At 36.9% G+C, this 258,577-nt stretch overlaps 5 protein-coding genes across 8 annotated transcripts; all 5 read left to right on the top strand.

The window, feature by feature from the left end:
* Window positions 1–33,932: 33,932 nt before the first annotated feature.
* LOC309816732 (growth-regulated protein homolog beta-like) lies at window positions 33,933–35,765 on the top strand. Its single transcript, XM_082644515.1, has 4 exons — window positions 33,933–34,103; window positions 34,198–34,321; window positions 34,424–34,507; window positions 35,088–35,765. Exons 1-4 carry the CDS (start codon window positions 34,013–34,015, stop codon window positions 35,101–35,103), a joined length of 315 nt encoding a protein of 104 aa, XP_082500641.1. The 5' UTR covers window positions 33,933–34,012; the 3' UTR covers window positions 35,104–35,765.
* Window positions 35,766–44,371: 8,606 nt separating this feature from the next.
* Window positions 44,372–45,775, top strand: LOC309795454 (growth-regulated protein homolog beta-like). The gene is made up of 4 exons (XM_082607824.1): window positions 44,372–44,521; window positions 44,616–44,739; window positions 44,842–44,925; window positions 45,686–45,775. Exons 1-4 carry the CDS (start codon window positions 44,431–44,433, stop codon window positions 45,699–45,701), a joined length of 315 nt encoding a protein of 104 aa, XP_082463950.1. The 5' UTR covers window positions 44,372–44,430; the 3' UTR covers window positions 45,702–45,775.
* A 2,901-nt stretch (window positions 45,776–48,676) lies between these two features.
* On the top strand, window positions 48,677–52,094 carry LOC309814078 (AMMECR1-like protein). Its single transcript, XM_082639445.1, has one exon. It carries the CDS (start codon window positions 48,963–48,965, stop codon window positions 49,896–49,898), a length of 936 nt encoding a protein of 311 aa, XP_082495571.1. The 5' UTR covers window positions 48,677–48,962; the 3' UTR covers window positions 49,899–52,094.
* Window positions 52,095–76,252: 24,158 nt separating this feature from the next.
* MTHFD2L (methylenetetrahydrofolate dehydrogenase (NADP+ dependent) 2 like) lies at window positions 76,253–213,436 on the top strand. 4 transcript variants are annotated; one of them, XM_082602905.1, is made up of 8 exons: window positions 76,253–76,527; window positions 93,954–94,138; window positions 94,768–94,890; window positions 119,649–119,801; window positions 121,208–121,315; window positions 139,794–139,886; window positions 187,262–187,387; window positions 212,181–213,436. In XM_082602905.1, exons 1-8 carry the CDS (start codon window positions 76,385–76,387, stop codon window positions 212,291–212,293), a joined length of 1,044 nt encoding a protein of 347 aa, XP_082459031.1. In that variant the 5' UTR covers window positions 76,253–76,384; the 3' UTR covers window positions 212,294–213,436. The 4 variants fall into 4 exon arrangements, with proteins under 4 accessions (XP_082459031.1, XP_082459032.1, XP_082459034.1 ...); XM_082602906.1 differs by lacking the exons at window positions 187,262–187,387; window positions 212,181–213,436 and adding an exon at window positions 183,481–183,560; XM_082602908.1 differs by lacking the exons at window positions 93,954–94,138; window positions 94,768–94,890; window positions 119,649–119,801; ... (2 more) ...; window positions 187,262–187,387; window positions 212,181–213,436 and adding exons at window positions 78,349–78,437; window positions 82,776–82,938.
* A 5,204-nt stretch (window positions 213,437–218,640) lies between these two features.
* Window positions 218,641–224,763, top strand: EPGN (epithelial mitogen; the record flags this gene model as incomplete). Its single annotated transcript, XM_082603790.1, has 5 exons — window positions 218,641–218,683; window positions 219,216–219,305; window positions 222,055–222,163; window positions 222,897–223,049; window positions 224,709–224,763. The coding sequence occupies 5 exons, from the start codon at window positions 218,641–218,643 to the stop codon at window positions 224,761–224,763; spliced, it is 450 nt and encodes a 149-aa protein (XP_082459916.1).
* Between the last annotated feature and the right edge of the window lie 33,814 nt (window positions 224,764–258,577).

The raw sequence follows: 258,577 nt of genomic DNA, 5'->3' as shown, positions 1-258,577 counted from the left end.
CTGTTCCCACTGTTCTTCTTCTTGTTTTGTAAGAATAGCTTCAGGTTCTGGCTATAATGAGCACTGTCCAAGAGTTTTGCAGTAGTTACAATTAGTAAATATTTTGATCTAGCACCTTTCCTCTTTTCAGGAGCTTAAAGCAACAGTAAGGCCTATGTGTGTGTCTTGGGGGAGGGAGGGGTGAAATCTACATTAAAGTGCTCACTAGTGAAGGGGAGCAAATGTTAGAAGTATTTGGGTCTTCTCGTTTTTAACTTTTGTATTTTTTTTCTGAACTTAATCCTTTGTTTATTAATTTAACAATGTCACTTAACAAAATCTGTGTTATTAATTATTTAGCAAAACCTCTTCAGCATGTTATGTGCCAGGCTTTGTGGTGGGTGCTGTGAATACAACAGTGAATAAGATATAATTTCTTTATAGATGTTAAAATCTAGTGAGAGTACAGACAGGCAAGTAAAATGCAATGGGTGGAGTGTCATAATATAGATAAGTGCAGAAGCCACGGGAGTACATGGATAGGACCTTTCAGTCATGTTGGTGGAATGTATTTATGAACTGAACTGTGCATTTGAGCATAGAGTTCTTAAGGCCAAGGTGGTATGCAGAGAGAGAAGTGGCACTCCTAGGAAGAAAGGAGCACCTACATCCACATGGTCTCTCCTTCAGAGACACTGAGCTTTCTCATAGAGACAGCTCTAATAAGGGAAGATATTGCACAGAATTTCAGGCCACTTGATGACTCTTCTTGGAAAAAAATGACCCCCCCAAATTTGAACCTTTGAACACTCAGTGAAGCTGCTGATATTATTCCTAAGTCTTTTGGCAAATATATTGTATTGTCCCTATTTTTTAGTCATCATTGTGACTATTGTTATTAATATAGTTATGAATATTATGGTTCATTTTCCAAGGGCTCAGAAAAGAAAAAGCAGCTGCCAGGGTAAATAACGACTGGGTATTTACCACAATATTCTGCTCCAACACATTCAAATTCTCAATATATACAAACAACCAAGGCATCGAATGCTCTGAGTCAGGAAAGTAGAGCCTAGGGCTGGACAGGGACGGGGCAGAGTTGCGTAGCCAGTCAGGGATCCGACTTCAGCAGGGCAGCCTCTATCCAAGAAACCAGAATCAAAGTCTGCTGCTTTCCTACAAAACGCATTACACATTCCCCTCCAGGTACCGCAGCAGCCATAGCTAAACTAATGGACAGTCAGAAGAACACAACTTAAGTACTTTCGCACTCTGGCTCCAATCTCATGTTTACTCCCCAACCTACTATATATCCAACCTGGGTCCTATAGCCTATAACACTTGTTTTGTAGAAACTTCTAGAATAGGTTAAGTTAAAGAGGCCTCTGTAGGAATCATAAGTCTCTCTCTCTTTATGAAACCATTTCCACTTCCCATACACCACTGAGTGTATATCCTTAACATCTCTGAAATGTCTCCTTTCGGCCTTCCTCCTTTTTTTCACTTCCTTTCATCCTTCTTTTCTCCTTAACTTTTGTCACAGTTCTGCATTACAAATATGATTCATTCTGAGTATATAAAAATATAAAAAAGAAAATAAAAGTTATCTGTCATCTCACTATCCAGAGATTATGGCTATTAAGGTTTTGATATATTTCATTTCAATCTTATGTGTTGTGTGTATGCCACAACTTTAGGTCTTGGTTATTTCACCTGCTATTTTGTTGTTAGCATTTCTTAATATCAATCAGTACTTCTATTTCACAATTGTCTGGCCAGTATTTCTACTTCTACTTGCATCTGTGAAGTATTCCAACATGTAACACTACCTAGTCTTTTAAACATTTTAAATAATTTCTTAGTGAATTTCTCCTCCCTTCCTAGCTCCACTACACTGGACTGAGCCCCCCTTTCTCTCCCCCAGACCACCACAGAATATCTCCTAAATAGTCTAACCCCAAGCTTTCGCCCTCCACTGTTCACTCACTTCTGCCAAGTGAGCTATCTAAAATAGGAATCTGGCCATGTCTTTTCCCAGGCTTAATCATCAGTGTCTACCCCCTTGCCATGGTCTTCAGGATAGTTTACATTCTTGCCCTGATAAAAGTTTTTCTCTGCTTGGCCCCTTCTGTTCTCTCTAACCTCCTCTCTAGATGTCTCTCTCCTCCCACCCTCAGTTTTAGTCTTTTACATTCTTGCACCTCTGAATTTTTGCTCATTACTATTTTCTCTGTCTGGAGTATCTTTCCCTTTTTTTACATGACAAAACCAATGCAACTTTTAAAATTCAACCCAGGTCGCAACACGGTGTGGGCACTTCCTGAAAGTTCATTCTTTCAGCCTCCACCTCACCATACCAGTGAGGATCTCAAGGTTTGCCCTCTCCTGTCTGTGAGCCTTCCTATAGCCCACTGTACCCTTTCTTAAGTGACTTCTTGGTTTCTTTTCCCTTAACAGCAGGAGTTGAATTTCTTTTCCCTAGCACATCACACAGAGCGAACATTCAAGAAAAATCTGCTAAAAAGAAGACATCTTTCAAAGTTATTCTGGCTCAGCAGCTGTGAGTCCCTGTGTCTGAGGTCAGCTTCCTTCTGTTGACTCTATTCCATCATCGGCATGCCTGACGCATGAATCATGGATCCTGGACGAGGTCATTTGTTGATATGGCTATGAAGAACAGTTGTGGAATTTCCCAACGATTTCAGAATCTCCCTCTAAAGTCCCTTTCCCCCAACATTTCTATCATAAGTGCCTCCAGAGAAAAAGAGTAACAAGGCATTGTTACCCCGAGGATAAATCAACCACTGAAAAAATCTCCCACATTAACTTTGCTTTTAGGAGTCACAAAAGAGGAAACCATGTGAGAGTTAGTTTATAAATTTGATGAATTAAAATTTAACATGCAAATTTTAATATAGCAGATGTGAGAGTGGTTTGGGTGGACATCAGAAAGGCAGAAAGAAATCTCTGTGGCTAGTTCAAAATACTAAACCAAGGAAAGAAAAATCTCTTTGAACGTACCCTAATGTAAGTTTTTCATAAAAATATTTCAGTGACCTAGATCTGATTCACCGTTTTGACCATACAACAGAATCCTCTTATATTTGTCACTGTTACCAGTTACTAGGGTCATATTTACTAACTTAAACATAAGGATGAACATTTTTACATGTTTTAAGCAATGATGCCACTCAGATAGATGAGAACTTTATCACAGCCATAGGTGGATGTATCACGAAGCTAACTAGTTTAAGCTCCAGGACCCTCACTAGTTTACTAACAAGAGTCATATATTTTTATGAAATTTGCTGAAGTCACATATTTTAACCAAATTTGTTATGACTGCTTATTTTTCTCACTCTCACTTTCCTTCCTTACACTTCTGCTTATACTAGATGATGTCGATCTAGCTGTGCTTTTAAGATCCGGCTGAGGAGAAGTTGAGTTGAAGATGTTTAAATGTAGATTTAATGATATATATTTTACTGGGTCACAGTCATGTTATGAATGGTTCTGTTTTTACTAGCCATCCTGGTGTGAGACTAGCTGCTAGGAATATCCCTCTACTTACTGTGCCTACTCACCCACCTTCCTGATACGAGGATTAGAATGGGTCTTAAGGAGGACAACAACAAAATGATGTAGGTGGGCTTCCCTGGTGGTACAGTGGTTGAGAGTCCACCTGCCGATGCAGGGGACGCGGGTTCGTGTCCCGGTCCAGGAAGATTCCACGTGCCGCGGAGCGGCTGGGCCCGTGAGCCATGGCCGCTGAGCCTGTGCGTCCGGAGCCTGTGCTCCGCAACGGGAGAGGCCACAACAGTGAGAAGCCTGCGTACAGCAAAAAAAAAAAAAAAAAAAAAAAAATTATGTAGGTATGGGAGAAACAAGATTGAAATACACAGAGCCAGAAGTTAGTCTGGGGAAAACTCTTTCAGTTATCAAAATGTAAAGTCAAGAGCAGAGGATTCAGTTCACATCAACCCTCAATAAAACAAACCTTCTCATTTCAGGAATATAGTTAATAATTCAGGGAATACAACGACAATTGTTTCATACTTTTTTTCCTATTTGACTGGAATCCTATGTTTGTGGAGCATGCACCTGCAATAGCACAACAAATAAATACATCTGTATATGAAATTTCATGCTTTATGCATCCAGCTATCTATAATAAAAACAAATTTTGATCAACCATCCTAACAGAAAGAATAAACTATCTTTCTATGCATAGAAGATCATCTTAAAAAATCATTGTTATGAGCTTCCCTGGTGGCGCAGTGTTTGAGAGTCTGCCTGCCGATGCAGGGGACACGGGTTCGTGCCCCGGTCCGGGAAGATCCCACATGCTGCGGAGCGGCTGGGCCCGTGAGCCATGGCCGCTGAGCCTGTGCTCCGCAACGGAAGCGGCCACAGCAGTGAGAGTCCCGTGTACTGCAAAAAAAAAAAAAAAAAAAAAATCATTGTTATGTGAAGAGGAGATCAACAGTATGTAAGCAAAACCAAAGAGTAAGAGTATTTTAGAGATATTACAAGCAGTTTTTTAATAAGCACATACTATTTTTTTCTGTTTATGGTGTTTTTCAGCTTTATGAATTTGTAATTTGCTATAAATTTTTTCTTATTTAAAATTAATGTTCATTTTTCATTGTAATTTGTATTCTTTCGTTTAGAGTGTCTCCGTAATTGTATGACCCTACAAAACCAGGATATGCATAACTTAAGATTTTTTAAAAGTTTCATGTGTATACTGCTCTGTTGGTGTCTTCAGCAGAGGGGCCCTTGTCCCCTCGCTTGGATTCACATGGCATGCAAGAGCAGTATTTGTAAAAGGTGGTCCCCCCTGGGTTTGAATCCACCACTACAATTTACTTACTCGCTGTGTGACTTTGCTGCTCTCTCTCTCTCAGTCTCCATTTCCTTACCTCTAATACAAGGGTGATCCAATGAACTCAGAAGGGGGTGAGGGCCAATTAAGGTACATTTTTGTCAACCAGTGTCTAACACAGAATATATACTCAATAAGTGATAGGTATCATTATAAAGGTGTCACAGAAATTCAATTCTATTTCTGACATGAGTTATTTATTATTTTTGAAAGACTTAGATCTATTTAAAGTAATATTCTAAACTCAATCTCAAATCCACTAATGAAGTTGCTACTGTAGTCTCTCTTAATGTTAGAAAATAATTCAACTAACTGAACCAGATAAATATCAGACATTTCATACCAGATACATATTTAAAGAAAAAAATGGTCCAGAGAATCTAATGTATAACGTGGTGACTGTAGTTGATAATACTGTTTTGTGTAACTGAAGTTTGCTAGGAGAATAAAATTTAAATGTTCTCACAAAAAAAAAAAAGGAAAAGTGTGTAAAGTTATGGATGTGTTAATTAACTAGATGGGAGGAATCCTTTCACAATGTATACATATATCAAATCATCACCATGTATACTTTAAATATCTTACAATTTTGTCAATTATACCTCAATAAAGCTGAAAAAACAAGCAAAAAAGTCATTATACTCATAATCCAATAAATTGTTTTAAAATTTTTTTAAAGAAAAAAAATGGTCCTCATATATTTAAATATGCTCAAAATGTCTTCCCTGGCCAAAAAAAAAAAAAAAAATTTAAAGCCATTATTTCTTTGTTTCAGGGAAACGGTATTTTAATCAAACACTGTGATAGTACCACTTACTGGGAAAAGGCAGCTGCCTGGTCCAGTCATATTGCTCTAACCTAGAATTCCAGCTCTCCCACTTGCTGCCTGTGTGACTAAGGACAACCTCTCTGAGTTCCAGTCAACTCGTGGGTGAAGGGCTGATAATCCTTCCTGGTGAGGCTAATGCCAAGCAGGAGGGGTTCCTGGGCACAAAAACCTTTCTGTGCCCCCCATTTCTTGATTACAAGAAATAGGCTTCATTCAGCCTCCAGGACCTTCTTTGAGTTTCAAGGGAAAGGATCAAACAGTTGCTAATTAGGGAAGGGAGGGGATGCTGAGACAAGGGAGGAACAGTCAAGAGAAACAATAGTGCCGCCTTGGGGCACGGTCCTGGTTCGCCCTCAAGGCATATACACAACAATGTCTTTGAGCTGTTTTGCAGATGCTGAAACCCCCAGGAGGTGGGAGAAGTTAACGGTATGCTACCCACAAACACATAGACCCCACACCTGCTGGAACCAGAAGGTTGATGATGCTGGCTCCCACTTACCTCTCCACCAACCAATTGAAGAATTTTCATGAGCTGATCACACCCTCTTTGAACCATTATTATAAAATTCCTCACTACCCACTCAGTTGGGTCACACAGTCTTGAGGGCATTATCCTGCTGTGGCTCCCTTTGCCTGGCAAAGCAATAAAGCTATTCTTTTCTACTTCACCCAAAACTCTGTCTCCAAGATTTAATTCGGTGTTGAGGTAGAGAGGCCGACTTGGCTTCAAGGCTGGTGCGAGAATCAAAATAATCCAATGAATAAACCAGCACCCTGGGGCACATTGTATTGAGCAGATACTTAACATATATTTTAATCCTCGCTCTCTTGGCAGCGTTGCCCAGCTGTTGTTCTTTATTGTGACCTCTACGATAGCCTCAAGTCCCATAAACCTAGACATTAACATGTCTACTAATGAGCTCATGCATTTGTGAAATACCTTGGTGTTTTTGGAATGATCTGCCATGGGTAACAGAGATGATAACCACTTCCTGTGGTTACACAGCTAGTTAGTTACAGAGCGGAGGCTGTGGAACCAGTTTTCCAGACTCCAGGTCCAGCAGAACCCCTCATTCTCCACTCTCCCCACAGAGGGTCTTACACAGCTTTCAGGCTGGTACGTCCAATAGGCAGGACTTTATAGAAAGGGAAAGTGTGCTGGGTCCATGAATTATTACTTTGGACTGAAAATTTTCAAGGACATGCTTAAGGCAAGGTTTAAAATTACAAGAGGAAGTCATTTCTGCTTCCTTGTTCTGTTCCTTACTTTCTCAGAATGGGTTCTGGTGACTCATCTTCTTAACTTCAACCATCCTGCTTATCTTGAGTGCTGTAAAGCATCATGGGACATGGTCATGCATGGGAAAACAAACCCAGTACAGAAGCAAATAAACCAAGCTCCTACCAGAATGAAAGCTCCATGAGGGTAGGGATTTTTGTCCATTTTATTCACTCATGTGTCCAAACTTCCTATGATCCTATGATACTACCTGGAACATAGTAGGTACTCAATATATATTTGTTGAATGAGTGAATTCTACTCAACAAGAATGAGATTCTGACTTCTGACCTCACAAGGGAATTTTGGGCAGCTGTAAGGTGGCCCTTAGTCTGAATTCTTAAAGCACTTAGGACAGTTTACGTGGAACTGCTGTCAGGTGTCAGGTGAGGTGTCAGGTGGTCTCCCACCTACACTGTAAACTCTTCTGGAAGAAAAGCTGGACCCTGTGTCTGAGGACAAGAGTACATAGCGCAGTGATAAGTCTCAGCAGGTGCATAATAAATAAATAAGTAAACAAATAAATAATTCCTCTTTAAGAAATTGATATTTCTACAAATTGTAATCCTAGTCTTAACCTAACCTGTATGTTGCTATCCTCTAACCAGAAGGTTCTTTCTGCTAAATGCCTGAATAATCAAAGACTGGATGGGATTAAAGGCAAAGGAGCTTTGAGGCCTGTGCCATCCAGACCATGATGAGGCCTCCCAGAAATCACCCCCTTGTGACCAGTTTAGGGTCCCCCCAGTCCCGCCCTTGTCATTTAGGTGCTTGTGGTTACTGTATTTCATGCTGTATAGTATTTCCAATGGGGGAAGGGGCAGAGAATTTTACACAAAAGGCTAATTAGAGAAAACAGTGACTTAAACCCTAAGCAAAATAAATAAAGACAATAATGTTTAAAATTACATTAAATCAAAAACTTTCCCATCTAGTTTGGGATAATGTTCTGTGGCTTCCTGGAGTTGCTCCTCCCATGACTGCCTTTCTTTTACTTGTATTCAGTCACCCACTCCTGCATTCTCCTATGGATTTTGGCACCAAACTTCCAGAATCAGAGAACAGAATTTCCAATCCTAAGTATGCACTGAAGAGTAGAACTTTTTAAATTGGAATTTCACAGAAAACCTCTGTGAACTTACCAAGTTTGTAAAGCAACATGCAGCCAGACATTTCCAAGGCAAATTACCTCGCTACAGAATGTGGCAAGTGAAGGTCCTACTACACCCAGACAGGTCATGATAAATATATATTCCTCATCCTTACATCCAGTTCTCCAGTAGAATGTATCCACTCTTACCTCTTCAGAAATACCAACAGCAAAAATATTTTGATCAGGAGAAGGTAGGTGTTAGATTTATTTAACATGGCAAAGAGTATTTTTGACAGAATCATAGTTTCTCAGAAGAGAGGATATTAGGGGGACTGGAATCAAAAATTTAAAACAGGACATTCATGACAGGAAATTGCCTGGAATTGGGCAAAGTTAGCTGACATGATAATTTCGGATTGGTCGACAAGTGAGGTGAGGAATGACAAGTGTCTGGATAGGAATCTTGATAAGCAGCCTATTGTCTAAAACAAGGGCTGTTAGCCTAGATGATCAGATTGCTGATCCAGATAAACTGACTTATAAACATTTCCTGAAGCAAACAATAAAGTTCTCAGTTGGATGACAGCTTTATTTTCTAGGTAAGAATTTCCTGGAACACAGAATTATTAAGTCATGCTAACACAAATAATCTTTGTTCTCAAAAGAAAGCTCTAGGAAAGTGGGGAACTTGTCTATAGCCTCAACTCCTAGTACAGTGCCTAGGATAAGTAAGTGCACATAGATATAAATCTGATAGTCAAAAAAAGTATTTGTTGATTTCAATGAACATTATCTTGGCCCCAGTTAAAATATTTTTTTAAAAAATAGACATTGTTGCAAATTTGAAAGTTCCCAGAAGTAGGAGTCAGGGTTCTGAATCCCAGTCTTGGTTCTACCACTATCTCTACCACTACCTCTCTGTGCCTCTGTTTACTTACCATATTAAAAAGCAAGTTGGACAAGATTACTTCTAAGGTGCCTTCAGTTCTAAAACACTGTCTCTTTCCACATTCATTTAGGAATATTTAAACCACCCACAAATACACACTTTATTCCTAAGGCATACAGACTTCAGTTGTTGCTTAGAAAAAAAACAGTATGTTCTGGGATTGAGGCTGATTAGGGGAGCTAGTCGTTGAGAACTGCCACTTGGTGTCTACTAATAGTAATTTGGGGATAACAGAATATGCCTCACCAGCCCCAGGACATGTAGGCAGGGGTGCCCGGGTTTATGATCTCAGTGGAATAAATCCTTTATCTTCTAGAATTTCATTTCTAGAGTTTTGCTTGTGCCCACCAACCCACCCCTCCTCAGACAAAGTTGTTTTCTCTGATCAGTCCAAGGAGAACAAACTCCCAAGCTTCTTCCATGCATGAAGTCTGCCTGAATGATAAACCCCAGGAAAAAGATAAAAAATGAAAGAGAAAGGAACAGCAAAGGGAAATAAAAAACGTCCAAAGGATCTGAGCAGAGGACAGTGGGGCAGATAACAGAGGCTATAGAAGGGAGAGGGAATAGGGGGTCATGTTCATGCAGACCTGAGAGGGATTATATGTATTAGTAGCATGTTGGTAAAGCAACTCTCAAGAAAAAAAAAAAAAAAAAAGGAAAAGCCCAGACTTAGAGCATTTGCTGATTTCCATGGTATGAGCATTCTCTCCATGGCCAAATTTATGCTGCCAAGAATTACTAACCAGCTAACAGAATTATTAACCTAACACTCAACTCTTGCAGTGGGATGAGCTGGCTTGAGCTCAGCAATGACTGTAAGCAATGCGAGGAAACACTCACTGACCGAAGGATAAGCTCCTACAGTCACCTTGGGCTGATAACTTTCCAGTTACCAAAAAGTTACTTCTTCTGAGTTTTTCTTTTAATGAAACTGTGACCATATTTTACTCCAGGGTGTCAGTGTGCATATCCTGTTCTTCCAGAGGAGATTTTTGGGCAGGGGCTTGTGTAAAGTAAAGTGGTTTTACAGATGACAGGCATCTCTGCTCCCCAGTTTAGATGACCATCACTGTTCCTTGAATGAACTCTAGCCACTCTGAGATGCTAGGAGGAGTGGGAGAAAGGAATGGAGCATTAGGGACATGGCCCTGTGTTCTCACCCTGCCCTCTGGCCTCTCTCACTCCTAGCCCTGCATGTAAGGCCCTGATCTTTCTGTGAGATAAACACCCTTGGCCCTAGCTTGGAGGAAAACTGGAAGGGCTGAACTCTAAAATAAGCTTATTATCATCCATAGTCTAGGCCAAAGAAAACCAGGGAAACATTCGGCACAAAGAAGTTATCTTCGAGAAATTACCTTCCATGTTACATTTGCATACGTTTGTCATGGGCCTGCTACTGATGCCGAAACTCAGCCTCTGTGCACCAGAGCCAAATTGAATCTTGGAGACAGAGTAGAAAAAATAGCTTTATTGCTTTGCCAGGCAAAGAGGGACACAGTGGGCTAATGCCCTCAAAATGTGTGTCCAACCCAGGGGGGATTTGGTGAGGAGTTTTATAGCAGTGGTTCAAGGGCGGGGCTTCTGATAAGATTAGGATGTGTTCAGGGCCTGCATTCCTTTAATCTGGCCTCAAGTGGTCTCCTGATGAACTTCTGTGGTTCTTGAGGTTATCAAATTGTGACCTTCTCTCTAGAATGAAGAATGCTTCATCAAGTAGTTAACATCTTCCATTTGTTGGGGGTTTTAGTTTTGCAGAAGAGCTCAGAGATATTGTTATGTGTATCTCTTGAGGCAGAACCAGGACCCTGTCCCAAGGCTGCACTAATGGTTTTTTTGTTTGTTTGTTTTGTTTGTTTTTTCTGGCCACACCTCACAGCTTGTGGGATCTTAGTTCCCTGACCAGGGATTGAACCTAGGTAGTGAAAGCACAGAGTGCTAACTGCTGGAACTCTAGGGAATTCTGCACTATTGTTTCTTGACTGCTTCTCCCTTATCTCTGCATTTCCTGCCTTCCCTGATTAGCAACTGTTTGAACCTGTCCTTTGGAATTCAGGGAAGGTCATGGAGGCTAAAGTCTATTTCAGCCTCCATGGGGGACACAGAAAGGCTTCCAGGCCCAGGGGCCCCACAGGGTCATGCTTGGTTTCACCATTACAATAGAAGAGGGAAAACAACAAGACCTTGAGTCTGCTGGCATCCTGTTGCCTTTCCCACAAAGATCAGACTGTTCCTCCTCTTGTTTCATTTCTGCTCCTTTTAGTGGACTCAAGTTTGGCAGATCTGAGGCTGCAGGCTGAGTCCTGCTGATTTTTCCCCCCCAATATTGTGTGCTCTAAGGAATGCATATTGCACAATACTATTTCATTTTGCTGATATTTTAGTTTGTTGAGCCATGAGTCCATCAAGTTCTTTGAACCACAAAGCAGCATTTCCTGTGGCAATGCCAGTCTGTGAGAGGCTGTAGTCAAAAGTTAAGCTCCAAAGATGAACTTGGCAAGGCCAAGCCCATTCTTGCTCTAAGATCTGGATTCCCCTCTATTTAATAGTCACATTGTTTGTATAAACTGAACATTAGGCTTAGCCATCTGCGAACATATCCCAAGACACATGATGACCGGGTCAGACTTTTGCCTTAACTGTGATAGTCTCACATCAGGAAATGACAATTGCTGTCCTGCTGTTAATTCATGAGCAATTTGATGCCTCTTGTGCAATAAGTGCAAGTTGAGAAATAAACTTCCTTCCTGCGGTTGAAATTTCTACGTCTTGGAGTACTTGAAAAAATGGAACAAATTAGCATGTTAAATATAATTATGAAAGAGATTTACTTAAAACCAGACCAAATTAACTTAGAATAAGTGTGTAGAGTAGGTTAGATTCTAAAGCACTAAAAAATAGGCCTGTCTCCCGTTGCACAAGTTTTCAAGGATACTTTGAGGAATCATTGAAAGTAAGACAATAATTCTGTTTTTCCTAATAATGCCTTATTGCATTATGCTATCAAGAATTGATTATAGTTAAAATAGCATCTGTTAATTGGCCAAGAAACTATACTTGAAAGAAAAACACTTATTATATCCCTTAGTATAGCTTTCCTATCTGAGGTCTTAACCATTAAAACTTATTATCTACGCTCCATTCCTCTTCCTTCCCAAGAACGTAGTATTTCAAGTCATTAAGCACTGTTGCATTCCAAGCACTGTAAAATGATCCCTGTGTGTAGATAAAAACATAAGTAGAAAATAAATAATTATTGTTTCCAAAAATCAATATGTTCTCTGAGGGGTATCAAAAATGAGCAGAAATTTAAATACATTATTATATTACTCAACTTTTTTTTTCCAAAATTCATCTCCTCAGTCATCTGTCCTAGGATGCTTTCCAGAAATCCTTCCTCAAATACACTTCTCCAATATCTATGCCCTCAGACCCATCTCTAATAATAGTGGGGTCTTGGGGGAAGGTTCAAAGAGAGGCCCACATTCCCCTGCCTAAATATTTGAAACTTTCTAAACAAGCTAACAGAATGTTGAATGAAATAGTTCTATCCTCCTACCTTGACAAATATACTTTGACAAATATATATCAAAAACATTTAAAAAATAAATAAAGCTTATGGATTTTACGTGATGAGAGTCAGTAAAATAGCAAAGATAACAGATTTAATTATTTCACAAATCTGGGTGTTCTGTTGTTGTGCAGCCATGTTTGGATGCAATCAAAGTAAAGAGATACATAATTTATGAGTTATGCTATATTAATAGTTTAAATTTTATTTTTCTTGGCTACATTTCAGCAAAATTAATTCTTAAGTTTTTATAATTGAAATTTTCACATAGTTTGTGTTCCCAGACAGTCATGCCAAATTAGATGTTACTTGAATTAATAATCCTTAGATAGCTTTGTTATTAATTTTAATTAGAGGTTTCACTCTGTTAATGCAGTGACTTGAATGGTCAATTAGATTTCTAAAGTATTACTTGGATTCAAAAATGAACCATGAATTTTATATCATGTTCACACATTGTAATGGGTTGCTTACAATAAATTGCCTAGACACTGAGCTTCCAGAATAAATGAGAAAACACACAATGAACAGATTCCTTCAGGTTGTTTATTGAGAGTATGGGGAAATTGTTGGTCATAAGGGTACATGGCCCTTTTGAGTTCCCCCAAGATTTTTAGGTCAAGTCCTCTGTGAAAATTCTGTCTTTTCAAATGTACCTCCAGCTCTTCATGGGCATTCCAGGGCAGAAGAAAATGGAAGGGAGTCCGACCCTCACCTTTATTATTCATTAGCTTCCCCACTGTGTTATCCTGGGACAACACAGCCTTGGGACTGAACTCTGTTAGTCAAAAGAGTGGACATTTAAGGTTAAGGATTTTTAGGATGTTAAAGGTGATTCAATGCCCACACTGGGCTCTGGTTCCTTATGTGGCAGAGTTGCCAGTGTGTTCTCTGGTACGTTGCTTTTTCCTGTTTCTGAGAGAAAGGCCTTCTGAGCCTTTGGTTAAGAACAGGGGGCCATTCTTTTCTGAGACTAAGATCAGTATGGACCCCATGTGAAATTGGCCATAACACGATACACTTTTTTTCCCCCTTTATTTGTCTATTCTATCTATCTTTTAGAATTTAAGCCCTGCAAGAACAGGCACACTCTTTTTTTTCTTTTTTTTTGTTTTGCGGTGCGCGGGCCTCTCACTGCTGTGGCCTCTTCCGTTGCGGAGCACAGGCTCCGGACGCGCAGGCTCAGCGGCCATGGCTCACGGGCCCAGCCGCTCCGCAGCATGTGGGATCTTCCCAGACCAGGGCACGAACCCGTGTCCCCTGCATCAGCAGGCGGACTCTCAACCACTCCACCACCAGGGAAGCCCTCTTTTGCTATTTTTATTCCCAGTTCCTTACATAGATAAAGTCTGGCATAAATACTGTTAGGATTAGCTGTTGACAACCCTGTCTGCTCAACAAAATTGTGACTCTTGTGGAGGAAGAAATAGATATTTTGGTTTGTGGATCTCAGTGCCTCGCCCAATCTTGGAAGCATGGTCACTGTTTAATCAATGAGTTCATTGGTTAATGTATGTGTATCCTTAGAACTCTACTCCTACTGTGGAAAACAAGAAATGGTGTAATCCATGTCCTACACGGTCCTAATGTTACTTTGGTAAACATCCAAAAGAAGCAAGAAGAAAATAATAGAACAAGAATGGCATTAGAACACAGAAGTGGCTCCTGTCTCCACTGTGTCCTTTTGGCTACCTTTAATTTTACTTTGTTCAAAGATTCCTGAATCTTGGACCACCATTTGGCCAAAGCCTCAAGGTTGACTAAAGAACTTCATATCCCTTGGACTTACTTCTCTTTTCCCTCTCTCAAGGATCTTTCATTCTTTCATTCCCTTTTTCACACGGCTCTCTTGGTCTCTCCTTTTTTTTGAACTCATGATCAACCCTTTATCTTCATCTAGTTCCCTGCTGAATACCACAGAGATGGAAGAGTAGGAAGGGAAAGGAGGCTGTCACAGAGTTATACATACTGCCAAGATGAACAATTTTGGTTTTTTCCTCAGCTTTCTCCTTCCAGGGAAGTAACATGACTATGGAAGAAAGCCTGCATTCTGTACTTAGAAGACTCATAAGCACTGGTATTACCAACAATAGAAATGAGAAATCATTTCTACAGAATGGGAAAATCTGCACAGTGCTGCATTTCAAATGACCGTGCCAATGTTTATCCTTTTAAGGAAAACAAGCTTAAGCCAAAGTCCAGAGGGACATTCCTGGATGTTTCGCTCTGCATAAATCGCTTGGGACCTTTGCAGTACCAAGGGGTGTGATCAGGGAACCACAATAATGACTGAGATTGAATAATTTTCTTTTTGGTGAAATAGGAGCAAACTTTAATCTGTTTTTAAAGAAAACAGAGAAATTCAAAATGTCCTGCACACTCAAGTTTATGGAGCAAATTCAGACTCACCACCCAATGTTGGAAGACTCAAAAAAGTGATTTGGAGGACAGTAGAGATTGAACTTTTATAAGGGCAGGTTGAAAGCTCAGAATTTAAAATATAGCCACTGTCTTTGCTTTTGTTTTAACTGTAACTATTAGAAGGCATACAACAGAGCTGACTGCCTCTTTCATAAAGCTCTGCCTATTTTTATCTATTTTTATAATGGATATTTATGCAAGATAGAGAAAAAAAGACTATAAAGATGTGACAAAAAGATTATACCCTAGATAAACATATTACTATACAAATTTCTTTGCAATTTAAAGATTTTTCAATTTGTTTAATGACCAGCTAATGTATAATGATATTGGGTTTAACCAAATTCTATTACAAAAATAACGAGTATCATCAATCTGTTATGGGATTGAAAATTGTCCTGATTCAAGGCACACTTCAAGCTAAAAGGTAGAATTCTCAGAAGGATATTGCATCAGTAGTAGGGTCAAATTAATCCTTGCCTAAAGGGAATTTTGTTTTTGTGTTTTGTGTTTGTTTGGTTTTGGCTGAACCGCATGGCTTGCCGGGCCTTAGTTCCCCTACCAGGGATTGAACCCAGGCCCACTGCAGTGAAAGCAGAGTCCTAACCCCTGGACCGCCAGAGAATTCCCCTAAAGGGTATTTTGAATACACACTAAGAAAGTTTAAAATCAAGCCTCGAAAGTCAAATTGATTCCAAATAACCTAACTGCGTGTCAGAACAAAATGAAAAAATATTTAAAGTGATATAAAATATATAATTACATTTATAACCAACATAAAATTCATAATATTTGACATCCAATCAAAAATTACTAAATATAGGCACTCCACCTCAGTACTGTGTCTCATCAGTTTGATTTTCATTCTGAGCATCAGACTACTTACTGCTGATTAGATAATGAGTGTTGCAATCATCAACTCCCATAGTTCTCCCTGTATAACTTTCAGGTATATATTCTCTCTATCATTACCCCCAGGATAGGCCCACATCATTCATGTCAACAAATATTCTATGAAGGGCATCTTGCTTTGGGCGAGAAATTGTGTTATTTATTGGGATTCAAAAACGAGTCTCTGCCCTTGCTCACAAACTAAGATAATCCCAGTCTTATGTAGCAAATGTTTATACAGATTAAATGAAGTGCCGTAAGAAGATGTAGAAAAGAATGTCTGGGAGACTGTGGAAAAAACATAATTATAAATGGTACCATCTCATAGGTCCCTATTAAATGTCAAGGATCATTTCTAATCCTCCCAATAACTCTTCAAGGCAGGTAATATTCCCATTTTACAATTGAAACAATCTCAAAAACCTTAAGAAACTTGCTCAAGGTTAAGAGGCAGAGAAAACCTGGCTGATTCCCAACCCCTTGATTTTCCTACCATATCATGCTATTTGCAAAGGGAAATAACATGTAAGTAATTGCTTCCTGGAGGTACCAATAGATGAGCTTGATCTTGAAAGATAAAAAAGAGTTAGAATTTACTAATGGTCAAGGGAAGAACTAAACTGAAAAAAGAAGGAAAAATGGGTACAAAAACATTAAAACCTGAATGATCATTGCACATTTAGAGAAGAGTTTATTGTTCTAAACAAGTAGAATACAGAAGGGTGGGGGAGGGATATATTGCACAGAGAGTAGATAGTCATTCTCAAAGAGTTTTGCTCCCTTTTTGAATTTCGCCCTCATATTTCACCTTCAATGCCAGAAGAATTATCCTGCTAAAATAGAATGATGTCACTCATCTATGTATAAGCATTCAAGGTTTCTCTTTTTTTCTCCAGCTTAAGGTCCATATTTCTTACCACTGATGGCACATGCGCCTGTTTTTCTAATCTTTGAAATGGGTATATTTTGAATATCTATTTCCTCGGTTACTATAAGGAGACTTTATACACACACACACATACAGTCTCAGCCCTGTTTTTTATAACATATAAAATGGTATGTTTTTACTAAATGTTAGTAATTATTAATAATAACTATTATTATTATTATTGCTATTCTTTGTGCTATCATAGTATAGTGAGTCAAATCAGACATTTAGCAGAGATGTTTTGGTGAAAATAAAGAATGTTGAAACTGAAATACAAGTACTTCAATTGATTTTTTGAAAAATTAACACATTAGGAAGTGGAGTGCAGGGGGTAAGATCTTATGGTTTTACTTTTTTCTTTATTTCCCTTTTTATGCCAGCCACAAACAATTTTCTTAGTTGGATATAATAATTAGCAAATATGACCCAACAGGCCAAAGAACCAAAACAAATTTTGCTCCATGTTAACCTTTTAGATGAACTTCACTGAGAACATTGTGAGGCTGTCACCCTTATCTGCAAGAACATTAGAAGCAGGCATTCCTGTCAGGAAAAGCACAGGTTGTACGGTAATTTACTGTGGTTACCTGTTGTGCAAAGTTTCAGGGAGTGATGAAATTGAAATGGCATTACTTCAAGGTTTTTTTCTGACTGGAAATTCTCAGCAGGTAATGTCTACAAACCAGGAATTTATAGTCACAACTTTGATCAATGAAACAAAATCACTGAAAGAATATTTTGGCCCATGGAAATTCGTTTTCTACATTTTGTGCATCAAGGGCTTAATTTCTCACAGTTACTCATGTATATAAGAAACTTTTTTTTACAAGATAACTAATTAGATGTGATGTATTATAGTATTTCCTTTTTTTATTCTATCCTATTGTATTTGATTCTGTTATATAATAAAATGATAGTTACAACCCACAAAATTGATTTTATGATCTACTAATGCATCACAACTTGTAGTCTAAAAGCATTGCTCTAGTCTCTCATGACAGAGCCAAGGTTTGACAGTCCATGATAGAGTCTATGTCTTTATTAGTGCCTTCCAAGGTACTTGGAGAGTTGATAGAGGTAGAATGCTTAGACCAGCTAGGCCCTTCACACACCCTGCCTATCATCCATCTTCAATCTGATTATCAGATCCTGATCTATTGTTGGAAGTCTCTAAGAATTCCATGGGATGAAGTGTTTGGAGCTGAGGTGGCACAAGTAGGAGGATCTCTGGGCTCTTGATACTCTGGGGCTAGTACCTGTCATCATTTCTCATAAATTTTCATTTGATTCCTAGGACAAACTAGATTGAAGATTTTAAATAATGCATTGTTTCCTAGGAGGGTTTTAAAAAATGAAATGCTCTCATTAGGCTTAAGATATACATGGTGTCTTTCTTCCGCATCTTTCTTTCCTTGTCCAGAGAAAGACTGGCTTTGAGGCAATGGGCTTCTGAATTAGACATTCTTGGGTTTGAATTTTAACTCTACCTTTAGGATTCTCTAGCCCACTTTTCTCATCCATAAAATGAGAATAATGATATCAACTTCATAGTATTCTTGAAATTATTAACATGATTATTATGAAAAACTCAGGCACTGCATCTGACTTAGAGTTGGGACCTAACAAATATTACTCTCCTCCCCTTCCCTTGATTCTTTACCCCCAGAACACATAGTATTTTCAAACAGCAGTGGGCACAATCCCTGAGCTAACAAGCAACCCACTAAGGACACCACAGGTAATCAAGAATTTTTCTTTGGCAGAACCAGAACCCAAAGCTGGGGTGTTACAGTCAATTAAGAAAAATTTAACACAATGAATATAAACTACATTCCCCCCCAAATCAAATTTAAAAGCCTGTAAAGCCAGTCAACCACCATGTTTATAAGACTATGGTAATTGAGAGGCTATCTTAACTTTCTCTTTAGTGAAAAAAACAAGAAGAAATAAGCGTACTATGTAACCATGTCAATTATTTCTTCTCTGAGTCAGACACAACAAAGAGATTTTACTAGTGTCCAGTTTTGTATGGGGGACAGCAAAGTTTGAAAACAAAGGGGTCACCAAGCATAAACAGAGTAAGGACTCTCAAGTCTTAATTACCAACAGCATCAGCTACTCTATCTTCTCCTTTGTAATTTTAAAGCACAGTATCCCAACCTCCATCAGATGTCAATCTAAAATCTATTGTCATTATTTCTTTGTCTTTCTGATCTCTTCCTCTAGAGGAGCAAACTTCATCCTTCCTAGTATATCTACATTCCAAGGAAATGCCAACCACAGTAGACACTTAAACATGTGGTTAATACTTTCGGTAAGTTGCTAGGATAAGTAACTCAACTAAGCAAGAATTAATTAAGAAGAGTAATGCCAATAATTACCTAATCTGGTTTTCAACTGTCATAAAATACTTTACAGATATGATAATCTCCCACCAAGTCATTACCATCAGCAGTGTTTCTAGTCTTTTTTCAGTACAAAGTACATCTGAGAACTTTCAGGGTCATGCCAACGTTTCCCCTCATCTGTCCATCCACACCCTCCAACCATAATCACACAATATCACAAAATGTTCTCAGTAAATAATATTTAATTGTGTGTGTGTGTATATATATATATATATATATATATATATATATATATATATATATATATTAAGGTAGACTGTATCATATGTGACACATAACCAAGTCATCCTCCCTCCCTTTTCCTCCGTATTTCCCACCCACCTGTCCTAACTGGATCTCATGGTTCTTTAACCTCCTCTACTTCAGAACCTTCAAATGACACACTAGCTCAGTCACCCACAAGCAGAACCTCACCTTTGACATCACTATCTTCAGAATGGTGCTCAAGAGTAAAGACTCTGAAAGGTCTTACCAAGACTATAACATTTTGTCCTAACTCTTCTACTCTCAAACTTACACTGAACATACCCAACATCCTATAGGGACCTGAAAGTCCTTCAAAGATAACCCCCACCACCGTTTTTTCACTTTATCATACCTTATCCTGCTTCCTGCAACTTCCAGCTCAGCCTGGACTCTAACCTTAGCCATTTCTGCAAATTATGGTCTTTATCATTTACACCAGGCTAATACCATGGTCTTGCTCACTCTCACTGTCTTTCTCTGTTTTTGCCCTTGAGTTACAAAACATTGCTGAAGAAATGAAATCATGTGAATTGGTATCAGTGTACTTTAATGCTTTCTAGTCCTAGGTGACCATTTCCTGATATTTTACCATCCTTTTGTTCATTAAGATCAACTACCTTAGAGACCTTCAAGAGGGCGGAGGAGTAAGACATGGAGATCACCTTTGTCCCCACAAATACATCAGAAATACATCTATATGTGGAACAGCTCCTATAGAAGACCCACTGAACGCTGGCAGAAGACCTCAGACCTCCCAAAAGGCAAGAAACTCCCCACGTACCTGGGTAGGGCAAAAGAAAAAAGAAAAAAACAGAGACAAAAGAATAGGGACGGGACCTGCACCAGTGGGAGGGAGCTGTGAAGGAGAAAAGGTTTCCACACACTAGGAAGGCCCTTCCCTGGCAGAGACTGCGGGTGGCGGAGGGGGGAAGCTTCGGGGCCATGGAGGAGAGCACAGCAACACGGGTGCAGAGGGCAAAGCGGAGAGATTCCCGCACAGAGGATCGGTACCGACCGGCACTCACCAGCCCGAGAGGCTTGTCTGCTCACCTGCAGGGACACGTGGGGGCTGGGAGCTGAGGCTAGGGCTTCGGAGATCGGATCCCAGGGAGAGGACTGGGGTTGGCTGCGTGAACACAGCCTGAAGGGGGCTAGTGCGCCACAGCTAGCCGGGAGGGAGTCTGGGAAAAAGTCTGGACCTGCCTAAGAGGCAAGAGACCACTGTTTCTGGGTGCACGAGGAGAGGGGATTCAGAGCATCACCTAAACGAGCTCCAGAGACGGGCGTGAGCCAAGGCTACCAGCGTGGACCCTAAAGACGGGCATGAGATGCTAAGGCTGCTGCCGCCGCCACCAAGAAGCCTGAGTGCAAGCACAGGTCACTATCCACACCTCCCCTCCCAGAAGCCTGTGCAGCCCGCCACTGCCAGGGTCCCATGATCCAGGGACAACTTCACTGGGAGAACGCAAGGTGCGCCTCAGGCTGTTGCAACGTCACGCACTCCGGCCTCTGCCGCTGTAGGCTTGTCCTGCATTCCATACCCCTCCGTCCCCACGGCCTGAGTAAGCCAGAGCCCCGAATCAGCTGCTCCTTTAACCCCATCCTGTCTGAGCGAAGAACAGACGCCCTCAGGCGACCTACATGCAGAGGCGGGGCCAAATTCAAAGCTGAACCCCGGGAGCTGTGCGAACAAAGAAGAGAAAGGGAAATTTCTCCCAGCAGCATCAGGAGCAGCAGATTAAATCTCCACAGTCAACTTGATGTACCCTGCATCTGTGGAATATCTGAATAGACAACGAATCATCCCAAAATTGAGGTGGTTGACTATGTGTGATTTTGTCTGTATAACTTTGCTTTTACCATTTGTCCTAGGGTTCTGTCTGTTGGTTTTTTGTTTTGTTTTGGTTTTGTTCTTGTTATTAGTAGAGTTTTTTAGCGTTTGTTATCATTGGTGGATTTGTTTTTTGGTTTGGTTGCTCTCTTCTTTCTTTCTATCTTTATTTTTTAATTACATAAATTTTTTTATTTTTAATAATTCTTTATTTTTAATTTTAATAACTTTTATTTATTTATTTATTTTATATATTTATATTATTTATTTTATTTTATTTTATTTATTTATTTATTACCTACTTATTTTTTTCTCCCTCTTCTTCTGAGCCATGTGGCTGACAGGGTCTTGGTGGTCCGGCCAGATTTCAGGCCTGTACCTCTGAGGTGGGAGAGCCAAATTCAGGAAATTGGCCCACCAGAGACCTCTTGGCTCCATGTAATATCAAGTGGCAAAAGTTCTCCCAGAGATCTCCATCTCAACGTTGAGAACCAGCTCCACTCAATGACCAGCAAGCTACAGTGCTGGACACCCTACGACAAACAACTAGCAAGACAGGAATACAACCCCACCCATTAGCAGAGAGGTTGCCTAAAATCATAATAAGGTCACAGACACCCCAAAACACAGCATCGGACACAGTCCTGCCCACCAAAAAGACAAGATCCAGACTCATCCACCAGAACACAGGCACCAGTCCCCTCCACCAGGAAGCTAACACAACCCACTGAACCAACCTTAGCTACTGGGGGCAGACACCAAAAACAACAGGAACTACGAACCTGCAGCCTGCAAAAAGGAGATCCCAAACAGTAAGTTCAACAAAATGAGAGACAGAGAAACACAGCAGATGAAGAAGCAAGGTAATAACCCACCAGACCAAACAAATGAAGAGGAAATAGGCAGTCTTTCTGAAAAAGAATTCAGAGTAATTATATTTAAGATGATCCAAAATCTTGGAAACAGAATGGAGAAAATTCAAGAAATGTTTAACAAGGACCTAGAAGAACTAAAGAGCAAACAAACAATGATGAACAACACAGTAAATGAAATTAAAAATACTCTACAAGGAATCAATAGTAGAATAACTGAGGCAGAACAATGGAAAAGTGACCTGGAAGATAAAATAGTGGAAATAATTACCAGAGAGCAGAATAAAGGAAAAGAATGAAAAGAATCAAGGACAGTCTCAGAGACCTCTGGGACAACATTAAATGTACCACCATTCAAATTATAGGGATCCCAGAAGAAGAAGAGAAAAAGAAAGGGACTGATAAAACATTTGAAGAGACTATAGTTGAAAACTTCCTTAATAAGGGAAAGAAAATAGTCAATCAAGTCCAGGAAGCACAGAGAGTCCGATACAGGATAAATCCAAGGAGAAACATGCCAAGACACATATTAATCAAACTATCAAAAATTAAATACAAAGAAAAAATATTAAAAGCAGCAAGGAAAAACAACAAATAACATACAAGGGAATCCCCAAAAGGTTAACAGCTGGTCTTTCAGCAGAAACTCTGCAAGCCAGAAGGAGTAGCAGGACATATTTAAGTGACAAAAGGGGAAAACCTACAACCAAGATTACTCTACCCATCAAGGATATCGTTCAGATTTGATGGAGAAATCAAAATCTTTACAGACAAGCAAAAGCTAAGAGAATTCAGCACCATCAAACCAGCTTTAGAACAAATGCTAAAGGAACTTTTCTAAGCAGGAAACACAAGAGAAGGAAAAGACCTACAATAACAAATCTAAAACAATTAAGAAAATGGGAATAGGAACATATATGTTGATAACTACTTTAAATGTAAATGGATAAAATGCTCCAACCAAAGACACAGACTGGCTGAATGGATACAAAAACAAGACCCATATATATGCTGTGTACAAGAGACCCACTTCAGACCTAGGGACACATACAGACTGAAAGTAAGGGGATGGAAAAAGATACTCCATGCAAATGGAAATCAAAAGAAAGCTGGAGTAGCAATTCTCAGAAATAAAAACTTTAAAATAAAGACTATTACAAGAGACAAAGAAGGACACTACATAATTATCAAGGGATCAATCCAAGAAGAAAATATAACAATTGTAAATATTTATGCACCCAACATAGGAGCACCTCAATACATAAGGCAAATGCTAACAGCCATAAAAGGGGAAACTGACAGTAACACAATCATAGTAGGGGACGTTAACACCCCACTTTCAGCAATGCACACATCATCCAAAAGGAAAATAAATAAGGAAACACAGCTTTAAATGATACGTTAAACAAGATGGACTTAATTGATATTTATAGGACATTCCATCCAAAAACAACAGAATACACTTTCTTTTTGAGTGCTCATGGAACGTTTTCCAGGAAAGATCATATCTTGGGTCACAAATCAAGCCTTGGTAAACTTAGGAAAATTGAAATCATATCAAGTGTCTTTTCTGACCACAACGCTATGAGACTAGGTATCAATTACAGGAAAAAATCTGTAAAAAATACAAACACATGGAGGCTAAACAATACAGTACTAAATAACCAAGAGATCACTGAAGAAATCAAAGAGGAAATAAAAAAATACCTAGAAACAAATGACAATGAAAACACAATGACCCAAAACCTATGGGATGCAGCAAAAGCAGTTCTAAGAGGGAAGTTTATAGCAATACAATCCTACCTCAAGAAACAAGAAACATCTCAAATAAACAACATAACCTTATACCCAAAGGAAGTAGAGAAAGAATAAAAGATCCCAAAGTTAGCAGAAGGAAAGAAATCATAAAGATCAGATCAGAAATAAATGAAAAAAGAAATGAAGGAAATGATAGCAAAGATCCATAAAACTAAGGGATGGTTCTTTGAGAAGATAAAGAACATTGATAAACCATTAGCCAGATCCTTCAAGAAAAAAAGGGAGAAGACTCATATAAATAGAATTAGAAATGAAAAAGGAGAAGTAACAACGGACACTGCAGAAATACAAAGGATCATGAGAGATTACTGCAAACAACTATATGGCAATAAAATGGACAAACTGGAAGAGATGGACAAATTCTTAGAAAAGCACAACCTTCTGAGACTGAACCAGGAAGAAATAGAAAATATGAAGAGACCAATCACAAGCACTGAAATTGAAACTGTGATTAAAAATCTTCCAACAAACAAAAGCCCAGGACCAGATGGCTTCACAGGCGAATTCTATCAAACATTTAAGGAGAGCTAACACTTATCCTTCTCAAACTCTTCCAAAATACAGCAGAGGGAAGAACACTCCCAAACTCATTCTAGGAGGCCACCATCACCCTGATACCAAAACCAGACAAAGGTGTCACAAAGAAAGAAAACTACAGGCCAATATCATTGATGAACATAGATGCAAAAATCCTCAAAAAAATATTAGCAAAAGTAATCGAACGGCACATTAAAAAGGATCATACACCATGATCAAGTGGGGTTTATGACAGGAATGCAAGGATTCTTCAATATATACAAATCAGTCAAGGTGATACACCATATTAACAAATTGAAGGAGAAGACCATATGGTCATCTCAATAGATGCAGAAAACACTTTCGACAAAATTCAACACCCATTTATGATAAAAACTCTCCAGAAAGTAGGCATAGAGGGAACTTACCTCAACATAATAAAGGCCATATAGGACAAACCCACAGCCAACATGGTTCTCAATGGTGAAAAACTGAAAACATTTCCTCTAAGATCAGGAACAAGACAAGGTTGTCTACTCTCACCACTATTACTCAACATAGTTTTGGAAGTTTTAGCCACAGCAATCAGAGAAGAAAAAGAAATAAAAGGAATCCAAATCGGAAAAGAAGCAGTAAAGCTGTCACTGTTTGCAGATAACATGATACTATACTTAGAGAATCCTAAAGATGCTACCAGAAAACTACTAGAGCTAATCAATGAATTTGGTAAAGTAGCAGGATACAAAAGTAATGTACAGAAATCTTTTGCATTCCTATACACTAATGATGAAAAATCTGAAAGAGAAATTAAGGGAACACTCTCATTTACCATTGCAAGAAAAAGAAAAACATACCTAGGAATAAACCTACTTAAGGAGACACAAAACCTGTATGCAGAAAACTATAAGACAGTGATGAAAGAAATTAAAGATGATACAAAGACATGGAGAGATATACCATGTTCTTGGATTGGAAGAATCAACATTGTGAAAATGACTCTACTACCCAAAGCAATCTGCAGATTGAATGCAATCCCTATGAAGCTACCAATGGCAATTTTCACAGAACTAGGACCAAAAATTTCACAATTTGTATGGAAACAAAAAAGACCCCAAATAGCTAAAGCAATCTTGAGAAAGAAAAATGGAGCTGAATGAATCAGGCTCCCTGACTTCAGGCTATACTACAAAGCTACAGTAATCAAGACAGTATGGTACTCGCACAAAAACAGAAATATAGATCAATGGAACAGGATAGAAAGCCCAGAGATAAACCCACACACATATGATCACCTTATCTTTGATAAGGAGGCAAGAATATACAGTGGAGTAAAGACAGCCTCTTCAATAAGTGGTGCTGTGAAAACTGGACAGCTACATGTAAAAGAAGGAAATTAGAACACTCCCTAACACCATACACAAAAATAAACTCAAAATTGATTAAAGACCTAAGTTGAAAGCCAGACACTATAAAACTCTTAGAGGAAACCATAGGCAGAACACTCTATGTCATAAGTCACAGCAAGATCCTTTTTGACCCACCTCCTACAGAAATGGAAATGAAAACAAAAATAAACAAATGGGACCTAATGAAACTTAAAAGCTTTTGCACAGCAAAGGAAAACATAAACAAGATGAAAATACAACCCTCAGAATGGGACAAAATATTTACAAATGAAGCAACTGACAAAGGATTAATCTCTAAAATTTACAAGCAGCTCATGCAACTCAATATCAAAAAAACAAACAACTCAGTCCAAAAATGGGCAGAAGACCTAAATAGACATTTCTCCGAAGAAGATATACAGATTGCCAACAAACCCATGAAAGGATGCTCAACATCACTAATTATTAGAGAAATGCAAATCAAAACTGCAATGAGATATCACCTCACACCAGTCAGAATGGCCATCATCAAAAAGTCTACAAATAATAAATGCTGGAGAGGGTGTGGAGAAAAGGGAACCCTCTTGCACTGTTGGTGGGAATATAAATTGATACAGCCACTATGGAGGACAGTATAGAGGTTCCTTAAAAAACTAAAAATAAAACGACCTTATGACCCAACAATCCCACTACTGGGCATACACCCTGACAAAACCATAATTCAAAAAGTGTCATGTACCACAATGTTCTTTGCAACTCTGTTTACAATAGCCAGGACATGGAAGCAACCTAAGTGTCCATCGAAAGATGAATGGATAAAGAAGATGTGGCACATATATACAATGGAATATTACTCAGCCATAAAAAAGAAATGAAATTGAGTTATTTGTAGTGAGGTGGATGGACCTAGAGTGTGTCCTACAGAGTGAAGTAAGTCAGAAAGAGAAAAACAAATACCTATGCTACCAGATATATATGACACAACAACAACAACAACAAAATGGTTCTGAAGAACCTATGGGCAGGACAGGAATAAAGACGCAGACGTAGAAAATGGGCTTGAGGACACGGGGAGTGGTAGGGGTAAACTGGGACGAAGTGAGAGAGTGGCATGGACATATATACACTACCAAATGTAAAATAGATAGCTAGTGGGAAGCAGCCGCACAGCACAGGGAGATCAGCTGGGTGCTTTGTGACCACCTAGAGGGGTGGGATAGGGAGGGTGGGAGGGAGACACAAGAGGCAGGAGATATGGGGATATATGTATATGTATAGCTGACTCACTTTGTTATAAAGCAGAAACTAACACATGATTGTAAAGCAATTATGCTCCAATAAAGTTGTTAAAGAAAAACAAAATATAAAATGGTGGTCAAGAATGGGAAAAAAATTAAAAGATCAACTACCTTTGCACTTTCAGAAACTGTTGTTCCAGAACCTCACAATTTCCCTCAAACACCCAGCTCTGTTGTTAGCCCTTATCACTCAGCCTGCTCTGTCCTCCTACTTTACTGTGATGACACCTAAACTCATCTCCCTTCATCCTCAAAATCTCTGTATCTTCCCCTTTTTCTCCTTTTACTTGTTGATATTGAGAAACAATTACCCCAGCCTGATCCCATTTGCTAAATTTAAGCAATCAATAAAACTGATCACTTAACCTCAACTATAGAAGTACAAATTCATGCATGACTTATTTTCCTTTTGCTTTTAAAAGCTATTCTTAATTTTTGTTATTTTATTATTTTCCTTTAACAATATTTTATATAGAATTTACTTTCAAGCACATTTTGCAAATGTGAACTTACTTGATTTTCATAATAATCATATGAGGACTGTTTTCAGGACTTTAAAAGAAGTAAAAATGTTTAGGTTGGCTATAAGCTGGTGGAATGCAGAATGGATAAAAATGAAGCAGATACAATAAGAAAAGCTGTAACACGAGATCACATGGTACAGGAAAAACAGAGAATAAGCTCTATTCCTGATTTTCTATTTATCCATTCCAGCCCCAAGTAATAAGTGTTGCTATTTCCTGCCCTGGCCATGTATTGACTTCTTTCCTGGGCTTCTGCAAGTACCAAATAAATGCTAATACCATTGCTATCCCCTCACACAGAGCTTTTATTTTGCTTATGTTTTTTGTATAAGCCTTCAGTTACTTGTGACATATGTTCTGTGTGTCTCTTTAAAAACAATGCATGTACAAATGGACAGAGTCAAGAAGAGTAAAAACAAAAATAAAAGTATTTCTGATGAAAAAAAAATGTGGAATGTAGTAAAAAAATCATTGGAAAATATACTATTGACAACATTTAAAAATCAAGTTTTTTATTCTTTATTCATAATTCTTCTAGCTAAAACCCATATTGTGACACCATGTGTGTGATACTTTTGTGATTTATATACTCATCTATTGACTTCCTAAATTTTGCTTCCATAAAACCACAGTCATCATGATTTTATTCTCCAAAAACATCTTATAACATAAACTATATATTTCCATGGAGAAGTTTCCCTTTTCTCTGTGCTGAGTTCCCTTTTTTAAAGTTGTCATAGCACCGTTTCTTCATGTTACATTATCTGAACATGGTAACATTTATTTAATCAGGACTACTTCCATAAACATTTAGGAAACAATTTTAAGAAAATAAAGATGAAAACCTAATTTGAAGCAATTTTTTTAAATCTTTAAAAAATTGCCCAAAGCCAATATTTTTGAAGGGTACTTAGTGTAACTTGAAACGATTTTAAATTGTTGCAAATTGCTCAAATCATCCAAATCTTTACTATACATATAACAACAACAGAAGTTACCTAACATGCAGAGGGGAGTATATTGGATAGATATTAATGAATGTCAAGTTAAGAGTTTGGAGTCTATCCAATTTTGCATCTCTTATAAATCCTGTCCTAGCACCTTATAGACAGTAGGTGGTTAATAAAGGTCTATTGAATTGAATATCCACTATCTCCTCATTTTCTGTCTTATCCTGAACCTTTTATTTACTCTGACCTTCCCACACACCACTTAGTACTTGGTGAATTTGTTCACATAGGTCATGGAAGCATCTTGAGATGGATTTAAGAGCATTCTAATGGAGGTAACATCTGAACTGGTTTCTGAACAACAGATAGGGGCTACACACAGCCTTCAGTGACCAGGTCTTGCCTCCATCTCTCCCCCCTCTCCCTGCCTCACAGGTTTAGCTCCAGATACATGAATTGCTGGCTGCTCCCAGCAGACATGATACTCATTCTAGCCTTGATGGCTTTGTTCAGCTGGTCATCTCTTTCTGGAATGTATCCTCTATCCTTTGATCTCCCAGTTTGCCTGGGAAAAATTCATCCATCCTTTAAGACTCAACTCAAGAGGCACTTTCCCTCCAGAGAAGCTTCTCTGAAGTTCTTCTCTGAGAGTTTGGCCCACCCCCTTCAGAAATAAGGTCAGATATCCCACTGCTATGCTCCTATCATATCCTGGGCATACTCTTCATGGGATTTACCAGGCTGCTTCATAATTTTCTGTATGTATGTCTGCTTCTCCCGTTAGATGGAAAGTTTTGTGGTAATGGAATGAATCTTAAACTTTTTGTATTCCTTGAACATAGCATGTTTCCAAACTCATAAGTGCTAACTTTAAAATGAATAGAAGGAGAAAAGAAGGGAAGGAAGGATTTAAATAATGAAGAAATCAGTCTGTTAGAAAGATAACTTTAGAAGCAATATGAAAGACGGAGGTATTTTTCAGAACTCTTTCACTGAGTGATGGAATTACAACTCAAACTGGCTGAACAAGAGAAGAGAATCTATTGTTATATAACAGTGAAAGTCAAAGGATTAGATAGGACAATGCTAGACTCAGATGCTCAAGCATCTTCAATAATCTTGTCTGTGCAGGCCAGGTCTATGCTTTCCTCTGTGGCAGTCTACTCCCAGGCAAGCTTTCTCCAAGTCATGGCAAGACCTTGGGTTTCCATTTTACCAGTTTAGCAATCCCAGCAAGAAGCAAGATCACCTCAATTCCCTTTGTTCCTGCACAACTGGCATTGTCTCATTGGTCAATCTTAATTCATTGGCTCCATTGTGAACCCATATTGGCTTGGACAAGGGCATAGGTAGGAAGCAGGGAACAACACTGCCGTAGGGTCACAAGCTCCCCGTCTTCAGCTCAGAATTGAAGTCACCACACCTTAATCACATGGACTGACAAGGGCAGAGGTGAGGATTTCCAAAGGAAAACAAGGGCTCTGTTTTAAGAAGAAGGAAGGAGAATTCCCTGGTGGTCCAGTGATTAGGACTACGCTTTCATTCTCTAGGGTGCCGGTTGGACCCTTGGTCAGTGAACTAAGATACACACTGCTCTGGAGCGGCCAAAAACAACAAAAAAAGGAAGTTCGATGCCAGGCAGGAGACAGATAGAAATAGCAGTTGTAGTAGAGCTTGGAAGGGGAGGTTAACAATGATTTTCAACTGAGTGCTCTTAGAGGGATGGGAAATCTTGGGATCTATCAATAGTAGCATGTTCAGTCATCTTCATTTTCTCCCTTCAGTGTAGAACCAGAAACATTATACACAAACTATAGCTGTTAGGAAATGGGAGGGGTGGCAGTGTCAATGGCAAAGCTCTCAAGGCAAGTTAGGATAAAGCAGAGCCACACCACTAATTCTTGCTGGCCAATTAAGCAAGGTCAGTTTTCAGCATGGAACAATGATCCCAGATTTTGCAGGCATAGTACATTGTATTAGTCAAATCTCAAAGATACAATAAAAATTACAGGGTAGAATGGAATTTAGGAAGCTGAGCTCCTATTTTAGAGATGACTTCATTGAGTTAGTGATTGCATTGGTTTATAGCTTGTACCTATAAAAGAGGCATTCGGGACATGTTAACACAAGAAGAAATTTGCTTATCATGATAGACTTCATAACACTGGTGCTCTTAAAATTTTCTGAAACTTACTATGGGGCTGTCATGAATTAAATAATGGAAAGAGGCACATTATAAAAGAAAAAAAAATAGTCTTTCTTATTCCTTCCTGAAAGCAAATGATTTTAATTTAACAAGTTCTAGGAGTCACATTATAGGTAATTCTACAGATAGTGAGTTGATTCTTGAAGTATCTCATCATTTTGGCTGCTACCATAAATAAGCTGAAATTCTACTCTTCCTGGGTGTTTACTCACGTCTTTGGGTTGGGTCTGGGAATCATTACAGCGAATACTTTTCATTGTTTGAGGAGCTAGCTATTAATGCTCAAGGCAGAGAGTCATTTCTTAAATATTTTCCCATAAATGAATTGGGAAGAATTTTATTCTTATTCCTATTTTATGTGGGAAGTGATTGAAAACAAAATTTCAAACAATGGATTTTAAAAATCTATTCCAAGATTCCCAAAGAATACAGATGCATCCTTCTTACAAAATTTCTAATGCTGACAAATTTTATATAAATTTATTTATATATTTTGTTTATTTTTTTCTGCATTGGGTCTTCATTGCGGTGCGCGGGCTTCTCATTGCAGTGGCTTCTCTTGCTGCGGAGCACAGGCTCTAGGCGCACGGGCTTCAGTATTTGTGGCACGTAGGCTCAGTAGCTGTGTCTTGCAGGCTCTAGAGCGCAGGCTCAGTAGTTGTGGCACATGGGCTTAGTTGCTCTGCGGCATGTGGGATCTTCCCGGACCAGGGATTGAACCCGTGTCCCCTGCATTGGCAGGCGGATTCTTAACCACTGCACCACCAAAAAGCCCTAATGCTGAAAAATTTTAAAGATAAATTAACAGATGTTTCTTTGAAAAAAAATATATTTTTTCTGCTTACATAAGGATTCACCATAGACCGTTGCTGTTCATGTAAGTATCTTAATCATGTCGGGTACTATAACAAAATATCATACACTAGGTGACTGAAATAACAAGTACTTATTTCTCACAGTTCTGGAGGCTGGGAAGCAAGATCAAAGTGTCTGCAAATTCAGTATCTGGCGAGAATCCTCTTCCTGGTTTGCAGATAGTGATAGTTGCCTTCTTTCTGTATCCTCACATTTCAGACAGAAAGAGAGGATAAGCTCTCCGGGTGTCTTTTCTTATAAAGGCACTAATCCCATCATAAGAACCCCACCCTGATGGCCTCATATAAACTGAATTACCTCCCAAAGGCCCCATCTTCTTGTACCATCACAATGAAATATAGTGCTTCAGCATACGAATTTTGGAGGACCCAAACATCTAGTCTATAACATTAAGGTTGTAAAACACTTCTATTTTGTTCATTTAATAAATATTTATACAGCATTTAGTATGTGCTACTCTTCTACAAATGTTAACACATTTAATACTCATAACAACTCTGTGAGGCAGGCACCATCATTAGCTCTCTTAAACAGAGGGAAAGCGAGAGCAGAGAGAGATTAAATAATTCCCCGTGGTCCCATGGCCATGTGGCAAGTAAGTGTGCAGCTGAGACTTCAGCCCTGACTGCCTGAAAAACTCTCAGCTGTTCCTGAGGCAGAACCACTCCCTCAGCTCCCCAATCCTTCTCACAGCAACCACAGAATATCACACACATCCCCGAGGTCCTCATCGATCCAGGAGGATCAACTTAAACCATCTGCTGTTGTAATCCAAAAGGGATATTGGAACTGATGGTGAAAGTGAGAAGGCCTCAGTTACATAGAATCTGAAATGTAAGTACATTGATAGCTGATACTCAAGAGAGAATCAATCCCAGGAAACAGGCAAATTCAGACAACCTGGAGTGAAATATACTAGTAAGCTAGTGCTTATGTATGTCAAAAACCATATCTGTTTGCTGCTTGTATCAATAGTAAAGTCAGGAATCATTAGATACTAGCTTTCTGATGTTTATGATCTTTTCTGTCCACGGACAAGCCTAGAAAAGGGGAATGGACCTCCTGAGCCCCGCACGGCCCCTTTCAACACCCGAGTAACTGTTATGAGTGAAAACACAGCCTCCTATAGAACAAAAAGTGGTGCTCCTGTAATGACTAAATTCCAGAAAAAAGAGAGGGCAGATAAGAGATTACAACACTGTATATTAAAATAAACAGTGAATTAATCTGCTCAATGGCCTACCTCCAGGCCCAACCTGGTAAAAACAATGGCACTAAGTGTGATTTATTTGAGATCCTAAAACACCGAGAATTCGACAAACGTTCTTACACACAAACTGAGATGACAGATGTAATTTTAAAGAGTGCGTTTATTCCAGGGATAAATAAAATCTACAAAACCCAACTTAAAGAGAAGGAAGAGAGACCAAAAAAGGCTGCCATTCCAGCCTCAACTCTTCCAATCTCCAAAATAGAAGTGTCTTTAGAAGAAGTTAACTCTTGGACTTCTCTGGTGGCACAGTGGTTAAGAATCTGCCTGTGAATGCAGGGGCCACAGGTTCGAGCCCTGGTCCGGGAAGATCCCACATGCTGCGGAGCAACTACACCCGTGCGTCACAACTACTGAGCCTGCTCTAGAGCCCGCAAGCCACAACTACTGAGCCCACATGCCACAACTACTGAAGCCCGCACACCTAGAGCCCATGCTCCTCAACAAGAGAAGCCACCTCAATGAGAAACCCACGCACCGCAACAAAGAGTAGCCCCCGCTCTCTGCAACTAGAGAAAGCCTGTGCACAGCAACCAAAACTCAACACACAGCCATAAATAACATAAATTTATTTTTTAAAAAAGTTAACTCTCGCCCAAAAGTTGTGGTGCAGTCCCTATATTGGTCTAACCAGTCTGACACTCACCGCCCGCGACCAGGGGTGGCCAGGCGCCCAAGGCCGCCCTCACAGGCCGTAGCCCCGGGGTGGCGGCAACTCACTCCCCCTGCGGGGATTTCGGCATAGAGACGACACCCCACCCCCTCCCCGAGAGCACGGATTACGCGGGAGGCCCGCGGGGCCGCGCCCTCCTTCCGGACCCGTGAACTACACTTACGTCGGGGAATTTCCCTGGCCCTGGGCTGCCAGCCCCTGTCCGATCGGGATAAAAGGGCTTCGCCCGGCTCGGGGAGCCACAGAATCCGCTCCGCCAGCCCTCCAGCCCGCCTTCCCGCCGCAGAAAGCGACCCTCCGAGCTGAACCCCATGGCCCGCGCCGCGACCCCCGCCGCCGCCCGGCTCCTCCGCGCCGCGATGCTGCTGCTGCTCCTGGTGGCCAATGGCCAGCGCGCAGCAGGTGAGACCCGGCGCCCGGCATCCCCAGGGCGGGACGGGGGCGGGTGGGGGCCCATCCCGGGACAGCCCCCTGACCGAGTCTGTCCTCCCCGCAGGGGCGCCTGTGGTCACCGAACTGCGCTGCCAGTGCCTGCAGACCTTGCAGGGGATTCACTTCAAGAACATCCAGAGCGTGAAGGTGACGCCGCCGGGACCCCACTGCGGCCAAACGGAAGTCGTGTAAGTGCTGCCGCTGTTGCTGTGCTTGTCACCCCCGCCGTCCCGACGACCCCACCCCGACCCCCAGCCCGACCTCACGTGGATTCTCCCTTCTCTCTGCAGAGCCACTCTCAAGACTGGTCAGGAAGCTTGTCTCAACCCTGAAGCTCCCATGGTTAAAAAAATCATCAACAAGATGCTAAACAAGTAAGTCATGGATTTTATTCCCACTTGCAACTAGAGCCATTGGTCACAAATACTGGCATCTACCTCCGGAAAATATTATTAGAGAAACCTATGGTTTAGTTTCAGGACTGAAAATCATTATTATTTCCCCATTAAATTTGATCTGCTCTGTGTCAGAAGGGTATTTCCAGGGCTCTCTGTCCTGATCCCCCTCTCCATCCCTATTCAAATGAGTGTGGGTATGTTCCTAAAAGATAAAGTAGATTTAGCCAGGGATGGTAAAATGTTTCTGACCCATTAAGGAACAAACATTGTTTACCTCCATTCCTCAATGGTTTCTACCTGAAATGTGGAACCCCTGGTTTTGGGCAACATGGGCCTCTGAAGCTTAGTAGTGAAGAGAAGGGACTTTTCAGTGAGACCTCCCTGAGGTCAAATCTAGGATACCTGTGAAAGGTTTCTAACCCCTTTGAGCAGGAACATTTTCTGAGTGCAGAGCTGGGCCGGGGTCTACATGCAGAGGTCCCTCCAGCCTCAAGGGCCTGAAAGAGAAAAGCAGCTTTCTTCAGCACCTGTAACACTAACCCTTTTCTCATCACAGGGGCAGCACCAACTGACCTAGAGAGAAGTAAGAAGCTCATAGGGCATTTCCTGAAGAGCGGTCTCTGCTCTTGTAGGAACTGAAAATGAAGAAGAGAGCAGCTGGCTTCTGGGGACACCTAGAAAGGACCTGATGTGCTGGACTATTTTTTATGAGTTCTATTTATTTATACGTGTATTTATTTATTTTTATAGCTCACATTTTAATATTTTACATGTTAGTATTTAAAGATGTCAATGTGTTTAATCAAACTTAACTCAGTCCTGATTGTTATTTAATATGAGGATGATGGGTTCTAAATGTCTCATTAAAGTGATATTTATTGGGAGACCATAAAGTGCCAGGCACTGTGATAGAGGTGGAGGGGGTGGGTGGGAGAGGGGATCCACGGAATTGGACAGTGAGATCACTATTAGAATCAGGGAAAGTGTGTGCACATCTATGTTTGTACTTGTTTAAAGCAATGTCAGTTATTATTTATTGAAATTATCTCACTTTATGTGGTCAACATTTTTATGTTGAAGCTTCCCTTGGACATTTTATGTCTTTCTTGTAGGGCATAATGCCTTGTTTAATGTTCATTATGTAGTGTTTCTCTTTGTTTTGGAACAGAGAAGTTAAAACTACTGTTACATTTTTTTAAATGACACGAAAATAAAGGTTTTGCAAAAAAAATAACATGCTTAGGTTTTGTTTTATTCATCTTGATCTTTGGTTCCTCATGGGTGCCCCCAAGGTATTACACAGTTAGACTTAGGTTGTACCTAACTTTATACCTGCTTCTGGCTGTTACTTCCCTTACTTTTCTGTTACTCAAGAAAGAGTATTTGGCACTCTACCCTCCCCAACCACCTTGAGAATCCTAGTTTTATATAAAATATTGCTGTTTTTCAAACTGACCAATTTGTTATTCAAAACTAGTTCTTCATAAACTGTTGAATCTTTATCAATATTTCAACAAGAGCTCCTATTAAATGGTTTTGGTAAGTGGTTTTTCAAACAATTATGCAATTCTTTTCCTTTTAATGAAGCTGGGAGCAAAGGATAGAAAAATGGATTCTCCCTAAGAACTCAAACAATTTGTGCTATTTAACAATAGTAATGACCAATGGAGATAAATACATACTGTACAGTAAAATACATGACAAAAATAACAAATGATAGGTAGAGAGATAAATGGATTTAGAATATGATACATCTCTTCAATTGCTAGAGAAAGTATTAAGGAAAATTATACTGTGGCAAGCATATAGTAATTTTTAGGGCAACCATTAAAAAGGAAATGCAAAAATTTGGATTAAAAATCTGAAAAGGGGATAAAATGGAATAAAAGAAAATACCTCAATAATACAAAAGTAAACAAAAATTAAGGAATAAAGGAACAAAACAACAGATGGCACAGGGAGAGATGGCTTCCTTTCAGAAGAATGCCTAATAATATAAGTAAAGCCTCTTGAAGGTGGGGTTTAATTCTCCTCCCCACGTGAGTTTGGGCTGGACTTTGTGACTTACCTCCAAAAAAGAGATAAGGAAAAAGGAAAAACAATAACCTTTCAGTGGAGAATCTGGCAAATACACCTTAACCAAGAGCTCAAGGTTATTATGACCGCTTATGTCATGTGAATATCATGTTACCCCTCCCCCATATGATTTGATGAGAAGGGCACTTCTTCTCCGTGATATTCTCACCCCAAACCCACAACCCCAGTATAATCATGAAAAAAATCATCCTAAAAATCCAAATTGAGGAACATTCTACAAAATAACCAATGAGTATTCTTCAAAACCGTCAAAGTCATGAAAGACAAGACAAGACTGCGAATCTGCCAGAGGACAAAAAAGAGACATGATAACTAAATGCAAGGTGGTGTTCTGGACTGGATCCAGGAATAGAAAAAAGACACTAATGGAAATTGATGAGATTTGAAGGAAGACTGGAGTTTAGTCAACAGTAATGTACCAATGTTAATTTCTTAGTTTTGACAAGTGTACTATAATCATGTAAGATATCAACATTAGGAAATACTGGGCAAAAGGTCCACAGGAACTCCTTGTACTATCTATACAAATATTTTGTAAATCTAAAATTATTCCAGATTGAAAGCTTATTTTTAAAAAGATAGGACAACTAGAATAGCAAGATAGTAGACTTAAATCCAACTATATTAAGAATTATAGTAAATTTAAATGGAATAAACACTCCAATTAAAAGTCAAAAATTACCAGGTTGTGTAATTAAGATAAAAAAGTCTATGTTGCTTAAAAGAGGCACACTTTAAATATCAAGACCCAGATTGCTTGAAGTGAAAATAATTGAAAGTATTATATCATGTAAAAACCAACTGAAAGAAACTTGGCATGAATATATTGATATATTAATTACTTATTAATAATCATTAATTTATTATTAATATAAATTATTGATGTATTTGTTAATGATTGATATATTAATTAAGACCAAATTAATATGTTAAGACTTAAGGAAAGAGGTAGTCAGAGACAAAGAAGGCTGATTTAAAATAAAAAGATGGTGGGACTTCTCTGGTGGTCCAGTGGTTAAGACTGTGTGCTTCCAAAGCAGGGGATGCAGGTTTGATCCCTGGTTGGGGAAGCAAGATCCCACATGCCTTGTGGCACGGGCAAAAATATAAAATAAAAAGGTGGCAATTTTACAAGGGACAAAAATAATTCTAAAATTTTATGAACTTAATAACATATTATCAAAATACATAAAGCAAAATGGAGAAACACTAAAAGAAGCAATAGATGAAACCACAGTCATAGTTAAAAATTCTAACAAACCTCTGTTAATAAATAGACAAAGCAGTAAAGAATCAGTAACAGTATAGAAGAGTTAAACAACATGACCATCCAACTTGGCCTGAAGAAAACACATAGGAATGCTTCACCTAACAATTGCATAAATCACATTTGTTTTTCTAACACACAGATAACATTTTCTAAAAGAGAGCATATATGAGCCATAAAGAATGTATCAACAGATTTTTAAATTCTGAAAGGTTACAGAAGATATTCTCTGGTCATCAAGATTTTTATGAAGATTGTAACTTTCCTAGCTGAAATATGTAACATATCAATGTGTGTGCTGTGGTTTATAACTAATTTCTCAACTTCCTAAAGTTTGCTTCCACAATACAGGAAGCATCAAAGCAGGGTCATCATGCTGTTTCATGCCCATCACAGCCAAGTGTGATAAAAAACATTTCCACAGAGACATTTCCTCATTTCCTATATCTATTTCTTGACGTATTCTTTGGTAATTTTGGCATTTCTGTCTTTCTTTGGTTTATACTATATGTAATGTAATTTAATTACTTCTGTAAAAGTTTAAAAAACAATCTTAAGAAAATGGAAATATAAAGCTTATATTGAAATTTATTCTTTAGAAGCCTTGGAATAATGCCCAAATCTAATATATTAGTTGGTATTCAGAGTTAGTTGAAATGAATTGATATAATCATAGACTTTGAAACCACCAGGCTGTCTTTACTATAGGAATAGAAGGTAAGACTAGCTCTATTGCAGAAGAAAGTATGCGTGAGGAAGAACTTCATATTTAAGCTTTACCCACTACATGTCTTTTGCAAAACTGACCACAGTCTCTTGTATATTGTGTGTGCTTCATAAATGTCTTTTGATTTAATATTTTTGATGTCAAATGAATAGACTGTCAGATATTTCTTCAGCTAAAATGGGTTACTTGAGATTAGCAGAGAACTGCAATTTGGAAATCTGTAACCACAGCAAGCTGCGTGCAAGTCCCCACGTGGCAAAAAAAAAGAACACTTTTATAGATAGGAGAAGGAAGTTGGAGGGCCATGGTAAACAAAGAGTCCATGGATTGTCATTGATCATGTCCTTGCCAGGAAAGGAGTCTTTCTTCTTCCTCTTGGGCTCTGCTCTTGTCCCAGGGTGTGAGAGCTCCCCCTTCTGGTCTCTCAACTCTATTTAACTGAGGTTTCTGCTTATTAATCTTTTACAGTATCTACCACCCCTCATTTTCCACACACTCTGTGAAGCTTTAGGTTACCCTAGCCTTTCCCCCTCCCCGTGGTAGATAGCTAATAAAGGTCATGGTGTAGTCCGTGCAAGAGGGCTATGAAAACACCTTGAGGTGCATGTAGAGACTTCCCAATGGAGGCAACACCCAAACTGGGTCTTGAAGGACAAGCAGAATCCTATGGGCACATGGCCTCCAGTGTCTGAGCCCTCCCACCTGCTCCTGCCTCAGGCTCTCCCCTCTCCTTGCTCGCAGAGTGAGCTCCAGCTGCATGAGCCACTTGCTCTCCCAGTATTCCCATGCTCTTTTTAATAGCCATGGCTTTGCCCATTTGGCCCTCTCCTGGAATGTTTTCCACCCCTCAGTGTTCCCCCTTTACCTGGAAAACTCCTTATCTTTAAGACTAACGTGAGTGAGCACTTCTTTCAGGAAAATTTGTCTGATGTTTCTCATAAAGCCACTCTATATAAGAGTTGCACTGGGTGTCCCTCCTCACTCCTGATACCTTGGGAATGGTTTGCCATGGTATTTATCAAGCTTTCCTAAAAATTTTCTGTCTGTTGGGACTTCCCTGGCAGTCCAGTGGTTAGGACTCTGCACTTCCACTGCAGGGGGCACGGATTCAATCCCTGGCCCAGAGAACTAAGCTACGGGGCAAAAAAAAATTCTATTTGTACATTCATTTCTCTTATTGCATTGGGAGTTAGAGGGTGGCAGAGTCTCCTATTCCTCTTTATATCCCCAGCACCAAACTTCATTCTCACCTTATAAATGCTGAGAAAATTATCATTGAAAATGCTGAAACAAATGGAGAAAGAAAGACATTAAATGTGAGTTGAAACACCCTCCTAGGTGTAAGATAAGTAAGATAACCAGCATAAGTGGAGTCAGTAACAAAAACCTAACTCAAATTAGCTTAATGAAGAGGAGAAGCATTTGACCTATGAAACTAAAAGATTGATGAGTAGGTGTGATAAAACTTGGTGTTGCAGTTCAAAAATTCTCTTCCGTAACAATCTCACTCCAGATCAGGCTGCTTTTCTCTATGTTGGCTTCATTTTAGGCAACCTGTTCTCAAGCACTGGCAAAGCGTTAAGCTTCTGTTCTACCAGATATAACCCAACAGGAAGCAAGGGCTTTTTTTTTTTTTTTTTTAAAGCAATTTCTTGACAAAAAGGACTCCAGGGATTTTTCTTATTTATTTATTTATTTATGGCTACGTTGAGTTTTTGATGCTGCACACGGGCTTTCTATAGTTGCGGTGAGCAGGGGCTACTCCTCGTTGTGGTGCGCGGGCTTCTCATTGCGTTGGCTTCTCTTTGTTGCGGAGCATGGGCTCTAGGTGCGGGGGCTTCAGTAGCTGCAGCACATGGGCTCAGCAGTTGTGGCTCATGGGCTCTAGAGCGCAGGCTCAGTAGTTGTGGCTCACGGGCTTAGTTGCTGTGTGGCACGTGGGATCTTTCCAGACCAAGGCTCGAACCCGTGTCCCCTGCATTGCCAGGCGGATTCTTAACCACTGCATCACCAGGGAAGTCCCCCAGGGATTTTTATGACTTGGCCAGGCTTAGGTCACTCACCCACCCCTGCACCTATAGAGTGGCTGGGGGTTGGACCCAGACTGGAAGGACCAATACTACTTTCAGTCATCAGCTCACTTCTGGAGCTTTGGAGCAGGGTCACCCTACCTGAGCTACTCACATTGGGAGGAAGAAAAGATGGTTCCCACAGGAAAACCAAGGTTTTGTAACCAGGAGTTGTGGGAAGGGGCTCAAGGCAGGCAGAAGTGACAAATGCACTAGAGACTGGACCAGGTGGATGACACTGACATTGGATGAAACGCTCTGGACTGAAGAAGTGGATGGATCCAGGGATTTAATGCTTCCAACATCTTCCTTCTTCTCCCCTCAGAGCCAGATTCATTCTACTCAAAGTAGTAATTGTGACAAAATAGGGTTAGCAGTTGTAGGCACAACTTCCCAAGGCCAGTGTGGGGAGAGCAGGACGGTACTGTCCATTCCTGCTGCTCCGTCATCTCGGGATACAGCAACAACTCTGGATTTTAAAGGCAGATTACATACTGCCAATCAAATCTGCAAGATGCGGTAAATACGGTAGCTCAAAATAAAATTTAGCAACCTGTGTTTTTATTTTAGGGTTGGCTCTATATTTTTAAAATTGGTGATTGTATTAGTTGAAAGTTTGGGCATATACATCTGCCATTCAGTTTATAAAATGAGTAGTTAGGGAGGATGCTTGTTAAAACAAGAAAGAACTGGATTATTTTAGTAGGTTTCAGAACACTATTGCTTTTTATTTTTTAAATTTTGTTTTGTTTTGTTTTGGCCACACCCTGCTCTTTGTGGGATCTTAATTCCCCAAGCAGAGATCAAACCTGCGCCCTTGGCAGTGAAAGGGCGGAAAGTGTGTAACAGTTAATTAACACATATTTTGTATATTTATTATATATTGTATTCTTAAAATAAAGTAAGCTACAGTAAAGAAAATAGTACTAGGAAAATTGTAATGAAGAGAAAATACATTTACATTATTGTACTGTATTTATTGATACTGTAAGTTTAAGTCATGTTTATAAGATGAATCATCTGTCAGTACCTCCATCAATATTGTCTTATTTAATACAAAACACTATAGATGTTATACGTATTACTAACATGATTCATCAAAAATGAAAGATAATGTAAAAAATAAATTTATATTTATTTCAGATATAATAATTAATTCACTAATAATGAAGAAGCAATATGATTGCTTTGTGGTAGCCTAGTGTAATTGTTACAATTGCTTCACAGTTGCCTAGCCTATACACTAATGAATGAACCATTATAACAATCTTATGGCCTACGGTATTACAGTCATATTCATAACATAGTATTAGAAATATTGTTAAATTAAAAAAAATGTACCTGTGATGATAGCCTTATACACAGTTTCCCCAATTACGAAAGAGAAAGACATACGGTATGGTAATGCAATGAAGGTAATGTAATGAAAGCAAAGTTATAAAACAGAAAGAAAACTAACACATTAACTTTATATTAAATATCACTCACCTTATGCCTATGTAAGAACAGACTAACATGTACATATATTCTATACATTCTTGACATACCAAACTTTTTCTTAATTTTTTTGACATTTCTAGGCTATGTGGTTAGCCTGCAAGTTTTTTTCAAATTGTCACAAATCTCCAAAAATGTTTCCAATATATTTATTGAAAAACATCCACATATAAGTGGACCTGTGCAGTTCAAGCCCATGTTGTTCAAGCATCAACTGTATTCCAATTAAGAATCCCAGAAAAATAAAAAATAACAATAATATCTAAAAAAATTCTCAATTATTGTTGAGTTACTCATATTTTATAAACTTTAGGTCATCTTTCATTCCCTACTCTTTAAAAAAATTTTTTTTTAAATTTCCTGTCCTTTTTCTCAGGACTGTACAGACGATTACTGACAAAAAATAAATGTAAAGACAAATCTTTATTTATAATCTAGTCATTCATATTCTTTTCTAATAATCAAGATGGGACATCTTTACTTTTATTCACATTTTGTAGTTGAAATTACTGAAACTAGAATTATGAAATTACCCAGCAATTAAACTAGACGACACAAAAAAATTCATTCTAAGTTTTCTCTTAAGAAAAACAAAAACAAAAAAAAAACAAAAAACAACATTTTATATTGGAGGAGTTTTTGTTTTGTTTTGTTTCTTTCAATAATTCTTTTCTCTTTGTACAAAGATTTTATCCCCAGGTTAGTTTCAGCTTAGTAATACAGAAAAAGCAATTTCTATTTTATTTATTTAAAAATTATTTATAGCATTTAATATGTACTGGGGTGTTCAAATGCTAACACATTTATTCATCATAACAACCTGCTGAAGTAGATACTACCCTTAATCTCAATTTTACAGATGAGAAACTGAGGCACAGACAGTTTAAATGTCATGCACCAGGCAGTCTGGAGCAGAGTTCTGCTCTGTGCCTCTACCCACCCCTGGAGCATCCCCTCCCTGCTCTTGCTTCCCACTGGGTATCCCCACACCTCTCACAGATCTGCATCCAGAATCACACCTAAACCATCTGAAACCTACCTGAGTATAATCCAACAAAGGACATTAAAACTAAGGGTGAAAAATAAACTACACAATAATAAAGTCTCCAGTTAACAGGCTGAAATGTCTTATTAGAAATTAGAAAAAAGTAAAATATGACAGCAATTACTTCTCTAGAGGGAAATCAAATCGCTGGAAGCAGAAAAGTCCACATAACATGGAAATGAAATGAGCTTTGTGATCATAAAACAAGCAAATGGTATTAAATTCACGATCTAGCTCTTAGATACTTCACAGGAACACATGCTTTTTGGTGCTTAGATGAGCAAAGGGTGCTACTCACACTAGGCATCCCCTCCTGATTCTTATGACCTCTTTTGTTCTTGGATAAAACTAGAAACTGTGTACCTGTGAGCCCAATGCAGCTTTCCCTCCCTGTAAGAGCTCCAAACGACCACCGGCTCCTTATTTCATGGATTAATCAACACCCTCTACACACAAAAAAGATGGTATTCATGGATTTACTCGAGCTCTGGAAGTTCCAAAATTTCACAGGGGAAAGCAGCTTTGTAGCATTGTGCCACTTTGTTCTAATTTAAACACTGAACTAAACTTTTGAACCTGGTCATCCCCTCACCACTGCGGGATGATATGACACCAGGTTTGATTGATTTGTGCTTGTAAAATACCAGGAAATAAGGGAACATTCTTATGCATAATTTGAGATGACGTGTTTTAACAGAGTGTATTTATGCAGACGTAAATAAAATAATCAAACCCCAAGATACGTATGTGTAACACATGAAATATCAGTTCTTACTTTAAAATGTATATCTCAGAAATAACTAAAAAAAAAAAGAAAAATCAGTTATCTCTGCCTCCCTCCTCCCTCGCCTTAATTCCCTCAGTCTTAACTACCTTTCGTCACGATGCCTGTTCTCCTCTAAGATGTGACACCATCTCCTGCAAGGCGACTCACTCCCACTGCGGAGATTTCGGCGCAGAGACGACACCCCACCCCCACCCCGAAAGCGCGGATTACGCGGGAGGCCCGCGGGGCCGCGCCCTCCTTCCGGACCCGTGAACTACCCTTACGTCGGGGAATTTCCCTGGCCCTGGGCTGCCAGCCCCTGTCCGATCGGGATAAAAGGGCTTCGCCCGGCTCGGGGAGCCACAGAATCCGCTCCGCCAGCCCTCCAGCCCGCCTTCCCGCCGCAGAAAGCGACCCTCTGAGCTAACCCCATGGCCCGCGCCGCGACCCCCGCCGCCGCCCGGCTCCTCCGCGCCGCGATGCTGCTGCTGCTCCTGGTGGCCAATGGCCAGCGCGCAGCAGGTGAGACCCGGCGCCCGGCATCCCCAGGGCGGGACGGGGGCGGGTGGGGGCCCATCCCGGGACAGCCCCCTGACCGAGTCTGTCCTCCCCGCAGGGGCGCCTGTGGTCACCGAACTGCGCTGCCAGTGCCTGCAGACCTTGCAGGGGATTCACTTCAAGAACATCCAGAGCGTGAAGGTGACGCCGCCGGGACCCCACTGCGGCCAAACGGAAGTCGTGTAAGTGCTGCCGCTGTTGCTGTGCTTGTCACCCCCGCCGTCCCGACGACCCCACCCCGACCCCCAGCCCGACCTCACGTGGATTCTCCCTTCTCTCTGCAGAGCCACTCTCAAGACTGGTCAGGAAGCTTGTCTCAACCCTGAAGCTCCCATGGTTAAAAAAGTCATCAACAAGATGCTAAACAAGTGAGTTATGGTTTTTATTCACACGTGTGGCTAGAGTCAGGCATCTGCCTCCTTTTTTTTTTTTTATCAGAACGGTTTAGCTGCAGGACTGAAAGCCATTATACTTTCACCATTATATTTGCTGTTAAGGTCATTAATCTGCTCTGGTATCAGAAGGATATTTCTAGTGCCTTCCATCCTCATCCGCCTCTCATGAGTGTGGGTAAATGTATGTTCCTAAAAGATGAAGTAGATTTAGCCAACGATGCGAAAAAGCTTCCTACCCATTAAGGAACAGGTATTGTTTACCTCAGTCTCTCATGGGCTTCAGCCCTGAAAATAGAACCCTTGGTTTTGGACAATTCGGGTCTCTGAGGCTTAGTGGTGAAGAGCCCGGAATTTGTCATGAGACCAACCTCTTCCACCCCAATGCGAGTCTAGATTCCACCCTTTATATTCCTATAACCCCAGGGAAAATACTTACTCTCTTTAAGTATCAATAACATGGGGAAAATAATAATAGCTACTTCATGGAGTTTGCTATGAGGCTTAAGTGATGTTATGCATGTACTATTTTCAGCCCAATGTGGCATTATGTTGGGGCTTTTTGAAGATAATAATAAGATTGTGATCACAGGCTCCTTATTCCTAATTAAACAGCATCTAAGAGCCTGGCATTTTCTGCCACACAGGGCAGCAGTGGTTTAGGTAGCAACCACTTGGTGCAGGGCTGTGAGGTCAACGTTTTGGGTCCTACTAACTACCCATTTTCTCATCACAGGAACAATGCCAACTGATCTAGAGAGCTGGAGAGAGCTTACTGGCTACTACTGCAGCCTTAGTGGAATCAAAGTGAAAGAAGAGAAACAAATAGCTCCTGGGGCCACCTGGACTGTGTCTAATGTTTTTGCCTGTTTCTTATGAGAGTTCTTCTATTTATATACATATGTATTTATTTATTTATTTATTTTTCAAAGCCTGTATATTACTATTCTATCTAATAGTTAAAGGTATGAATGTGTTTGGCAGTTCTCTGTACTGTTATTTTAAAAGGTCATTTTTACATTAAATCAAAGTTAGTTCAGTGCTGACTATTATTTATTTGAAGGTGATGTGTTTTAAATGTTTTTCATTCATAAAACTATTGTGGTTTATTTTTGGCCGGATACCACACTGTACCATCCATGGTGATAAAAGCTGGAGACAATAGCGGGGTATCCAAACAAATAGATCACTGTTAAGGTAGGGGAATGTATGTGTACATTTACTTTGTGTACTGATGAGAAGATTGTCAGTTGCTGACGATCTATTTATGGAAATAGTTTCACCATCTGGTCAACATTTCTGATGCTGAAACTTTAAAAATGACAATGTTCTAAATATCCCTTGGACATTTTATGTCTTCCTTGTTAGGCATAATGCCTTGTTTTGTGCTAATTATGCAGTATTTTTCTCTGTCTTGGAATAGAGAATTTTAAATATTTATTGATGTATTTTTATAAATATCATGAAAATAAAGCCCTTTACAAAAATTTCTTGCTTAGGTTTCTTTTGTACTTCTTGAACTTTTTATTCCCCTCCTGTGTACCCAGCACTTGGATTTTCTATTGCTGCTGTAACAAATTATTACAAATTCAGTAATTTAAAAGCATACAGGGCTTCCCTGGTGGTGCAGTGGTTGAGAGTCCGCCTGCCGATGCAGGGGACACGGGTTTGTGCCCCGGTCTGGGAGGATCCCGCATGCCGTGGAGCAGCTGGGCCCGTGAGCCATGGCTGCTGAGCCTGTGCGTCCGGAGCCTGTGCTCCACAACAGGAGAGGCCACAACAGTGAGAGGCCTGCGTACCGCAAAAAAAAAAAAAAAAAAAAAAAAAGAGAGAACTTATTCTCTCACAGTTCTGGAAGTCAGAAGACCAAAATTAGTTCCACTGGACTAAGGTCAAGGTGTCCGCAGGGCTGTCTCCTTCTGAACGCCCTAGGAGGTCCTTCTGGAGTCAATGGAGAAGCCATTGCCTTGATCCTTTTAGCTTCCGGAGGGAATCTGTATATCATAGCTCATGGCCATCTTCCTGTGTCTTCAAAGCCATCAACATAGCAAAGCCATCAACCTAACCTCTTCAGATCTCTTTCTAGGGCAGCAAATTTTGTCCCTACCCCAAGAAATGTGTCTCTTTGCTGATTATTATTAATAAACAGAAGATTCAAAAAGTTTTTCTTGTAACCTCCCTCTTAACTGCCTAAAAGAATTTAGATAAAGGACCTGCTCCTAGAATAGAGGTATCACCAGAGGTATCTATAAACAATGTGAGCCAGGGGTGGTGAGGGAAACTCTTTAAGCAGGGCCTAAAAATCAGAGTCTACTTTGTGCCCCATTGTCTCTGCCTGGGCCAGCAAATAATGTTTACCAAACATTTGCTTTTCCATCTCCAGGTAAATTGCTTTCCTCCCCTTTGAAGTCCCATTACCATTACCCCCAACATCCTCTCTTGTCTTTAGCTGAAGGTGGTATTTAAGGTGAGGGCTTTGGCTATTTTGGTGAAATAATTCAGTTTTCCTGGGTCTCTCCCATGTAGACATGCTATTAAACTTTTGTTTGACTTCCTCCTGTTAATCTATCTCACGTCAATTTAATTATTAGACCAGCCAGAAGAATTTAGAAGGGCAGAGGAAAATTTCTTCCTCCCTGACATTTTCTTTCTGTCCATCTTCTCTGTCACATTATCTTCTGTCTGATTCTGACTCTTCCTACATCCCTTTTGTAAGAATCTTTATGATTATATCAGGCCACCCAGGATAATACAAGATAATCTTTCCATTGCAATATCCTTAATTTAATCCCATCTGCAAAGTTGCTTTAACAATGTAAAGTAACATATTCACAGGTTCTGAGGATTAGGACAAGGATATCTTTGGGGAGTTATTATTCAGCCTTCTGAATTCAGGGTGCTTGAATTTCAGTGTTAAAAGTATTTTTGATTTGTTTAATAAAATGTATTTATATGAATTATAGGAGCGGTGTTGGAGATTGTGGGAGAAACCAGAATGGTATCAGCACTGGCTAATGTTCAATAAAAGCAACTACTGTTAATGTCTATAAGTTAAGGGGAAGCAGATATAGGTATTTTCTCCAGGCTGCTACTGGAAAGCTTCAGAGTGAACCAAAATATATTTATCATATATCTGGAGGTAAGATGTGACTGACCGGAAGAGCAGGAGGAAATTCTGGGTCTACATTTATCATTGGTCTTCTGGCTTGCTCTTGCAGATATCAACACATATCCTAGAGCAAACAGAAATGGCAAGAGTGGGTATCCCATTAAGTTGTCTGGGGGAGTTTGGAGTACAAGGCAGCCCTCCACTGGGAACATCAAGGTAGGAAGTGGAGGACAGGAGTATTTGAGAGGATGGTCAAAGATTGATGAGCTCAGGAAAGAAATGTTCGCTGCATGAGCGAACAGTCTTAGAACAGTATGACACAGTAGGACCATGTAACCTTGAGAAGCCACCAGGAAACAGTAATGGCAGCACTGCCTGAGGTTTCCTGGGCAAAGAAGCCAGAGCAGAAGAAGAGGAATGATGGGTGATCCCACTCACTGATTATGACTACTTATTTGAGAGTTCTCTTGGGATATCCTCAGGAGACTTTCAAAAATTGACAGGATGTGAGTCCTCCAGCTGCCCCGGGGAATTTAGCAGTTCTTTCCTACCGCTACCGCCGCCCCGCCGCTTCCTCCTCCGCCCGCCCCCCGCCGGCCTTCTCGGCTCCGCCCCGTCCGCGCCGCGCGTCTGGCCCGCCCGCGGCCCGCTTCTCTCGGGAGCCCCCACCCAGGTGCATGGCTCCATGAAGCAGGAGGAGGAGGCAGAGCGCGAGAGGTTCCGTCTGCCCCGGCTGCGTCTGGGCCAGGAGGAAAGGTACAGGAAGAAGGAATGGAATCGGAAGGAAGAAAATTCATTTCGGAGACAAAATAGCTCCCCTCCTCTGTTATAGCTGTTCCCCTGGCAATACAAACTTTCTGCTTTCAGGTTCCGCAGCATTCCAGACCTCAAGCACTGGTTCAGGATGGGAAAAAGACGCTGCGTCCCCCCACTGGAGCCCAAGCTGGCAGCAGTCTGTTGTGGGGTTAAGAAGCCTAAGCTGTCTGCAGGTGGGACGCACGGTCACGGGAGCCAGTCCACCGCCGTCCCCGGCTCCAGTGCGGGACCTCTTCAGGACCACCAGCATGTGGACGGCGGCGGTGGTCGCGAGAACGTGTCGGTCTTAACTCTGGGACCTGGAAACCCTCCCATCACACGGATGAACCCCGCATCGGGAGCGCTGAGCCCTCTCCCCAGGCCCAACGGAACTGCCAGCACCACCAAGAATCTGGTGGTGACCGCAGAGATGTGCTGCTACTGCTTCGACGTCCTCTACTGTCACCTCTACGGCTTCCCACAGCCACGCTTTCCTAGATTCACCAATGACCCCTGTCCGCTCTTTGTGACGTGGAAGACAGGGCGGGACAAGCGGCTTCGTGGCTGCATTGGGACCTTCTCAGCCATGAATCTTCATTCAGGACTCAGGGAATACACGCTAACCAGTGCACTTAAGGACAGCCGATTCCCCCCCACCCTGACCCGAGAGGAGCTGCCTAAACTTTTCTGCTTTGTTTCCCTCCTTACTAACTTTGAGGATGCCAGTGATTACCTGGACTGGGAGGTTGGGTTCTATGGGATTCGAATTGAATTCATCAATGAAAAAGGCGTCAAACGTACAGCCACATATTTACCTGAGGTCGCAAAGGAACAAGACTGGGATCAGATCCAGACGATAGACTCCTTGCTCAGGAAAGGTGGCTTTAAGGCTCCGATTACCAGTGAATTCAGAAAAACCATCAAACTCACCAGGTACCGAAGTGAGAAGGTGACAATCAGTTACGCAGAGTATATCGCTTCTCCACAGCACTGTTTCCAGAATGGCACTCTTCATGCCCCGCCCCTCTACAATCATTACTCCTGACACACGGCTGCATGACCAGTCCCACCCCCCCGTGGCCACCAATGGCTATGTCATCATTGGAGCAGATGCCTCCTCTTCCTGGTCCAATTACTTTTATTACTGCACCATTTTATGATGCTAGCTTCCGTTGCCAAGTCTGCCTCCAGCCGACTGAGGGGGGCGGGGTTACATCGAATGAAACAGAACTTGAGGGGCCCAAGCCTTATCTCAGCCTTTCCTCAGTATGGGGTTCCGTTGGATTGGGGCTCCTCCATGACTAGTGAGAATTCCGTGTGGGTTCAGAAGACCTTGGCTGCAGGTGCCGCTGCTGATTTGCTGCCTGTGTGTTGGCCACTCAGTGGAAGCTGGAATTGATGGTCCATGAAGGCTTAGCCCACACACACCCCTGCAGCCTCCCCAGATCGAGTAGGTGTATTCCCCTGGCAGTCTGGGCAACGGAGACCAACAAGAAACGTTTTTAGGTTGTTTTAAATTCCTTTTTTTAAACTTCCAGTGTATTGCATACCACGGGTTGATCTCAACCTCCATGCTTCATAAGTGGACGCCATGTTAGGGTCGAACGTGGGCACCCTGAGTCGTTTGCGGCTCCTGGACAGAGACCCACCTCGAGATCGGAAGCCCTCTGGATGGCGTTGTAGATCTCATTGCTCAGTTAGCCTCAAAGGTTTTAATTCTCATCCCACTATCGGTTGGATTTTCTGGCACTCTTCCTGCGTCGAGTCTCCTGGTATTGAGCAGAGCGCTGTGGTGTAGCCTGGTGAGGAATGGACTGGGATGCCCGCGGGAGGTCCTGATGGCATCGCTGCGTGCAGTGTCGGGGAAGAGACCTCTTCCTTACCACCCGGCTACCTCACTCCTCTACTGGTGGCAGTGCCTATAGCTGGATCTAGGTTCTCAGAGGGCAGAGGTGTTCAGACAAGCACTTGGGTTGGGCTCTAGAAGGGCACGTCGGCATAGGAGAGAATCCAGGGTCTCTAAGCTGTTTTTCTGTTCAGGCAAACATCCTGAGAGACCTTTAAGCAGAGGAGTTCCTTTTTCTAGTTTGCCTGTAGAAGTGGGAAAACTGTTGCTGTTACAGTCCTTACAGGACTTTAGAACAAAGCTGTGTCATTAAGCAAGGTGAATCTTTATCTTGTCTAACATGCCGGGAATCTTCACCCCACCATGGCAGAGTTCCAAATAGCTCATTTTATTCTAGGTCATTCATACTTTCATGTGGCATATTTCCCTTTCTCGTTGTTGCTGATTCCAAATACCTGTCAGCAAGTTTCTCCTCCCTCTTGCCTATTCTTCACTCATATGGTGGCAAAGTTCATAGATGCTGGGGACTTGGAAGACGCTTTGAAAACATGGTCACAGAGGCACTGCTGAAATGATTCACAGGAAGAGGTGGCCACTTGGAAGAAAGGACCCTACGGGTGATACACTGGTTTTCAACAACGTGTTTAGAGAACTCTTGACGCGGATTGGGTGTCAACCCAGTGAACACAATGTTTTGATTTAATTTATTTTTAATGTTTATGTGGTAGTGGTGTGGCTTTCTGAAATGGGCAGATGTTCAAGTCAAAGGGTCTTTGGAGTTTGCTTCTGCCAGGAACGGGGGAGGGGGAGCAGGGGCACAATCTGAGGAACGAAACACGTGCTGTTCTAGGCGTAGTTGTCTCGTTTCTTGAAGAGATGGGTAAGGGTGAGCAGGTGAGCTCGGCACCGTCCTCTGCTGTTGGCGAGGGTGTGGGACGGGCAAGGGAAGCGCCGGCTGACGTCTGGATGCGCGGGCTGGGCTCCTGCACGCCGCCGCCTTTCCCTCGCGGTGTTAATGAAAACAGGCTTCCGAAGAGGAAGGGTTTGTTTCGTGATTTCCTGCTGCTGAGAATAATAAATGTCTTGTTGCAAATAAATGTGACGGCAGTTACTCTTAGGTGCCATGGATTGATGTCAGGGTGGTCAGCAGCTCTGGACTAAACCGCCCACCTCCAATTTGTACAACAGTATTGATACATAGGGCTACACTCATTCCTGTTCAAGTCTAATATGTTGAAAGTTGTGTTTAATTTCTAAAGTTTAAAAAAAGCAAAAAAAAATGGTGCTAAACTTTCACCCCTGAGCACGCTCAGTGAGACTGGTCATGCAAGCATTTTCAGTGCCATGCTCTTTCAAGCCTATTTCTTCTCGTAGAAATGTTTCCCTATTTGTCTTCCCCAATGTATAGTTTGTTTTTTATTTTATTGAGGGCGGGGTAGGATACCTGCCATTTAAGAAAATGAGCAGAAGATTAAAAAACCCAGGAAATGGGGGGGGTGGAAATCAGTGCACAAGAATCGGGCTCCTGAAGCCCCGCACCACACTGACGAGGGCTCCGCGGGCTCTCTTCACTTTCTGGAGTGAAGAAGCCTGACTCCCTGCACATTCCCTCACGCCCCCATCCAAGCCCAGCAGTGGAGATGCTCTAGGTCCTCTTGCCTTGGCGAGGGGACTCAGGAGTCGACCGAGGAAAACTGTTTGGCCCCGTGAGGAATGGCACTGTCAGTGTCCCGAATGGAGCCTAGTCAGGAAGTGGTCTGGAAGTATACGGTCAAGGTTACCTCCTGAACATGTATGGCAGGTGGCTCTCAGGAAAAATACTAAGTCTGGATCATCCACGTGGCAGCTTTGCATAGGGAGATGACAGCTCCGAACTGGAACTGACCTGCCTTCCACGTGCTTGACCACAGCAGTGATGAGGGCAGCCAGTCCATGTAGGGGGAGTGGTGGGTTTAAAGAGAAGGGAAGGTTTTTCTGCTCGGTGTTTCCTTTGTCCATGGGCTGCTGAAGCTGAACAGTAACCACTGTTTTCAAGGAACCAGCCCCACCTTGGATGGTTTGGTTCGGAGTTCGTTTCATCCCTAGCTGTGAGTGCCTTTTGGTCTGGAACGTTGGCTTGTCTCATAATACCCACAGCTAGGACATTCTCTCTGTAATTTCAAATTGTCCTTGTTCTCCATTAACTAAAAGAGAATGTCTGATCACTAGAGTTCGTCGGTGTTGGATTGTTTCCACTGTGAGGTTCTTAAACTTTTTCGCTTCATGATATTAAAGCAACTCATTTTAGAGACCCTTTCAACATGAAAGGTTTGTAGTTGAGACATTACATATATTTTATTGTTTATAATAAATATCATCTGTACAAAAAAAATTGACAGGATGTGAGAGATAGGAGAGAAAGAGCTTTTGTAATAGCAAGATGGAGCAATGTTTTCTGTGCTGCAACAGGAAAATTAGAAGGTAAGGGTCTTGTTTCATTCTAAGTTTCCCATAAAGCAGTTGGAGGTAAAGGCCCTTGTGCTAGTGCCTTGTTAAGTCCACCAGCTCACATTTGGGACTAATCTTCATCTATGTGTGTGGGACCCCGTGGAAACATTTTATCCTCTGTTTTCAGAGTGATAGCAGCAGGACTCTTGAATTGTGCCTTTTACTTTTAGCAGTCCCGTGAAAAGAAAATGAGATGGTCTGGGCAATTGTGAACAGATGAAGTGGACCTGCACTCATAGCACTGGGTTAGAACTCAGAGAAATCTGCTCAATGGGCCACAAAACCTGCAAGGAGTGCATAGAACCACCCAGCCAGTGCCCTCGTAGAGCTGTCTAGACACAGAACAAGAGAGAGAACCAGGGCTTCCCCGGTGGTGCAGTGGTTGAGAGTCCGCCTGCCGATGCAAGGGACATGGGTTAGTGCCCCGGTCTGGGAAGATCCCACATGCCGCAGAGCGGCTGGGCCTGTGAGCCATGGCCGCTGAGCCTGTGCATCCGGAGCCTGTGCTCCGCAACGGGAGAGGCCACAACAGTGAGAGGCCCGCGTACTGCAAAAAAAAAAAAAAAAAAAAAAGCAATGTTTATTATGATATTGGCAAATGATTTTTTAAAAATTTCTCCTTAATTATTTCTATCAATGTTGAATTGTTAATCCAATATTGCGGCCTGCTACATTGATTTAAAATATTAAACCAAGAGTTAGGAAGCATGACTGCCTTTATCTTCACTCAGAGTTTTGCTATACTTATCTCACATAGCTAATGCCTATGAAAGCCAAGTTGCAATGTCATATATTGACATTCAGGAATTTCTCCTGATGTTGTTGAACATGTCCAGTTAATACTTGAAGCTTCTTGCTGTAGCTGAAAAGAAATCATATAAGTAGGAATCATGAGGGGGAAAATAAGAACCTCTGAGAGTGGGATTTTCAGAGCTGAAATGCTTACAAAATGAGCTAGACTGAGAATATAGGCAATCAAAGCTTTGGGCATTATCCATATAAGGTGCAGGAAGAAACTGCTCAGTCTTTAAGGTCCCATTCTAGAAATTGCCATGTACCTTCTCCAAAAAACCCCAAATATCTAACATGGGAACATGAGTAAGGTATGAACTAGGGTGTGTAGATTTAATTTTGAAAGGGAAGAATATCCTCATTAAGCAAAGCTACTTGGTTAGTAGTAAGGATACATGGATAATTCTAGATAATTTGGAAGTGCCTTACATACTTGGACATTCAAAAGATGCAGTATGACTTAACAGGTTTTAAAAGTTTTTTTAAATTGTACAATATATTGTAGATATAAAAGATTGTATAAAAACATTTTATAAAACATATCTATACATTTTAATATATACAATATAAAAGATTATATAAAATAATATATGTGTATGCATATGTATAAGTGTGTGTGTGTATACATACATACATTTACAGCTTTAGGAAGAGTAACAAAATGAACAACTGTGCTCATTTCCACGTCCAAGACATGAAACATTACCAGGATACTGGAAGCCCTCTGTGTACCCATCTCAAATCTCATCCCTCTCCCTCCGTGTTTGCTCTGCCCCTCACACACACCGTAACCCTCATCTTGAACTCAGCATCAATAATTTGTCACTTATTTTTATAAGTTTACCACCTATGAGTGAAATCCTAAACAATTCTTTAGATTTGTTGGTTTTTGAACTTTTAATAAATGAGATAATGTGTAAATATGACTTAATTCCCTCACTTGGCAATATGTTTGTGAGTTTAATCCAGGCTAATTTATTTTTACAGATGACTGCTGTTGCACTTCATGACAATACCAAATTTGGGTTGCTTACAGTTTTGCTATTATGAACAACGCAGCTCTCAACATTTTTGTGCTGGTCTCTAGCTACACATGTGTAAGACATACTCTAGGATATATATGTAGGAGGGGGATTACTGGCCCAGAAAGTATACACATCTTCAGCTTCACCAAACAATATTATTGGGTTGGCCAAAAAGTTCGTTCGGGTTTTTCTGTAAGATGTAACAGAAAAACCCAAACGCACTTTTTGGCCAACCCCAAAACCATTTTTCCTAATGGTTGTACTGATTTATTCCACCCACAAGCAATTCATGAAAGCTCCTCTTCCTCTACCTACTGGCCAGCACTTGGAATTGTCAGACTTCTTAAACTATTGACAATCAAATTATTATATAATGGTTTCTTATTGTGGCTTTAATTTGCATTTCTCTTATTACAAATGAAATTGAATATCTTTTCTCATGTTTACAGGCTATTTGCATTTGATCCTCTGTGAAATTTTATTCCTTTTGCCCATTTTTTCTGTTATTCCCTTTGCTATTTCATACAACATTTTGAAAAAACATACATTTTTTGTACTAACCATTTGTCCCTCATATGTGTGGCAAAAAGGTGTATCTGTGGGATTTTTTAAGTAACTTTTTTTTCTTATGGCTAGTCTCTTCTTAAAATCATAAAAATATTCTGTTGTGTTACCTTCTAAAAATTGGGTAGTTTTATCTTTTATATTTAGAACTCAGAATTGATTATCCTCTACAATGTGAAGTAGAAATTCAATTTTATTTTTCACATATAGATAACTAATTGTCCCAGCATCATTTATAGAAAAGTCCACCATTTTCCAGTCTCTGTCATAAATCAAGATAAGTACATGTATGGGTTTGTTTCTAGACCCTGTTGTTTTCCTCAGGGGTCAATATGTTTATACGTACACAAGTGCCATACCATTGTAATGACTATAGCATTATAAAAATTCTTGATAAGTGGAAAGGCAAGCCCCCAACATTATTGTTCTTCTTTCAGAATGTCTTAGCTCCTCTTAGTTCTTTCATATACATCTTAGAGTCAGCTTGTCAATATGGGAATTTTGAATAAAAGTACATTGAATTGGGCTTCCCTGGTGGCGCAGTGGTTGAGAGTCCGCCTGCCGATGCAGGGGACACGGGTTCATGCCCCGGTCCGGGAAGATCCCACATGCCGTGGAGCAGCTGGGCCCATGAGCCATGGCTGCTGAGCCTGCGCATCCGGAGCCTGTGCTCCGCAACGGGAGAGGCCACAACAGTGAGAGGCCTGCGTGCCGCAAAAGGGAAAAAAAAAAAAAAAAAAAAAGTACATTGAGTTAATAGATCAGTTTGGGTAGGGGTAATTGATGCACATTTAAAACAGTAAATCTTATGTTTTGTGACCTTAATATGGTCCATAAAATAACATTTAAATTTTTTCTTCTTGCACATGATTTGTTAAACTTCTTTCTAGAGACCTTTTTTTAATCTAGGTGTTATTGTAAATGGTGTCTTTAAAACTGCATTTGCTGATGTTTCTTTATTATTTTTGTATCCATCAGCCTTCTACTTACGTATCTGTAAATTATTTTGCATTTTCTACATAGACAATTATGTCATCTGCTACTAATGGCAGTTTTGTCTTTTTCTAGCCTTCCTGCACAGGTTAAAATTTTCCACACAATCTTGAATGTAAGTGATTATAGCAGGTTCTCATGTTTTGTTCTCAGTAAACCTCTTACATCACTAAGTATAATATTTATTATAGATGTTTTATAGCTTTATGAGGTTAAAGAAGTAACCTGCTATTAATGATTTCTTAAGAGTTTATTTTTAAATCACAAGTTAATATTGAATTATATTATTTTTAAATCCTGGAATTTCCACTCTGAGTTCAAACTATGGTGACATGGTCACATCTGAACCTAATGAACTCTGAGGATGCCTAGAGATGCAGGTAGAGACCTGTGGTCTATGAAGAGCAGTTGGCAACTTCAGAATTAATTTAATGGGAACTTAATTAGGACACAGAATACTTTCTTGTGATTTGGGCAACATATGCTCTCCCTTCCCAATAATAAGTGAGATCTTAGATTTTAAAAGCAGAAAAACAAACAAACAAAAATAGACCAGAGAGACTGCCAGAAATACAATGCTAAATGATATATGGTAAATATTCTATGGTGGCAGCTTGGAAGATACTTGTGTAGATTACCAAACCTAACACAGAACCTTGTACATAGAATTACTTGTATTATGTACATATTACCTACATAATAATAAATGCTTTCTGACTTGCTTATTGTTGAAAAAGTCTACATTACATTTTTTTTAAAGACACCAATTGTACTTGAACATTTGTTTATTTATTTATTTATTTATTTATTTTTGGCTGTGTTGGGTCTTCTGTGCAAGGGCTTCCTCTAGTTGTGGAAAGTGGGGGCCACTCTTCATCGCGGTGCGTGGGCCTCTCACTATCGCCGTCTCTCTTGTTGTGGAACACAGACTCCAGACGCGCAGGCTCATTAGCTGTGGCTCATGGGCCCAGTTGCTCCGCGGCATGTGGGATCTTCCCAGACCAGGGCTCGAACCCATGTCCCCTGCATTGGCAGGTGGATTCTCAACCACTGCGCCACCAGAAAAGCCCCTACATTACATTTTGACTGACATAATTTCTAGTCAGTAGTCGAAAACTGTGGTAGTACATACAGAACACTGTGTATCCTAAATATGTGGTTAGTGTGATATCTGAGACAAATTTGTTTTGAAATACATGTATTTTGTAGTTGTTTTTGAAAGCTCAATAAATAACATTAATATACCTTAGAATTTTAAATAAACCATTTTTTAAAGGCAGTGCTCCCAGTTTTAGTAATCCAAATAGTCTCCTTTTAGTGTCACAGTGAAAGATAGAAAATTTGTTTGGTTCCTGAGGGTGTATGGGTGATGATCATTATCAAAAAGAGAAAGACAGGTACAGTACATTCCAAGGTGTCTTGAGGCAAAATTTTTTCCTCTTAAATAGGTTGATATTTAAACAAAAGTTCTGCTATAGATTTGAATTACAACTCTACATTTTATGGAGTGTGGGATCTGTTATCCCTGCTAAGTGATTACTATGGTTATAAGTTGTCTTATGCAGATTGAAACATAGGTATATTGACTAGGAAAAATTTTGAGCAAAACTTCTTCCCTTCTCTTCTCCCTTTGGAGGAAATCCTTGAACTCCAACACAGTGTTGCTAAAGGTTCAACTTCCAGCACATTTGACAAATCACTGGGTAGAAATGGAATAATGAGAACAAATTTTGAGACAAGGATTGAAGAACAAGTATGCATTGGGGAGGTGCAGGGAAGGCCAGCAGAGAAGTGTACAGAAACAATATCCAAATGGGAACAACACCAGTAAAGCAGGCAGTGTTAAGCCAGGTGTCACACCGGGACATCAGCTGAGCTCCTGAAGCAGGTTCTGTTGGAGGAGGATCTGAGTGATGTACCTATATGGCCATCAGAGACAACAAGCCTCAGATTCAGGAACCCAACAAAGTATATTCAGGATGAACAGAAATAATTCCACACCTTGTCACCTCACAGTAAAACAATAGAACACAGAGGACAAAAAGAAGATTTTATAATAAATCAGTGTAATCTTCGTGGGTCAGTGCTCCAGGGAAGAGGCACAGACAGACCAGGTTATCCAGTTTCTGGGTAGTATACAACACAGTTCACCCTGCTGCTAAGTCCATATGAAACTGAATTGATCTGGATCTGGGTTTTGTTTTGTTTGTAAAATAAATGCAATTACCATGGATTTTCAGAGTTTAGTGAATGTTTAGTGAGTGATAAGCAAGTTTACAATAGAAAACTAATTATGAAAATTTTTTTGTGGGGGAGGGATGAATTGGGAGTTTGGGGTTAGCAGATGCAAATCATTATATATAGAATGGATAAACAACAAGGTTGTACTGTATAGCACAGGGAACTATATTCAATATCCTGTGATTAACCATAATACAAAATAATTTTTAGAAGAATGTATATGTATATAACTGAATCACTTTGCTGTACAGCAGAAATTAACACAACATTGTAAATCAAAAATTAAAAATAAAATAAAAATAAAATTTCATTTTTTGTTAGTCACAAAATTCGCTTTGAGCTGGTTTCTCTAATATTCTCACCTTTATTTTTCTATTTAATCTCATGTGACTATTCACTCTATAATCTCTTAGACACACTGGGAAATATTAGGCCTGTATTACCCTCAGTCGTGGTCTTCTCCTGTTTGTATGGTGCTCTAGGGAGGTTGTACACGATTCATAGTTTAACTGCAAGTCCTGGTGCAGACATGCTCAATTCAGAGATAAGACTCTTTAACTAGCTATGTGACCTTGAACAAATTATTAACTGCTTACAGTTTAGGTTTTCTCACTTCATCCCTTTGAAACTCTATGCTCTAGTGTATCAGATCACTTCTTGGTTCTCTGAAAACACCATTTCTCTTTGGGCTCAGGGTCTTAACAAATGCTGTTCTCTCTAACTGAAACATCTTTCATCTCCTCTCCACCTCCTAGCTCATTCATCTGGTTAATTTTTACTTATTTTTCAGCTCTTAGTTTATAAATCACCTTCTGGAGGAGACTTTTCCTGAGCCCTTCAAGTGTTAATTAGCTAGTGAAGTTGCCAATCATTTTATTTTCACCCTGATTTGCTAGTGAAAGGAAGTGAGGCAAAGGGAAGTCAACTGACTTGCTCAAGGTTATAAATCCTGTTAAGGGCAGAGCCAAAACATGATGCCAGGATCATTATCTCCCTTTTCTTTCATTACTTCTGCCTTAGGGAGGCCAGCTTCACCATGGTTGCACCCAGATTCCATGGAATGCTGAGAAAAAACTTCCAGAAAGAAACCCTCTGTGTATTTCTGGGTGAGGCACATTTCTTTCCCATGACATGTAATTCATCAGGCTGTCTAAGACATCCTGACTGCTACTCCTTGCCAGCTCTACCAGCCTCCCTTCACTGGATCATCAGGTGCTATGATCTTAATCTGGACTGAGGCCTATCTCCTGCATTTTCTCCTTGCTGCCTGTGTTAACATGTAACCACGGCAATTTACTTAGCTCTTCTGAGATTTTACATGGGGAACCCACTGCTCCTTTGTTTGTCCATTTTGTTTTACAAACAATTCACTCAGTTGTAGAAACCAGGGGCCCTGGTTTCATCACAGACTGACTCTCTGCTTTTGCTTTGCATCTGACTGGGCTCTAGGTCCCCCCATTTCCATCCCCTTAACAACTCTTATATGAAACTCCTCCTCTCCCTTCCTTGTGAAATTGCCTTATTTATGCCTTTCATCCGCTTTCACTGGACCATTGATGTAACTTCCTAACGGGTCTCCCAGGCTGGCCTGTCCAGTCAGTCTTATTGACTGCAAAGTGATTGTTCAAAAGAGCAGGTCTCTTCTGGTCATTCTTTTTATCTGAAATTCTTCAGTGGCTGCCTATCACCTGCAACCAATATCACTGGGCTTAGTTGTGTATTAATTTCCTCAGGCTGCCATAACAAAGTACCATACCATAGACTGAGTGGTTTAAACAACAGAAATATATTTTCTCATAGTTTTGGAGGCTATAAGTCCAAGATCAAAGTGTCATTAGGACTGGTTTCCTCTAAAGCCTTTCTCCTTGGCTTGCGGATTCTCATCTTCTCCTTGTATGTTCACATGGTCTTCTCTCTGTATGCATCTGTGTCCTAATCTCCTTTTCTTATAAGAACACCAGTCACAGTGGATCAAGGCCCACCCTAATGACCTCATTTTTTTCTTAATTACCTTTTAAAGTAGGCTATCTTCAAATAAGGTCACATTCTGAGGTAATGAGGATTAGGATTTCAACATCTGAATTTTAGGGGGGACAACTTCAGTATATAAAGAAGTGGCTTACTCATCTTATTCTTTATAAAAATTCTTATTATTTGCCCACATTATAAGTCTCAATACATACAAAACTATTAGTTGGCCCAAGAACTGACTCAGTCTTTTTTGAGCCTTTCAAAATTTAATATCTCTCTAACAGAAAGAGATCCAAATTCCTAACTATCTTTATGATGATTCCATAACACTTTACTCAACATGCTGTTGATCATTCAGAATCTAAAACTTGTACAATTGACTAGGTAAACTGGTTATATTTATTTATTGAAGAAAAAAAGATGTGTACTTCATAAAAATTCAAATGGTAAAAAAGGTTATACAGTAAAAAAAAAAACAACAACAAAACCCCAAATCTGTCCCTCTCATTCAAGACCTTTGTTTCTCTTTCCCAGAAAATGTTAGGATTATTAATTTTCCGTGTGTAGGTATCTTGGAAAAAATATTCTATACATAAATTAGCACATGTGTTTATGCATTGTGTCTGTTCATGTTTCTTTTTATGGTACCCATGGGGAGATACCATACATGCTGTTCTGTACTTTGCTTGCTTTGTGTAAAAATATGTTTTGGTGACTGTTCAATTTCAGGAAGTATTTTCAAATGTTTCCCTAGAGGTAGAGAGACGTGAGGCATAGTATTTTATTGTTGGAGTGTGTCATTATTTAGTTAAGAAGTTCTATACAGATATAGCTAAGGTTCCTCTAGTCTTTTGCATCTTTTGCTCTAATTACAGTATGTAATTTCTTTCCCTTGTCTAATTGCATTGTCTACTTCCCAAACTCTGTTATATAATAATGGTGGTTCCAGACATCCTTGTCTCAAGTTCAGCCTTTCAAGCTATTCCTCTATTTTTCCACCATTAGACTTGATGCTGATTGTGACTCCTGTTATACATATAGGTTGTTACTATTGTTATTTTTAATATTTTAGAAATATCTGTTGGAACACTTTTCCACCCCTCATGTTTCTTTTTAAATTGAAGTAGCTCAACTTGCATAACATTCCTATTCTCTACTCATTCCTTTTGATTCTGTTCAGTGGAGAAATAACCTGCCTTATTTGGAAAGAATGAATTGGGAATGCTCAGTTCCGTACTTCCCATTTTACTCTTGGAAGCAGACCCTCCATATGGATGAGCTCCCTCTTGTTCAGCATTTGCAATGACTTGATGGCTGTCTCCTTATTTGTAGTATTCAGTTGGCAGCCTATTTGACACATACTCAGCTGTCTTCCAATGTTTTTTTTAATCAATATTAAATACTGTTTTTTATTCCATTTGTCTTTCATTTGGCTTTTTTTTGGCATATTTTTAGTGCTGAGATGGTTTCTTGAGCTCTTTTAGACACCCCAACAGTAAATGTGCAATCGTATATATATATATATATATATATATATATATATATATATATATATATATTTTTTTTTTTTTTTTTTTTTTTTTTTTTTGCAGTACGTGGGCCTCTCACTGTTGTGGCCTCTCCCATTGCGGAGCACAGACTCTGGACATGCAGGCTCAACGGCCATGGCTCACGGGCCCAGCCGCTCTATAGCATGTGGGATCTTCCCGGACCGGGGCACGAACCCATCTCCCCTGCATCGGCAGGCAAACTCTCAACCACTGCACCCCCAGAGAAGCCCCTGCAATCGTATTTTTTTAAGAGCTTTAAAAATCTAGAATGGGTGTTTAATCTATCTTTAGCAATAACTACAGATAATTTAATTCATTGTCAGTTTGTTAATATAGGCACATAGTATGTGCTGAATAGTTATTAAATAAAATTTTTAAATCACTGTATTTGTATATTCATAAATAAATACAACAGTTTTGTGCCTTAAGGTATAATTCCTAAATTTACTCATTTTCACACCATATCAGTTAAAAAGCATCAATAAAGAATACCATGGGGATGTGTCTTATTCTCTTCTAATTTTAGAGGCTAAGAAAGAGTTTCATTTCCACTCAGATATGGTACCAGAAAGGTGTCTTATAGAACAAATTAATATACTACAATTATCTGTGTATATAAATAATGTTATAGCTACCAAAATATAATAGCCTCTGGATAATGGAGACAATAGCAATCATAATTACAAGAATAAATCATTCCCTATATTGTTATTTGATAAAGTAGTAGTTTTAAACCAAGACCCTCATCTTTTGTGTTAGGAAAGAAATTGTACTTTGGGTTTGTTTTCAGGGACTGAAGTAAATATCAATTATTTTAAATTATTTCTTTAGGTGTCTTTGAATACAACATGTTGATGGCGATACGCATTAAAGTGGCAAAAAGTTCTGTTTTGAAAGGGCTTTATGTGTAAAATTCCTGAAAATAAGAATGTGTAGGTTAAAGGTATTTCTGTTATAGCCAGACCTGACTTATGTGTGCACCCCAACTTTAGCACATATTAATTGTGACTTTGAAAAAGTTACTTACCCTCTCAGAACCTCAGATTCTATATTTGTAAAATGAGAAGGAAAATAGGAGTTCCACTTAAACCCTTATAGAGCTGTTGTAAGTATTAAATGAAGAAAGGGTAATGCATGTAACACAGTACCTAACATACCAGGAATATATTAAGTTTAAAATAAACATTAGTAGATACTGTTTATTTTAATATAATTGTTAACATTCATATTAGCTCTCTTCCTTTTATCCTCTCCATCATTTAAAATCTACATATAACTCTTTTGTGACAAATGCATCTTAATAAGATTACAGGTAGTTCCAACAAAGCTCAAAACCTATTGTTTATCATCCATTTCATTGTCCCCTCTACTTAAGAATGAATAAATTATTGTTATGTGGCAAGATAAAGCTGAGTTGGAATGCATGTACAGTTTCCTTTTCTTTGGAAATGCACCATATGACCAATATGTAAATAAGTCAAAAAATGTGCTTTTTATCCAAGACTTTTTCTTGCTCATAAATTACATTTTTTTCCCTCTAACAAGTTAAGTGGAGATTATTTAGGATAAGGAAAAAGGATTTTGTCATCCACTCCCTTCCCCTTTCCTGTTGTAATGACTCAGATTTCCTGCATAAGAAGGTTAGAGAAACCAAAGGACATTTTAATGTGACTACTAAATATTAATAAGCCTTTATTATGACTTTTTGAATTGAGTACTGTTTAAAAACACTTCAAAGAGCATTAGTTAATGTAATTATGAGCATTCTACATTCTGTACAATTATTTCATTTATACTTCATTTTCATGGTTAAGATACCAAATAGTGGTTAAATTTTAACTTTGTGTTATTTGTGATTACAATCAAGTAAAAATAATATGTACACTAAAATCTCTGGGGCAATACACTCAAATTTTGATAGCATTCTTATTTTCAGATTGTGACTATAGTGACAACTGTACTTTTGATTTTTCTCTTCCTCTTTCTCTTCTTTCATTCAGATTTTCTGTAACTTTCAAATCTTCTGTAATGAACATGTATAACTTCGTAACCTTTATTTAAAAAAAATTCCAAGGTTATGTTTAAACGACCCACAACATCTAGATGAAAGTCAAGATCAGGTCTACTATTTAAACATACTAGCGAAAGAAGCTTTATCTCTTCCACAAGTAACATTTTAATTTTCTTTATTATTATGGCCAGAAAAGGTTTTACCAAGTTTTATTAAAATTTCTTACAAATATGCTCATGAAAACTTTTCATATCCATTATTCTTTTCTATGCATTTACATCCAGTGCTTTTTAAAATCATTGCCACTTTTGTGCTCATGGAATATGGGCCCCCTCTAGTGGTCAAATTAATTATGGAAAATCAACATGAGATGGATGGATAGTTAGATGATAGATAGATATAGATAGACAGACAGATATAGATAGACTATACTATGGATCTATCTAGTAGATCTATCTATTTATCCATATCTAGCTAGCTAGCTATCTAGAAGAGAGACTTCTTATTGAGGCCTCTTTTCTAGATATCTAGAAAAAGATGCTTCTTTTCTAGATATCTAGAAAAGATATATAAAACCTTACATGTGTGGATTACTTCTGAGGAGAATCAACAAATGCTTAAGCCCTGTATTTAATCAATTTTAATTGAGGTAAAATTTACATGCAATGAAATTTTCCATTTTAAGTGTGTAACTTGTTGAGTTTTGACAAATGTATAGACCATGTACAATACCACAAGCAAAATATAGAAAATTTTTATCACCCCCAAAAGTTCTTTTGTACCCTTTTGGAGTCAGCCCCAGACAAGCAGTATGGAATAGTAATGGTGGAAACAGACATCCTTGTCTTCTGTTAATCTTAGGCATCTTTCACTACGAAGTGAACCCATCATTAGCTGTGGGTTTTCATAGACGTCCTTTATAAGCTTGATGAATATTCCTCTATTTATAGTTTTCTGCAAGTTTTAAATTTTTTTCATGGATGAATGTTGAATTATGTCAAATACTTTTTCTACATCTATTGAGATCATCATTGTTTTTTTCGTCTTCGATCTCTTGCTATGGTGAATTACATTGATTGATTTTTGAATGTTGAACCAGATTTACATTCCCAGGATAAACCTCAGTTGATCATGATATATTGCCCTTTTTATATATTGTTTTATTAAATTTTTTGAAGATTTCTGTTACTTTGTTGTTGAGGTATGCTGGTCTATAGTGTCTTTTCTTGTAATGCTTTTGTATCAGGGCAATAGTGGCCTTATAAATGAATTGGGAAGGTTCCTGCCTCTTCTATTTGCTGAGAGATTCACGTAATATTGTTATTATTGCTTTATTAAATGTTTGAGAGAAATCATCTATGAAGCCCACTAAGCCTGGAGATTCTTGGTCAGAAGATAATTAATTAGTAATTTGATTTTTAAAACTTTCATGGAATTATTCAATTTTTAAATTTCTTTTGGGGTCAACTTTTGATGATTTGTGTTTTTAAGTAAATTTGTCTGTTTTATTTAGGTTGCCAAATATATTTTATTAATTTTTTTTCACTGTACTGTTTCATTTTTTTAATTTAATTTTTTTGTTTAATTTTTATACAATGTTTAAAGGTTACTTTCCATTTACAGTTACTACAAAATATTGACTATATTCCCTGTGTTGTGCAATACATCTCTGAGCTTATCTTAATAGTTTGTGCCTCCCACCCTCTCTCATTACATTGTTTTAAAATGAACTAACTAGTGGGTGACAAAGCCTATACGTGCAAAGGGCAGCAAGAACTAAAACATGTTCTCCCCAGAGTGACACATCCCTTTCTCCTCGTTACAATACCTGACATGCTTTTGGAGTTTCCAGGCTTTCTACTCAAAAGGCTACCCGCTTCCTCTTGAACAGTGTTCCTGTACTACAGCCCTGCTCACCTCATGTGGAGTGCGTGCCCCTGGTGGAGGTTGGCTGATGGCTGCCCTGGGCACATGGCTGGCCCGTGGTTCCATCCCACCCTTTTTTTTTTAAATAGATCTTTATTGGAGTATAATTACTTCATAATATTGTGTTCGTTTCTGTTGCACAACAAAGTGAATCAGCCATATGCATACACATGTCCCCATATCCCCTCCCTCTTGAGCATCCCTCCTATCCTCATTATCCCACCCCTCTGGGACATCGGAAAGCACCAAGCTGATCTCCCTGTGCCATGCTGCTGCTTCCCACCAGCCAACTATTTTATATTTGGTAGTGTATATATGTCAATGCTACTTTCACTTCACCCCGGCTTCTCCCTCCCACCACATGTCATCAAGTCCATTCTCTATGCCTACCTCTTTATTCCTGCCCTGCAACTAGGTTCATCAGTACCATTTTTTTTTTAAGATTCCATATATATGCGTTAGTATATAGTATTTGTTTTTCTCTTTCTGACTTACTTCACTCTGTATGACAGATTCTAGGTCCATCCACCTTACTTTAAATAACTCAATTTCGTTTCTTTTTATGGCTGAGTAATATTCCACTGTATATATGTGCCACATCTTCTTTATCCATTCATCTGTCAATAGACACTTAGGTTGGTTCCATGTGCTGGTTATTGTAAATAGAACTGCAATGAACATTGTGGTGCATATCTCTTTTTGAATTATGGTTTTCTCAGGGTATATGCACAGTAGTGGGATTGCTGGGTGATATGGTAATTCTATTTTTAGTTTTTTAACTAAAACCTCCATACTTTTTTCCATAGTGCTTGTATCAATTTACATTCCCACCAACAGTGTAGGAGGGTTCCCTTTTCACCACACCTTTTCCAGAATTTATTGTTTCTAGTTTTTTTGATAATGGCCATTCTGACCAGTGTGAGGTGATACCTCATTGTAGTTTTGATTTGCATTTCTCTAATAATTAGTGATGTTGAGCATCTTTTCATGTGCCTCTTGGTCATCTGTATGTCTTCCTTGGTGAAATGTCTATTTAGGTCTTCTGCCCATTTTTTAACTGGATTGTTTGTTTTTATGATATGAGCTCCATGAGCTGTTTGTATATTTTGGAGATTGATCCTTTGTCTGTTGTTTCATTGGTAACTATTTTCTCCCATTCTGAGGGTCGTCTTTTTGTCTTGTTTATGGTTTCCTTTGTTGTGAAAAAGCTTTTAACTCCCATTTGTTTATTTTTGTTTTTATTTCTGTTACTCTAGGAGGTGGGTCAAAAAAGATCTTGCTGTGGTTTATGACAAAGAGTGTTTTTCCTATATTTTCCTCTAAAAGTTTTATAGAGTCTGGTCTTACATTTAAGTCTATAATCCATTTGGAGTTTATTTCTGTGTATGGTGTTAGGGAGTGTTCTAATTTCATTCTTTTACATGTAGCTGTCCTGGTTTCCCAGTACCACTTCTTGAAGAGGCCGTCTTTTCTCCATTGTGTGTTCTTGTTCTTGCCTCCTTTGTCATAAATTAGGTGCCCATGTGTGCATGGGTTTTGCTCTGGACATTCTATCCTGTACCATTGATCTATATTTCTGTTTTTGTGTAAGTACCATACTGTCTTGATTAATGTAGCTTTGTGGTATAGTTTGAAGTCAGGGAGCCTGATTCTCCCAACTCTGTTTTTCTTTCTCAGGATTGCTTTGGCTATTCAGGGTCTTTTGTGTTTCCATACAAACTGTAAGATTTTTTGTTCTAATTCCATGAAGAATGCCACTGGTAGTTTGAAAGGGGTTGCACTGAATCTGCAGATTGCTTTGGGTAGTATAGTCATTTTCACAATACTGATTCTTCCAATCCAAGAACTTGGTATATTTCTCCATCTGTTTATGTCATCTTTGATTTCATTTATCAGTGTTTTATAGTTGTCTGAGTACAAGTCTTTCGCCTCCTTAGGCAGATTGATTTCTAGGTATTTTATTCTTTTTCTTGCAAGGTAAATGGGAGTGTTTCCTTAATTTCTTTCTGATTTCTTGTTGTCGGTGTCTAGGAATGCCAGAGATTTCTGTGCATTAATTTTGTATCCTGCAACCTTACCAAATTAATTGATTAGTTCTAGTAGTTTTCTGGTGGCATCTTTAGGATTTTCTATGTATAATATCATGTCATCAGCAAATAGTGACAGTTTTACTTCTTCTTTTCCAATTTGTATTCCTTTTATTTCTTTTTCTTCTCCTATTGCTGTGGCTAGGACTTCCAAAACTCTGTTGAATAAGAGTGGTGATAGTGGACATCTTTGTCTTGTTCCTGACCGTAGTGGAAATGCTTTCAGTTTTTCACCAATGAGTATGATGCTTGCTGTGGGTTTGTCATATATGGTCTTTATTTATGTTGAGGCAGGTTTCCTCTATGCCCATTTTCTGGAGAGTTTTTATCATAAAATTGGTGTTGAATTTTGTCGAAACTTTTTCTGCATCTATTGAGATGATCATATGGTTTTTATTCCTTAATCTGTTAATGTGGTGTATCACACTGATTGATTTGCATATATTTAAGAATCCTTGCATCCTTGGGATAAATCTCACTTGATCATGGTATATGATCCTTTTAATGTGTTGTTGGATTCTGTTTGCTAGTATTTTGTTCAGGATTTTTGCATCTATGTTGATCAGTGATATTGGTCTATAATATTCTTTTTTTGTGATATCTTTTTCTGGTTTTGGTATCAGGGTGATGATGGCTTCATAGAATGAATTTGGGAGTGTTTCTCCCTTGCAATTTTTTGGAAGAGTTTGAGAAGGATCAGTGTTAGCTCTTCTCTAAATGTTTGATAGAATTTACTCATGAAGCCCTCTGGTCCTGGACTTCTGTTTGTTGGAAGATTTTTAATTATGGTTTCAACTTCATTACTTGTGATAGATCTATTTATATTTTCTAATTCTTCCTGGTCAACCTTGGAAAATTATACCTTTCCAAAAATTTGTCCATTTCTTCATGGTTGCCCATTTTATTGGTATATAGTTGTTTGTAGTAGTCTCTTATAATCCTTTGTATTTCTGTGGTGTCAGTTGTGATTTCTCCTTTTTCATTTCTAATTGTATTGATTTGTGTCCTCTCCCTTTATTTCTTGATGAGTGTGGTTTATCAATTTTATCTTCTCAAAGAACCAGCTTTTAGTTTTATTGATCTTTGCTATTGTTTTCTTTGTTTCTATTTCATTTATTTCTGCTCTGATATTTATGATTTCTTTCCTTCTACTGACTTTGGGTTTTCTTTGTTCTTCTTTCTCTAGTTGTTTTAAGTATAGGGTTAGATTGTTTATTTGAGATTTTTCTTGTTTCTTGAGGTGAGATTGAATTGCTATAAACTTCCCTCTTAGAACTGCTTTTGCTGTGTCCCATAGGTTTTGGGTGGTCATCGTGTTTTCTATGTAATTTGTTATTTCTTCTTTGATTTCTTCAGTGATCTCTTGGTTATTTAGTAGCACACTGTTTAGCCTCCATGTATTTGTGCTTTTTACAGTTTTTTTCCTATAATTGATTTCCAGTCTCATAGCATTGAGGTCAGAAAAGATGCTTCATATGATTTCAATTTTCTTAAATTTTCCGAGGCTTGATTTGTGACTCAAGATGTGATCTATCCTGGAGAATGTTCCATGTGCACTTGAGAAGAAAGTGTATTCTGCCACTTTGGGGTGGAATGTTCTATAAATATCAATTAGATCTATCTGGTCTATTGTGTCATTTAAAGCTTGTGCTTCCTTATTTACTTTCTGTTTCGATGATCTGTCCATTAGTGTACGTGGGGTGTTAAAGTCCCCTACTATTATTGTGTTATTGTCGATTTCTCCTTTCATGGTTGTGAACATTTGCCTTATGCTCCTATGCTCCTATGTTGCATGCATAAACATTTATAATTGTTATATCTTCTTGGATTGATCCTTTGATCACTATGTAGTGTCCCTCCTTATCTCTTATAACAGTCTTTATTTTAAAGTCTATTTTATCTGATACGAGTATTGCTACTCCAGCTTTCTTTTGATTTCCATTTGCATGGAATATCTTTTTCCATCCCTTTACTTTCAGTTTGTATGTGTCCCTAGGTCTGAAGTGTGTCTGTTGTAGACTGCATATATATGGGTCTTGTTTTTGTATCCATTTGGCTAGTCTGTGTCCTTTGGTTGGGGCATTTAATCCATTTACATTCAAGGTTATTATCAATATGTATGGTCCTATTACCATTTTCTTAATTGTTTTGGGTTTGTTTTGTGGGTCTTTTTCTTCTCTTGTGTGTCCTGCCTAGAAGAGTTTCTTTAGAATTTGTTGTAAAGCTGGTTTGGTGGTGCTGAATTCTCTTAGCTTTTGCTTGTCTGAAAAGCTTTTGACTTCTCCATAGAATCTGAAGGAGATCCTTGCTGAGTAGAGTAATCTTGTTTGTAGGTGTTTTTCTTTCATCACTTTAAGTATATCTTGCCACTCCCTTCTGGCCTGCAGAGTTTCCACTGAAAAATCAGCTGATAACATTATGGGGATTCCTTTGTATGTTATTTTTTGTTTTTCCCTTGTTGCTTTTAACATTTTTTTCTTTGAATTTAATTTTTGGTAGTTTGATTAAAATGTGTCTTGGTGTTTTTTTCCTAGGGTTTATCCTGTATGGGACTCTCTGTGCTTCCTGGACTTGGGTGACTATTTCCCTTCCCATGTTAGGGAGGGTTTCCACTATAATCTCTTTAAATATTTTCTCAGATCCTTTCTTTTTCTCTTCTTCTTCTGGGACCCCTATAATTCAAATGTTGGTGCAGTTAGTGTTGTCCCAGAGGTCTCTGAGATTGTCTTAAATTCTTTTCATTCTTTTTTCTTTATTCTGCTCCTCAGCAGTTATTTCCACCATTTTGTCTTCCAGCTCACTTATTCGTTCTTCTGCCTCAGTTATTCTGTTATTGATTCCTTCTAGTGTATTTTTCATTTCAGTGATTGTGTTGCTCATCTCTGTTTGTTTGTTCTTTAGTTCTTCTAGATCTTTGTTAAACATTTCTTGTATTTGCTCAATCCATGCTTCCATATTTTTTCCAAGATTCTGGATCATCTTTACTATCATTACTCTGAATTCTTTTTCAGGTAGATTGCCTATTTCCTCTTCATTTATTTGGTCTTGTAGGTTTTTACCTTGCTCCTTCATCTGTGACATGTTTTTTTGCTATCTCCTTTTTTTTTTTTTCTTTTATGAGTGAAATCATGTTCCTCTTTTACTGGTTGTTTGGCCTGAGGCTACCAACACTGGAGTTTGTCGGCTATTGGGCAGAGCTGGGCCTTGGTGCTGAGATGAGGAGCTCAGTGAGACCTCATTCCAATGAATATTTCCTGGGGTCTGAGGTTCTCTCTTAGTCCAGTGGGTTGGACTCAGAGCTCTCACCGCAGGAGCTTCTGCCTGACCCCGGGTTTGCGAATTAAGATTCCGCAAGCTACTGGGGGCAGAAAAAAAAAAAGAGAGAGGACAATAACAAAGTAAAAAATAAAATTAGACTAGGCAACTAACAGATATGTTAGAAAGAATGTAAAAATAATAATATAGATGAATCAACAGCCAGAAGGTACATCAATACCACAATAGTAAAAAAAAGTGGAGGGAAGAGAAAAAAAAAAAGGTAGGAGGGAAGGCCTTGGCTGTGGATAGTGGGGCCTAAGCAAGGGCGAGGTTTGGGCAGTGGGTGGGGCCAATGCTTAAGACCCACAGGGCTGAAAAAGACCCTGGGGGCTGTGGAGGGTGGGGCTTAGGCTCAAGGAACAGAAGGGGCCCAGGCGTGCCTCCACCCCTGTCTCAGAAGGCAGGGGACTTCACCTGGGAGCCCAGCAGGCTTCCTGGGCTTGAGTGGGTAGGGCAAATGCTCTCCTCTCCTCTCCTGTTCTGGGGTCTGGGAGGGCCCCTTCCACCTGCCTCTCCTGATCTCCCTGGCCTCCCTTGTATGCCCCCAGGACCAATGTGGGCAGAGGAGAGGAAGGCAGGGCTTGGAGGGCAGGGGACCCATCCGGGAGCTCAGCAGGCTCCCCAGCCCAAGTGGTCCAGGCGATTGTCCACCACTCTGCTCCCTCTCTTCCCAGAGAGTCCCTCTTACCTGCCTCTCCTGATCTCCCCGCCTCAGGGGCACCAATCTTGTCTGGGCTCCACTTCTCCCACACCCTCGGCCCCCCTACGTCCTACTGGTTCACTCTGGGGTTCCTCCCGTCTCCTTGGGGGTCAGAGTTCTCCACCAGCGGCCGGCAGGCACCCTAGTTGTGGGGCGACAGTAACTCTGTGTCTTCCCACACTACCATCTCATTAAATATTTTTATATTATTACTTTATTAACATTTTAATGCCTTTATATCTGTAGTGATATCTCCTCTTTCATTCTCTATGTTGATAATTTTTGTCTTTATGAGGGAATTAACTGTGCCCTATCTACAGTCTAATAAGTTAGCCCTCTACAGTTTTATGAATACTTACAGAAGACATGAGACTGCTGGATGGAGACAAAGAAATTTGTTACAGCAAAAGTAGTTGCCAAAAATGACCATTCCAAAAAGAAAATGAAGAAAATATTTCCATTTACAATAGCACCAAAAAGTATAAAATTCTTAAAAATAAACTTAACCAAGGAGGACTTTTACACTGAAATTTGAAAAATGTTGTTGAAAGAAATCAGAGGAGACATAAATAGATAGAAAGACATTCTGTGATCATGGATTGGAAGACATATTATTGCTAAAATGCCAATATAACTCAAAGCAATCTACAGATTTAATGAAATACCTATCAAAGTCCCAATGCCATTTTTGGAAGAAGTAGAAAAATCCATTCTAAAATTAATATGGAATCTTAAAGGGCCTCAAATACCCAAAACAATCTTGAAAAAGAAGAACAAAGTTGGAGGTCTCACACTCTCTGATTTAAAAATTTATTACAGAGCCACATTTATCAAAAGATGTGGTGCTGGCAAAGAGCAGACATATAGAACAATGGAATAGAATAGAGAGCTCAGGATTAAACCCTTACATGTGTGATCAAATGATACTGACCAAAAAACATAGCTGCTGGAGTATTAACATCATCATTCCATTTTCCCAGTCCCCACATACCACAGGGTGATGTGGAAGACCAGATGAAGCCTGCATGGGTAGTGGGTTGCACCACAGAAGAGGAACTCTGAGCTTAAGGAGTCCATCAATTTTTTTGGCAAGCAGTAAGCAAATATTCTCTTTGTACACAGGGAGAATTTACCTCAACTCTCAGAATTACCTTGAAGACCCCTGAGAAATGGCCCAGGTAAAAAGTGGTCAGGGTCTAGTCTTAACACTCAGCAAGACAAGTAGGAATGCGAAAACATGTAGGAATGCACTGCCTCCCTACAGTCTCTTTTTCTCTAATTAGTCTAACTGAAAGTTTATCAATTGTATTGATCTTTAACAAAAATTTGCTTTTTATTTCATTAACTTCCTCTGCAGTTTTTCTGTTTTCTATAACTTAGCTCTTACCTTTAGCTCAACTGTTCTTATTTTTCTAATTTGTTAAGATAGAAGCTTAGGCCATTGATTTTATTTTATTTTATTTTTAATGTAATTTTTATTTTATATTGGAGTATAGTTGATTTACAATATTGTGTTAGTTTCAGGTGTACAGCAAAGTTATACATATATCCATTCTTTTTCAGATTCTTTTCCATATAGATTATTACAGAATATTGAGTAGAGTTCTCTGTGCTATACATAGGTCCTTGTTGATTATCTATTTTATATATAGTAGTGTTTATATATTAATCCCAAACTCCTATTTGCCTTCCCCCACCACCTTTCCCCTTTGGTAACCATAAGTTTGTTTTCGGAGTCTGTGAGTCTAGGTATCTTCTCACACCAGTCAGAATGGCCACCATCAAAAAGTCTACAAACTAATGCTGGAGAGGGTGTGGAGAAAATGGAAACCTCCTACACTGTTGGTGGGAATGTAGATTGGTACAACCCCTATGGAGAATAGTTTCCTTAAAAAACTAGAAGTAGGACTACCATATGATCCAGCAATCCCACTCCTGGACATATATCCAGAGAAAACCATAATTGGACAAGATACATGCACCTCAAATTCATTGCAGCATTGTTTACAATAGCCAAGACATGGAAGCAACCTAAATGTCCATCGACAGGTGATGGATAAAGAAGATGTGGTATGTATATATAGTGGAATATTACTCAGCCATAAAAAAAGAATGAAATAATGCCATTTGCAGCAACATGGATGGACCTAGAGATTATTAGACCATTGATTTTAGACCTTTACTCTTTTCTAAAATAAGCATTTAAGGCTTCCAACTTCTCCAAAAGTACTGCTTTAGCTGCATTGCTCAATTTTGATATGTTCTCTTTTCATTTTCCTTTTCATGTTTTCTTTGTCCCATGGATTATTAGAAGTTTGTTATTTTTTTACCTACAGAATCAAAGTGATTTTCTTTGATTCCTGGATGTACCACTTACTAGACTTGTAGATTTGTGCAAGTTCCTTAATTTCTTTGAAGTTCAAATTTATAATATGTAAAATGGAAACAATAAGAGACTCTACCTCCCAGAACTATTGTGAAGATTAAATGAAGCAATCTATGTAAAGGACATAGAAGAGTGCCTGGAACAGAATAAGACTACAGGAACTGCTAGCTAATACTACTGATATTTTTATGACTTTTAATTTAATGAATAGAACAGTTCACAAAAATACTCCTGTATTTTCTTTAAAGATTTTTTTTTGATATGGACCATTTTTAGAGTCTTTATTGAATTTGTTACAATATTGCTTCTGTTTTATGTTTTGGTGTTTTGGCCGCGAGACATGTGGGATCTTAGCTCCCTGACTAGGGATTGAACCCACACCCACTGCATTGGAAGGCAAAGTCTTAACCACTGGACAGCCAGGGAAGTCCCAATAACCCTGTATTTTTAACATGTAAATTATTTTTAATTTTCTCAGTTATGTATTTTTCGTTTTGTGCACACTTTTTTCTATATTTTGCATTATCACTTAGGCCAGACTACAGGAAAAATTTAAAAAAAAAGACTTAATTCAAGGGCATAAAGATACTTCTGTCTGTTTCCTTCTTCATTATTATCACTAGTTAGAGAAGATGTCTGATTGACCCCTGCCATCCCTTAAAGGGAAGTAAACTTGCAATGCCCAAACCGCTTATTTGTCTAGTATAACTTCCTTGTTCCTGCTCCCTTCTGCCTACAAGTCTTTCATTTTGTGAAAGACATGCTCCTTAAAACTCCTTTCTATCTGCTAGGTTGGATGCTGCCTGATTCAAATTGATTTTTGCTCAAATAAACTCAAAATTTAAAAGCATGCCTCACTTCATCTCTTAACATATCCCAGCATAATGAATGGCCATTCTGATTTTTACTTTTTCAAAGGGAGCTGATGTTCTGTTTTCTCACTACAAATTCACCACATAACACAGTTCCTAGGTTGTGTAACCTTGATCACAGACTCTAGAAAATAATAGGCATTGGCCAGTTTTTCCCCTCCAAAGTGGAGATGATAAGGTAGAGCTATAGAAATCCTTAGGTGCAGGGCTTGCTCAGCCAGGTCCTCCTCCTCCCTCCACACATACACTTTTCTTTCTTTCTCCTGCTCTCAAGGTATCCCAAGGTCTCACCAAGGGAAACAGAGAACCTGTAACACCCTTCTTGCTTTTAATGAAATTCCAGGTAGCCGATTGTGGGGCGGAGCTCTGGTTTGGAAGAAAGGGGGAGTGCTGCTTGAACTGATTAGACGCTTTCCCTGTGTCCTCGCTATGGGCACATCAGCAGCGTGCCCAGTGGGTGAGAAGCCGAGTCGCCGCCAGGCCACATCCCAAGCCAACAGTCTCTAGACACACCTGCCAGTACTCTTCCCAGCTTAGGGTTTGCGTCCCGGCCCCGCCCCCTGACGGTCCAGGGGTTCCTTCGGCCCCGCCTCCGGCCCTCACTCGGCTCCTGGCCCCACCGGTGCGTGGTGCCCTCGGGAACTCTCGGCTGGAGGGACTCGCTCTCCCGCCGAGCCCGGTCGGGGCAGAGCCCGGCCTGCAGCTGCGAGGACCGGAGCGGCGGGAGGTGGCGCCTCTGTCCTGGAGCCGGGATTCGCGGCCATGACAGTGTCGGCCCGCGCCTTCTGGCTGTTCCGCGGCCGCCTGGGCCGAGTGTCGGCGCTGGGCCGGAGCGCGGTGTCGCTCTTGGCGGCGCCGGGAACGAACGGGCGCGCGTTCCGGGGCTTTCGGAGCAGCGGCTTGAGGTACGAGTGCTCCCGGACGCTGGACCTCCTCGGGTCAGGGCGCTCCCGGGTGCTAAGCCGCTGGCTGTGGGAGGGGCGGTGGCCGTTGGCGCGGGCGAGGCCCTAACGCGTGAGGCCGGGGTCTCCGGGCACCCGTGCGGCGCGGCGGGGCTTGGGGCTAGGCCGGCCTTGGCCCCGAACTTGGCCTTGAGGGCCGGGCGGGCGGGTAGCATCGGCCTCAAGTCAGGCAACTTGGACGTGATCTGCGCTCCCTGGAACTGCAGCAGGTGCGGTTGAGTGACTGAGGAAGACCTTTGAGGCCCAGAGGAGAGAGGCCCTAGAAACACGTGGTCTGCTTGTTTGAAGCATTTGTTTTGGTTTGGGTTATTGTTGTGTTTCGTAAACAAAGGAGTGGGCGATGGCCAGATGGTTTAGTAGTGTTTGAGTTTCTGACTTTCTTTGTTGGTGGTAATACTGAGGTCTTTTCCAGCTGTAAAATTCTTAATGATTTCACAAAATAAGGCATTAATCTTGACTTCTCAGTCTTTTTCTGTATGTCGCTTCTCGAATCTCTGTAGTCTTAGATTGACGTGCTCAGTCTTAGATTCACTGCATCTCTTTGGACCTTGTTGCTGGCTGGCAGATTGTGAGTATGGGTTTAACTCTTCTGCACAAATAGGAACACTTCGCCCGTCCGTCATCTACTTGTAGCTACAAACTCAAATCTAAGAAGCTAAAAATATACTCCCTTGACCCAGAGCCAGTGAGTCCAGAAGAGATTCTGTTTTCAGACTTTAAGGGCTTCCAGTAACGTGCTTTCACTGCGGTTTCATGTGACCAGAGATTGTGTCTTACTCGTCTGTTTGTATCCCCAATGCCCAGCACTGTACCTGGAAGAAAGTAAAGATAGGCAATGTGGAAACATAGCTACTGCTGTTTTAACTTAAATTGATTAACTCTTCATTGTATATATTTGGACCTTAGTCTTGAGTGACTGAAATTTAAAAAAAATATTCCCTATCGGGTTTACTTTGGATGAGGTTTCTATGGACTACTTGTCCATAGAATATGGACATGTGGATATGTGAAAAAATAGCAGTGACTCAGAGTTATGATTGTGGAAGCTCTCATGGTGTCTGAAAAAATTTGCTAGTTCTTTGGAATTATCGACTCTACAACCTAGGAAAAGCAGATTCTATAGAATCCTATTTGTATTACAGGTTTGAAGGAATTATGCACTCTAGTCACCTCTTTTAGATAATTATTTTTGGAATTTCAGTTATTTTACGGCTTCTTTCCAGAGTGAAGGTAACCTTTTTCAAATTGTATAAGTTGGTTAATTTCCCTTTGTCAGCTGATGTAAATAGACAACCTCATCACCCTATCTTCTCCAAGGACATTGAATGAGAGCCACGACAGTTAAAACCCCAGCATCTTATTGAAGTCACTTGCTACACACATGCGCCACACATACGGATAATTGAGATCTTTTTAAATTGAATTAATGACCTCTGTAACTTAAAGTAATTGAGTGCAATAATTTTGGAAAGCTATTTTAATATAAAGAAGCATTGCTTTCAACCCAGCTGCTTTCAGCTCCATTTGATGCAGATTATATCTGTATAAAAATAAATAATACCTTTGATAGGTTTTAATTTTTTCAAGGCAGTACTAATTAGGTTAGGATAGGGTGGTGTTTTTGACATCCTCTTGGCACTGAGTACCATATATGAAGGTGAGGTTGGCTGTAAGGTTGAGAAACACCTGTGGACTGGTGGGTCTCGGGTGGGGAGGAATGCAGACAGTGTGTCGATGCTCATTGGTGTCTCTTTTCTCTTCTAGGACCAGCAGAGAGAAGAGATTCCATCTTCCAGAGGTCGCCACTGTCTGCCTCCCCACTTGTCCCCATCCTCAGTCATCTCTTTTAATATGTAGTGACTCATTAGTTGTCTAGTTCTTCATAGTGCATGTGGTTTAAGTCTGACATCATCCTATTGGCTTAAAATTTGAGCCTTAGTGTTATTCTTTCTGAAAAGTGTCTTTGAGTTTGATAAACTCTTTCCACAATGATATTGACTGTTCTCAATTAACAGATTTATTACCAGTTTCTGGTACAGAGCCTTAAATGAAAAAGTATTTTTGATTATTTTTTATATTTTTGGCTAATTAGATACCTGTAGTAATGGAATATATAAATACTTTTTTAGTGGAGAAGTTTTTTTTTTTTAATAAGCAGAATTTCAAGAAATAATGTTTGACAGAATTTGAAAGTTACAAAACCTTGAGATATCATTTAATATTTATATCTCAATGGTTTCCCTTTAAAATTTGCTGTTTTTTTTCCCATTTACTCATGAACAAATAGATTTATTTATTAATTGGAAGAAAATATATTTAATGTCAAAGAAATAAATAGCCCTTCTATTTGTTGCAGCTTATTGTTTCTTAAAATGAATTACCTAAACAGCCAAAAAGTTACAAATAAAAAATTCTTGGTGATTAAATTTTCCAATTTTGCCTCAGTGTGTGAGGAGTTTACAAATCAAAATGTACTTGGGTTGTAAACATCACATGAGTCCGGCCCAGTGTTTTTCAGTGTTTGGAGCTGGGCAGCAGTCTGTCCCTTTCGGAGGCAGGGTTAACAGAGTTTGTATATTAATGCCGTGCTCAAATCAGATTTGCAGGTGTTCTACAGCGGGGGCTTCCCTAAACGCTGCTTTATTGCCTGAACTCATTTTTAGTAACTAAATGGATATCCCAAGCATTTGTTCCATATTTATGCTGTTGCTCAGTATTCCAAAAAAAATTAACTTGGCAGATTTCCCCTTTTTCCCTGTCTTACTATGATTCCTTTCAGCATTTGCAAAATTTTGTGTACTGACCTACAGCTGTTTTTGGAAGCCTCACCTTTCCTTTGTGTCTCACTGCCAATGGCTTTATCATTTTTGCAGCTAGGCCAGCATTTTAAAAAACTACATTTTTGGGGACTTCCCTGGTGGCGCAGTGGTAGAGAGTCCGCCTGCCGATGCAGGGGACACGGGTTCGTGCCCCGGTCTGGGAAGATCCCACATGCCGCGGAGCGGCTGGGCCCGTGAGCCATGGCCGCTGAGCCTGCGCGTCCGGAGCCTGTGCTCCGCAACGGGAGAGGCCACAACAGTGAGAGGCCCGCGTACCGGAAAAAAAAAAAAAAAAAAAAACAAACTACATTTTTGGAGCTAGTAAGAGATAAGCGGTTTATGTTATTTAAATAATAATGTCTTATAGAGTGTATAGTTTATTAATTTTTAAAAGACAAATTTTATTTATAAGGCTGTTCATTTTTCTTTAGACTCTCTCCTCTAGTACTTACTCAGTTTCTCTCTCTGCTATAGAATTATTTGATTTAAAGATCCTTTTATCCTCATGTGAAGCTTGAAGGACCCAGACTCCAGTTAGGACCATTAGTAAAGCTGATTTTCTATAGCATTATATCAACGAAGATAGAGTTAGTCCCAGTGACTAGCAAAGGCAGTTTCTCAAAGGCATATTTTATTTTGCTGGCAAACAGTGTGATTTTCCTATCTTAATGCCTTACCTATTCTAATGAAAATGAGATATGATAGTTTTTATTTCTAAGCAGTTCTTTTGTCGTTTTAAATTTAGAACTAAAAGTTTCACCATTTAGTGTCTTATATATTAGTTTTATGTCTGTGTCCCAGCTGTTCAGAGATAATGTGTTCTAACGTAATGTCTCCAAAATCAAGTTTTCTGATTAAACTGGATCAATAGATGAACAAAGGAGACTAATACTAATCTCAGATCTTGTTACTCAGTCATGGTTTTAGTAATAATCTAGCAGTTTCTTTAATGACCCATATCTTTGTTTTTCAGATGTTTTGAAGTTATATTATCCTTTCATGTTAATACCCTGATGGGATGATAAAAAATAGCAGGAAAGAAACCCACCAGATTATCTTCCATGGTTACATACTCTTCATGGAATTCAATGGAGCTCAGTGAAGATTTTTTAAAATAGTTTGGCTTAGGGGTGATTAAGTTGTGAAAGGATGCTTAAAGACATAGGAGCTTGGGTGAAATCTGAACTGTCCATGAGTGGGATAAATTAATGATTACTAATAAGTGAGATTTACTATTAAGAAGTGCAATTTGGACCAGAAGAAAAACCCTACCTAATTCGTGTATGGAATATAATCCAAACCTAAATTAGCGTCAAAGGAGAACCCAGGGTTGGATAGTATCCAAGAAGGCTTATCCAGCTCTTCCATTTAATATTACATCATATGCATTTTCTATGTTGCCATTGTTTTTGTTAACATTTTATTGGCTGCATCATATTAAGTCAAGTGACCATTAACTTACCTAACCATCTTGCTGTTGTTTAATGTCTAGTCCTTGAAACATGAAATAATTTACTCTCAGATTCAGGTCATGTTCTTGTAAACATCATACCAGCCAGGTTTGTTCACTTAATGATCTGAACTCTACTTGGGTTTCTATAATTACTTTCATTAAAGAATGTGCCTAGAGCCAAGAGACTATTCAAAGATTCGTAATTCTAAAGTGAGGGCATATTATAGTTTAAAATATATGTTTCCTCTTCCCACTTCAGCTCTTTATCATTAACTCTGCAATGAATATCATCTTGCCTTTGAATAATCCAGTTGTATTGTTGAAAAATAAATTCTTATTAATATTTAAGGGAACATTAAGTAACTTATCCAAGATAACACAATTAATAAATGGTGAAGACAGGATTTGAACCTGCATGATCTATCCAGTGCTTTACTCTACAAGCAATTTATAATTGTTGACATATCTCCCTCTTGCTTTTCCTCTTTCTGAAAACTCTTATTAAATCCTGTAGAACTTTTGTGAATCAAGAAAACTGATTTTGCATATCAATCTTAAAAATTGTCTAGTTAGATTTCCTTAATACAGGGTGTCTCTTAGCCTGGGACTTAATGGATAGAATTTAGGGGATCCCTAAACTTAGATGGGAGGTCACTAACCTCTAATAAACTTAGCATTTTCTTCAATGTTGAATGTTGGCCTCAAATCACAGTAATATTAGTAGTACTTATGATATTGCCAGTGAAAACATAGATATTTTAATAACAGTTGATGCAGAGATCTCAAAACATCATATACACTCACCACTACTTTGGTATTATGGTAGTAATTAGACTTGCCACTAGATCCTTTTATTTAACGCTTTAAAAAAAAGTGATAACAATATTTCAATAAAATTGGTTTCCTTATAAACCTGTGTATTTTATGTTAAACATTTAAAAAAGATTGTTCTGAGAAGATATACATCGGATTCAACAGACTGCCCAAGGGTCCTCATGGTACAAACTTTAGCATATTAGATGTTTTCTGCAAAAATTATGGATGTTTAGGTTGCTACTGATGTTCTAAGTTACAGGTTAGTGTCCTGAAAGAGTTAAGTTACAAAATTGAATAACAGAATCACACATCATTAAAAGAACTTGCTTTACCTTTTTTGACTTATAAAAGTATAATTTCTGATAAAATTACTTCACGGTGTAAGATAGTATCTAGGATGTGAAATTAAATGTTTTTAAAAGGCCATAAACTTAACATTTCTAAGTATTAATTTACTTTAAAAAAACATTCACTTACTTCGAATAGCTCCCAAGTACTACTGATTGGTTGGTTTTATTCCATATGTAATTTTGCCCTGGTTCCCTTGAGTTTCTTTCATTTCTATTGTATAGTTAATTTGAACTCAAAATCTTAAAATTATGCTCTAAGATACAAAGCGATTAAACTATGCTAAGGACTTACAGAGATATTTGAATTGCTAATGACTGTATTTGGCTTTTTCATCTTTATAGATCATAGAACAGTTTATTGCATCTCTAATTAAAGTTGTGGTTGGAAATGAGATTAAAACATAGATGCAGAAGCAAGATGTGAAGTATACAAATTAAATACACTGTTGATCTTGAGCAGATTTTGTTATTTTACTGTTTTGTGAAGGAGTATTTAGATACACAAGAAAAGTAGTGATTTTTTCCCTCCTGTTTGCTACTTTGTTTTAGTTAGTTAAACTAAATTAACTTCATTTAATTCCAGGAATTATAAATTTAATTAAGTCTTGGAACTGTAGAATAGGATGGTTGCAGTTTATTTTCTGGAAAGTAAATAGGTAAATAAGCTCATAGAAACAACACTAAATGTTGATGGCTTTTTAGTCACATATTACTTCTGGTTCTCTGAATATGTCTCCATCTGTTTCTTAACAGAAACTAGGAGAGCCATTTTTACAAATCAGCCAATCAACTCTTAGCCGACCATTCCCATTATATAGATGAGGAAATTGCATGCCTTTGAAAGCAGTTACGTGACTTGTCCAACTTCATTATATCTGCTAAGGGTGAACCAGGGCTGACACTCGGAACTACTGGCTTTGGGTGAGTAATTTGTACTGCATTGTGCTGCCCTACTGCCAACTCTCCTCCCTAGCCCCTTCATTATGATTTATTCTTTCCTAATGAAGCCATATTTAGTGCTAGCCCAGAAATGGAGGGGAGAATAAAGTGCTGAAAGGGAGAGCTCCTTGTTCTGCCTTCTTTGGGGGTGACTTGCAACATTTCTGCCTTTGCAGGAGATGTCACCTGAGCAAGTAATGACAGGGTGCATTGTGTGAAAGATATCTAAGGCGTCAAATTAACTTCACTTTTGATGTGTATTAATGGCAATGTCAGTATATAATTTTTTGACGAAACCACATTTTTAAGAGTAGAAAAACCCCATTAAAGTAATGAAAATTACATATTTAGAATATTTATTGACTTATATTAGTCGACCTATAAGAGTTCTATTGAAAACTATTTTCAAAATTAACATTTTAAAATATAATTTATACCCTTATACATTAAAACGATTTAAATTTTTAATATTAATTTTATATTAACACATTTACATTTTTATGTTAATTATGCGACTGTTAACTTTTAACATATGACACATTCTTGGTACATATACATACAGTTGACCCTTGAACAATGCAGGGGTTTGGGATGCTGACCCTCCAGAGAGTCAGAAATCTTCACAGGTGGCCCTCTGTATTTGCAGTTCTGCCTTCTCAGTTTCAACCAACTGAGAATCGTGTTGTACTAGGGTACCTAGTTAATAAGAAAAATCTATGTATAAGTGGACCCATACAGTTCAAACCCATGTTGTTCAAGGGCAACTGAACTTGAATCACTTTATTAGCCATATCTTCGTTTAATGCCTTGATACTGATAATTTTCTGGAAAAAAACCCCAAACTTAACGCTTAATTTAAAAATTAAATTTGCTGTATTTTCTTGTGAGTTACAAATTACTCTTTTCTTTAGACAGCAGTATTTTTAGTTTTAAAAATACTTTCTCTACAGATGCTAAAGCACCTGGTAAACTCAGAGCAAACTCTTCTAAATTGAACATAGTCTCAGTTCTAGTTTTTTTCATGAAGATGTTTCAGCCTAAATATTTTCACAAGTGCTATTTTCATGTCTCATTTCAAAGTACCTTTCTTTGACAAATATTTAAGATAAAAGTCATCAAATAAGATGTATCTATTTATGATTTTTAAAATATTTTGCCATATTTAGATGCAGTAAAATGATAGGTCTTCTCAATTATGTTCCATTACATTACAAAATATAAATTTATTCAATGAAAAATAGTCATCAAAAGTTCTTCCCACAAATTGGGATATTTTAAATTGGGATTATAGATGTATTTGTTTACTAAGTCTGTCATAAAGTACCACAAACTAGATGGCTTTGTGAAGGAGGGGATACTCCCCTTTTTTTCCTCTTAGTTCTTTTAGCTGGCAATTAAAATGACATAAGCAGATTAACCAGAGAAAACCAAATTTATTAAGTACATAAGGGAATTCACATAAACATGAAGAATTCCAAAGATAGTAAGGCAAGATGAGGTATATATGTTATTCTGGACTAAGAAGAAGAAGGTAAGGGTCTGGGACTTAAAAGAAAAGTAAGGTAATTCACAGGAAGATGAAAAGAGTTAAATGTTCGGTGAACAAACGTTTGCTGGGCCATCTAGAGACAGTGGGACACAGAGGACTTTGATCAAAAACAGGCCTTGCTAGGTTCCTGCTTGTCTACCACACCTAGTTCATACTTTAGAATAGTTACCTGTTGTGATAGCTCCTTCCTGGAACCGGCCTTCTATCTTAAGTTCTTTTAGGCATTTAGGGGGAAGTTCAGAGGTTTCTTCTGGAGTCTATTAGGCCTTGGTTATTTTCAGCTGGAAATAATCTGCATGCCAGAGTGGCACAACTTGGGGCAGCTTGCCCTGAACCCCATCAGTTTATTTTATTTATTTATTTATTTATTTATTTATTTATTTATTTATTTTATTTTTTGGCTGCATTGGGTCTTTGTTGCTGTGCGCGGGCTTTCTCTGGTTGCTGCGAGTGGGGGCTACTCTTTGTTGCGGTGCGTGGGCTTCTCATTGCGGTGGCTTCTCTTGTTGTGGAGCACGGGCTCTAGGCACTACGGGCTCAGTAGTTGTGGCTCGCGACCCCATCAGTTTAAAGCAACAGAAACTTATCCTCACACCCGTGGAGGCTACAAGTCTGAAATCAAGGAATCTGCAGAGCCATGCTCTCCTAGCCTCTTGTTGCTGGCAATCCTTGGTTTTCCTTCGCTTATAGCTGCCTAACCCCAACTCTGCCTCTGTGGTCATATGGCCATCTTGCCTCTGTGTCTTCACGTGGAGTTCTGTCTTCTCTTCTTCTAAGGACAGCAGTCATATTGGATTTATGGTCCCCTCCACTCCAGTATGACTTCATCCTACATCATAATTACATCTGCAAATACCTTATTTCCAAATAAGGTCACAGCCACAGGTACCAGGGATTAGGATTTGAACATATCTTTTTGGGGACACAATTCAACCCACAACAATAGAATTTCAAAATTGCTTGTATATTGTTTGAAGCATCATTGTTTAATTAGCTCAGTACTTCCTTTGTGCTTGAAGGGGTACATTTCTGTTTGTAAGCTTTGGTTTCGGTATTTGCAATTCACTAAAAGTTTCAAATCTGAAGCCCCCCCCCCCACCATGTCTTGGCCTATTTTTTGAATATGTTAACAATTTCAAACATTTTGAACAAAATGCAACACTTTTAGGTCTTTTTGGCTCATTTACAAAATAGATTTTTAAACACTTATTTCTAAAATCTGATGTAGGCAATGAAGAGATAGTACATTCAAGTTTTTGTATTCAATATAAACTTCACAATAGCTTCGTAATTTAGTTATAATAAGTGAGTTTATGTGTACAGTATTTTTTAATTTATCAATTTATGCTTTAGTTGGTAGATTATAGCTTGTTTGCATACAATTATGGATATCTTGCTCCATGACCAGTTTCAAGTACATATGCTTCATAGGTTTCTTTATATTGAAAGTAGCTGACCACCTATCAAGAATACTAGAGTGGGGATTCCTGCTTTGAGAATGATGGGGGCATAAATAAGTGGTTCTTAACTGAGGCTTGGCAGAACCACTTTCTAGATGTTTTTGTTAAACCCTGTGAGTTTTTTTTTTTTTTTTTTTGGCGGTATGCGGGCCTCTCACTGTTGTGGCCTCTCCTGTTGCGGAGCACAGGCTCCGGATGCGCAGGCTCAGCGGCCATGGCTCACGGGCCCAGCTGCTCTGCGGCATGTGGGATCCTCCCGGACCGGGACACGAACCCGCGTCCCTTGCATCGGCAGGCGGACTCTCAACCACTGCGCCACCAGGGAAGCTCAACCCTGTGAGATTTTTAGATCTAGCCTGTAGAGATCCTCAGAAAGTTCCTGGCAGTTCCTTAGCCAGTCTGTCTCATCAACTGTGAGTACTGTTGTGTTCTGTAAAAGAAATTTTGTCAAAGATGAAGGTTTTCTTAAGAGACAAAAGTACAAACTCTAGAGGCAAAGATGGTTTTCACATTAGAGTTAAGAACTTTTCATCAAAAGTAACCATATAATAAGTGAAAACACAAGCCACATACAGGTGATACTTGATACATAGGTATACTTGATACAAGATTCATGTTCAGAATGCATAAATAACTACTACAAATTAGGCACAAGTTAATAATCCATTAGAGAAATGGTCAATGAAGAGGAACAGGCATCCCATAGAAGAGGAACTCCAAATGGCCAATAAACCTATAAGACATCCAACCTCTAGTAATTAGGGAAATGCATAGTAAAACCGCAACAAAATGCCGTTTAGCTAATTGGTTAATTTAAAAACTTTGACAATATCAAGGAAGTAGAGCGATAGAAATTCTTAAACACTACTGGTGGACTTATAAATTAGTGCAACCACTTTGGAAACAGGTTGGCATAAATTGAACACACATAAATGTATCTTATAATATAGCAATTCCATCCCTGGGTGTAAACCTTAGAGAAATATTATAATTTTTTTTTTTTTTTTTTTTTCCTTTTTGCGGTATGCGGGCCTCTCACTGTTGTGGCCTCTCCCGTTGCGGAGCACAGGCTCCGGACGCGCAGGCCCAGCGGCCATGGCTCACGGGCCCAGCCGCTCCGCGGCATATGGGATCCTCCCAGACCGGGGCACGAACCCGTATCCCCTGCATCGGCAGGCGGACTCTCAACCACTGCGCCACCAGGGAGGCCCGAAATATTATAATTTTGCATGTTATTTTATATTTATATCATATGTAAATGTGATATATATCATATATATCATCTATATTATACTTTATCATATATAGTATACATATGTATAATATTACATTATATTAAAAATAATGTATATTATTATATTTTTAATATTTATAGATATAAGCATTAGGTTAAATGATAAAAGAAAGGAATGGAAAGGAAAGCAATGCAATTATAAACCCAAATTTCAGGATTGTGTTTAACTCTATGGGAGAGGATCAGGTTTTGGTAGAGGAGGATTACAAAGACAATTTCAATGACAATGGTAATATCTTTCTTAAACTGGGTGGTAAGTTTGTTAATTTTACTATTATTTTTTCTTTTCATGTGTTTTATAGATATTTTGCATCTACTCACTTTTAATATAATTCAAGATCTGTTTTGATAGCACTTTAAAATGTTCTAAGATAGAAAGACAAATATCCAGAATACTACCTATCTCACCATTTTATTTTGCATATTTATTTTTAATCTTTGGCCATATGCATGCACATTTTAAATTATAATTATGTACCTACAATTTTTCATTTAATTTCTTCACTTAATTTTATGCAATGAGCATTTTCACATATTGCTGTTTTTATAATTATTATTTTCAGTGGCTGCATAGTAATTCCAACAAATTATAATACAATAAACAATTTAACTCCGATAATTCCACAAATATTTGATAAACACAAGGTGCAAAATACTCTTAGGTATTAAGGATGTCGTTGTAAATATAAGCTTCCTGTCCTACGCAGCTTAGAGTATAGTGGGGGAGACTAATTTTAACAAGGACTTAAGATACTACATGAGGGTAAAAGCTGGGTGCTGTGGGCACTCATATAAGAGGCAGATCCCCAGGTTGAAGGGGTCAGAGAACATTTCCCAGAGTGCTTTCCAAGCTGAGACTTGAGGACTGTGTGGGAGTGAAGGAGGAACAGATTTGGTAGGGATGTTAGAGAAGTGAGAAGGAGGATGAAGAGTGTTTTAGGTCGAGAGAATAGTGTATGTGAAGGCCCAGAAGTGAGAACCTAGCACAGGTGATAAATTTAAATGCAGCTATGTGTAGTGTGGGACTTGGTGAGCACAGGGAAGCTAAAGAAAGCTCATGCAGAGGCATGTAAGCTACAGGATGTTTGGATTTGAGTTAAAACTTCCTTTCCTCGGGCCTCCCTGGTGGCGCAGTGGTTGAGAGTCCGCCTGCCGATGCAGGGGATACGGGTTCGTGCCCCGGTCTGGGAGGATCCCATATGCCGCGGAGCGGCTGGGCCCGTGAGCCATGGCCGCTGGGCCTGCGCATCCGGAGCCTGTGCTCCGCAACGGGAGAGGCCACAACAGTGAGAGGCCCGCATACCGCAAAAAGAAAAAAAAAAAAAAAAAAAAAAAAAACTTCCTTTCCTCAGTTTTTCATGTCAAAAATTTGGGAGTCATATTTGACTTCTTTTTCTCACACCCTATACCCAATCTCAGTAAATTCCAGTGGCTCCACCCTTCAAATAGATTCAGAATCAGACTACTTAGCATCTCCACTGCTACCCCCCTTGCCCAAGCCACCCTCATCTCTTGCCTAGGATACCACACTAGCCTCTTAACTGGTGTCCCCACTTGCCCCTTCCTCCCATAGAGTCTCTCCTCCACATTTTAACCAGTTATCACTGAATAATGAAAATCAGGTCAAAATTTCTAAATGGCTTTCTTTCTTGTAATAAAAGCCAACATCCTTCTGAATGCCTGTAGGACCCTATGTGATCTGATGTCACACTACTTCTCTGACTTCATGTCCTGTTCTGGTCCATTTGTTCTTTCTACTGTAGCCACTGGCCTTCTTTCTATTCATCAAACATACCAGGCACATTCTTGCCTAACGTCCTTTGTACTTGCGGTGTATTTTCCTTAGCCTAAATTCTTTTCTCCAGATAACCACATAACATATTCCTTCATTTCCTTAATTTATGCTCAGATGTTACCCGATTAATCAGAGAAGTGACACCTTAACCAACCTATGTAAAATGGTAACTCTGGCCTCCAGATGTGCCTTTTTTTGGTCCATGTTTCACACATGATATGTTAAATATCATAGAATAGTGACTGACACATAAATGGTTTTCAATATGTATTTATTAAATTAATAAAAACTTGACATGTAGTGCAGTTTTAACAAGGGAACTGATATGATTCCATTTGGAAAATCACTCTGGCTGCAGTGTGGAAAATGGACTGGTAGAGATTAAGACTTGATCCAGGATGAATTCTTAGGAGTTGTGTGCTTCTGTGGCTGAACATTCGAGTGGTTGCTGATATGTAACATTTTTCAACAATATGCATGTTGAGAAAAACCTCATTTCTTTATTTACTGAAGTCTATATGAGCTATTAATGTGTGTGTTTACCATTTATTCCAGCATATGGACTGATACAGGCATTCTCCAATTGGGCCTCCACTAAGTCCGGGTTGCTTCATTTATCCTTATATTGTGCCTCCCATAGAGCCAGGCTTGCTGAGGCTCTGCAGTGACTGAGGGAATCAGTGGGATGGGCCAGCTGCTACTGAAAATGCTTTAAATCCCTATTCATAATTGGGTGGCAGTCTTTTGGGTGTTTACCCATAAACACCAACTAGGCCAGGCCATATCATGTCAGCTATAATTAGCAAGCTGAATTAGCACATCGGTACTATAATGTAAAGCCCTGTCACCTCAGACCCCAACAAAAAATGTGCAGTCAGGTTTAATCTGTAGGTAGATTGTCTTTTTGGAAGTCAGGAATCAGTTTATGCCATTGTCATCTGACATTCTCAGGGTCACACAGCTTTGTAGTGTCTAGGCCATAATTATCCTGGATTATGTTCAGTTGTTCACAGTAACCTATGACTAAATCATTGTGTTTAACAGAGAATCAGCTAATAAAACATGTAAGCAGCTGCATTGCTATTCATATGCTATAGAATGCAACATGGAGCTCAGATGGTTTTATATTTTAAAATCCAAATGTATGTTCTTTACTATAAGAGTGACTTCTAGTCTATTAGCAGATAAACTTGCTTCTATAGCAGAGTATTTTACCTATCTGAATATTGCTGACACAATTTAAGTTTTGGAAAGTATTTTTTTTTTTACTACCTGAAATTGTTTGCCATATCTGCAGCCCTTAGTACTTGTTAACATAGGAGGTCCTTGTTTTCTTAGTATTAAAAGTCCACTTAAATGAATCAATAACAAATGAGCAACAGGAATTCAAAGCAGATAGTGAAAACAGTTCATTACTTAATCCTGAAAAATAAAATTTAAACTCAAAAGTGAATGTATTTTATCTTAACTTGATTTAGTCTAATAATTATGTACTAATTATTAGAATGTACAAAGACACAAATTACAAAATCTTACTCAAGAAATGCTAGATAACCTGAAGAGCCCTCTTTGTATTAAAAAATTTAAATTTGGAGTTTTAAACCTCACCACAAAGAAAGCTCCAGGACCAGATGGCTTCACAAGTGAATTCTACCAAACATTTAAGGAAGAAATAATACCGATTCTATACAAACTCTTCCGGAAATGTGAAGAGGATGGGATATTTCCTAACTCATTCTATGAGGGCAGTAACCATATACCAAAACCATACAAAGACAGTACAAGGAAAGAAAACTACAAATATCTGCCATGTACATAGCTGCAAAAAAATTTTTTAAAAATTGATGAAATCCACAATATCTGGAAAGGATATGTGGGAGGTTTATCCCAGGAGTGCAAGGTTGGTTTAACATTTGAAAATTAATGTTATTTACCATATTAAGAGACTAAAACCCAAAAAACCATTTGATCATATGATAATCTCAGTAGACACAGAAAAAGCATTCAGCAGTATCCTGATATAAAGTCTCTTCAAACTAAGATAGAACTAAGCCATAAAACTAAATGCATAACCTAAACCCGTAAAACTTCTAGAAGGAAACTTGGGAGAAAACCTTTGTTACCTTGAGTTAAGCAAATATTTCTTATGCACAATACCACAAGCATGATCCATAAAAGGAAAATTGATTAAAATACATCAAAATTGAGAACTTATCATACAAAGACACAGTTAAGAGAATGAAAAGGCAAAGCATAGACTTGGAGAAAGTATTTCAAATTATCTATCTGATAAAGGACTTGAATCTAGGATATATGAAGAACTCTCAAAACTCAATAAGGAAATGACCTATTAAACAAAGGGCAAAAAATTAAGTTACACAATTCACCAAAGAAGATAGGCATATGAAAAAAATATGCACATAAAAAAATGCTCAACATCACTATTCATTAGGGGAATGCAAATTAAAAGCACAGTCAGATACTATCATATATCCACTAGAATATCTACAATTTAAAAGACCGACCATATCAAGTGATAGCAAGTATGTGGAACAACTGGAACTCACATATACTTCTTGCAGAAATGTAGAATGGTACAACCACTTTGGAAAACGGATTGACAGTTTCTTACATATTTAAACATATACCATATGATCCAGCCATTCTAGTCCTAGATATTTGCTCAAGACATGAAAGTATATGTGCATACAATGACTTGTACGTGAATGAGTGTAGCAGCTTTATTTGTCATGACTAAAAACTGGAAACAACACACCTATATCCATCAACAATTAAATGGATATACACAATTTGATATATCCTTACAATGGAAAACTTCTCAGCAATAAAAGGAGAGCACTATTGATACATACAACAGCATGAACGAATTTTCATTATGCTAAGTGAAAGTAGCTAGATGAAAAGGAGCATGTAGTGCGTGATTCCATTTTTATAAAACTCGTGATAATACAAACTAATATATAGTGACAGAAAGCAGATCAGTGTTGTCTGGAGGCATGGCAGGGACAGAATGGTGAGATTACAAAGGGTTACCAGGAAACTTTTGAGGGTGATGGATATGTTCATTTTCTTGATTGTGGTGATGGTTTCTCAGACATACACATATACTAAAACATCAAACTTTACACTTTAAATATATGCAGCTCATTGTATATCAATTATACTGTAATAAGACTATTACAAAATTAAGACAGTGGAGCAAGATTGATACATTGCATTTACCATGACCTTCCATGTCTTGAAAGTGGAAAGTAGACAAAATTAGAATCAAAAGTAGAGTTTACTTATAATTGTATTATCTAACCAATGTATATTTGCTCAGTTAATTGTTTACCCATGGTTATGATTATTATTGAAACATACTTTTGTGTTGAACTGAAGAAGTGGTTTTCAAACACGATCATGCGCAAGAATACCTGTGGGGACCTGTTAGATGTGCAGATCCCCAGGCGCTCTCCCCTCTCCCAGGGATTCCAAATCATGGGTGTGGTCTTGGGGTCTAGGAATATGCAAGTTCAGTAAGGTTCCCAGGCAATTTTGACGTATGTATCCATAGACCATATTTCAGAATCACTTCTTAGCAGAACATTGTTTACATCAAAATTGTTTGAATCCGGTTGAACTCTGTGGACCACTGGTGCCAGGTTGATATGGAATATTCTTGATCTGGTCTATGTGTGTGTACATCAACCTATTAGAGAGGGGGGTTGACTTATTTGGAAGGGGCAGCAAGTTTGCATTTTGTTTGTGCTGGCTGATATTCATGATGACTGCTCTCACTAGAACATAGAAAATGTACAGGTGCTTGAAAAAATTAAGTTGCTATATGGTTTTTCTTTCCTCCTTTTCTTCTCCTTCACAATATTCATTGACTTGCTTTTGATATTTTGGGTAATATTTATGTGCTATAGATCATGCTTTCACCAGGCTTTTCAATAGTGAAAGGACAGGGGCCCCAGGAAGAAGGAACCATCTTTTACTTTATCAGGTACCTTTAAAAACTAAACATGCAGTAGGAGCAACATTAATTCACCACTTTTAAGTTTGAGATCATGGAGAGCAGGAAAACTTTCCCATAAGGCATTTTTTGTGCCTTTCCAGAGATAGATTTATGTCATCTATCAAAGTATAGTATTTCTTACCTACTTAAGCACTTTAAAACTGCCAGGAAGTAATGTTTTGTGCAGTTTTTCTATTAGAAATGATGCCATGGTGTGGGTGTTTGGGTAGGGGGGCAACTGAACCTTACTGGCCTGGTCCCCACAGTAATCAATGACAAGCTTGGCAAGACTGGCAGCTGTCATCACAGTTGTCCTTGTCCTGGAGCTGTGGGATAAAATTTTTCCTTGAGTAAGTGAGAAGAGTTGTGTAGTACAGAGCTCATGACTTCAGGGGCTTGTACAGGATATTCTATTAAGAGTGAAGATTTTGCCTTTGGGTCAAAAGTCTATGGGGCCACATATATACACCATGGCCTGGAGCTTTGAAGGTGGGTGCTAGTTTTAACTAGACTGTGCTGATCTGTCTCTTCTGAAAAAAATAGCAGAGCTTTTAATACAGTCAATATTATAGAGCCAATATTCTAGAACTTTAGTATGTGGTTTGATAATTGAAATATATATATGTAAAAGTTATGTATACTATAGATAGACTGTAATGCAGAACTAAAAAGCAGAGTTGGACTCCTTTAAAAAATTATAAATATATTTTTGAACCTGAATAATGAGTGTCAAATATACCTGAAAGAAATCAAATTTTGGTTGCTCACTTGGGGAATCATAAATGTTTTGTTCACTCTTGTACTTTAAATTTATGTGGTTGAATATTCCTTATTGCCTTTTTAGTACTATGTTTATTCCTTTGTTTTCCACAGACATGACGCAGTTATTATCTCAGGAACTGAAATGGCCAAACAAATCCAGAAAGAAATACAGCGAGGTGTGGAATCTTGGATTTCTCTTGGGAATGGAAGACCTCACCTCAGTATCATTTTAGTGGGTGATAACCCAGCAAGCCACACATATGTCAGGAAGAAGATCAAAGCCGCTGCTGCTGTAGGTGGGGACGTGTTTTAGTTGTATTTGTTAATAGATAACGTTTTCTGGTTTTAATTCAAAATGTGATAATTATGAATGATAACTGTCAACTAAGTGCTATTTGAATGACATGTATTATTATTATTATTAATTATTATTATAGATTATTTAGTTACCAAAGTTTATATTCATTTCTTACTCTTTTTCTTCAAATTTCTTATTGAATCAATTCAGTGTGATTTCAGACCCTATGATGAGATGTGAGAGCAACATGTTACATTTAAAGGGCCTGTTTTTTTGCTTTAATCACATGATAAACCTGACTAGTTCACTCTGCCGAACTTGGCCTAATAGTGGTGGTGGTAGTATCGGTATTCTTACTCTCTTCAAATCCACTAACAGTAGCTTATCACAGATGAGCGCAAGTTGCTAAATGGGTCACTGGGCCAAAGAATGCATGTGAATCACGAGAAAGCATCTGTGCTGTTTGAAAATTCCCTCCTGTTGGTGCTTTGAACATCATCTTTGTAGAAGGGCCTTTTCTTCCAGTGGGATAGGAGCAGAGGGAACCAATCACACACTGTGTAAGACACCATCAATGAAAAAACACATCTTTGTTAAAGTGACTTTCTGTACTTGTTTTTCTTCCAGGTATCTGTAGTGAGATCATTCTAAAACCTAAGGATGTTTCTCAGGAAGAACTTTTGGATATAACCAATCAATTGAACATGGACCCAAGAGTCAGTGGTATATTAGTTCAGTTGCCACTACCAGGTACATAATGCTCTTCTATATGTCTGGTTTGGTTAGGAGCAAGGACATCTTTCAACAGTATATCATGACACTGCAAATAATTTATAAAATATGTTCAGAAGGGGACTAGCTATTATATTAGCATGCAATAGGTGGCAATTTCTGAATGACGTTTACAATGACTGAAAATTGGGAAAGAAAAATTTAGGCTTTGGCAATACTTCCAGTTCTTATTTTACACAATAGTGCAAAACCATGAAAATGACTAAGTTGAAACTGGATGAAGCAAATCAATAAGTGAATAACAATTGTTCTGTGACCTTTAAAATGTTTTCTCAAAACACTAAAAACTCTCTTACTGTGGTTTATAAATGTATAAGGAAATGAAAAATAGTAAAATTAATATTTATTCAGTACACTGTAATTTAAAACATTAGAAACATTGAGAATTAAAGTATTTTATTTCATTGCCAAAATCTTGTCAAGAGGAGTTTGAACAGTTACTTGCCTTCTTCTCATCATACGACTTATTATATGGAGCAAGCATCTTTTCTATGCCTTGGTGAATTGAACTGTCAAATTCTTTTTAAGTTTGGATCAACTTCCATTTTGTCCTTTGTCCTTTCAAAGTCATGAGATATCTCTGAGAGTTTCTTCAATGTGAAGTTTTGTTCTGGTGTCACTTCCTCTGGGGCGTTGTCATCCTTTTTGTCACAATCACATTCCTCATTTATTTTGATCAGTTTGCCTTCACTAAGTTCATATGGCTGCATAGCTACATTGCTCCAAAGGGCATGGTGTCAACATTCCAGGGTCATCCCCTATTTCTTGTACAACCCATTTACATTTAGTTAGAATCCTGTTGAAGCGACTTTATCTTGTTTTTTTACATTCATGGCTCTTACCTTCTTGCTGGCCTAGGTCTCTTCTATCCTTGCTTTGCTGTCACCATCTTCAGATCTTCTATTCACATCCAATTTCATTTCCAGCATCATCACGTTTTATTTCTTTGTTGCACCTTCATCTTTATGGGCTAATAGCCTCTTCTGATTACTCACTTTTGTGAAATGTCAAGGGAGTTTATCACAGGAACACAAGGAAGCAACATGATTTGCTGTCTATGTTTGAACTGAATAACAGATGTGCGGTGACCAAGCACTGACAGACTTTGAAAGAAGTGACATGTTAGTCACTGATCATGATGCGCATCTGTTATTTACGTAGTGATTTTTGGACCAAAGAGCTAGCGGCCCTTATATAATCAGTCACAGTTAATATGCCATGATAACTGAAATTTGAACTGTGTTGTTGGAAGGCTGCTGTTATTTGACTAAATTGTGGCTCTGAAATTTGTACATATTTCAATGAGCAAGGCAAGGACTGCCTGAATATTATAGATTACAGTAGTTTTGTTCAGTTTTGAGTTCTGTAAGTTCTGACTTGCAGAAAGTAAAGCTGTATGATGCTATCACCTGGGATCTTTGTATGGTATTCATTTTTAATTTATCCAATGATATAACTTCATATCTTAGTATATGTTATAACATTTATGCTGTTTAAATTACACCCAAAATTCACATTTCTAATTCTTTTCCTCCAATATGGCTGCATTTAAAAAAATCAGAAAGTTGGAAAGGATGTTAGAAGTTATCAAGGTTCCCCTCAAAATGCTTCTGACAGATAATACTATAGATTCATTATGTTAAAATTAGCATAGTGATTTATCCCTTACTTTTATAACTACGAAACAAATTCAACACATATAGCACACTTATTTGATATCATAGGAAATTAAGGTCTAGAAAATATCAGGGGTATATATATATATATATATATATATATTTTTTATTAGTTTCTGCTTTATAACAAAGTGAATCAGTCATACATATACATCTGTTCCCACATCCCTTCCCTCATGCATCTCCCTCCCTCCCACCCTCCCCATCCCACCCCTCCAGGCGGTCACAAAGCACCGAGCTGATCTCCCTTTGCTCTGCGGCTGCTTCCCACTATCTATCTACCTTACGTTTGGTAGTGTATATATGTCCATGCCTCTCTTTCGCTTTGTCACAGCTTACCCTTCCCCCTCCCCATATCCTCAAGTCCATTCTCAAGTAGGTCTGTGTTCTTGCTTTGCATGAGCCAAACAACTGGGTTTAAACCCAATGTCAAAAATTTTGGGGCAGATTTGTGATGTTAATATACCCCTGTCAAAACAGGGGTATATTAACATCACAAATCTGCCCCCAAATTTTTGACATTGGGTTTAAACCCAGTTGTTTGGCTCATGCAAAGCAAGAATCTTTTTTTTTTTTTTTGTACTGTTTGCCAAGCAATCTTCTTGTGGTGTGCAGTTTTTTAATTTCCCCCAGTTATATTTGTATTACATTCAAATCATTAAAGAAAACATATCACATTTCCAAATATCTAGTTTGTCTTCAAAAATTAAATTCATGTCTGTAGAAATTTTACCCCTTTATGGGCAATATTCCTTTTTGTTAAATTTATTAGCAGTTTGCCACTAGATGGCACTAGTGATCTGTCTGTACTAAAATAAATTGAGTCCTGTGTTCATGTTAGAAGGTGAGAAGCCTAGAGCCAAAGGAAAGATAACAAATATTTGGATGCTTTGAGGAAGGGCAATTTTCTATCTAGCTGAAAAGCCAATAATATACAAAATAACAGTGACTAAAATGTGTTACGTTAAGCATGTATTATGTCTTAGGCACTTCACATTTATTGATTCGTTGGATCCTCACAATAACCCAATGGTGGTGGAGCTATTATTATGTACATCTTACTGATTATGGATTTAAGGTACAGAGAGGTTAGGTAACTTCCTCTAAGATCACAGAGCTGGTAATTGAGCTGGGATCTGAATCCATGCAGACTGGTCCCTCATGCCATTACCGTTATGTTACCACCCTCACCAGCATACCGTGTTAGCTAGTGAGTAATCTGTGCTTACTAGGTGACAGGTATTCTTTTATATGGATGATTTTATTTAATCCTCAAAACAGCCTTATGAGTAAGAATTACTTTCTTCATTTTACAGATCAGGAGACTCTATATTACTTAACCTACATTATACTGGAACATATAGCTTGTTGGTTATTAGAAAAAGTTGGATAAAGTAGGAAATCATAAAACAATGCATTTTACCTTAAACATTGTATTATGACATAAAATATTTATATATTAATTCATCAATCTTTTGATGTAAGTTGTTGGGGAGGAAAGTTTCCTCTTCCCTTCTAGGTTCTTCTGGCTGGTGACCTGAGATGGATTCAGAGGAGAAAAACAAACAAAGTTTAATAACATGTGTATTTGGGAGAGACCCAGGAAAACTGAGTAGCTCGCCAGAGTGGCTGAAGCTTTCACCTTAAATACGATCTTCAGCTAAAGACAAAAGAAGATGTTGGGCATAGTGGTTTGGGACTTCAAAGGGGAGGAAAGCAATTCACCTGGAGATGCAAAAGCAGATGTTTGCTGGGCCATGCAGGGGCAATGGGACAGAGAGTGGACTTTGATGTCTAGGCGCTGCTGTGTTTCCCCCAACACAACTAGTCCATTTTCTTTGCAGATATTTCTGGAGATACCTCTATTCTGGAAATAAGTCCTTTATCTAAATTCTTTAGGCAGCTAATGGGGAGGTAAAAACACAGACTTACTGAGTCTTCTGTTTCTTAAAAATATTCAGACTAAAATAATCCTCATGCCAAAGAGACATTTTGGGGTGGCAAATTGTGCTTCCCTACAAGATCCAAGTCTCTATGGAACCTACTGTTTGGAATTTTGTGTTATCTTCTGGCATTAATAATACCTATGAATCACTGCCTATAATTTTCAGTTTGAGATAAAACTAAGTGAAAATTCATCTATATTTTTAAAGTGTCTCCCAGTGTTCATGGTTGTCTTGTCCTTATCTAAGTCATTGCTAATTCTTTTTAATTCTCGAGTCTTTTGAGAACATTCAACTTAGTCTTCATAGACATAACAACTGTTTGTTTGTACTGTTTTAATTAAATCACATAATTTACTGTGAAAGAACTGGCAAAACAGGTTGAGAAATACACACACTTGTCTCTTGATTATCACGAAACTCTACTGGTAGGTGCAGGAGTAGTTTATTAACTACATTCTGATATTCTTTCAGCAAGCCCTGGGCATCAACCTGCATGCTTTAAGAAGACGTGGAACTCATTAGTCATTTTGATAGGTTGTGTTGGGGAAGGGCAAATTTCCCCTCTATCTCTCTTGAGTTGTGTGACTGGACTACTACACAAGACAGATAAACAGGAGAAAAAGAAACAAACTTTAACTTATGCATATGGAGATCCCACAGTCATATGACCTAGGAAGTGGCCAAAGCAGGCAGCTTTTATACTTTTTAGACAAACAAACAATAAATTTGTGAGGAATTCACAGGACAAAGAAAATTAGGCTTTGGGTACTTAATTAGTGAAGAATCTAAGCAGAGTTTGAGTTTGGGATGGTAAACTAAAGGAGTAACAAGTTCTGTTTATATAAGTTTCTTGCCCCAAATTCCCTATCTCTGGAAATCAGGGTGTCCTTCTACCTTCAGATGCAAGGAGTGCACCTTTCATGAGAGATTTATTTCCTACTTTCAAGGAGACAGAGAGGAGGGTCAGAGTGTCCCTCTTACTATGGCTTTTTCTTAAGTAACTAATTCAAAATAATTAATATGCCATTGAGGCGTATTTTGGGATGGCCTGCCCTGAGCCCCAACAGTTGGCTATGTGCACGTGGATTGAAATGGCCTCTCTCTGGTACATGTCTTATAAGATTGTTATAATGAACCAATGAAACAATGAGCAAATGAACAAATGAAATGATTCTAGTCAATTACATCTCCAATTTTCCATCATTTTGTTAATAATCTGGATTCCAAGTTATTTCATGATTAGAAGTCGGTAATTATTTTTCACAATTAGGGCACTATCTTGAACAAAAGAAATTGTAAATTAGAATTATAATTCTGGTGTTGGAATACAAGCTTGCATAAGGATTAAACAGAATGTGCAAGCAGTTTTCATACATCTCATTTGGGTAAGAAAGCAAAGAAATGAGAGAGAATTCTGTCCTATTTGATGGGAATGAATCTATCACAGGCTTAAGCCCATGCTTTTGTTCAGGAGCTGTGTAACTTTGGTCCAGATTGAAAGTACTCAGGATAAAATTGTGTGTCCACAGTCACATGGTCTGGCTGTTTGTCCTGTAGCTAGTCCTATATCTAGGGAGAGATGAAACAATCATATGTGGATGCTTCCCTACTCCTTTCCTAACTGTGCATAGATTCTATCAGTATCAATAAGTGATCATTTTGTCAAGGCCGGAATGATGTCTGCTATTCGTGTTGTATATATTTTTCTCCTAATTACGTATTGTTTGCTTTTAGCTTTTATTGAGTTACATCTATTAAACTTATATAAATATCATTTGTAGAGTATGTCAACTGAAGAAAAATGCACACCCTAAAAGTTGAGAGTTAAGTTTTATTTGGGGACATTACTGAGGACTATGGCCTGGGAGACAGCCTCTCAGGTAGCTCTGAGAAACTACTCCAAAGAAGTAAGGAACGGGCCTCCCTGGTGGCGCAGTGGTTGAGAGTCCACCTGCCGATGCAGGGGATACGGGTTCGTGCCCCGGTCTGGGAGGATCCCATATGCCGCGGAGCGGCTGGGCCCGTGAGCCATGGCCGCTGGGCCTGCGCATCCGGAGCCTGTGCTCCGCAACGGGAGAGGCCACAACAGTGAGAGGCCCGCATACCGCAAAAAAAAAAAAAAAAAAAAAAAAAGAAGTAAGGAAGGAGCTAGGATATCTAGGAGTTTTTGCTGAAAAAATAAAAGGTAGTTGAACATCAAAAGATTACTGCTAATCACAAAAAACAGACATCTCAAGTTAATGATTTTAGTGATTTTCTATGTATGGGAAGATGCAAGAGTCTGGGCTCATTGAAATTATTCCTTAGATATGCATCTTAACTATCTAGGGTCAGTATCCAGAACACAGAATGTTTCCTGTTTTTCTCCATCCTGAATTACCCTCAGGGTGCACTGTTAGGCTGGGTGTGGGGTGACTACAGTGGTTGATAGCTTGATGATGGGCAACATTTGTTGTTGACTGGAATGGCAGGCAACATTCCCTTTCCACAAGTATGTGTCAATTTGTAGTGTTAAAAATAAGGTGGAATAATGGTCTTTAAAACTTGGGAACCAGTGACATTCTTTTTGGACTAAAGCAATGAAAAGGAAATGATAATGTCCACAAGCTTGAAGCACACTGGAAATTTGCTATAAATGTTTGTTGTAGGGTGGTATTTGGTACAGGGTGAATTTGGTTTAAAAGGGTTTAAATTATATGAATTATATGAAAGCATTCAGACGTAAGTCTAGAAAATAGCAATCACTCAATTAAATTTTAATGTGGGTTTTTACAACTACTGCTCCATGTTAACTATTACTAGTATTAGTACTGGTGATTTTTATCATTTATTATTGCCAGACATTGTTATAAAGTGCTTTATATACAAGAAATCATTTAACACTCAGAACAACCCTTAACAGTAGGTACATTTTTTTTTGATCTGTGGTTTATAGTTAAGGAAACTGAACTGAGAAACTTGTGTAAGGTCACAACAAGTGAGTAGCAGAGAAGTACCAGGAGACCCAATTATAGTGTTCTTTCAATCATAATCACAGTCCCACAACTGAGACTGCAAGCCAAGCACCAAGAGAGGTGCTTACTCACCTTTTTGTATTTTCTTGCTTTCTAAGAAATCTACCTCTCGTTTATTTCTGGGAACAAAATTATTATGTAGAATGGGAAAACTTATTCTATCTTATCTATCTCTTTCTAAAATAGTTTTTCAAATATTTCCCTTCATTTATCTAGTTTGAAGCCTTTGAGGATTAACATCTTCCAATTTATGTAAGAGGCTTGAACAGAGAAATCAGAATGAAATACAGGATTAAAGGATCAAATATGGAGAGAGCAAGTAAGAAAAGTGAGAATTCATGGTGTAGATATAACAAAGACAAAATTTTCTAGAATTTAATAGGCATAAAAATATGGATATTGACCTAATTAGTTCACGTAGATATGTATATTTGTCTAAAACTTGATTTTTCATTTGGAGAAAAAAGGTCTTGCTCTAATTGCTCTTCTTGAGAGCTTATGGAATTTATGTATGCAGAATACTTTTTACTCTATTTTTAATGTTCTTGACCAGAGTGGGAAATCTTAATCACTCCGGACTCCTCAGTTTTTGGAGAGCTTCTTTTCTGTTTATTTCTAAATAATTTCTAAATTAGACTTGACCTTTGTTATAGCTCCCCCCCTTTCTTTATGGAGAAAAATGATTCCACATAGAGTATTTCATTGCTTTTTAGTAATATGTTTCTTCCACTAGACTATTAGTTCCATCAAAGCAGGGGGAATTGTAGTCAACATTTTTATGCCACCTTGCATCATGGTAGACTCTTAGTGAATGTTATTGCTGGAATGAATGAACCCTGTAGTTTCACAGCTATTGCTTTGTGTGTATGTGTGTCATTGAAGGTTCATCCTTCTACCTATTCTTCTACATCTAAGAGAGCAGTGTATAAGTTCTGTCACTGATCAGGATTTGGTGAGGATCTTATACCCCTGTACCCTTGAAGGCTTCTTAAGTGATAGAATTTGTTATACAAAGGACATGCTAGGATAATGTACATTTTATTACTTGAATAGGACTTTAGCCTCTGACCTCTTAACTACATTGATTATCTTTCAAACATATTGGGACTGACTTCTTTCCAACTGCTAGGCCTTAGCTTAAATGCCACTGGCTCAGAGAGCCTTTCCCAGCCCATACCTTCTAAAATTACTTTAATTCTGTCAATTCCTATGCTAGATCTGCTTTTCTCTATGGCAGACAAATAAAGTACTCCAAATATCCACATGTTCCCTTACATTTCCCAACTTCTCCTAGGTTGGGGCCATGTGACTACTGGTTATTTGACTGTGAGGGAAAGTGACTTTTTTGAGCCACTTCTGGACTGAGATGGTTAAAAGCTATGTGGCCCCATCTCCTCTCCCCCTTTTGTTGCAGTTATCATGAAAGCTACGTGTTATAGATGATTGCCAGTTATGAGAAGAAAGGAAGTGGGATTCTTAACAGAGGCTTATGTGAGTAAGAAATAAGTATCCTTTCATAAATGATTGGGATTTCAGATTAAAACACACACACACACACACAAACACAAATGTGATGAAAACTATAAACACACAGATCTAAGAAGTTCAACGAACTCCAAGCCCATAAAATATGAAAAAACTATACCAAAAATCAAATTGTTCAAATGCAGTGTGATAGAAAAAATTTTGAAAGCAGCAAGAGGGGGGAAAATGTCACATTATATACAGAGAAACAAAAAGAAGGAAATAGCAGATTTCTTGTCAAAAACAATGTAAGCAAGAAGACAGTGGAACACCTTGATTTTTAAAGTACTGAAAGAAAAAAAAAAACTATTGATCATGACTTCTGTACTCAGTGAAAATATCTTTAAAAACCAAAGGCAAAAAAGCATTTTTTAGACCTTTAGGAAGAGTAGAATCCAGACAGAGCTGAAAACAATCAACAGCACACCCACACTATAAAAAATGGAAGTCCTTCAGGCAGAAAGAAATGATGCCAAATGAAAATATGTATCTAGCCAAAGGAATGAAGAACAATGGAAATGGTAGTTACATGAGTAAGTATATCTGATATTTTTCTTATTAGTCAAATAATTTTAGAATATAATTGGTATTTATCCCAAAATTAAAACAATGTAATGTGTGGTTTGTAACATGTACAACAATAGCACAAAAGTCAGAAAGGAAGAAATGGTAGGACGTTATTGTTAGATTCTTACGCTATATGTGAAGTGATATATCACTTGAGGGTAGACTGAAATAAGTTAAAGCTGCATACTATAAAATCACAAGCAACTGCTAAAAAAACCCCACACAGCAAAGAGTTATAGCTAATAAGCCAGTAAAAGAGATAACATCCAATAATTAAAAATGTTCAAATTATTCTAAAGGAAGAAAGAAAATGGGGGAACAATAGATTTAATCACATAAATGTAATGTTGTATATCCAATTAGATGTCAGAGGTTGTCAGATTGAATAAAAAACAAGACCCAACTATATGGTGCCTACAGAAAATACATTTTAAGTATAAGGATCCAGAGAGGTTAAAAGAAAAAGGCTGTAAAGGACACACTATATTAACATAAATCAAAAGAAAGCTGGAGTGGTTATGTTAATAGCAGGCAAAGTATATTTCAGAGCAATGGATACTACCAGGAATAAAGAAGGTCATTCCACAGTAATAAAGGAGTCAGTTTATCAAACAGAAATAGCAACCTCAATTGTTTATATACCTAAGAAGAAAGCATTAACAAAAACTAATAGAATTGTAAGGAAAATAGACAAATCCAAAAGTATAATCATAGATTTTAGTACCTCTCTCTCAATAACTGAGAGAACAAGTGGAGAGAAAATCAGTAAGAACAAAAATTTGAAGTAGAATATCATCCAATTTGATCTAATTGACATTTACAGAGCACTCTCCCTGCGAACAACAGAATACACATTTTTTTTCAAGTTCACATAGAACATTTACCAAGAGATAACATATTGTAGACTATAAAACAAATCTCAAATATAGAAGGATTTACATTACCTAAAGCATTTTCCCTCACCACAATGGAGTTAGATTAAAAATCACTAGCAGAAAAATATCTGGAAAATTCCCAAATATTTGGAAACTAATTAACATCTAAATAACCCATGTGTCAAATAAGAAAATAAAAGGGAAGTTAGAAATCACTTTTAACTTTTCAATGAAAATATAACATATCAAAATTTACAGTATGCTGCTAAAAAATTACTTAGGAGGAAATATATAGCACTAAACACCTATCTTAGAAAAGAAGAAAGGTCCCACATCAATAACCTCAGCTCCCACCTTAAGATACTAGAAAAAGAAGAGCAAGTTAAAGACAAACTAAGGACAAGAAAGGAAATAATAAAGATCAGGGCAGAAAATAATGAATTAGAAAACAAAAAAGTAATGAAGAAAATAATGAAATGAAAGGTAGACTATCAAGGAAAAAGGAAGATACAAATTACCCATATCAGGAATGAGAAAGATAACATCACTATAGATTTTACAGATATTAAAAGGATAAAAGGGAATATGTCAGACAATTTTATGCCAGTTAATTTCACAAATTAGAGGAAATGGGCTACTTTCTTGAAAGATACACACTGCCAAAGCGCACTCACAAAGAAATAGATAACCTGAATAACTCTTATTAAAAAATTGACTTTGTAGTGAAAATCCATTCCACAAAGAAAGTTCCATGTTCAGATGACTTTACTGGTGAAGTCTACCAAATATTTAAAGAAAAAATAATATTAAAGAGGAGGAAATACTTCCTAAGTCATTATATGAGGCCACCATTACTCTGATACCAAAAAACAGGCAAAGACATTACAAAAAAGGAAAACCACAGAACAGTATCTTTCATGAACATAAATGAAAAAGGTATTAACAAAATTTAACAAATAAAATCCAACAATATATAAAAAGTATCATTCATCATGACCAAAATTCATCATGACTTTTATTACAGGAATGCAACATTGGTTTAATATTAGAAAATCAAACAATGTATTTCACCACATTAACAAATTAAAAATGGAAAATCATATGATTATCTCAATAAATAGATTATTTTTTTGGTAAAATTCACTGATTCCTGATAAAACACTGTCATATAACTAATAATAATAAAAGGGAACTTCCTCAAGCTGATAAAGGACACATAAAAAATTCACAGCTAACATCATAGTTCATTATGAAAGACAATATTTTCCTCTTATGATCAGGAAGAAATCAAGAATGTCCATTCTTATGTCTATTCATGGAGATTCTAACCAACATAGGAGGCAAGGCAAGGGAAAGAAAATAAAAAGCAGATAACATGATTGTCTATGTAGAAAATCCAATGGAATCTAGGGGAAAAAAAGCTACTAATACTAATAAATGAGTTTAACAAGGTTGGAAGATACAAGATTAATATGCAAATATCAATCTCCATTCTATGTATTAGCATCAAATATCAGATACTGAGATGAAAAGAGACATTTATTTATTATTTTTTTTGCGGTACGCGGGCCTCTCACTGCTGTGGCCTCTCCCGTTGCGGAGCACAGGCTCCGGACGCACAGGCTCAGCGGCCATGGTTCACGGGCCCAGCCGCTCCGCAGCATGTGGGATCTTCCCGGACCGGGGCACGAACCCATGTCCCCTGCATCAGCAGGCAGACTCCCAACCACTGCACCACCAGGGAAGCCCAAAAAGAGACATTTAAAATAGCATCAAAAATGTGAAATCTTCAGGCATAAATTTGACAAAAGATGTGAGAACCTGTGCATTGAAAACTACAGAACATTCCTGAGAGAAATTAAAGAAGACCTAAGTAAATCAATATATTATGTTCATGGGTTGGAAGACTAAATATTGTTAAGATGTCAGTTATCTTCAAATTAATTTGTAGATTCAAGGCAGTCCCAATTAAAATCCCAGCATACTTTTTTGTAGCAGTTGATAAACTGATTGTCAAATTCATATAGAAATGCAAAGTACCTAGAATAGTTAAAACAGCTTTGAAAATGAGTAATATTGTTGAAAGAGTAATACTTCCTGATTTTAAGACTAATCAAACGTCTTAAAGGATACAAACTTTCAGTTATCAAATAAATGTCATGGCAATGTAATGCACGGCACAGTGACTAAGATTAATAATACTGTATGGCATATTTGAAAGTTCTTAAGAAAGTACATCTTAAAAGTCCTCATCATAAGAAGAAAAAAGTGACTATATGTGGTGAGGGATGTTAACTAGACTTATTGAGGTGATTATTTTGTAATATATGTAAATATTGAATCATTATGTTGTACATCTAAAACTAATATAATGTCATATGTCATTTATACCTCAATCAAAATTTGTTATAAAGACTAATTATAAAGCTCCAGTAATCAAGACAGAGTGGTATTGGAATCAGGATGGAGAAACATCAATGGGCAAAAATTGGAAGTCCACAAGTAGATCCACACCTAAATTAACAACTAATTTTTGACAAAGGTGGAAAGACAAATTAGTGCAGAAAGGATGTGCTTTTCAATAATGGTGCTGGAACACTTGGATTGCATATGGATATGAAACAAGAACTTGATAAATTAGATTTCATCAAAATTTAAAACCATATGACACAGCAATCCCACTACTGGGCATATACACAGAGAAAACGATAATTCAAAAAGAGTCATGTACCACAATGTTCATTGCAGCACTATTTACAATAGCCAGGACATGGAAGGAACCTAAGCATCCATCGACAAATGAATGGCTAAAGAAGATATGGCACATGTATACAAATGGAATATTACTTAACCATAAAAAGAAACGAAATTGAGTTATTTGTAGTGAGGTGGATGGACCTAGAAACTGTTATACAGAGTGAAGTAAGTCAGAAGGAGAAAAACAAATACTGTATGCTAACACATATATATGGAATCTAAAAAAAAAAAAAAAAGATTCTGAAGAACCTAGGGGCAGGACAAGAATAAAGACACAGAGGTAGAGAACGGACTTGAGGACACAGGGAGGGGGAAGGGTAAGCTGGGAAGAAGTGAGAGAGTGGCATGGACATATGTACACTACCAAATGTAAAATAGCTAGTGAGAAGCAGCCGCATAGCACAGGAAGATCAGCTTGGTGCTTTGTGGCCACCTAGAGGGTGGGATAGGGAGGGTGGGAGGAAGACGCAAGAGGGAGGGGATATGGGGATATATGTATATATATAGCTGATTCACTTTGTTATAAAGCAGAAACTAACACACCATTGTAAAGCAATTATACTCCAATAAAGATGTTAAGAAATAAAATAAAACTTCTGCTCTTCAAAACATAGTATTAAAAGAATGAGAAGATAAGGCAGATGAGAAGAAAATATTTGCAGAGCATATATTTGATAACATGTATATGCGGAATATATGAAGCGCTCTCAAAAATCAATATCAAGAAAATGAAAACAACCCAATTAAACAAAGCCCAGCTCTAGCCAGAATAATATAAATCCTCTTTTCCTTAAAACAAGAAAAAACTGAACAAACTGAAAGTCAATACTTTTCATGACCCTTCAGAGAACTGAGGTTGCAGGGCAAACCACCATCACAAAATCTGGAGAGAGAAGAAAATCCAGAAAGTTGCAACCAATATCTATTTACCTGTACAGAAGCTACTGGAACCATAAACTGATGGAAACAACGTAATTGTGAATTTTGATGAATTTCTGGAAGTAAAGTGTGTACTAGCATAAGAATGAGAAACTCCTGGGGGCCCTAGTCTTGGATGTAGCTTTCAACAAAAAAATGACAAGGCATGCCAAAAGGCAAAGAAGAACAGTCTGAAGAAACCAAAAATCATCAGAAGAAGATTCATATCTGACACAGATTTTGGAGTTATTAGGAAATTTAAGATAACTATGATTAATATATTAAGGGCTCTGGTGGAAAAAGTAGACAATATGCAAGAACAGATGACTAATGAAAACAAAGAGATGGAAACTCTAAGAAAGATTCAAAAAGAAATGCTGAAATCAAAAACACTTTAACAAAAATGGAAAATGCATTGATGGTCTCAATTGTAGACTGGACATGGCCAAGAAAAGAATCAGTAAGCTTGGGAATATATAAGTAGAAATTTCTCAAATTGAAATGCAGAGAGGAAAACAAAAAAGACAGAAGAAAACATCCAAGAACTATAGGACATTTTCAAAAGGTATAACATACACACAGTCGGAATACCAGGAGAAGAGAGAACAGGGCAGAAGAGATATTTGAAGTAATAATGGCTAAAACTTTTCAAAATTAATAACAGACACCAAACCATAAAGAACACCAAACAGGATAAATACTAAAACTTGTCAAAAGATTTGAACAGATACTTCACCAAAGAAGAAATACAAATGATAAATAAGGACATAAGTAGATACTCAACGTCTGTAGACATTAGAGAAACTCGAATGGAAACTATAATAAGATACTACTACACACCTATTAGAATGGCTGATATTAGAACTACAACTGACAATACCATATATTGGTGAGGATGTGTTGCCAGTGGGAATGCAAAATGGTACCCTTTGAAAAATAGTTTGGCAGTGTCCTAAAAATTTACATATATATATTTATTATATGGTCCATCCATTCCATGTCTATGTATTTACTTAAAGAAAAAGATATATGTGTCAATATAAAGACTTGTATATGCATATTCATAGAAGTATGATTTGCAATAGCCAAAAGCTATAAACAACTCAAATATGCATCAACAGGTGAATAGATATTAACTGTGGTTTATCTATACAATGAACTATTACCCAGCAGTAAAAAAAGCATTGAAATATTGATGCGCACTCCAGATTGGGTGAATATCAAGATAATTATGCTGAGTGAAATTATCCATACAAATAAGAGTACATACTCTGTGGTTCTATTTATATAAAATTTTATGTAATACAAACTGATGTATAGTGACAGAAAGCAGATCGGTGGTAATTAGTCTGCTTGGGCTGCTATACCAAAATATCATAGACTGGGTGCCTTAAATAACAAAAATTTATTTTCTCACAGTTCTGGAGCCTGTCTGAGATCAGGGTGCCAGCATGGTCATGTTCGTGAGAGCTCTCTTCCTGGCTGTCAGACAGACAACCCCTTCTTTCTGTGTCTGCACATGGCAAAGAGAGCAAGCTCTCTGGTGTCTCTTCTTATAAGGGCACTAGTCCCATCATGAGGGCCCCACCCTGATGACTTCATGTAAATCTAATTACATATCATTATATTAGGGGTTGGGGGATTCAACATAAGAATTTTGGGGGGACACAATTCAGCCCATAGCAAGTGGTTACATGTAGTTGGAGGTGAGAGGACAGGAAAGGGAGGGAGGAAGGGATGAGGAAAAGGAGCCTGTGGAAACTTTTCAGGGTGGTGTATATGTTAATTATCTTGATTGTGGTGATGGTTTCACAAGTATATATATATGTCAAAGCCTATCAAATTGTACACTTTAAATACGTGCAGTGTATTATATTCAAATATTCTTAAATAAAGCTGTTTAAAAAAATCTATTAGGAATAAAAATGCAATAAAACTATATGGAAAGGAAGTCAAGGGAATGATAAGCACAGGATGCAGGATGAAGTTTACCTAAGGCTGGAGCAGGAAATGAGGTGGGTTCATGGGCGAAATATGTGATTAAATATAGACTATTGTCAAGTCCATAACTTTTGTTTAGGGTGGTGGATTTGCATATATCTAGCTTATTATGAAAAATAACTAATTAATAATTTAAAATTCGATTGTGCTTGGATCAATATTGAGATTGTGTCACAATCCATTCAACCAACTTATGCATTTAAGGTTTATGCAGAGAAAAAGGTCCAGATTTTAAACAATATTTTATTCAAATCCTTTCTAACATGATTTTAGTGTTAACATAGAAACAAAGGCATCCCCACAATATCATTTATCTACTTAAAATTTTTTTCTCATAGGTAACATTTCTATCAGAATTTATGTGGGGGAACAAAACGGAAAATTCTCCTGCTGTGGTTTATGTAAACCACATGATGGCAGCATCAGGCAAGCAGTGCTTAAAAAAAAAAAAAAAGTTTAATGGTTTATACTGAAAGCTGAGTAAATCATTTTGATATGATTTACCTATCAGTGGGATTGGTAGGTCCCTGTAGCCATATGTGTCTCTTCCTATTCATTTCCAGATGGAAACCATCCCAAGAGTTATTTTAGTCACTCAGATCTATATAATTACGTCTTTTTGAGCAGTTGCTATCATAAACATACTATATCATGTAACTTGAGATTATTTACTTTCCAAAGTATCTTCAAAATCTGGAATTTCTTGGATCAACAATAGCTACTTCTTTTCTTTTTCATATTTTTCTCTTTTCTTTATCATGATATTTTCATGTATTTTTGGGTGCATTCAGCTTTGATAAAGAATTTACCAAAATCAAAAAGCCCTTTGAAACATCTGGATATTTCTTTGTAGAAGGTCTTTCAATAGAAGTATTTGTATGATTGCTCTCTGACGCTCTTTGTTCATTTACCAGTTCAAAAAATATTTACCTAGAATCCAATCTATTCATATATATGTGTCTGTGATAGTCACTAGGGGAAAGGCGTAGTTAGAAAACAATTTGAGACTCACTGTCCTTGAGAAGTTTGCAATCAAGTCCCTAAAACACAGCATCTCTTCTTTTCCCTTTTGTGTAAAATAAGCTAATCAGAATAGACATGCTCACTTATCCAACTGTTTCCTCTATGGAATAGACACTGCTTCAAGTTTAGTACAATGTATTTGACAGAAGTCACCGTGTATAGTGTCTAGGAATCCAAGGGCTTAATAAACCAGGATGTCTTCAACACTACTTCTGAAAAATAAGGCAATTTTTGGATCTCTATGTACTCTTCATATGACTCAAGAAACTCTAAGGGTCAAAGGTAGCAACCTTCGCGTGATCTGTAGGTTCCCACTTCATTAACTTTTTTTAATAGCCTATGAAGTAAGCCTGCCTAGGGATGTCCTCGTAGTTTCGTGGCTATAGGAGAAAGAGGCTACGGAAGGCTAAAGGGCCAGATCCACCCCTTTCTGACCTAGAGAACACCTTCCGCTCCACCTCCAAGCTCTATTGTTTTCTCAGATTTGGGGGTAGAGTAATACAGTGAGATAATAGTCACTTCCCATTCCCTTTTTGTCCTCTTACCCCTTGATGATGAAACAGTTCTAAAATGATATTGGGTAAGTGGTAAGACCTGGTAAGTATTTTCTGTCTTGAAACATTGATGTAGAACCCAGAGTGTTCAACTTATGTATTGGGGTGAGAACAGTGAACACAGCTTCCAAAAGTATATCTCTCATTTACTCCTAGAAAATAATTAACTCATTAAGAGGCTGCAGCTAAATAATTTGATTAGGCAGATCTTTATTCCTTTAGAATGTAAGCTCCAGAGGTTAAGAGTTTTGTTTGTTTGGTTAGCTTATATATCCTAAACCCTTAGAACAGTGCCAGGCACATGGTAGACAATAAATATTTAAATATTATAAATACATAAATATTTATTGAGTGAATTTTCAGAGGCCTTGTCTACACTTGTTCAGAGTGTGGACTTTAATGTATCAGCATAAAGCTTTGCCCGAGATTTCTTATTTTTCAAGTCCTGAAAGGAAGAAATAAATGAAAAACAGACATGAATCTTTTACATTAAATTTATATCAGAGGATATAAAAGTGCCAAATATCTGATAATGTAGATGCAGCTATTGACAAATCAAAATGTTAATGAAAGCCATTTTGGTTTTTCATTGTATTTGAAAAAGATGGATGTCAGAGGTTGTAGAAGGATCAGACATCTTTTTCTTATATTAGTCTATTTTAATTGTCTGCAGGTTTCCACTCATTTGTCTCAGCTTCTTCATTTATAAATCAAGGGTAATTGTAGTCATTTATTCAACAAATTTCCAAGCACTGTGCTTTGTGCTAGGAATACATCAATGAAAAAAAAAAAAGACAGAAAGTTTTGCCCTTGCTGAGTAGTAGGAAAGACAGACAACAAAAAATAAACACAATAAATAAGTAATTACTGTATATCTATTAGAAGTTGATATGCTATGGTAAAAAAGAAAAAGTAGAGCATGGTAAAGAGGATTGGGATGTTCGGGGGATGTTCAGGGATGTTCTATTTTTATTTTATAGTATTTATTATACAAAGGACATGCTAGAATAATGCACATTTTATTACTTGAATAGAGTTTAGCCTTTGAACTCTTAACTACATTGGTTATCTTTCAAACATACGGGGGCTGACTTCTTCCCAACCTTCAGGTCTTAGCTTAAATGCCACTGGCTCAGAGAGCCCTTCCCAGCCCTTCTGAAATTTTTAAAATGCTGTTAATCCCTATTTTAGATCTGCTTTTTTCTGTGGCAGACAAATAAAGTACTCCAAACATGCACAATTTTCCTTACATTCCCCATCTTCTCTTAGCAAGTAGGCTTTGGACTTCAAAGGGGAGGAAGGCAATTCACCTGGGGATGGAAAAGCAAATGTTTAGTAGACAAATATTTGCTGGGCCATGAAGAGATAGTGGGGCACAGAGTGGATTCTGATTTCTAGGTCCTGCCTAGAGTTTCCCCCAGCAACCTAGCCCATATTCTTTGCAGATTATCTCTGATGATACCTCTATTCTGGGAAAAGGTCTTTTATCTAAATTCTTTAGGCAGCTAAGGGGGAGGTAAAATGAAATCCTCATGCCAAAGAGACACATTTGGGTGTGGCAAATTTTCTCCTTCACAGTATGAAGTAGGGATTGTGGCTCAGTTTGGTTTTTTTTCTATATGGCTATCAAATTGTTCAAGTATTATTTGTTGAAAAGACTTTCTTTTTCCCATTGAATTGCTTTTGAAAACTTTGTAAAAAGTCAAATAACTGTATAAGTGTTAGTCTAAAGTTGGGCTTTCTATTCTGTTCCATTGATCTATTTGTCTATCCCTACACTAGCACCACACTGTCTTGATTACTGTAGCTTTGTAGCAAGTCTTGAAGTCAGGTATTGTAAGTCCTTTTTGCTCATTTTCAAGATTCCTTTGGATAGTCTAAGTCCTTTACATAGCCATATAAATTTTAGAATCAGTTTGTCAATTTCTACCAAAAAAACCTCATAGGATTGTGATTGAGATTACATTGAATCTATAGATCTAATTGGAAGAATTGACATCTTAACATTATTGAGTCTTCCAATCCATGAATATGGTACACCCTCCATTTATTTAGGTCATGTGTCAGCAACATTCTGTAGTTTTCATTATAAAAATTATGGCCCCAATTTTAAAATTTACTCCTAAGAATTTTCTGATCTGTGAGTTTTTGTAAATAGAATTATTTAAATTTCATTTTTTAGAATTGCTGCTTCTATACGGAAATACAATTGATTTTTTTTTGTATATTGAATTGGTATTCTGTGATCTTGCTAAATTCACTTTATTTTTTGTTTCATTGTTTTGTATATTCTTTAGAATATTCTACATAAACAACCATTAGAGTGGCTAGAGAGTTTTACTTCTTCCTTTCTGATCTTTAGAACTCTTTTTTATTTTCCTTATCTTATTACACCAGCTAGGATCTCCAATAAAATGCTGAATAGAAATGGTGGGGGTGGACACCCTTGCCACCTTCTGATCTTGGGAAAAAGGTTCAGTATTCCATTATTAAGTATAATGTTAACTGTAAATTTTTTTTGAATGCCTGTCATATTGAGGACTTCAAGCTTTGCTTTGCCCTTGGTAAGCCACAGCTGCATTCTGTTTAGTTCTCTTAGTGTTAGATGGGCTGCTTGGAGTTTGCCTCTTGTGTGTGTTGTTCAGGGGTCAGTCAGAGATTTGGGAAGAATTTATAGACACAAGTTGAGTCTCCTCTCTGTGGTTTTCTCTTTTCCTGGGTATATCCCTTCAATTTCCAGTTTCTGTAGTAGCTCCAAACGTTGTCCTTTGATTCCTCAAGCAAGTAAGACTGAAGATTTCTATCCAAATTCTAACTATCCTTTGTCTAGAAAACCCTCCAAAATGGAAACACTTTCAGCAATATTCCTTTCAGATGTCCATTCTCTTCCAAATCTGTCTGCTTCTAGTAACTCTCCAGTGTCAGATAGCTGTGTTTTTTTCTTTTAATTTTAAAATTTTACATTCCATTTACCGTTATTACAAAATATTGGCTATATTCTCTGTATTGTATGATACATCCTTGATACTTCTATTTTCATATAATTTTTCCAATGTTTACAGTTGTTTCCTGTGAGAAGTTTGGTCCAATGTAAACAACTTCAACATTATCAGACATGGAACTTACATTTTAAAATAATGTGGTCAAAATAGTCCTTACAGAGAATGTGGAAATTAAGCAAAGAGAGGGATTTAGCCAAAGTGGCAGGTTTTTTTGAAAATCCTCCAGGCAGACACAAGAGCAATAACCAAGGTGGGAAATACTTGATATGTTAGAGGAATGGCAAGAAGAGCAGGGTTTTGAGGAAAAGAGTGGTGTAAGCAGACATGCATTTGAGAACAGTATGGAGGTTCCTTAAAAAACTAAAAATAGAACTACCATATGACCCAGAAATCCCACTACTGGGCATATACCCTGAGAAAACCATAATTCAAATAGAGACATGTACCCCAATGTTCATTGCAGCACTATTTACAATAGCCAGGACATGAAATCAACCTAAATGTATGGATAAAGAAGATGTGGTACACATATTCAATAGAATATTATTCAGCCATAAAAAGGAATGAAATTGAATTATTTGTAGTGAGTTGGATGGACCTAGATTATGTCATATAGAGTGAAGTAAGTCAGAAAGAGAAAAACAAATACCGTATGCTAATGCATATATATGGAATCTAAAAAAGTGCTACTGATGAACCTAGTGGCAGGACAGGAATAAAGACGCAGACGTAGAGAACAAAGACTTGAAGACACGGGCGGGGTGGGGGGGAAGGGAAAGCTGGGATGAAGTGAGAGAGTGGCATGGACATATATACACTACCGGCTGTAAAATGGATGGCTAGTGGGAAGCTGCTGCAGAGCACAGGGAGATCAACTCGATGCTTTGTGACGACACAGAGGGATGGGATAACGAGGGTGGGAGAAAGGCTCAAGAGGGAGGAGATATGGGGATATGTGTATACATATAGCTGATTCACTTTTTTGTACAGCAGAAACTAACACAACATTATGAAGCAATTATACTCCAATAAACATGTGGGAAAAAAATAACCTCTGCTATTTTGTGAATAGATTATATGGATGCAAATATAGAAGCAAATAATTAGCTAGGAGAATTAGTTGTTGCAAGAGTTCACAGGAGAGATAATGGCCACTCAAACCAGAGGACATGGTGAGGCTAGTGAAGGACTAGATATGTTATGAAGGAAGAACCAACAGATTTTTCAATTGATTAGATGTTGCGTGTGAAAGAAAGTGAGGTGTGCAGAATGTCTCCAGGTTTTTCTGGCAAGTAAGGATGATTTCTGTATAACACAGAAAGATAGAATTGCCATCAACTGAGTTGGACAAGGCTATGGGTGAGTCAGTTTAATAAGACAAAGTCTATGCCCTAAAAGGCTCACACTGGTAAGTAAGAGAGATACTTAAATAACCAATGTGATCAACTAACTGAAGTAATGTGGTAAGTGCTTTTTATAGTAGTTCTATGGGGACGAGAAGAGATAAAAAGTATCATATCACTTTGCGATGAGGGAACAGCTGAGAAGGGATCAATATATTGAAGAATAAATAGGATGTGAAACAACAGGGAGGAAGGAATTAGCAATGGAAAAATAATCATGAGCAAGAATGTAGAAATGCAAAAATTAATGTTAAGGGCTTGGGAATGGGACACAGATTGGTGTGACTTGAGGTAAGGATGTGTCATAATGATGGTAGGAGAAGGGATGGGGCACTTGGAGGGAGGGAAGTATAGGACAAAAGATATAATCAAGCTAAAGAACATATTTACTCTGCTCATGAGCTTGCCCTTATCCAACAGGCATTGGGGAAGTGGAAAGAGGTACTTTTGAACAGTAACATGAAAATCCTTGGATGGAAAATAAACCAGTAATTTGTTTGTTTTCTTTTTGTTGTTGTTACTTGTCCAAAGGCAATTAAACATATTATAAATAAATCACAGAAATATATATTCAATTTTGTAGTTCTAAAGTGTGACCCCTAAAGACATTCCTTGAGCTGTTCTATTGCAGTAGTATGAATTCAATTTGATGACTTTTTTTTCCTGGCATGATTTAATGACTTCTCATAATATTAAATAGATGGGAAAAACACACACTAACAAAGTGAATAATGCCAGTTTTCCCGTTCATTTGGGTAAGATATTAAGCGGTTAGTTGTTTGCCAATGTATTCTATGAATCAAAAATGTTTTATAATCATTGTAAAAAAATTATTGCTATTGAGGCTCATGATTGTTTCTTCTTTTCAAGTCATGGGCCCCAGGGATGTGACATCAGGGAACTTTCAGTAGCAGTCAGTTAAAAGCATGAAATATATTTATTTCTCTTACTCATTTAACAAAAGGTGCTATAAAATGTTTGATGCTTTTTTGCATGTATTTAGATACATGTTAGTTAATCCAAAAATACTGTTGTTTTTGGAGGTCTAGAAGAAACAGTGCATTCCTTGGGATATTTTAGGATTATCAAAATGTCTTGATTAGAAGGGACGGGGCCCTTGCTGATATTAATTGTTGAGTGGTATTTAAGATTGATTAATATTTATGATTTCTATATAACACAGAAAGAAAAACTGGTTTTAGGGCAAACAGATGTGGATTTTAATTCTGGACCCCTCTTCTTAGTAGTAGTTTGAGATTGGCTGAGTCTCAAAATCTTTGAGCTTCATCTTTAAAATGAAGATAATACCTTTTCTATCTTAGCCCTCAGTAACTATGAAGACCAAAGGGGAAACCTATGTGATGGTAACATGAACATTATAAAGCACTGTTTGAATGTAAGATATACTAACTCATATTATTTCCATACACTGTTGATTACATAGTGAAAGGTACATCTTTCCTGGCAAAGGATGTATGTGAGATTTAATCCACTCCTGAGATAACATAGAGTTACATAAAAGTGATGTATGAATTGGTGTCCTTGATTTTTATGATCTTAACATTTTTAATCTACTCATATAGGTTTTTTCCTTTTAGATTAAATAGTAAGCACATTAATCATCAGATTTCATGTGTTCACTACATCACACCTTTTTTATGTCCACACATCTGTCTTTTAAACAAAAATTACTTAATTAACTTAAGATAAAATTGTTCTGAAATGAAGATCTGAGTTGAAGTTTTAAGAAATACATTAGAGGACAGGTCTATAGTTGCCAGTTTCTAGTGCTTGCCCCCAAATTTTCAGATGCTTACATTTCTTCCTGAGTATTTCAGCTATTGTGTGAGATGAATTGTTCATTACAAGTTAATGTTATTTTTAGTGAGTAAAACAGCACAGACCAGTAAACTGTGAAATTCACTATAGTTCAGACTTATTTGGTAAGAGGATGACGCTCAAAATCTACAAAAGAACCTTTGTTGAATTCTTTCAATACATTATTGGCCCATACGTACAGTAGTCAATTTTAAATTTAGAAATGAACTAATTTAAGCCATAATTCAATAATGGAGGGTTCAATTACAGTTATTTCTTTTTTTATTTACAAAGCTTTTGATTTTGTTGTAAGAAATATCCATGGCATGAAGCTTCTGCATGAGTGGTAGGTGTCTAAAAACTGAATCATCACCATCATCATCATCATCATCATCATCATCATCATCATAATCAACCAGATTTTAAAAGGAACCACTATTTTTATCCTCAAATAGTAAGTTAAATATGTAATTCAAAAAAATATTTTGCTAGAACTTGTATAATCATCTTCTACCTTCAGAGAAAACAGATGGAGGCTTACTCTGCTAGGACATTATAGAATGAACACAATTATTGAAAGTGACAAACTAGTCATTGGAGAGATATTCCAAAGACCCAATTTCTAATTGAATATGATTCATATTATGACTTTTATATATGTAAATGATTTGGTAGTCTAGTAATGACAAATTGGATCTATATAAAGTAAGATGGCAGTAGTGTCACTTTTAGGATATAAAAGATCTGAGACATAGGGCATGTCTCTTTGAAAACTGTTTGAACTTGGACATTGATAATGTTTTAAAAAAATTATTTCTAAATGGCATTCATTGTGTAATACATGAGGAAACTTTTCTGTAGCAAATATACCTTTATTTTAGTATTTTAGGAATGTGGGTTAATTGTTGGATTTAGGGTAACCTAAGCTACTCTGCATATAGTAGTATTAAGAGCCTATTTTATATTTCTATACTTATTACTTTTCAAAATGAGACGGTTGGCATCTCATATCTCATTTGATTAGTTCATTACTCAAGTTATGTTCTTTTCCTTTCATAAAGGAAACCATAATGGTATTTTGGATTTCAATGTAATAATGCTTCAGGGAAATGATGTGTAGTGTGTGTGTGTGTGTGTGTGTGTGTATGTGTGTGTTTGCTTTTCTAATATGTCATTTGGGAGGAAGCTAGGCATTAATAATGTCATGGCTATTTTTAACACTAACAAAGCCCTTTTAATCTGTAATGCTAACAATATTCAACAGAAGCCTATTCGTGGAACTATCTTGTATAGGAAAATCATACATTTAAATATGCAAACTTATAGAGGCAAAGCCTTATCATCTGACTGTTCCCAGATCTCATTGATATTGTTTGATTTCACAGATTTTTCCCTTTTACCAGGCCAGCCACTTCTGGCCCTGTACTTGCATATACTCTTACAGCAGTTAATTACAGCCATTGGTCAAGAGCAGTTTGGCTTACTATTTTCATGGCAATAAAAGGAATAGAGTAATGATTTTATATCTTAACTAAAGCTGAACAGTAAGTGATCTGTCTGTAGGCCCTCCAATTTAATTTTCCAGACTTGCAATTAGAAAGCAATTGTAAAATTAAATCAATTTTATTTACTTTTCAGACCATGTGGATGAGCGGACAGTATGCAATGGAATTGCCCCGGAAAAAGACGTAGATGGATTTCATATTATTAACATTGGAAGACTATGCCTGGATCAGCATTCTCTCATACCTGCCACTGCTAGTGCTGTTTGGGAAATTATCAAACGAACAGGTTGGTCTATGGGACATGGGTGCTAAGTGCCAAAATGAGCATTTGCACATTGCCTTGAAAGAGAGTGAAAGAAAATAAGCATTAAACTTCAATCTACAGGAATATACAAAGTTACAGAAGTCAAAGAATAATCTGAAATAAGATAAAATGAAGAACACATGCCAGGTTACAAGAAACTGCTGTTTCACCTTTCAGGGAGTGAATTTTCCAAATAGAAAGTTTATCTCCCTTACTCTAAAACCGTAAGCTGAAGGTATTTTGATGTACATTTTTCAAAATGTATTATTTTTTTCCTTACCTTTAAAAACAAAATGTGCTGGGCTTCCCTGGTGGTGCAATGGTTAAGAATCTGCCTGCCAATGCAGGCGACTCGGGTTCGAGCCCTGTTCCGGGAAGATCCCACATGCCGTGCGGAGCAACTAAGCCCGTGCACCACAACTACTGAGCCTGCGCTCTATAGTCCGTGAGCCACAACTACTGAAGCCCACGCTCTTAGAGCCCGTGCTCCACAGCAAGAGAAGCCACCACAGTGAGAAGCCCCTGCACCACAACGAAGATCCAATGCAACCAAAAATAAATAAATAAAATAAATTTATTTAAAAAAATGTGCCGAACATTTTGCACCATCTCTAATGAACTAGGTTTTCATTATAAACACTTACACTTGAATTGTGCTCTAAATACAATAATGCTCTCAAAGACCCTCGGTAGTTCTCCTGCCTTCATCACTGTCTCTTACATTTTTGGCAGCATCTCCTCCTGCTAATCTTCTCTTTTCTAACTGAGGGAGAGAACTTCCAAGGGAAAGCAGATCCTAGAATTATACTCTTAGAATGTTAGTACTTAGAAAAACCTTAATTCTAATTTTTTTCATTTTACTTATGAAGATACTATGCCCCAAAGAGGTTAAGTGTGTTAAATCTGTAAGCTTTATCTTTCAGACCTTTCTAAGTCCATAAATTTAGTGCTTCTCTCCTATAGAATAAAGTGCATGAGTTTTGTGAAAAATACTTTTTTCCCCCACTTCATTTTTTCCTAGATTTGCTCAAAGTTTGATTGCCAATTAATCTTGACCTTTCACTTTGCTTGCTTTGTGATTAGTAGTTCATAATTTTGTCTCCACACTTCTAACACTTCATATGAATTTTAATGTTTAAAACTAATTTAATGGAAGCTTGAAAATGTCTGTGGTTTTTTACTGAGGCCATAATGAGAGGGAACATGACGGATCCAAGAATTATAAAAAGAAATATTTATAAACAGTGAATGTGGGAACATTATAGACAAGCCACAAAATAATTCAAATTAAATCAGAAGTTTTTAAAGAATATTGCAGTTGGCTGTTGAGATGTTTACTTTGCTTCTTGTTGCTTATTCTTCATTTAAACCAACCTCTGTGTTTTAAGGAATTGAAACATTTGGGAAAAATGTGGTTGTGGCTGGAAGATCCAAGAATGCAGGGATGCCCATCGCCATGCTCTTACACACTGATGGAGAGCACGAACGGCCAGGAGGTAGGGGCAACCTGGAGATTCTATGTACTCTTACAATTTTCTCACTTCTTACAATCATCAAAGAAATGTGTTTGAAAGTGTGACATAGAATATTTATGGGCTTCTGCAAATAAAGGTTTCCTTTTATTCCCTATCTAATGACATGAGCACCTTGACAATGAATAAAAGAATTACTGGAAAAATGTGGCCCCTTTGTTCCTACTTTTTCCTTTGGCTATTATATACTTCCTTTATATCATTAAAGATATAGACATTAAGAAGGATAGAAAGGCTAGATACATACTAGATACATAAAAATCACATGTTAATAGATATCTGTATACCCATACACACTACCCCCCTAAAACACACCACCAATGTATAGATATAAGTTTGGTGTGTTTTTTCTACCATTATTAACCTTGGTGAACTCCAGTTTCCTGATCTCAAATTTCAAATACAGTTGACTGTTGAACAACACGGGTTTGAACTGTGCAAGTCCACATATACATAGATTTTTTTTTCACTAAATACATACTACAGTACTATGTAATCTGTGGTTAGTTGAATCAATGGATGTGGAATTGTAAATCCAGGGGCTGACTGTAAACTTACAGGTGGATTTTAGACTGTGCAGAAGGTGGGTGTCCCAAACCTTCACGTTGTTCAAGGGTCAACTGTACTAATTTTATGATCTTGGTTGACATAATGCATATGAAATATTTTTTTAAGCCACGAAGCCCTAAGGAAAAAGAAGCCCAATGATAACATATCACTTATCTAAAATTTTAAATTATTAGAGTTTGAATTGTTTTTGCCTGCCTGGACTTAAGGACTTAAATATTGCAACAAATCAAAATATGTATGTAGATCATAGTAAACTAGTGCCTGATAGTGACTCAAAGTAACTTTAAAAAGCCTTAGTTTTGAAGAGCTGTTTTTGTTTGTTTGTTTGTTTTGTTTTGTTTTGTTTTGTTTTTGCGGTACGCGGGCCTCTCACTGTTGTGGCCTCTCCCGTTGCGGAGCACAGGCTCTGGACGCATAGGCTCAGCGGCCATGGCTCACGGGCCTAGCCGCTCTGCGGCATGTGGGATCTTCTTGGACCGGGGCACGAACCCATGTCCCCTGCATTGGCAGGTGGACTCTCAACCACTGCGCCACCAGGAAAGCCCTGAAGGGCTCTTTGAAAGGCCAAATCTGGTAGTATCAACATAGTTTTCATGGTAACCATCTACAAAGTTGCATCTCTAGCTTAACTATTAACTTCTAACTTAATCTGTTAATGCTCATCTATCTCTTAGGGTATAATAAAGATATTGATTCATATTTACCTTTATTTAATAGTTTCTGTTAAGCAAGGTAAAACAACCAGGAAAGTTTACCTAGGTGTACCATTTTTGTTGGAAGATTTTGACCAAGAGCCAAACTAGGCAGTTTTTCCTTCATTTTAAACATATTATTTTCTTATCTCATCAATAACATAACAAGCAGCATTATGTAGCTCTATTAATTGCACAGCACTTTCTCATGAACTATCTTATTTCATTCTCAATAATTCTGGAATATATTCATATTCACATTTTGCAGCTAAAGGAAATGGGCTTTAGCGACTTCAGTGACTTACCCAAGGCCATTCAAGGAAGTGGTGTACAAAGCTGGGAGCTGGGTGCTGACTGTCTGGTTAGGAGGATAGACTTGAAGTCAGACCCCTCCCCTGCCAAGCTCTGTATCCTTGGATAAGTCATTTAATCTGTGTAAGTCTCCACTTCCCTCATTTGTAAAGTGCAGATAACATTAATATCTCCTTCATTGGGTTATTATGAAAATTGAATGAGACTTGAATGTAAAGCACTCTTCACAGTGCCTGACACAGTAAGTTAAGTAAGCCCTTGGTACATGTGAACTGTGACTATTACTGTTATTTCCATTATTATGCTTAAATAATAATCTGTGGCCATACTAACTAAAAAGTTTAGAATAACATAATCCAAGGTCAATGATGTATTTTTCACCTTCATTTGAAATTTTATTTTCTTTTTCTGTAGGTTTTATATTTGCTTTTATTCGGATCACATCTAGTCTTTGTTGTAATAATTTTCATAAACATAGAATTTATAAAGTTAATAAAAGATTAGAAATATGACATCATAATATTCCAAATTTTACTTTACATTGCACTTTTTCTTGTGGATATTAATATATTGTGTGCTAATTTCTTGATAAATTTCAATTTTGAATTATTTGTCTATAAAATACCTAAGTCTAAGAAAGTTAATTTACCTCTTATTTATGCAATTTTAAATTAGATATTCCTATGTCATAAAACACATTTACTTTATAAATATTTTATACTTTGTGTTACAAAATATTTTCACTTGAATGCATGTTAGAAATTGAGTAAAATTGGAATTAGATATAGTATTGGTTACTTAAATGCCAGGTGGTTAAATTTACAGTTACAGTGGCATACAGGTGCCGTTATAATTACAGTATCTAAAAGGTAATAAATTGTATTAAAAATGATGTTGGATAGGGCTTCCCTGGTGATGCAGTGGTTGAGAGTCCGCCTGCCGATGCAGGGGACACGGGTTCGTGCCCCGGTCCAGGAAGATCCCACATGCTGCGGAGCGGCTAGGCCCGTGAGCCATGGCCACTGAGCCTTCAAGTCCAGAGCCTGTGCTCCACAACGGGAGAGGCCACAGCAGTGAGAGGCCCACGTACCGCAAAAAAAAAAAAAAAAAAAAAAAAAAAAGATGGTGGATAGTTCGCAACATGGGTGGTGTTTATTAATCTCATGCATATTTAATAGGAGTATGGTGACATATATGATTAATATAATGAATTGTTGAGAGCTGTTTACTGAAGATTTGCAGTCTGTGGGAAAGTTTATATTTCAAATGTCCATGTCTGCTAGAGCAGTAATGATGTGCAGTGACTACATGTGCATTGTTAGCTTACAGAGATAATGAAGGAGGATTAACTGGGCAAATTCATATCTATAGAACTTGTTCTGATGGCACTCAGAATGTTGAGCATTCAGCTCACACTGTACTTCTTTGCCAGAAAAGATTCAGAGCCCTAATGATTCATTTGTGTCTTAAAGCCAAAGATAATTGCACTAGAAGAAAAATGGCGATACTGTAATTTAGCTTGATTAATGTGTGTCTACACAGGGCTGGCTTTTAGTCTTGATTATTTAGGACATGGATCCCGGCTATTTTGTGAGAAAGAGCTTCTTTTAATTCTTCAAGGGCTTGAAATATTTAGAGGACTGAGAATGTGCTAAAATCTTGAGGTAAAGAATTAGTGCTGATACTCAACACAGGAGGATGCTGCAGGGAGATAACCTTCTGCTGAGGACATGTAATCACAGGAGGCTTTAAAGATGACATGACATTCAAGCCACTATGTACTTTATAGAGAGTGAGAGATAGTTTGTGTCTTCCAAGAGCTTATAGTCTTGGTGGTGGTAGGGTGGGGGGATAGGGTACAGAGGGGGCATGATATGCAAGTATGGGTGATTTAAATGATAAATATTTAGTGGCACAAAATAAAACTCAGCATCCCTAAGAAAACATTCAATTTGCTAAGGGAAGCCCTTGGTTAATTGAGGAAATGTAAAGAGATTGACAGTGGAGTCTCTTCTCATGAGCCCCACTACTTGTTAGGATGTTTTAATATCATTGTGGTCACCTATAATTCACTGGTCTTCTTTTAACGTCTTTGTATGTAGTAACCTACCCAGGTAACTTAACCTTTCAGTATTCAGAATGAAAACTGAATACTATTGGCTTTAGCAAAATGTCTTTATGTTCAGCTTACCCTGGTGGAGTAAAACAGAGTTCTCCAATTTCTCTGAAACAGTTTTTTTTTTTCCTTTAAGATAACAAAGTGCCATAATGACCAGGCATTATGTGTATTAATTATAACCAAAGGAATACATAGTCTGATTTTATTTCAAATTCTTTTAGAGTAAATTCATTTCTGCCTATTTTATATTCTTACATAGGGCATGTCATCTAAATAGAACCCCCTAAATGGCCACAACATGCTCCTCCTTTTAACTAAAAGGTTGGGGAACTATTGCAGTGGCATTGGTTGCTGGGACTTTTTAAAAGAGCATTTTGGAAGAGTCAGCAACTAGCTGATTTTGCTTAGAGTCCTTTGGGATATTCTTGACTTCATTCAGGTAATAGGCATTCAGTACATATTCTCTGTGAAACACTGGGGTGGGGGAGTGGTACAGGGGTGAAAAAGACTTGACCCCCTGTTTCCAGAAGATGACAGACTGCATCTTCAGGACACTGTGTTTCTCAAAGCACAGCTTCCGCATTGGTGTTCAGCTTTTGCACTCAAGCTGCCCACCTGCTGCAACTTCTATATATCAGGTATCTTTCATTCAAGGGGACATCCTATCTAAACGGAAAACCACAAGATATTTTGTTAGTGTGATGCCTTTCCTTTGTGAAAATTGGCTCCAGTTGTGAAAATGAACATTTTTGCCAGCCTGGGAGCATTGTCTCTCACCTGCAGGAGGGGCCTTTAGGTAGTAACACAGGAATGGATGTTCCAGGCAGTGCAGTGTGATATGAGTGGTTATGTGTGATGAAGGTCAACCCAGTGCCAGGTTGGACCAGGTGCTCTCAAGTTTCAAAGAGAGGAGACAAAAAGGAACACCTAGGAGAGAGGAGTCATGCAAAGCAATCACGCCTCCCAGATGGAGATTCTTAGTGTTGTTGCCAGTGGAATGGAGTGGGACTTTTGCTGCCGCTGTGGAATGAACCATTGTCAAACGGGTGCAGGGGGACGGCAGGTATTTATAGTCTTTTCTCCTCCCATTCCTCTATTCCTAAGGTAGAAGTACTCGTGGTAAGATATTGGGGGTATTATGTTATATGTCGCCTCTGTGTTGACTAAACTTTACTGAATTACAGCTTTGAGTTTGCATAGTGGACAGCAATAGAGAAGAACAAATGCTTGTTGTAGTCTCATTTTCTAAGTTGAATAGTAGGAGTACTGTTTCATTTTCAACATCTCTGAAATTCAGCCAGCTAGTGTCTGGAAAGCACTGTACTTGGGAAAATGTCACATATTCTCACATCAGGCAACTGGAACTATTAGTTGCCCTGTTGAAAATAACATTAAATACTATTTAAAATATAAAGTGAAGTCCAAATCTTTTTTTTCTCCCTTTCATTTTCCCTCTTTCCTCATGCCCTCCAAGTACCAGGCTTTTTTTTTTTTTTTTCATGATTATCAGCACAAAGCATCCCTTTTCTGATGTCTATAAGCCCGATTATTCAAAGCATTACTTGTAAGGATATTCATTTCTGCTCCACCAGCCTTTTCAGCCATTCATCCCATCGAGTTCCCCCTGGTACCTTATGCTGAAGCTTCATAGAACTGCACATTGTTTCCCAAACACACCATCTCTTCCAGGCCTCCTTTCCATTACATACCCTGTTCCCTCTGCAGGGAATGCTGTATCCCATCACTTGCCTGCTTTCCTCTCACCTCCAGCCCATCTTTTAAGATGTGCACCAAATCTAACTTTTACATGTTATATGTGCTGCCATCACAATACTAATCCTGTTGCATATTGATTGTCTACCTGGTCCCCTTTTCTACACACACATAGTAAATATGAACTGCTCAATGACAAGTATTTTGTCTTAGGCTTTTTGTATCTCTGAAATTTAGCACAGGGCTTGGCATGTAATGATGCAACTAGTCAGTGAATCAATAACAGTTTATTTAATGTTTCCTGTGTGCCTGTATTGTAGAAACTAAGACTGCAGGCTAGGGATTTAAAATAAAATACTGCCGTTTATGGGAAAAAAAAACACTATATAGTGGGGAGGAGGGAACAGAAGTAGCTAGGTACTTACTATAAACTAACTCCTTCATATTTTAACATTATAGGCATTTATATAAAAGTATAACTTATGACTCCCCTTCACCCAAGAATCAGATCACAGAAGAGGAGAATGCCTCATGACCATCAGGAAGGGGAGAGGAGACCTAAGGATACTGGGAAGGGAAGGAAAGTTATTGCTGACAGCATTAATTGGAAGAGGTCATAGCATTTTTACAGTAAAACATTTAAAATCTATCATTTTGTTTAGACTTTTTTTTTTCTTGAGCTGCTGACATGTAGTGCTGCCTTCTTACAGAGGAGCTGATTTCTTTGTCACTAAGCCTGGGAATATGATAGTGAATAAATCAGATATTGCCCTGTCCTCTTGAGCTTACAATTTAGTAGGAAAGACAGTGATCAAACAATTAAGTATGAATGATTAATCATTATAATTGTGCAAAAAGCTGCAAAGGAGGAGAGCTTTCTATAATAAAAAGCTTGGTTGTAGGAAGGAATGGATGATTTCTAGCTACAGTTATACATTAATATTATACCTTTTTTATTAATCTATAGACATTTAATAATTCAGCTTTGATCAGATGCAGTCGCATCTGAAAGGGAAGGGGGATAGTATTGGTTTTTTTTGTTTTTTTGCTTTATAACAAATTTAATCAGTTATACATATACATATGTTCCCATATCCCCTCCCTTTTGCGTCTCCCTCCCACCCTCCCTATCCCACCCCTCCAGGCGGTCACAAAGCACCGAGCTGATCTCCCTGTGCTATGCGGCTGCTGTTATACCTTTTTATGCCTATCTTTTGTACTATTGCAATAGCATGTTTTTACTGTCTACCTTCTGTCACTGCTCTTCACTTCAGACTAAAAAATCCCACCTCACAGACAAAACTAAAAATATATTCTACTTGAAGTTATTAAAAATTTCTAAAATCTCTAGAAGGAAAAAGTTCACTCTGTACAAAATAAATAATTCATACCATAATGGTAAATGATGATTTGATGATTTTAAAAAAAATCAAGTCAATGCCAAGCAGTGTTATTATACATATATAGTAAGTACATCAGATAGAACTTCCTCAAGTAGGCTTCTCTGAAAATCTCTCCCACCCCCTCACACACACCACCATAGACACATTGAAGAACTTTTCCTTCACAACATTTATCAGTTTGTGATTGTCATTTATTTGTGTCACTATCTGATTAATTTTCATCATACTCACTGGACTATTAACTCCACAAGAGTGAAAACCATATCTCTTTATCTTCCCATTTTATTTCCAGCATCTAGCATAATAGCTCTCCAAAAAGTCTTTGTTCAATAAATGAATGAATAAATTCTCTTTATTTGTAGACCAAGAGTATCATGAAATTTTTAATACAGTTATTCATAAGCTGTATTCTTAGGAGCATGGGTGTACCACAAGATTTTAAATGGTTCTGAGGCCAGCTAAAAAGGCCAAAAAGTGGGAGGTGGCCCAATTTCTGGAAATCTCCGCCCCTTCCCTGAAATAGTTGGAATAATCCTCCCACTCATTAGCCTATGAAATTACCCAGCCCATAAAAACTAACCACCCCGTATTTCGGGGCCTCTCCCCTCTTGAGATGGCCCACACCCTGTGGAGTGTTTCTCTAAATGGGTTTAGTTTTCTTTTTAAAGGGACAAAAATTAGTCAAATAAGTCTGGGAAATCTGGGTTAAACAAAATCAAACATATATCTTGACTGTGAATATAGTAATATAATATAACCTTTAATATAGTAAGTACTATAAATCTCTGAGAGAGTAAAGGTCTTTAGTATTTGACCCTGAAAGTTGTTTTTATCCCCCCTCAAACTATTATATATATATATACACACACACATATACATATATATATGTGTGTGTATATATATATTTGTATTTATAGTTGCCATATTTGTATCTATATATTTGCTAAATTTGTACTAATATACCCCAGAGGTCTTGCCTTTTTCCACACAGAGAATGAATTCAGAACCTTGAGAATACTTATTTAGCCTTAGTCTATGGTCTTTTAAGCAAGTTTGCAGAATAAGACTTTGTAATAAGATTCCTGAGTTTCTTTTCATCTGTTAATCTTGGAAAGAAGAAAATAAATGTAAAAGTTATATAAAGCTTTAACAAATAGACCTCATACATACATCTCCCAGCCAAAACAACTAGAAAGGAAAGGGCAATACTTTGGCCCATGCCCCTTATCCCATGACTGAGCTGACTACCTCATTTTGGCTAAGATTTGGGAGGGTCTGATTGCTTTAAAATTTAGTTATATATATATATAGCTTAAAATCTGTTTCACAGTCAGGAATACTACCATCAACCCTCACCTGGCAGTTTGGTACCATGAGGAATTTGGTCACTTGGGAATTGATTCATGTGGATGATTTAACACATTTTATCCCTATTAATAGGAAAATAATCCTAAAAATATAAGACTCCAAAGCCAATATTTTCCTTTATAAATGGCAACTTGTTTACACCATAGTTGAAGTCTTGATGGGTGAAGATTGACTGCTGGAGCAGGAGAGCCTAGTGTTAATGAGAATAGGCTCTTTATCATATTGCCCGAGTGCACCCTCTGTTCCTGCATTTCCCTAGAACTCAGTGTTCAGTTCATATAAGCTATTATACTGCATTTATTCTTCTAAAAAGTATTAATAGTTAAGAAAAAGGGGAAGCAAGGCCTAGAACTAAAATGGAGCCAAGAATAAAGCTACTATTAAAAATAGGCATATCATTAAATCTTCATGGATATTTTCCCCTGCCAAGCACACTGAATATGTGTTTGGTGCATTTATTTAATTGAGTCTAAACTACACTTTCTGTGATAGGGTTACTAATTTCAGCCTGTGAGCTTTTAGGCAGGAAAAAAAGATGACTAGTTACCCAAGTAAGTATCTTTAGGATTAAAAATAAACACATGCTACAAAACAGAAATAGAGTCACAGATGTAGAAAACAAACTTATGGTTACCAGGGGATAAGTTGGGGAGGGATAAATTGGGAGATTGGGACTGACATATACACACTACTATATATAAAATAGATAACTAGTAAGAACCTGCTAGCACAGGGAACTCTACTCAGTACTCTGTAATGGCCTATATGGAAAAGAATCTAAAAAAAAAGAGTAGGTATATGTATATGTATAATTGATTCACTTTGCTGTACACCTGAAACTATAACTACTATGTTGTAAATCAACTATACTCCAATAAAGATTAATAAAAAGGAAACACATGCTCAGGATAAATAAAACATTTTCTGATATTAAGACCAAAAAATATTTTCTCCTAAAATTACTTATAAGCAGGGAACTATGTAATGGACTGAGTAATATTTATAACATGCTTTTTAATTTAATGAAACGGCCATATTTTATAGGGTTGTTTCTCTTATTGTTTAGCATAGATCAAAGCTACCATTGGCATGCATTTCTCTGATCTCACTTAGACGTTTCTTCTCATTCTCAGTTTTTGAGTCATTCTCTTCTTCCCAAATTCTAAACCAGTGTTTCTCAAACTTAGCTGTCCACTGTAATCATCTGGGGGCTTTTAAAAATGTAGCCACCTAAGCCCAACACAGAACAATCATATCAGAGTCTTTATGAGTTGGATCTGAGTATCAGTAGTTTTTAGGAAGCTCCCTAGAAGAATGTAATACAGTGAGGGTAACTGAGGAAGACTACTCAAAGCATGGGAATGAGCCTAGGGCTTCACTTCCTGTTCCAGAGTCATTCCCTAATCGATCTTTTCCGGCCTCATAGCTTTAAATACCGCCTGTGTCACCTGTTACTCTGGACCCACATAACCACTGTCCACTTGACAACTCCACTTGGATGGTCAGTAGGCATTTCAAAATTACCATATACAAACCTTCACTCTTAATTTTACTCCCTTAGTCTTCCCTGTCTTAGTAAATGGCACCATCAATTCACCCAGTTGCTCAGGCCATCCTTGACTTCTCTCTCTCACACCTCATGTCTTATCCATTAACAGTCTGTGTCAAATATACCCATGATCTCACCACCTTAACTAATAAGACCTTAGTTCAGACGGCCGTTATCTCACACTATAAAATTTACAAACCAGTTTCCCGCCTCCACCCTTGTCCCATCTCCCGCGTGCAGTTCTGTTTTCTAACTGGTGTGTCTCAATCATCTGTGGCTTCCCATAACATTCAAAACAATAAAACACCAGAATAACATCCGAATTCCTTACTATGATATGCAAGATCTTACATGATCCTACCTGGGCTGCCTCTCCTTACTCATTTTTTACCATTCTTACCTTCATCACTGCCCTCCAAGCCACACCTGCATTTTGCTTTCCTAGAACATGTCATACATGCTCACGTGTCAGGATCTTTGCCCTTGGTTTTCCTTTGGCCTAGAATGCTCGTTTTGGAAGTTATTTACATAATTATTTCCTCACTTCCTTAGGGTTTCTGTCCAAATGTTACCTCCCCAGGCTGTCCCTGACCACCTTATCAAAGTAGCACCTATGCTATTACTCTGTTTACTTACTCTGTGCTTTTTTCTTCATAGCACTTATTTCTATGCAAACTTTTTATTATATATGTATTTGCTCATTTATATATTGTCTATGTTAAATGAATGAGTCCATGATTTCTATTCAGTAAATTTTGGCTGAAACCAGGGGCGGATCTTTTAACTATCTAGAGACAATGGTGATCAAGATTCAGTAAGTCCTTCCTAATATCTTTCTCACAAAAGAGATAGATTGAGATAGATGTTTAAAAGGAGTGAAATTGAAACGGTATTTGAGTAACTAAACGTGAAACCATATTCCTTAGTTGTCATCCACCTAGTGACCCAAGGTGTTTGGAAGATAACTGAAAGACTGATAAACAGCAAATCAAACCAGCCAGGTCTTGACCAGATACCAGATAAAAGTCTGGCCCATTTTAAGCATGAAAAGAAGGCTTAGATCTGAGTACTCTGTAACTCTATCTAAAGTTATTTAAACAAAGAAAAAACAGCTGAAGTTGAAACAGAAAACTTACAGTAGATGGAATTCAGGAGCCAAGAGAGTACAGTATTGTTTTAAGATCTGGGGAAATTATCTCTTGATTATTTTACAAGTGGTAAAACTGAAGCTGAAAATGTCCTTTTTATGTTAGAGACACATGTTTTTTCTGTCAGATGCCGTCTTATTAGTACTACTAGTGTGTTCCAGGTGAGATCTAAAGGCAGGCTTTATCCCTAAGGAAAAAGAAGTGTCATCCAAGATCCCACACTGGCCTCCTGAAAGAGCCAGGATGATAATCCCAGAAATGCTATTCTGCTGACCAAAGTGAAAACATAGTGTTTCTCAGCTCTGATTTTACAACTGTGAACTCCGATGGTTCCTTTCCTTTCTGCTCAGGGCAGAGGCTGTGTAGTGAAGTGACTAGGAGCTTGGCCACTAGAGCTGAACTAAATAAATTTGAATTCTGACTCTTATATAGTTTTATGACCTTGGACAAATTATGGGCTTTTTGTATTTTCTCGGTTTTATCATTTATAAAAATGTAAATAATATTAGTTTCTACCTCATAAAAAATACGCTTACAGTGTTTGGTGAAGATTGTATGAGTTAATACGTGTAAAGTACTAGAACAGTGCTAGACGTGTAGTAAGTTCTTATATAAGAGCTATTTTCATCACATATGTTTTGGCTCTGTGCATTTTGTTTTTTGTTTGTCTGTTTTATGCTTAAAGATGTAATTGAAGCTTATGGTGAGAGAAAGAAATACATGTTCAAATTCAGAATCTTTAGGCCTCTGGAGGCATTTGTCCAAAAATAGAACTCAGGCTTCTCTTATCCATCTAGTGCTATTCTGTTGACAAATACTGAGTTTTCCTTCTTGTGATTTTCCTGGTGATTTTCCTTTAAAACAGACCACGGTATGAGTTAATATATTGGGAATGACTCATTTTTCCCTTAAAAGGTGACAAAGCAAAACCCTACATGTGAGATTCTAGCTACGGTTGGATTTGCCATTTGGCTTCATCTGCTGATACAGGCACAAGCAAGTATGTATTTGAAGATTTGCCTCATAGAAAAGGAAGATGAGACTTGTCCTGCGTTGCTGTGGAAGATAGATCTAGGATCCTGGTAAAATTTGCAAAAAGGGAGACTTTAGCTCTTGTAAGAAAGAACTTTCTAACAGTCTGGGCGAAATAATATGCCTATAATTATTTTTATGGAAAATGATTTTTCAGTTAGAAAGGATAGGAAAAGCATAAGGGAATTGAAGCAGAAGCAAACCAAATTCCTACTCACATCAAGAACCTCTCTCTTAGACCTTTAAGTGCCCCTGTGCTGTTCTTAGCTAGAGTAGATAATGGTTCTCTGTGCCAACACTGTAACTTATACCTCCTTTTAGTGTGGAGTTATCACACTGTATTATAATTCTGATTCACATATCTGTTTTCCATATGAGAGGAGAGAATTGTGTATCATCTCCATCACTTGGCATGGTCCTGGGATTATTTCTTGATTGTCGAATAAATGAATGTAGGGAATGGCTGGAAATGTCTGACAAAAGTAAATTCCTCATTTAGGTAATTTTAACAAAAAAAATGATACTCTAAAATGAATCATATTGTGTTGTTTGTCTTAACATTTTTAAATAGAAAATATTAATTTCCTCAAATTTTAATTGCCAACAACTCTTTGCTACACTCTTCAAATTTGCATAAATTACAGAGGTAATGATAGCCTAGAAAACTGTGCAGGTGGCTCCCAGTGAACAAGTCTTGATTGACTGTGGACTTTTATATAGTAAGAAGCATATCTTGCCCAGCAGCTAATTATTAAGTTCTAACAGAACTCTATATTCTGGGAGATAGGTTCTAAGTCTTTTATTCTTATTATATCTTACAAACATGATGTAAAGCACTGGGCACAATGAAGTTGCTTAATACTTCTTATAAAGCATTTTTTAACATCTTTATCAGAGTATAATTGCTTTACAGTGGTGTGTTCGTTTCTGCTTTATAACAAAGTGAATCAACTATACATATACATATATCCCCATATCTCCTTCCTCTTGTGTCTCCCTCCCATCCTCCCTATCTCACCCCTGTAGGTGGTCACAAAGCATTTTTATCTGGGTTTGTGTGATAGAAAAATTAAGCCTGAGCCCAGGCTCTTATCATACTCACAATATGAGGATAAAACTGAGTGAGGGAAAAAGTCATCTGAGGGTCAGAGGTATATACATCATTTTATGGAGTAGCTGCTGTAACCTGTTGGTTCTGATTACCCTAGGGAAAAATTTGAGGCGCTAGAAATGACTAGGTGCAGCAAGCCATAGGATTCGTTGAACAAAAGTAATGGGGCACCAGAATTGAAAACAGAAATGACAAGAATTTTCACAACACCAAGTAAGACAGGTTAAATAAGAGTATAGTTAGGATATCTAGTTCTCAGAACGAGGAACAGGTATCAAGGGGCAAAGGCAGAAGCATCTGAGGCATTATTTGAACACATTTGCTCTTAACTCCCTTAGCTCAACTCTCTTTTGCTATCATCATCCAGTTTAATGAATAGCAGGCTAAAAACCTTCCCATTGTTTGATAGCACAATAGTCAGAAACTGATCAATCAAGTCTAAATAAGACTTTGATATTTCCAAGGGTATTCCTAGCCAAACTCACTTAGGAGTAAAACAATTTAACTAGATATTATTATTGAAGGAGTGGAGTTATCTAAAAGATCTCTCCATGCTGATTGAAATTCATCTCAATATTTTTTCTTTTGCTTGAAGCTTTACAGATTGTTGATTATATGTGTATATAACTCACTGGATTATGTATAGCTCAGTTCTTTGATGAAATCATCAGTAATGATGAAGTGGGAAGTTTTGGTTTTTGCAGGAATTTAGGAGGCTCTCATTTGGAGCAAGAGAATGCTTGAGTGGGCTGCTAATGTATAAGGGGAACGTTCTAAATATAGGAGAACTGTATTAAGATAGAGATGGGAGGATGCTTCATAATTTTGGTGGCTTGGGATGGTTCTAAACATATACTCTACATTTGTTGATTATTTATAGCAAGTGAAAGAAAGAGAAAAAACAAGGGGAACTCATAGACTTTTACTCTAAGTAACTGGGCAGAAGGTGGTACCATTACATGAAATGAAAAAGACTGCTGTATCAAGTTCAAAGAGTTCCCTCTCATTGTTCTTCCTATTCAAAGATTTCCTGGTTTTCTCTTTTATTTTTCCATATTAACTTTAGAATAAAATTATATTCATCTAGAAAAAATCAAAATACTATTTTTTATTATAGTTGTATTAAATGTATAATGAATATAGGGGGAACTGTCATCTTTATGATGTTGAATCCTACTCAAGAATATTGTTTGTCTTAAAACCATGACTAGTTCCTCAGTCTTAAATCTTTTGGTGTTGTTCTAGAGATGTCCTTTTACCATATAGATTTTACACATTTCTTGTTAAGTTTACTTCTGAGTATTTTATTTTTGTATTGCTATGATAATGGGGATGAAGAAATTTCATTATATCGTCTTACATGTTTTTGTATATGATAGTATTTATATCAACTTTAAAAATAAAATAGCCATTTACCATACCTGCAAGATGAGTTTATTTGGGAATAGCCAGAGGAATTACAGTTTGGGAGATGCAAGCTATGGTGGCCCATAGGCAAATCCAGAGAACAAAGGAGGGGAGCTTACTTTTATAAAGAGAAGGGCGGGGTGTAGTTTGGAGGGACTGTTCTAAACAAAAGTTTACTGGAGGAAAGTAAGAGTTCAGGGTGGCAATGGCTTCTCATTGGCTGGGCTGTTGCTGGGCAAGGAAAATCTTCCTTCCTGAAATAGAAGACTTCCTCTTGTTTGGTAAAGCAAGATTCAGTTCTTCCCACGGGGCATGAAAATAGAGGCAAGTGCATGCAAACGATGGAAAGTGATAGTAGTGAGCGCACCTTCTACAGGCCCTCTCAACTCTAATTTTAGTTGAGGTTTTCTTTAATTTTCACATTTATTTCTATATATTCATTTTTACTTGGCTAATTTATTGAATTCCCTCCTTATAATGTTACAGTTTTTAGGCTTAGTTATTATAAACATTTTAACATTTATGTTTATTAATTTTTTTCTAATATCTTTTGTTTATTTTATTGTTCTTTATCTAACATTTTAAGTTAAATGATTGATTCACTCATTTTTAAATTTCTATTTTATTTATATAATAATTTAAGTCTGAATTTTCCTCTAAGCTTTGCTTTATTTATATTTTATAGGATCTAATCTGTAGTACTTTTACTATAAATGTTTCTAGAAATTCTGCAATGTTGTTTGTGTTTTCCTTTTGACTCAAGGATTGTTCAAAATAGTATTAAAATTTTTTTCCAATGGAAGGGTTTTTCAATTTCTGATTTTGTCAATACTTATAACTTTATTGATTTGTGATCAGAGAAAATATCTATAGTTTATCTAGCTATCTACTTTTTGGTATTAATTACTTTTTTTGTTGTTGCCAAAGTCATATCATTAAAAATATATTATTTGGGCACCTGAAAGGAAAATATATGATCTACTTTCAGAGTTTAATATATTGTAATCAGATATATATCATTAATTATGTTGCTTATATTTTCTATACCTTTGATCTGTAATGGATTGATAAAGGTTAATTGAATTCAACAAATTCAATGTGTTTCTATTTCTCCATGTATCTCCTGTAATTTCTGTTTTATGAACTGATTTCTTTTTTATTTGTTACATATATATTTATCATTGTCGTGTCTTCATTTAAATCACACCTTTGCATTATAATATGTACCTTTTTATCCTATTTGATAAATTTGCTGATTTCTCCTTATTTGATAATAAGAGCATCATTTTTTTTGGTTAGTCGTTTTCCTGTTGTATGTTTGCCCACCTTTTATTTTCAACATTTCTGAACAGCTTTGTTTTAGATGTGTTTTATATAAAGTGTAGAACTAGACTTTGTGAGTCAATTTTAATATATTATTCTTTTAATAGATAACAGAAAAATTTATGTTTATTATTATGGTAAATATATACAGTCTGAAATGTCATATTATCTTCTGTTGTTTTTACAGTTTTTGTTTTCTTTTTATATTTTTTCTTTTTTGTATATAGTTGTTTTATTATTTAGGAAGATTTAGGAAATTAATAATTATAACTTTATACACTACTCTTAGTTCTCTATTTCTTTATATGGTATCTATTGATACTCTATTAGAAGAAATGATAAAATGTTTCCTTTTCCTTCCATGATTCCATTTCTTTTGTCTCCTACCTGATATTTGCCAATTAAAAATTATCTTTGTAGGGTGTTTACCTTATACTTTTAAATATTCTCATATTTCTATTATTTGATTGGTCAGCTTTAAATTATATCTGTTCATTCTATTCATTAAATATAAGGCAATCAGCAAACTTTCTCAGTTTTGTCCTTCCTATTCTAATTTTATTAGTTGCACCAATTCTACCTAATCAGAGCAAATAGCATTTAACATTTTGTCTATCACCCCAATCCTCACACTTTTTTGCCTTAATTTTGTTATTAAATATATTCAAAACACTCCAATAGTCCTTTTGCCAGTTTCCTCAGATATATTTTGATTCATTAAAGTTCATCTTTTAGCACATTCCTCCAGAAAAACTCATGGGAGCAATATTTCCTGTGTTCTTTCAATTTCAAAATTGTTTGCAAACTTTAATCTTGGAAGACAATTTGACTGGATATGAAATCCTCGCTCCCAGTTTCTTTACATGGGTCTCTTGTAGGTATTGCTCTGCTGTTTTCTGGAATTGAATGTAAAAATCTGAATTTTTTGCCTGGTTGCTCATAGGATTCTTTTTTTAGTCTTTAAAATCCAGCAACTTTACTGATATGTGTCTCACTGTTGACTATTATAGGTCAATTTATATGAACTCAAGTCTTTTTTCCCCATTTTGTATGACTCTAAGTTCTTATTTTTAAAGTGTTTGGCATAGTGTTTGGTCATAATGTTCAACTTTTCCATAACACCATTTTTCTCTTGAGTTTATTACTTTGTTGTTAAATTTAAAATTTTCTTTGTTTTTTTTTTTCCTTGGGTCTGCCACTTTTAAAATGTATCCTTTTATTTACTTAAAAATTTGCATATAGTAAAATTTACTCATTTTTTGGTGTATAGTTCCATGACTTTAGACAAATGCATATAGTCATGTAACTACCACTAGAATCAAAATTCCCCTGGGCTGATTCTTATATAGTATCCTTTTACTGATGCTGTGTAAAATCCTTTTTAAAATTATTTATCATGGAATGAGCTGGATTGTCTTGGATCTTCTCTTTGCAGGGTGCTTCTGTTAGGGTTTGGGGAGGACATGCTGAGCAGCCTTCAGATTCTTCCTTCACCACTTTCACAGAGTCAAACTACTTCCTGTTTGAATGGCTCCTCTGAGTCTTTGTGTTACTACCCACTGTGAACTATGCTAGGTCCAAGAGGGCTTCTTCTGCCCTTATTCCCACATTTTCTGCTACAAATAAAAGAGATATATATTGCATTTTATGTGATCCCTTCACCTTCAGGAAGTATGTTTTTGTAGTCATTTCCAGAGATCTGCCACTGCTGGCCATCTTGTTATTCTCTGAACTTCTTTCTGCCTTTCTCCCTGTGTGGTATCTACTAACTCTGCTGATCCTGGGTAACTCTTCCATGTTTTTGGAGTCTGTGTACAATATATCTTCTAGTTTTGCTAAAAATTGTGCAGTTTTTGTTGTTGTCATTAACTGTGTAGCATTTGCATGTTATCTGGGAGGAGAAGAGAGACAATACTGTCTCACATGGCCCTGTTCTTACTGGAAGTCCTTCCTTTGACTTCCCTCATCACTGCCTTTCCCTCATTCCCCTTCCTTGGCTCACACATTAAGCACTGGAATCCCTCATACTGCTAACCTCTCTTATTCCTACATCTCTTTAATTAAAGCATGTATGAATACTTCCTGTTATATCCTAGACCTCATCATCATTTTCTAAACATATAATTTCAAAGTTGGTCCATTTTTTCCTGCTATCCTTTTGGCTTGGAATGCTCTTTTATTCTTTCCCTGTTTAGTATCCTCTTGTCCATACTTTATGACCTAAAAATGTATATTAACTCCTTCAGGAAACCTTCCTTGACACCTCCTCAGGATGACGCAGAATTAATCTCTCACCTATGCTTCCACAGTACATTGTGCCATTTTTAGTGCACTTATTTTTTTGTTTTCAATATTTACATGTTATAAAGCCTGTGAGTATCCCCTGCATCTATGTATTGACCTGTCAATACAGAACTTTCAAATCCTGGGTTTCTAGGACTCTGCTTACAACTCTCCTATGATGGTCAGCACATACCTTCATTTATCTCATTTGATTTTCCACTGTTCAATTGAGGGGTACAATATTTTGAGTCATCTAGATTTCCTTATCTAGCTTTTGCTTGCTAAGTGATTTGATAATTTCAAAGCAATTTTCCTATTCTTAGGATGTAACTGGAACTCCTCTAGAATTGGAACATTCACAAATTAAAAAAAACCCTCAGTAATCATTAATGGAAGTTATTCTGCATTCCAGGTGATGCAACTGTGACAATAGCTCACAGATATACTCCCAAAGAACAACTGAAGATCCATACTCTGCTGGCAGATGTTATCGTAGTAGCTGCAGGTAAGTCTTTAGTGGCTGTTATTTGGTGAAATGTCATCAGCAGACTAATTCCTGCCCTAATTGCTGACATGTCTATAAGAACAGCTTCTTGGGAGACTTAGGTATATGTAGGACTGACTTCCATTCTGTCTCTTGGCAATCATCATATTGGTCCATTATGCCTATGTTAGCATTCACCACTTCATTGTGGAAAAACAAAACAGCCTTTGGAATGACAGATTAAGCACAAGAATAAATGTGTACTTTGACAGTTACTTTGACAGACATGATTGGTTCTAAATATGAATAAGTTATGGGGAGACTGATAGGAAATGCTGTTGAAAGAGTAGCCAGGGCTAGCTCACATAGGACCTTGTAGACCCTGTAAAGACTTTCATATAAGCCAAAGATGGCTGTGAGCAGGAGATTGACATGATCTGGCTTATGTTTTTAAAATATTACTCATACTGTGTCAAGGGGAATAGAGTCTAGAAGAACAGGAGTAGAAACAGAGAGAACAGTTATTGCACTTCTACTTAATGGATCTAGGTTTTTCCTTAATTTGTTTTATAATCAAACATACAAAGTAATTCTACCCTTCATTTCTATCTTTACTCTTGCCACATAGCATTTCTACATTGCAGATAATTGTGACTCTTCTTGTTTTATCCAAGACTTGAATGGGAGCATTTTTCATTTTGTTTATCAATTAGATGTTATTGGTGATTTCTAGGCTTTACACTTGATTTGCTGAGTATTTACAAACTATGAAGGGAGGGTAAAAGTTCCAGAAGAAATTGAGTTTGATGAAAAGAATAATAACAGTTTAAATTAGTTTCAACCAAGTTTAATTCACTTTTTATTATAATATAGGCCCTTCTCTGAAAGTCAGAATATATATGTGATGATTCCAGGTGGAGTAATTTGCCTCTTCATAGAGTAAAAATAGAAATATTCCCTTTTCAAGAAGTCACCAGTAATCTGGTAAAGCTAAGCACATTTCCCATTTTTCTGAGAAATTATATTCAGATGATATCAAGTGCAAATTTTTGAACTGGGTTGACATAAGTAAGACATCAGATGTTTAGAGAGCCAATACAATTTTTCAGACCACAGGTCAACATTAAGTAAAATACTGCTGCAGCAGCTGATATATTCACAGAAGACAAATATTGGGTTGGCCAAAAAGTTCATTACGGCAAAGCCTAATGAACTTTTTGGCCAACCCAATGTTATGTTGACTTCTTTTTATTTATTTATTTATTTATTATTTTTTTTTAATGTTTATTTATTTATCTTCTTATTAGTCATCCATTTTACACAAATCAGTGTATGCATGTCAATCCCAATCACCCAATTCATCACACCCCCTGCACCCCACCACGCTGCTTTCCCTCGTTGGTGTCCATACGTTTGTTCTCTACATCTGTGTCTCAATTTCTGCCCTGGAAACTGGTTCATCTGTACCATTTTCTAGGTTCCACATATATGTGTTAATATACGGTGTTTGTTTTTCCCTTTCTGAATTACTTCATTCTGTAGGACACTCTCTAGATGTAGCCATATCTCTACAAATGACCTGACATCTTTCCTTTTTAGGGCAGAGTAATATTCCATTGTATATATATACCACATCTTCTTTATCCATTCGTCTCTTGATGGGCATTTAGGTTGCTTCCATGACCTGGCTATTGTAAATAGTGCTGCAGTGAACATTGGGTTGCATGTGTCTCTTTGAATTATGGTTTTCTCTGGGTATATGCCCAGTAGTGGGATTGCTGGGTCATACAGAAGTTCTATTTTTAGTTCTTTAAGGAACCTCCATACTGTTCTCCATAGTGGCTATAACAATTTACATTCCCACCACCAGTGCAAGAGGGTTCCCTTTTCTCCACAACCTCCCCAGCATTTGTTGTTTGTAGACTTTCTGATGATGCCCATTCAAACTGGTGTGAGGTGATACCTCATTGTAGTTTTGATTTGCATTTCTCTAATAATTAGTGATGTTGAGCAGCTTTTCATGTACTTCTTGGCCATCTATATGTCTTCTTTGGAGAAATGTCTATTTAAATCTTCTGCCCATTTTTGGATTGGGTTGCTTGTTTCTTTAACATTGAGCTGCATGAGCTATTTATATATTTTGGAGATTAATCCTTTGTCCGTTGATTTGTTTGCAAATATTTTCTCCCATTCTGAGGGTTGTCTTTTCATCTTGTTTATGGTTTCCTTTGCTGTGCAAAAGCTTTGAAGTTTCATTATGTCCCATTTGTTTATTTTTGTTTTTATTTCCATTACTCTAGGAGGTGGATCAAAAAAGATCTTGCTGTGATTTATGTCAAAGAGTGTTCTTCCTATGTTTTCCTCTAAGAGTTTTATAATGTCTGGTCGTATACTTAGGTCTCTAATCCATTTTTAGTTTATTTTTGTGTATGGTGTTAGGAGGTGTTCTAATTTAATTCTTTTACATGTAGCCATCCAGTTTTCCCAGCACCACTTATTAAAGAGACTATCTTTTCTCCACTGTATATCCTTGCCTCCTCTATCATAGATTAGTTGACCTTAGGTCCGTGGGTTTATCTCTGGGCTTTCTATCTTGTTCCATTGGTCTAAGTTTGTGTTTTTGTGCCAGTACCATATTGTCTTGATTACTGTAGCTTTGTAGTATAGTATGAAGTCAGGGAGTCTGACTCCTCCAGCTCCGTTTTTTTCCCTCAAGACTGCTTTGGATATTCGGGGTCTTTTGTGTCTCCATACAAATTTTAAGATTTTTTGTTCTAGTTTCATAAAAAATGCCATTGGTAATTTGATAGGGATTGCATTGAATCTGTAGATTGCTTTGGGTAGTATAGTCATTTTCACAATATTGATTCTTCCAATCTAAGAGCATGTTATATCTCTTCATCTGTTTGTATCATCTTTAATTTCTTTCATCAGTGTCATAGTTTTCTGCATACAGGTCTCTTGTCTCCCTAGGTAGGTTTATTCCTAGGTATTTTATTCTTTTTGTTGCAGTGGTAAATGGGAGTGTTTCCTTAATTTCTGTTTCAGATTTTTCATCATTAGTGTATAGGAATGCAAGAGATTTCTGTGCATTAATTTTGTATCCTGCAACTTTGCCAAATTCATTGATTAGCTCTAGTAGTTTTCTGGTGGTATTTTTAGGATTCTCTATGTATAGTATCATGTCATCTGCAAACAGTGACAGTTTTAATTCTTCTTTTCCTATTTGTATTCCTTTTATTTCTTTTTCTTCTCTGATTGCTGTGGCTAGGACTTCCAAAACTATGTTGAATAAAAGTGGTGAGAGTGGACATCATTGTCTTGTTCCTGATCTTAGAGGAAATGCTTTCAGTTTTTCACCATTGAGAATGATGTTTGCTGTGGGCTTGTCATATATGGCCTTTATTGTGTTGAGGTAGGTTCCCTCTATACCCACTTTCTGGAGAGTTTTTATCATAAATGGGTGTTGAATTTTGTCCAAAGCTTTCTCTGCGTCTATTGAGATGATCATGTGGTTTTTATTCTTCAATTTGTCAATATGGTGTGTCACATTGATTGATTTGCGTATATTGAAGAATCCTTGCATCCCTGGGATGATGATCATGGTGTATGATCCTTTTAATGTGTTGTTGGATTCTGTTTGCTAGTATTTTGTTGAGGATTTTTGCATCTATATTCATCAGTTATTTTGGTCTGTAATTTTCTCTTTTTTTGTAGTATCTTTGTCTGGTTTTGGTATCAGGGTGATGGTGACATCCTAGAATGAGTTTGGGAGTGTTCCTTCCTCTTCAACTTTTTGGAAGAGTTTGAGAAGGATGGGTGTTATCTCTTCTCTACATTTCTGATAGAACTCACCTGTGTAGCCATCTGGTCCTGGACTTTTGTTTGTTGGAAGATTTTTAATCACAGTTTCTATTTCATTACTTGTGATTGCTCTGTTCATGTTTTCTATTTTTCCTGGTTCAGTCTTGGAAGGTTATACCATTCTAAGAATTTGTACATTTCTTCCAGGTTGTCCATTTTATTTCTATAGAGTGCTTGTAGTAGTCTCTTAGGATGCTTTGTATTTCTGTGGTGTCTGTTGTAACCTTTCCTTTTTTATTTCTAATTTTATTGATTTGAGTCCTCTCCCTCTTTTTCTTTTTCTTTTTTCTTTTCTTTTCTTTTTTTTTTTTTTTTTGTGGTACGTGGGCCTCTCACTGTTGTGGCCTCTCCCGTTGCAGAGCACAGGCTCTGGATGCACAGGCTCAGCGGCCATGGCTCATGGGTCTAGCCGCTCCGTGGCATATGGGATCTTCCCGGACCAGGGCATGAACCTGTTTCCCCTGCATCGGCAGGCAGACTTTCAACCACTGCACCACCAGGGAAGCTCTCCCTCTTTTTCTTGATGAGTCTGTCTAATGGTTTATCAATTTTGTTTATCTTCTCAAAGAACCAGCTTTTAGTTTTATTCATCTTTGCTATTGTTTTCTTGGTTTGTAGTTCATTTATTTCTCCTCTGATCTTTATGATTTCTTTCCTTCTGCTAACTTTGGGTTTTGTTTGTTCTTCTTTCTCTAGATCCTTTAGGTGTAACGTAAGATTATTTATTTGAGATTTTTCTTGTTTCTTGAGGTAGGCTTGTATAGCTATAAACTTCCCTCTTAGAACTGCTTTTGCTGCATCCCATAGGTTTTGGATCATTGTGTTTTCATTGTCATTTGTCTCTAGGTATTTTTTGATTTCCTGTTTGATTTCTTTAGTGATCTCTTGGTTACTTAGTAATGTATTGTTTAGCCTCCATGTGTTTGTGTTTTTTATGTTTTTTTCCCTGTAATTGATTTCTGATCTCATAGCGTAGTGGTCAGAAAAGATGCTTGATATGATTTCAATTTTCTTAAATTTACTGAGGCTTGATTTGTGACCCAAGATGTGATCTATCCTGGAGAATGTTCTGTGTGCACTTGAGAGAAAGTGTAATCTGCTGTTTTGGAAGGAATGTCCTATAAATATCAATTAAATCTATCCGGTCTATTGTGTCATTTAAAGCTTGTGTTTCCTTATTAATTTTCTGTTTGGATGATCTGTCCATTGGTGTAAGTGAGGTGTTAACGTCCCCCACTATTATTGTGTTACTGTTGATTTCCTCTTTTAGAGCTGTTAGCAGTTGCCTTTTGTATTGAGGTGCTCCTATGTTGGGTGCATATATATTTATAATTGTTATGTCTTCTTCTTGGATTGATCCCTTGATCATTATGTAGTGTCCTTCCTTGTCTCTTGTAACGTTCTTTATTTGAAAGTCTATTTTATCTGATATGAGTATTGCTACTCCAACTTTATTTTGATTTCCTTTTGCAGCGAATATCTTTTTCCATCCCCTCACTTTCAGTCTATATGTGTCCCTAGGTCTGGAGTGGGTCTCTTGTAGATAGCATATATATGGGTCTTGTTTTTGTATCCATTCAGCAAGCTTGTGTCTTTTGGTTGCAACATTTAATCCATTCACATTTAACATAATTATCAATATGTATGTTTCTATGACATTTTTCTTAATTGTTTTGGGTTTGTTTTTGTAGGTCCTTTTTTTGTCTTGTGTTTCCCACTTAGAGAAGTTCCTTTAACATTTGTTGTAGAGCTGGTTTGGTGGTCCTGAATTCTCTTAGCTATTGCTTCTCTCTAAAGCTTTTGATTTCTCCATGAAATGTGAATGAGATCCTTGCAGGGTAGAGTAGTCTTGGTTGTAGTTTCTTCCCTTTCATCACTTTACATATATCATGCCACTCCCTTCTGGCTTGTAGAGTTTCTGCTGAGAAATCAGCTGTTAACCTTATGGGAGTTCCCTTGTATGTTATTTTTCATTTTTCCCTTGCTTCTTTTAATAATTTTTCTTTGTCTTTAATTTTTGCCAATTTGATTACTGTGTGTCTCAGCATGTTTCTCCTTGGGTTTATCCTGTATGGGACTCTATGCGCTTCCTGGACTTGGGTGGCTCTTTCCTTTCCCATGTTAGGGAAGTTTTTGACTATAATCTCTTCAAATATTTTCTTGGGTCCTTTCTCTCTCTCTTCTCCTTCTGGATCCCCTGTAATGCAAATGTGGTTGCGTTTAATGTTGTTCCAGAGGTCTCTTAGGCTGTCTCATTTCTTTTCATTGCTTTTTCTTTATTCTGTTCCACAGCAGTGAATTCCGCCATTCTGTCTTCCAGGTCACTTATCCGTTCTTCTGCCTCAGTTATTCTGCTATTGATTCCTTGTAGTGTATTTTTCATTTCAGTTATTGTATTGTTCATCTCTGTTTGTTCTTTAATTCTTCTAGATCTTTGTTAAACATTTCTTGCATCTTCTCGATCTTTGCCTCCATTCATTTTCCGACGTGCTGGTTCATCTTCACTATCATTATTTTGAATTCTTTTTCTGGAAGATTGCCTATGTCCTTTTCATTTAGTTGTTTTTCTGGGGTTCTGTCTTGTTCTTTCATCTGATACGTAGCCCTCTGCCTTTTCATCTTGTCTATGTTTCTGTGAATGTGGTTTTTGTTCCACAGGCTGCAGGATTGTAGTTCTTCTTGCTTCTGCTGTCTGCCCTCTGCTGACTTCTTTTTAGAAACACTTGGATTCACACACCAGTCTCAGGATTTGGTGAGTAGAGAGGAATTTGATTGGTCGTCCTTTTTCATTTCTATCTTTAGACAGAATGAAATTTACACTGTCTTTAAAAGGTGCTACTTGACTTCAATGTTACCAACTTGTAAAGACTATTTCACAATTGACCTTAGTTCCCATTTACCAATTATAACATTGAATGAATATTTCTTTTAGTGGGGAAAAATCCCTCAGTGTACATTCATGCTGATCATATTTCCTTTGACAAGAAATGACAAATGGGTGATTAAAATCCTCTTTCAAGAACCAATGACATATTTTTGTGACTAAATCAAACCTTAGGTCCCAAGTATGCATGCGAATACTATCATCATCCTTGAGTTCCTCCTATAGACTCATTGTATGCTCCTTTGTAAAGGCCTAAATCAGCACTGAGTACAAGGTGTTAAAAATAAGACAGGGAAAAGAAAAAGGAAAATTAAGGAAGAGAAGGGAAAGGAAGGACCAAGGCTATATAAAATGAAGAGAAAATGAGTCAGGAGGTACTCAGGCCCCTAGGGATAGAGACAGCATGGAGGCTTTGTACAGCAGCCATCCTGCTCAGAGTATCCTCTTACCACCAGAGTGCGCCAGTCAGGTGTGTAACTACTTCAGACAGCCAGTTGGCTGCACACCATCCTAATCCTGACCTGGAAGACATTTTGAACAAAAGCAGTGCAAACAGGTCTTGCTCCCATCTTGTATTCTGTCTCTAAAGCCTCTAACTAGATACAAAGGTATTCTGAATGCTGGAAGACAGCCCTGCACAAAGCCCTGCAGTCATGCTGAAGAAATACATATTTGGATAATGGGAAATTTCAGGGTAGAAAATTGAGAATTTATAAAAAATAACTAAAGATTGCTACATTTCCACTTCCTTAATAATCATCTGGAGAGTTTAAGGGTAAAATACATAAAGGTAAATTACAGTGAAATTATATAGAAAGCAGGAGTTAATGTAAAAAAGAAATTCTATATAACCGGACCATAGGAATGAAATATTACTAAAATGATCACATCGTGCATTATGTGTGAGAAATAACAAATACGATTAGCAGTGGGTATTAAAGAAGGAGATAGCGATCTAATGGCAGAGGTAGCTGGAACAGGGAGGGCAGGATCATTGTCATAACTAGGGTGTCATCATATATGGAAGCAGTCCCATCTAGAAGTCGGGAAGAGTAGAGGAGGAGCAGTGTGTGATGTATCAGAAAGATTAATGATGTCTGATAGATGACAGTACAGAATGTAATGACGAAATCTCAGAATGGGCTTGAAGAAGAAAAATGTAAAAGAGGAAATCATTGTGTGAAGGTCCTGGGGCATTAATAAAATTAACTTATATTAATATTAATCTCACCCCTTCAGTTTCTCAAATTCCCATAGTCCTATGCTTATAGATCTAACTATGTATCACTTACTTTTTAAGCATTTACTTTCAAAAATCAAAAATTGGGCTAATTTAGAAGCTTGAATCTGAAAATCAGATTGTCAAACTGTATTTAGAAATAAGGAGCTTCAAGTCTCTGCTTATAGCTACCTCTGAGTTCACAGAGAGCATGAATCTGTTTCTAGGACATTTTCCTGTATCATGGTTATAGCACTTAACACCTGTTTATAGTTGTTGGTCACCTTCAGTAGATTATAGCAGGAACAGGACTGTTTGTTTTGTTTTAGCTTTTTTTCTAAGCCAAGTGCTTAGAACAATATCAGACACACAGTGGGTACTCAATAAATGTGTGCTGTATTCATTTTGAGATTACAACTGGAGCAAGGATTTCTTCAAATTGATATAAACTTAGATGATAAATTTTTAAGAATAATTTTATGAAGATGGAATCATTCGTCTGAGATATTGGTTGATTCACTTAGTGATAGCGTTATTTTTATGACTACTAAACACACCTACTTTGTCATTGTAAAGTAAATTGATAAAGCCATAAAAGTGAAAGATTTATTTATAAAAGAATAGTTCTTATCGTTAAGTGGATGAATGGACTGATTTGATTTGAAAGATTAAGATTAAGAAATTATGAGCAGGATGAAGAAAGTAAAGAGACTATTATAGACATCTAAAATATAGTAAGAAAGGGGAAAGGTGTGGGGAGGGATAAATTACGAGGTTGGAATTAACATATACACACTACTATATATAAAATAGGTAATCAACAAGGACCTACTGTATAGCACAGAGAACTCTACTTAATACTCTGTAATAACCTATATGGGAAAAGAATCTGAAAAAGAATATATATATATATATATATATATATATATATATATATATATATGTATAACTGAATCACTTTGCTGTACACCTGGAACTAACACAACATTGTAAATCAACTATACTCCAATATAAAATAAAAATTAAATAAATAAAATAAAATATAGTAAGAGTATTAAACAGTTGAATGGAAGTAGTTTAGGGGAAGGCTAAATTGGCTTTGTGTAAGGCTAGTGATAAAGCAGGGGAAACTAGCCAGAATAAGACACTAATTCTGAGAGTGTGGTAGAAGACCTTTGGTTGGCCTATATCTCATGCTTCCAGGAAACTGGGGGAAATCTTCAGTTTGTAAAACTTCTAGGAATCTTGATTATCCAGGCAGGATAGGCACTTTTTTCCCAGACATTGTCCAAAGGACCCTCCACCCATCTGAGTAAACTCTGTGGAATTGGCTTCATTCAGAAGATAAGCTGCTGAGTCAATGCCACTAGCATATTAACTTCTGAATGCAGAATGTCATAGTTAGTGATAGCTGATGTTTTGTCTACTAAGCTCTCCCCACCAGCATGATGAATGAACCTTCACAATCGTAACTGAGGCGTCTCTATTGCAACACTTTTAATGATAGACATTGTAATATAAAACAATGGGTAATTCAGTAATTTGGAATATTCATACTTACTCGTCATAAAATGCAAGGTGACCAACCAACTTCTTTTCACTGCTTCTCCCATCATATTATCACGTTTTAGACACACTCCCCTTACACATCATCCTACTCGGAGTTTTCCCTCTGTTAAATTTCCTCCTCTTGGAGCCAGGTTAGTAATTTTCAGGATGCCGGGACACTGAGAAGTTCCAAGGGGTGGGGCGTGGAAATACTCAACTCCACCATAGGCAGCTCATGCAACTCGGGAGTGGAACTTGCTCACTTACAGCCCTGGGTGCTTCCTGAGTGGATGCCAGCACACTTCATGGTCTCACTAAAGCTATTGTTCCTCCCATATCCTATTTCCCATTCTCCATCTTATCACCTTTAGCCTCTGCTTCTCCATTTAGAATTCCTTCCTGCCTTCCCAAATTTGTCATTTATCTTAGTTTTGTCAATTATTTTCAATGGTATAGAGTAGTGTGAAAGCACAGGCCTTGCTAGAGTAAGAATTCCAGAATTTAACTCCCAATTTTGCCACTTGCTAATCGTATAACCTTGTCAAGTTATCCCATCTCTCTGAGCCTCAATCTCTTCAGTGTGAAAAATATGATAACCTCTAACAATAGTGTTGTTAAGCCAGCCAGTCTGTGTAAAGAACATAGCACAGTGACTTGCAAATTACAAATACTCAATAAATGTTATATGCTAATTTTTATATGCTAGTCCTTCTCAGACCATTACATATATATATCTGAACAATAATTTAGAAATAATAAATCAGTTGATTATTAAGCTACAACTTTTATATAACTAAATCCATATACTTTTTGGTTACTTTTGATACTAACATAGTATCAATGTTTACTAGTCATCATAAATGTAAATAAATTAATCTAAGGTGTGACTTATGCATGAGACCAACTGCATAAAAGCTTTATTTTCACTTAAGATTTGTGGCTTCTCATGATGCCATGAGCCTTTGCTCATAGCTGTGTACTCTGTTGTCCCTGGATGAGTCCCTTGTTGCCTCTCTGTCTTTTGGAAGTCTGACTTTGCAAGGAGCTGGGGAAGGTGGAGGCACTTCGGCTAAGGGATTTATCTCAGGCCTTTACCCACCCTCCCAGTCTCCCTCTCTCTCCTTCTGCCTCCTCCCCGTCCCCACTCCAGTCCCCACAATCCATCCCCAAATGAGATACCACATAGGCCAAGCCTCCCTGGTCTAAAATAAGTAAGCTTCATCAATGTATAAGAGGGCGGCTTGCTTCTTGATTTTTTTCCTTGATGTCAGTAACATATCCGTAAGGTAAAAACCTAGGAAGCATGGACAGTAAGAGGGGAAAGACCCATAATCCCAGCCAAAGCCCACCACAGCTAACAATTTGCTGTTTGGCCTTCCGCTATTTTGTATTCGTATAGAAATCTAAATATTTACAATAGTTCTTTCACCTGGTGTGTACATTTGTATTTTAGGGCTCCACACTGTGTTTTCTCATAAAATGCATTATTCTAAAACATGATTTCTTTCTTTCTTTTTGGCTGCGTTGGGTCTTCGTTGCTGCGAACGGGTTTTCTCTAGTTGCGGCGAGCAGAGGCTACTCTTCATTGTGGTGGCTTGTCTTGTTGCGGAGCATGGGCTCTAGGTGCACGGGCTCAGTAGTTGTGGCTCACAGGCTCAGTAGTTGTGGCGCACGGGCTCTAGAGCGCAGGCTCGGTAGTTGTGGCACACGGGCTTAGCTGCTCCGCGGCATGTGGGATCTCCCTGGATGAGGGCTCAAACCCGTGTCCCCTGCACTGGCAGGCAGATTCTTAACCACTGCATCACCAGGGAAGTCCCCAAAACATGATTTCTAATGACTCCATAGTATTCTATATGATGGGCATACTGTAATTTATATATTCAGCTCTTGATTGTTGGACTTTTAGATTGTTCCCAGTTTTTTACTATTATGAATATTGCAGTAAACAACTGTGATCATCTTTGTAAATACCTAAGATTATTTTCAAAAGGGACCTTTAATATTTATTATATTGGTGTTAAGTTTTTTCTTTGCTTATGAATGGTTACTTGTATTCTCAAAACCAAAATTAACATTAAAACCTTTGTGTATAACAGAAGCTGTATATGTGTATATAGTATTCATATATGTGTATATAATATTTCATGTCTAACATGTGTGTAATTAAACCGCTTTAACATATACAAAGTTGATATATGAGTATCATTTGTAACCCATTCTCTAAGCCTGTTATTATTACAAATAGGTACACTATGAGGCTTTAAGGGTACACATACAGGAAGATGGTATTCTGTGGGGTAAAGAGAAAGGGACTAGAATATGAGGCAGGGTATTGTAGTAGAAGAAGCTTGCCTTTAAAGTAAGGAGGATCTGGGTTCAATTTCAGTTTTAACCTTAAAAATCAGATTTAACTCTCTGGACTTCATTCTCAACTATTATAAAATGGAGGTAATAATACTAGTGGTACAGTCTGCTATAAGAATTAAGTGCCTAGCACATGATTGGTACTAAATGAATGTAGTTTCTCTTCCCTTCAGTTTGTCATGTTATGACTCTATGGCTAATACTACAGTATGCTTTAAATGAAAATATACACAAATTTATCATCTAGCACTAAAGGGCTTATTTAAGTTGCTGGTACCTTGATATATATGCTGTGAAAGGTGTATATAAACTTTTACTCTTATATTTTTCCTTGACCCATGTTATCCTAAGCAAAAACATTCCCCCCAGAATGAGCATCTGGAAGCATCCCAAGGTTTAATTTCTTTTTCTTCATTTACTTGAGACATATATATATATATATATATATATATATATATATATATATATATATATATATATATATATATATATATATATATATATATATATATCAGCTTGTTATAACTGCATGGGCTTATGCAATCTTTCATCTCCAAGTGTTTTCATTTGATGGTATCAGTACATGATAAGCAGAGACTGATTTTTTTTCTTTGGAGATTCTTTTCTTACACACATATATACTTCCTAATTTTCATGAATAAAGCAAGTGTCCATAGCAGTATCCAAAAGAACTTCTTTGGTAAAGAGCAATTAAATCAAAGACCTTTCTTTATTATGAAGAAATACAGATTTCCTTTGAACTGTGTTTTATATTGTTAAATGATATGTTGTTTATACTTAATTTTACTTGGTTACATATATGTATATCACAAAGGGGAAAGGCCCTTTCAAGAAATGTCTCTGGCCATTGTTATTATTACTCTGTTATGTTTTTATGGCCAAGTCTTTAAGAAATTTATATTGTGAAATATTTAAAATATGCATAAAAATAGCAAGAAAATAATGTTAACACCTATACAACCATCAACCAGATTTGTTAGATCTGAATATTATGTATGTTTTCAATTCTACATGCTGTACATTTCTGCAACTTGTTCTGATTAGCATTACGTTTGGGAGATTTGCTCATGTAAATACATGTAGCACTAGTTGTATAGTACTCAGTTGACTAAGTATCCATTTTCTGTTAATGGATATGAATGTTATTTCCAATTTATTGCTATTATAAACAGTGCTGTAGTGTAGAAGTCTGTACACATTTCCTTGTGTTCATTCATTTTTTAAAAAGATACTAATTTTGCCACTACATATATTAGGGCCTACATCAGGTCCTGGAAAACAAAGATACATAAATTATAGTTTCAGCTCTTGGGAAATTCAGAGTCTAGCAGAGGAGAAAGAAGTACAAACAAATTAGGGTAATACAGTTCACTGACATAGTATTAGAGGTATATGTGTGTAGATATGTATATGTCTGGCTATCATCTAGGAAGAGAGAAACAGAGAGAAAGAGAGACAATACAGAGAGAAGAGAGAGAGGGACAGAGTCCAAGAGAGACAGAGACACACAGAGACAGAGAGAAAGAGCCACTGAGGAGGAGGGACAGCTGTGTTTCACTGACTCTGAAGATGAAATGGTTGAGTGGGTCCCATCCCACAGAATGAGCAGAAACTCCCTGGGAAAAATGAAAGGGAAGAGGACTTTTGGTAGATTAAAGCTATAAAACACTATGCATATATCAAAAAATTTTAACTATTTCAAAATGATAGATGTCTGTCTGCGAGTGGTGAAAAATGAAATTGAGCATCTGGGAAGGACCAGACAGCAAAATAAATGAAAATATTTGAATTTTATCCTGTAGGTTATGGGCAACCTTTAAATAGTTGTAAGCGTTGGAATAACATGATAATATTTAAGTTTTAGAATGGTTACTCTGGTAGCCCCTGGACAAGGATGAGATTGGAAGGAGCATTGATATGGTTCTAAACTAATACAGGAATAGTTGAAAATCAAACAGAGAAACAGAAAGTAGACTAGAAGGACTTTCTGGCTTTGGATCCTGGGCAGATGGTGTTATACCAGTAACAAGGAAGAGCATACAGAAAGGAAGCAAGGTTTGGGGGTGGGGGAAGAAGATGAGAGGGTGGGAGGTGATGATGAATCCCATTTGAACTTGTTAAATTGGAAACACTCATGGTATATTCAGGTGGAGAAGTCCAGTAGAGGATTGAGATATGTGGATTTGGGGTGAGGGAGAAAGCTCTAATCTGGAGTGATAGGTTTGGAAGTCATTAGCATCAATGGTACCCGACACTGAGGCATGGATAAAACCATGAGAGTGAGTTTGTTTATACAAAACAATTGTTTATACAATCAATGCCATTCGCCTCCTCTTTTATTATTTTGTTACACTTCAAAATTCACAATGTGGTGCTTGAGAGGACTTTTCTACTTTAAATGAAGATACCCAATATTGTCCCATGTAAGCATGATGTATTTAAATTTTACATAATATTAAGGTATATTTTATGCCTTACATGAGTGTTGTTAAATAGCTTTTTTAAGAACGAAGCTGTGTGGATTGAGCTGTCCTGTCATGTCTGACGCTTATTGGTTGGTATAAGTTCCATATGTTTCCTTTTTGCCTCTGTATAACCAGTGCTAATGAAGGATGACCTATTCTTGCTGCAGCATTCACTTTGAATAATTGTGTAGGAAAAATATTGTGGTTTTTTGTTCTGAAGCTTTCCTGTTTCATACTTGTTGTTCCCTTGTAGCTCCACTCTTTGTCATCTTTGAAAGTACTTTTTGAGTAACATGAGAAAACATCTTTGGGAAAACAAAATACACCATATAGTAGAGGCAAAATTATGCTCTAAAAATAGAATGATTGTCTTAACTTCATAAATGTTGAATTTTTCCACATATAAACTTAAGCATCATTAATAAATGTTTCTCACAGATTGTATTTTCTGTTTGAGCTTGTGTTTCTGGTATGTGCCTAGTAGACTTGTCATGATCATCCTTTATCCTTCAATGCATTTGATTTCCATTATATGGCTTGGCTAGGTTTCCCAGTTGACTTGCTTTTTCCAGCCTCAGTTCTCACAGACTATTGTATCTTCATATAATTTTTTTCACCAGAGAGCCTGGTTTCAGTAACCATGTATTTCTCATGCTTATTATTTAATTATTTTAATGCTTTGTAAAACAATAACAAATTATTTTTTCAGTTCTTTATGGTCTGATTATCTGATTTCTGAGGCTGGGCTGCTTAATTTTTGCTTGAACCATCTATTGACTTAAATTCATTCTTATTTTTTTAAAAACTAAGACCTGAAACAAAAGTTCTATATACTTTGGATATGCTCTATAGTTTTTCCTGGCCATTTAGGCTATTTTTTTCCTGGTCATCCATTCTATTTTTTTTCTATTTATTATCACACCCCTATGCTGTCTATTCAACTCTCTGGAGGGTCTGGTCAAGGCAGACATGGGTATGATATTCAGAGTCTACATGTTAGTAGGGATTAAAAGCCCTCTACCCCTCTGTTAGCAAATTATTCTCTCTGCATTAAAAACCAATAGGTTCTAGGGTATCTAATCCATATTGAATAAAGAGTGGTGCCTAAAGCCATGATATTTTCCCTGGTTATCAGTAGATGATTTAAAATCTGCTCTACAGCTTCTGTGCCCTTTTGAATATGTCCCTTGAATATTATGACTCATTTCAACAAGTGACTCCAATAAATGCTATCTGGACTACACTGAAGAGGAGGTTTAAGGCATTTTCTTTTTACCATGCCTTCAATGGGCTTACCTCTTTCTAGTTTATTATTTTTTTAGTAGCCCTTACTTTGTATGAGGCTGTATCAAGTCATTGTTTATAGCTGTAACAAAGCTGTTTAACAAGACCCATGTAAGGCATAAAATATGCCTTAATATTATGTAAAATTTAAATACATGATGCTGACATGGGGTGACAGTGGGTGCCTTTATTTAAAGTAGAAAAGTCTTCTTTCAGGCATCACATCGCAAATTTTGAAGTGTAACAAGACAGTGACAGAGGAAAAGGAGAATGGCAATACAGAGGACCTAGATGAGATATGTGATGAGTAAAGAACAGTACGGATTACAAGTGGGACAGCACTGAGGTGACCACATTAGGGGATAGTATTGATGTTACTCCTACTGCATTGTGACCTCCAGTGGCCAGGACCATGTCTTATTTATCGTTGTATTTCTTATACCTCGTGAAGAACCTTACATTGGAAACTAGAAAACTCACTGTTAAATGAATAAACTTCCTTCTTTAGAAGTCAGTTTCTTATCTTGGTTTAAGGTTTTTTCCTAAAACTTGAAAAAAACCTTCATCGGGGTAGATGATCTCTTCAGGATCCATTCAAACTTAGATTCTCTTTAACACCTTGTTTAGGGCTGTTCCACTTCCCGAAAGCTTAATATAGCATTGCATCGACACCATTGACTCAGAGGTTACAGGTGCAGAATTCAAAGGTAAGGTAGGGAGAAGACAGAGAAACGGCTGAGAGGTGATGACTATCCTCAGTGAAAGAACGAGAAAATACCATTGCTTTACTTTCTCGTGGGGGTAGCAGTATGAGCCCTTCTTTGGTGGAGTCATCATTCCTGCGGTATATTCAGATTTGTGGTATTGCTGAACGTCTCTCGCAAATGTGTGATGACTGGCAGAAAGTGAAATGATTTCATTAGATCTAGAGTCAGTCATTACTAGTTGTGGCTTTGCAATAACACCGCACATCTAATTAAAATTCAGGAAGCTATTTTTTAAAAAAAATTCGGGGATGAAATATCACACATCAACGCTTGTGTAATAATCTATACAGAGGTGGTGTTTGAAATAGGCTATGGAGAATCTGACTGTGCACCTAGCTACCTGCTTTAGGTGTGGCTTTGGTTCTGAAGCAGGGCAACGAGAAGGAAGGAATCACTGTGTTGCCATAGATCTCCTCAGGCAGGTTTCTGTGAAAGTCCTTTCTTCTCACCCATGTATATATTCAGAGAAATGTTTCTGACTCTGGCTCTCCATCTTTCACCTAAGTGCGTTTCCTCCGTTTCCTCCCTAATTTATTTCTGATTTGGTTACTTAATAATTGATTATTTTAGAATGACTTACCTTTGTTACAAAACTTGAGCATTAATGAGTAACTATGCATGGGTCTGGGCTTTATGTGGTTGGAACAAATTTAAATAAGTCATAGTTCTTCTCTGAGTGTGCAGATTGCAGCCAATCTGCTCTTAGTATCTTCCTAATATGTGCCCCAATCAAGATAGAAATCAATATCTGGGATCACATATTACATTGCAAAAAAAGGGCAGTTGTATTTCCATCATGTTTCTGTTGTATGTGTCTAATAATTCATACTTACAGTTATTTTAAAGATAGGCAGGAAGATTCCTTGTCTCTGTAAAACACACACACACACACACACACAAAACAAAGGACACATAACATACATCTTTCACAGGATACTTAGGATAGTCATAAAAATAATGTGATACACCATGTCAGAATGAGTGAGAATTCCTCTTTGTACATAAGAGTAACATAAGTTCTTTTAGGTCATTAAGATGTCACCCCAAATTTACTTTTTTTTTTGGATAAAAAACTACTTGAAGGAGTTTCCCCCTCCTCTACTTTATGATAAAATTTCTGACTTTTTAGTGGAAGCTCTGTATGGCTTGAAAAGAACTTAGAAAATGGCATTAGTTTACTGTGGGCATTAGATGAGATTGTAAACCTGAGTAAATTTCGTCAAACACAAATAAATAGACTTCAAAATTTGTTTCAGATATACGCTTGTGAACAGACATTATCTTAGGTGTCAAAATACTACATCCAGGAGTTTATCCTAAAGAGCAAAACAAGGAGGCTTTCAGAGAAATATTCAGAAATATCCATCACAGATTTATTTATCATAGCAAAAAGTTGTAAACAGCCTAAACATCCAACAACATGGGAATATTTCATGAATGATGGTGTAGCTATAAGAAAGAATTCTTACGACCAATTATATTTTGAAAAATAATTATATTAGGTTATAGACATGCTAGAAATCTAAATGAAACCACACGCACACACACACACACACACACACACATTGACAACAGAAAATAAAGATGAAAAAATACAACTTGAGAAGAGTTGTTACCTCAGGCTAATGGCTAATAGGTGATAGATAAATATTGATTCTTTATCTTTCTCTGATTTCTCCAAGTAAATTCTTCAAGATGTACTGATTTCACAATTATAAAATGAAATAAAAAATATTAAGATGATCCATTCCCAGTCTGTGGCAAGATTCTGCCTGTGGTCCATGTTTTCTTCTGGGACTGTTAATCTTTTAAGGTAGAAGAGCGTGGGAGTGGTGTACTAAGCTGAAATGGCTTGTCTCCTGCAAAGTACCAAGCGTGCTAATTAAATGACTCTTCTTGGGAGAAAAGAAGAAATGAAAAGATATGTGAATTAAATGGATAATTAAATTATATGGGATATAAATTATATCTCAGTGAAGCTTATAAAAACAGATGGGAAACATAAAGGCCTAGGGATGCTGAAATTGAGGGTAATTTTGGCTTTTAAATTAATTTAGTAGAAAAAAGTAGAAAGAAGTCATCTAGTTTTCAATTAGCACCAAGAGGAAGGAGTGGGGCAAGAATATGAGGGAAAGAGGTAGGAAAGGAAAACCTGTACCTGCTTTCATTTGGGTTCCTTTTTTCTACCTTTGCCATTCTGTCTTGAATGTTCCTTGCTGCTGAAAGTCTTTCCTCTTGCCTCAAGCCCCTAGAGCTATCCAGATGTCATTAATACCTCATTCTACTATAGTCAGTCACAGACAAATCCAGATTTTAACTGAAGCAAGCTTTGTAATGAATAGAGGCACAGTCATTTTTTGCCCCTGTGTTAATTATTTTAAACCTTAGAAAAACCTATTTAGTTTCAAATTTATCTGATTCATCTCCAGCACTAGCTAGCCCTTGACATTTCTGAAAAAGCATGTATAGGGACATTAAGTTTTATTCTATGTGACTAAATAATTAATACCTTCTTATATCTGAGTATCATGGGATATTATTATTATTTTTTTTTGCAGAATACAAAAATCAATACACATTACCAAGTTTATTTCTATGCATTAGCATGGACAATCTGAAATAAAATCAGAAAGCAATTTCATTTCCAGTAACACCAACAAAGAATAAAATGCTTATGAATAAATCTAACAAAATAATGATATAACATATTAAATTAAAGAAGACCAACATAAATGGGAAAATATCCTATAGTCATAAATCAGAAGACTTAACATTGTTAAGATGGAAACACTATCCAAATTGTTATACAGATTCAATGCAATTCTTATCAATATTGCAGTTGCCTTTTTTGTAGACCTTGACAAGTTTATCTTAAAATTCATACAGAAATGCAGCAAACCCAGAATTGCCAAAACTATCTTAGAACAAAAAGAAAGTTGGAGGACTTACAACTCATGATTTCAAAACTTACTACCAAACTATGGTATCCATAGTACTATAGTTTATGTGGTACAAGCATAAAGATAGGTGTGTGTGTGTGTGTGTGTATTTCCCTCAGTGGAATAGAATTGAGAGTTTAGAAATGAGCCTTTACATTTATAGTCAATTGATTTTGTAGAAAGGTACTAAGATAATTCAATAGGGAAAGAACAGTGTTTTTGAAAAATTTTACTTGGACAAGCAGATATCCACATACAAGTAATTAAAATTGGATCCCTTCCTCACATCATATAGAAAAACTAAATTAAAAATGCATTAAACACCTAAATGGATTAGCTGAAACAGTAACTCTTAGAAGAAAAGAGAGGTATTAAATAATTAAATAATTAAATAATTATTACCTTCTTATATTTGAGTATCATGGGACATTTTTTTTTACCATTTTATTTTATTTTTTTGTTTTCACACACACACACACACACACACTATTTTATTTTTACAAGAGATAAATAAGCTGACACCAAGCATTGTAAATCGATGACCACAACAAAAGCAACGATTGCAATTACCAAACATGAAACACACTCATACTGTGTCATAATATTGACATTCAGTCCAATAATCCTCCACTGTAACAGCTCCTTTACTTTGCAGTGAAAATTGATTTGTATATTTTTTGCCTCTGAGTCCTTGTGGGATTTTTGTTTTTATTCAAACAGAAAGTCACAAAAATTATAATCATCCTTGTCAGTTCACTCAGTCCCATGTAATTAATTCTTTTTTTTATGTTGATCTTTTGTTAGCACTTTTATGAATTCATCAGTTTTCCATTAGAGTTCTGAAAATGCTTATTCATTCAGTTCAGCAGTATAGTCAGTTACCAGAAACCTGTACTTGTCAGAGTCTTTTCCATGAATTCCTTGAAGATGAAACCCTTTTATAGGAACATTTTTGCAAAAGCATCAGAGTACACCCAGAACTGTCTGTAAATGACAAAAGACTTAAAAATGACCACGGTTAAAGATCTGATGAAAGTTCATAATAATGCAATTGACAAGAAAATTTAGTTATTTCTAAGATATACATTTTAAAGTAATAACTAGAATTATGACTTAAAACATTATACCAGAACATATAAGGTTTTTTTTTTTTTTTTTTTTTTTTGGTGGTACGCGAGCCTCTCACTGCTGTGGCCTCTCCCATTACGGAGCACAGGCTCCGGACGCGCAGGCTCAGCGGCCATGGCTCACGGGCCTAGCCGCTCTGTGGCATGTGGGATCTTCCCAGACCGGGGCACGAACCCATATCCCCTGCATCGAACCCGTATCCCCTGCATCGGCAGGCGGACTCTCAACCACTGTGCCACCAGGGAAGTCCCAGAACATATAAGATTTTTAGAAATTTCATGTAATGTCTGAAACATTTATATTAACATATTTCCATACAAATAACCCAAAGAAAGTTTAGTATTAGTTGTTTGTTTGTTTGTTTGTACTGCAGGTTCTTATCAGTCATCAATTTTATACACGTCATTGTATACATGTCAATCCCAATCACCCAATTCAGCACACCACCATCCCCACCCCACCACGGTTTTATGGGACATTATTTTTTAAAACATAGTGGTTGTTATCAAGCAGATTTGAAAATAATCTTTGAATAGAGAGTTTCAGTATAGGATTTTCATCATTTTATTTAAATATTAGTGTTCATAATGTTTATCTATTATGGTAATAAGGGCTAATAGTTGTTGAGCATTCCTGAAACATCATCTTATTTAAATCTCACAACACCCTTATGAGGTTAGTAAGTTTATTATCCTTACATTATAGATGCAAAAAGTTGAGGCTTATAGTGAATTGATTTACCATGGTCATATAATGAAGTAGCTGAACCAGCACTTGGAACCCTGTCTTATTCTAAAGCCCCTGATCTTGATTCTTCATTCTGTTTTTGGCTATTGTTGCCATAATTTTGGAAAGTGGGGATGTGCTTTTATTTTCCATGTTTATTTGTTTTTTCTTAAGTGCCAGTGTTATAATAATTGAAGGAGCAGGCATCAAGCATGCATAACTGTTTCTCAAGAATTTACAGCTATGTTGGTCATGCTCCACATTTTATTAGTAACACTTTTTAATAGAACCCAAGGGGCATATTTAAGGAAGACAAAAAACAAGCATGAGTTTAAATTTGCAAAGCTTCCAGAGTTATATGTACACTTCTGTAACTCTCTGCCAATTTAGAACATTTCACATTCATATATTCAAATAGCAAGAAACTTGGCATTTTCCTTATTTGAATAGAGTATTGTTACATCTTTATTCCAGTTATGCTTTTACAAAACAGCCTGCCATTTGTGTCCCATTCATAATGCGTGACAGTGCTAAAGAGCATAATCTCACAGAGTGAGGCTGACATTCTTTAGGAATCAATAATCTGTTGAAAGGGGCAAACATTATCCCTTCATCTCCGTTTCTTTTTGTCATAGACCCATATTTGTTTCTAGCAAAATATGTGCTCCAACTGGAGAAGTTTTAACTCCTTGTACATTTTTTTGTGTGTTTTCATGGCCAAGGAATTAATTTAGAACTCAAATCAAAATCTTTTTTTACCTATTGTTTATTCTTATATATTCATAAATGTTCTCTCATCATCCAATGTGCCTCATTAGGGATTCTGGCCTGTAAACTCTAGATAGAAAATGGTTGGTGCACCACTGATCCTAGAATAATTATGTAAGGGAAAGCCTCCCCTCCCCTCCCCTGACCAAAGAGACAAAAATAATGGCTCACTGATTATGACATTGTTTTCCTGGAATCAGCTGGAGATCATAGTCACATAACAATAGTGGCTAAAACAGGTAAAACGGGGGCAATTTTGGTTTATTTATATGTGGTCCTTTAAGCTATATTTGTTTTTTACCCTAAACAAATAACTAGGGATATTCACAAAATAAATTGAATTGCTAAAATTGCCAAAAGGAAGTTAACAATGACATTTATTTAAAGATATTTAATTATACCTTGACTTTTTTGAAAAAAAAGTTTGAAGCAACTTATATAAAGAAAGACATTTTACTTACCTAGGAATAAGGTCACTTACAGTAACTTAATGTCATTAAAGCTATATACAACACAATATTCATATTGTGTTTGAGATTTCAGTTAGAAAACTAAGAAACCAAAGGCAATTGTCATTCATCAAATGCTGCTGTATGCCGAGCACCATGCTCTGTGCTTTCATCTACTTAATTTTATTTTTACAAGAAATTTAGGGCTTTGGAAAGTATCATTGTGTTTATTTTTATAAATGTGGAATATAATCTTACCATTAGTGTAAGAACACACAGTTTATAATTGTCAAGGTGGAGATCTGTTTGCCTCCAAAGCCCAGGTTCTTTCCAATGACTCAGACTGCATGCTTGTGCAGACCAAGTGGCAAACCTGATTACCCTACTGGGTAACTACTAGTTCCTAATGGAGAAGCTTTCTCAAATCCCTTTGTGTGGATTTTCTTCATTTTTTAAAACAAGCATTGGATTTTTTTTTTTGGTATTTAGTTTTATTATTTAGTTTCATTTGTTTGTTTTTAATAAGCTTTTTTTTTTTTAACCTCAAAAAATTATTCCCTTGATTTCCCGCCTTTCACCTCAAGCCTCTTCAGAGTTCCATGCTCTGGATAGTTTTAATGTTTCCAAATGAATATGAATGTGTTGCCCTTAATTTTGTGGTCCTTGCCTCACAGATAATGATATAAGCCACTAGTTATTCTCCCAAAACAAAGCTTGTAGGCAAGGTAACAGACCCACCCATTAAATCCCTAAGAGAACAGAGAGGTTTTTTCGTTCTTTCAAGGTGCCCATTCTTTCCTGACTTTGGCTTGCATACTGACCCCGTCTATGGTAGTGGACTCTGTAAGGTTTGGCTCCAAACATTGTTTAATAACATTATTGTTATGCTTTATGGAGGACCAAACTTAGAATTAACACTGTTTCAGTTTGTTGATAGGTGTGACATAACAATCCTCTTGTTACTATTTGTCCCAACTGTTGTCATGGGATGATTATATGCTAAGGTTGTGACACTCTCTGTTTGTGGAGGGTGGGGTCTCAAGTGAAGAATGAAATCATTCATTATATTCATCACCACGGTCTTTCCAATGTGATGTAAAGTGGCATGACCCTCAGATCAGAAAGGTGAATGAGGTGGGGAAATCTTTGCTTGGCGCTAAAGACAGATCCTTCTATTGGGCTTGAAGGAAATGGATCAGAGTGCCCACTGGTCTGTTTTCGTCAGTGGGAAGGAAGATATGAAAGCAAAGACTGGTAGCAGGTACAAAAGGCACCCAGACGAGTTGTGGTGGGCTTGTACTAGCTGTGTGAGCTAGGCTATAGTTTGATTTCAAGCAAACTTAGAATTTTGCAAAAGCAGTGTCCCCACTGTGAGCTTGACAGTTTCCAAATACTTAATGTTTTTTTCTCATGAGAGCAGTGGTGATATTAATGAATAGGATTTTTTAATACTGTAAAATGATATGTCACGTCATTTGGAAGATCTGTCCTCCCCACAGGTACTTCTTTCATGCCCATCCCTCCACATCATTGGGTACACCCAGCCATAGGTTTTCCAAGAATTGAATGTAATATAAAACTAGATGTTTCTGACCTTTTCAGTGAAGAAACCAAGTTTTAAATTCAGGATACACCTGAACTGGAATGTTGATCAATTGAAATTGAATCAGCCTTTCTCTTCTCCTAAGTGAATAGTGGGAAATAAAATGTTTTTGTATATCATTTGACAATATGGCAAACTATTTTTTAAATTAATAAACATAGTTATTCTAGAAAATAAGAAAGGTAGGTCTCTGTAGACTAGAATAAGGATATTCCACTAAAAGAAAAAAGCAATGAGGAACAAATAAAATTCAGAACAGTCTGAAGCTGTGAAGTTAGCCCATCGGGTAGGAGAGGGCTGAGACTCAGGTGAATGCTTGGAAAAAAGTGCTGGCATCTTTATGCCCACACAAGATGTGCACATAGCTCAGGGTCACATCTGCACAGCTTGAGTAAAACTGGGTTCTGGGAAAGGTGCCACCTGCTTTCTACTCTCCTGGCTGAGCTTAGAACAGCAGTACCTTCTGCCATATAGCTTGGGGCTCCTGCAGCACAGCTTGTACAGTTATGGGAGTCTGGATCTGTGCCTTAGCAGGAACAAATCTGGAAGTGGATTTGTGAAGAGTGCAACCCTGAGTTCCAGGCCTGCTCTGGAGCCAGACCACCAGCAGAGCCTGTGTTGAGGCCACCACAAACTTGCTGTAAGAGACCAGGATGCCCTAGGAGGAGAAATCTGTGGAAAATGACTATACAAGCACTTAACAAAGATAACAAAAGACAAACAGCAAACTTGGTAAACAGAAAAGCTGACTAAGGAAAATAAGCATACTAGTACAACCAGAAAGGACTTTTAAAAGAGTTATTTTGATTTCATTAGCAAGAAGAAGGGAATACAACCATGAGAGAAGAATGAAATTTTAAAAACAAGAAAAAGGGGGTTATGCAGCAAGAACAGATAATTATGAAAAATAATTAATTAGAAACATTGTAGATGAAGAATTGTTATTGAAATTAAAAAAAAACTTTAAAGGAGGCTGAATACAATTAATACAGAGGAAAAGTAAATCCACTGGAATAATAAAATGAACTCATCCCAGAATTAAACACAAAGAGATAAAGTGCTAGAATATATGGCTTGAGATATGGATGATAAATTAAGAAATTTCTCCAGAAGGAGATATTAAAGATAAATGTAAACAAAACATTTTAAGGAAAGATCACTGATAATTTTATGAAGCTAAAGAGAGATATGAGTCCTGAGTTTGAAACAATTTACCACATGCTGAGAAATATTACAATAAAATAATTATACTTAGGTACATAAGATGAAAACTTCAGGACATTGACAATCCTAAAATATACAATGGAAAAAGAGAGTATCTACACACAAGTAAGAATCTGCAGTGAAGATTAATTACTTATCAGTGGTTTTGGTGCCAGAAGACAATGGAGTCATATCATCAAAATTGTGAGGAAAAAACATTTTAATTTAGAAATTTGTACCTAGCTGAACTATCACTCAGAAGTGATGATGAAACAAAGAAATTTCCAGATACATAAGGACTCAGAAAGTTTATCTCCTTTAAAATGAGTCCCAAAAACAGAAGTAGAAGACAAGATGTAAAGGTAAGTCCCCCCGCCAAAAAAAATTATACATCACCTGAGTGCTGACTATATAAAATATTAATAATTCAATTTAACATGTTTGATAAGTTGGGAATAAAATTTCCAGTCAGTAATAGTATTGGATATGTGGGGAGGAAGACCGTGGAGAGTAAGTAAAAGTGTGGGACAAAGAAAACCTCGTCAGTTGAAATGTTCAAGAGTTCTGGCTCTTCTCTGAAACTCATTAAAGAGGACCCAAATAAACAGAGATACCATGTGAATATGTCACTTTTTAATCAAATCAGTACATGGAGAGTATTGTCTGTATGTTCCAGTTTTCCCAGAACAGTTCCAGCTTATTCCATATCTGGAATTCCATTTAGTTTAGTGTTGGAATACACAGACACACACACACACACACACATATATGTGTATATATATATATATATATATATATATATATATAAAACATTATATATACAATGTTATATATATAATGTATATTATTATTTTTAGTAGTAGTAGTATGCATTGTTATTATTGTATTGAAAATCCAGAATGGACATGGTGACTTCCATATTGTAATTCCAGACTTAACCATCATCTCATCTAGTATAATGTGACACATCTTTGCAGTGAAAAGAGTTGTTATTTTAATTTGTGATTAAATTTGAAAGACAGAGATAAGCTATCTTTCTTTCCCTCTTCTTTCCTGACACAAAGACACCTCCCTTTGAACAGCGTGCATGGTACCTGCTGAGTAAAATAAAAGTGTGCTTAAAAATATCAGACACTGCAGAGAAACTCAATTAATTTTAATAATGGTTTGATTTTTTTATTGAATTCATGTAATCAATGTAAAACTTTTAGAGTTTTATTCTATAAAATATTAAACATCTGACATTATAGTGAATATTATAGTAAATTTGGTTTAAAAGTTCATCTTTGAAATGAAATAGTTTTTGTGATGATAATATGAACATAAATATCAGTGCAGAATAATGATCTGGAGAGGTTGCTCAGAGTTCTTACCCAGGGGGACAGGCAGGCTACAAGAACAGAAAGCTCCATAACTCTTCCTAAGGGAAATGATTTTATTTGGAGAGAGTATAGGGAAGTTCGAGCCTAAAGGCACTGTCAAATACAATGAAGATTTTGGTGGCAGACAATTAAGAAGAGGCTGGTAGTCTGTGAAAGCTACAAGCTAAATCAAAGATCAGCTATATGTTTAACAGAGAGAAACAAGGAAAGATAAAGCTAGGAAAACACCTCGTGTGGTTGGAACAAAAGACTGGCCTCGAAAACTACCCCTGTAAAGAAGCTTGACTCTAACTGAATCAGACTGTAGAACAGTCTATTCCCCAAGGTATTGTTGAAATAATAGAGCAATCAATAGACAATTAGTGGAGTCTAAAAGCTGGGTGTGATACCAATAGAGGAAGACTAGCTAAAAGAGAGAGACTAGGTTACCAGAGGGATCAGAGAAAGATATAGTTAAAGTGAACTTTGTTAAAACCACTGTCATCCCATGGTGACTGTGTTTATGCCCAAGGCTGTGCTCTCTGAGGAGTGATATCAAAGGATGCACACTACAGGTAAAATAGATTTCACTGAAGTAGTATAGCCAAGTCACTAAACAACTAAAGAATAAAAACAACAAAAGAAATTCAAGTAGGGTAGATCAATATCCAGATTTGCTATAATATGTTATTTAAATGTTTCATTTTCAACAAAATATTGAGACATGCAAAGAAACAGTAAAGTGTGAGAGCAATATATATAGAGGGAGAAAAAAAGGCAAAAGAAAATGCCTTTGAGAGGGCCCAGTTGTCAAATTTAGCAGACAAAGACTTGAAAGCAGCGATTGTAAGTATATTCAAAGAAGTAAAGGAAACCATGCTTAGAGAAGTAATGGAAACTATGATGACAATGTCTTAGTAAAAAAGAATATCAGTAAAGAGATATAAATTATTTAGAAGAACCAAATGAAAATTCTGAAGTTGAAAAGTGAAATAACTAAATGAAAAAATTTTCTAGAGAGGTTCAATAGTAGATTTGAGCTGTTAGAAGAAACAATGAGGGAACTTGAAAACAGATCAATAAAGTTGTGCCATCTGAAGAACAGATAATGAAAAGAATAAAGAAAAATGAATGGGCCTCAGAGAAATGTGGAAAACTATTAAGCACACCAACATATGTGCGATGGAGTTACCAGAATGTGAGGAGAGAAAGAAATGAGCAGAAAAAAATGTTTGAAGAAATAATGGCTGAAAACTCCTCAAATTTGATGAAAAACATTGATGTACAAATGCAAGGAGTTCACCAAGCTCCAACTAGGATAAACCCAAATAGATACACCCTCAAACATATCATACTTAAAATGTTGAAAAGCAAAGAGAAAACCTTACAGCAAGAGAAAAATGGCTCACTACATATAAGGGAACCTCAATAAAATTAACAGTTCATTTATCATCAGAAACAATGGATGCCAGATGACAGTGAGATAACATATTTACAGTGCTGAAAAAAAGAACTGTCAAACAAGGATCTTACATTTAGTAAAACTATCTCTCAAAAATGAAGGCAAAAAACATTTCTAGATAAATAAAAACTAAGAGAATTGCCAGCTGACCTGCCTTACAGGAAATACTAAAGAAGCCTCTTTAGGTTGAAAGCAAATGACCCCAGACAATAATTCAAATGCAAACATGGCAAAAAAACCAAAGAGCTCCAATAAGGTAATTACATAGGTAATTATAAAAGACTTATAACTGTATATTTCCTTTTTCTTCTCTTATTTAAATAGTAAATACATACAAAATATGTATGTAATTGTATTGATGGGCTTATAACATATACAAATGTAATATATTTGATAATAGCATACAAAGGAGGCAGATGAGAACAAAACTGTAATGAAATGACTCCAGGTGGTAAGTTTAATCCACAGGAACAGATGAATAGAAACAGAAGTGACATTTAGTTCTTGCTCGAATATATTCTCTCATATATTCTAAAAGACATAAAGTTATATAAAATAATATTTATGACAATATATTGTTGTGTTTGTAACATATAAAGATGTAATAAGATATATGTATAATAATAATAAACTAAAAAATGGAGGAAGGAATAGAGATACTAGGATTAATATTTCTATATCTCATTGGCACTAAATTAAGATAAATCTAGAGTCAATTCTGATAAGTTAGTATGTAAACTTTAGGGCAACCACTAAGAAAATAAATAAAGAATAAAGTGAAAAAAAATAGAGAAATTAAAATGTTACACTAGAAAATATTCTCTTAATTAAAAAGTAAAGCAGTAAAGGAGAAACAGAGGAAGACAAAGTACATGAAATATATACAAAAAATCATGTAAAATGACAAACATAAATCCAGCCCTACCAATATAACACTACATATGAATTGATTAAGCAATCCAGTCAAAAGGCAGGGATTGTCAGACTGGTATAAAAGCAAGATTTAACTATGTTTTCTATAGGAGACACACTTTAGATTCAAAAATACAAAGAGTTTAAAAAGTAAAAAGGATGCAAAAAGATATATTATGCAAAAAGCAGCCATAAAAAAATGATAGTGGCTATACTAATAGACAAAATAGACTTTAAAACTAAGAAACAAAAAACTTACTAGAGATAAAGAGGGACATTTTATAATGAAAAAACTGTCAACCTATCTAGAAGATACAGCAATTATAAACATTTATGTACCTAAAAACAGAACCCCAAAATCTATAAAGCAAAACCAGATGGAATTGTAATGAGAAATAGACAATTCAACAACAATAGTTGAAGACTTCAATATCCCACTTTCAACAATGGATCGCAGAACTAGTCAGAAGAGCAACGAGAAAATATAAGACTTGAACAACACTACAAACGAATTAGGCTTAACAGACATCTTTAGAACACTCCACTCAACAACAGAATACACATTCTTCTCAAGAACACATGGAAAATTCTCCAGGATAAACTATATGCTAGGATTTAGAGCAAGCCTCAATACATTTTAAAGGATTGAGATTACATAAAGTATGTTCTCCAACCACAATGGAATGAAACTAGAAAGCAAAAATGGAAAGGAATTTGGGAAATTCACATATGTGTGGAAATTAAGCAGCACACTCAATAACTAATGGGTCAAAAAAGAAATCACAAGGAAAATTAGCAATTACTTTAAACTGAATGGAAATGAAAACATAACACAGCAAAACTTACGGAATGCAGTTAAGGCAGTGCTTAGAGAGAAATTTATAGCTGTAAATGTCTGTATTTGAAAAAGAAGAAATGTATCAAATCAATATCTTAGCCTTCCAACTTGGAACACTAGAAACAGAAGAGCTGACTGTACTCAAAGGAAGCAGAAGGAAGGAAATAATAAAGTTCCCAGCATAAATAAAAGTAATAGAGAATACAAAACAATAAAGATTATAAACAACACCAAAATTTGTTTTTTTGAAAAGATCAACTAAATTGATAAAACTTTACCTAAAATGACCAGGAAAAAAAAAGGGGAACATCAAATTACTAAAATCAGGAATGAAAGAGAGGATATGACTACCAAACTTACCAAAATAAAAAGAAATTGTAAGGGAATACTATAAAAACTATAATGGGCAAATTTCTAGAAAGACACAGACTACCACAACTGACACAAGAAGAAATAGAAAATCTGAGTAGACATTTAACAAGTAAGGAGACTGAATCAGTAATTTAAAAGCTGCCTCTCACAAAGAAAAGCCCAAGCCCAAACAACTTCACTAATAAATTCCACCAAATATTTAGAGGCAAATTCATACCACTTCTTCAGAGACTTTTCCAAAAATAGAAGAGATGGGGGCATTTCCCTACTCATTCTACAAGGCCAATATTATTCTGATATTGAAACAGACAAAGAAAAAGTACAGACCAATATTCCTTATAAATATAGATCCAAAAATCCTCAATAAAATCCTAGCAAGCTTAATCCAGCTGTAAGTAAAAAGGATAACATACCAAGACCAAGTGGGATTTATACTAGAAATATATGGTTGCTTTAACATACAAAATCAATTAATGTAATACACACCATCAAGAGAATAAAGGGCAAAAGCTATGTGATCATCTCCTTAGATGTAGAAGAAGCATTCAACAAAATGCAACATTCTTTCAAGATAAAAACACTCAACAAACTAGGAATAGAAGAAACTTTCTCAGCTTGATAATAGGCATTTTTAAAAAGTCCATGGCTAAAATCATACTTATTGGTGAAAGAGTGAATGTTTTTCCCTTAGATGAAGAACAAGACAAAGATGACCATTCTCACCACTTTTATGCAATATTATACTGGAGGTTCTAGCCGGGGCAAGAAGAAATAATAAAAAGCATTCATAATGGAAAGGAAAAAGTAAAATGATCTCTATTTGCAGATGACATTATCTTATATATACAAAATCCTAAAGAATCTAAAAATTATTAGAACTAATAAATGAGTTTAGCAATGTTTCAGGATACAAGATCAGTATATAAAACTCAATTGTATTTCTATACATTAGCAATGAATAATCTGAAAACACAATTAAGAAACAATTCCAAAAATAATAAAATACTCAGGAATAAATTTAACAAAAAGAATAGAAAATATCCTACTCTGAAAAACAAGAAAACATTTTCAAAGAAAATTAAAGACAACATAAATAAAAAGAAAGATGTCCCATATTTATTCATCCCACGTTCATAATTTTCCATATGATTTTTAGGATTAAGTTGTCAATTTCTGAAGAAAGTCTGCTGGGGTTTGACAAGAATTTCACTGAATCTGTAGAACATGTGAGGAGTATTGCCATTTCAATAATATTAAGTCTTTTTAAATCAATAGCTCTGGAACAACTGGATATCCATATATGCAGAAGAATGAAGTTGGACTGCTTCCTCATACCATACACAAAATTTAACTCAAGATGGATCATAGACCAAACATAAGAAGTAAAGTTATAAAACTCTTTGAAGAAAATATAGCAGTAAATCTTCATAACCTTGGGCTAGGCAAAACCTTCTTAACTATGACACCAAAAGCACAATCAACAAAAGAAAAAAACAGATAAATTGAAGGTCATAAAAAAATTTAAAAACGCTGTGCTTCAAAGGACATATCATCAAGATAGTAAAAAGACAACCCAAAGAATGTGAGGAAATATTTGCAAATCAAATATCTGATAAGGGATTTTTATCCAGAATATACAAAAAACTCTTACAGTTCAGCAGTGAAAAAACAAATAACGTAATTAAAACATGGACAAATGATTTGAACAGAGGTTCCTCTAAGAAGTTATGCAAATAGTCAATAAAATCACATGAAAAGATTCTCACCATCATTATTATTAGGGAAGTGCAAACCAAAACCAAATACAATACCACTTCACACCCACTAGGATGGCTGTAATCAAAACTGCAAATAATATCAAGTGTTTGCAAGGAGGTGGAAAAATTGGAATCGTCATACATTTCTGATGGAAGTATAAAATGGTTCAGCTTCTTCAGAAAATTATTTTGCATTTCAGGATGTTAAACGTGGAGTTACCATATGACTCAATAATTCCATTCCTAGGTATATACCCCAAGAAAAAGAACACATAACCCCACACAAAGCTAGTACACAAATATAGCACCATAGTGTGATTCCATTTATATAAAATGACCAGACTTGACAAATCCATAAATATAGAAGTATAGATTAGTGATTTGGACTAGGGGAAGAGAGAAATGGGGAGTGCTAATGGATAAGAGGTTTATTTTGAGGATGATGAAAATAGTAAAAAATTGATTGTGGTGATAAATGCACAACTTTGTGATTGTGGTGATGAATACTGAAAGCCACTGAATTGTAGATTTTAAATGGGTGAATTATATATCAATAAAGCTGCTAAGAAAAAAATGCTATGGACAGAAATGACTTGGGATTAATTGTGGTACACACATAATTCAGACTTTCTTCCAAATGAGATGAGATATTGTATCAATTGAAGCAGAAGCAGTCGCTGTCAAAATTTGCAATTTTTAAAAATATGCATACACATATGCATACATATATGTGTATGTATTTCTTTTCTGCTCATCATTGATATTATAGAATTTTGAACCTTTAAATAATATTTTAGTCAATCAAACTAAGTGTACTAGAGTGGAGTTGAAATTTTATAAATGAATCATCTAAATTTTATTTGCATTTTATTCAAAATCAGTTGGAAATTTCAAATCTAAGTATTCAATGAATGGAATACCAAGACTCTGCAGGGTTTATTGCACTTATTTGCATTTATTATAAGGCTTAATTTATTGAAATATAGCTTTATGACTCAAAGAATAAATAGAAGAAATTAAATGTGAGCTATCAAAAGCTGTATACACATCTAATTTTTAAATTCTATAATTAAAATTTGGAATATCTCAGTTAATGGTATGAATCATTTGATGGAGTTCATATTTTCAATAGGATAAATTCATAATCAGTATTAGAATACACCAAAATTTTCATGGATGTATGTAGTCATTAGGATCAAAATTAGGGGAAAAAAGGAAAAAGAGATGGCACAAAAAGTAAAATCAGAAAATATAACTGAGACAGTGGAACACTTTAAAATTATATAAATAATTTTATGCCGTTAAATTTTAAAACTTAGATTGAAACTTAAAATCTAGATAACATTTTAAAACTCAGGGGGAAAAAATGACCAAAATTGGCCCAAGACGTAGAAAATCTGATTAAGCTACTAAGTATAAAATAATTTGAAATGGTAAACGGAGTTCTTCATATTAAAAAACATAAGTAATAGATGATTTGGAGATAATTTCTATTAATTCTTTAAAAAATAAATAATTATGCTTTATACAAACTTAGTTATGGGATGGCAAGGAGGGGGATAGGTAGGGGAAGGGTGACAGAAAGGGAGAAGAAACATTACCCAATTTAATTTATAAGATTATGATAATGATATCACAACAGGACAAAGGGTGACAGGGGAATAAAAAGCCTTCAGCCTAGTCTTATTTCTGAATATTAGTAAATTAAAAACAACAGTATTAAAAGAAGACAAGAATTCAAAATTTTAAAACTGTATAACTATTACTCTTATAACCTCAATGGATGCAGAGAAAGCAATTTATAGTAGTCAACACCTATTCATGATTTAATAAAACAACAAAGAAACAAATTTCTAAAAAATCAGGAATAATCCTAAAAGCTAGGAATAAAGGAAATTTTCTTAGTCTAATGAAAGTTATCAATTGAAAATAAATAGAAAAAATATAATCAATTTTTAAATACTAGAATTATTCCCTTTAAGGATGAAACATAGAAAACAACTATTTCTTCTATTTTTCTGGCACTTTTTTTTTTTTTTTTTTGTGGTACGCAGGCCTCTCACTGCTGTGGCCTCTCCCGTTGCGGAGCACAGGCTCCAGACGCACAGGCTCAGTGGCCATGGCTCATGGGCCCAGCTGCTCCTCGGCATGTGGGATCTTCCCAGACCGGGGCAAGAACCTGTGTCCCCTGCATCGGCAGGCAGTCTCTCAACCACTGCGCCACCAGGGGAGCCCGCACTCTGTCATTTTTGCCCTATTCTATTGGTTAGATTGATTTCCATGGCCAGGCTCAGATTCAAAGCACTGGAAAAAAGACTCCACCTCTTAAATTAAGGAACTACAAGGTCATGTTGACCTAAAACAAATAGACTGACAGTTATTTCTCCAGCAAAAATGTATTTATTCCAGGTCAGCAAAGAATTGCAATTCAGGGTCTGCAACCATGGTGAGCCATGTGCAAATTCCCAGCAAAAAAAAAGAGAGGAGAACTCTTTTATAGAGGGGAAAAGGAAGTTGGGAAGACTGTAGTAAACAAAGCATCCATGGCTTTATATTGACTGAGTTGTGACAGTCTCTTATTGGCTGAGCTCTTGCCAGGAAAGAAGAGGAGGTCTTTCTTCTTCCTGTTGGGCTCTGCTATCAGCATAGGGCATGGGAACTCCCCTTTCTAGTCTCCTGACTCTATTTATTTAATGTTTCTGTTTATTAATTTTTTATAGTCACATGGTAAGGAGTTTGAATATAGGGGAATGGGGATAAAAATTAGCCTTTAATGCATTATATAACATATTTCATAATGCTATATATACTTATATATATGTTCATAAAATAAGACAAAATTTTAAAAAATTATTTTATATTGGTCTATAGTCGACTTACAGTATTGTGTTTCAGTTGTACTGCAAAGTGATTCAGTTATTCATATACTTATATCTATTCTTCCTCAAGTTCTTTTCCCATGTAGGTTATTACAGAATATTGAGCAGAGTTCCCTGTGCTATACAGTAGGTCCTTGTTAGTTATCTATTTTAAATATAGCAGTGTATATGTCAATACCAAACTCTCAATTTATTCCTTCCCCCCACCTTTCCTCTTTGGTAACCATAAGTTTGTTTTCTAAGTCTGTGAGTCTGTTTCTGTTTTGTAAATAAGTTCATTTTATAATTTTTTTTAGATTCCACATATGAGGATATCATACAATATTTGTCTTTCTCTGTCAGACTTACTTCACTTAGTATGATAATCTCCAGGTCCATCCATGTTGCTGCAAATGGAATTATTTCATTCTTTTTAATGGCTGAGTAATATTCCATTGTATAGATGTACCACATTTTCTTTATCCATTCATCTGTCTTTAGACATTTAGATTGCTTCCATGTCTTGGCTATTGTAAACAGCACTGCAGTGAACATTGGGGTGCATGTATCCTTTTGAACCATGTTTTTCTCCAGATATATGCCCAGGAGTGGGATTGCTAGATCATATAATAGCTCTATTTTTAGTTTTTTAAGGAATCTCCATAGTGGCTGTAACAATTTATATTCCCACCAACACAGTAGGAGGGTGCCCTTTTCTCCACACCCTCTCCAGCATTTATTTTTTGTAGACTTTCTGATTATGGCCATCCTGACTGGTGTGAGGAAATACCTCACTGTAGGTTTGATTTGCATTTCTCTAATAATTAGCGCTGTTGAGCATCTTTTCATGTTTGCCTCTTGGCCACCTCTATGTCTTCTTTGGAGAAATGTCTGTTTAGGTCTTCTGCCCATTTTTTGATTGGGTTGTTTGTTTTTTTGATATTAAGCTGCATGAGCTGTTTGTAAACTTTGGAGATTAGTCCCTTGTCAGTTGCATCATTTGCAAATATTTTCTCCCATTCTGTGGGTTGTCTTTTAGTTTTGTTTGTTTGTTTGTTTTTCATTTTGGCCATGCCATATAGCTTGTGGGATCTCAGTTCTCCAACCAGGGATTGAACGCAGGCCACAGCAGTGGAAGCGCTGAATCCTAACCAGTAGACCACCAGGGAGCTCCATCTTTTCATTTTGTTTATGGTTTGCTGTGCAAAAGCTTTTGAGTTTAATTAGGACAAATTTTTACAGAAGAATACTTACCTTTACCACATGTCTTGCTCTTTGATTTATGCCATGGATGTTATGCTGTGCTATTCCTTTGAAAAAAATGGTGATTGCCACTGCATTGTTTCAAACCCACACAGTTTGAAAAATAGTAGATTATAACATAATATATGCATGTACAGTAACTTTCTCTTTTTCCAAATGTTTTGTCCAGGATAATATATGAATAACTGGTATGTCCTCAGTACAATACGTACTGCATATTTTCTATGCAGCAGGCAATGTGCTAAGCACTTTATATACATTATTTCGTTCACCTCTATAGCCATTCTTATGAAGTAACTATTATAATTATTCTAAATATATAGGTAAGAAAGCTAAGGCTTAGGCAGGTAATTCTTCAAGGTAACCCAGGCACTAAACTATAAAGCCTGAGTCTGGATCCGAGTCTTAGATATTGGCCAGGGAACAGAGGACACTAGACAAGCACTTAAAATTTGCCATGGCTAGCTAGTATTTTTGTTATGGATAATTCTAAATATATGTTAGTAAAATAGTAATTTGGTGTATCATACAATCTGCTAAGTTTAATGTTCTGTATATCCAGATTTGTACAGCAAGATTTCTAGAGCAATACGTTGTGTGGTAGATGAAGAAATACAGTTTGCCTAATTTGCACATATGGAGCCTTCATTATTTGTTTTTCTTTTAGCAAGCAAAGCACTGTTAAATTGTCCTTCCAAAGTACTTAAACATGTTAGATTAAAGTCAGTTATTTATGCTTGAGATTCTGGTATTTGTAGATCTGATTTAATTCTAAAAACATTTCTGTTATTTGGTGGCCAGTTATCCAAACCACTGTATACTTAAGCATCTATTAAACACTTCCCTCTTTCCTGAGGTTGCCATGTAAGTACCAAGGCATGGTGGGGGTATTTAGTTCTCACTATTATGTTTCTAAATTGGTATCCAATAAGATGTCCTTCACCTTATTTGGTCTTTGCCAACTATCTGCACAGACACTGGTCAATTTCTCTCTAGTGGCTTTATCACTCTGCTACAGGAAACTCTAAAAAAGTGTCTAAAGCATCTTCCTAGGCCCTCCTTGCATCCATTTAATTATTTGGGGCCATGACACCTCCTCAGCTTCTACACAGGCTATGAGGAAAATGTCCCTTTGTTTTTGGATATCCCAAACCAATGCTGGATTTTTTGCCAGTTCTCCAAGACACAGCTCTAGGCAATTTGACTAGCAACCTGTCCCTGGGAACCTCTTAAGTCTAAGCTCTCATCACTTCTTCCAAATTTCCTGACTCTTCATATTTAGCACTCCCATTTTCTAGTTTGAGTCTCTCTACTCTTCTGCAGGGGAGCAAAATTTGCCACCCCAAAATGTGTTTCTTTGGCATGAGGATTAATTTAGGTTGATTATTTTTAAGAAACAGAAGATTCAAGAAGTTTTTCTTGTTACCTCCTATTTAACTGCCTAAAAGAATTTAGTTGAAGGGACTGTTCCCAGAATAGAGCTATCATCAGCAAAAAATAATGGGCTAGGTGTGATGGGGGAAACTTGGGAGGGCCTAGAGAGCAGAGTCCACTCTGTCCCGTCATCTGTGCATGGCCCAGCAAACATTTGTTTACCAAACATTTGTTTTTCCATCTCCATGTGAATTGCCTTTCTTTTCTTTGAAGTCCCAAACTCCCAGCATCCACTTTTGTCTTTAGCTGAAGATGGTATTTAAGTGAGGGGTTTTGCCATTTTGGTGAGTTACTCAGTTTTCCTGGGTCTCTCCCATGTATACAAGTTATTAAACTTTTGTGTGATTTACTTCTGCTAATCTGTCTCATGTAAATTTAATTCTTAGACCAGCCAGATGAACTTAGAAGGGTAAAGGAAAATTTCTTCCTCCCCACCACTTCTAAAGTGCTAGTCTTTTGAAATCCAGGACCCAGGGAGCAAATTCTTTCTTCTCAGCTTCTCTTTCTTGTCTGTGTCACTTCTCTGAGTCAATAAACACAGGTTGTCTTAGCTGATGCTTGAATACTTAAAGGAAGTGCGCAGTGCAAGCCCTGACAGTTGGCTTTTCTTTTTATAATGCAAGTGCCTAAATTGTGGAACCATCCACTTCAAAGAGGCATCCACTTCAAAGATGGCTATCTTGAATAAACACATTGTCAGCCAGTAGATAAAGACCCCAGCTACCCATCCCCTCTTTAGACTTTAGAGAAGTCTAAACAGACTTCTCTGTTTTAGAGATCTTGGTTGATTTTGATAACTGATGATTTGGGCTGCTTGTTTTCTCTCTTCCTGTGCTGTTAATTCCCATTCTTATGTTTTAAATTCACCAGTAAGGAGTGAGCCTTTGAAACCCTAGACACCTCTCAACCCCAATAAAAAGCAGAACCCCAGTCCCATGCTCTCTCACTCTCTCTCTACCTGTGACCTTGCTCTGTGGCCCCAGGTGTGCCATGTAATTTCCAGGTCCTGTAATCAATAAGGATTTTTTTTTAAGTTTCTTGATGGTTATAGCTGAGAGCATCTTGCAATCATAATAAGAACCACCAGGGCAGGTCCAGCCACAACATTGGTTATTAATAGGCTGAGACCAGCCGGCAACAAGGTGGAAGAAGAGAAGGTCTAAGAATAAGTACAAAGGAAATAAGAGAATTATGAAAAAATAGTTTGTATTTCCTAAATATCGGCCTTATTTGCATACATTATTTAGACTCTCTGGCCTTCAGGAGCTATATTTTAAGCAAAAGCAATTAGACACACTGGTTTTCAAACTGGACTCTTGGGAACCTAAGGAGCTATTGACTGCCTGCAGAGCTCCCCCAACCCTACCTTCTCTTTTCAACTAGTACATCTGTCCTTGCTTTGATCATTTTACATACTGAGTTGGTAAACGTTTTTCCTTTAAAGAAAGGGTGAAAAAATGTTTGAATCCCATTCCATTTGTATGCTGTATATATATGCTCTGTATATAACATGGTGATTGATAATGTAGACCCTTACCTATTGGCCCCACTGGCCTCCAACCTCCACCAATGCCCCCAATACACCAGTGTCTATTTGAAGGGAACATAGTTTTGTTAATGGGAGGAAGAAAAGAGAAACATGCATCTTGCCCCAAAGGTCCACTGGACTTGGCAGAGAAAATGTTCAAGGCAGAAGCTGAAAGAACTACTCAAGAGTGATCCTATGAATTTTTGAAAACAAAGGATTCCATACCCCTAAATGATCAAGTAGGGCACAGAGCAGGGCCCTGCTGGCCCTCAGCTCTGTAAGGAACTTAGTACTGGTCTGGCACCCCAAGGATTACAAGCTTTGGGAGCAGCTAGAGATTGTCCTACGTATAGACATTACTCTCATGACAGGCATCATAGTCAAACACGTATCAGGTAGGAATCAAGGAAGCCAGAGAAAAAGAGAAAAAAGAGGGTATGTTCTGTGGTCATTGCCACTGACTCACTGGTTTATAAACATTTCTTCAGGATTCCTAGAAGTAACAGGAGGACACTTTGGGGAAGACACTGAAGTACTCTTACTACTAATGTTGGTTCTATTTAGCTAGGATGCATTTAGCCATCATATGACTGTCTCCAAATTAAATACTGTTGAAGAAAGTTTTTCTAATCTAGACAGAAACATATACATTCATACAAATTCCATTGCAATTACTCTTGTTATTTATGTAGTAGGACAACTTCCAGCTGAAGGAGTGATCCACCTGAAAAAGCATTTCCATGGTGTTACTTTTATATCTGAGCAAGAGTTCTGGTTTTGTTCCCAGCCTTTACCTCTGACTCATCATTGTGAAACCAAGAAATCATTTAGCCTCTCAGCACCTCAGAATCTCCCTTCTGTGAATGAGGATAATGGGTAAACCTTCTCTTGCTTCACTGAATTGTTGTGAAGTTTAATTAGATGTTTGCACAGCCCTTTGAACTCTACTAAATTGCTGTGTAAATATGGTGCTTCCTTTTATCAGGATACCTTGACTGAGCCATTTCATAAAGAAAGATGACTATGATAGGAGGATTCATAGGGAAAGGATTACTTAAAAAAAATTCATGTGAACTGAGTTCTGAGATTGTCAAAGAAGCATATGAAAATACCTAGTTGGTGTTCTAATTGATAAGAAAAAGGATATAGCCTCTATGTGCTCAAGGGGTATTGCTTATACCTTCATATAAAAGTAAACTTAGCTCCTAAGGTCTAGAACAATGTCCTGTTTGTACTTTAAGTATTGATATTGTTTTTTAAATATTATGTTTATTCAGTATATTTAGCTAAGACAACATTGGTGATTTATTTCATATTTGTCATGTAAGTAATCACAAAATAACAGATTTGCATCCACTTAATAAGAAAGTCATAACCTTTGAAGTAATGTGACTGATTCTGTGTAGATCATCCATTGGTTAGTTTACTAATCAGTCAAAGAGATTTCACACACAACAGAGAAATCTTAGATGAATCATAAATCTTCTTACTAAATTTTCTGATGACAATATTTCACTCTAAAATAGTTATCCCAATTATTTTTGAAAATCTGCATTAATAAAGACCTTTTACTTCTGCTAGAAATAACTTCATAGATGGATTAATTGGCTTGGGGAAAAAAACCACAAGCTACCTCCGTAAACCTGCCTTGGGCTTTAGTATATAATTTTATTTGTAAGCTAGAAATTTCCTAATTCCTCTGCAAATTTTATCTTTCTAGGCTTTGAAAAAAATCTAACAGCTTTCGGCTCAGTATGAGACTAGATCTTAAAACCAATTCAACTTTCCATGTTTCTGGTGGGGGGGGGCGTCGTTAATTTTATGAAGTAATTGCACTTTGGGGATTTTTCTGGCCAGCCAGGAGGTAAAAGGAACAAGTCAGAGGAAATGGAGAAACATAGGCTGGGGGAAGAGAAATAATAGGATAAAAGCTATTAGATTTGTACTGGGATTTGGAGGAATCTAAAAGAGAGACTATTTTTAGTTTTTCACCTTTTGCTTGCCTTGGCCAAGACATCTTTTAAGGAAGCAATTTTGGAATCTAAACGTCTTTGGATACTTCCTCAAAAATATAAAAAATGCAGACCATTAGATGTTTGGAATAATATTCCATTATGTTCTATGGTACCTCTCAAAAGAACACTTGCTCACATCAGAAGTTCCTCAAAATGTCTATTATAATTCTAAATTATCCTTGGTTAAATGATGCCATTTACAAAGGTAAGTATAAGAATTTGGGATATTGTGCAAATACATGTAAGATGCAGGAGTCTACATCAGAGGTGGAATGCTCTTAGTTTTAGACTGAGGCAGATCTAGGAAAGTCTAGGACTCTTCAGTTGAAAGTGCTGCTTGTTTCCCTGGTCCCTCAGCACCCTGCCCCCACCTTGGCCTAGTGGCTGGCCAGTTTCCAGCTTCAAACTTGACTAATTTACAGTTCCCTGCAGATGGAAAGATTTGGAGAGATTTCACCAACACAACAAGACAAGACTGAGACAAGTTCTCATAAAATGTTGCTAAGTGACCTGAGGCAAAGATTTTCCAAAATTCAAGACACTCTCTGAATTTTTCAGTCCTCAGGGTCATTTTGAGCAATGGATTTATCCAGCTTACCCCCATCCCCTCCCTGTGAACTCTTCCCTTACAGAAAAAGATGACAGCAACAGAGACAAATTGTGCTGTAAGTAATAACACTGATTTCCACCAAGGACAAAAGTTATTTAACTGAACAGATATCAAAGGATTCCTAAAATTAATTTCTTATTTAAAGAAGACAAAATAAACTCAGCATTTGAGGAGCTTTAATGAAAAGAAATCAAAGTTTGGACTCAATGCAAAACTTACCTCATTATCCCAGTCACAGAGGCCAGCAGCTCCCTTTACCAGCAAGAGGCACAAGGGGCCACAGAGGCAACCATGGTTTCCAAGTTGAGGTCCTGGACCATGGCCAAGAGAAGTTCTTGACTAGATTTTCACAGGTCCCCAGTATTGTTGAATACTGACTTCTCCCAAATATCACCCAAACAATCCACTGATAAGACAAATCTGAGTTTAGGTTACAGAAGCATGGGAGAACACTGTCTTGACAGTCGCATAGGAGCAGTGGTGTGCTGGAGCTAGCTTCTATCAGCCTGTGAAGGATCCTGAACATCTCTTCCCAATTCCATGTTCAGTGATGTCACCTCGGCAGCTTGAAGTCAGCCATGGTAGGAGTATATATACCACAGAAATCATCAAATTCCACAAATCAGGGATCCCCCCCCCACGCCGCCCAGGGAGCCACTTTACCTTAGTAACATCTCGGGGTGTGGAAGCAAAGTTGGGATATTTAAGAGATGTTGAAGTTTGTTTTAAGGCAAGTCTCTTAATGTGAAAGTTTGATTAGGATTAGGTAAGGATCATAATATAAAAGTTTAGGATTGGCAGATACAACAAGGAGAGAATTTAATTAAAGCAAGGATTTCCAAGAGTCTTGAAAATTTTGATACTATCTATTGAAAAGTCAAACAGTTTGATGTTAATTAAAATGAGTCTTCAATATGTTCTTGAGACAATAAAATTACTTGAAACTTTTATCTTTCTGAGCAAGAGTTTCCTGGAATCATAAAGTCATGTTGATGAAGACAGTGAAATAGTAAAATCATATTAATGTATACAGTAAGCTATGTGGGTGTGGATGGTTTCAGTTCTCACATATAATGCTTGCGCCTTCAAATTATATAAGAATTAAGGATAGGTTTCTATGGGATTATCACATCAAAAAAAAAAAGCTCATAGGAAATGTTCACTTGAAGGTACTATTCATTTTCAGCTTTAACAAAAAGCAAAAATTTTTTTTTCTGACTTCACATTCTACTGGTATCTAATGTCTTTTCTTTTTCAAATATATAAATAGTTTTTAATGATATTTCACTTTTATCAAATGATAATTTAAATATGTTGCATTTGTATATTGAGGGAAATAAATACAGCATGTCTAAGAAATTTCTTTTCAGTGTCCTTAAAGACACAATTAATGAGCAACTTTACACATCCAAGCATTTGTCTCTAGAAGACAACAATATAAGTGGACAACTTAGAGTATTTAACATATCTGAAGTAGACATCATACATGCCTATTTGTTATCATTTCAACTAAGTACAATTTGCATTATTTCTTTCTTTTCTTTAGTAGAATAAAAGGTCAGAAGTCTACAAGGGTTCAGAAATGAATGTTAAAGAAGAAAGAAAAAATTTTTTTAATTTTTCTAGACAAAAGAGAATGTTTAAATCATAGAACTGGAAAGCCTCATTAACCTTACCAATTCAATCTCTTCCTTACCCTATTGTGAATATTTCTAATGAGGAATAAGGACAGTATTTCTCTTTGTGGCTTATTTTATTACTCTTAAAATTCTCTATATTGAGCTAATATCTATTCCCTTCCTTTGTCCCTTCATTCTTCCTTCTGAAAATATATAAAGTAAATCTACTCCCTATTCAGTTTAACATATTGGAGACACTGCCACAATTATTGGGTTTTGATTGTTTTTAGTTTCTTTGGGTTTTTTCCCCTTAGATAGGCAGCCTGAGTTTATTCAACCATTCCTCTATTTCAGAGATATTCGGCGTGTGGACCAGTACTGACCCATGACTGTTTCTTACCCTCTGGGAACTATAATTATAGGTCCACAACAAGATAAGGAGCTGTGGAAGAATACAAGTCAACATACTGCTTTCTTCATTGAAAAAGTCTTGCTATGAAAAAATAAAGCTAGCTGAATTCAACAGCTTGTTTAGTGATACAGTTGCTTTACATTGTGGCACAAGCTTTTTCATCTTATCAAAGACTGACGGTAAACAGTTGAACCAGTTAATTTGATAGCACTGGCTCCATATGGCATGATTTCTAGATCCATTCTAATCGTTCTTCTCTAGATCAGCCTCTAGAATACAACCAACATTTCCAGAGAGAATCTGCTGAAAATATTGTGGAAAACATTATATCTCTTTATCTGGACACTATTTGTCTTAGCATAGCCTAATAGTTTTTAATGAGTTTTTAATCAAGTAAAGCAACTGATCAGAATTATACATGTAACCCCTTTCTAATTCTTATTGCTGTTTATCATCCATTATTCCAAAGTGGCTACCTACTAGCTATTCTATCCAATTTTGTGTCATTTGCTAATATGGGCTATGCAGCTTTAGCTGTGTAAAAAACAAAAACAAAAAACAAAAAACAAAAACAAACTCAGTTACCTTTTAAAAAAGCGACTACCGGGCTTCCCTGGTGGCGCAGTGGTTGAGAATCCGCCTGCCGATGCAGGGGACATGGGTTCGTGCCCCGGTCTGGGAAGATCCCACATGCCGCGGAGCGGCTAGGCCCGTGAGCCATGGCCGCTGAGCCTGCGCGTCCAGAGCCTGTGCTCCGCAGCGGGAGAGGCCACAACAGTGAGAGACCCGCGTACCACAAAAAATAAATAAATAAATAAAAAATAAAAAATAAATAAAATAAAATAAAAAAGCGACTACCTTTTAAAAAAAATTTCTCGTGAGTCTGGCTCAGCTGGTCAGTTATGGTGACCTTGGCTCATTTCTTCTGACCTTGACTTGGCTTGTTCAAGCATCTGCTTCAGCTGGTGCTTGGCTAGTTGACTGGTCGAAAATGGCCTCCACTGAAACAACTCAGCTCTCTTCACAGGATTTGAATCTGCCAGTTGGCTAGCTTGTACTTGTTCTCAAGGCTGTGACAGGGTTCCAAATAAGACAGGAAGCACACAAGACCTCTGTAAGGATCAGTCCCATCTCTGCCATAAAGTAGAGCAGGGAAAGGTGGAAAATTGACCTGGAGGAAGACAAAGATAAAGCAAACATTATAATGCCAGTGCGTTCTTCGAAGTTCTTCATACAAAATTTGAAAATGGCACTGAAAAATAGTTTTCATGGAAGACCTCAATAGACCTTTTTAACAGATGCATTGATAAACCATTTCAGAATATGTTATTTAAACTGTCATGACTGTACCAATGAGAGCTTTTATACAGCCCACATTTTTCCGTCATGTTAATAAGGGTTCAGTGAAAAATTCTGTCAAATGTGATGCTGCAATTCAGAAATCATCATAGTTTTCTGAACATAAATGATCATCACTGCATTATTTATAACAGCAAAATATTGGAAAGAGTGCAGGAATGAATGACTTATGGTAATTCATATAATAAATTATTTCATGTAGTTTTTAAATTTCAAATAATTGATAAAATAGGAGAAAGCTCACAATTTAATTTTAATGCAAAGTGGTAAGATATACAATGAAGCATGGTGCAAACAAAATTACAGGCTTTTATATATAATGTAGAAATATTTTGAAATCCTAGAAAGAAATACAATAAAAATATACTTCTTATCTTTGGATGGCAAGATTATAGTGATTTTTGTTTTACTCTTAAACTTTTAAATATTTTTCAGATTTTCTGCAATGGACATATGTAACATCATCATCAGAAAAAAATGCATTCAAGTTTTTTTCCATTTTGTAATTTTCCTGGGAATTAAAATCAAGCCCACATTTCCCTCTTTTCTGAAAATTGTGCATTTGACCATTCCCAGTTGATATTTTCTGAGATGTTGTATTGAACAATTCTAATTAGGAGGGAGATTTGGATCTTTCTCAAAAGCATAGTAGCTGGATTTTAATAACTATTTCATCAACATTTTGATCTTAAAAATATTTCCTGCAGTCATAATCAATTATGGTTTCTTTTTCTATTGAATGCCAAGGAGAAACAGGATTTTATGAGTATCTTTAGAGCAATACTCAATATCAATGCTAGAACTGGTAAAAAGGAAGAAGTTCTATGGGATAGGATAGGAAAGCAAGAGAAAATATATATCTCAAACACTGATGCCTTCTTGGTTGTATCATTATGTGGCTGAGGAACCTATCAGTTAGCTACATCTATTCTGGCACTGTTTCCTTATAGCCTTTCAATTCTTACTAGCAGTAAAAATCATATGCCACAAGGTGACATTTAAACCATCTGGAATACTTAAATGAATATTCAGATGCTAGAAGAAAGCGTCTGCCGACACAACAACAGGTAACCCTTTTCCAGCAAGGGATGTAGCAAGTGAAAGTGAGTAAATCACCCACCAGACACAATGTCCACCAGAGGCATTCTGGTGGAGTAAAGATGGACACTCAAATTCTTTGATTCTCCTCCCACTGAGAAATGGCATCTCCATCCCTCCTTTTAAATCTAAGTGGATTCTGTCACTGCCTGCCCAATAGAATATGACAGAAGTGACATTGTGCCAGTTTCCAGGTTCCAGTCTTAAGTGACTTCTATTTCCTATCATTTGGAACACTTACTCTTGGAAGCCAGCTGCCAGGTTGTGAGAAGCCCAAGCTGCATGGAGAGGCCACACCCATGTGCTCCATTTGACAGCCCCAGCTGAGCTCAGCCACCATGAGCATCAGCTGTAGCCCTGTGAGTGCGCCACCTCGGACAACCAGCTGCATCACAGCTTTAGATGACTTCAGCCACAGCCACTATCTGACTCCATTTATATGAAAGATCCCCAAGAAGATCCATCCAGCTGAGCTCAGTCAACTCACACAACTGTGGAACATAATAATTAGTTGTTGTTTTAAGACACTAAGTTTGGGAATGGTTTGTTAATTTATAACAAAAAATTGGAACACTAGCCATTGTTAGCTGGTACTGTTGTGCCTGAAATAAAATTTGAAAAGAGTTATAAAATATAGATAGTGACATAACATCTCTGTAGAGCTATCTTTCAAACTTGAATGGAGAAATAGTGAGTAGAACTAACTGTTTCTTACACCATTCCAAGTCATATACAGATATAATGAATCAAAGAAACCAAGAAAAAAATAAATATAAAGCTCAAGATAGCCTTTCATGCTTGGAGTGGATGAGATAATACTTTGTATTCAGCACTTTACAGTTTACCACAACCCTGAGGAATATGAATTATTACCATTTTCACTTTTTTTCTTTTTATCCTTCCTCCCTCCCTCTCTTCCTTCTCTCCACCTCCATCTTCCAAGTTGTTTTCACTCCACTCACCCTCAGCAGGAGCCTGTTTTATCTCCATAATCTTCCCATGCTATTTATAGTACATGAAATACAAAAGGATGCTGCTCAAGTGGGTGTCCATTTGGAGAAATGCTTTGGTAAGAAATTGCTTTGGTAAGCAGTCTCTAAGGTGAAAGGGTAAATCCTGGCAGGATTTCACCCAGAGATGCCCCCATGTGCTACCTTTCCATGACAATAAAAACATTAGATGTATAAACTAATGTATAAACTTTGTTATACTCCAGGACAAAGCTTAAGTATTTTCCAGTGTTTTACAACTCTGTTTTGCTTTCAGGTATTCCAAAGTTGATTACATCTGATATGGTTAAAGAAGGTGCTGCTGTAATTGATGTGGGTATCAACTATGTCCATGACCCAATGACAGGAAAGACAAAATTAGTTGGAGACGTGGACTTTGAAGGTAGTAAACTATATCTCTTTTGATAAGTGACGAAAAACAAAGATTCTATGTTGCATGTTTTGATAATAGAAAGAGAAACTTTCCATTCGATTGGGGCATTATTATCAACCATTACATTAATCTTTCCTCTGAGGGAAAAGAGTTTAATGACAATTACATATTTCCTTCCTTCCTTCTGCCTGACTTCCTTCCTTCACTCCTTTCTTCCTATCTTCCTTCCCCCTTTCTTTCAGCCCTTCCTTCTATCCTTCCTTTCCTCCTTCTTTCCCTCCTTGGGAGAAAAATATAATTGTACCATTATTATTTAGTTTTAAGATGAAATTTCTTATAGTGCATTTTTTAATGAAAGAATTCAGCCGGCCTTTTATAGGGAGCATTATTTTGACTTTTGGGAGTGTGTCTCTGTACTTCATCATCCATGCTCTATACTCAGCCATTCACTCTCGGAGCAAGAAGACATCTTAGGGTGTGTTTGCTAACTCTATATTTCAGATCTAGACAGTTACCTGGATAATTCAAGTCAACATTCTTCACTTGTGTTTTAAAGAGGATGACAAAAAGGAGTTAGGCTAACATTTCCATGGCCAATGAAGGAGATAAAGCACCCATTGTGTAGTAATAAAAAAATTTCCAGCCCAATGCTGTATCTCTACAGATGAGGAAACCAACCGCAATATAGATATATTTTTAGATGCCTCACCCCCCCAATCCAATTTTACTTCCAATACCCTTGTTAGATACTTACCTGCGTTCAGGTTTTCAGTATAGTCTAGGAATCTTAGATGTCTAATACTACAGGAATATAATAAAGTGGAGATATTTTCACATTAGAAATATTTTATATATTCGATTGATCATTCTGACCAAAAAATTTAGGGCCATGCGAGAACTTCCTTAAGTTATAAGTGTGTCTTTATAGACAAATTGAAAGGAAAAAATGGTGCTCTTTCTAAAATAATTCAAATTTTACATTTTCTCTTGGAATCTAGTCATCAGCTGATGGTTTGCCCGAGTCCTAGCATGGTGTGGAATACAAATGAATATGCAGGGACTCAGAAGTGTCCTTCTGAGTAAGGTATTGGCCCCATGTATGTGAGATTCCAGGTGCATTAGGGACCAGGTCCAGGTAGGCAAGGTGAGCTTGGTGCTAAAAAGAAAAGAAAAAAAAAAAAACCTGAGAACAAAATACTCTGGGGACAGAATGGTGAAGAGAGCAAAGTACAGATGGACCTTATCATCTACTGCCCTCATAGGCTGTCATTCACAGGGCCCTGCCAGCCTAGCAGGGTGGCTCTCCAAGTGAACATGTGTGTCTGTATGTATGTGTGTATGTTATGTGTACATGTTGACCTCTTCATGAAATGACCTTTTTTCTTTATTTCATTTTTCATGTTCAATCACTAATGTCAGATATCAATAATATATTTGAATTTCTCAACTTGAAAGAGTAAGGGTACATTTCATTTTAAAATGTATTTTATTTCTGACCTTATTTCTTACACTGTCATTCTGCTTCATGATTACATTTTAGTTACCAGGTTTATTGCAAAATCGCCACACACTTATGATGCACCCAGATGGCACAGACAGCACATAATAACCGCTCGAGGCAAGAAAAGCAGGGATGTTAACAGCTCACAACCTTGACTGTGCTTGTGGGGCACGCTCACTCAGCAGTTGGCAATGTTTTATAAGACCCTTCTCTTATATGATGTTTCATTGGTCTCAGATCATTTCCATGCATTCTTATGTTTAGCTAAGAATTTTTTTTTGCTTGTAAGGGTATTATGAAAACATTAAAAAATGAGCATTTTGGGGTGGGTGCACATGCTAAGTCACACATGGATATGCAATCTCTTGATAGTATCTATTCAATTAAATTGCAGTTATGTGTATCTAAGTATATAATGAAACGAAAAAGGAAATGACCATGAGAGACAAAGATATAAGATAAGCAGGAAAGAGCATTGGGCTGGGAGACTGAAGAGATGCTCTTAGACCTAGTATGGCAACCTGATAACTTTGCAACCTTTCTGGCCATCAGTGTTGTTATCAGTTAAATGATAACAATGTTGGCAACGGCTCCTTCCAGCTCTAACACTTGGTGCATCTTGGACATTCAGCTGAGTGCTACCACATGATTGTGTAAAAACACAGAAACTTTCGGAAAGTCAGGTTTTTCTGACCCTATCATAAATTACGCCCATGTGACTGATAATATTACTCTTGTTGCCCTGCTGGTTTATGGAACCAGAGCCCTAAGGAAGACCTGGACTTGGTAAAGAAAGCCTTGTCGGTGAGGCCATGACTCAGCCACCCAGAGGAGCACGCAAGTGATAGGTTTTGACATGCTGCTCTTCAGGTTGTTGATCAGGACTTAACTTGAGGTGTGGGATGATCCTGCAGCTGAGAGGGAGGAGCTTTCACGTGGGTTCTGATGCAAAACTTACAGGGAGTGTTTGGCTGTAAATTGCCACAGGGAGTGTGGCTGCTTTGTGAGTATCAGTGAAAGTTTCACTATAACCATAGCCAAGATAGATAAAACAGATACAGGTAAAATCCAGTGCTGAAGTAAATTGTCCTTGCAGAAATCTTTAGCTCACTAATAAAGGAAACAACATGGCCTATTTCAAGTAGATTACTTTGATGGGAATGATTTTTAAAGAAAAATTTCATCCATGACCTCATTTGGACACTGTTGGAAATATGTAAATAACTGCACATTATTTTACAAATTCAATGATTAATAAAACCAGGAGTCATTTAATCTATTTTATTTCTAAGAAAATATAAATGCCTATTTGTATTCTTCTTCATTATTAGATATTTTAGCTTCAATTTTAAATCAGTCTTCTAAGAAGAGTGATATTTTATATCAAATACAACATGAAGATTGCATCACCCTTACTATAGTTCTTGAAAAAAGGAAATAAAAAAAGCACCCTAAATATTTCCTTTTGACTTTAAGGACAGGTTTTTTGTTTTGGTTTAGATATAATTTCCTCTAGACCACATCTTCCTTCATCTGCTAGGGTTTCCTGGCTCTTATTTCCTGCTCTCATAGCTAGTGTTTGTGTAGTGCTTACAGTGTGCTAGGTATTGTTCTCAGGCTTTTACGTATGGTAACCCTATAACCCTATGATAACCCTATCATTTTACATATGATAACCCTATAATTGTTTAATTTTGATTCAGTTATTATGATAACCCTATAAGATAGGTATTGTTATGCCAACTACAAATTGGCACTTGCCATCTGCCTCTACAAGGATTAAATCAAGAGCTGCTGCAGTTGCTGACCTTCAACACCCCCTGAGAGGAGTTCAGGGTGGAGGTCAGGAAAGAGGCCCTCTGTACTCTGGGAAAAACTGGCAGGACAGGTCTTCAGATGGAGATTTGCAGGAGATTTTATGAGCCCAATTCTTGCATCTCCTCGTATCTAGAGAAGCACTAAAATCCTTCATGGTGATGCCTGCTCACGACTAGCAGTAACCTTCACGAGACTAGCAGCAACCTTCTGCAAAAAATATGTACTTGATTGCATGTACTCCCCCTTCACCAGAATCACGGACCTTCGCCCCCTACCTCTTTAGATCAGTTTCTCAGAACTTTCCAAAATTCTGTCTCCTGGGCTATAGTCCTCATTTTGCTCCAAATAAAACTTAACTGGCAACTCTCACGTTATTTATTTATTTTTTCAGTTGACAGTTATTATGCTGCATTTTGCGGAGGCACACAAAGCCTGGGCATCTTGCCTGAGAGGACATAGCACGGGGGGCACCGTGGGTTTGTAGGCACTCATCATTTTTACCCTCTATTATTTCGACTGTCCTATACTTCACTTGGTTAATACTTTCCTTTCAGGACGTTGAATTATTTCTTTTATCCCCCACCCACCTTATGTATAATAGCAGGTTTTAAAGTGCCTAAACAACAGTATTGGTGTACAACAGTCCTCACTTTGCATGGTTCTGATATACACAAATTTCAATTACCACGGATTAGCTAAATAACACCAGTCCCCCAATAGACTGATTTGAATTTTAGTTAGTAATTGCATCAAGTGCAAACTTCTCTGCTAGCTCTTCGGGGCACAAATCATTATGTCAGTAACAAATGTGCATCATGATCTGTGACCAATTATACCAATTCTTTCAAAGTCTGTGGGCGATTGGTCATGGCACATCTGTTATTCAGTTCAGACAGCAAAGTGTGTAGTTCTGTTGACTCTTTGTTTCTCAGTGATAAACCACATAACATTTTGCAAAAATAGATCACGCAAAGAGAGAATTGCCAGCAAAGAAATGAAAAGTGATAATTCTGAAAGTGAAATTTGAAATAGCTGACCATGGGATGTTGACAGTGCCACTGTTTGCCATTTGAGACTCCAGATATACAGCCAGACGAACTTATCGACATAAATGAGGAAAGTGGTTGTTACTGAAAGGATGACAGTGTCCCAGAGGAAGTGACACTGGCATAAAACTCTACATTAAAGGAACTCTCAGAGATATTTCATGACATAAGAAAGGGCAAAGACAAAATGTTGGAAGTGAATCCAAACTTAGAAAGGAATCTGACAATTCATCAAGTCATAAAAGAGATACTACCTCTGTGTTATAAGGTATACGACCAGGGGAAGAAAAGCAGTATTCAAACTACTCTTCATACGATTTTTACAAATAAAGAAAACACTTTGATTCTCAATGTTTCTAATGTTTAAATTATGGTATAATAAATACTGGTTTTACTATTATTTTCAATTCTCTACACATTTGTAAACCACAGTAAAAGAGTTTTTAGTGTTTTGACAAAAAATTTTAAAGGTCGTTGAGCAAATGTAATATCCTCCCATTGATTATTAAGATTACTTTGCACTGTTTCAGCTTGCACAGTCATTTTTATGCTCTTACATTACTGTAAAAAGTGAGCCCTCCCTGCATTTATCTCTATGTTCAATAAAATTCATGAAATTAGTGGTCATATAGTTCAAATTCATATCCACTGTCATAATCACCTCTACTACACGATTATTCAACTGTGTTTGATTACAGTTTCTCAGTATTACTACCCATGGAGGTTATGCAGTGTTGGAGGCATTGTTTGCTTAGCACCTTTTCTAGGAAATCCACACTAGTGCTTTTTCTCAAAATAGATCCAAGTTAGGCCTCTGTGCAACACCATTCCTCTCTGGGTGCTTTGAGGAATTAATAAAGCCTTAAAGTTATTACTAAAGTGCTATTTTGTTTTGTATTGATCCTCAGTTATAGAACTCAAGATAGCTCATCATTGCTTCCAGCATCTGACAGGTGCTTACTGCTACCTTTCAATTACTTGAACATGCCTCCCCCCTTCAATTTAAGACATTACAAGAAGAAACGGTATTTTAAAACATCAGTGATAAAATTACTGTGTATGTCGAAAAATTGTTTTTCATTACAAGCAATCATAAAATAAATAACCTTCTGAAAACCTTACATTTGCTAATATAGATTTAAAACAAAACAATGTGGCATACCCACTTTCACTTGGAATTTCTTTTAATCATTTTCTATTGGTAGCTTTGAAAGGAAATTCATACATTCCTAACAAAGAAGGCTGTATTCTCATGAAACAGAAATAAGAGATGATGTGGTATGAGGTGTAAACTGCTTCTTCTGAATAATGAGCTGGAAAACAGTCTATGGGCCAGGACTTAGAAGCACATAATTACGATGCTTTTATAACAGCCATTCACTGAATGGATTTGGTCAGCTGAACAATCTAATTAATTACTTCCTATGCTGTTACTTCAGCTAAGCTTGTTCACACTGGTGAACATTCATATGCCTCATTTACACCTTGTAGATAACACACAGATATGTCTATAATTTTTGGAAGCTCCAATAGCTTTGCTTCAGTCTTGTGATGAATTCTGCAGGGATTGAGGTGGAATGAAAGGAAGTGAAATGTCTGCTCTGTATTTCTGCCCATCTCTCCTCCTTGTCTTCAATTCTTCCATCCCTGACCACTCTGCTCCACTTACTGGTCTGTAAGAAAGCAGGGAGTAAGACAATGCTGGGAAGAACTGGTGAGAAGAAAGCAAAGAGATGGGAAGGAGGGACAGTGTGTAGCACTTTTCTCAGAATCAGAATCGGCGGGGTTAATGTCTAAGCATGATTCTCTTTGCTGACTTAAACTTATAGGATAGTAAATAGAAATTATAGAGGTAAGTCTAAACGTACATATATTGTTAATGGAACTGATTTAAATTATCAGAATAAAGAAGCCACATTTTATGTGTCTAATCTCTAACACAACCAATAGTTGTTTTTTTTATAACTACAGTTGCTTCTAGACTTTGTGTATGCATATTTTACATACTTTGAGAACTATATGACTTATGCACTTAAATTTTTATCAGTCATTTTCCATGCTGAGGTCCTAGTTCCTGGTTATGTCCAGTGAATATATGATGGTTTGCCTCACTCCTTCTCTCTTGTTAAATGCTTGTTTCCCTTTTTTCCCCCTCTAAGTATTATACTAGAGTATAGCTTAAGCTGCTATAGCAAAGGGACACCAAAATACATGAACTCAACAGAATAGTTTAGTTCACTCTCATAAAAGTCCAGAGTTAGGCAGACAATCAGCTCTGCTTCATTCAGGGATACTGGTTTCATCCATCTTACTTTTTATATTAGTTTGACAGAACTGCCGTAAGTAAGTACCACAGACTGCGTGGCTTAAACAACAGAAATTTATTTCACATAATTCTGGAGGCTAGAAGTCAGAAATCAAGGTGTGGCCAGGGTTATTTCTTCTAATGCCCCTCTCCTTGGCTTATAGGTGGTCATCTTCTCCCTGTATCTTCACATCATCTTCCTTCTGTACATGCCTATGTCCAAATTTCCTTTCTTCTAAGGACACCAGTCATATTGGATGAAGGCCTACACCAATGGCCTTGTTTTAACTTAATTACCTCTTGAAAGACCCTCTCTCCAAATACAGTGACATTCTGAGATACTGAGGTTGACTTCAACGTATGAATTTTGGGGGGACACCATTCAGCCTGTAACACTATTCCACTTGAGCATTGTTATCCACACAATTGAATTGCCTCCTCATCCATGGTTCCTTCCATGGAGGTGAAAGAGAGACGAAGGCAAGTGACTTCACTTTTGAGAAAATTGAACTGGAAGGTGCACGAATCATTTCTGCTAGCATCCTATTGACCTAAACATAGGTCATGGCTACTCCTATGTGGGAGTAAAAAAGATGTGGAATTTATAGTCTCTAGATGGGCACCATATTGGGTGAATAACAATCCATTCTGTATATAAGAACTTGAAGACCAATCTCTTACTTGGGAAAAAAAAGATCTCTTCATCCAGCATCCATATACCATTCAGTCTATCCTAAATTCATTCTGTTATGAAAACCTCAAGGACAATCTCATCATTGTCTGCTTACTTTTTAGTCAGTTTCAAAGCATGAGCTGCTTTGTTTTTCCCTAGGGGGTTAGTGGATGCCTAGTGTCAGCGAAGTTATGTCTTGACTCAGTTTTTACAGGATTAACTCTGATCTCTCTGTAGGTAAAGGATATGTAGATTTGCAATAGAATTTGCATAGTCAGTATAGCCTCATCAAACTATCTGGTTCTAACTAGTTACACTCATTTTTATTATTCAATCATTGGCAGAGACTAGACACTTTTTGACTACTTCATGCAATGTCAAAAATTGTATCAAGACCTTTTGGGGCTTCCATTTTTTGTAACTCCACCTTTACTGACCTTACTTTCAGGCTCTTGATTATTACTGATGTTTTCAGTAGCCCTTCTAATTCACTAGGCTATACTTTTTATTGAAGTGTATGTCATGCAGTATGTCCAGAAGTAGAAAAATAACAAAGGGAGCAGGTCAGGAGACACTCCTTGGCCCAGGGACCATCTGCAACATGTCCTGAGAAGGAAAGGCCCATGACTTACTACTTATTTTGACTGGTAAGAAAGAGAAACCTACACAGTGAGATGTGGCAGGAGAGCAGGAGGCCTTCAGGGTGGTATGCTGGGAGGAAAGCCAGCTGGCTCAGGTCCACAAGCTTCCCTCTGCCCCTGCTGGTCTCACAGTGGCACACAAACTGAGAAAGGGCTCCCAGAGTGTCCCAGGCCAGGTTAAGGGTAAAGCTGGGACACCAGATAAATGGGATAGCAACAGAGAGTAGGTTAGCCAAGGCTGAATTGGGCCATGTCAGCCAAGAGGTGGGCAGGGGGCCACAGTGTAGGGGTCTGACTGAGACTCAGGGCCCCCGGCCTCGGGAGATGGAGCTATTGCCATTGCCATGAGGCTCTTCTGAAGACCAAGGGCCAGGCCTGGGCACAGCCTACAGAGACCCCAGTCATGGGGACAATGGTACTTTAAGGCAGCCTGAGTCAAGAAGGCCTGGGTCATACTTGTAGGACCTGGGGAAAAGCCTATGAGAAAGCTCTTGGCTACTGTTCCTGGGGCCCAGGGCTGCACAGGGTCCCAAAGACCCATGTTTCTCCTGGTTCAAGTGTTAAGATTTTTTGCATATGCCCAGCCAGGCAAGGTGAGATACCTGCTGTTAGAACACAGCCTGTGCATATATACCCAGAAGTGGGACTGCTGGATCTATTTTTAATTTTTTGAGGAAATCCATCCTGTTTTCAACAGTGGTTGTACCAATTTACATTCTCACTAACAGTGCACATGTTCCCTTTTCTCCAGATCTTTGCTAAAACTTACTTCTTTTTTTTTGATAGTAGCCATTCTAACAAGTGTGAGGTGGTATCTCACTATGGTTTTAATTTGCATTTCACTGATGATTAGTGATGTTCAGCAATGTTTCATGTACCATTGGCCACTTGTATGTTTTCTTTGGGAAAATATCCATTCAGTTCCTTGGCCCATTGTTTTAATTGGGTTGTTTGGGGGTTTTTTTGCCACTGAGTTGTATGAGTTCTTTATATATTTTGGTTATTAATCCCATATCCAATATGTGGTTTGAAAATATTTTCTCCTATTCTGTAAGTTGCCTTTTCATTTTGTTGTTACTTTTTCTGTACTAGAGGTTTTTAGTTTAATGTTGTCCCACTTGTTGATTTTTACTTTTGTTGCTTGTGCTTTGGTGTCATATCCAAAAAATTCTTGCTAAGACCAATGTTAAGGAGCTTCTTCCCTATGTTTTCTTCTGGGAGTTTTATGGTATCAGGTCTTAAATAGACTTTAATCCATTTCAAGTTAATTTTTGTGAGTGCTGTGAGAAAGGGCTCCAATTCATTTTTCTTCATGTGGTTATCCCGTTTTCCTAGCATTGTTTGTTGAAGAGACTATCCTTTTCCCATTGAGTATTCTTGTCTCCCTTGTCAAATATTAGTTGACCCTGTATGTGGGGTTTATTTCCGAGTTCTCAATTCTCTTCCATTGGTCTGTGTGTCTGTTTTTATGCTGGCATGGTACTGCTTTCATTACTGTAGCTTTGTAATATAGTGTGAAGTCAGGGAGTGTGATGCCCCCATCTTTGTTCTCAGCACTGCTTTAGCTATTCAGGGTCTTCTGTGTTTTCATACATATTTTAGGATTTTTTTTTTCTATTTATGTGAAAAATGCCATTGAAATTTTGGTAGAGATTGAACCAAATATATAAATGGCTTTGGGTAGTATGAACATTTAAAAAATATTAATTCCTCCAATCCATGAACATGGAATATCTTTCTGTTTATTTGTGTCTTCTTCAATTTCTTTCCTCAAAGTCTTGCAGTTTTCATTGTACAGATCTTTCATTTCCTTGGTTAAGTTTATTCCTAAGTATTTTATTGATTTATGAAGCTATTGTGAGCAAGATAGTTTCATTATTTCATTTTAAGATATTTCATTGTAGGGCTTCCCTGGTGGCGCAGTGGTTGAGAGTCCGCCTGCCGATGCAGGGGACACGGGTTTGTGCCCTGATCCCGGAAGATCCCACATGCCGCGGAGCGGCTGGGCCCGCGAGCCATGGCCGCGGAGCCTGTGTGTCCGGAGCCTGTGCTCCGCAACGGGAGAGGCCACAGCAGTGAGAGGCCCGCATACAGCAAAAAAAAAAAAAAAAAAAAAAAAAGATATTTCATTGTTGTATAGAAACATAACTGATTTCTGTATGTTGATTTTATGAGCAATCCCACTTCTGGTATATATCCAAAGGAAATGAAAATAGGATATCAAAAAGATATGTCATGTTTATTGCGGTTTTATTCACAAAAGATATGGAAATAACCTCTGTCCCTTAATAGATGAATGGATAAACAAGATGTGATATATATACAATGGAATATTATATAACCATGAGAAAGAAGGAAATCCTGCCATTTGCAACAACATGGATAGATCTTGAAGGCATTATGCTAGTGAGATAAGCCAGACAGAGAAAGAAAAATACTCTATGCTCTCACTTATATGTGGAATCTAAAAAGCTGAACTCATAGAAACAGAGTTGGATGGTGGTTACTAGGGGCTGGGTGGGAGAATTGGGGAGATGTTAAAGGATACAAACTTGCAACTAGAAGATAAATAAGTTCTGAAGGTCTAATGCACAGCATAATGATATAGTCAACAATACTATATTATAAACTTCAAACTTGCTAAAAGACCAGTTGTTCTCACCACAAAAAAGAAATTATAATTCTGTGACATGATAAAGGTGTTAACTAACAGTGGTAATCATATTGCAATATATAAATGTATCAAATTAACAGGTTTGTACACAGTAAACTTACACAATGTCAATTATATCTCAATACATTTTTTTTTTAAAAGAACATGGCATGCAGGATCTTAGGTTCGGCCTGAGACACAGTGCAGGCAGGGATGGGGACAGGGACTCTCATACCTGGGCTTCTGCTCCTCAGTGCCCTGCTCGCCCTTCAGATCCTCCTTTGGGGCCCTGTGTGCTACCCTGCTGGGCACCCTCCTGTGGACAGTCTGGGAAGGCAGTGGGGCCAAGTGCCCTCCTGCGGCTGGGTTAGCTGCACAGGGAGGCAGGACCAGCACCAGCTCACTAAGCTACCAAGGAAAACAGTTTTCATGATGGAGTCTGTGCTTGAACTCAGGGAGGGATTTGTGGATGAGGAGTGGTTGGTCCTAGAGAGGGAGGGAAAAGGGGGCATCTAGCCCAGCCACCCTGGGAAAGTAAGAAGAAAGAGAAGGCCAAACCTTGAGCTGGTCTGTCCATCCACTCCAGGCCTATAACCCACTCGTTTCTTAAACTGCCCCAGGGACGAGACACGTCCAGCCTTGAAGGGGAAACAACAGCTGAGCCCACCCCTGGCAGTGATTTCTCTCTGGCCCACAATTCCCTGCACAGTAGAGGCCTAGGGGTTCTCTGGCCCCTCACAATAACCCTTTCTAAAAAATGCTGAGGAGGACAGTGGGAAGAGGAGGGGCTGCTCAGGGTCCTCTCAGGAATTCCTGGAGGCCAGAGAGGAACTGTGGGATGGGATGCAGGAGGGGGTGGGAGATGCTACATGTCAGGCATTGTCATAGGCACTTGGGACGCAACAGTGACAGAAATAAGCCAAGTCCTTCCCCAAAAGTAGCTTACCTTCTGGTTGGAGAAGACAGATAATAAACAAATATATACATATACTATATTAGGCAGTATTTAATGTTACAAAAATAAAACAAGAAAAGGGGGGCTATAGATTTATGGAGTGAGGTTGTTTAGAAAGGGTGGTCAGAGAAAGCTAACTGCTGACCTGAACAAAGTGAGGGAGAAAGCCATGTGGATATATGGGGGAGGAACAGTCCAGACACATGGAACAGCATGTGTAAAAACTTTGAGGTGCAGTGTGGCTGCTGGTTTTGATAAGCTGAAGAAGGCCACTGTAACTGGGACAGAATAAATAGGGGGAAGAATGCTCGGATGTAAACTCAACGAGGTAGCAGTAGGGGTGCGACATCATGACCGGCCTTACAGACCATGGAAAGGAATTTGAATTTTACTCTAAGTGCAATGGAAAGCCATTGGAGGATTCAGGCCAAAGACATGGTATTTTTGCATTTTACCAGGATAACCCTGGCTTTCTGAATGGCAAATAGACCTTAGAGAGGTGAGGATGTAAATTGGGTACCTGTTAAGAGCCCACTGTAATTATCCAGATAAGAAATTATCCAAGATGGGGTGTGGCCCAGGGTGGTAATGGGTGAAAGTACTAAGAGGTAGTTAGATGGTAGATAAAATTTAAAAGGAGAGTTAGAATGGTTGGCTAAATGATTAGATGTAAAAGCAAGAGGAGAATGATTTATGACTCTAAGAGTTTTCAAATAGGCAAGAGTGAAGGTACCTGTTCTAGAATCCTTTTGAGATTAGTCTGAAAGGATCAATGAATTTCATCTATTTATGTGTATATAGGGCAGAAAGTGGGAGAAGAAAAAGGGGCTCTTTACATGTGGAGGGAACAGCAGATCAAAGGCAAGGAGGAAAAATTACAAAAGCCCTTATGTACTCAGTAATAGGTCCAACATTGTTGAATGAGGAAAGTATGATATTCTAAATAATCATGATTTGGCCCCAAATAGCTGTAGCTTTACTATGATTTCTTCAAAAGAATCTCCACTGGATAAATCTCTCCTAGAGCAAAAAGAACCCTATAATCTGGGACTCCATCTGGTCAGAATTATTCCTCAAAATTCCAACCCAGTAGTCAAAATATGAGAACAGAAGAGAATCTAGAATTACATAGAAGGTACCATTCTTCTGAGAAACTACTATAAAGGAAACTAGTATAAAACTCCCAGAGTGCTTTTAAAGCAGCTTTTTGTCTGTATTTTCTCTTCTTTTACTACAGTTGCTTGCAGATGTCTTATTTATGCATAGTGCTGTACATTCAAAACCTGAGAGTTACCTTTTACTCCATGCTGTTTTTATATTATATACAACCTTTCATAAAAGATTATGATTTAGAGTTAGGGTGATTTAGGTTTGAATTCTAGCTCTGTTGCTTAAAACAATTATGATCTTGGCAAATCACTTCACCTCTCTGAGACTTGATTTTATCATCTGAAAAACTGAGCTAAATAATACCTATCTTATAGAGTTGTTATGAAGATTAAATGAAATAATCACCTCACCTGAGCTAATGTATGTGACTTGCTGAGCATAATACCTGGCAGAAAACTGTATGTTTGTGTTTGTGTACATGCACATTGTTCAGCCTTTCTCTCCATTCCCACTAGAGCAGCAGTCCCCAACTTTTTTGGCACCAGGGACCAGTTCCAGTTTCGTGGAAGACAGTTTTTCCATGGAAAAGGGAGGAAGATGGTTCAGGTGGTAACTCGAGCGATGGGGAGCGATGGGGAGCGGCAGATGAAGCTTTGCTCACTCGCCCACCACTCACCTCATTCTATGCGGCCTGGTTCCTAACAGGCCAGGGACCGGTCTGGAGCCCAGGGATTGGGGACCCCTTCACTAGAGTACTAGTCCGGAAATATGTAACTTCACATTTCAATTACCACCCAGCTCCTCATTACTTTTCTGGCCTCAGCTCTCTTCTGATCAGGTATGTTTTCACCCAGCAGTCATATGAATAACTTTAAAGTACTCATGCTTATTACATCTTCTCCAAACTCCTGTAGCAGATCTCAGTCTGCCTCTATTCTTTTTGCTCTTAATCCTATACTACCTTGCACTTTTATTTAGTTGTTCCCTACTAAATTGTATGCCTCTGTAACGTAAGCTTCTTGTCCTACATTTCTTTTGTCTCTCAATCCCATACCAGTTCTCAGCCTTCTTAGTCATATCATTGGTCATTTGTATGATCATCCTCGATACTTATAAATCTCTTATGTCACTCTTACATTACAGAAACAATTCCTTATAGTTGCCCTAATGGGAACAAAATCTCCCACTCAAGATGGCATCCAACACATTATTAATCTACAGAAACCCAGGTTCAGTAGTGATACATCCATTGAGTCATACATTGATTTGCTCAGCACATATTTCTCACTCAACACACCTTCCAGGTACTAGGGATATAGCCATGCACAGAGAGACAAAGTCCCTGCTCTCACGGAACTTATATTCTCTAGATTATATGTCAAAGTAAGCTTCTTTTGGAAGTGGTTTGTGTACTACTTATTCCAAATGTGTGTTCTACAACAGGGGTCCCAACCCCTGGGCTGTGGACTGGTAGCAGTCCTCCGACCTGTTAGGAACCGGGCCTCTCAGCAGGAGGTGAGCGGTGGGCGGGGGAGTGAAGCTTCATCTGCCGCTCCCCATCACTCCCCATTGCTCATATTACCACCTGAATCATCACCCCCATTACCACCTGAACCATTCCCCACCCCCCCACACACCCCCCACCCTGCGGAAAAATTGTCTTCCACAAAACCGGTCCCTGGTGCCAAAAAGATTGGGGACCGCTGTTCTACAAGATGGGAAAGTAAGAGCATGTGTTACCAGTTTCTAAGGAAATAAGACTATTTTGGAATGATATCACTTTTAGAGAACTATTAATCTGTGATGACATTGTAAAGAACCAGAATTAGACTGGCTCTCTACCAACTCAGCTTCCGTGTTAATCATTTTAATTTGATGATATGTGTCTTAGTCAGTTTGGGCTGCTATAACAAATTACTATAGATTGGGTGGCATAACCAACAAGCATTTATTTCTTACACTTCTGGACACTGGAAGTCCAAGATCAGAGTGCCATCATAGTCAGGTTCTGGTGAGAACCCTTCTGAATTACAGACAGCTAATTTCTCATTGTATCTTCACATGGCACAAAAAGCAAGAGAGTTCTCTGGGGTCTTTTTTTTTTAAGAGTATTAATTCCATTCATGAGGTTGGAACCCTCATGACCCCTAATCATCTCCCAAAGGCCCCACCTCCTAATACCATCACACTGGAGGGTAGGATTTCAACATATGAATTTTGAGGAACATAAATATTCAGTCAATAACAATATGGTTGATCAGTCCAACTCAAAATATCAACTTTTTGTGGTAAATGATTACAAGGTAGCTCAAAAGTTCAGCTATAGTATAAAAGAAGATCTAACACTGTAGCCCAGAGGTGATCTCTTCCAGTCATTTTTTTAAAAGCTGATGGAAATTGGCAAAAGCCTCTGTTAGACTATTACTAATACTGTGGTGATAGTGCTACATATGTCATTTCAGAAAGCAGGTAGAACCACTGATGGTCACTATGAAACCCCTACCAGTGAGCCAACTGCCACCTTGTTACTTACAACATGGACAAGATGCTTACTGTGAAGTCTATGTCTTTGAAATCAGGTCAACCTTTAGAGACATACTTTTTAGTAGAATGTATTTGACATTGAATGATCTATCTTTATAGAGAAGAGTGAAAGTTGAAGCACAAAAAGGCCATCTACCAGAACAGGAGAAGTGCCTGATGCCTCTGCAAGTCTTTCTTCTTCTTTTATACTGAAGGATGAGATTTTTTTTTTTTGGAGTTGTTTCTCAGGACCTTTTAAAAATAAAAATATCTATGGAAGGGAAATTTTATCTCCTAGTGTCTTGGGTTGATCATGACAGACTACTGGGATCAAGACCCTGCCAAGAGATTTTGAGAAGACTCCAAATAGCCTATCAAGTGTACAGATTTGCCACTCTATTGTACAAATGTTCAGAAGCTTGAGGAAAAGGATTGGGTAGGAAAGTAAAAGGATTAGGGAGAATGACAGGAGTAAATGATAATTTTTTGTAAAGGAAGTCATGAAAGGAAGATATTTTTAGTCATGTTGATAGAGTACTAGAAATATCCTAGCAGTGATTCCCTACTCCTGCCCACCAAAATAGAAACTGGCAATGATGGCTGATACCATTCATGGTCAGAAAGGAGGTTCCTCTGGTGGGTCATAGACAGAGTTTGTAGAAAACAATTTCAAAATTTCATCGGGTGATTGATTTGCTATTTGGCTCAATTGAAAGCCTTCCGAGTTGTATGAGTGGCAGTTTTGGATATTCATATCTATGATACAGTAGCTGGATATACATAGATTTGGTTTAACATAAGGAGAAAAGTAACTAAAGCAAAAACAAAAAAGAAAGAAAAGGCTTAGCCACCTTACCCATTCAGGTAATACAGTAAACAGGTGAAGGAAGTCTTTGTAAGTACAACTTATAGAAATGTGACCAGAGTCTCATATTCTTTTCCCCAGTAGAGCTTTAATCCTGTCTGTCCCATTAATACCCAACTGGGTGCCATGATAATGAATATCTTAATATATGTAAAAAAAACAAAAGCCTTGTAGAAACCCCAAGAATCAGGCAGCTAGGTAATTGCAAGAGAAAGCATAGCAAATTGTCTCTGGGGCACCTGATTCCTCGCTGCCTTGCAAAAATTCAGTGGCGAGCCATTCACTTCTCAAGGAGCCCTTTACTCTGTCTAGCTCATCATGCTCTCAAGTGCCATTTTTTAATCAACCATATGAGAAAGTAGAGTGTTTTCCATACTATCTCCTGAGTCATACTATTTCTCCAGTCTTATGCCAGTCAGGTTTTTCTGGTTGTTATTCATGCACTTCATTTTCCTGAAGCGTGTCTCTCCTTCATTACAGTGGATATGTTTGAGACGTCATGCCTAAATGGACTGCATTTAGAAGCAAGGGGAAATCTCCAAGCATTTAATTTAGGCAATTGGACATGTATAGGAGGAGGCTGAAATTCATATGAAAGGAATGAGGAGTTTTTCTTCTGCTGCTCAGTTGCCACAGATAAGGAATCACCCCTTTTTCCTTTTGGAGAAGGGGGTTGGTTTTAAAAATTAGTTGTAGCATTGTTGGAAATCTGACATGGGCTATAGAGTACTTCCTTGAAAGAGAGAGAATTGGACAAAATATAAAGGGAAATAAAACAATACTACAGGAACTTGAGATATCAATTCCTCCTCTTCCACCCAAAAATAGATTTATAAAACACAAATATATTCTTTGACTTTGCCAGAATATACAATTTCCAAACTGTATTAGCAAAATTAAATTCTGTTTAGGTATATATGGAGATTCCATTATTTGGGAACTTTGGAGTAGTATATAATGTACTGTAGCAGAAATTCACTGTCTGCCTAAGAATTAGTGAGTCTTCCTAACAAAGTATTTTAGATGAGAGTTATTAAGCTCAGGACCTGGGAACCTGGGAACATAAATTTTCCAGAGGAAATGACACAGAACACACACGCCAGAGACACCCTGTGGTGAAGCATGGGTTGCTGGTGCCAAAAGGTTAATGATCACATACTTATTCCTTTATTCCTAACTTAATTGTTAAAAGGCATTTTAATGTCCCTTATGTTGTTATAAGTAGCCTTTATTAGTAATATTTCCACACCTTGTGTCACCCCTGGATTTTTTTGAGGCACACACATAAACTGAACACCTAGTTTCTTTCATCATCCCTCTCATCACCTCAAATTTTAAACATGAATATCTTCTGCTCCATACCTATTCTTCTTATCATGACATTGAAAGATGGTTGACTTCAAGTAAGAAATGTTGGAAATTATGTCAAGCGAAACCTGTGTTAATTCTTCCCTCTAGAAATCTGAAGCCAATAACATGATAAAAAGTAGTCTCTATAGTGGAGAAAAGGGAGCACAGCAGATTAGATATATCTTCCAGGCTGAAAAAGGATTTCTTGAATGATAATTTAATAGTATTCAAGAACCTGAAACTTTATGAAAATACAACATGAATTTCTCCTTTAAATTTTCTTCTGAAAATTATTTAGTAGCATACATTTTTCTCTCCAATTTCTCATCTTGCAAAACTGGTTATTCTTAAATATATAAATGCTTAGGTTCATTCACAAAAGATATTTTTTTAAAAAGCTCATTCACCCTGAACACAGTAACTACAGCTGCCATCACCCAATCTAAGTTTCCTGACCCCTCACTTTGGGGTCATGCAGCCCCTGACCACCTTCCTAGCCTCATCTCTTTCTACTCTCTGTTTCCACCATGTGCTTCGGTCATAATGAACTTTGAGATCTTCCATTGCATCAGCTTCATTGTCAAGTCCAAATTTCCTTTGCTTTTATTTTTATCTATCTATCTATCTATTTATTTATTTATTTTAGAAGATGTTGGGGGTAGGAGTTTATTAATTAATTTATTTATTTTTGCTGTGTTGGGTCTTCGTTTCTGTGCGAGGGCTTTCTCCAGTTGCGGCAAGCAGGGGCCACTCTTCATCGCGGTGCACGGTCCTCTCACTACCGCGGCCTCTCTTGTTGCGGAGCACAGGCTCCAGACGCGCAGGCTCAGTAGTTGTGGCTCATGGGCTTAGTTGCTCCACGGCATGTGGGATCCTCCCAGACCAGGGCTCAAACCCGCGTCCCCTGCATTAGCAGGCAGACTCCCAACCACTGCGCCACCAGGGAAGCCCCCTTTGCTTTTATTATTCCCGATGTTTGCATTGCATTCTCTCCTTCTTTCTTACCCCCTCAGACATCCATAAAATCTTGAAGATTTTCTGTCACTTTACAGATATTTCTTTGACACCCATTTGATTTGGGGTGCTCCCACAAGAACCAGAATTTATTTCCATCTTAGCACGTCTCACTTTATGTTGCTATTGATACTTTTGTGTTCTCCCTTCTGTCCCAGATGATAAACTGATCTCATTAGAAAAATGTACACAGAATAGGTAGTTTCCCCATTTGACTTATCCTGCCTCAGAATATTTTTTTCCAAATTCTAAAAATACTTTATAAACAACAAGGTCCTACTGTAAAGCACAGAGAACTCTATTCAATATCCTATGATAAACCATAATAGAAAAGAATTTTATTTATTTATTTATTTATTTATTTATGGCTGTGTTGGGTCTTCATTTCTGTGCGAGGGCTTTCTCTAGTTGCGGCGAGCGGGGGCCACTCTTCATCGCGGTGCGCGGGCCTCTCACTACCTCGGCCTCTCTTGTTGTGGAGCACAGGCTCCAGACGCGCACGCTCAGTAATTGTGGCTCACGGGCCCAGTCGCTCCGCGGCATGTGAGGTCTTCCCAGGCCATGGCGCAAGCCCGCGTCCCCTGCATTGGCAGGCAGACTCCCAACCACTGCGCCACCAGGGAAGCCCCAAGAATATATATTTTTTAAGTATGTATATATGTATAACTGAATCACTTTTGTATTGCTGTATAGCAGTAGTTAATACAACATTGGAAATCAACTATACTTCAATAAATAAACATAAAAATACTTTAACCATTGCTCTTAGGTTAAATGCCCCAAAGTTTTAGCATGGTCTGCTGGGCTCTACACGAGCTAGACCCTTTCACGTCATCTTCTGCACTCTTCACTTCTACATGTCAGCCCTGCTGCCCGTCTTGCAGTGTTCCCAGGAGTTCACGCCACTTTCTGCCTGGGGGAAAGGTTATTTCCACCTCATCACAAACATTGTTCCCCGACCAAGAACACTGTCTACTCCTCACCTCTCCATTTCACGTGGAAAAGTTTGGTTCATCCTCTGATTTCTGGACTTGGCAGAGATACACCACATGTGCTCAGGCTCAGTTAGGTCCTCCCAACACGTTCACACTGTAGGAAGCATTTTGTTTGTAGGATATTTCATAGCCTTAGCTCAATTACTACTTAGGTAATTATATTTGTAATATATAGCCCCCAACTAGACTGTAATTTCAAAGGGACAGTGACTATGGCTGTCTCTCTCATGAAACTTTTGCTGTAAATTTATCCACGGCAGTTTTTAGCATGTGTGGGAACAGTGAATAATGAGGCTAGGAAAATATGCCAGGGTTAGGAAATAATGCAAACATGGATGTAGGGCCATATCATAAAAGATCCTAATTGCCATGACAGTCAAGATTCATCAAATGTTTATAAGCTGAAATGACCTAATCTGTGTTTTAAAGAATAAATCTGGCAGCAGGTTATATGGCTAATAAGGTAGAGACTGAAATCCAAGAGACGATTATATTAGATTATAAAAAATGACTATACTATCTTCTGTCCTCATAAGCACATCCTCTTGGCAATGTGACTTTGCCATTCTTCCTATTCCAGGTCTTTAAATTTGAGCTTGACCATGTGACTTGCTTTGACCAGTGGGGCATTCAAGTATTGCACACTGGGGTTTGCCTGGGACCTGACTGGGAAACCTGAGGCCACCATGTGAAGTAGCCTTCACTGAAGCAGTGAATTTTGACCTTGTTTTAAATCTACTCTACACTGTTTATATGTATAATACTCCCCCCTACCCCCACCAGTTAGAAACATCTCTCATTTCAGCAGTGATTCTCAGTGGTGTGTACTGGAATCATGTGGCGGGAGGGGGCATATCTAGTTTGACTACAGTTCTCAGGAGATTCCAACATACTCTATGACTACAAACTGAAAATCACTCTAAGTTTCATGGATCAATGAATGAACAGTTAACGCAGCCTGGGGAGCTAACAAGTACCACTAAGAAAGTGACATTTAGCCAGATCTGAAAAGGAAGAATAAGTATTCATCAAATGGAGAAGTGCAGGAAGTATATGTCAAAGAAAATAGTATGTACAGAGGCAAATCTTGTGTCCAAAATGACTGATTTTAAATGGTAATTTCTTTCCTTTCTATACAACTGAACATACACTCTCTAATGTCTAAATCTGGCTGGTAGAGCATTATTTTTAAGGAAATCTATAGAATATACTTTGCAGGGTCAAAAGTTTACAGAGAGGTCATTCAGATAAATTATCATAATTGTCACCTTTCCTCAAAATATTCTTATTTTCAGGTAACTGCTTTAAACATTATCAAGTCATTTCCATCTAAATCTCATTCCCTAGAGTAAGTTCCACACAGGTAACAATAGGATTTGGTGATTATTTTACTTGCCTCCATTGTCAGTTTCAGTAACTCTAAACTCATGTTGACTTTATGAAATTTAATCTAACTCTCGTTTTGAGATACCTGTTCATGAGCCTCTCTTGAAAGCACTGATATCAATCAAGATCTAATACCTGATTCTCATATATACAGAATTGTTAGTATTTTCCTTAAAACCCGCACATACTCCCTCACAGTAAATAAATTTCTGAATGAAACTATTGCCTAAAAATTCTTCTGTAATTGTTTTCAATGGAGCATGTAGTACACCTTTTCCTCACACATAATGGGTTTAATCTTTAATAGCATCATCTTCTACAAACAGGTGCAAACCCTTGTCTGCCCTTGGGAAAGACCAGCCAATGAGAAGTTATTCTGGTGATGTAATGCTTGTTAACTATCTCTTGGACATGACTGGGGAAGATGCTCTTCAGAGCGTCAAACATGTATTGAATTTAACTCTTTCTCACATGACTGAGTTTAGCTCATAAGCCACTTCTGGTACTTCATAAACATGTCACTTAAGACAGCCTTGAAATAGTTATGCAAAATCATTAGACTAGAGAATTTCTTTTAAGCATTGGCATCTGTATCCATTGGTACTGGCCAATGATAATTTCTCATCTCTCTTGAGAAGTCACTTCCATATCTTAGTCCTTATGTAAATAGACAAAGAATACATTAACACTAGCCAGCAGCAGAAAAATTTAACATTTCTTTCTCAGATGTAGAACCTAATGAAAATCAAATTAAAAGGAATAGAGATCTTATATTTTTTAAATCAGATTCATCACAATCTGCCTCTCATGACTGTGTACAAACTTCATCTTCACATCTGTCCAGTTTATTTCAAAGATAAAAATATTTGAAACAAGTATTTGTATAACCAGGTGTGTTCACAGTAATGTCATAAACTTCTGCCTAGTGAGTAATTTACAGGGCTCTGTTGATGCAGCTAAATGCTTATGAATGTCCAGAGAAGTCCTCGCCCAGGTCAGTTAAAGACCCATTACCTATCACATAGTCTAATTCTATGAAGTGATAGACAGGACAGGATAAATGTGTGTTAGCTTCCACAGTAAAGTGTGCAAAACTACAGACACAGAGCTACAAATATCGGGCAGGTATTATTTCATGCAACAGCTTATTCTCATTCCCTATTCCTGCACCTCAAACCTCACTTTTTGAGCAAAAGAATGCAATAGTAAGCATGTTGTGAAAAACATAATTTGAAAGAGGAGGGTATAATACCAGATCAGTGCTTTATCTGATCTGAATCTCACCCAAAAAAGAAAGCAACTCACACTGCTAAGCCAGCTGAAATTTGAAGTGCTGGATATAATTCAAAGATAATGAACTATGAGTCCTCACAGTAAAATTGTAGGAAAATTACTATATTAGAACTTCCCTCCCCCTTTGTTTCTTTTTTCAAAATATCCTCTTAACCCTTTGAGAAAACTGAGTTAATTTGGGGCACATGAGCCCTTCTTGAGGCTTTTCAACTTGTTCAGGTCATGGTAATACAGTTGCATTGGGATGAGATAGAATTATGGAATCATAGAATGATTCAAACCTAGCTGTGAATAATGTCTGTACCATATTAGAAAATGGTAAGTCACTTTAACTTCAGTGAGCCACACTTTCTTCAGCTATTAAAATGAAATAATAATTAAATATTAATTATTAAAATGATGTGTATAAAGTTCTTGGCAAGTAGTCAACTGATAGTGGCTATGATTATTACTATTTTTCCATATATACCTAATTCCAAGCCACTTCATTTTTCAAAGTTGAAAACCAAATTATATAAAAAATTATTGTATACCCAGAATGGATTCCCAATTTTATCTAACTTTTGATTGTGAAATAAACCATTTTATTTTCCATTGAAGATGTAGTTTGTACTTGATTCTTAATTTGCCATATTATTCAGTAGTATTCTATTTTTATTTATTAATATTTCAAAGTACTCTACAAATATATGATTTTACATACTATCAGCATAAATAATAGTAGTATAGTACATTTCTTCTAGAGATCTGCTGAAATTTTTAAAGGCATTACTTCTCTAATCCTATAGAAAAAGTTCTGGAAGGCATTATTCATGCCATCAAGTCAGCTTATTGGAAAATGAAAAATGCAGTTTGTCACCATCATGAAAAATATGTAGTTTGAAAATTTCAGTAAATTAACTTGAACTAAATTGTTTTGATGTTGTTTGTATCTAGTCAAAAGCACTGACACATTCCTACAAATTGATTTTAGATTTTAAATTTCAAGGGCAGGTAACATTTTATTGGCTTTTAAAGAATAATAAGGAATTTCTTATTTGGATAAGGTAGCAGCGTATTCCAGGTGGAAGGAATAACGAGAGCAAAGGATGAAAGGAATGATAATTTGTAGCTATTTATGAAATAGCTGTTGACCTAGCCTAGTGTTTCTACAGCATAAAGTACATTGGATAGAAGTATGGCGGGAAAAGGACATGCCTGCTTCATGTATAGAGGCACATGTTGGAAAACTAACATATTACCTTCTAAATCATAGCATTCTTATCTTTTCTTTGTGATATGCCATGAGAAGATTTGTGATATACACTAGCTGGATTTTGTGTGTGTGTGATGCCTTCAAGCTTATCTGGACTTTCCTTCAAGTAAAAGAATATTATTCCTTTTCTTTTCCTATTATTAAAAAAATATTGCATTATACCAATACACTTAAAATAAGGTAAATGTAAATTTTACAAACCATATTTCAAGAAGGCAATATAAATTGAACAAAAGTAATGCTTAATTAAGATTTAGGGAACATCTACTGATTTCGTTTATGTAGAAGCATATACGAGCAAATTTGTAAAGGCAATACATCTAAATAGCAAGTGATTGATAAGGTCAGAGTATGCATTAAAGAAGTATTGTCTATGCTAACTTTGTACTAAAAGAGTTATCTGGGAAAAGTTCATTGTTCTTATTCACACGGTGAAACACTAAACCAGTAGGTCAATTCATGAAACCATTCACCTGTAATATTGTGGGTGTGAGAACATTCTTAAATAAAACTTGATGAAAATTCTCTGCCATTTTCTTTGAGTATATTCACTGAATAAGAAGTCTTCATTCATACCTTAGAACAGGACTATGTGTATTTGCTCAGTTAATTTTAATATGTTTAATGATTTTTATTAGTCTTGCAGTGGAATGTATTATCCACATATACGTGATGCTGTTTTGATAACAGGATTGTTCTAATTTAACGGATGATGTGTGCTGAACTATCTATACCCTGTATCCCCTTTGTGACCAATATCATGTATTTTAGAAGTATTTAACTGGAAATACGTGTAGTTGGATAAATCATGGGTTATAGATTTTCATTATGTAAAACTAACTGAGCTGTGTAGAGATTCATCCTACAGTGTTGGCCTCATTGTGTTCTTTCTATACACATTAGATATCATACACAGAAGAGTGTGTGTGTGTGTGTGTGTGTGTGTGTGTTACAGTCTACTTCATTCTAAAAATGATTTGAGAATGTTAGGGTTATATGTGTAATGCAGAAAAATCCACTGTATTCTGTTAATTAAACAAGGGAGCCATTAGACTGAGATGGCTCTAATGCCCTGGCTGCCTATGTAAGCAAACCAAAATCTGGCTTGTAGATTTTGCCTCAAGGTTACAAAATCAAAACCCAAGGACAACCAATCACAAACAGCCAACTAGACTTAAAGCTATAACCAATCAATGATTTCCTTGCTTTGCTTCCACCTTTTCTCTGTAAGTCTTTCCTGTCGGTGGAAGCTTTCCTAGCTATACTTCAGGTTTGGCACTGCCCGATTAGACTCCATTTTTCCTCAGATAAACTCTTAAATTTTTAAAATGCTTCAGGTTTAACAGTTCAGTATGTTTAAAAATATGCAATTCTCAGAAAAAATAAAAAATAAAGAATCCTTTCTGTTTCCTCCATCAGCTGTTAAGAAGAAGGCTAGCTTTATCACTCCAGTTCCAGGAGGCGTGGGACCCATGACAGTGGCAATGCTTCTCAAGAACACCCTTCTGGCAGCTAAAAAAATCATTTACTAGATCACATGAAAGAATAAAGCAAATTGAAGTCATGCTACGTATCTATTTGACAAAAGGCAAAAACCTTTATATTTTACTACAAAGCTATTTCTACATTGTATTTATTTTTTCACAGATGGAATCATTGTGGATCAGATGATTCACACAATCTTATGCATTTCCTGCTAATAATTACTGAATATTTTGAGTGGATATTGAGTTTTAGGAAAAGAAAACAAAACAACTGCAATGAAAACTTTGGTAACAATTGTTTATTTTGTGATTAATATTTGTTCATAATGTTAAAACTAATAAAGGGCTCATAATAAATGCATATATTTTTGACACAAATATCACAAATAGTGTGTTTTCAACAAACATTTTGTCAGACAAATAAGCTCCCTTGTAAAATGTAATTTAGGTTTTGCCATAATTATGGCCAATTTTTATATATTTTATGTACTATATCATATGATGAAAAAATTTATTTGCTAAAGGAAAGATAAAATATGAAAAATAAAATTTTGATCTTATATACTTCCCAAATGCATCCTACGAGGCATACTAATGAGAAATGATGCTCCATTCGAGGAAAGAAAAACACGCAAGGAAGGCAAAAAATGCAGTGCTACTTGGAAAGGTATTGATTATTTCACATGGTGAATTACTACTTGCCAAGTAAAAATGCAATAAGAATGTGTTAGGTTTACATGTAATTTCTTTGTTCTTCTAGAAAAATATTTGGATAATACCTTCCTTGAAGAATAATGGAAACTCCAAAACCAAACAAATATACAAAACAAAACTAAGGTTGTATTTTCCCACAAATATCAGGAAAATACAATATAATATGATTGAGGACTTCATTAAAGAATAGGAGTTATGTTTGTTCACAAATCTAGAAATCTAATAGAAAAATATGACACAATGTGCCCAAGCTAAGCCTTAGGATATGACTAAAAATCTATTGCTTTGTTACTCACAGTTCTTCCTTCTTCTCTTATAGCATTTGGTTCTCAAAGTAGATGCCATGTTTCTAACACAATTTAAATTAGAAAAAACATGTGACTGTCCGTTGAAGGCTATTTTGAGACTACCCTGGGCATATAATTGTATTGCTTTCAGGCCCAAATCCCAGTCTGTTTATGTACCAGTAATGATTCTTACCCAATACATGTCTTTATTAGTGTATACTCTTGATCATTTGTGTGAAAATAGACTAGATGTTTGTAATTAATATTTCAACTGTATAATAAAACCAATTTGGAAAGGAATACCTGTCTTCTTTTTCTTTAAGCTATCTATAAGTTTCTTTGTTCATATATTTGTTATCTGTTTCTTCAGAGCATGCTGGGGAAATGTACAAGTTCCTCAAACATGAAAGAAAAGGTTCTATAGCCCATTCCAGATCAATCTTTGTCTAATAACCCTGATAAAAGTTTAAATTCAAAGCTCCCAAGCAAACATTTCAGAAAGACCCTCTTTTTAATATTTAAGTGCCCCATGTTCCCAAAGCAAACATAATGACCCAAAATACATTTACATGGAAAAGGTGAAGTCTGTAATTTTGAGCTTCCTCCTCCCCCAACCCCAAATGCAGGAGGAGTTATTTTTTGGAAATATTTTTCCCCTTTGGTGAGGCTAAAATTCAGGAGTGAGCCTTTCCAGAGACCAATTAAAACACTATAAAGGAAAAATTATCTAACGTTTGTTAAAAATGTAAGGACAACTTTATTCAGGACTATTGCAATGGGGCCGCGACTATCACAATAGAAGAGATTGAAAACTCCAAATATAGCTGAGACAGAAATGGATTTATAGGCAATAAAGAGAGTGAGGGGATCAGTAGATGGAAAATTACTAAGAGGAACTTGATTAGATAACAAGGCTAGAGGGATTCTTGTTAAATAGCTTACAAGGATTCTTGTTACAGTTAGGCCAGATATCAAGGGTGGGAGATAGGGAACTTGATCAGATATGGCAGGGACAAGGGTGCAAGGAGCAGGGCAGGGGGGTTCTCCATAAACTAACTTAGCAGATTTCTTTGCTAAAACTGGGCTCAACAGGCTAAGTGGATGCCTAGTTGAGAAAAGGACTAGGAGAAGTCTAAAGTTTGGTCAAGAAGGAAGCCTTTGTCAACACATAAAGGAAATAAAGTTGGTTCATTGTTATCATGACTTTACTTATGCATATTTGGGGTCTATAAAAGACATATGATTGTCTTGTGGAGGAGGTCTGGAGAAGTAAGTTCTCTTCTACACGTATCTGTAAAAAGGACCCTGAAGAATTAATGAGGATTGAACAATAACATGAAGATATGGAGGTGAGAATGAGTTTAGCATATATATATGAAAGCAAGGACTACAGTCAGACTGAAATGAAAAGTGTGTGTTGCAAAGTGGTGGAAATACAGCTGGATAACAGCAGAAATAGATTAGAGAAAGCCTGGATAAATCAGAATTTAGACTATATTTAGTCAGTGATGAGAGTTGTAGTTAAAGCCTAGAAGACATTATCACTGATTATCATGAGGAAGTTGTAAAGAGGAGCTTATTTTGAAGAAGAGATAATATGTTCAGTTTGACATGTTGAGTTTGAGGTGATGGCATAATATATAAATAAAAGTCCTGACATAGTATCAGTCTGGTATGAGAATAATTCATGGCTAATGATGAAAACTTAAGATGCATCAACGTGTGTTAACTGCTAAATTCCTAACCTTGATTGACCACTATACACACCCTGCATCTTTCTACACTTGTTTGATAGTAACAGCTATCTTTAATTGAGCACCTATCATGTGCTAAATGCTTTACTTTTTTGTTATTGTTGTTACTGACAATCCACATTTGATATATGAGGAAATCAACCCTTGAGGTTATTAAAAAGCCTCAGCAAAGGCCAAATGGATAGCAAAGGTAGAACTGGAATTCAAAGAAAGGTCTGTTAGGATGATGTTAGCTGGAACCCACTCTCTTTTCATTCTATCACTCTACCTCCCCACAGTGCCTACCTGCCCTGCCACCTAGAATCCTTTCTCTTATCACTATATGTCTAAATTCTACTTGCTATTTAAGATTCACTTCAAATGAAACTCATCCATGAGAAATGCTATGAGAGTTTGACCAAGTCCCACCCTTGAACTCTTATACACATTTATGTACACATTCATGGCAGTCATCAGTCTCTACCCAGCACTGTAGTTATGTATGTACTTTCCTTAGCCCCCTCTAGTTCTTTGAGGTCAGAGTCCATGCAGGATTTTTCTACTTGTCTTACAAACATTACATGTTACAGGCATAAAATGGTTTATGAATGGATGAATGGCAACGAATTCATGAGAATTACAGAATAAGTTTAGAGAGAGATAAGCAATGGGCTGATGACCATTTCCTGCCAATGTCCAGCAACAAATTTTGGCTGTTAATGAAAGAGCAAGAAAGAAAAAGGGGGCTTCCCTGGTGGCACAGTGGTTAAGAATCTGCCTGCCAATGCAGGGGACACGGGTTCAAGCCCTGGTCCGGGAATATCCCACATGCCGCAGAGTAGCTAACCCTGTGCATCACAACTACTGAGCCTGCGCTCTAGAGCCCGAGAGGCACAACTACTAAGCCCACGTGCCACAACTACTGAAGCCCATGCGCCCTAGAGTCCATGCTCCGTAACAAGAGAAGCCACTGCAATGAGAAGACTGCGCACCACAAGGAAGAGTAGTCCCTGCTCGCTGCAACTAGAGAAAGCCTGTGCACAGCAACAAAGACCCAATGCAGCCAAAAATAAAATAAATAAGTTTATAAAAAAGAAAGAATAAAAAAGGAAAAGAGAGGAGAGATGAAGAAAGGAAAGGAGGGGAAAGAAAGGGAAAGTAGGAGAAGGGAAGAAAAAAATAAACTTAACAGTGAGGGAAGGGAAGAGAAGACACTTCCAGAGATGCTTATGACTAGAGAGAGATGAATAAATTAAAAAGAAAAATGGTCGGAGGGAAAAATGATAGTGGGGTGCTGCAGCTCTTAGCCTTCTTTCTCACTCTAACATGTATCAAGAATGAATACAAGTATCCGTGAGGCCATGTTACAGTACCCACCTCTCCCATTCTTCAGGATTGCGGAAGGACTCCCTGATAAGAGGATTGAAGATGTGAAGATAGGAGATTTTCCTATAGAGAGTGTAAGTGGGATCCATCATGATGAGTCCCAGAGGAAAAGAAACATATGGGATGACTTGGAGCTATTTTCTTAAGCTCAAGTGGTAGGTGAGTTTCTATATTATATGGCTTAATTCACCAGAGTGGAGAAACATCTAGAGAGACAGTGGTCCAGTTCTCTCAGCCCAAACATGTGTAAAAGCCATAATTCATTTGTTTAGATACTTATGGTAAGGTAATTTACTTAAATCTTGACCTTAGGAGATAATTTGAATTTCTCTAAGGTCAGTATACTGACTCCTACCAGAGGACACAGCTGGGAAACTGGAGAGGGTGTATGATCTGGAATCTGAACATGGGCTCAAGTCCCGACTCTAGGGTGTGTCCTTTGGCAAGTCACTTAATTCTTTTGAGTCCTCATTCTTTACTTGTTATATGGGAATAAAAATAAGGCCTGTTATTTATTTCTTTATTCACTCAAGACAGATTGATTGAGTATACTCTACACTATATATTAGGCACTGGATTTGTTGGGGCCGGGATTACTGAAGACAGAATTGAGATATGTGTGAAAACCTGCAAAATGCAAAGCACTGTCAAGTGCCAGTTAACAGTTACTATAAAGATGGTTGTGGTACTATGTCCCAGTCTTAGAAATAAACATATTTAACCTTAGACCTAGCATCTTCCTCCTGAAACTGCAATTGGTTGTGGTTTATTTAATCCTTTGTAAATGATTTTTCCTTAAATTCTTACCAGTGATACAGAGATGATTATTTGACTTATAATTCAAATATGATTTGCTTGGGAAAAACAGTATCCAGAACTTGTCTTAATAATACATAGTTTTTTAAAACTCCACGAAAGTAGGAATATGAACTGTAGGCACATTTAAAGCAAGCCAGGTATAGTCTTTTAACTTTAAAAGGATGACTCTGTGGCAAGTGATTGCACAAGGTATAATGAGTTCAACAAGCTCATTCTTGTGTGATTTCTAAAGCCAAATTCATATTTGAATAGTGAAAGGTATCCTTTCCGGTAAACTGAATTTGCTGGGTGGACATGATGCAAATGACAACCTATCTTGACTTAAACAGGTTTTTAAGGTACAGAAAATATAAGCAATTGAAATTCCTGGTAGAAAGTTGCAATACTTCAGGAAAACATATTTATAAATTATTTATAATAATTTGGGGCAAGTGAAAAATTAATGGAAGTTCCTATAGTCACAAAAAGTAATAGCAATAATTACATATTTTGGCCTTAAAAGTGGTACTTTAATAATCGTAAGTAGATTAATAGTAAGAAAAATGTGAATGTTGTATTAAACTAAAAGCTTTCTATTCATTAGATGTACCAAACATAAATATTTTAAATATTTTAATTTTATCTTAATGGAGATGACATTATTATTATTATTATTATTATTATTATCATTATCATTATCATTCTTTTAGTGCTTTACTGGTTCTCTCTAGAGCCTAATCATTGGGGCACATAGTTAAGAACTGTAGTTCCTAGAACTCGGTAGCCTATTCCATTTACTCAGAAAAGTAATAAATGGCAGAATGACATAAATGTAAATCTTATGCTCTTAAAAACAATTATTTTTTTCAGAACTTGAAATAGTAAAACTAAGTAGCAAAAACCAAAATGGAATATTAAACCTTTATTTTTACACACATTTAATTGTTCTCTCCTGCCCATAAATTACAAAATGTCTTGATTTGCAGTGGAACCCAATCTGTACTGAAAAGTAGTGTAACTGACTGCAGCTTCAGGGATATTTCTTTTACGAACAGTTTAAGATGTTTCCTACTTTGGAAATATCAAAACTCCCCATTTTGGAATCATTTATAGGTCACTATCAACTTTGGAGCTGGGATAATTCTGTTCACACCAACGGGGCTTTTCCTGAATTCAGATTCTTTTTTGTTGTTTTCAGTACGTTTACAGACACGATTATGCCCACAGGTAACAGGAAACCAGTGTTTCAAAAGAAAATTTGATCACACTGCTAGATAACACAGGTATCCTAAACAAGTACACGAACGCCTCAAGGCTTCAAGCTGCTGCCAGAAAGACATACTTTTTTGATTGGTAAGAACTGACAGATGACGCTTCATGAAATATAAATGCAAGAAAGCCTCCGAGAGCTCAATAAAAACTTTCCACCCGTCATTCTAGGAGGATAAGAGCAAGATACTGTTAACAAGCGCAGGAAATGGCTTTCGGAGTTTCAGTATCAGTCTGTATCTTATTCAATGGTAGGTCATTTCTTTTTGCTGTGTTAATTTTGTGACATTGTAAAATATGAATAGGATTTGTTTTATCTGAATTAGTGAGGAGTTGGCTTTTAGCGGTTGTTCTTCATGACAAAGATCCAAGCAAGGAATTTGTGAATTAATTTAGTTTCTTATGTAATGTATGTTCCTCTTTTAACATATTTTGACACCTCTTTTTCTGAGATCTTTATATTGTTTGTTCTATACAACTGAAGAGTAGTTGATACATATGATATGATAATGTCCTTGTGATTGAATGAGTTTATAAAATGTATTTATTTCCTCTTAATAATTAATGTGTTTCTACTTTCTCTAACTATAATGTAGTGAGTGGAATTGATATGCATGAGAAACTATCAGGAAACTGCCCTTGTCAGGTTATGGATTTCAAATGTAAATGAATTAAAAATAGAACAGATGTGGGACTAGATAGAATAACTTTTGATCTGTTGCTGGTACGTAGAAGGAGGCTCACCTGCTAAAGATGCCTTCCCTTCCCGCCCCTTTCACACAGCTGTGACAGCATTGACTGAAGAGGCAGCCAGGACTGTAACACCCCCAATCACAACCCAGCAAAGTAACTGGACCGTTAACAAAACAGAAGGTATTTTCTTCACACTTTTGTATTTCAAGTGACTTTTTTTTTTAATGTTTGAGAGAAATTTGGATTGTGATAAAAGCAACACTGGAAATTTTTAAATATGTATTTTATTATTAGACAATCTTTTATCAGGATGCTGTTAAATGGAAGTGACAGGTAAATGTGTCAGCAAAGAATTGTCTTTTTAAAAGGAGGAAGTGAAGCAAATGAGAAAAAGTTGTTTTCAGTTACTGTCCTGGATGTGAAACATGCCACACTTTCTGCTTGATTCCTGCTGGATTCCCAATGACCCATGTGCTTCCAGAGGCAGTTTGTCCCTATTTTGGCATTCTTGATGAGTGACTTTATATTTTGATCTGTGATTGTGAGCTTTGCAGCCAAATAAATTATGGCTACCAGATGAAGCCTTAATCCACTTTCCCTCATCTTTGGAAAGATCTTTTTTCTTGTCTTTGGGGGCTTTTTTTGTTTTGCTTTAGTATATGCTATATCTCCCAACCACTTGTATCCAATTTTTGTTGTTGATAGTGATGATATATTTTATTATTGTTATTAAAATAGCTTCTGGCCACTGTTGAGCATCAGCATTTTTCCAAACTCTTTGAACTATTAGAGGTGAACTTGGGAAATTTGTTACCTGCCAAGACCTGTGTATCAGGTGGTTGTGATTCTCACACAAATCACATACCACCCCCTGATGTGAAGATGGGCTTTGTGACTTAGGACCAAAGAAACACCATATCTTGCTCTCAGAGCCAGGCAAGTAAAAGAATATCAAGTTAAATATTTTGTTTCTGAATATGGAAGATAGTAATATTTAAGTATTCTTCATTTCACCAATAATTTTAAATTTAAAAAATTTGCTTAAAATATTGTGCTCATTTGAGTTTTTGAATATATATCAATTTGAAAAATAAAATTAGTGTGGCTTTTAGAATAACTTTTAGCCAAATTCTTCATGTCTTTTGAGCCTTTAAACAAAGAGAAAACATCTTTGTTGAGAGATAATACTGTAGAGAATTGAAGAAGCACAGTTTCCTCTAAGTGACATAACAGTGTGTCCATCACCACCTTTTTTCTTCCCTAGTAGTGAACTGCAAGTCAAATCCTCCAAGTTACAGGTAATAATTATGGACAAAAGGGATTGAATATATCACTTCAGTAGTTTTTCTTTGCTTTCTTGATGGGTGAATTTTAGTTCCCTACTTTTCATTTAATTTAAAAATCTGAATCCAGTATCTCAGGAAAGTTTCATGAAGTTATAACTAATATTCTTCTCCTTAGAGGAAAGATGAGTCTCTAGTATATTCTTTCTTTGGAAATGTCTTCTTTCAATTCTCACATTTTCTAGTAAGTCCTGGTTCAGGCTTGGTTAATTGAACTTATTTAATCTTGAAGTAGGAAGAACCTACCACAGTTTATAATGAGAAATTCCCACTGCCTTAGAATTAATGATCAAGATGAGAAATTAGATTTACTATACCACATTTAAAATGAATATGAATTTTAAGGTAATGTTGTGTGTTCTCAACCAAAATGAAGTTATATAACAGTATCTTGTTGGTGACTTAGTACCTAAAGATTTAGTAATTTCAATATAAATAAGTATGCCTTTTTAGATCTTTTTCTCCTGAAAACAAATAAGTATGATTCTCTTAATCTACTTAGCAAGGTGAATATAATATAACATGATAACTAAGGTTGAGGAGATATGTTTATTCATAACAGTGACAAAAATAAAATGCCACTAATTCTTCTTGAGAAGAATTTAAGAATCAGTAATTAAAGTATACTAAAAAGGACTCATTTATGCTGTTTTGCCATTCCCACTGCATAAACCTCAAAGATAGTATAGGTATATGTCTTTAGTACATCAATGAATGAAGGATAAGCATCCTGAAATCTAAGTATTTTGCCACAGTACAGCTTCCCAAAGGGAAGTTTCCCATAAAGAGGCTTCTGGACACTTGACCACAAAGGTTTCGCCAAGTGTGGTCATTTGCATAGTGTTAAAAGCTAGAAATCAAAACACAGGTTTTCTAATTCCAATTCCATGGCTTTTCCCACAATCTCATGATGCCTCTTAACTGAGTAAATTTTCTAATTAACATCTGAAGTTACTGTCTTAGCTATGTTAAGCCTGAGCCATAAGTTGTTTCTGGCTTCATGTATAGGTCATAACAATACCTCTTCGGAAATCAGTTAGGGAAAACAATCCCTTTTCCATTAGCTACTTAAGGTAGTCTGCATTAGAAGAAGGGAGGATTCTCATCTCACTCTTCTCTGGAGAATGAACAGAAATCAAGTTCATTATCTCCCAACCATAAATCCAAATCTTCCTAAGTGCTTACTTCTCAGATGTAAAGGGGAGAATGAAAAAAATTGTATTATTTCTTTTGTTTCCAGGCATATATTTGGGAAGTCTTGCCCAGGATAGCATGCTAAGACTAGAATCAATGCTGCCACCTTTTGGCAAACTTGTATCTATATCTTATTACATAGTTTCCAAAGAATGGAATGATCATCAATCTACCTCCAGCCCCTAATTCATTAATATGTCTTAGATGATATTAACCCAACCTTTGTAAATATAACCTGTCAAAGGAATTAATCAATAGTTCAAATGACAGAGCACTCAAAGAATATTCCTAAAATTAAAGGTCTTTTTGTATATGTATTACAAATCTACTGTGGAAGTGTGAACCACCTCATCTGTTAATACTGTATCTCCTTTTTCTATCTGGCTACACAGAAGGACCCATAGCGTTGAGGTTCTCACATACTTGCTTGGAAGACCACCATAGTTACTGCATCAATGGTGTTTGTGCATTCCACCATGAGCTGGAGAAAGCCATCTGCAGGTAATTGCAAAGAACTTCCTAAGCCCTAGAGATGGGAGAAGGAGAAGGTATGCCTCCTTTCACATGGTGTTTAACATAGTACATTTCCACATGCCTCCATCTTATCTAGTAAAAAAAGGTACATGATCTGAATGTGATTCACCAGTTCTCTTTGTATTTGAATATCTAAGGGGTCTTTTTCTAACCTACCTAGTTCTCATTACTCAAAAATATGGTTCCTAGATTAGCAGCATCTGTATAACCTGGGAGCTTGTTGAAAATGTAGAAGCTCACACCGTACCTCAAAACTACTGAATCCAAATCAACTTTTAACAACACGCAAAGAAGTTTCCAAGTTTTTATGGATAGATTAAAGGATAAAATGAAACAGACTATGGCAAAAATACTTCAGGAATATAAAGTTCTAGATCAACTGAGATACCATTTTTATGATCATTGATTTGCTCAGCATCCTCCTATGAAAGAGTAGGTTAACAATTTTCTAGATCAACTCATGCAAGGGTCCTACCTTTCCCTCCTACCAATGAGGGAAGTTGCATTAATATGGGGTCTTAATCAAATGATTATTGTAAAATACATGGCTTCTTCAATACATTTAATAGATTGGCTTTCATTTGGTATTGGCCTCTTTAATTTAAATCACTTTTTGTTAAATTTTTTTCATTCTTCGAAATTTGTCATTTGTGTTTCTATCATGAGTTTTAAAATTATACATTATTTTCTTTTTTTAAAGGTGTTTTACTGGTTATACTGGAGAAAGGTGTGAGCACTTGACCTTAACTTCATATGCTGTGGATTCTTATGAAAAATACATTGCAATTGGGATTGGCGTTGGATTATTATTAAGTAGTTTTCTTGTTATTTTTTACTGCTACATAAGAAAGAGGTATGATAAAAAACAAATTATGAAGTCACTAGATACTCACTCATTTGAGAAATATTCACTGAGCCCCTACAATGTACCAGGCACTGACATATATAATATTTTAGTGAAAATATGGCTGTAAATCTGGCAAGTTTCTGCATATTTGTTTTGATGCCTTTTCTCATAAACCCAGACAAGAGGTAAAAATTTACCCACAGTTGCAATAGGATAGTTCCAATTTACTGTTTCCCTTCATCCCCAACTCTGTCTACCTACATCAAAGTTATAAATGTGTAGGACAGTTGGCCCACAAGGGTAAAAATTAATGTGTTTTGTACACAATTATATGAAGTGTCGAATACCATGTCTGGCACATCATAGAAACTCAGTAAACATTTGTTGAATGGACAAATCAAAACATGAGTATTAAATGAATGAAAATGTGTGATAAATGTGGGCCATTTTCTTCCCAGACATAGTTGAGGGTATATTCAGGAGATACTATCTACTGCTAAAAGCTAAACAAGATAAATTTGATCCATTAAGTAAAAATTACTCATGCATTAATTATTAATCATTATTTCTGGCTTTTCCACACTGGTAATTTTTCCTTTAATCCATGTATAGGGAAAAGTCAAGAAATAATGTGATATACGTTAAAGAAAAGGTATAAATACATTTCCCTTGCTGTACTCTATTAACCAAGTTGTCATTTTTAAAATGACCAAAAATTACTGTACAACATTAAAAAAAAAAGTTTGCTTAATAATTGCATCTTAGAGGGCTTCCCTGGTGGCGCAGTGGTTGGGGGTCCGCCTGCCGATGCAGGGGACACGTGTTCGTACCCCGGTCCGGGAAAATCCCACATGGCGCAGAGTGGCTGGGACCGTGAGCCATGGTCGCTGAGCCTGCGCTTCTGGAGCCTGTGCTCCACAACGGGAGAGGCCACAACAGTGAGAGGCCCGCGTACAGCAAAAAAAAAAAAAAAAAAAAAAAAAAAAAAAATGCATCTTAGAGAGAATAAAATCTGTTATATCAATTGTGGATCAATTGATATAAAATCTGTTATATCAGTTGCCTAAGAGACCAAGAAAGAAAATAAAAAAGGAAGTAAGACCTTTTAATATTAACAAGACAGCTGTCTGGGATCAGGTTCCCTAGAAGCTGAACCTAAGATAGAGATTCCTGACTGAGTGATGACTGGTCAAGGGAATGCTCAAAGGTGAAATCTGTAATGAAGTAGGGAAGCTAGAACAGAGGAAGAAGGTAAGCAAAGATGTAGTTTAGCTGAAGTTTATCCTCAGCCTGATTCCAAAGGGAGACCTAGAACATGACTGGCATCGCTGACCCATCCCAAGAAGGTGAGGGATCTTGGTTGTAGTACCCAGCATCATCAGGCATGGGTGTCAGAGTGCTCCTGGCAGGGTAAGGGGGAGGGGCTTGGAATCTCCTAGGAATCTTCAGGCAAAGTCCTCTCTTGGCTGAGGACAATCTTCTAGAAAAGGATGGTGCTGTGAGCCTTATTAACACCCACAACTGCTGGGGGATGGGTATACCAGTGGGTAAAGAGGATATGGGTGGGATACCAAGAGCAATTGCTACACCAGAGCATTTAAATAATCCTCAATAAGCTATACAAACAGCAGTCAAATTCATATGAAAACCAATACTCTGTTTTAGGTGTCTAAAACTGAAATCACCTTACAACGTCTGTTCCGGAGGAAGACCACTATGAGGCCTTTGTAAGAAATTTTCAAGAGTCGTTGGTGAAAATCAGTGGGCCCAAAACTGAAAATTTCAAGTGAAACAACAAAACTTTCTAAGCTGGCTAGAAAGTTGGGATCATGATGAAACAAGAGAATAAATTTCAACATTGGTCCTTAGACTTTGCCATTTTTAAAGTGCCAAGGGAGCCAAGGGAACAAAGTACAGTGTCAGAGGTCAAGTTCACAGTTCTACTCTGGGTTTGTTGCTGTTGTGTGATTATTGTTCTCACTGCAGAGAGACTAAGTTTTATGCTTCCGACTATGTCAGATGTGAATTTTCATGGGAATAATTATCAACCTTGCAGCCAGCCAAGGCAATGCCAAGCTTGGATTCTTCACTATGCTTGCTACCAGGATTCTGGACCACTGCTCTACGGAACAAATCCCAAACATGATGCTTTCATGGTGTCTAACAGAATGTGATGTCAGCTATTCAGATGAGATTAGTATTATGGCACCTCCAGTGAACCAAACTTATGATTGAAGTCTAAGCTAGAGAAAAGAAATGGAATGTCCAAGGCAAACATAATGATACCCAACTTGTGACAACACTGTGAAATATGGAATAAGCTAAAGAGTTTCTGATGACTGAAAGCTATCTGGATATTGAGCCCTGAGGAGGCAAAACGTTTTTGTTTCTGCATGGATTATAAAATTTTGTGTTGGACTCACTGGTCCCCGAATGCTTATGTTCATCACTTTCTCCTATTGTTAGTGGAATGACCTGGCAATGATCTATTTGGACTGAAATTCTAAAATTCTACTAACAAATAAAATTCTACAATTGGCTCTGAAATAGAAACTGAAGAACTTGACATAAGAAATTTTCACCAGCCAACAGCAGGTGGAAATTTTCTTTACCATTTCTGGGTACCGGAGAGAAGATTTGCACAGAGGGAGAGAAAACGGAATATTGGTAGAAATAACGATTTGAGAATTAGGGTCCTTCCTCTCTAATCATATTTCTTCCACCAAATTCGAATAGTCTTGTTCAGGTCCCTTAATTTCTTTGGGCTTTGATCAGTTTCTACAAGGTCCTTCTAGCTCTAAAATTTGATTGTGATAGAAGAGAGAAAACTTTCCACCTCTCAACTCCATCTCTGTCCCTGACCTCACCTCTCACCCCACTGGATATCATCTTAGATGTATATTTTATTATTTGGTTTGTAAGTAATAATTTAAGAATTTGTTTTTAAAGGAAGTAAAACATGAAATTAAAAATAATATCTACCATTTTTCTTTTAGATTCAATCTAAGACTATGGACTTTTTTTCTATTGTGGTGTAGATAAGCAAAATAATTTTGATCATGAGATGGGTTAAAAAAAGATCAAACATGAATATTCTTACAATGGTAACCTAGTAGCAAGCCTTTCTCTTATATCAAGTTGTGACTTTTCATTCACTTCTAAACAAAACTACATTCTGCTTTCCTTTGAATAGAAGGCATTTCACTTGCTTTGTTTTTCCTTCAGAAGGAATTTAATGCAGATGAATTGCATGTCAGCACTTTCTGCATGACCTCACAAAGTATGCAGAGGTTACATCATACCAAGGAGTGGGGAGATGAAGTTTCCTCCCAGTGACTCCAGTGACCGCACCTAGAAAGCTAGGCTTTTCCTGAGCATTTCAAAAAGGTGTTAAAAAGCTGGGTAGAGTCCAGGAACACTAAAGCTTAATTAAGGACTGCCTCCCGATGAAAGGAAGAGGAAGTAAGGGTAGAATCTGGGGAGGTGATAACCTAAAAAGTTATAAATATTTGCTGTCTATAAATATTTCTAAAATGCAAACATAATTGAATTGATATTAATCAACAAATTAAAATTCCCAGAATGCCAAACCAAAAAGTGAACCAAAACATAAAACCAATAGAAATTCAATTTTTTTCACCTGTGGAAGAGTATACGTTAACATTAGATAATCCACCCAGTGAGACTACATATATGGAAATTTATTTATCTATTTATTTTTATAAATTTATTTATTTATTTATTTATTTTTGCTGCCCACGGGCTTTCTCCAGTTGCGGCGAGCAGGGGCTACTCTTCACTGCGGTACACGGGCTTCTCATTGCAGTGGCTTCTCTTGTTGTGGAGCACAGGCTCTAGGCATGCAGGCTTCAGTAGTTGTGGCACGTGGGCTTTGTTGCTCCACGGCATGTGGGATCTTCCTGGGCCAGGGCTCGAACCGGTGTCCCCTGCATTGGCAGGTGGATTCTTAACCACTGCGCCACCAGGGAAGTCTCTATGTATATGGAAATTTAGAGTGTAGCTCATGAGAAACCATCTGTTTATGGTTCATCATACAAAAGAATCTTGTGATAAACTCCTAGAGTTCATTTACTGGGAAGGAATCCCTGGCATTCCTATGGCAATATTTACATATGTAAGCAGGCCTTAAGTAGGAAAATGCATAAGTATAAGATGTTCTGCAAATTTTTCACTTTCTATTTTTTCCTATATGCAATAAGACCCTGAAAAAAGCCTATCAGTGAAGCCCTGGCAACAGAACTACATTTTCAGCTATTAGGTGAGGTGGGTCATTTAGGAAAGAAATGAGAACATGTTTCTGGCATCTTTGACTAAATCAAACGGGCCAAGGGGTTCATCAATTTCTTTTATTTCTCATTTTGTCTCCTTCCTGTGTCTGCCCTTAAGTTCTTGAGAACACATTCTTAGGTCATCAATATTCATGAGTGAGTCATTAGTTAGCCTTTTGGAGCATAATGGCTGTGGGAGCAAACACTATAACTTCAGTCATGCTTGAGTGAGTAAATTTACAAAAAGGGAATTATAACTGCTTGTTATTGTATCTTCTTTCTCCAAATTACTTTTTTGTATAATTATGTTTTTATAATGTTGGAAAGTAGAAGAAATCATAACACATTCCATCTTTTAGTATTTCCTGTCACAATACAACCTTAATTTTGAAACATCTATTTTGATGACATCAAGAAGATTTCTATTCATTATATATAATTGAAAAAAATGTCTGAAGGAAATAACAAAGCAAACATGAGTAATTTAACCTTTTGATATTGAACATAGGATGATTCGCCACAGAGGACATGAGTAAACAATTTAACTTCTCTGTCTTACAAACTGTAACACATTCTGTGGTATGATATAAATATTGATATCCTACAACTCATACTCATGGGAAGGGTTACCAGAATCTGTTGCAAAATACCACTCTTTCTGGCTTACATCATGACTTCATGACAGCAGGATATTAGCAGTTGCCAAGATGAGCTGGAAGTGTTGAAATTTAATTTGTGAGCCTGGCACTGCTAATCTGCATGAGTCCACATTTCTGTCCAACCTTTGGCACAGCTCTAGTCAGTAGCATATTCAGAAGCATATCTTCCAAATTCAGCTCCAAATTCTATGAGATGTTCAATGAATGCACAACTCAGAGTACAAGGGCCTAAGTAGTTAATATCCTAAGAATTCAAAGGCTAGACTCCTTGAGAATACCCACATGGATAAATGTGTCCCATCTGGACATTTCACTCCTCTGCCAAAACTAAACATTAGGGCTGTTATAGATTGTGGACAACACCCACAGCTTCCAGAGAAGCATCTCCTAAAGATTAGGAATGTGATGATACGGTAACAAGAAGAATTGAATTGTTTAATCGGGTCTTATCTCTATACTTCATGGCCTTTTTTGGTAATTTTTATGTCTCAGATAATATTGGAGCATAAGTCACTTAGATTGAAATTACATTAAGACCATAGCCAAGCAGGTATCAAACTAGCAGTGTTAAGAGAATGTTAATTAGGCTTCCCATCTTTCCGGAAAAAAATGGTATATATAGATTTTTTTAAATTGTACAAAAATATTGATTCAATATTAAGTCCCTTCACAAAGCAAGTTGAAGTAAGTGTAATATAGCTATCATTTATAAGCACTTATAATATTTGAAAAGCATTGTTAGCTTTGTTTTAATTAATCCACACCTATATGTAATTGAGGCTTAGAGAAGGCAATTCACTTTTTCAAGGTCACATAGCCTTTAAGTGGCAGAGCCTAGACATGAACCAGCTAGATCTAATGCCAAAGTCCCTCATCTAAACTCTAGATGATAATGCTTCCCAATATTTTATGAGAAATACTAGTGTTGGGGGTTGGTTTCTTGATGAGCTTGGAGATATACCCAAGAGATTTGTATACAAATGAAAAAAAGTTCTTTTCTTTAAAATATATAAAATAATGACCTTTGTCATGGATCAACCACAAAAATTCCCTGCTGTCATCTGCAGATTATTAAAATATGCAGCATATCTTCCTTAGGGTGGGGCCAGAACAAACTTCAAGTGCCTGTTCACAGTTGAATGTACAGTCTGGGGAGAGACTTTAGACTGTAAATGAACCCTGGTTTATCCTCAGGACATAGAGAATGAGGTGGTCATTTGGGAACACTTGATCCCTGTTTGTGGGCAAGGGTTCGCTGGCACCAGTGTTATCCTAACTGGGACACTCTTGGTTCAGTTTGGTAATGAGATGAGGAGTGAGTGTTTTTCACCTCTATAGGAAAATCTCATCAACCTCCTTCCAACACATCACTCTCAATCCTACCCTACTGCCATATATACCTTAGAGAAAAACAGTCAATGGTAGTGGTCCAGCTTGGGGCAAAAACTGGAAGCAACATTAAAAAAAATCTGCAGTGGATGGACACTTCAAGGACCTGTGATCTAGTCTGGCTGTATGACTATCTAATTTGCTGGGGCCCTTTGGACAGGCTATCCTTGTCTGTTAAGTGAAGAAGTTATACTCTAGAGATGACCTCCACACTCCTTTCCTAGTCGAAAGTCATATGTTGAAAATGTGCAGCCTAAAAGGCAGATTCTGTCCACAGGCGTATTTCTTTTGGCTTTCATGATGTTTGTTTTAAATCAAGCCCATATTTAGAAATCAAGATGTTTTAGTATAAAAATCCAGCTTTTCTAGATTCTAGAAAAATAGGAGATATAGGGGATGTCCTAGAAAAATGGGAGATAGAGCTCTGACCCTGTATTCTTACATAGCTTTGATCAGAAGGAGTGCACCCTTGACACCCAGCCTGCTTCTGTCACTATGCTTCCCATTCAGGGTTCCTATAGACCTTAAAGTCTGCTTCCATGGTTCTTTGATTGGATTAATTTTAAGATCCTGCCTCATCTAAATTCCTCTGAGTCTAGTCATCAGAGTACCTGCAGAGGGCCTTGTTGTACTGAAAACCACTCAAGCCATAAAAGAATCTCAGATTCTTTAGGAGAACCCACACTCACCTGGAAGCTGGCAGGGGCAGCATCCAATGACTCAGACTCTCTGCCCTGCCCATGACCTCAGTCACTCTCTGCTACAATCTTTGTCAGATTTGTTTTCTCAGTGTTCAATCCTGCTTATGTTAACTCCCTGCTCAAAAACAAACCTGACTCCCCATTGCACACAATGTTTAACAAAGTCTCCCCTCCCAGTAGTGTGAGGCCTTCCACAGGGAGGCTCTGGTGGTCTCTCTTTCTCATGTACCCTCCAAGGGCTCCCTACTCAGACCATCAGCTGCAGCCACCTGCTGCCCTCTGCTCTCTGAACAGACCTCACAGTTCCTATCTCTGTGTTAGGGTCTCTGCTTTTCCCTCCACATGTATTACCCTCCTCCATCTCTGTCTGCCAAGATCCTATGCAATTTTTTTCAAATCCTGCCTTCTCCTTGAAGAATTATGTTATTTACAAATATCATCTCTCCTTTCCTTTGAACTCCTTGATTATTATTTTCTTTAACCTCTCAAATAGTGCTTACATTCTGCCTTGTGTTATAATGATTTTTGTTCTTGGCTAATTTCCAGTGGTGGTAATAATAATAATAATAGACTTCATTCATTAAGTTCATACCATAGACTGGGCACAGTGCTAAGTTATTTCTATACAGCATCTCTTTCAGTCCTCAAAGACAGCCTGGAGGAAGGTTTTATTGGGAACTGTGATGAATAGCAGTTAAAAATAACAGTCTTTGGAGTTGAAAAGTCTGTGGCCTAAATCCCAGCTCCACCCCCTACCAGCTGTGCTGCCTTGACCAAGTTTGTTAACTTTTCTAAGCCTGAGTTTTGTCATTTGTAGAAAAAGGATAATATTTATCTGCTAGAGCTGTTTGGAGGGTAATAGTGAGTGTTCAATGAATATTAGCTATTTTATGATTGTCTTCCATTTTTCAGATCAGGAAACTGAAATTTAGAAAGTTTAAGTAACTTGTTCAGTGATATGCAGCTAGTAGATGGTGGAACCTGGATTTTACAACAAGGCTGTCCAGTTCTGAGGCCTACTTCACTTAGCACAGTACTTTGACCATGGCTTCACTTGGCTAATGTTGTCTAAAGCAGGATCTGAAATCTCAGAGGGCTGGGTTTTGAGTCTCAACTGTTTGTTAACTATGTGATGGAGAATAAATTATTTAATCCCTCTAAATCTCAGTTGCCTCCCTTATAAAATGGGGATAATAATTACACCTAACCCATATGGTCATTTTAGGATTAAGTTAAATTTGATAGCTAAGTATGTAAAATATTTAGAACACAGTACTCATTCAATAAATTTTACTTACAATTATTAAACATGTGAAACTCCTGTTGAAATTCTTATCGATACTTAATATGGTCAGTTTTCTTTTTTATAACATGACATATGCCTTCCTAAAAAAGTTATCACACTGCAAATTTAAGCAATATAAACCGCAAGTCTTATGGGATAACTAACGCTAAGGGTATAATACTAAAAAATTTTGTCAGTGATGCATTAAAAAAAAAGAAACACTAAAGAAAATCATCAAGCCACAAGGGAAGAGACAAAGAGAAGAAGGAATAGAGAAAAACTATAAAACAGAAAGCAATTAACAAAATGGCAATAAGAACATACCTATTAATGATCACTTTAAATATAAATGTACTAAATTCTCCAATCAAAAAACTTAGAGTGGCTGAATGTATAAAAAAACAAGACCTATCTATATGCTGCCTACAAGATCTAAACACACACAGACTTAAAGTTAAGGGATGAAAAAAGATATTCCATGCAAATTAAAACAAAAAGAGAGCTGGGGGCAGCAATCTCATATATGATAAAATAAAGTTAAAAAAGAAAAACCTGCAGCAAAAGACAAAGAAGGGCATTACGTAATCGTAAAGGGAGCAATCCAAGAAGAGGATGTAACATTTGTAAATAATTATGCATCCAACATAGGAGCATGTAAATATATAAAGCAAATATTAACAGATATAAAGGAAAAATCAACAGTAATGCAATTATAGTAAGGACTTTAACACCCCACTTACATCAAAGGATAGATAAACCAGACAAAAAAATCCATGAGGAAACATTGGCCTTAAATGACACATTAGACCAGACGAGCTTAATAGATGCATACAGAACACTGCATCCCCAAACTGCAGAATACTTTCTTTTCAAGTGCACATGGAACATTCTCCAGGATAGATCACAAGTTAGGCCACAAAATAAATCTCAATAAATTTAAGAAGATTAATATCATATCAAGCTTCTTTTCCAACCAAAATATTATGAAACTAGAAATTACAAGAAAAACTGGAAAAAACACAAACACATGGAGATTAAACCACATGCTACTAAACAATGAATGGGTCAACAAAGAAACCAAATAAGAAACTTAAAAACTACTTTGAGATAAATGAAAATGGAAATACAACTTTGCAAAATCTACAGGATGCAGCAAAAGCAATTATAAGAGGCAATATCAGAGCAATACAGGTTTACTCAAGAAACAAGAAAAATTTCAAACAAGCAATCTAACTTTACACCTAAAGGTACTAGAAAATGAAGAACAAGCAAAGCCCAAACTTAGCATAAGGAATGGAATAATAAAGATCAAAGTGAAGATAATAGAGACAAAAAAGAACAACAGAAAGGATCAATGAAATTAAGGGCTAGTTTTTTGAAAAAATAAACAAAATTGGTAAACCTTTAGCCAGACTCATCAAGAAAAAAAAAGAGCCAAAACAAATAAAATCAGAAATGAAAGAGAAGTTACAACTTATACCACAAAAATATAAACAATCACAAGAGACTACTACAAACAACTATACAACAACAAATTGGACAGGCTAGAAGAAACGAATAAATTCCTAGAAACATACAGTTTTCAAAGATTAAATCAGGAAGAAATAGAAAATATGAACAGATGATTAGTAGTAATGATACTGAATCAGTAATCAAAACCTCCCAACAAAAGTCTAGGATCAGATGGATTCACAGGAAAATTCTACCAAACATTTGAAGAAAAGTTAATACCTACCCTTCAACAACTATTCCAAAAAATTGTAGAGGAGGGAGTGCTTTCAAACTCATTCTATGAGGCCAGAATTACCCTGATACAAAAATCAGACAAAGACACACAAAAAAGAAGAAAGAAAGAAAGAAAGATGAAAGAAAGAAAGAAAGAAAGGAAGGAAGGAAGGAAGGAAGGAAGGAAGGAAGGAAGGAAAGAAGGAAGGAAGGAAGGAAAGAAAGAAAGAAAGAAAGAAAGAAGAAAAGAAAAAGAAAAAGAGAAAGAAAGAACATTACAGGCTGGTGGGGTGGCGGTGGTGGGATGAATTGGGAGATTGGGATTGACATATATACACTAATATATATAAAATAGATAACTAATAAGAACCTGCTGTATAAAAAATAAGTAAATAAAATTCAAAAGAAAAATTACAGGCCAATATCCCTGGTGAACATAGATGCAAAAACCCTCAACAAAATATGAGCAAACCAAATTCAACAATATATAAAAAGGATCATACACCATGATCAAGTGGAATTTATTCCAGGGATGAAAGGATGATTCAATATCTGCATATCAGTTTTTGTGAAACACCACATTAACAAAACAAAGGATAAAAATCATATGATCATGTCCATAGATGCAGAAAAAGCATTTGATGAAAGTCAACATCAAGATGTGATAAAAACTCTCAACAAAGTTGGTATAGAGGGAACACAACTAAACATAATAAAGGCTGTATATGACAAGCCCACAACTAACATCATACTCAATGGTGAAATGCTGAAAACTTTTCCTCTGAGATCAGGAACAAGACAAGGATGCCCACTCTCACCACTTTTATTCACATGGTACTGGATGTCCTAGCCATAACAATCAGACAAGAAAAAGAAATAAATCCATCTGAAATGGAAGGGAAGAAGTAAAACTGTCACTATTTGCAGATGGCATGATATTCTATATAGAAAACCTAAAAACTCCACCAGAAAACAATTAAAACTAATAAATGAATTCATTAAAGTTGTAGGATACAAAATTAATATGAAGAAATCTGTTGCATTTCTATACACTAATAACAAACTATCAGAAAGAGAAATTAGGAAAACAATCTTACTTGCAATTGCCTCAAGAAGAACAAAATACCTAGGAAGAAATTTAACCAAGGAGTTGAAAGACTTGTACTCTGAAAACTATAAGACACTAATGAAAAAAAATTGAATAAGATACAAACAAATGGAAAGATATTATTTGCTCATTGGTTGGAAGAATTATTGTTAAAATGTCCATACTACCCAAAGCAATTTACAGGTTCAATGCAATCCCTATCAAAATACCCATGGCATTTTTCACAGAACTAGAACAAATAATCCTAAAATTTGTATGAACCACAAAAGACCCCAAATAGCCAAAGCATTCTTGAGAAAGAAGAACAAGACTTGAAGCATCACATTCTCTGGTTTCAAACTATACTACAAAGCTATAGTGATCAAAATAGTATAGTACTGGCACAAAAACAGACACATAGATCAGTGGAACAGAATAGAGCACCCAGAAATAAACCCACATTTATGTGGTCAGTTAATCTATGACAAAGGAAGCAAGAGTACACTATGGGGAAAAGACAGTCTCTTCAATAAATGGTGTTGAGAAAACTAGACCGTTACCTGAAAAAGAATGAAATGATTTTTCTTACACCATAAACAAAAATAAACTAAAAATGGATTAAATGCTTTAATGTAAGACCTAAAATCATAAAACTCCTAGAAGAAAATATAGGCACTCTTTGACATCAATCTTGGCAGTATTTTTTTTTTTTTTTGGATCTGTCTCTTCAGGCAAAGCAACAAAAGAAAAAATAAACAAATGGGACTACATCAAACTAAAAGCCTTTTGAACAGGGAAGGAAACCATTAACAAAATGAAAAGGTAATCTACTGAATGGGAGAAGATACTTGCAAATGATATGTCTGATAAGGGGTTGATATCCAACATATATAAAGAACACATACAGCTCAATAGCAAAAAAAAAAAAAAAAAAGAATTAGATTAAAAATGGGCAGAGGATCTAAATAGGCATTTTTCCAAAGAAGACACACAGATGGCCAAACAGGCACATGAAAAGATGCTCAACATCATTAATCTTCAGGGAAAAGCAAATCAAAACCACAATGATATATCACCTCACACCTGTCAGAATAGCTACCATCAAAAAGAAAACAAATAACAAGTGTTGGTGAGGAAGTGGAGAAAAGGGTACCCTTGTGCACTGTTGGTGGGAATGTAAATTGGTGCAGCCACTATTGAAAACAGTATAGAGGTTCCTCAAAATTTTACAGTAGAATTACAATATGATCCAGAAATTCCACTTCTGGGTATTTATCCAAAGAAAATGAAAACACTAATTGGAAATCATATATGAACTCTGATGTTCACTGCAGCATTATGTACAAGAGCCAAGATATGGAAGTAACCTAAGTGATCATGGATAGATGAATGGATAAAGAAGATGTGGTATATATATATATGTACAGTGGAATATTACTCAGCCATAAATAAGAATGAAATTTTGCCATCTGTGACAACATGAATGGACATGGAGGGTATTATGCTAAGTGAAATAAGTCAGATAGAGAAAGACAAATACCATATGATTTCACTTTTATGTGGAATCTTAAAAACAAAACAAATCAACAAACATAACAAAACAGAAACAGACTCATAGATACAGAGAACAAATGAGTGGTTGTCAGAGGGGAGGTGGGTGGGGGAATGGGCATTGTGGGGGGAAGGGAACTAAGAGGTACAAACCTCCAGTTACAAGATAAATGTCACAGGGATGTAATGTGCATAGGGAATATAGTTAATAATATTGTAATTACTTTTTATGGTGACAAATGGTAAGTAGACTTATCACAGTGATCATTTCATAATGTACAAAAATATCAAATCACTGTGTTGCACACCTGAAGCCAATATAATACTGTAAGTTAATTATACTTCAATAAAAACAGTAGCATAGTCTTATTGTACATTTTAAATGATTAAAAATACACAAAGAAATAATATGTAAATTGTTCAGTATGTAGGGTACTTTATCTCAAAAAACACCTGAAGTTTGCTTGTGAAATGATAGGGGAAGGATTGTAGAAACTGATAGAAAGTTGTAACAGCAGATGCTCTTAACACCAACCTGAACCAATGTAGTTGGCATACATTTGCGATTTGGGCATGTGTGTGTGTTTGGTGTAGTCTACTAAGCTCAGCTCAACAGCTTTGTGCATTCATCTAGTGCTTCTCTCAAGTGAAATCATGTGTAAGCAAACACAGAATTCCTATTACTCTCAAACTGTTCCTTTATGTTGGAATAAACGCACATTTTCAAAACAAGCATTCAAATAAAACTGACTGTGTCTTGAAATGATCATAACCCTTGAATCTCAAACTAAACTTTAATTATTATTATTAGGCACTTGAAGTATTCTGATTATATCAGACACTCAAGACCTTGAGGGCTGGGGGTTATGACGACCCTTATTTCTCAGTCTAAATTTTATCAGGGGTGTCAAGGACATATTTCCAAGGACCCATGATACTGGGTTTTTGAGTTCTCTCAGGCAGACTTGTTATTATCGTGTTTGTTCTTTTCTTTATCAAACTATAAATGGACAGAAAACCTCATGATTATATTTTCCTTCTTAAATCATAATCACTCTAAGATGGATTTCTTCCAAATATTATTGACTTACCATCCTAATGTGAAGAGTCCCAATTCTTCTTTCTTTCATCATGATTTATTTCCCTCCTCTTATTTTTACCCTCTGAGGGTCAAAAGTCTTTAAGTGGTGCAGCAGAAAAAAAGTTTGGCTTCCTTCAGCAGTCTATATTAGGCAATAAATTATGCCAAACTGCAGACCTTTGAACAGCAAGAACTTACTTAGGAATTAACAAAGCATTTAATAGAAAAAATGGGCCATTAAGCAAAAAGAAGTCAGTAAGAAAGATGAGTCAAACTTGGTATATACTAGGGTCCCCAGCTTGAGCCTAACACATGTTACCATCAGGGTCCAGACCTGTCTAGGTGGACTGGACAAAAACGTGTGTCTACAGATTGGTGCCTTGGATAGATTGAAGTCCATTTGCTTGAGGGACTAAGGAGCCTTCTCTGAGTGAGCCTACATTCAGGTGCTTCTCACACCTGATGAAAATTGATTTATCATTCAGACAGTTTGTGTTTGCATGGCTAGGGAAATATATGGTATGTAGTAAAATGCAGTAACAATTCATTTGTTTGCCTTGCCAGCATCCATGCCCCTTCTGAAAATAGCACCTCAATTTTGCTTTGGAATATCATCCTCCTTCACCTTCATTGTACCTGGTTTAGGTGTACTTACCTCATCTCTAACCCCAGGGGTAATCAGAGCATTCCATCATACAGTACTAGCTATTAACAGACAGGCAGGCATGCTATCTAATCCAGACCAATAAAAATCAGCTCTGGGATTTTTACGGGAATTGTCTGGGAGGAAAAGTTCTCTTTTTCAGATTGCATTGCTAAATTAGCACAATGAAATCTTAGATTTTTCTAAAGGTCATCAATGCCACCACAAGACAATAGCCTGCCTGAGAATGAAATTACAACAGAGAGAAAAAATAAGAAGCATGGAAGAGATTCTAACTCCTGATGACAGTTTTTGAGGCCCTGATTTTAGCCATGTTTGGAGTTCCAACTCTGTCCCTAGACTTTTTAAAATAAAGCTAATCAATACATGTCATTGTTAGCTTAAGCATTATTGACCATCTTCCTAAACTATGAAATTTACTCCAAGATTAAAGTAGAAAGTTCTGAATATTTTCTCCTTTAGAGTTTTTATAAGACATTATGTTGTCTCACTTTTCCATACAGTACCAACTCATTCTTTAAGAAATGAAAGTTCAAAGACAAAAATTTGTACATGCAGAGAGAGACAGAAAAATATGACACTTTTTTTTAAAGCTTGGGAGGATCTGGATTTTAACATTACAGCCACTAACCCATATAGCTATGCTGGAAAGTATGTTTCCTAGATGTATTCAGGAGTTCTGCATAGAGAGCTTTTCTGAAAAATTAGTTTATAACTTCATAAATTCGTGGCAATTTAAATCTTTTGATTACATAAACCACTGGCTTCCATATATCAGTTTCACTGTCTGCCAGGTTTGAGCTATAACAAATGTTTTCCCCTATTCTATATACACAGCTCCATTGTTCTGTAATAAGTTCCCAAATAACACAAATAACTGAAAATTCCATTTTAAAAATATTGTTCTTCATTTACTTAAAATAAGAAATCTTACTCATATGCTTATAGAGAAAATGTTCATGGTGAGATAAATTCAGAACAACCTAAAATCATGAAGCGTGTTGAAATAAAGTAATTGTCCTTTAGGTCCCCTGAACTGAACTTGAAAGTAAAGCAGGTGAGAACAGGCTCTCAACCACACATAGTGGACCAGTAGTGGCAAACAGGAGCAGCAAATCTTCAAATTTTCAGAGATACTTAGATGCTTAATTAAGAATCAGTTTTATTGTTGTGAAGCTGCAAGTGATCCAAAATAGTGATGTTTCATTGATGAGAAACTGCCAAGATATAAAGTGTGAAATCATCAGTGTTAAAGTATGTTTAAAAACTATCTTACACATTTGAAAGAAAATCATCAGTCTATTTTGCAGCTTCAAAGAGAGATGTCTTAAGTAGGTAGAATGGAGAACCCAATCACAGGACCAAATTAAAATTGTTCAAAGTTTCCTTCAAAGTCAATTTTAGAATAATCTTAGAGGGTAAACTGGATATAACTAGAGGATATTTTATGAAGCCCTGAATTGCTCATGCAACCACAAGCTGAAGCCAAGCTGAAGTAGGTGTCTTTATAAAACAAGTTACATTTTAATATTAAACAAATGATTGAAAGATTGAACTCAATTCAATTTTGTTTAACCTTAAAATTGGATGAAAGCAGAAAATTTTGTTGTTGAATATTCTGTTTTTATTGAATTTATGGACAATGTTTGTGATAACATAAATTTGTGAACTGCTTTACGGTAAAACGACTGAAGACATTTTAAAGAGTTTTTGGTATCCTTGGTACTGATATTTTTTAAAGTGCAATGTTTATATATATGTGTAAAATTTATGACACAAAATTTCTGATGGGTTTAGCCTACATCAGAGCTACTGTGCACTGTATCTGGGTTCTCCTTACCTCAAAAATTTGCTTCATGATTTTCTCAGTCTGTCATATGGGTTGGTACAAATGTTAACATTTATTAAAAGAAAACAAAATAAAAATTAAAGTAGTTTGAAATGTTTTGTTTTAGAAAAATGTGTGATAAAATAACAAGTAATTAAGAAGTAAAAAAATAAGACTTTAAAAACTTGTTTTACTGATATGGTAGTACAGAGAAGCATAGGTGCTCATCAAGCTTCAAACCGAGAACTGGATAACTGTTTTCTATATGAAAAAAATAATTATTAAAAAGTAATAATATTGCAACATTGATTTGTTTCGATTAAAAAATGAAAATGAGTCCATGGCTTATCTTAATAGCATAAAGTTTAAAAGTTGGCTTCCTTAACAAGTAATATTTTTAAGACTGCTCAACCAACTAATATAAATGCTGCCATGAATAATAAATTTGATTTTGTGTAATTTTAGCCATTTATTTTATGGCTTATTTCTACCAATGATATTCTAGTGATCAGTTTACTAGAATTACAAATTCTAGTAATTTGTGTATTTCTTACCTAATCCATCAGAAAATTGTAAGTTATTCCCATCAGATATATTAGAGTTGCTCCATTATCGAAATCCCTATGGGTTGAAAATTCTTCTTTATATTTGTTCACATTTTAATCACTTCTCTGGTGGCATTTCTTTTTGAAAACTCTTCTTGGTCTTTTCTTCATTTAATCCAGCAGATCTAGTGTATGAATTCCAAACCGTAGGATGATATATTTTCAATTCCCCTTGCTTTTGCTATATGTAGCTTGGATGAACTGTTTACAGAGTTGTTAGTATCAGTAGTTCTTCTATAAATTAGCATGGCCTGGTAGTCATCAAAGAAAATGACCAACTTCCACAGAAATCCAGTACTCTGAATACCTGTCTTGGTGTATTTACTACCATGCTCTTAATTTAGCCTCTGTATCAATGGTTCTCAAAATTTAGTGTGCATAGGAATCATGTGGAGGGGGTGTTTATTAAAATGCAGATTACTGGGCTCCAACACAGATCAAGAGAATCAGAATTCCAAGAGTCAGTGCATAGGAATTGATATTTTAAATAGTAATATACACCTCCTCCAATCCCAAAGTCATAGAAACACACCATTGGAGATCTTTGTTGGCAGAGATGAAACGTAAGCAATACAATAATTTTCTTTGCTCCTAACTCTGCTGTTTGTTTGTTTTTTCTCTTTATGCTTTTAAAAAATGGGGGAAAAAACCCTGAAATATTCAGCACCAGAGATATTCAAACAGATTGCTTTTAAAACCTCTTATTTAGAGTACATGGATAGAGATGTTGATGTAGAATTTAGCCACAGGATTTTTTTTGGCTTCAAAATTATGTGAGTACATTTGTTCTAGCTTGTTGAGCAGCAGCATGAATAAAACAGGAAACACAAATCTAATTGCTGCTAAATCATGTGTCATGGCTTTTCTTATGTGTCATCCATGTAAAGTTTTTCATAAGTTAGTTCTTATTAACGTGAAACTGTCAGGCAAAAGTAAACATGTGATTAGAGTCACTCTCACCAGAATAAATGAGGAAAAAAAAGTCCGTTTCAGTATAGGTCTAAAATGTTTTGACATGTCAACTGATGCCAAATCCTGTTGTGCTGGGACTAGGAATGTTCTACACTTTCATTCATGCTGCATTCGTACCTTTTCAACACAGTTATTTCTGTAATTTGCCTTTCATTGCCTATCATGCTATCCAAGCTGTATCTTCAATAGTACAGATGACTATTCAACTATCAGTTCTATTTTGAAATACTTTAAAAACTTTGAAGTTCAAAGTGAGACAGGTTGAACTTCAATTATATCACATCAGTGAGAATGTTCACTTACCACTAACACAACTCTGTCACAGAAAAACTATGTACTATAGATTTGCTTAGCACAGCAGCAGAATTAGATGCCATCATTGGGGTTCAAAACATAGCTTTGCAAAGTTCTTTTCCTATGCTTTCTGATGTCATCATAATTTCATCATTTAATGTGTACAATTTAACTTGCAAAATGATTTTTGTGTCACAAATTGCTACTGCATGACTAAACTCAGAAGAAAGAAATGGATCTCACCAGGTATCAAAAAGGGTGATCCCAGAGTCATAGAGCAGAAGGTGAAGCTATAATGAGAAGAAAGGGATAGGTGGTTGGATGTGTAATAGATGTATGTCTTAGGGCTTAGGATGTTAAGATCTCATGGGCACATGTTTAGAGCACTGAACTAGGAAAATTCTACTTATGCACAAGGACTAGAAAATCTCCACCAGATAGTCAAAATCTCAGTAGATGGAAAATACCCACCCCAGGCTGTGAATAGAAACAGAATCAACTACAAGAAAGCAGAGCTTGAAGATATACCAAGCAAAGATGTAGGGGCCTGAAATCACATTATTCATATTGCATAAGCATCTCACGCTGGCAAATTGAGTGTAAGACAAAAGAAAGATTCAGAACCTATGGTCCTCATTACATGTAAGCAGAGTGCATCACAACGCTTTATGGAGAGGTCTCCATAACCAATGGCATGTTATAGCTTTCCAGAGAACATATTTCCCACTGAAGATGGTCTCATAAACAAAAATTATAAAACACATAAAGAATTTCAGATAGGAGAGAGTCCACAGACGCAAGAAATGTGGAATTGACACCTAAGTAATTAGAGGAAGTGTGATCTAAAACACTTTTTAAAATATGTAGCTTAAAATGTTCCAAGTGATGAGAGAAGGAATCATAAAATAAGAGCAGTGAATTGGAAAATAGACAGGCTTTAGGATAAAATAAATCCTCTACATAGATTAAACAGTAGTTTAGGCACAACAAAGAGAGAATTAGAGAAATGAAAGGAAAATCTGAAGAAATCATCTAGAATGTAGCTCAGAGCAATAGAGATGTAAGGCATGAAAACTTCCAAAATAAGTCTAATATGAGTTCCAGAAGGAAAGAATAGGTTAGAGGAAATATTCAAGAAATAATGGCTAAGAACTTTCAGAACTGAAGTAAGACATGAATCTTCAAATTGAAGATATATACTTAGTCTTGAGAAATAGAGTGAAAAGATCTAAATAAATCACAATGACACTGAACAACATGAAGGATTAAAAATGCTTAAGATTTGTCAAGAAAAAAAGATATATCTTCTAAAAAAATCAGTCAGAATGATGCCATATTTCCTCTCAGCAAAAACAGATTATTATTACACAAACGAATAATTTTCAAAATATTTAGGTAAAGTCAATGTTACTATAGAATTCTACCCCCATTTAAGAGCAAAACAAAATAAAGACATTCAGCCCAAAAGGATATTAATACTTTCCAACAAAAGTACTCAAACCACTGATATATAATTGAGATTACAAAAATTCAGTGAAATCCTACATAATGGTTTCATTTCACATTTTTTTCCTATTACATACATAGTTTACAACTTCAGGTGAACAGTTTGATGAAGCAAATATTTTAACAAATACAGTTTTTTAAAACAAACATGTTTGGTTTCTAGGTTATAAGTCAAGCTGCAAGTTTCTTTGTCTTTAGTAAACAAACTTAAAGAGATACTCAACTTTATGATGATAAGATAAAAAACCTGAAAAGTTTAATGCAATTTTGTAGTAATTCACCAGTTAATATTTGCTAACCTGTTATTTCTGTGATCTATGATTTAAACAGAGATCTACCGTTCCAAAGACCATGGTAACTATCTTCTCATTCTCAAGATTTCTAATTAAACTCAATAAAGGTTTAAAACCTATGACCATTCTTTTTAGGAAAGTCTAAAGAAATTGGGCTTAGAATTTTCTATTTCTGCAAAAGACTAAGAGTTTCCTATCTCTAAATTATCACTGAAAGAACTGCCAATGAATATATTTTAACAAGATGAAAAAAGATCGCACAGGAAAAAATGTCAGGTAAGTAGCAATGATGAGCAAGAAAATCAGAGATATGTTTTGGTAAACAGAGATAAATGTTGAGTTCTGGTTACAATTAACCTTGGGCAACAGTTAGAAAATGATGTAAAACTTAAACACTAGAGCACAACAAGGATATTGGAGAAGGAATTTAGAAAGAAGTTAAACTGTACTAAGGTCCTCGTCTGTTCAAACAAGGATAGAAATATTGACTAAAAACAGACTATGTTATAAAATTATAAAAATTAAGAATAAGTGGAAAAATAAAATGAAATTCAAAAAAAAGGAAAAAAATAAAGCAATTCAGAGCAAATAGCAGGGGGGATGGATAAAACAATACTGGCAAAATGTTGATAATGGTGGTAATTTTTGTAGCTGAATGATGGGTATATATGGAATCATTATACTATCCAAAAAAATGAGTGGAAAAGAATATGGTAAACCATTAATAATATTAAATATTTATAGCATAAGGATGAACACTATGTATTACTCTTAAAATAGGAGAATAAGTAAAAATATATCAGAGAAAACTTTCACCAATAAAAGTCAGAAAAGGAAAAGTAAAAGATGGAAAAAATCATACTAAATAGAAAACAAAATGAGATAGTAATGATAAGGTGGAATATATTATGAATTATAATAATTGTAAACAGTTGGAGACTTTGAAACTGGGATAAAAAATGAAACGTAGGCATTCAGTTACTTTCAAAAGATACACATAAAACCAAATGACAGAAGCCTAGATATCAAATTATCATGAAAAGAGAGCTGACATAAAATATTAATTGGAATAGAGTTTAAGGCAAAAAGCTTGAACTGAGATATAGATACAAATAATGATGCATTTAAAGCTATAATAATCCTGAACAGATATCTACATAATAACCTGAAATCTATAAAATGAAAGTTGGCAGAATTACCAGGATAAATGGACAAATATATGTTCATAGGCGGAGAATTTAAAATGTCTCTCAACAACTGCTTGTATAAGCAAACGAAAACTTAATATGAATAAGAAGAGTTGAATAGCACAATTAATAAATTCAATCTAAAAGATATGCACACTATCCCATAAAGAAGGTCCAGACATTCTTTTCAAACACATTAAGAATGTTTATAAGAGTCCATCACAACAGAACTCCTCAATGAGAATCCTACAAGGGAAATTATACAAGTGTTCTTTGATTAAAAAGCAATGAATGAGAAATTAACAACAAAAAGCTGAGAATGAAACAAAGCATATGGCTTTGGGGGTAAGAGCACGAACCCCAGTGCCAGGCAGCCTGGGTTACTTAGCTAACCAGCTATGTAACCTTAGGCGGGCTACGTAATCCTTCTACACCTCAGTTTCTTCACCTGTAAAATAGGAGTAATAGTAAAAGCTAACTCATAGGATTGTTGTGAGGATTAGTTAACAGATGAGTTCATATTAGTTAACATAAGAAATTCTGAGTTAATATACAGAAAGCACACTGAACAGCATCTAACACAAAAGAAATGCTATACAAGGTCAGCTATTTTTATCTATCATATCTTATTAATTTTAGTAAGAAGAGTTGGTAGCAAATATTAAAAATGTGCAATTCCAGACCAGAAGGCAGACAGCAGCAGCAAGAAGAGCTACAATCCTGCAGCCTGTGGAACAAAAACCACATTCACAGAAAGATAGACAAGATGAAAAGACAGTGGGCTATGTACCAGATGAAGGAACAAGATAAAACCCCAGAAAAAACAACTAAATGAAGTGGAGATACGCAACCTTCCAGAAAAAGAATTCAGAATAATGATAGTGAAGACGATCCAGGAACTTGGAAAAAGAATGGAGGCAAAGATCGAGAAGATGCAAGACATGTTTAACAAAGACCTACAAGAATTAAAGAACAAATAAACAGAGATGAACAATACAATAACTGAAATGAAAAATACACTACAAGGAATCAATAGCAGAATAACTGAGGCAGAAGAATGGCTAAATGACCTAGAAGAGTGGTAGAATTCACTGCTGTGGAACAGAATAAAGAAAAAAGAATGAAAAGAAATGAAGACAGCCTAAGAGACCTCTGGAACAACATTAAGTACAACAACATTCGCATTATAGGGGTCCCAGAAGGAGAAGAGAGAGAGAAAAGACCCAAGAAAATATTTGAAGAGATTATAGTCAAAAACTTCCCTAACGTGAGAAACGAAATAGCCACCCAAGTCAAGGAAGCGCAGACAGTGTCATACAGGATAAGCCCAAGGAGAAACAGGCTGAGACACATAGTAATCAAATAGGCAAAAATTAAAGACAAAGAAAATTTATTGAAAGCAGCAAGGAAAAAACTACAAATAACATACAAGGGAACTCCCATAAGGTTAACAGCTAATTTCTCAGCAGAAAATCTACAAGTCAGAAGGGAGTGGTATGATATACTTAAAGTGATGAAAGGGAAGAACCTACAACCCAGATTACTCTACCTGGCAAGGATCTCATTCACATTGGAAGGAGAAATCAAAAGCTTTACAGACAAGCAAAAGCTAAGAGAATTCAGCACCACCAAACCAGCTCTACAACAAATGCTAAAGGAACTTCTCTAAGTGGGAAACACAAAAGAAAAGGACCTACAAAAACAAACCCAAAACAATTAAGAAAATGGTCATAGGAACATACATATCAATAATTACCTTAAATGTGAATGGATTAAATGCTCCAACCAAAAGACACAGGCTTGCTGAACGGATACAAAAAAAAGACCCATATATATGTTGCCTACAAGAGACCCACTTCAGACCTAGGGACACATACAGACTGAAAGTGAGGGGATGTAAAAAGATATTCCATGCAAAAGGAAATCAAAAGAAAGCTGGAGTAGCAATTCTCATATCAGACAAATAGAGTTTCAAACAAAGACTACTACAAGAGACAAAGAAAGACACTACATAACGATCAAGGGATCAATACAAGAAGAAGATATAACAATTTATGCACCCAACATAGGAGCACCTCAATACATAAGGCAAATACTAACAGCCATAAAAGGGGAAATCGATGGTAACACAATCATAGTACGGGACTTTAACACCCCACTTTCACCAATGGACAGATCATCCAAAAAAAAATAAATAAGGAAATACAAGCTTTAAATGATACATTTAATTAGATGGATTTAATTGATATTTATAGAATATTCCATCAAAAAACAACAGAATACACATTCTTCTCAAGTGCTCATGGAACATTCTCCAGGATAGATCATATCTTGGGTCACAAATCAAGCCTTGGTAAATTTAAGAAAATTGAAATCCTTTCAAGTATCTTTTCCAATCACAATGCTATGAGACTAGATATCAATTACAGGAAAAAATCTGTAAGAAATATAAACACATGAAGGCTAAATAACACACTACTTAATAACCAAGAGGTCACTGAAGAAATCAAAGAGGAAATCAAAAAATACTGATAAAGAAATGAAATTGAAAACAGCAACCCAAAACCTATGGGATGCAGCAAAAGCAGTTATAAGAGTGAAGTTTATAGCAATACAATCCTACCTCAAGAAACAAGAAATATCTCAAATACACACCCTAACCTTATACCTAAAGCAATGAGAGAAAGAAGAACAAAAAAACCTCAAAGTTAGCAGAAGGAAAGAAATCATAAAGATCAGATCAGAAATAAATGGAAAAGAAATGAAGGAAATGATAGCAAAGATCAATAAAACTAAAAGCTGGTTCTTTGAGAAGATAAACAAAATTGATAAACCATTAGCCAGACTTATCAAGAAAAAAAGGGAGAAGACTCAAATCAATAGAATTAGAAATGAAAAAGAAGTAACAACTGACACTGAAGAAATACAAAGGATCATGAGAGATTACTACAAGCAACTCTATGCCAATAAAATGGACAACCTGGAAGAAATGAACAAATTCTTAGAAATACACATCCTTCTGAGACTGAATCAGGAAGAAATAGAAAATATGAACAGACCAATCACAAGCACTGAAATTGAAACTGTGATTAAAAATCTTCCAACAAACAAAAGCCCAGGCCCAGATAGATTCACAGGCAAATTCTATCAAACATTTGGAGAAGAGCTAACACCTATCCTTCTCAAACTTTTTCAAAATATAGCAGAGGGAGGAACACTCCCAAACTCATTCTATGAGGCCACCATCACTCTGATACCAAAACCAAAGATGTCACAAAGAAAGAAAACTGCAGGCCAATATCACTGATGAACATAGATGCAAAAATCCTCAACAAAATACTAGCAAACAGAATCCAACAGCACATTAAATGGATCATAGATTATGATCAATTGGGGTTTATCCCAGGAATGCAATGATTCTTCAATATACGCTAATCAGTCAATGTGATACAAAATATTAACAAATTGAAGGAGAAAAACCATATGATTATCTCAATAGATTCAGAGAAAGCTTTCAACAAAATTCAACACACATTTATGATAAAACCCTACAGAAAGTAGGCATAGAGGGAACTTTCCTCAACATAATAAAGCCCATATATGACAAACCCACAGCCAACATCGTCCTCAATGAAAAAACTGAAACGATTTCCACTAAGATCAGGAAAAAGACACGGTTGTCCACTCTCACCACTATTATTCAACATAGTTTTGGAAGTTTTAGCCACAGCAATCAGAGAAGAAAAAGAAATAAACGGAATCCAAATCAGAAAAGAAGAAAAGCTGTCACTGTTTGCAGATGACATGATACTATACATAGAGAATCCTAAAGATGCTACCAGAAAACTACTAGAGCTAATCAATGAATTTGGTAAAGTAGCAGGATACAAAATTAATGCGCAGAAATCTCTTGCGTTCCTATACACTAATGATGAAAAATCTGAAAGTGAAATTAAGAAAACACTCCCATTTACCACTGCAACAAAAAGAATAAAATATATAGGAATAAACCTACAGAAGGAGACAAAAGACCTGTATACAGAAAATTATAAGACAGTGATGAAAGAAATTAAATATGATACAAACAGATGGAGAGATATACCATGTTCTTGGATTGGAAGAATCAACATTGTGAAAATGACTCTACTACCCAAAGCAATCTACAGATTCAAAGCAATCCCTATCGAACTACCACTGGCATTTTTCACCGAACTAGAACAAAAAAATTCACAATTTGTATGGAAACACAAAAGATGCCGAATAGCCAAAGCAATCTTGAGAGAGACAAACGGAGCTGGAGGAATCAGGCTCCCTGACTTCAGACTATACTACAAAGGTACAGTAATCAAGACAATATGGTACTGGCACAAAAACAGAAATATAGATCAATGGAACAGGATAGAAAGCCCAGAGATAAACCAACGCACGTATGGTCACCTTATCTTTGATTAAGGAGGCAAGAATATACAGTGGAGAAAAGACAGCCTGTTCAATAAATGGTGCTGTGAAATCTGGAGAGCTACATGTAAAAGAATGAAATTAGAACACTCCCTAACATCATACACAAAAATAAATTCAAAATGGATTAAAGACCGAAATGTAAGGCCAGACACCATCAAAATCTTACAGGAAAACATAGGCAAAACACTCCATGACATAAATCACAGCAAGATCCTTTTTGACCCATCTCCTTGAGAAATGGAAATAAAAACAACAATAAACAAATGGGACCTAATGAAACTTCAAAGCTTTTGCACAGCAAAGGAAACCACAAACAAGACTAAAAGACAACCCTCAGAATGGGAGAAAATATTTGCAGATGAAGCAAGTGACAAAGGATTAATCTCCAAAACCTACAAGCAACTCATGCAGCTCAATAAAAAAAAAACCAAACAACCCAATCCAAAAACGAGCAGAAGACCTAAACAGACATTTCTCCAAAGAAGGTATACAGATTGCCAACAAACACATGAAAGAATGTTCAACATCATTCATCATTAGAGAAATGCAAATCAAAACTACAATGAGATATCATCTCACACAGGTCAGAATGGACACCATCAAAAAATCTACCAATAAATGCTCAGAGGGTTTGGAGAAAAGGGAACCCTCTTGCACTGTTGGTGGGAATGTAAATTGATACAGCCACCTTGGAGAACAGTATGGAGGTTCCCTACAAAACTAAAAATAGAACTACCATATGACCCAGCAATCCCACTACTGGGCATGTACCCTGAGAAAACCGTAATTTAAAAAGAGTCATGTACCAAAATGTTCATTGCAGCTCTATTTACAATAGTCAGGACATGGAAGAAACCTAAGTGTCCATAAACAGATGTATGCATAAAGAAGATGTGGCACATATATACAATGGAATATTACTCACCCATAAAAAGGAACGAAACTGAGTTATTTGTAGTGAGGTGGATGGACGTAGAGATTGTCAGTACACAGTGAAGTAAGTCAGAAACAGAAAAATAAATACCGTGTGCTAACACATATATACGGAACCAAAAAAAAAAAAAAAGGTCAGAAGAACCTAGGGGCCAGACGGGAATAAAGATTCAGACCTACTAGAGAATGGATGTGAGGATACAGGGAGGGGGAAGGGTAAGCTGGGACAAAGTGAGAGAGTGGCATGGACATATATACACTACCAAATGTAAAATAGATAGGTAGTGGGAAGCAGCCGCATAGCACAGGGAGATCAGTTTGGTGCTTTGTGACCACCTAGAGGGGTGGGATAGGGAGGGTGGAAGGGAGGGAGATGCAAGAGGGAAGAGATATGGGGACATATGTATACGTATAACTGATTCACTTTGTTATAAAGCAGAAAGTGACACACCATTGTAAAGCAATTATACTCTAATAAAAACGTTTAAAAAATGGAAAAAAATAATAAATTTTTAAGATTTATTTTAAAAAATTGTAGGAAGGAAGGAAGGAAGGAAGAAAGAATGAAAACAGGATTAGGAAAAATGGGAAAGGAGAACTTCAGGTGGCAAGGCAGAAGGAGCAAAAGACAGGAGATAATCTTTTCCCTATAGCCCAAAATCTGCTGAGGCCTAGTAAAATGCAGATTATCTTTAAATAAAATAGAAATATATTAACATAATTAAGTAGCAGTTGTAAGGAGAATATTGCAAAATGGAGAATAATCACCTAGGAATGTCCAGTTATAGTTACCTGTCTCTTAAAACTTTTGCTCTTAAATTGAATGAAAGTATCAGGCCCTCCACTTCGTTCAGAGGAAGTTATGCAACAACACATTTCAAATTCATAAAATTCAACCCATGTCTTCACCCTCTATCACCCTTAACCTGTATCATATTTTTTCTTTTTCCATAGTGTTTATAACACTCAAACATGCTATGCAATTTAATTGTTTATGATGTCTATTGTTTATCTTTCCCTCCGCAAGACTGTAAATTCAGAGGGTATGGTTTTTTGTCTATTTTTTTCACTGATTCTTCTCAACACCTAGAACAGTGCCTGGTACAAATATTAGGACCTCAATAAATACTTGCAAATGAAGGAATGAATGAACAACAGCTTCAAAGCAAGTGCACTGTATTTGTTTCCCTTTTACAAGTATAGCATATGTAACGTAGTTCTAACGGAGACAATTTTCAAATTTTTATAAGGAAAACTTGAAACAAATCATCAGGGGCTACTTTTTAATATCAGAAAGTATCACAGGGTTATTATTTCTTGAAGAAATCTAGAGTTTGTTTTTAAGAATTTATTTAAACTGTACCTTTTTTCAGAAAAGATTTCAGGTAGTTGAGTATCTTAGTCAGATGAAGCTAAAATTATTTTAAATTAAAATTAAGGGGACTTTCCTGGTGGTAAAGAATCTGCCTTACAATGCAAGGGACACGGGTTTGATCCCTGGTCAGGGAACTAAGATCCGAAATGCCGTGGGGCAACTAAGCCCGTGCGCTACAACTACTGAGCTCTTGCGCCTCAACTAGAGCCCACGTGCTGCAAACTACAGAGCCCATGCACCCTGGAGCCTGTGCACCAGAACTAAAGAGAAAAAACCTGCATGCCACAACTAGAGAGAAGCCTGCGTGCCTCAACAAAGATCCCGCGTGCCACAACTAAGACCTGACTCAGCCAAAAATAAATAAAATTAATAAATCTTTAAAATAAATTAAAATTAAGAAGAATTTATATATACATATATTTTTTCAAACATTAAATGGTATTTTCTCAGTGTTATTATGAATGCAGGTACAATTCATAATCCATATTCTTACTGCTACTTATCAATAATTTTGAAAAATAGAAAAACATATCTAAAGTTAGATTTTGTAGTATATTATTTTAGTCATTCATACCTGAAGACAGACATGTTGTGAGCTTATTGCTATGTAAGACATTCATAGAGTACAGTTGCAACTGTAGGAAAAAAAGACTTGAAATGATGTTGAACATGCTTGCTAAAATGCATATTGCACGAAATTATAACATATAATATTTACTGAGCATTCAATCTGTGCTAGGTTCTGTTCTAAATGATTTACATATATTAATCATTTAATTCTTACAATAATAGTATGAGTTATTACCCCATTTTACAAGATGAGGTCTTAGAGGCCCAGAGAAGTGAAGTAATTTGTCTACAATGGACAATTAGTAAGTGTTGTAGCCAAGTTCACTTGGACCCCGGGGCTCTGTCTCTCTTCAGACACTTATCCTGCAGACTCAAAGTATTTCAGTCCCCATTACAGGAGAACTTTACTGTAAAAGTAAAGAATACATTAAAATATCAGCCAATTTCCCTGACAGAGAGGTAAAGTTTACAAGTAATAAAAGAAAATACACAGGAAAAACAGAATCCCACAGAAACTGGTGTGGTGGTTTTGCAAATAAGAATCTCATTAAATCTACTCAAGTGGTAAAATGTTGTGAAAGACATTGCAGATTAAATTAAAATCTGAGGTACACCAGGCTATATATGTGATTTGCTGGGTTATCAAAATCAATATCTAAGAAGAGATAAACAATTCCAAACCAGGAACCGGACTGGGGCAGGCAAACCCTGACCCATCTGAGTAATTTCCTCCTCAGATTATGTGACCATGGATGTGCCCAGTTTCCTTTCCCTGCCTACCCTAAATTGCTGATATGTGACATAAATTCACTGCTTGAGAGCAGCCCTGAGTCCAAGCTGTTCAGAGATGAAATGGGTTCAGAGGGAGTGATTCACATCAAGGCATGCACTGGGTGTAATAACTAGCTAATTTATCACAAAAAATATTGGTCATAAAATCGAAACATTCATGAGAATTGTTTCTTCATATCTATGTTGCAAGATTATAGACTGGAAAAAAAGAAGTGAAATTGCCATCTCAGGCTGGAACAAAATTAGCTTTTTTCATTACGAGTAAGACTGAATATTTTTATATGTTTACTGATCATTTGTAATTCTACTTTTGTGAAATTCCTACTCATCTTCATAACTGATGTTTTTTATTAGGCTGTTTCAGTTTCTTATTGACATATAGAAAATGTAAAAAAGTTCAAATACTAACCGTTTATCATTTGGGTTGCAAACGTTTATTCCAAGTCGTTTTCCATTTTTATTTTGTCTATATTTCTCTTTGAAATACGGAACTTGAAAAGTAATTTTTCATATCTAATCTTCTCTACATTAAAGTTGTTTTCACTTGAGAAAGTTTCTCATTCACACAAGAAGTAACTTTTTATTTTTAGAGATTCTTTGTACAGAATGCTGAAAATCTTAGTTGTTCTTTTTCTAATTTGTGATGAGTCTTTCATCATTTACCAAGTTATTGTATATAATACAAAAGTCATATATATTATATACATATATATATTTAATTTTTATTTATATTTCCAAACTACAGTTCTATTTCATTGATCTCTTTTCCTCTTCTAGCACCAGTTTAACACATATATTTAATAATTGTAGCTATATAATATGCTTAAAGATCAGGTAAAGTTAGAACCTCATTATTAAGCTGATTTTTTCAAAATTGTACTGGCTCTTCTTGCTTATTTCTCCAGATTAAGCTTTTGAAAAAACAACTTTTAATATGTTTTATATAAACATGATATAGAGAATTTAAAAAAATTCAGAGACTAGTAATTATTTTTTCCGTTATTGTTTCTCAACCACCACTTACAGTTTTCAGAGGTAACAATTATTTTGTACCACTTCAGAGATATTCTATACATAAACTAATATAATCATTTATAAGCTTGTCTGCCCCCAAACTTTACCATACTATATACACTAGCTTTTGTTTTTTACCTAATGTTATATTTTTGTAGGTTTTTTGAATTCAAATGCATCCAGGCTGCATCATTTATTTTAGAGTTGCATAGTATTGCCTTGCTCCATGCACCATATTAATTGATTGGTCTTTACTTGGTAGATTTACATTGCTTCCAGTCTCTAATTACAACGAACAAGACTGTCAGGAGTAACCTGTTACATGTACATCAGGTTGCAGATATGAAAACATATCTATAAGGGTAAGTTCTTAGAAATGGGACTGCTGGTTCCTAAACATGGGTTTGCTGTTTCAAAGACACATCTCTTTTCTGTATTTAAAATGTTAATATTTCCATTTCTTTATCAACCCAAGGGCCCATGCCATTAGTTAGAAATAAGGTACCATTTATATAAAGAAAATAGTGCTCTTTGCTTTAGAGATGTTTTGCAAATACTGTCTTTTGAATTATTTATGCTGCTTTTTGATGCCTACAATGTTTCATGTAGTTGAATACATCCATCTTTTTATTTTATGGTTTCTTTTCCATAATACTTTTATACTTCTATAGCTTCATTTTCAAATGTAAATGCTTGATCCATCTAAAAACTTGTTTTAGTGTAAAGAGTAAGCAAATAAAGTTGTTTACTTTTTAAATTCCTATTCCAATTTTTCAACAATATTTATTGAATAATACCTGTTCTTACACACTGATCTGCAATACTACCTTAATATGATATACTACTCCCATATTGCTCTCTGTGTTTGGAGTCTGTTTCATTTCATCAATTTACCTAGTCTATTTCAAAAACTGACACGCTGTTATTTTGTTATTATTATAATAAGTGCATACCCTTAGTTTAGAGAGAATTTACATTATCATGATGTTCAGTGTTTCTGTCCAAGGTTAGGGTATTTATTCAAGTCTTCTTTTATCTCTCACAATAGCATTTTAATATTTGGTTTATAGAACTCGTACATTTCTTGTTAAATTTATTCATAGCTATTAAAATTCATTCTGGTACTACTGTAAGATGGATCAACTTCTACTTTAAATTCTAACTGGTGGTTAATTCTATATAGGAAGGCCATCAATTTTTGTATATAAATATTTCAGCCATCTTACTGAAATATCTATTTGATTGTAATAGTTTATAAGGTAATTCCCTTGTTTTTAAAGATATAAAATCATTTATTCTATTAAGAATGATAATTTACCTCCTACTATTCAAATATTTTTGCCCCTTCTTTCTCTCTCTCATCTAATGCTGACAATTATACTAGTTAACAAGAATTTATCTCATTCCCATTTATTATGAATATATCTAGTGTTTTCCATTAACATGATATGGACTCTTGACTCCATCTATGTATAATAAAAATAAATCCTATTATTTATATTTTAGTAAAAGTATTTTTAAAGTCAAGAATGGATATTGAATTTTATCAAAAGAATTTCATCATCTACGGAGACTGTTATGATTTGCCCTTGTTCTCTTAATATGTTGAATTAAATTAATAATTTTCTTCATGGTGGTAAGTCCTATTTACATTGTTGGTATGAATCACACCTGCTCTTATTTTTTCTATTTTTTTAAATTTGCTGCTGAATTTTATTTTCTCTTTTTTTTCAAGATTATTATTATGTCAAAATTAATATGTGAAATCGTTTTAAAGTTTTTATTTGTGCTTTGTTGGATTTGGGTGTCAATATCATGGAGGCTGAATACTGAACTGTGATGATAAAAAGCATGAATCCTGAAGCCAGACTACCCAGGTTCAAATCAGCTCTGCTGTTAGTGACTGTATGACTTTGGGCAAACTATCCAACCTCTCTGTATGTCTAGTTCTTTCTTACTATTAGGATGTAACTCTTCAAGTCCCAAATGAAAGGCTAAGTATGTGGTAACAAGGACCCTCCTTTTTTTAAAATAACTATGTAAACTTTGTTCACTGTCCAGCCATTACATTTTCATTTCTACTATGCCCTTGATATCAAAGTTTACACTTTATTTGCAGCTTAGCATCATCCTACATTTTAGTTTGCTTCAACATAGGGTAATGAATGACATTCTTGTATAACGTTTATTTGCCAGCAAGGTTTTTTTTTGCCCTTTGTAAAAAAAATTGCAGTATAGTTAATTTACAGTGTGTTAGTTTCAGGTATACAGCACAATGATTCAGTTATACATACATATATATATATATATATATATATATATATATATAATTTCATTTTCAGATTCTTTTCCATCATAGGTTATCACGAGATATTGAATATAGTTCCCTGTGCTATACAATAGGTCCTTGTTGTTACATATAGTAGAATGTATCCATTAATCCCAAACTCCTAATTTATCTCTCCCCCCACCCCCACTATCTCCTTTGGTAAATATAAGTTTGCTTTCCATGAAGGACCCTCTTTTTGATAGGATTTAAACTCTAACTTTTGTCCCCATCCTTGTAAGTCTGTCAATAGCTCTGCTCAGTTTTTCTATCTATCATCCACTACTTTCTTTGTTGAGAATCACCCAAAGTCCAAACTGTGGGGCTCACCACACTCTCTCCCAGATGTGGACCCCTCAATACCTACTGCTACCTATCTGATGCCTTCAGATCAATACTTTCTTTTACTTTGCTCCATCTTTTCTAGGTATTCTCAGTGGAAAGGTTAACCCAAAATACCATAATCTCCCCACTTTTTATAATCAGTCTAAAACCTAAACAAACTAAGATTTTTGGCTATAGTAATTATTTTACTTTTGTTTATATCTATTATTTTACTTGCTTTTCTCACTTCTGTCCTCTATGTCCCCTCTTGTGTGTTAAACAATGTCTATTGTCTTGTTTTGCTATTTCAAAAAGGTGTTTATTTATACAAAATTTTACTTTTCTTCTATATTTTTCTTGAGATCTGACAATGTGTGCCTCTGGTCATTCTATTTTCTCATCACAAGGCCCTGAGATCTTCAATGATATCTATGAGAACTATGATTAATACTCTGAGCCATGCAAGTTTATGGCAATGTACTGTCATGGTTTGTATCTGCTCAGTGGAAATATTTTTCTTATAAGTGTTCTAAACGTGCCATGCTTTCTCTTTTTCTTTTCTCATTTTTTCTGGTCATAATTTATAAGTGGTGTTGGGAAAGTTGGACAGCCACATGTAAACCAATGACTTTAGAACACACCCCAACACCATACACAAAAATAAACTCAAAAAGGCTTAAACATATGACACCATAAAACTGCTAGCAGATAACATAGGCAAACCATTCTCTGATATAAATCATACCAATGTTTTCTTAGGTCACTGTCCCAAGATAATAAAAGTAAAAACAAAAATAAACAAATGGTACTGAATCAAACTTACAAGTCTTGCACAGCAAAGGAAACCGTAAATAAAATGAAAAGAAAACCTACAGAATGGGAGAAAATATTTGCAAATGATGAGATTGACAAGGGCTTAATTTCCTAAATATACAAACAGCTCATACAACCCAACAACAAAAAAACAAGTAACTCAATCAAAAAATGGTCAGAAGACCTAAATAGACATTTCTCCGAAGAAGACATAAGATGGCTAATAGGAACATGAAAATATGCTCAACATAGCTAATTATTAGAGAAATGCAAATGAAAGCTACATTGAGGTACCATCTCACACCAGTTAGAATGGCCATCATTCAAAAGTCTACAAATAACAAATGCTGAAGAGGGTGTGCAGAAAAAGGAACCCTCCTACACCATTGGTGGGAATGTAAGTTGGTGCAGCCACTATGGAAAACAGTATGGAGATTCCTCAGAAAACTAAAAATGGAATTATCATATGATCCACCAATCCCACTCCTGGGCATATATCCAGACAAAACTGTAATTCAAAAAGATACATGTACCCATATGTTCATAGTAGCACTATTCACAATAGTCAAGACATGGAAACTACCTAAATGACCATTGACAGATGAATGGATAAAGAAGATGTGGTACATACATACAATGGAATACTACTTGGCCATAAAAAGAACAAAATAATGCCATTTGCAGCAACATGGATGCAACTAGAGATTATCATACTAAGTGAAGTAAGTCAGAAAGACAAATACCATATGATATCACTTATATGTGGAATCTAAAATATGATACAGGGCTTCCCTGGTGGCGCAGTGGTTGAGAGTCCGCCTACCGATGTGGGGGACGTGGGTTTGTGTCCTGTTCCGGGAGGATCCCACATACCGTGGAGCGGCTGGGCCCATGAGCCATGGCCGCTGAGCCTGTGCGTCCAGAGCCTGTGCTCCGCAACGGGAGAGGCCACAACAGTGAGAGGCCCGCATACAGCAAAAAAATAAAAATAAAAATAAAAATAAATAAAAAATAAAATATGATATAAATGAACTTATCTATGAAACAGAAACAGACTCATGGACATAGTGAACAGCCTTGTGGCTGCCAAGAAAGAGATGGAGTGGGAGGTTGGGGTTAGCAGATGTAAGCTATTATATATAGGATGGATAAACAACAAGGTCCTACTGTACAGCACAGAGAACTATATTCAATATCCTGTGATAAACCATGATGAAAAGAATATTAAAAAAAGAATGTATATATATATATATATATATATATATATATATATATGTATAACTGAATCACTTTGCTATACAGCAGAAATTTACACATTGTAAATCAACTATACTTCAATTAAAAAAAACAAAAAAGTTTGTTTTCACTAAAAAATACTCAATTAGACAGTAAAATAAATATGCATAATGTAAGTATAGTTTTAATAGCATTGCATACAATATACAATAAGGGAAGCATAAAAGCTTGGAGGTCAAAAGCAAAGCTCTGATTCTTTACTGCTGGGTTCAAACCCTGGTTCCTTGTGTCTTAGTTTTTTTCTTTTTGCTTTTGTATAAAATAATAAATGAAAAGAGACTAATAGTCATACCTTCTTCACAGGGGTTTGTAAGAACCAAATCTGTATAGTTTCCTAGGGCTACCATAACAAAATACACAGATTAGGCAGTTAAAGTAACAGAGTCCTGGAGGCTGGGATGTCCAAATCAAGCTGTTAGCAGGCATGGTTTCTTCTGATGCCTCTCTCCTCGGCTTGCAGATGGCTGTATCCTCACATGTTCTTTTCTTTGTGCACGTGTATATATCTGATGTC

This window comes from Mesoplodon mirus (assembly GCF_964341445.2).
Source record: "Mesoplodon mirus genome assembly, chromosome: 2".
NCBI classification, from domain to species: Eukaryota; Metazoa; Chordata; class Mammalia; order Artiodactyla; family Ziphiidae; genus Mesoplodon; species Mesoplodon mirus.
Note: the sequence above shows the minus strand (reverse complement) of the source record. Positions and strands in the feature narration are given on the sequence as shown.

Coding starts and splice junctions, on each gene's coding strand:
- LOC309816732 (XM_082644515.1), top strand. CDS start 34,013: ATGGCCCGCGCCGCGACCCCCGCCGCCGCCCGGCTCCTCCGCGCCGCG. Junction 34,104..34,197: donor CAATGGCCAGCGCGCAGCAG/GTGAGACCCGGC, acceptor TCCTCCCCGCAG/GGGCGCCTGTGGTCACCGAA. Junction 34,322..34,423: donor TGCGGCCAAACGGAAGTCGT/GTAAGTGCTGCC, acceptor TTCTCTCTGCAG/AGCCACTCTCAAGACTGGTC.
- LOC309795454 (XM_082607824.1), top strand. CDS start 44,431: ATGGCCCGCGCCGCGACCCCCGCCGCCGCCCGGCTCCTCCGCGCCGCG. Junction 44,522..44,615: donor CAATGGCCAGCGCGCAGCAG/GTGAGACCCGGC, acceptor TCCTCCCCGCAG/GGGCGCCTGTGGTCACCGAA. Junction 44,740..44,841: donor TGCGGCCAAACGGAAGTCGT/GTAAGTGCTGCC, acceptor TTCTCTCTGCAG/AGCCACTCTCAAGACTGGTC.
- LOC309814078 (XM_082639445.1), top strand. CDS start 48,963: ATGGGAAAAAGACGCTGCGTCCCCCCACTGGAGCCCAAGCTGGCAGCA.
- MTHFD2L (XM_082602905.1), top strand. CDS start 76,385: ATGACAGTGTCGGCCCGCGCCTTCTGGCTGTTCCGCGGCCGCCTGGGC. Junction 76,528..93,953: donor TTTCGGAGCAGCGGCTTGAG/GTACGAGTGCTC, acceptor TGTTTTCCACAG/ACATGACGCAGTTATTATCT. Junction 121,316..139,793: donor AGAGCACGAACGGCCAGGAG/GTAGGGGCAACC, acceptor TCTGCATTCCAG/GTGATGCAACTGTGACAATA.